We start from the raw sequence: 285,558 nt of genomic DNA, 5'->3' as shown, positions 1-285,558 counted from the left end.
TCTGAGTCCAGCAGTCTGTACATACAATATACGCATAAACAACTGTTTCTCAGGCACATTTTAAATAATTGAATGAAATTATAAAAAAAATCTTAAATGGTCTTAAATAAGTCAGGGTTGTGACATTAACAATTGAATTGAGAGAGCCTTTTAATTGAATTTATGAGGAACTGAGATGAAATAAAATGCAAAGAAATTCATATAACTGGTAATACATTTCATACAATCAATGAAATAAAATGTCAGTCATAGAACTTCTGTTTAATTTATAGAATTATTTACTACAATTTATTAATTGCAATATAATTTATATACAGTATTTTTCATTACGTTTATGAATTAATCAGTGTTGTTATTGTTAACTAAAACTGAAATAAAATTAAAGCCATAGAAATCATCACTAAAACCTCAACTAAAATTATAATGAAAACTGAAAATATAAAAATAAAAGCTAATTCAGTATATTGATAGATGATATAATAGTATGTAAATAATACTAAATATCATCGAAATAATCTTATATTTTATGAACCGTAATTCCCCAGAATGCTCTAATTTATCCCAGAGTTTTAAAAATGCATGTCCAAAACCTACCTTTAAAATATTAAAGTAGAGTTTGGCTCCATCACATAAACACACACACATACACAAAGGTTTTTTTGTTTGTTTTGTTTTGTTTTGTTTAGTTTTTTGTTTGTTTTGTTTATTTCACAACATATAATTGGGGAGTTTATCGTGTAGCTCATTAGAAAGCAATACATTTAGGCAGACGAAGCACAGAAATCCATCTGCATTCATGACATTTCTAAGAACATCATTGTAAAACTAAACAGATCACTCGCTAACAATCCCCTCGCCACATAACCAAGAAAACTACGAGAGCTCAATAGGATATGATGTCCTTTGATGTTGTGTCGCATCTATTGGGCTTCATTTCTGGCTAGATCTTAGTCCTTTGACAAGGACCTTGTTCTGTATGAGATCATGTCTCATTACAGGTTCGTTACCTATGTTGTGTAACTTTTGTTCAACAGCACTGCGATAACACCTGTGCGTGAAATTCAGCAGTGTGTCATATTGTGTATTGTTAGTAAGATAACTGAACCAGTGGATTCAACCAAGTCAGCACAACCTGCAGAACCTGTGCCTGTGAACCCTATTCTGGTGAACATGTCATCTCGCTCTGATCACGCTCTCTATGGCTGAGCGCCGTTGACGTGGCATCAAAATGAGGTAAAAGAACATCAAAAAAAACAAATAAATAAAAATAAAAAAAACAGTGGGCTTTTACCTCTAACCCTGATCCGCTGCTCCAGAAACCTTCTGCTAGTTTTACTGAAGAGCTATTTGGACCAAGCAGCCATAGTCTGAATATATCTTTACAACAAATACACTTGGGCTTCAAAAGGGCATGACCTCCCAAAATATGTGAGCAACATGCATCCATTAGTACATCTACAAAATGCCCATCCAGCCCATTCTCTGTTTGTATTTTAATGGATAGTTGACTACTGTAGACCTTTTGCAGAAACAGTCAGTCCTGCGTTGGAGTCATGTGCGTTGCTCGATGGCACAATGGTGATTGAGGACGATTGTGATCACAGAAAAAACTGCCTCACATCTTCCAGCCTCTGGACCAGCAGCTCTCATCAGGGATCACCTCTCCATGAACATTTCGTTCTTCTCTCCACGGTTTCTTCAGGGTTGCACAAACAGACAGGAAAGCAGAGCCGTTCTGAAGAAAAGCGATGGTGCTGCCACTGCACAGCGGGAAAGTTGCGAGATCCATCGTTCTCCATGGAGGAGTCAAGGTCTACGTGTCAAGTTTGCCATGGACACTCATGGCGTGGGAGATACTTGGGTTGTGACATTTGTCACAACTGAAGCTGTGTGATTGCTTTGGCTGCTGCTGGCTTGTATCAGCAATTGCACACAGTTCGTTTGATCCAGCGTGCTATTGGGTCTTTCTCAACACTGGCTGCATCAAGGTCTGGAGCAGTTGTTTACCCTTGGCAGCAGACACTTACTCCAGCACCTCCATCATCTTCTTCATCATCGTCGTCGTCATCCCCTTCATCACTCCCCTCGGATAAGATCTGTTGATGGACAACAAACGCTGTTGCTCAAATAGACTGTAATAAAATGTTGACTCTATATTTGAACTTATTGAGTTATCGTTTTGCTTTGACTCAGTTACATTTCATTTACTTAGAATATAACGTTTTGTTGGCGCAATTAAATTTTACTGACCCAGACACTTTTTTAAAGTGGATTTATCAAGTTTAGTTGGAATATCTTTATAAAAGTAAGATCAGCACCAAAGTTAATGTTCATTTATCCTAATTTGGCTTGGCTTTTCTTAGTTCAACCAAATATAATAATTCATTAATTTCAGTTGTTCATTGCAACCATATAAAAAGGCAAAGAATTCTAAAATATAAAATAGTAAATATATAATTTATGAAAATACACCTCATACAACACACTTTATTTATCAATTGAACAAAGTAACAAAAGGACAGACCAAAAAAAGACAGACCAAATCTCAATTTCAAACATTTAGTCTTTGTAATTCAGATCAACACTTGAATGTTTTTGAAAAACAATCCTGTCTGTAGTTTTAAAAATGGATTAAATAAATATAGAAATAAGAGCAGGTTGCACAATGCAATGAAAGACATGTAAAGAAAACAATGCAATGCATATTTATGAACCTTAAATGTCTTATTTTTATTTATGCTGTCATAATTAGGGTGCATTTTCGCATCTAATAAATAGTTACTTGACTAATAAATAAATAAATGGTGATATTGATTTAAGTTATTATTTTATTATCTTACTTGCAGATTATCAATTTATATATAGCAAGTAAGTTTGAGTTATCCACCCATCCTCTACCCTGAGGAAACTTGCACACCCTCTTACATAAACACATTCTCTACAGAGGTGGGGTGAATATAAAACAATAGCCTGAACTTTGAGCTTAAGGTGCCATGCACAAACTAAGAGTTAACTTAAAATACAGAATAATTAAACTGTCTGTGTCTCCGCTATAAGATGATAGCAGATGCCCTTATCATAGTGTGAGTTATTCCTACAAGACACTAGTGTATATATCTTTAAAAGTATTTTATCTGCAGACAGTGACACTTGCAATAACATTATCTGTCTATTATCCTCAATCTATCTATCTATAAATCTGTCTAAAGCTGAGTTTATACAAACATGAAAGATTTAGATGAAATGATATTTACTGCAGCGTAATATCAAACCTAAAATCATACTTAAATGTGTGATTCAAAATAGTTGCTGAAATGAAAAAGTTAAATTTAAGGATGATATTATAATTCAAAAATACTTCTACTTCATGTTAAACATCATTGCACATCACTTCAAAAAGTGTTTTCACATAGATATGGACTCACACAAATCATTAAAAATTTGCATACTTGCCAGTTTGCAATAATAATAGTAACATTTGACCATATACTTATACATTTTAAAAATGATAACCTTACCATGCTGATGATTTGTTTAAGGTTCAGAACAGCGTAGTGCAGTTTATGTGAAGTGGATCTTCATCCGTTATTTATACTCTTCCTTCAGAAACTGCTCACACCTCCTCACAGCAGCCAGTCTGCTGCAGACACATTAGAGGAAACCTTTCCGCAGAAACAAAAGTGAAAGTTAAACTTTACTTGTGAGGGATTTCAGATGTTCTCAATTATATAATTTATCATGTAACAAATCAGATACAGTACAAAACTTTAAGCCATATTATAATGTAAGATAAGAAAAGATAGCCTTGTTAAAAGGGAATGACAGATATGAGGAAGTTTTGATCATGTTTAGTTATTATACTTATGTCAAATCTATGCAATGCTTTTGATTGTTTTGTATATTTTATACTTCTGGTAACAATTACAAAATTCCATTTTTTCACATCTGTAAACTACATAAGTTAACATGAACTATCAGTGATAAATACTTCTAAAGCATTTAACAATATAGTTGTTTTGTTTTTTTGTGTTTAACGCCATGCCAGATTTTCATGGCAAGAAAATTTATGGCTGAATTATTCATCCTAGTTAATGTCAGTTTCAACATTTACTTCATTATTAAAATCAAGAGTTGCAAATGAAGACTAATGCTAACAAAGATTAATAAATACTGTAACAAATGTATTGCTCTTTCTTAATTAATGGGACCTTATTGTAATGTGTTACCATACTTACTTATCTATTCTTTATATTATATATTCTACAGTGTCTAAACAATCTTTCAGTGGCCTGTATAAGAAGTGCTATGGTTAGTAAATTCATCATCAATCATTGGCAGACAAACAAAAATAAACACAACACAATATGAATTTCTGTTGCAGATTTTACTATTTTTATTTAGAAGTTTTTTTGTTTTTACATTTTGTTCCGGGGCTTTTTGTTTTATCAGCTGGGCCCCGGACCAACCGAACCAAGCAATGCAGAAACCAAAGGTTTCACCAAAATTTCGCTTCTTCACTTCACTTTACATTTGTAGTTTTATTTAGGAGTCAGCAACATGTTAAAGAGATTTCTTGGTTCACTTTTAGCATCACATGCATTGGTTTTTTTGTGGTCGGTTTTGTAGCATTTGTCAGAGTTTTGAGGCTTTGCGCGTTGATTGTCAGGCGTCACAGCGGTGTTAGGCTTCGCAGACTGCGCTGGCCTCTGCGCATCTGGACAGCAGCACCAAACAAAAGGGTTTCCCCTCTGAATGGCACTGGGCCAGATGACCCGCCCTGGCAGCAAGGATTTCAACTCCGCCTCCTTCATGATGCTAGAACAAACAACAAAACCATTCAGCTACAGGAAGTGCAAAGGGTGTCAAATATCAATTATATAACAACTGTATAACCATATAACTTATTATAAAACAGTATTACTGAATAATGCATTTGAATGACAGCATTGGATATAACATTGTGCAGTTTATTTTTAGTTCCCTGTCTTTTACAGTAGCTCAAAAAAAAGTCTGAAAAACATCTGATGTACTCACACATTAGTGCTACAAGACCAGTCAAGTTTCCACAGCATCTCCCACAGAGGAAACGCCGTAAAACCTGTAAAGATGATTCAGTTTCCAGGTTACACAGTGACAAACCACCAAAACAAAATGTGCATTACAAAATCATTGAATTGCTATGACAGAAAACATGTTTAGGGAATATGTTTTTCAAAATAATAATCATGATAGTAATAATCGTGAGATATTTTCTCTATACCTTGTTGATCTGGCAGCAGAAGGCTCTGGAAAGGACAGATCAGTGGGTCCGTGTATAATTTATACTGGTACACTGTTCCCGCCCTCAACTGATCTGTGAACAGCTGTTGCCCTTGTTTTCATAGGTTTCATTTTCTCAGTAAGTTTCTTATCCTCTGTCGGCCATCCCTCTACAGGAAGGCTTTGTTGTTGTTTCTTAGTGAATGACACAGCATTTTTCTTTGAGCATTTTAAAATGAATCTAACTCACTTTTATCTTTGTTGAGACAACACATGTTGTTTTGCATCCATTTATATGTTCTAAACATTATTTGAGAATACTGAAAATTGGGGCTGGTAAAAATGCTCTCCTTAACACTATTTCCAAAAATTACAACAGAGGACTGAAAATTCACATACTATCAGTAGCCTATTAATAATAAAGTTATGTTTGTTAACATTATCTACATTGTTAGCATGAATTAATAATGAAGACTTCTACACCATTTAATCTTAATTTTAACATTTACTAATTTAAAATTTAAAGTTGTAGCCTATCTATTAAAGCACTAAAACTAACATGAATTCACAACAAAGATTAATAAATGCTGTAGAAGTGTATTGCTTATTGTTAGCTGACTATTAGGTAATGTAATAACTAATGTTAACAAACGAGACCTTATTGTTTTGTGTTTGTAATTTTAGCAGGGTTTCTGGTTGTACCAGGTTTTGATTACTTTGGACACAGAACAAGCAAGATATGTTTGATTCTGCTATTGGTCTCTGTTTATCAGTCCTTACTGAGCAAGGTGGATAGAAGGATAATGTTCATAAATTTGGATGATGCAGTTCATCCAAAAATGAAAATTACCATGTCATTCCAAACCTTCATGAATGTATTTCTTCTGTGAAACACAAAAGAAGATTTTGGGAAATGTTTGTTTTTTCCTTAATACCTTGTTATTTTTTAAAAAGTGTTCCATAACTGGAATGAAATAAAACATAGACATTAGTTTCAGTTTCAGGTTTTTCCATTTTTATTGATTTTTCTGGAAAGAGTTGCGCTCAGCCTTCATAAAATAAAATTTAAAAAATGGTTGTTTTTGCAGCAGGCCATCCCCACAGCCTGCCAACCAAGCAACAGACAACCAGAAGCCGACCAAAGGGGGAAAAAGGGGGTTAAGGGTAGTAGTCGGCTTCAGTTTTCATTTTTGTGTGGTTTGGTTGCTTCTAGTTTTCTGGTGCTTCGTCAGCGGGTCATAGACCTGGCGCTGTTCACTTCAGGTCCACTGGACCCTGGCCAGAGATCCAGTGTTGCCAGAGAATGCACTAGAACAGGGCAGCGGACCCGAGTGCCCGAATCCCTTGGCAGTTGGGTTCTCCTCCTCTCCTCCTCAAAATCTAAACATGAAATGATCACATTATTATATCTAAAGTTCAGAGATACAGGACTGATCATTACCATAATAATTCAATGTGAAAGACACTTACAAAATAATAAATGCAAGCATCAAAAGAGATCCTTAGGCAGCGTGACGTCTTAACTCGTGTGCAGTCATCTAGTGGCAGCTAAAATTGACAGGAATTGAGAATAAAATAACATTAATATAATCGATTATTAACAGACTCAAAACTACCTATACAATTCTGTGAAAACAAATCGCAATATAATCCCCTAGATAAATCTGTGCACATAATGATCAAGAATTTATCTATCAAGTACACTGTAAAAAAAAAAGTTGAACCAACTTAAAATTTTAAGGCAACCATCTTCTGCAGATTTTTGAGTTCTCCATTTTTTAAGTTTATACATCAAAAATTTGAGACAACTCAATAATCTCCCACAAAAGTAAATTGAGCAAACTTAAAAATCTGCTGAAGCTGATTGCCTTAAAATTTTAAGTTGCCTCAACTTTTTTTTTTTTTTTACAGTGTAGGAAATGTTTTTCTATTTAATCAAATGAGACTACGGTAAAACTGTAAGTCTAAACCTCTTTTGTTAGCAGACAAGAATGGATTGTAGATTTTATTTGACAAATGGGTGGAGGTTTTATTCATTATGCCAGCAAAGAGATCCCAGAAAAACATAGGCTACTTTATTTTTAAAAGTATGCGATTATTACTTCTGTAAGTTTTGAAAAGCAAATAAATAGGCAGGATCACTCACCAGACTGCACACTAGATCACAGCATACAAGCAGACCATCTCCGCTCCATCTCAGACAAGAGAGTCTGCAGGATAGAAAGGACCGGGCTCTGCTTCCTCTCGCTTAAATACTCTACTAACATATCCTCAAAAAACTCCTCCCTCTCCTCATCCGTTTCAGTTTGTCAGTAAAGTGAAAGCTATAGAGTAGTCACTTGTCTAAGAGACAAATGCACGCATAAAGCAGTTCCTGTGGTATCAGTGATGTTCACAGCTGTGGTTGTGTCAAATGCTCAGAAACGTTCAAGTGGATGGACCTTCATAAAAGAGGGAGGGCAAAGTGTAATGTATGAAAACTGCATGTCAAATTACTGACAAAAAAGAGACACCCCTCGCTGCAGACTGTAGCGCGGTGACGTCAGGTATCTACGTCAGGTATATGTTTACCGCGCATGCGCAAAGTGACGTATGGTATGTCTATGACACGCAGGCGCATTGCGTGTGTAATTTGCATTACGTGGTGACGGTAGGTGTTTTGCGTCGTGCGTGACGTAACACGTCATAAAACGCATGCGCATACTTAACAGAATACTCTAATAAAATGTAAAAGTATTAAGAACCCTAAGGTGGAAAAAAATAAAACAATAAAATGTAATACAGCACATATCCATGATTTTAACCATGTCTCATCTCAGGTAAAATGATACGGAATTACAGAGTTTATTCTGTAATATCTGTGTAGTATTTTATTTACAATTTATTAACATTCTGTTGCACTTTACTTCACTGTGTATATTGTAATATTACCCTTTAACGGCGCCTTATATATTTCTTATTAGGCTAGTTAAGATGATATCACTGGTCAGCTCTAGTGGTGCAGATGGTAAACGTGTGATTTTCACTTTTGACGCGATCGACGCAGGTTCGAATCCGCCTTTTAGCAAAGTTTTTCTCCTTTTCAAATTTCAAATCACATCAAAAAGCATTTATTTTCAATAAAAATTAAGGAAATAATCAAAAGTTGTGAGGGAGGGCTTTATTGTCCCAATAAGGTGATATCCATTTAATAATTTGAATTAAAATTATAATTTACACTCAATACGTTATTATTGCATAACGTTAATGTTTTATAATGTACTACAATACTGAGGTACAGGTAATTACCACTGTTTGCAATAAGTAGTTTAAATAGCAGAAAATCCTGCTATCACTTAGTGCAAATAGCTGCTGCCTTTCTTATTTTAATCTGTCCTCTGTCATGGTTCTTGTTTATTTATTTATTTTGGATAATTTTGGACATTTTCCTTTTGCATTGGCAATTCTGCATGTGAAATATTTAAGACAATAAAGTAGTTTTAAATTCAATTGACTACATACAGTATATTTTCAGTGTCTGCATCCCATTTTATGCATGGTGCCTCCAAAAAAACCAAACTGATAACAGTGATCTTTTTTTATTATTATTATTTCAAAGAACAAAACAGAAAATATAATTGTATATACAAATATAGATTAAGACTATAGACTATAAACATGACACAGGAGAAAGAAAAAAAATTGCATCTGCTCATTCTGAAATTCACCTCCATCACTGATAAAACAATCAACTGAGCAGTAGCCCTCAAATTCTTTGAATGAATAAAACCCACACAGGACTCCCCTCCTGTCAGTCCTGACATACCTAGGTGTGCAGTCTTTAAATACAGTATCTCACTGCACCGTAGGCACTGGGTCTGTGAATACAGCACCCGGCACTCCTGTCTGTATTGTGCAGAAAATGCACTCCAGTTCACCACACCTAATTTACATAAAATAACAAACAATATTAAATCATTTTGAGGAAAGGCAAAAGAGCCATACAAGGAAAATATTTTAAATGTATTTTTAAATATTATAGGATGGTGTTAGAAAAAGAGTTTTGTTTGCTTTGTCTGTAAAGTATCTAAGAGATTTAATTTATAATCATCATTAACCAACTAAATTAAAAAAGTTTGTCAAGTCAAAATTTAGGTTGGCTTGGCTTGAGAAAGCATAGCCTGAAACAATTTGAAAGTTTTACAGTTGAGGGCAATACAGTCTATCAGGAAAAAAAAAAAACAGATAGTTGAGATGAGACAGACGAGATGAGAAGAGAGACAGACACTCAAATACTTTTTACAGTATTCACTACATGTTAAGGAGTTAAAGAACTATCTGTCTAGCCATATGAAGTGAGCCTCTTCTCTGAATTTCGTCTCACTGATAATGTCCCTAAAAGTCATATGAACATGAAGGTAAATTTAAGAGGTAACACTTTACAATAAGGTGTCATTTGTTAACACTAGTTAATGTATTAATTAACATGAACTAACAATGAACAATAAATTTGTTACAGTATCTATTAATTTTTGATAATGTTAATGAAAAGATGACAAATATGAGAAACATACATACATACATACACACACACACACACACACACACATATATATATATATATATATATATATATATATATAAATGTATGTATGTATGTATTTTTTTTTTTTTGCAATGCATGCAATTCATTACTTTATTAATATAAGTATTTCTGCTCTATTTTAATACATCTTTAAAGGCTAATTTTAGGCGAAATAAGACTTTTAAAGACCAGCAGCAGAATCCCTGTCACGTCGAATACTAACACATATCATAAAACATGTCATAAATGTTTGAAATCGCACACATTTGCAATGACACTCTCTGTGATTATGAGCAAAGCATCCTTACAATTAAAAGCCAACACAAACGCACATTTTTAAGAAAACAAAAGTAAGTAAATGTTCTGGAAGTGAATGAACCATTATTGAACCTGCGTATTTACGGTAAATACATAGGTAACGTAGGTACGTGACGTCACCGCGCTACTGCGCCTGCGTTTTATAGATATACCATACGTCACTTTGCGCATGCGCGGTAAACACATACGTGACGTAGGTACCTGACGTCACCGCGCTACAGTCTGCAGCGAGGAGTACTTGACAAAAAACGCAAACCTTGTTATTGTAAGCGGTAGGACATTAGGACCCAGTAGACGCCACCTCTGAGCGCTTCATTGCTCAGCCGGTTATTTAGTGTGACGTAGTCACAGCGCGACAAGCCAAGCTAGCGTTTCCATAGACATAATAAATAGTATTTATATGTCTATGAGCGTTTCAGCATAGCGTGTTAGTACAGCGCGGGGAATGAAAGCATCAGGAGCGCGGGTTCAAACCAGTGCTGTTGTCGTTGTTTGAGGCTGGAGATTGGCCGGTGGACAAATCGGTTGTTCTAGGCAAACTGCTACAGGTACCAAGTTAGATTATGAAATGTTATGCATGTTGTGAATGACTGTAAAAGCTTGGTATATTGATTCTCCATTTCTGTCATAGTAACGCAGTGTGAGATTGTGGTGAGGACACATCGTGCAAACATTTGTTCGCTATTCAGGTATGAATATGCCTATAACTATTGACTGTATGTTGTTGCTATAAAAGAAATCAATCTCATGACATTTTATTAATGTGATAGGAAACGAGTCCAGTCACTGTTTTTCCTAGTCATTTTAGATATACAAACTGCCTACCATAATTTACAACATAGTGTTTGCCGAACGCCCGTGGGGCATGTGAGGAGAGAGAGAGAGAGAGAGAGTTCTTTTTCTTGTTTTACATTGTATTTTTGTTTTGTTTTGTGTCCCTCTGATAACCTGATGTATACTCTGTGGGGTTCTTTTAATTGAAATACTTATTGGGTAGCGTGTAGTTTTCCATAGAGACAAACGTCTGCAGTGGTGTGCGTGTGGCGTGGAGACGGGAGATTGCTGTGAATCACGTGTATTATATTTAACTGGGTTATTCTACCTGTGTATTTTTATTAACTTATTTATTAAGAGTGACGTGTGGTGTACTTTAAAATTCTGACACGTCTCGGAAGGGAAACTCCGTACACACTCTTGACCATTTGGTGTTTTGATTGAAGTTTCATGAGGTATTACAGTTGTCATTTTTAAATCGTTTGAATTATTGAACTATTGTGAAATAAAGAAATGTATATTTTTGACACACCAGCTTCCATCTGCGTCCTTTAATTAGGGTGGCTTGCATGAAACCAGGTAGTTCTTTTTAACTAACTATTTTTATAATCATGGGTCTTTGATCTACTTGAGTAGTAGTACAGAGGGTGTGTAAAAGACCCCTGGTGGCCACATTAACAATATCAGTTGACATGAATTAGCAATGCACAATATACTTCTAAAGCATCAATTAATATTAGCTCATTTTAATTTAAACATTTACTAATACATTATCGAAATTAAAATTGTATCTATGTGAAATAACAATGAGAATGTTTACAGAGATTAATAAAATATAGTAACAAATGTACTATTCATTATTAATGTTAATGGAATTTTATAAAAACAACAGGGCTTCAGGTTAAACATGCAGATGAACTCCTTATCAAGTGTCTTTGTCTCAAGAATTGAGGAAGTAACAAAGTAACCATTTTAGAAAGCTCCTCTGCAGATTCTACCAATCACTCTCTGTCATTGCATTCATTTCATTGACCATCATTTCTCAGAATGCTTTAATGAAGCAATTAATGTTAAACATGAGACAAAATTAGGAAAGAATTAAACTAAAGAATTAGAACACACAATATATATTTTCTCAACATACTTAATTTGGAGTTTTACAAGAAGCTCGTTAAAAAGCGGTAAATTTAAAAAGATGTCAAATCTTCAGAACATGTCTCCGCTTTGGGCTATAGATCTAAATATCTACAGTATATGCTATCTAAATGTCCTTTGATTTGGACCATGATATGTATGAGATCATTTCTCATTATAGGTACTGTAAGGCACTCAACAATGTGTAACTTTTGTTCAACAGCACTGTAATAACTCCTGTATGTGGGACTCAGTGGTGTGTCATATTGTGGCGCTGGGCTAAGATCGAAGTAAATTCAACAAAGTCCGGCGTGCCTGTGAAACCTATCCTGGTTACAATAAATTAAAAATTGGGAAACAAACAAAAATAAACACAGAACAATAATGAACTTTTGTTTTGGATTTTTACTTGATTTTGGATTTTTCAGGGCTGTTTGTTTTATCAGCTGCCCCCTGACCAGCCAAACCAAGTAATGCAGAAACTAGTTTCACAACAAACAAAAAAAGGCACAGGACAATACACTTCTTTACCTGGTTCATATTTTTAGCAATATTTAAAAGCCAACAATGTATCAGAGTTTTCTTGGTTCACCTTTAGCATTACATGCATTGTTATATTTTTTTTTTCTGATTGGTTGTTTGCGTTACACTTCAAACAAGACTGAGATTTCATTAGACGAGACAGCTCGTGGTAGACTTTCATCGTAAACTAAACAGTTTGTAGTAGGCTTTCAAAGCATAGTAGAGTGTCACTGTAAACTAGACAGTGCATAGTTGACTGCTTTCATAGCATAGATTTTCATCGTAAACAAGACATTTTGTTGTAGTAGACTTCCATCGTCACCTAGACAGTGCATAATTGGCTTTCATAGTATAGTAGACTTTCACTGTAGACTGTACAGTTCATATAGACTTCACAATGCTTCGTAACTTCATAAAACTTCATAATAGACTTCGTAGTATAATAGACTTCCGATGTTGCATCAGACTTCATATGAATGTTGAAACTATAAGTACTTCAAAGGAGACTCAAGACTTCACATAATATCACAGACTGCACAGCACTGAGGCGCTGACCTCTGAGCATCTGGACATCAACGCAAAACAAAGGTCATGGATCCTCTAAATGATGCTGGGCCAGAAGACCCTGCCCCTGGCAGCAAGGTTTTACATGAACTCCTCCTTCATGATGCTAGAACAAACAGAAAAGCCATTTATCTATAGGAAATGCAGAGATTTTAAAGTATTTAAAAAACTCTTATTATAGCACCTTTAAAGTAAGCTTCACAAATACAAGAGAGCAAACAAAAAAACCGCATACAAAATATACAAGTAAACAAAGTAAAATCATATAAAAGGTATCCTGACAAATTGTAAGATTTATATATAATAAAACAAATTGATTAATATCAATTATATACCCATTACCAAAAGATATGACTAAGTAATGTATTTGAATGAAATCAATGGATGTAACATTGTAAGGTTTGTTTGTTTAGTTCACTAATGTCTTTAACAGCAAACCCCAAAAAATCTTAAAATATCCGATATACTCACACAATAGTACGATGAGACCAGTCAAGGTTCTGCGGCCACAGAGGAAACACCGTAGACCTGTTAAGATGATTCAGTTTCCAGGTTACACATTGAAAAAACACCAAAATAAACACTGCATTAAAAAATCATTAATCTGTGATGATAGAAACCCTATTTACAGTCATGGCCAAAAATATCGGTTAATCCTTTTGATCTTTTATTTAAAAATTTAAATAAAAATTTAAAAATATAACCTTTCATTGGAGAATAAGAATTTAAAATGGGAGGAAATATCATTATGAAATAAATGTTTTCTCTAATACACATTAACGGCACCCCTAGAAATTCTTATGAGTAAAATATCTCTGAAGTATATTCCCATTCATATTCACAATTTTGAGCACTCCAGGGTGATTATGAACATGAAATTATCCAGCCATGGCTTCCTGTTTCACAGAAATATAAATAGGAGGGAAAACAAAGCCTAAATTCCCTTAATCATCCATCACGAGAAAAACCAAAGAATATATTTCTGATGTGCAGCAAAAAAATTATTGAGCTTCACAAATTAGTGAAGTGGCTTTAAGAAAAGAGCTAGAGCAGTGAGAATTCGCATTTCCACCATCAGGGCAATAATTAAGAATTTCCAATCAACATAAAATGTTACGAAACTGCCTGGAAAAGGATGTGTGTCTATATCGTCATAATGCACGGTGAGAAGGAGAGTTTGAGTGGCTAAAGACTCTCCAAGGACCACAGCTGGAGAATTGCAGAAAATAGTTGAGTCTCGGGGTCAGAAAACCTTAAAAAAATTGTCAAACAGCACCTACATCACCACATGTTGTTTGGGAGGGTTTCAAGAAAAATTCTCCTGGCTCATCCAAAAACAAACTCCAGCATATTCAGTTATCAGACACGACTGGAACTTCAAATGGGACTGGCTTCTATGGTCAGATGAAACTAAAAATGAGCTTTTAGCAGCAAACACTCAAGATGGGTTTGGTGAACACAGGGATAAAAAGTACCCCATGTGTACAATGAAATATACTGCTGTATTTTTGATGTTGTGGGCCTATATTTCTGCTGGAGGTCCTGGACATCTTGTTTAGACACACGGCATCATGGATTCTATCAAATACCAACAGATAAAAATCAATAAGTGACTGACTCTGTTAGAAATCTTATAATGGGCCATGTTTGGATCTTCCAACGTACAATAATCCAAACACAAACCTCAAAACAACACAAAAATGGGTCACTGAGCACAAAACCAAGCTTCTGCTGGCCATTCCAGTCCTCTGACCTGAACCCTGTAGAAAATGAGTGGTGAACTGAAGAGGAGAAGCACCAACATGGAGCTGGGAATCTAAAGGGTCTGGAGTGATTCTGGATGAAGGAATGGTCTCTGATCTCTTGTCAGGTGTTCTCTAACCTCATCAGGCATTATAGGAGAAAACTCAGAGCTGTTAAACTGGAAAATGGAAAAAGGGTGCCATTAATTGTGTCCAATGTGTATTAGAGAAAAACATTTATTTCATAATGATATTTCCCCCCATTTTAAATTCTTATTCTGCAATGAAAGGTTAGATTTTTGTGAATTTTTTTAATAATAGATCAAAAGGATTAACAATGCAGATTTATTTCCACAGCCTTCTTTGATCATTTTTCTGGTTGGTTCTTCGCTTGGTAGACTTAGTAGTAGACCAAAAGTAGACTCGCATGAGATGCTGTTACACATAATTTCAAAGAGCATTTATTTAATTATTTTTTCACATAAATAAATATGGACTCACACATATCATTAGAAACGTGCATACTTACCAATAAATCCACTGGTTTGCAATAATAAAAACAATGTATTGTATAGTTCTAATTTTCTTGAAGGAAATCGTTTAAGAAAGCTTACCATGCTGATGATTGTTGAAAGCTCAGTGTTGAAAACACTCAAGGAGAAGTGGATCTTCATATACTCTGCATTTCTACTTCATTTATATTCTTCCCAGAAAAAAAAAATGCATATGGTGACCTGAAGCAGCCAATCCAGAGCAGGCACATTAAATTAGATGTTTATACAGAAACGAGAGTGAAAGTAAAACTTTGCTTGTGATTTCAGAATGTCTAAATCGTGTAATTTATCATATAACAATTCAGCCAGAAAAATAGCATTTTATTTTGCATTGTCCTTGTTACACATTTTATATGTACTTAAATAGATACAACTAGCCCTAAACCAAACCCTAATCCTAACCTTAACCCTACACTCTCAGAAATAAAGGTACAAAAGCTGTCACTGGGGCGGTACCTTTTCAAAAGGTACACTTTTATACCTATTAAGTTCAAATATGTACACTTTAAGTACTAATATGTATCTTTAAGGTACCAAAATGGACCTTTTAGGTTCAAACATGTACCTTTTGAAAAGGTACCGCCCCAGTGACAGCTTTTGTTCCTTTATTTCTGAGAGTGTATAGTAAGTGTGCTGTTAATTAATATTGCTCAGTACTTATCTGATACACTGTAACAAGGACACCTTGAAGTGTAACCCAAAAATATAAGCTATATTAGAATGAAAGGTAAGCAAAGATGTTCCTGTTAACAGGGAGAGACAGTGGCATGATGCATATGAGGAAGTTTAGATCACGATTGGCCTTCTGCATAAGGAGAATTATGTCAAATCTATGTAATGCTTTTGATTGTTTTGATAGCAATATTATGCTTTATAATTATACTTTATATATTATATAGCTTTTTTTAGCTGTGTACTTTGTTTCACTACTTTTTTTTCTCTATATATTTTTTTAAAAATCCAGTAGCCTACTATAATAAGTGCTATGGATAAATTAATCAGAAATTGGTTAAAATCAATCAGTCAATCAATCAATCAATAAATAACACAGCACAATAATTTTTTGTTGCAGATTTTGCTATTTTTATTTAAAAAAAATTTTTAGGGCTTTTTGTTTTATCAGATGGGCCCTGCACCAACCGAACCAAGCAATGCAGAAACTGAAGGTTTTACAAAAAGTACACTTCAAATGTTTTACATTTGTTGCAATATGAGTCAACAATGCGTTAAAGAGGTTTCTTGGTTCTCTTCAGCATCAGCTGCATTGGCACATTTTTTTCTGGTTGGTTCTATTTTGTAGACTTTGTAGTAGACTTCATGTGAGATGTCAGGCTTTACGGGAAGTGCTAGGCTTCATGTAAGGTGCTTTGTAGCATTAAGGCATTTGCCTCTGCGCATCTGGAGACCAGCGCATAACAAAGATGAAGACTAATGCAAATGAGATTCTCCTCTGTAGCACTGGCCCAGATGACAGAGGAGAGTGCTACAGAGGAAAATCTCATTTGCATTAGTCTTCATCTTTGTTATGCGCTGGTCTCCAGATGCGCAGAGGCAAATTTACATTGGCAGCAAGGATTTACATAAACTTTGCCTCCTTCATGATGCTAGAACAAACAACAAAACCATTCACCTTCAGGAAGTGCAAATGGTGTCAAAAATCAATTATATGACAACTGTATAACCCTAACTGAATAATGGATTTGAATAAAATCACTGAATGGAACAAAGTTTAGTTACAGTAGCTCAAAAAAAGTCTAAAACATCTGATACACTCACACAATAATGCTACAAGACCAGTCAAGTTTCCACAGTGTCTCCCACAGAGGAAACACCATAGACCTGTTAAGATGATTCAGTTTTCAGGTTTCACAGTGACAAACCACCAAAATAAAATTTGCATTACAAAATATTTTAACTGTGATGATTGAAAACACTTTATGAAAACTTTAAAGAAATACATTTTTGTAAATTTATTTCTATAACTAGTTGTCTTGCCTTGTTGATCTGTCAGCAGAAGGCTCTGGAAAAGACAGATCAGCGGGTACACTGTTCCCACCCTCAACTGATCTGCGAACAGCTGTTGCCCTTGTTTGCTGATGTTTTGAATTCTTAGTTAACTCCTGATCTTCTGTCGGCCCATCCCACTGGTAGCCCTTTAAACATTCACTAAAATGAATCTCAGTCACTCAGACCTATTCTTTGCCGATATAACAAATTTTATTTTGACCAATTGCTTTGCATCTCTGTCTAGGTTCAGAACAAAACAGAACAGAAATTGTGGTAACATTACAATAAGGTTTTTATTTGTTAACATAAGTTCACTACATTAACTAGTATACTTTTTTCTGATGTCTCATACACATTAGTGGATAGACATTCATGATTCATTATATAACATATTCTGAGTCCAGCAGTCTGTACATACAATATACGCATAAACAACTGTTTCTCAGGCACATTTTAAATAATTGAATGAAATTATAAAAAAAATCTTAAATGGTCTTAAATAAGTCAGGGTTGTGACATTAACAATTGAATTGAGAGAGCCTTTTAATTGAATTTATGAGGAACTGAGATGAAATAAAATGCAAAGAAATTCATATAACTGGTAATACATTTCATACAATCAATGAAATAAAATGTCAGTCATAGAACTTCTGTTTAATTTATAGAATTATTTACTACAATTTATTAATTGCAATATAATTTATATACAGTATTTTTCATTACGTTTATGAATTAATCAGTGTTGTTATTGTTAACTAAAACTGAAATAAAATTAAAGCCATAGAAATCATCACTAAAACCTCAACTAAAATTATAATGAAAACTGAAAATATAAAAATAAAAGCTAATTCAGTATATTGATAGATGATATAATAGTATGTAAATAATACTAAATATCATCGAAATAATCTTATATTTTATGAACCGTAATTCCCAGAATGCTCTAATTTATCCCAGAGTTTTAAAAATGCATGTCCAAAACCTACCTTTAAAATATTAAAGTAGAGTTTGGCTCCATCACATAAACACACACACATACACAAAGGTTTTTTTTTGTTTGTTTGTTTGTTTTGTTTAGTTTTTTTGTTTGTTTTTTTGTTTATTTCACAACATATAATTGGGGAGTTTATCGTGTAGCTCATTAGAAAGCAATACATTTAGGCAGACGAATGCACAGAAATCCATCTGCATTCATGACATTTCTAAGAACATCATTGTAAAACTAAACAGATCACTCGCTAACAATCCCCTCGCCACATAACCAAGAAAACTACGAGAGCTCAATAGGATATGATGTCCTTTGATGTTGTGTCGCATCTATTGGGCTTCATTTCTGGCTAGATCTTAGTCCTTTGACAAGGACCTTGTTCTGTATGAGATCATGTCTCATTACAGGTTCGTTACCTATGTTGTGTAACTTTTGTTCAACAGCACTGCGATAACACCTGTGCGTGAAATTCAGCAGTGTGTCATATTGTGTATTGTTAGTAAGATAACTGAACCAGTGGATTCAACCAAGTCAGCACAACCTGCAGAACCTGTGCCTGTGAACCCTATTCTGGTGAACATGTCATCTCGCTCTGATCACGCTCTCTATGGCTGAGCGCCGTTGACGTGGCATCAAAATGAGGTAAAAGAACATCAAAAAAAACAAATAAATAAAAAAAAAAAAACAGTGGGCTTTTACCTCTAACCCTGATCCGCTGCTCCAGAAACCTTCTGCTAGTTTTACTGGAGAGCTATTTGGACCAAGCAGCCATAGTCTGAATATATCTTTACAACAAATACACTTGGGCTTCAAAAGGGCATGACCTCCCAAAATATGTGAGCAACATGCATCCATTAGTACATCTACAAAATGCCCATCCAGCCCATTCTCTGTTTGTATTTTAATGGATAGTTGACTACTGTAGACCTTTTGCAGAAACAGTCAGTCCTGCGTTGGAGTCATGTGCGTTGCTCGATGGCACAATGGTGATTGAGGACGATTGTGATCACAGAAAAAACTGCCTCACATCTTCCAGCCTCTGGACCAGCAGCTCTCATCAGGGATCACCTCTCCATGAACATTTCGTTCTTCTCTCCACGGTTTCTTCAGGGTTGCACAAACAGACAGGAAAGCAGAGCCGTTCTGAAGAAAAGCGATGGTGCTGCCACTGCACAGCGGAAAGTTGCGAGATCCATCGTTCTCCATGGAGGAGTCAAGGTCTACGTGTCAAGTTTGCCATGGACACTCATGGCGTGGAGATACTTGGTTGTGACATTTGTCACAACTGAAGCTGTGTGATTGCTTTGGCTGCTGCTGGCTTGTATCAGCAATTGCACACAGTTCGTTTGATCCAGCGTGCTATTGGGTCTTTCTCAACACTGGCTGCATCAAGGTCTGGAGCAGTTGTTTACCCTTGGCAGCAGACACTTACTCCAGCACCTCCATCATCTTCTTCATCATCGTCGTCGTCATCCCTTCATCACTCCCTCGGATAAGATCTGTTGATGGACAACAAACGCTGTTGCTCAAATAGACTGTAATAAAATGTTGACTCTATATTTGAACTTATTGAGTTATCGTTTTGCTTTGACTCAGTTACATTTCATTTACTTAGAATATAACGTTTTGTTGGCGCAATTAAATTTTACTGACCCAGACACTTTTTTAAAGTGGATTTATCAAGTTTAGTTGGAATATCTTTATAAAAGTAAGATCAGCACCAAAGTTAATGTTCATTTATCCTAATTTGGCTTGGCTTTTCTTAGTTCAACCAAATATAATAATTCATTAATTTCAGTTGTTCATTGCAACCATATAAAAAGGCAAAGAATTCTAAAATATAAAATAGTAAATATATAATTTATGAAAATACACCTCATACAACACACTTTATTTATCAATTGAACAAAGTAACAAAAGGACAGACCAAAAAAAGACAGACCAAATCTCAATTTCAAACATTTAGTCTTTGTAATTCAGATCAACACTTGAATGTTTTTGAAAAACAATCCTGTCTGTAGTTTTAAAAATGGATTAAATAAATATAGAAATAAGAGCAGGTTGCACAATGCAATGAAAGACATGTAAAGAAAACAATGCAATGCATATTTATGAACCTTAAATGTCTTATTTTTATTTATGCTGTCATAATTAGGGTGCATTTTCGCATCTAATAAATAGTTACTTGACTAATAAATAAATAAATGGTGATATTGATTTAAGTTATTATTTTATTATCTTACTTGCAGATTATCAATTTATATATAGCAAGTAAGTTTGAGTTATCCACCCATCCTCTACCCTGAGGAAACTTGCACACCCTCTTACATAAACACATTCTCTACAGAGGTGGGGTGAATATAAAACAATAGCCTGAACTTTGAGCTTAAGGTGCCATGCACAAACTAAGAGTTAACTTAAAATACAGAATAATTAAACTGTCTGTGTCTCCGCTATAAGATGATAGCAGATGCCCTTATCATAGTGTGAGTTATTCCTACAAGACACTAGTGTATATATCTTTAAAAGTATTTTATCTGCAGACAGTGACACTTGCAATAACATTATCTGTCTATTATCCTCAATCTATCTATCTATAAATCTGTCTAAAGCTGAGTTTATACAAACATGAAAGATTTAGATGAAATGATATTTACTGCAGCGTAATATCAAACCTAAAATCATACTTAAATGTGTGATTCAAAATAGTTGCTGAAATGAAAAAGTTAAATTTAAGGATGATATTATAATTCAAAAATACTTCTACTTCATGTTAAACATCATTGCACATCACTTCAAAAAGTGTTTTCACATAGATATGGACTCACACAAATCATTAAAAATTTGCATACTTGCCAGTTTGCAATAATAATAGTAACATTTGACCATATACTTATACATTTTTAAAAAATGATAACCTTACCATGCTGATGATTTGTTTAAGGTTCAGAACAGCGTAGTGCAGTTTATGTGAAGTGGATCTTCATCCGTTATTTATACTCTTCCTTCAGAAACTGCTCACACCTCCTCACAGCAGCCAGTCTGCTGCAGACACATTAGAGGAAACCTTTCCGCAGAAACAAAAGTGAAAGTTAAACTTTACTTGTGAGGGATTTCAGATGTTCTCAATTATATAATTTATCATGTAACAAATCAGATACAGTACAAAACTTTAAGCCATATTATAATGTAAGATAAGAAAAGATAGCCTTGTTAAAAGGGAATGACAGATATGAGGAAGTTTTGATCATGTTTAGTTATTATACTTATGTCAAATCTATGCAATGCTTTTGATTGTTTTGTATATTTTATACTTCTGGTAACAATTACAAAATTCCATTTTTTCACATCTGTAAACTACATAAGTTAACATGAACTATCAGTGATAAATACTTCTAAAGCATTTAACAATATAGTTGTTTTGTTTTTTTGTGTTTAACGCCATGCCAGATTTTCATGGCAAGAAAATTTATGGCTGAATTATTCATCCTAGTTAATGTCAGTTTCAACATTTACTTCATTATTAAAATCAAGAGTTGCAAATGAAGACTAATGCTAACAAAGATTAATAAATACTGTAACAAATGTATTGCTCTTTCTTAATTAATGGGACCTTATTGTAATGTGTTACCATACTTACTTATCTATTCTTTATATTATATATTCTACAGTGTCTAAACAATCTTTCAGTGGCCTGTATAAGAAGTGCTATGGTTAGTAAATTCATCATCAATCATTGGCAGACAAACAAAAATAAACACAACACAATATGAATTTCTGTTGCAGATTTTACTATTTTTATTTAGAAGTTTTTTTGTTTTTACATTTTGTTCCGGGGCTTTTTGTTTTATCAGCTGGGCCCCGGACCAACCGAACCAAGCAATGCAGAAACCAAAGGTTTCACCAAAATTTCGCTTCTTCACTTCACTTTACATTTGTAGTTTTATTTAGGAGTCAGCAACATGTTAAAGAGATTTCTTGGTTCACTTTTAGCATCACATGCATTGGTTTTTTTGTGGTCGGTTTTGTAGCATTTGTCAGAGTTTTGAGGCTTTGCGCGTTGATTGTCAGGCGTCACAGCGGTGTTAGGCTTCGCAGACTGCGCTGGCCTCTGCGCATCTGGACAGCAGCACCAAACAAAAGGGTTTCCCCTCTGAATGGCACTGGGCCAGATGACCCCGCCCCTGGCAGCAAGGATTTCAACTCCGCCTCCTTCATGATGCTAGAACAAACAACAAAACCATTCAGCTACAGGAAGTGCAAAGGGTGTCAAATATCAATTATATAACAACTGTATAACCATATAACTTATTATAAAACAGTATTACTGAATAATGCATTTGAATGACAGCATTGGATATAACATTGTGCAGTTTATTTTTAGTTCCCTGTCTTTACAGTAGCTCAAAAAGTCTGAAAAACATCTGATGTACTCACACATTAGTGCTACAAGACCAGTCAAGTTTCCACAGCATCTCCCACAGAGGAAACGCCGTAAAACCTGTAAAGATGATTCAGTTTCCAGGTTACACAGTGACAAACCACCAAAACAAAATGTGCATTACAAAATCATTGAATTGCTATGACAGAAAACATGTTTAGGGAATATGTTTTTCAAAATAATAATCATGATAGTAATAATCGTGAGATATTTTCTCTATACCTTGTTGATCTGGCAGCAGAAGGCTCTGGAAAGGACAGATCAGTGGGTCCGTGTGTAATTTATACTGGTACACTGTTCCCGCCCTCAACTGATCTGTGAACAGCTGTTGCCCTTGTTTTCATAGGTTTCATTTTCTCAGTAAGTTTCTTATCCTCTGTCGGCCATCCCTCTACAGGAAGGCTTTTTTTGTTTCATAGTAAATGAACACAGAATATCTGTTTGAGCATTTTAAACTTCCACTAAATTGAATATCAGTCACTCTTAACTTTAAGATAACGCATTTGTTTCTTACCAGTTGCTTTGCATTTATTTACAGGTTCACTTTTATAAACAGAAATGCTCTCCTTAGCATAATATCCCAAAAATTACACAAAGACTTGAAAGTTCACATCTTACCTTCAGTGACACTTGACTACAATGTTCCATTTGTTAACATTAATTAGCATGAATTAACAATTAAGACTATATAAGCTGGGGTTAATTTAAACATTTACTAATATATTTTTAAAATGTAAAGTTGTAGCTGTTAACATTAGATAAAGCACTGTGAACTAACATGAACGCACAACAAAGATTAATGAATGCTGTAAAAGTGTGAATTATCTAATGTTAACAAATGAAACCTTATTGTATGGTGTTACCATAATTACTTTGTTATTTTCTTTTTCCACTAAGATCAGCAGGGTTTCTGGTTGTATATGGTTTTGTTTACTTTGGCCATAGAATGAGCAAGTTACGTTTCAATTCTACTCTTGGTGTCAATACGCTGAAATGTGGACAAGGTGGTTAGAAAGATGATGTTCATGAATGTAGATGATAACATATCATTGGCATCTATGTTTAAAGACTGGTATTAGATGAAAATGACTAATAAAATACACAGACAATAAAAAAAAACAGACATTAATTTCAGTTTCAGGTTTTTCTATTTTTATTGTTTTTTTTTTGAAAAAGTTGCGCTCAGCCTTCAAATATACATATATATAGGTTGGTTTCACAGCAGGCCATCCCCATAACCTGCCAACCAAGCAACAGACAACCAGAAGCCGAAAAAAGGGGGTTTAAGGGTAGTAGTCGGCTTCAGTTTCATTCAGTTCACTTCACGTGCAGTTGCATTAACATGGTTGCTTCTAGTTCTCTGTGCTTCGTCAGCGGGTCATAGACCTGGTGCTGTTCACTTCAGGTCCACTGGACCCCAGCCAGAGATCCAGTGTTGCCAGAGAATGCACTAGAACAGGGCAGCGGACCCGAGTGCCCGAATCCCTTGGCGGTTGGGTTCTCCTCCTCTCCTCCTCAAAATCTAAACATGAAATGATCGCATTACTATATCGGCACTCGCAACTTCAAAGATGTAGGGCTTATCCCAGAAAGAGAAAAAAAATCCAGCGTGAGAGCTACTTACAAAATAATAAACGCAAGCATTGGCACAAAGCCAAAGGGATCCTTAGGCAGCGTGACGTCTCCACTCATGAGCAGTCATCTAGTGGCAGCTAAAACTAAAAGGAGATGGGGAAATAACATTAATATCATTGATTATTAACAGACTCAAATCCTACCAGTTTTATGTAAACAAACCACAATGTAATTCTCTAGGCAGAAGATAGAGAAGTCTGTGCACATAATCACAGATGATCAAGGAATGCAAGAAGTATTTTTCATTTTAATCAGATGAGTTTCGGTTCTTTTAAACCTGTAGGTCTAGATCTCCTTTGTCAGCACCAGAACTTTTATTTGACAAATGGGTGGAGGTTTCATTCATCATGTTACACAAACACAGCTCCCTTATTGTGTCGCTAGAGATTGCTTACAAAAGACACATTAAAAATTCAATTATCATTGCTGTAAGCAAAAAATAGAAGGGATCACTCACCAGACTGCACACTAGATCACAGCATACAAGCAGACCATCTCCGCTCCATCTCAGACAAGAGAGTCTGCAGGATAGAAAGGACCGGTCTCTGCTTCCTCTTGCTTAAATACTCTACAATACTTCCTCAGTGAACTCCTGCTCCTCCCTCTCCATATCAGTTTTGGTTTTTCAGTAAAGAGAAAGCTACAGTAGTGACTTTTGTTTTAGATGTTTTTATTGTGGTATTTCATGTGACACTTATAGTTCTTGTTTTTTTAACATTCCATGAGAATGAGAATCCTCCAACCAACTGAAACCAAACAGTGGATCCTCAGCTTTTTGTGACATATTCAGCTTTGTGTAAGAATTCAGCGCATCTGCCCCATTAGCTCAAAACAAAGAAGATGAATCTAGAACATACAGAGTTGCACCAGACCAGGGCCCATATTCACAAAACATCTTAAGGCTAAAAGTAGCTCATAACTTGCCGATTTAGGAAAAAATCTTTAAAATAATGGGCGTGCCAGTCCTAAATTTTTGCTCTAAGAGTATTTCACAAAGCATTTGCGCGCTAAAACTAGCTCCTAAATCTGTGAAACGTTAGAGGAGTAGTGAAGAGGACTCCTTAGTCACTAAGACCAAACCACAATCATCCTAAAATGGCTGTTGCTGGCAATCTGCCTCGGAACGTAAACATTTTCGAAACATTTGACGATAATGAGCTTTTAAAAAGGTATCACCTTTGGTTTTGGAGGTTATCCCAACTCCAAATTTAATAACAGTTTGTTATTAAACCAAGCAAAACCAATGTTGTTTATGAGGAGGGTTTATATGCATATCCACTAATTGTTTACAAGATGCACATATGTAAGAGGCTGACAATTAGCCTGCATTATTATTTTTTTTTAATTCTTTATTTGAATGTGGCAACATTTTTACCTTTAAACCTCTAGTTGAATATGGCAACATAAAATTGTGCTCTACAATATTTCTATGAATAAATCTCTGACAGAGACTATCAGCCAATCACTGTGTGCAGTTAATAAGCATGCTGACATCCTCCATAGCAACAAGGTCAACCCTGCCCTTACTCTTAGCTTAAGACTTCTCTCTATTCCCTAGTAAAGGTTTGTCTCAGCAGCTTTGTGAATAGGTTTAAGAGAAAATTCTTAGCTAAAAACTTTTACTGCAATTTAGGAGAACTCTTAGTGGTAAGATAAAATGTTTTGTGAATACGGGCCACCTCCTCTCTATGTAACAGAACAAACAAAAACAAAACCTGTCATGTGAGCAGGAGTTGTCCTGGAATGATCTCCACACCCAAATCTAATCGTGATTGATAGGAGACAAACACATGCAATAGGGCAGTTCTCATGATATCAGTGATGTTTACAACTGTGGTTGAGTTTACTGTGATAAATAACTAAGTTCTGCTCTTACTTTTGGTTTCTCAGTATGTTTCTTATCGCATACATTAAAGGTACTCAAGTTGTTTTTATGTCTTGTACTCTGTCGATCCCTCACCATACACATTGTATTAAATTCATTCCTTTACCAATTCACTAAAATTAATCTAGCAGCTTCAAAACATAGGGATATACTCTAGCAGCTTCAATAACTAACATAACAGTAATAGCTCATATAATTACAATAAGATGCTGATGTAATTAGGTTCAGGTTTTATGAATGTAAATTTAAGACCTTTTTAAGATCATACTGTAAAAATTACATTCTTCACCAGTGTTTAGTCCAGAGATAGGCAATGTCGGTCCTGCAGAGTTTAGCTCCAACCCTAATCAAACACTCCTGAACAAGCTAATCAAGATCTTCAGAATTACTAGGGCTACAGGCAGGTGAGGTTTTTTTTTTTTCCAAGGTTGGAGCTAAACATCGGCACTCCAGGACCGATGTTGCCTATCCTGATTTTCAGTGCACATGACTAAAGATTCATAAATCAGCATACATTTACTCAAGATGCAAAATGACATACATCTTGTTATATGAGAAACTGAACAAAATTAAGTGAATTTATGATTAAAACCAAAACAAATATGCTCAGACAAATCTACTTAAATCAAAGGGAAAACAAGTGTTCATTCCCAGTTGACATTTGTTCTTTAAGCTTAAATTCGTTTAATTTTGTAGTTTCTCAGGAAACAAGACTTCATATCTTCATCTTGCAAGAAGTAAAGGCATCTTGATATAAGGTTGTTTAGATATTTGTATTGGAAAACAGTTGTGATTATTTTAGTTATACTGTTCAGTCTTGGCGAGTTGACTGAAGTTTTTAATTCCAGGTGCCATCTGCTGGATTGATGCATTAATGCAGCAGATTAAATACAAGGAGACATTTTCTAAATGTTCTGACAAAGATTATAAACATGAAAAGACTTCTGAATGGGTGGAAACATAAATCAATGACTATAAATTACATATTTTATACAGTCATGGCCAAAAATATCAGCACCCTTGCAATTCTGTCAGAAAATGCAACACTTCTCTCAGAAAATTGTTCAGATTGCAAATGTTTTGGTATTCATGTGCTTATCGTTTTTGTTTGCACTGCAACAACACAAAAAAAACAGAAGAAAAGTCAAACTTGATCAAATTTCACAGAACTCAAAAATGGACTGGACAAAATTATTGGCACCTTGTCAAAATTGTAAGAAATAATTGCTTTTCAAGCATGTGATGCTCCTGTAATTTGTATTTAGACACACCTGTGGCAAGTAACAGGTGTGGGCAATATAGTAATCACACTTGCAAACCAGTTAAAAATGGAGAAAAGTTGACTCAACCTTTGTGTTGTGTGTCACACTGAGCATGGAGAAAAGGAAGAAGTGTAAAGAGTTGTCTGTGGATTTGAGAGAAAAAATTGTGGAAAAACATGGACAATCTCAAGGCTACAAGTCCATCTCCAGAGATCTTAATGTTCCTGTGTCCACTGTGCGCAATATCATCAAGAGGTTTACAGCCCTTGACATGTAGCTAACCTCCCTGGACGTGGACGGAAGAGCAAAATTAATGAAAAATTACAACAAAGGATTGTTCGAATGGTGGATAAAGAACCCCGATTAACTTCCAAACAAATTCAAGCTGATCTGCAGACACAGTGTACAACAGTGTCAGCTCGCACTATCCGTCGCCATCTGAATGAAAAGGGACGCTATGGTAGGAGATCCAGTAGAGCTTTTTGGTAAAGGACATCATGGCACTGTTTACAGAAAAAAATAAACGAGGCCTTCAAAGAAAAGAACACAGTCCCTACAGTCAAACATGGTGGAGGTTCAAAGATGTTTTGGGGTTGCTTTGCTGCTTCTGGCACTGGATGCCTTGACTGTGTGAACGGTATCATGAAATCTGATGATTACCAAAGAATTTTGGGGTGCAGCGTAGTGGCCAGTGTCAGAAAGCTGCGTCTCCACCAGAGGTCATGGGTCTTCCAGCAGGACAATGACCCGAAACACACTTCAAAAAGCACTCAGAAATGGTTACAAACAAAGCACTGGAGAGTTCTGAAATGGCCAGCAATGAGTCCAGATCTGAATCCCATAGAACACCTGTGAAGAGATCTCAAAACAGCAGCTGAGAGAAGGCATCCTTCAAATCTGAATGACCTGGAGCAGTTTGCAAAAGAAGAGTGGTCCAAAATTCCAGCAGCGAGGTGTTAGAAACTCATTCATGGTTACAGGAAGCGATTGATTTCAGTTATTTTTTTCCCAAAGGGGGTGCTACCAAATATTAAGTTAAGGGTGCCAATAATTTTGTCCAGTGCATTTTTGTTGGGTTCTGTTGGTTGCATTTTCTGACAGTGCCGATATTTTTGGCCATGACTATATATAAATGATTTTTGCTCCCAAAAAGTGGGACGGCATTTATGCATATAAATTCTGCACATAAGGATCACAATAGATTTATTACATTCAACACGATGATAAGTTCACGATTATGTTTTATTCTAAAACAATATGATACATATAATACACAAATTTGTCATGATAATAGGGTAAAATAGATTGTATCTGTTACACATCAGTTTAGGAAAGCAAACCATTTCAACCAGACATGGAATTCATCAATACATTAAACCTGCATTCAGCAGTCAGATTCAGACACAGATAATGATAAGCTCAAGAAACACGCCTGAGCAAAACATTTCACATGGCGTGACAAACATAAAACACGTCAATCAATTTCAACTTTGAATTATAATGGAAAGACCTTCATTGTGTCGTTGTGGCTAAAGAACATCACGTTCCCTTTGACTCTGACCAGTGTTTTGGGTCACTCAAACATTTGCCACAAACAGCAATGGATTGTGCGGAAAAAACTAACCTAATAAAAGAAACTTAACCTTTTCATGCCACTCATGCCATGTGCTGTTGATGAGGGGAATTTAATCCAAGACCCAGAAGTAGTAAACTCATGCAGACAAGGATAATGTTTAGAAGGACCACAGGACTCCACGCCACTACAGCGGATAATGCAATGTAACAAACTTTACAGCTTGCATATCTATAAGTACTGACGGAACAGGCATGGCTTTGATTCGCCAAACGACTCCACACGTAAAGTCCAGTTCTGAAATATTACTAACCCCAGAGATTCTCCAGTGAGCTTGACAACAAATTCTCAGATAAACGATGCTGATCAGACTAAAGCAAAACCAATAACCCTGCTCACTGATCAGGGACTCCAGTGTTTTTGGTTTTGCATGAGGACTTTCTGAGAAACTGAAAAAGCCATAGTGAAGGAAGGTCCTTCAAAACATTTTTCCTCTCGCAAAATGAAAAAAAAAAAATAATAAAAAATTGTTTTTGTTGGGTTTAAAACAAAACAAAAAATAAGAAAAGAAACAGACAGCCTTGGGCAAAGAAATATATTGTAGAAAAGGAAAGCTAAGACAGGCGCAGAGTGTTTGATGGTTTCTCCCCATTTTCCAGCTGTGTCACACACTTAAAAATTCTAAGAGGAGTCTCTAGCCTTTGCATTGGTTCATACGCACCATCTCACCCCTAAAAGCCTCACTAGCGTTTGGAGAGCTCATTGGATAACCAGTCCAGTCCTTCATAGAGTCCAGTGCCCTGTGTAGCGCAGGTCGCTTGGACATACCACTGCAAAAAGCCCAGACAGAAGAAAAAAAAAAATTAACCAAAATAAAAAGCAAAGCAGACCACACTCCATTCACAAAGCATGTTAGAAAAACGGTACAATGCTGTCACTGGGGCGATACCTTAAGGTAAATATTCTAAAAGGTAAATCTTTGTACCTTATTTACCCCTAAATGCTGTTTATTAGTATCTTCTAAATGGGTACCACCCCCGTAACAGGTTTGTACCTTTTTTTTCCTGAGCGAACATGCACTTTAAAATTTTGATTTGAATCACTTGGAAGAAATAATTGATCTTTTTTAAATGTCATGTAAACACTTCAATCTATACCAGTCAATTTTTGAAAAGTCAGACTAACAAACCAAGATAATGTGATAAATGCAATAGTAGCAGTGGCTTTGTCTGGCATATTTACTACTGTTCAAGAGTTTAGTGTTGGAAAGATTCTATTTTTTTATTCTTTAAAACAGATTAATACTTTTATTTAACAGGAATGCATTAAAATGGATGAAAATTGACAGTTAAATCTACAATGATAATAAGATAAATGCTTTTTGAGCAACAAATCAGCATATAGAACGATTTCTGAACTATCATGTGATACTAAAGACTGGAGTAATGATGCTGAAAATTCAGCTTTGCATCACAGGAATAAATTAAATTTTACAACGTATCCAAATAGAAAACAGTTATTTTAAATTGTAAAAATATTTCACAATATTACTGTTTTAACTGTATTTTTGATCAAATAAATGCAGCCTTGGTGAACATGAGGCTTTTTTCCAAAAAAAAAAAATCTTAGCGAGTAGGTAGAGCATGCTGGTGTTACCGTTCTACTGCGTAGACTCTGCAGCCCAAGTTTGTCTGTGAGTTCACTGACAGCCATGGCGTTAGGCAGATCCTGTTTGTTTGCGAAAACCAGCAGCACGGCGTCCCTCAGTTCATCTTCCTGCAACTGCGCATACGCACAGGAAAAGACACAGATGAGGCAACTCAACCACATTAAGCAAACAAAACACTTCCACAAATGTCCTGATTCATTGCACTTGGTTGCCATTTGAGAAGATCACAATGATATATGCTACCATTTTAGAAAGCTCCTCAGCAGATTCTGCCACTCTCTCTCTGTCATTGCTGTCCACCACAAAGATCAGACCCTGAGACAAAGGGAAAAACAGAAAGAGCTATGAGTCTCTGCAAGGACTATAATAAGTATGTGCACCCTTATGTTATTTTGTATGAATACACATCAAGACCATACCTGTGTGTTCTGAAAATAGTGTCTCCAGAGAGGACGAATCTTATCCTGGCCACCGACATCCCACACGGTGAAGCAGATGTTCTTGTATTCAACAGTTTCTACATTAAAACCTTGCCAAAAGAAATGCAGTGACATACAATACATTCAGTTGAATAGTTCTGCTTTTTAATCAAACACTGGCTGAATGTCGTGGTGTAAGACAGGACACTCAGGCAATCACTGAAACCACATGTATGATGACAGCCAGTGAACGTTAACATATCATAAAAGGCGACAAGTACTACAATTTCATAAAAATTCCCCGGGGGATGATAGGATACTCATATGACTCAGAACACAACACAAGACAATGACCTCAATTTACCCATGAGAACTGCTTTGAGATCATAGTCAAATCAAAAACAGTTCCGTCCTCTTACCTATGGTTGGAATGGTGGTCACAATTTCTCCTAGTTTGAGTTTGTACAGTATCGTGGTTTTGCCGGCAGCATCCAGCCCCACTGTAAAACAGCAAGAATTCATGATGAGAACAAGGTTTGTAATATATAAAACAGAACAGAAACAGCAGTCACTTCTAAAAACACAATGAACAGCGAATTGTCTTAAAATGGCCAAGGATATAAACTACACTGCACCGTTTCTAATAAATATACTTCACTAGAGTATAATCTTAAATATGCACTAAATCCATATTACTCTACATAGCATACACCTTTATGCACTATAATAAACTAGAGCATAATTTAAACTGTACTGTATTAGTTAATACACTACAGAGTGAACAGTAGAACAGTACTGTTCTAATAAATACTATAATCCACAGTATACCATATCAAATAGTAGACATGCGCTTTCATTCAACTAAAAATACTGAATATTACATTATACAATTATACATATAAAAAAATAACAGAACAGAAAAATAACTATCAAAAATCAAATCAAATAAATAAGAATAATATCAGGTATAAAAATCAGGTAAAAATCAAACACTAAAGTCTTTATTCTAAGTTTTATTTGTTTGAAGTCTTATTCAAATAGTCTCTAATACTATGTAAACTGTACAATCTTACTTCAGTCAACAAAACCACACAGTTAAGTTTTTATTAGTAAACTTGCATTTATGAACGTGAAATATGGTCAAAGTAATTTATAATAATTAAATAATAGTATTATTACATTTAAGCATTTTAAAATATTCAGTCAAGCCAAAAAGTACATTTTCCCATAAAAGTGAAACAGGTATTGGGCACTGAATATGTTCATTGATAAATGAATTTCTACTAAAATAAACGCGATTAGACAGTACAGTATACTAGAATTTAATAAATACTTCACTCGAATATAAATTGTAATAAACGGTCAGTGGCTAACGTTAATCTGTTCCTGCTCATGAACTTGACAGTACGTTGAAATTATTTACCAAATTCATTTCTTCAGAGCTATCGCAAGATAATTTAGCAGGTACATAAATTCGCATTTGACTTAGCTCTATCTCTACATGGTAAAGAAAACCATACTTTGAAGTAAGGCAAGGACATTTGTAATTTAGCTGTTATATTTCGGAGAATGACAGAATTGCGAAAGTTGGCTAACGCCGCTAGCTTAGCTAGCATGAGACTCAACACTCACCCATGAGAATCCTCATCTGTTTCTTTCCGAACAGCCTGCTAAAGAGCGACGAGATGGTCAGACCCATGATGAAGGAGACGAATCAGCTAAAACTACGGGAATAATCCTAATGTGTAAAGTTGTGTCGGTGTGATGCTCGTCGGGAGTCAGGAAGCCCTTTCGGCTCTGCGCTTGCGTAATGCCACGTCACGGCCGCCGTGGAAGAAATGACGAAACGCCACTTCCGATGAGTTTCTCCATAATTACAGATTTTAGAAGAAGAAGAAGAAAACAGCGCATAATAATACAAGCAGGTTCACATACTGTTAAAACTACTTATTAATAATGTTGATGGTGGTGGTGGTAGTAATAATAATAATACAATTTTGATATTATGTAGCAGTAAGGGCTTGTAATATTACACGCTGTTTTTTGTTGTAATAAAAGCCTGTGATTATGAAAATCTGTCAGTCGAAGGTGAACGTGTGATCTATACAAATAACGGATTAAAGACATGAGAAAGTACTTTTGGTTCTTGGGCTTCAGAGTTATAAATATTTAAAAAGTTGGCTTCTTAACAGCCATTATTCTTTTGCTATGATTTCGTAAAGTATGTATCCTAGTGGTGCCAGAATAATTATTTCATTTACCAAAATGTTTTTGAATCACATCCAGAAGCTTTTAAATAAAGCATAACATTCATCTCTTGACACTTGCAAGAAGTGCAATATCAACAGTTTGTGAAATGTACCATTGATCTAGAAAGGTTGAGCTATAGGCCAGTGCCAAAATCTATGTTCTAATGTTTATTACAAATGGACAATGTCATTTATATTGTAATTTTGTGAGATGCAAGTCTTTCCTACTAGATAATTATGATCAGCAGTTTAGTATGATTGTTTATATAGTGAATATGGGAATAATGCAGTTAAACTGGAGGGTACATTTCAATGTCCTTCTCATATGTGGGGCTTTTTTTTTTTCTCTTTTTCTTTTTTACAAAACACCAGGCAACAGCAGCTAATTCGCCATTTACACAATGTACGTGAACATAAAACAGTCAACCATACTATTCTGTCATAGTGAGGTAATCGCTGTCATTACTTATTACATTACAAAAGTACTGGGCTAAACCAAATGTTCTCTTTTATTTAGATTCATCTTTGCATGCTTGCAATAAGATATGTTCATGAAACAACAAAAATCAGATGCAATTAATTTGTCATGTCTATGGTGTATTAAGTTCATCATTTATAACCTGGTGTATTCTTCAATGTTTAATAAACATGCATCTCAGCGGTAGCTCTCATTTACACGACAACCCATTACAATAAAAACCTGCAGCTTAACCTATTGTATTAATGGTGTTTAAAGAAATAGTTCACCCAAAAATAAAAATGTCCTGAAAATCTCCCCTTCAGGCCTTCCAAGATGCAACGGTTTGAAGTTAAGACGTCTTAATTATGGATTTCTTTCTCAGAGGTGTCACCAGAGTATATCAATGGAAAAATAACTTGCATACGACATATCTATTTAGTTTTTAATCAGATCTTTATTTCTCACAGGGGTGGACCTTGTGGCACAGTTCGAGCAAGAGTAGGGCATTTGCTGCAGTAGGGAAGTGTACAAGATCAGAAAATCCTGCTCAGGAAATGACGACCTTATTGGTGTACTGGAGTGCCCCATACAAAATTCTCACTGAATGCACCTTAAATCGCTGATATTAAAGGTGCCAGCATACATACATACATACACACATACATCCGTTTGACATGAAAAGAGAAAAGAAACATGGAGCAGACTGAAGAAACAATTCAACCCACCACGTCCATCCCACCTCAGAAAAATCAGGCAAGGTACTATGATCTGTTCAAATGCTTTCAACTAAGACATTTACTTAAATATTGTTCAATGGATGTATTTAACATCAAAGGCGGTTAGAGATCATTGGGCTAATCAATCATGGATGACTCCATATTGCTGTCAATACTTCATGTACCATTTTGTTCCAAGGAATCTGTTGGTGGCAAAGTCCCTGAAGCAAGACTTAGGAGGCTTCTGCAACAAAAGTTAATGTTTGCAAAACAACCCCCTGGAATAAAATTAACTACCATGAAATGGAATGTTCATGGAGTGGCGAATCCTGCGACTCACTAGTCAAGTTAGGCAGCACTGCAACAGGGATCTTGGAGTGAGCGTCAATGCACAATGGCTTCTTCCTGGCATTTACTCGCTCTTAAGCTACAACTACTCAAAACTTGCACGAGAGGGACGCCTCAACCTCCCAAACTTCCTTTCCGTTGTGCCATAATGCTCTCACAGTTATCAAGTAAACGTGCAATTTAAGCATTTTCTTACAGACATGGAAAACAATCAGATTTGTAAGGGAAAAAATTAAAAGAACATTAGTAGGAATTCAGCATAGAAAAAGACAGATAAGATAGATTAGACATGATGCTGAACACTTGATAGCTCCTCCACACACACACACACACACACACACACTCACTCACTCACGTTCTTCAAGACAGAGTCTATCAACCCACACACTCCGTCTTTCTAAAGTTCACAAGCATCTCGCCAATATCAGCAGGAACACTAGCGTTTGGAGAGCTCGTTTGATAACCAGTCCAGTCCCTCATAGAGTCCGGTGCCTTGTGTAGCGCAGGTCGCTTGAACGTACCACTGTGGAAACAGACAACAGACAATCAGAACGAAGCTGATGTTTAAGCAAGTGCATGTTGGAGTCAATTGAGTAAGTGTGTGTACCGTTCTACTGCGTAGACTCTGCAGCCCAAGTTTGTCTGTGAGTTCACTGACAGCCATGGCATTAGGCAGATCCTGTTTGTTTGCGAAAACCAGCAGCACGGCATCCCTCAGTTCATCTTCTTGCAACTGTATAAATGAAAACAGTGAACTAATTGAAAAAACATTGATAAAAAGATTGAATCCAGCATTTGGTAATAATATAGCATAATAAGAAATAAGCAATTTTTGTAGGTTTGTCACTTTTGAAACCCAACACACACAAAACAAAAAATCCCAAAAAAGTATAAAATCAAACAAACAAAAAAATCTTGTTTTTGGAAACTTGTTACACCATGTGTGAGCAAAGTCAGTAAGCAATAACATTAACTAGTATTTTCGGGATGCTAGTCAAAATGACTAGTTTCAAAATGACCGGAACACAAGAGGGTTAAAAACAAAAGCAGAACACAAGTGTAACAAGCGTCACAAACATACAACATGGACTTTTCTCAAGATGCTTTGGTAAGAAGGTCTCCACCAAGTATGCAAATGTAAATAGATTTTGTAAAGTGATCTCAATTTAGGTCACTGAAGGTTTTTGAGTGTTATACAGATTTTATGTAATATCCAAAGATTAAATTAAATGCTGAAGACAGAGCAATTCTTACCATTTTAGAAAGCTCTTCTGCAGATTCAGCCACTCTCTCTCTGTCATTGCTGTCCACCACAAAGATCAGACCCTGAGGACAAAGGAATAAAAAAAATTGCATTAAAATGCTTCAAATGAATAATAACCACAAATGCACCTGAGTTATAAAAGATCACAGTACATTTCAACCAATATTTTACACTTTAAGGTGATTTTAGACCGTAATGCTCAAACAGCATAGTTTCTGTAACTGATCTATCATAAGTTGCTTTGAATAAATGCATCCAGAAACAGCCAAGTGGCACTTTGGCCAGCAAAACGTCTTTAAATAAAGACCATACCTGTGTGTTCTGAAAATAGTGTCTCCAGAGAGGACGAATCTTGTCCTGACCGCCGACATCCCACACGGTGAAGCAGATGTTCTTGTATTCAACAGTCTCTACATTAAAACCTGTCCATGAGCAGAAAAAATACAGTTCAAGAACACTTTACTCAAGGTGCATTATAATATAAAATATATTTAATTGGCTCCAACGAGATATATCAGCCAGTCCAATTCCCTGGCTTATGTTCGGCTGTTAAGAGATTATCAGCTGATGACTGTCTAATTGACCCTTTGGTCCCTTGGTTACTGTAGTTCACTAAGAAACAACGTGAAAGTGTTAACATAGTTTTACCATACTGTCAATTATGATAATGTAGCAGACAGTGACAGTTGCTAAGGTAGCAATTGGGCTTAATGGTCAAGTTGGTTTCAAGTTTTTCTTTCTCTTAGGAGTGTTACAAGCTGATTGTGCATAGATAAGATCCCTGAAGTTGCAAAGACTAAAGTCTCAAAACCAAAGAGATATTCTTTATCAAAGTTAAGACTCTGCCACGCCCCCTAAAATGGCTCATTCAAACACGCCCCCTCATGTCTACGTCAAGATGTGGAAATATTTGCATAATGCAGCCCAAATGTACACGCAAAGAAAGGCGGCGTGGTTTCAGAAACCGCAGTAGTGTTGAAGCAGCCTGTCAGGGAGACGCTGTGTGTTTCTAGGTGAAAGCAAAAACACTTTATTTGGCTTTCCAAAAGTAGTTGCATTTAGGAATCATTAAGATTACTTACAACAGAACAGCAACGCATTTTATGGCTGACCATTTCGTGAATCTAGGAGAGGAGGTAATTCTGACTTTGCTATGACAATCTGGCCCTTCTGAATCAGCAACTGTATGTTTTGTTATTAGTTTAAGTATTTGCTATTGACTCTTTAAATGCGGAATTTTGCACGTCGTGTGTGTGTGTGTGTGTGAGAGAGAGAGCGAGAGAGAGAGTGTCACAGCGTGGCGTCGTTTGTGTGTGTGTTTGTTTGTGTGCGTGTTTATGTGTGAGAGAGGGAGACACGGTCACACAACCGTGGCTTGTGAGCTGCAAACACATACGAGCTTCATCACTGTGTCTGTCACGCGACTCTGTTCCCCTTTCGGGCTTGAACTGATGGTAAAACTAAGGACATTATTAACTGTCTTTACTATAATTTTGAAAGCTGAAGCTCGCGATTATGGAAAGGGGAGTTACATTTCCGAAGCGGCTTGTGGTGTTCGACCAATCATGATGCACTGTGCCAGTTGGCCAATCAGAGCAGACTGCGCTTGTCAGAAGGAGGGACTTTGCAGAAAACAAAGCGTTTGAGAGAGGCGGGGCATAGAGGACCTACAATAATGTACAGCATTTGAAAAATAATGTGTTTTTTGAACAATAAAACATGTCAACATATTCTGTTACACAAAATAATGATCTTTAAAAAAAGCATCATATGACCTCTTTAACAGAAGAAGCCATCCAGCCTTATGTCAGCTCCAATATCTACTGTCAACGGATAAAATACTTGGTACTTTCAATTATTTTGATGCATTTTTAATAAAAATAAGTTTATTTAATGTAAGTAATTTAATTTTATTGCATATGCTCATTATGCTGTCAATAAATGATCAATGCTGAAATCACTTTCTGAAGGATTGTGTGACACTGAAGACTGGAGTAATGGCTGCTGAAAATTCACAGGAATAAATTACATTTTAAAATATATTGAAAATATATAGTAAAATAGAAAATTTACTTTAAATTTTAATATTTCACAATACTGTTTTTACTGTAATTGTGGCTAAATTAATGCAGCCTTGGTGGGCAGAAGAAAAATTTTTTTTTAATTATTCCAAACTTTTGACCACCAGTATACATGTATATTGTAAACAATAGTCACAAAAAATAACATTATTTCAGTTGTAAATGCATCGGCAGTGACATAAAAGTCATTGGTCATCAAAATGATGAGAATCCTAAATCAGATTCACATAAATCACATTTTAAGATTTAATAATGAGCTCCTTCTTTTTCAATGAAAAACTTTACATTGTGAAAACGTGAGTAAAAAATGGTGAACAAACATAGTTATGATGGTGTAATCTCACCTATTGTAGGGATAGTGGTCACAATTTCTCCCAGCTTTAGCTTGTAAAGTATTGTGGTTTTACCTGCAGCGTCCAAACCCACTGAAAAATAAAACGTGTAAGAAAAGAACTTTAGCTGTCAGATTCATTACAGCCGTGTGATGTATTTCTGATTTTATCTATTCTTACAAGCTCTATCTGAAGCTAGCAAGCTAACATTAGCCACTGCCCAAGAAATATCACATTCATTGTTGAACTTCAATGGGTAAATTAATAATAAAAAAGGCAATTTATAAATTATTTCATCTTACACTCAAATATTATCCCTTTTGTCTTAAAAATTAATATTTACCACAGAAATACATCAGAAAGACAGTGTAATGTGCTTGAAACACTCACCCATCAGTATTCTCATCTGTTTCTTGCCGAAAAGTCTCCCAAAGAGCGATGAGATGGTCAGACCCATGATGACTTCAAAGAAAACCCTAAACCCTAACAATAAGCGAAACAGTAAAGAAAATGAGATTGTATTTTAATTAATATTCTGTCTCTTTGTGCTCAGTATCTCGCGGTCGCTTGACGCGTTGCCACGTAAGAAGAGGAGCCACCGTGGAAGTCTTGGCGTCACTTCCTGCTGCAATCGCACTCCGGGCAGTGATGTCATAATTATTCATAACTTCCTATATTTTTTGAAACGCCCACGTGCTTTTTATTGTCTGATGATAGCCTACAATGAATCTGAATGCACTTGACAATCTTTTTTTTTTTTTTTTTGTTATTTACTAAGCAAAAAAAATAATAATTCATAACAGAAATCCATGTAACGTATTCGTTCGTTCGTTCATTCATTCCTTAATGTTGTTGTTGTTGTTGTTATGTCAAATGAAAAATATACATATTTATGTATTAATATTTTTATTAATTAATTATTTATTTATTATTACGATATTTATATTTTACAACAATCAAGCTGATGTGATATTGTATGTGTTTTATGTATTGTATTGTTTGTGATTGAATATTGTAATTTTGTAACAACATCCTGCCCAGGGACTGCAGATGCAAATAAATGAAAAATGTTGTTGACAATTAAATTATGATTTTTATAATATTATGTCCCTTTCACCCAATATTTAAAAAATATTTCGAAACTGACTGATCTTTGTAGCAAACTATAGGCAATGCAAAAATATATTTCGGTTTTATTTTCTCCCTCAGTTCAATAATAGCCTAATAAAGTGTGCAGTATTTGCACTCAGGGCCTAAAATTAACACTCGCCAAGCGCCAAATGCGAGTAAAAATCTGCGTTGGCGAGTACATGTAACAGTGTCAGTCGCCAGTTGGCGGGTACAACTTTTATGAAATATTATAATGCAATGTAGTGAAAACAACAGCCGGTTTTTAAAGAGATTCGCTTTTTCTGACATAAGCGAATAAAATAATATTTTCCAAAGACAAGGTCAACGTGGTTAGCTGTTGTGTCATAAGCGACAAGAGCGAATCAAATAATAATGAGTTATAAAGTCTTAAATAGCTGTAAAGAGTTGGGAGAAAATCGAATATGTGTCAGATCCATCATCAGGTTTTAAAGAGACAGCGCTGATTTAAAGTGAAACCTGCTGAAGTCTGTCATTGATGTAAATCAAAGAACAAAAGAAAAAGAGTAATCATTGGACTGTTCTAGTCGCTTGAATAAAGATTAGTCTGTATAGTTTATGCATATACAATTTATAGTTTATGTGAAGATTGCTTTAAAATCACTTAAATTAAAAGTTGTTATATATTTCAGAGCCTATTAAATGTTAAAAATAATGGCTTTAAATTATACTGTAATGTTGAATGGCTAAAATTAATAAGTAAAATTGAGGGACAATGCATTTAATAGAGACACCAGTAGCAGGGCAAATTAAAAACATTGTAAATATGTTTAGTCATTAGTAGTAAAAACTGCAAAAAGAGTTTCATGGCCGGTAAAAAAATGTTTTGGCCGGTAAATTTTGTCACGGCCATTGGCAGGTGTGGCAAAAAGTTAGTTTTAGGCCCTGTTTGCACTATACAAAAATGATTTCTGTCAAATTGTTGCACATTCGTTTTTGACCACTAGAGGGCACTGTATACTAATTTTAGTGACCGTAGTGAGTGCAGTAAATTTGGGTCCGAGTATTTGCAAGACTTCAACACACACACACACACACACACACACAAACGTTTATTTCTGTGAATTGCGGGGACTTTCCATAGACTTCTATTACTTTTATACTGACCAAACGATATTTTCTATCCCCTAACCCTAAACCTACCCCTACAGAAAACCTGTTTGCATTCTTACACTTTCAGATAAACATCATTTACTATTTTTAATAATTTTTTCCCTAGTGGGAACCGCAGGTCGGTCCCCACAATGTCAAAAATTTCAGGTTTTAAATGTCCCCACAATGTAGCATAAACAAGTAGCCTACACACACACACACACACACACACTTGTATGTGGTTTACGTGGTCCCTCCATAGGCATAATGGTTTTTATACTGTACAAACTGTATTTTCTATCCCTTTACCGTAATTCTACCCACTCCCCACCACACACACACACACACACACACACATACTGGCTATAGGTTATATAAGACATTAAATAAACATTTAAAGGTGTTTATTTAAGAATGATATGTTAATCTGCTAATATTTATTATAAAGTGTTATTAAGGAGGTCGACTTTTGTGTTGTATCTCCAAGGTGGCACATACCACACAACACCTGAACAAGCTCTGTAATGTAAAACACACAGTTTTACCTGCAAGCGCTATGAAAGAAATGAGAGGAGCGCAGTACAGGTGAGAAGACAGACGTCACGTGACCAGAGGTTCAACGTCCAGGTGAGACGGCGGGAGTCAGTCACACAGCTGCTGTTCGAGACTGAACACACACAGCAAACAACATCGAGCTGGCATGTTGTTCACGAAATACATCTCTTCATCATGAATTCAAGCGGTGAATTGTCAGACGATGAAAATAAGGTAATCAATCACTTCACAATTAATTATTCAACGACAATACAATTTAATGTTGGAAAACAGCACATTTTTGCCTCTGCACTGCAGATAGAGATACATGAATGACTGTCAAAAATATAGCCTAAATTTAACATTAATGTTCTTTATTTTTGTCTTGATTGTTTACACAGATTACTATTTTATCTTGGATCTACGTCTCGACTTTGAGTTTAAGGTGAGAAATACTTGTGATACTTGCCGTGTGATCCAGCATTGTTTTAGGATGCGCGCTTGAGATCTGTTGCTTTAATGGAACACACAAAGAGAAGCCATTATTTGCAGCTGAAGATACGCTTCTGATTTAAGAGGCTGTAACTCGCCTAACTCGCAGTGTGACTTCTGAAAAGTGAAGTAAGGGTTTTAGGAATTTACATGTGACATAATAGGAAAACACATGGGGCAGCAACCCAGTTGAACTGTAAACATGTTAATAATTTGAAAAACAATATTAGCATTCGATGGGATAGTTGTCATTTTTCCTATCATAAAACAATGATATTATAATTTAAAAGACAATATACAGGTGCTGGTCATATAATTAGAATATCATCAAAAAGTTGATTTATTTCACTAATTCCATTCAAAAAGTGAAAACTTGTATATTATATTCATTCATTACACACAGACTGATATATTTCAAATGTTTATTTCTTTTAATTTTGATGATTAGAGCTTACAGCTCATGAAAGTCAAAAATCAGTATCTCAAAATATTAGAATATTACTTAAGACCAATACAAAGAAAGGATTTTTAGAAATCTTGGCCAACTGAAAAGTATGAACATGAAAAGTATGAGCATGTACAGCACTCAATACTTAGTTGGGGCTCCTTTTGCCTGAATTACTGCAGCAATGCGGCGTGGCATGGAGTCGATCAGTCTGTGGCACTGCTCAGGTGTTATGAGAGCCCAGGTTGCTCTGATAGTGGCCTTCAGCTCATCTGCATTGTTGGGTCTGGTGTCTCTCATCTTCCTCTTGACAATACCTCATAGATTCTCTATGGGGTTCAGGTCAGGCGAGTTTGCTGGCCAATCAAGCACAGTAACACTATGGTCATTGAACCAGCTTTTGGTACCTTTGGCAGTGTGGGCAGGTGCCAAGTCCTGCTGGAAAATGAAATCAGCATCTCCATAAAGCTTGTCAACAGAAGGAAGCATGAAGTGCTCTAAAATCTCCTGGTAGATGGCTGCATTGACTGTGGACTTCAGAAAACACAGTGGACCAACACCAGCAGATGACATGGCAGCCCAAATCATCACTGACTGTGGAAACTTAACACTGGACTTCAAGCAACATGGATTCTGTGCCTCTCCACTCTTCCTTCAGACTCTGGGACCTTGATTTCCAAATGAAATGTGAAATTTACTTTCATCTGAAAAGAGGGCTTTGGACCACTGAGCAACAGTCCAGTCCTTTTCTCCACAGCCCAGGTAAGATGCTTCTGACGTTGTCTCTGGTTCAGAAGTGGCTTGGTAGCCCTTTTCCTGAAGATGTCTGAGCTCGGTGACTCTTGATGCACTGACTCCAGCTTCAGTTCTCTCCTTGTGAAGCTCTCCCATGTGTTTGAATCGGCTTTGCTTGACTGTATTCTCAAGCTTGCGGTCATCCCTGTTGCTTGTGCACCTTTTCCTACCCAAATTCTTCCTCCCAGTCAACTTTGCATTTAATATGCTTTGATACAGCACTCTGTAAACAGCCACACCTTTCAGTAATGACCTTCTGTGACTTACCCTCTTTGTGGAGGGCGTCAATGTTCCTCTTCTGGATCATTGCCAAGTCAGCAGTCTTCCCCATTATTGTGGTTTCAAAGAACAAGAGATACCCAGAATTTATACTGTAGGGATGGTCATTTATTCAAACTCAAATGCAAATATTCTAATATTTTGAGATACTGATTTTTGACTTTCATGAGCTGTAAGCTCTAATCATCAAAATTAAAAGAAATAAACATTTGAAATATATCAGTCTGTGTGTAATGAATGAATATAATATACAAGTTTCACTTTTTGAATGGAATTAGTGAAATAAATCAACTTTTTGATGATATTCTAATTATATGACCAGCACCTGTATATTACATTTTATTATAAAACAGACATGTTTTTCGAAGTAAAAATATTAATTAATTTACTGAAACAATAAGTCAGTATGTATGTAATTCGTATTTACAGTTAAAAAATGTTTTAGTATTGTTAAAGTATGAGTCCTTTTGAATTTAACACAGCACAAACCATCACATTAACATTTAAATGTTTAGATGTTACTTTATTTTTGTTCTTAATCATGCAAATTAAAGTGTTTTCTGTGGCATTTTATGTTGTTTATGCAATATTGTATGTCTTGTCTGTTTACAGTGCCTCTATACAGATTAGTGGCCAACCACAGGAATGTTTTTTAATAAATTAATAATAAATTTAACCTGTAAAATGTGGTAACATCAAAAATAACGGATGTTATTAAAGTCAAAAGAAATATATGTAACATCTAAATAATTAGTTTACACTGACAAAACTAAATGGTAGTGTTAGATGAGACAGAGGTTGCTTTTGCAGAGACCAGGACAGAGACTGAGAAAGTAGAATTCTTTACATGTGTGGCTATTGTCCATTACATTTATCACATTGTTGCACTCAGTGTTAGCTGTATGGAATCTAGGTTTATTATTTTAACCATTTTTCTTCTGTTGCAGTCTGGTAGGTAGTTGTTCTGTCGTTGTGGTTTCCATCATAAAGAGAAGGCATCTCAATGAACAGGTGAGTCACACAGACAAAAGAAAGAAATGTCCTATATAAATATATAAACTACTAAAATTGGAAGAAAAAACTCAAACTGTAAAAAAAAAAAAAAAAGGATATCAAGCTACTAGCTGAAATAAACTTTGTTTATGTTTATTTTAGTTAATGTTTATTTTATTTTAAGGCAAAGGATGTTTTTGATGGTTTCAGTTTTGGTTAGCTATAATAACCCTTATCTGTATGCAATAGTGAAATTTCATCTTGGGGAACCAATCTGATCTCAAGCCACCATGCTGTAAAAAAAAAAAAATTTCATAAAAAATAGTGCACAACGTAATGTAGAAATGTGTTTTGCCTGTGTTTTGAATTTTGCACTTCATTGCATTGCGTTTTAGGGTTAACAGAAAAAATTGCGTAAAATTACTTGGTAACACTTTACAATAAGGTTCATTAGTTATCATTAGTTAACAACATTAGTAAACGTGAACTAAGAATGAACATTACTTCTACAGCATTTCTTAATAGTAGATAATGTTAATTTCAACATTTACTAATGCATTATTAAAATCACAAGTTGTGTTTGTTAACATTAGTTAATGCACTGTGAACTAACATGAATAAACAATGAACAACTGTATTTTCATTAACTAACATGAACAAAGATTAATAAATAGTGTAATAAATGCATTGTTCATTGTTTGTTCATGTTAGTTAATACATTAACTAATGTTAACAAATGAAACCTTATTGTAAAGTGTTACCAATTACTTGATAATGTCCTGGCAAAAAATTACCAGTACTTTTTTTTTAACAATGCATCCTCTTAACAGGCACATAAAATGCCTACTTGAATATTTCCATATTCATATAATATAATTTTTATATATATATATAATCTGAATTTTTGAGTGGACAAATCGACTGCAATGAAGCACATTTAGAGTACATACATTCCCCACTACTGCTGCAAAAGTCAACAGTGATGGTCAATATTGGCTAACAGTGGGCCAGTGCACTCTAAATGAAAATGAAAACTATATCTGATTACGTCACTGCATACAGCTCTCTTCGTCAGTATCGCACACTTTAGATAACTTCTTTGCGGTTCACCAAAGCATTTGTAAAAGTATTTCTTCAGCAGTCTCACTGAATCGGGCCTCTTTGTTTGCAAATATGCAGCATGTTCTTCATGATTTAATGTTTCTCTGTCATTGTTCTTGTGTTACAGGCAAAGCCTCTTCTTCAGCTGGCACTGGCAGATTTCCTGGCATCGCTTGTTTTGATGATCACCGCCATAATTAATTTACCCCATGAAATTTGGTTGTTCAGTGAAAAGAAGTGCAACTACGGATTGCCTTTGTCTTTGGTGAGAAACTGCTGACACAGAAACACGAAATCATTCATAGCTGTTATCTAATCAACACGATTTAGGATAACCTGCAATAAAAGTCTGAAAGTAATTGTTAACATGTCCAACCGCTGCTGGGGGTACTCACACTACATGTGCACATTCAATGCGCAAAAATAAATATTTCTAGGGTGTACGACACAACGCCCTGTACCATGCATTTGCTGAATAATGGCCTTGTTATTCAATAACTTCCTTGAGTGGCTAAGAAATGAACATCTCTGTAACAGTGAGATGTTGGTGTAGAGTTACACAACAGATGTTTATTTAGTGCTTTGCAGATTTTCTGCAGTATTTTGTGTCACCATAAAACAATTGAAGAGCCTCGTGTATGCACATATAGAACACTGAGTCATGCGCTGCCCTGTAAAACCCTCATTTGACACTGAGTTGGCACAGTGGTACAGTAACAACATGAGTTGTTTATTTACAGGAGGAAACCCACTCGGAGAGGTCACCACAATAAAGGAACTGTTTATTAATACTGCTAAAAATACAGTCAAATGTTTGGACCGATTATGAAATGTCATTTTTATATACACTACTAGTCAAAAGTTTGGACTAACTCCGATGTATTTTTTTATGCTCACCAAGGCTACATTTATTTGTTTAAAAATACAGTAAAAACAGTTGAAATATTACAATTTAAAGAGGTGTTCTCTATTTTAATCCATTTTAAAATGTAATTTATTCCTGTAATACAAAGCTGAATTTTCAACATCCTTACTCCAGTAATCAGTGTCACGTGATCCTTCAGAAATGATTCTAATATGCTGATTTGCTGCTTAGTTATTAATAACAGCTCTTATTATTACAATATCAACGTTGAAAACAGTGCTGCTTAATATTTTGATACATTTTCATGATGCATAAACATGATACATTTCTTTCCAGGACTCTTTGATGAATAGAAAGTTTAAAAGTACAGCATTTATTTGAAATATAAATATTTTGTAACATTATAAATGAATTTACTGTCACTTCTTATCAATTTAGCGCATCTTTGCTGAATAAAAATATGATTTTTTTTTAATCATACTTACCCCAAACATTTGAGTGGTAGTGTATATTTCATTTGAAATATATAATATAAATAATAATAATAATATATAATATACATGTATATAAGATTAATTTAAATTATATTGTTATGTATATTAAATATACATAAAATATTTAAATAAATGGCAGAATTCTACAGGAATTCATGCACATTTCATAATTGTTAAAACTAATTTGAAGCAATGCAGCATAAGACTTTAAATTGAAATGTCAAACACTTTTTGTTTAAATCAAACAAAGTCAGTCATGTGTGTCCAAACACTTCACTGTGGATCTGTGCAGCAGCTGTGATGAACTTCAGTAGTGTAAGCATTAACTCTCTGTGTCTCCTCAGGCCTTCTACTGCATCTCGTTTCTGCTTGTCATCATTTATGCCTGTGAGTCAGCACATGCGTTTCAAGGATGGAGGGAAAAACGAGTGCAGGAAGCCTTTGAAACCCCGGTGAGCATTGTTTCTGCTCATAAACATTCCCTCTCCGTCACTGTTTTATAAATCAAATCAACATGACCGCAGGTATGAATGTTTGCTGACGCAGCAGTTTGGCAGAGTCTGAGACCTGTCAGGCTGTGCCACATTCCTCCAGCATTTTCTTTAGTCACGTACAATTATCTCTGTGCAGTGCATTTCTTAGAAATACCCCAGGAGTTGTTTCTACCTGATTGAACTCACTTTTTTTGTAACCTAATATAGTTCAGTCTTATTAAATAATATATTTAACTCAAAACCTGTTCATTTTGATCAGTGTAATTATCATCAACTAAAACTAAAACCATTAAAAAACATTTGCTACTTAAAATAAAATGATTAAAAAATTATTTTATTTCAGCTAGTCTCCAACACTTCTCATTTGAATTTTAAGCAACTAAAGTAAAACTAAATGAATAAAAATTACTATATAAACTATATCAAAATATTTTTTAAAAAGTGAAAACACTTGATAATGATACTAAAAAAACACTGATTTAGATGATACCACATTTTAAAGATACCTAAAGTTTCCTACTTCTATTGTACTAATTTTTCTTGCATTCATTCAGTCAGCACAGTTAGCACTCAGAAGGAGGAGGTTTTGTCTGATCTATGTTATTGCGTGGTGAGTAGTTGCAGTTTGCTTTCATAAATGCATTTAAATACGGTTTATGTAAAACTGTAAATATGATAAAGTAATGCTTTGCAGTAATATTACTGCAGTGCTTATGTAATGATCTGTATGTTTACATATTGTTGCTTTAGGCTCGTACCAATAATTGGATACTTTGTCTACATTTTTACCATCCATATTATGGAAGCTACTCTTACGCCAGCAGAGATGCCAACGCTGACAACCGTCAGCAGAGGATCCACCTCCAGGTTCTGCAACAGGTAAGAAAGAGTCTCTGTTCTGTATGTGAGCATCTGCACGTACATTTCTGTGTCATTTTACTTCATTCTTGTCTGATTTCTCTTGCAGCTGCATTCTCTTCCTGCATCTCACAAATGACTCCTGCGTAACAGTGGTAAGAAATTATTACAGGCACCAATCAAACAAGTTCAGCTAAATCACCTCGGAAGTTGTTCCCATCATGCTGCTTTTTGTCCAACAGGATAAAGAACATGCTGCGGTCATTCGAATTCTCCCATTGAGCAGTGTGTTGATGGTCATCATTGTCTGCACAGTGAGTACACACACGTTTATGAATAATACTAATCACAAATCACATCAGTTGATAAATATTTCGTCAATGTGACACCAAAAAAAATCCATAGTGGCCGCATGTCATGTTTTGCTTGAAAAGTGTCTTTAAAATAAATGATACTTATTTTATTATTTAATGGAATGACGTTCAGAATTTTTTATGTGTTTTATATAGATAATCTCGTGTAATACACATCTCTCATCCTGTAGGTGGTGTACTGTAAATTAGAGCGCTCTTATAGGCGCTATGAGAACACACGCATGATCACAATGACACAGAGAAATGAAGGTGGGATTTGGTCATCGGCTCGATACATGATCCTTGTTATCATTTTCTGCTGGGCACCTGGTCAGTACAATAACCCACACATGTTCTCAAATGCTACACGTATAAATATGCCTATATGTATTTACCTTAAATGTTGTAATAAACTGATATGTTTTATTTTTTCAGCTCTGCTTCTCATCTGTCTGTCTTTCGTACAACCTAGGATAAAACCTCTCTTCCCTCTCTATGTCATACAGGTAAAGCAGGTTTTCTAAAGCAGAACATATGGGACCCTGGACCACAAAACCAGTCTTAAGGGTCAATTTTTTAAAATTGAGATTCATACAACATGAATAAATAAGCTTTCCATTGATGTATGGTTTGTTAGGATAGAACAATATTTGGCTGAGATACAACTATTTGAAAATCTGAGGGTGCAAAAAAATCTAAATACTGAGAAAATCACCTTTAAAGTTTTCCAAATGAAGTTCTTGGCAATGCATACTACTTGCATATTAAGTTTTGATATATTTACAGTAGGAAATTTACTAAATATTTTCATGGAACATGGTCTTTACTTAATGTCCTCATAATATTTTATGAGCGACTTAAGACTGGTTTTGTGGTCCAGGGTCACATATTATGTTAAATAATAAATTATACAGTATTTATGTAAGATTATACATTAGTAATGTATCTTTGAATTAGTAGTAGGGATTTTTAATTGACTTTTTCAGTAGGCAGTAACAAGTTGCTGTCTTTATCATTGAGTGACTGAATTGTCCAATCAACCAATTAGTTTAAAAATGTTGATTCAATTCAGGATCTAACCGAGTGACTTTCTGTATAAGTCATTGAATTGTTCACTCAACCAATTCGTTCGAAAACACTGATTGGTAAAGGATCAAAACAATTGACTTTCTTAATGAGTAAGTGATTGAATTGTTCAGTCAACTGATTCATTTAAAAACACTGATTAATTCAGGAATGAATCGAGTGACTGAATGAGTCATTGAATCATTCAAAAATGCTAATTCATTCAGGAACTAAACAAGTGACTGACTGTATGAGTGAGTCGTTGAATAATTAAAAAAACAAAACATTTTATAAGATCGTTTGAGATTCATAGAAATAGATGCTATTCAGAGATGTTTTGATTATGTGGAATATTTTCTCCCATGTGCTGCTGTACAGGCGCTGTCAGTGTCACTCCAGGGTTTTCTGAACAGTATTGTGTACGCATGGAGACGACGCAATTTCAGAGACGCCGTGCTGGGGGAACGTCTGCCTCTCATGGCCTATTCTAGCAGAGCCTTCTTTGACCAATCGTTAAATGAGCCATCATGAAATCACGTTATGGGTGTATAAACATTTTCTTTTATAAAAACATTTGCTTAAACGTTTTCTATTTATTTTTATATATGTATATTTGTGATAATCGTTGATAGGAAATGTTATGATATATTTTGCTGTCCACAGAACAGTAGTACACTTGAAATGTATAAAACAATAACAGAGTATCGAAAAGACAAATTATTACTTGATTATTTTCAAACCGTACTTTCATCTTACTTACAAGTGCAACTGTATATTTGATATATAATGTTTGACTGCCGTTTTGTTCAATAAATGTCTGTGTATAGCCATTAGCCAGTACTTCTAGTCCTTGACTGAACAATTATGTTACTTCATCTCTTACCTAACAATGACAAAGCAAAGTATGCCACAGAGCCATGCTAGTAAAATGTTTCCTGTGTGACCTCAAAGTTCGTCAGTGCAGAACAGTCAAATATGTATTGAACAGAATGATCATGTTAGCATGAACATTCCTTTGGTTTCTGGTTGCACACAACCAGATCCAAAACTGAAAGAATAATTAATAAAATCAAGATACATTTCAGTTATGGTAGATTAGGCATTATGTTTATTGCAGTATTACAAGGGCCATACAATTGTGACGAGTGGGGGAAAAAAACAAAAAAAAAACAGGATCATGTGGTATATTACATAATTATTAATGTTATATAATTTTTTATATCAAAAGTGATATCAAAATAGCTTCATAAAAACGCCCTCAGGCAAAACTTTTTTTAATGGTTGTGGATAAATTAATAAATGAATGGAAAGGTACTCACAGAATCAAAGCCCCCCCATTTAGATCATATTTACATAATTAAGGATTTAAATAGAACTCTATTTAAGAATTCTATTTTGTATTTGGCAGCCATGCTTAGTAATAAATGCATAAAACCTGAATGTTTATCATTCAAAATACAGTTTTAACACGCCTTTGAGCGAGGCATTTGGCTTTGATTTCTTTCAGGTTACCTATATTGTTGAAAAGAATGACAGATTACATTTCATTTGATCACTAAAACTAGTATGCACATAAAGTATATTATATGAGATCAGCCCTGTGATTTTCCTTTAGCAACTTCTTGACTCGAACACTGAAACTGACCTATTTCCGAGTTTGTCTGTGTTTATAGACCTGATTTCTAGTTTTTATTGTTTATTGATTTTATATATGCTACTATAACAAAAACAGTAAAAATCTAAAGTGTGACACGACAAACCATGAATGGTCAAGACGACACAAACATGAGGGCTTCATGGATGAGAACTTCAGAATAAAAGCACATGAACAAAACCAAAGAAAATGGGAAAACAGCAAAAAAAACATCTGAAATATGTTCGAGAGAACCAGACGAGGGGAAAAGGGCATGACATTTCTGTACAGTTTATGACATAAAGGTGATTATGTCTACAGTCATAATATGGTCATAAAAAAAAAGTCCTTTGGCTGCACAGTGATGTCAGACAAAATCATATATGTGGGCGGTTTCATATGCATTTGCGAAAAAGAAAGAAAAATCTTTGAAGAAATTACTGTTATATCTCAGTTATCTGGTTACATATTTACTCTTAAATACTTATTTGAACAATGCCTGAAACTTGGTATTACGAGCACTTCCTGTGTCTGTTTGCCTCTTTAAGATCAATCGCTTGATGTATTCCCCAATTGTAAGTCGCTTTGGATAAAAGCATCTGCAAAATGAATAAATGTAAATGTACTGTATGCTTCTTTTATTATTAAAAATTGGCATTTTACATTACATATAACAATAATAAAAACTAAATGTCTAAGGGCTGTTTTTATGTGAAAAAATTAATTCATAATACAATAAAAATGACACAAACAGTAATGTTTAAACTGCATGTTTGTTTGAATTCTAAAAATTAAAAAATACATAAAATTAAATGAAAGCCCCAAAACTGGCTGAAAGGCATGATTCCAGCAAATTGGACTGTCTACATACAGATTTAACTGATTCAAGTTTTCGATCTTGGAGGGAAGCTGGAATAGTCAAAATTAAAGATTTATATATCGAGGATCGATTGGCAACCTTTCAGCATCTTCAGCAGAGATACCAATTCCCAGCCTCTCATTTTTATCTTTAATACTGTTTTTAGTTATACAGTATACTACCGTAAAGTTACATTACAGTACATTGCTGTAAAACCAAAATACAGTAACTTGCTGGCAACCGTGCTGCCAGTAACTTACTGTAAAAATACAGGAAAAATTTTAACAGTGTACAAATAAGACATTTTTTGAGAACATGCATTGTACGCTATGAGCAGAAACCTCAACATGCTGAATTGGATGGCAGATATTAAGCCTTTTGAGAAGCAGACGTTTTTGAAGCAGATTCTGACATCCTCAGAAGCATTTAAACAGTCCTGGGAAGAGGAATTGGGATAGATATATCGGTGGAGACATGGAAATTCATGGACGACATTCATAATAGTGCGATAAATGCACGTTTGGGTCTGATTCAATTTAAGGTTGTTCACAAACTTGTCGAAATTCTCTCCAGAGATACCATCTTTGTGTCCACTTAGCCACCAGTTCCTCACATGTCACAAGCTCAATAATTTCTGGAACCTGCTGTTTGGTCATCTTTCTGAGGTATATAACAGAACTATTATGCCAGATCCTATTATGACATTGTTTGGTGCGGTGGCACCAGAAACGGGGCTGGACAAATATGAAGTACAAGCTGATGCCCTCAGCATGTTACTTGCAAAACGTCTGATTTTACAACACTGGAAGTCTGAGGCAGTGCCAACCTTTGATATGTGGATCGTGGAGTTGGGAAAGATATTGCATTTGGAAAGGATTCGTTTTATTAAGGAAAAGAAAGAGTGTTTTTTTTGAGCATGTGGGAGACATTTATTAATTTGATGGGCAAATCTGCAGATTGTGCAGTTATGCAATATAGTTTCTGTAATGTTTTGACTTGGATCTCTGCTTTTGTCATCATTGTTTGCTTTGTTTTATTTTATTTTGTTTGCTTATTGTCTCTCTTATATCAGCGTGCAACCACCAAATGTAAATGAAATATTTTTTTTTTGTGTACCTTAAAATCAGTGAATGGCCAATCAAGGCAGTATTATTTTAGTATCATTGAGCAACTATTATAGTTTTTAAAAAGACATTTTGAATTAGTTTTTATGTTTTTATTGTAATAGTAGAATTTTGTTGCGTTTTGTCATTTTTATTATAGTTTATGTCTATATGATTATTTAAAATAATGTTTATTTCAGTTTTAGTTATTTTAGTACAAGTTGAACTAAATGAAAATAAGAAATGTTGCTTTAACAACTAGCCGAAATTGAATAAACGCAAGTCATTTTATTTGATTTTTTTTATTTCAGTTAAGGTTTAGTTTTTTTATGTGTGAAAATATGGTTTAATAGCTGTGGTTTTAGTTTTGGTTTTAATTTACTGTAATAACCCTGATTCAAGGGGTGGCAAAAAGGAGATGCTGAGAACAAGAAAAACGTTGAAAAAAAATTTGTAAAATAATAAAAGAAATGTGAACATTTACAGCTTTATATTATTGCATTATATTATTGAATTACAGTGAGGAAAATAAGTATTTGAACACCCTGCTATTTTGCAAGTTCTCCCACTTAGAAATCATGGAGGGGTCTGAAATTGTCATCGTAGGTGCATGTCCACTGTGAGAGACATAATCTAAAAAAAAATCCAGAAATCACAATGTATGATTTTTAACTATTTATTTGTATGATACAGCTGCAAATAAGTATTTGAACACCTGAGAAAATCAATGTTAATATTTGGTACAGTAGCCTTTGTTTGCAATTACAGAGGTCAAACGTTTCCTGTAGTTTTTCACCAGGTTTGCACACACTGCAGGAGGGATTTTGGCCCACCTCCACACAGATCTTCTCTAGATCAGTCAGGTTTCTGGCCTGTCGCTGAGAAACACGGAGTTTGAGCTCCTCCAAAGATTCTCTATTGGGTTTAGGTCTGAGACTGGCTAGGCCACGCCAGAACCTTGATATGCTTCTTACAGAGCCACTCCTTGGTTATCCTGGCTGTGTGCTTGGTCATTGTCATGTTGGAAGACCCAGCCTCGACCCATCTTCAATGCTCTAACTGAGGGAAGGAGGTTGTTCCCAAAATCTCACAATACATGGCCCCGGTCATCCTCTCCTTAATACAGTGCAGTCGCCCTGTCCCATGTGCAGAAAAACACCCCCAAAGCATGATGCTACCACCCCATGCTTCACAGTAGGGATGGTGTTCTTGGGATGGTACTCATCATTCTTCTTCCTCCAAACACGTTTAGTGGAATTATGACCAAAAGTTATATTTTGGTCTCATCTGACCACATGGACTCCTCTGGATCATCCAAATGGTCATTGGCAAACTTAAGTCGGGCCTGGACATGTGCTGGTTTAAGCAGGGGAACCTTCCGTGCCATGCATGATTTCAAACCATGACGCCTTAGTGTATTACCAACAGTAACCTTGGAAACGGTGGTCCCAGCTCTTTTCAGGTCATTGACCAGCTCCTCCTGTAGTTCTGGGCTGATTTCTCACCTTTCTTAGGATCATTGAGACCCCACGAGGTGAGATCTTGCATGGAGCCCCAGTCCGAGGGAGATTGACAGTCATGTTTAGCTTCTTCCATTTTCTAATGATTGCTCCAACAGTGGACCTTTTTCACCAAGCTGCTTGGCAATTTCCCGTAGCCCTTTCCAGCCTTGTGGAGGTGTACAATTTTGTCTCTAGTGTCTTTGGACAGCTCTTTGGTCTTGGCCATGTTAGTAGTTGGATTCTTACTGATTGTATGGGGTGGACAGGTGTCTTTATGCAGCTAACGACCTCAAACAGGTGCATCTAATTTAGGATAATAAATGGAGTGGAGGTGGACATTTTAAAGGCAGACTAACAGGTCTTTGAGGGTCAGAATTCTAGCTGATAGACAGGTGTTCAAATACTTATTTGCAGCTGTATCATACAAATAAATAGTTAAAAAATCATACATTGTGATTTCTGGATTTTTTTTTTTAGATTATGTCTCTCACAGTGGACATGCACCTACGATGACAATTTCAGACCCCTCCATGATTTCTAAGTGGGAGAACTTGCAAAATAGCAGGGTGTTCAAATACTTATTTTCCTCACTGTATATGACTTCCGCTCCACTCAGAAGTCCATGTGAGGGAGTGCTGGTGGACCAATGAAAGAATAATAGCGAAAGTCGTTTTTTTTTTTGTTAAAACATGATGTTTATTTTCACAGAATGGTGTTCACGTGACAATACTCTTGGAAATCCCCAGGAGACTATGTCATAAACAACACTTTAGAAATAACTTACTCTCCTCAATAAACCTCAGTGAGCATCACTGCCTCCTCTAAAAACACAAGCACAACATCAAACACCACAGCACACTCCAACCTACATCAGATTGGTTCAAAGAAAAGGGAAAAGAAAGCAATATCAAATAAATACAGACACAATCCCATCTACTAATGAATAATGCAATCATTCACAAGCCTTCTGACAACTTTTACTTCTCCAAGAGCAATTTCTGATGATTTTTCAGTGGTTTTATCTCCAGAACTCAATATACACACTATAATGAAATAAAATAAATTAAATTGCAGCAAAGACATTTATTATGTTACAAAATATTTTTATTCTTCTTTTAAAGTTTAGATTAATTAAAGAATCATCAAAAATGTATGTGGTTTCCACAAAAATATTAAGCAGTAGAACTATTTTCAACATGATTTCTGAAGAATCATATGACACTGAAGACTGGAGTAATGATGCTGAAAAAACTGTTTTGATCACAGGAATAAATTCTATTATGTTAAAATAGAAAACTGCTATTTTAATTGTAATAATATTTCAGAATATTACTGTTTTTACTGTACCCCAAACCTTTACATGGTAGTAAGTGGAAAAATGTATTAGTAGCAAAACCTTCTAGTTGCAAACCGGCTCATGGTGACACAAAGACATGAGCTGCTGGTCATGAATATATGCAAAAAATGTTTAATTAGCAAAAAATACTATATCATGGCCAGTAGGAGGCAGGTGTGATAAAAATTTAATTTCAGTCCTGACCTAAATCTGGTTTTGAGGAATGAGAATAACACCAATAAAAAATATTTATATACTGGACTTGGCTTGAAATAAAGTATAGGAAGGGCAAAGGAGATACTGAGAATGACAAGAGAAACTTTGAAATAAAATTGTAAAATAATAAAAGAAGGGTGTGGGCAAACATTTACAGCTATGCATTATATTATTGAATTTTTACACAACAAATAAAGTGTCAGCTGACTTCGGCTCCACTCAGAAGTCCATAGAGAGCGAGCGCTGTTGAACAGGGTTGGCATGATTACGTACCATCATGACGTTGCGTCCACGGGTGATAAAATCATTGTAGCCGATCTCCTCCATCACCCGTTCCTCCAGCCCCAGCTCCAGCTCCTCATCTTCCAGTGCCTCTCTCAGACTCTGGGCGCTGTAAGCGTGAGCGTGCGGGTCGTGTGTGAAAGGGTGCGAGCGGGAGCTGCTCCTGCGTCCGTGGAAGCTGCCCCAGCCTCTGGCCCCAACAACCGTACTCATCTCATCAGAGCCGTGCGAGAAATTATGTGCCCTGCTTGCCATGACGATGGAGGAGGCGCTGCTCGGAGCGCCACAGTGATGCTCGTGAACGCAGCGGGACATGCTGGAGGAGCGGCGGAGTTTCTGCAGACTCTCCAGCTCCTCCGAGAGATCCTCCGGCAGCTCCGCTTCCCGCATGGAGAAGAGCTCGTACTGAGGAGGCTCCAGCACCTCCTGCATCTCTGCAGCGCTGAACAAACCCTTACGGCTCAAGACCTGCAGCAGACAAATACACATTAGCAAGCTGATTCATGTAAAATGTTCATGCATCAAACAAATATTCGAGTTTTAATGCTTAAAGTTAAAGTAAAATGACATTCACAACCCATTCTACTTTGAGTGAAACAGGATATTCAATGAGAAAGAAAATGCAAATGTATCATTTTTGTGCCATTTAAAAAGGAAAGCTGTTTCAGAGATGGAGAATTCAGTTTTGATAAAAGAGTGCAAAAATCTGTGCATTAAATATGGGCATATTTGAATTATTCTTTAATTACTCATTTTGAAAATTATTTGTTTTAATTAATGTCATTGTAATTAAATCATGTGTTTTTCAGTTAAATTACACTTTATATATAATCGCCCAGGCTTACAGAATAATTTTTGTTTTGTTTATTAACATTTACTGATGCATCATTTACAATTAGTCCAGGAATATGTACTTAAAAAGTCAATGGTCAGTATAATTACTTATTATATTATGTTGACATTATTTGTCAAACTAGTGATATCCAGCAGATAAATACATAAGCGAGGTCATATTTAAATATTAGTGTATCTTCACATGTATCATGTAACAAATATTTTGATTTTTTGACAATCTAAAAAGTTGTTTCAGAGAGGAAGAATTACATTTTGATAAGAACATTTTTATAAAAAATTGAAATAAAATGGTTAATGAACATGCACAATATGATTGGGTTTGTTCATTAAATATGTAAATTGAGAACTTTTTAATTATTCTTTAATTATTTATTTTAATGAATGGCTTTTTGCCATTATTATCCATGCTGTCAGGTAAGGCTGCTTACTCTCGGCAAGAATCATACAATCGGCAAGATTTTGGTCAACATTGAGATCCCTATTATCTACCACAGTTACTTATTGAAATATCATTTATTGAACATAAAAAAAGGATTTAATGTAAATAAAATACATAATTTTATATATACACATGTACATAGACATTAAAATATATATTTATATTTTATAATATATTTTTACAAATTGAGAAACTGCAGTTATATTACTTAAAAATTATTTATTTATATTTTTTTCTTTGGAATAACATGCACTGATGAATCATTCACAATTAGACCAAGTACATGTATTTAAAAAAATAAATATTCAGTTTAATTACCTCTTGTATTATTATGTTGACTTCATTCTCCAAACTAGTGAACTCTTTTTAAACTGCAAAAACAAAGGTTTTCCGAAAACTTGCCCTTGCCATTGGTCAAACAAACAAACAGCACAAAGTCACACCAATGGCTGAGTCAATATTGCGGTGTCAGGAAGCTCAAATAGACAAATGCACTAGTGATGTTTTGATAGCGTGTTTGTTTCCAGTGTTTGCATTTTTCAGGGAAATCAACCTACAAATGGCTTATGTATATTTGAAACTGAAGAATAGAAGAAAAAAAGAACATTTATAAAGCTGGGGAAAAAAATATAATCTTAATGTGTATTTCTGACCCTTGTATGAGGCTGTTATTTTCTGATTCTAAATGGTGATTTTGATATAAATAGCCACCTTTTTTCTCGGCTGCTTCATCTGTATAAATACAGATATGATGAGAAGAAGCAAGACCACACCAGATGCCACTCCGATCACAGTGCTATGAGTTTTACTCATCTGTTGGAAGAAACCTTTTGACTTCTTTTCTGCGAGAGACAAGGACAACAAAGGCAAAAGAAAGCAGAAGAACATGAATAAGAAAAGAAAAAAAGAATATTTATTACTGTTTTACATAACCAGGGTTCATGGCGTTTCCATTCTCCACAATAACCCTTTAACCCATGATGTCCAATCCTTCACAAAATAATAATTCAGCATACATAATTTGTGCTTTATATGCAATATTAATTTAGTGAACATAAGGTCATTGAGGTCAAACCCCTGAAGGAGGGACAAAACTATTTGCTTGCTAAACTATCCATTAAAATTCTGAAGAAAGCTTTAACGTTTCATTAGTGACACTAGTATGTGAAAGTACACCTTTCTTTGCATACCATACCTTTGCAGTTGCTCTCGTCCCAGGGAAACACACAGTTCTGAACACCATTACAAACCAGAGTGTTGTTGATGCACATGTTGCTGTGACAGAAGAATGTGTTGGCCAAACATGGAGCTGCAAAACAGAGTTTTTAATGAGATGAAAGCCACATGGAGGATGCAATACCAATATGGTCCACATGATGGACCTCTCACACAACATGTTTGAAATCTAGCACCACTGGTCAGTCTAATTGTGTTTGCCATGCAAAACTACTGAAGCAGAGTATTCTGACACAGTATTTCGGTTAGATAAAGATTTTTTTGTGTTACAGATCTTACATATATATATATATATATATATATATAGCGCTATAATGTATTCCTAGACAAAGGATTGAAGCTAAAATGTAAATCCTATCCAAAAAGTTCAAACATGAAAAATGGAAAATTTAATTTGTGAGTTTTTTTAAATCTCCTTTTGCATTCAGAGGACAAATAACAACATGAGGATGAGTAATGACATCCATTTCTGGGTGAATGATTACTTGAATAAAACTGCACAATGTAAAATGATAGATTAGTGCTTACGTTCAGCAAAGACCGTGAAGAGCATACGGAAGCGGCTCAGTTTGCTGGTCTCGTCGGCCCACATTCGGACCACGCCCACAGCGTTGTCAAGCGTGACGTCGTTGGCAACGGTGCTGCAGAACTTGGCCTTTAGATCTTCAATGGCATTACTGCCTTCATAGATTGCAACAAAGTTCTTCTTACACTCATTTGAGTTCTCCAACTGATACTCCAGAAAGCGGAGATAGATCTGTGTGTGAGATAGAGACACAAACAGCGACATTTAATGCCACTGTAGGTACGTATAATGGTATATATTAAGTTTTATTCTACAGTTCTCTGAAAAACCTGATTCTGATTGGTCATTCACTGCATTCTGATGCAAAATATTTTATATAAAGACACTGAAATTCATAATTGCTCATTTTCACTTTCCTCTTACATAAAAATAATTTCAGCATTTAATGACCATTTATTTATTTATTTGGTAGGAAACCATCATTTTATTTTTTATTATAATTTATTTAAATGTGTTTATATCATTATTGCCGTTTATCTACAGCTTATTTGTGTTTTTATTTATTATGTTTGATTATTTTATGCACGTGCATGCATAATATTATTCCTTTTATTTAAGTATTCAAGTAATACCACTATTACAAAGACAAGTTCTTTAAAAAATGTTCAATAAATACATGATGTTCCAAAGTCAGTTATTAATTGCTATCTCAATATTGACCAAAATAATCATGATTATGATTCTTGCCAAAACTAAGCAGCTCTAAAAGCATGGATAATAATGGAAAAAAGCCAATAATTCAAATGTTCTCAATTGAAATATTTAACAAAAAGGCCAGTCATATTGTGCATGTTCATTGAGCACTTTGACAGAGGGTTTATTTTATAATAATGACCAGCTAACTGTATGTTATCCTGTATCTTACACAACTTCATTCCAAGACTCGACGTCAGTGACTGTACATGTTACAAATCTGTGAGAGAAACGGATGTTTCATCAGGGCTGCGTTACTAACCTTAGACATCGGTGGAGCTCGTATGGTCCAAATACAATCCACTGCTTCCCCTGATTTCACCTTGTTTTCCTCCTCAACTTGACTAGATCTGATTACACCATCTGATCCAGACATTTCAAACTGACAGTCTGACAGGAGGAGAAAACAAAGACAATTAAATTAACATTATAGCATTAAAATATTATAACTTTATATCTTTCAACTACTTGAGAAGAGACCTGAGAAACTTGAGAGTCTGCAGACAGCAGCTGGGAAAAGTAATACTAATAAATTCTAGGGCACTGAAATATTCAGGAGTTTACATAACTGATGCACTAAAGATGGAATTTACATTTATATTTGTTGGGTGCAGTAACCATAGCAACTGAAAAAGAGGGTGTATGAAATATCATTCCAATAGGTATCAAAACATTTTGAAAAATTAAACCTCAAGTACTTTAAAGTCTGTTTCTACATGGCATTCCATGTAAGGTTTAGTAGTAGAAATCTAAAACAAATTTGGCAATATATATTTTATGAAGTGAAAATCACCTAACAGTTTAAAATTTGAGCATTAAAATTTGCACAGTTTCCAACCATAAAATGCATGATTCTTTAAAAATACTATTTGCATAAGTAGTCAGTGCAGAAGCTTTTATCCAAAGCAATATGTAGACAAACACCCTGAAATAACCACCACCCGCGCCATACTACATACATAAGTATTTTCCGTTTACCTGGAATGGGATTCAAGAGTCCCCCAATATGTAGATGAAAGTCAGGATCTGGACGCAAGAGAGGTTTTTGAATAAAAAAAATGAAATGCAATAAAACTAATACAAAGGGAAGAGAGAAAAAAGGCATCAGAGTAAAAGATTTTAAGATCTAATTGCATAAAGAACTGCCACATTCATTTACCTGCAGTATATGAATACTCCACCCTGAAGCCCAGTCCTTCCAGCTCCTCATCGCTGGCAAACCTGATCCACATGAAGCGTCCAGAAGAGGTTACAATTCCTGGACTCTTTGGCCCACAGAACCGATTAATCAACGGAGAGAAAACAAACGGCCCATCACGGATTTCAATATTATCAAAGCGGCACTCAAAGGACGGCTCGATGTAGTAGATGTCATTGAAGACAAGCTGGATTCTCTTCCGTGGATGGGCTAACAAACAAAGATTATGACATGAATAACTGTTGCGACTGAGATTGTTCAAAAATTTGGGGTCGGTAGGATTTTTTAATGGTATTTTTTATTGTTAAAATAATTGTTTTCCATTTGAATATATTTTAACCTTTAATTTATTCCTGTGATGCACAGTTTAATTTTCAGAATCATTACTCCAGTCTTCAGAAATCATTCTAATATGCAGATTTGAAGCTCAAAGAAACATTTCTTATTATTACCGCTGTGCTGCTTAATAATTTTAAATGCTACAATTTTCCAAGATCCTTTGGTGAATAAAAAGTTCAAATTAACAGCATTTATTTGAAACAGAAATCTTTTATAACTTGAATAAATCTTTACCGCCACTTTCGATCAATTTAATGCACCCTTGCTGAATAAAAGTATTAACTCAGCAAGACCCCAAACTTTTGAATGGTCATGCAATGCATATTTTACCAAAGCAACAAATAAGACCAGTATCTGTGGAAGCTTGTGGAAGATAAGACTCATACCCTCCAGGATGTACACACACTCCTTGTTTGGCGGGTAAGTGTTGGGGTAGTTTGGAGAACTAAATGATCCTCCATTTGCCGTCTGAATCAAAGTTCCACAGTGAGCGGGTTTCTTATCCTCAACAGCCACATTCTGAGGCAAAGCTAACAGGATACACACACATAAGATGATCTACATTAAAGGTAGAGCACGATGAAGTAGATCAAAGGTAATGGTTATTAAAGCAAAACAGATGGGAAAGACTCTGTTAGAATGTTAGGTTTAAATCTATCTCATACTCCAAATTAAACATGTGGCTTTGCATGCGAGTTCCTACTTCAAACCAACCTTGAGTTTTCTGTGCCAGTGCGAAACCCTCCTCTATCAGGATAAGCAAAACCAAGGCTGCAAGAAAACAAAAATGGGGCATATTTACAAAGTCTTGGAGCAGTCTTGGACATTCAGTGAACTTTTCTTAAGAAGATACACACTATGACGAAATCAAATACAACTCGGATAGCAGACATGTCGAAAATGTAAAAAGAAGTCTCTCAGGTTTACAAGCCTGTAATTATTTGATCAATAATGCAGTTAAAACAGAAATATTGTGAAATATTAATACAAGTAACAGTTTTCTTTTTGAATATATTTTAAAATGTAATTTATTCCTGTGATGCAATGTGAATTTTCAGCATCACTACTTCACACAGTCTTCAGTGTCACATGATCGTTCAGAAATCATTCTAATACAGTCGTTGCGGGGTGTATTTGATCCCCTGCTGATTTTGTACGTTTGCCCACTGACAAAGAAATGATCAGTCTATAATTTTAATGGTAGGTTTATTTGAACAGTGAGAGACAGAATAACAACAAAAAAATCCAGAAAAACACATTTCAAATAAGTTATAAATTAATTTGCATTTTAATGAGTCAAATAAGTATTTGATCCCCTATCAATCAGCAAGATTTCTGGCTCCCAGGTGTCTTTTATACAGGTAAGGAGCTGAGATTAGGAGCACTCTCTTAAAGGGAGTAATCTCAGTTTGTTACCTGTATAAAAGACAACCTGTCCACAGAAGCAATCAATCAATCAGATTTCAAACTCTCCACCATGGCCAAGACCAAAGAGCTGTCCAAGGATGTCAGGGACAAGATTGTAGACCTACAAAAGGCTGGAATGGGCTACAAGACCATCGCCAAGCAGCTTGGTGAGAAAGTGACAACAGTTGGTGCGATTATTCGCAAATGAAAGAAACACAAAATAACTGTCAATCTCCTTCGGTCTGGGGCTCCATGCAAGATCTCACCTCGTGGAGTTTCAATGATCATGAGAACGGTGAGGAATCAGCCCAGAACTACACGGGAGGATCTTGTCAATGATCTCAAGGCAGCTGGGACCATAGTCACCAAGATAACAATTGGTAACACACTACACCGTGAAGGACTGAAATCCTGCAGTGCCCGCAAGGTCCCCCTGCTCAAGAAAGCACATGTACAGCCCGTCTGAAGTTTGCTAATGATTCAGAGGAGAACTGGGTGAAAGTGTTGTGGTCAGATGAGACCAAAATCCAGCTCTTTGGCATCAACTCAACTCGCCGTGTTTGGAGGAGGAGGAATGCTGCCTATGACCCCAAGAACACCATCCCCACCGTCAAACATGGAGGTGGAAACATTATGCTTTGGGGGTGTTTTTCTGCTAAGGGGACAGGACAACTGCACCGCATCAAAGTGACGATGGACGGGGCCATGTACTGTCAGGGCCAGGGCATTGAAGCCAGCCACGGTATTGAAAATGGGTCGTGGATGGGTATTCCAGCATGACAAAGACCCAAAACACATGGCCAAGGCAACAAAGGAGTGGCTCAAGAAGAAGCACATTAAGGTCCTGGAGTGGCCGCCAGTCTCCAGACCTTAATCCCACAGAAAATCTGTGGAGGGAGCTGAAGGTTCGAGTTGCCAAACGTCAGCCTCGAAACCTTAATGACTTGGAGAGGATCTGCAAAGAGGAGTGGGACAAAATCCCTCCTGAGATGTGTGCAAACCTGGTGACCAACTACAAGAAACGTCTGACCTCTGTGATTGCCAACAAGGGTTTTGCCACCAAGTACTAAGTACAAATAGTTATTTGACTCATTAAAATGCAAATCAATTTATAACTTTTTTGAAATGCATTTTTTCTGGATTCTTTTGTTGTTATTCTGTCTCTCACTGTTCAAATAAACCTACCATTAAAATTATAGACTGATCATTTCTGTCGTAAGTGGGCAAACGTACAAAATCACCAGGGGATCAAAAAAAAAAATATTTGCTGCTCAAGAAACATTTATGATTATCAATGTTGAAAACAATTGTGCTGATTAATATTTTTGTGGAAATAGTGATAATATTTTTATAGAATTCTTTGATGAAAAAGAACAACATTTATTTGAAATACAAAAACATTTAGGCCTATCTTTCGTAACATTATAAATGTCTTCACTGTCAATTTTGATCAATTACATGTTTATTTACTTAAAAGTATTCACTTCTTTCAAAAGAGAATAATGAATCAATCAATTTCTTACTGTCCCAAACTTTTGAGCTGTAGTGTAGCTGTATGTTCTGTTAAAGTTACCAGTAAATGTAAATGCAACCAAGGGCTTTAGAGTTTTCATAATATGAACATAATTACATTTAAACACCTTACTAATTTATTGTAATTATTACTCTAACGCCACATTGCTTTACGTCACACCTGCTTATACTGCTATTTGTCTGCCCTTGAAAACAAGACATTCATAGTGGGATGTGGATGTTCAGGTCACATTCATCAAGCCTAAAATAAAATTTTAAAATGGTAATAAAATTCCTGATCCACACATACAGAGCTGCCAATTCACAAGTTTTATTTAAAAAAAAAAAAAAGACACCAGCCTAAGATCTGAACCCAGAACATTTTTCAATCAGAGCTCAAGCTCAACGGTGAGTTGATGTTATTGATGTTGATGAGGCTTGACAACACAGGTTTTTAAAATATACTGCAGCACGTGTTGACCAGGGTTGTGTTTAGGGACATCACATGTGATTTTCATAACATGAGGAATTGAGAGTTAGCTTATCGAACTCTGATATCAAACCAATTTATGTAATTTCATCAAAGAGGATGGGAGTGAGACAAATCAACTGAAACCACAAAACAGAACTCTAAAACTTGCTTGTGTTTTTGATGTTGTTTCTTACTAAAATAAATGGGAATGACCCAACTGCATCAGCCTCTTTAAGCCATTAGAGAGACTATGACTTAATAATTGATGTCATGAATACTGTGGTTTGTGTGAGGGTTTGTAGAGGAGCTGTCTGTTCAGCACCACATGTGAGATCTGCTGTACTAACACTGACCAACATAGATGTGTCTAAGCAGACATTCAACCTGGTTGGATATAACTTTACTAAATGCATTCTGGGCTGGCTGATCAAAAAGCCAAGAAATAATTCTGTTTTGAACTCTAAATGATGCTTGATGTATGAAAATCTAAATTCAGACAAAATTGATTATTAAATACTATGGTATTACCATGGTTCCATTAAAATGCTATGGTATTCTTTCAAGTATTTTGGAGTAACATGTAAATATGCACTGTAAAATGTCAACCCATTACAATTGAAATATTAAGATCCATTGTTGCATTCATTTTTAAAAGGCATAAATTACATTGTAGGTTGTGTTTTACTTTTTCCACAAATTTGAATTTGATTAATATGTTGACACTGAAAACTTAAAAAGCTGATAATAATTGACAAATGATTGTGGCAAGTTAAATGGAGGGAGACATGCTACTATGACAATTATTAAAATAATTATGATGAATCTGATTCCATCACTGTACCATGGTAAAACCACAGTGCTTTACTGTAATGTAGTACGACACAGGCTATTCTCAAAACATGTTTGACATTCGCACAAATAAGTTGGCATCAGATTTACAAAGACAAAAGTATCATTCATTAACAATGAAGCAACATCAATAATTGAAACATGAACTCACCCTCATGCATTTCCACTTTCACTGAACACTTTTACTCTCGTGAGATTGTTTGTTATCTACATTTTCAACGACATCAAGTTAGACCGTCGCAATACGGCTCTGCAACAGATTTCATGAATAAAGAAGAATCTCTCTCCTGGAATAAATTGGAAAAAATCCATTTGAAAGCTCTAAAAAAAGCATCAAAATAAACTGTATACGCCGAGACGTTCGCAGAAACCCCTGAGCGACGCGCTTCTGAAAAGCCAGTTCTCATTATGACACTGAGGAGGGAGAAGGCTGGCCTCATGAATATTAATTAATTCCATGACCTAAGCGCAGTATGTGGAACTGATTGGCGCTAAATCTGCACCATTCAACTGCTGATTAACAAATACTTATGAATATACATTATGTCAGAATACTTCTGTTCTGCCTTATTTACGTTTTTGACGCGAGGCAGCACAGAAGCTGCATCTGAAGCTACACATACACTACGAAAATGTGCATTTACACTTTCAATGATGAACAAACAAATAGAAATATATATTTGTAAAATATAATATATTAGCATAATTAAAAATGGTTTATATTGCAGATATTTTAAAAAAAAAAAAAAAGACACCAGCCTAAGATCTGAACCCAGAACATTTTTCAATCAGAGCTCAAGCTCAACGGTGAGTTGATGTTATTGATGTTGATGAGGCTTGACAACACAGGTTTTTAAAATATACTGCAGCACGTGTTGACCAGGGTTGTGTTTAGGGACATCACATGTGATTTTCATAACATGAGGAATTGAGAGTTAGCTTATCGAACTCTGATATCAAACCAATTTATGTAATTTCATCAAAGAGGATGGGAGTGAGACAAATCAACTGAAACCACAAAACAGAACTCTAAAACTTGCTTGTGTTTTTGATGTTGTTTCTTACTAAAATAAATGGGAATGACCCAACTGCATCAGCCTCTTTAAGCCATTAGAGAGACTATGACTTAATAATTGATGTCATGAATACTGTGGTTTGTGTGAGGGTTTGTAGAGGAGCTGTCTGTTCAGCACCACATGTGAGATCTGCTGTACTAACACTGACCAACATAGATGTGTCTAAGCAGACATTCAACCTGGTTGGATATAACTTTACTAAATGCATTCTGGGCTGGCTGATCAAAAAGCCAAGAAATAATTCTGTTTTGAACTCTAAATGATGCTTGATGTATGAAAATCTAAATTCAGACAAAATTGATTATTAAATACTATGGTATTACCATGGTTCCATTAAAATGCTATGGTATTCTTTCAAGTATTTTGGAGTAACATGTAAATATGCACTGTAAAATGTCAACCCATTACAATTGAAATATTAAGATCCATTGTTGCATTCATTTTAAAAGGCATAAATTACATTGTAGGTTGTGTTTTACTTTTTCCACAAATTTGAATTTGATTAATATGTTGACACTGAAAACTTAAAAGCTGATAATAATTGACAAATGATTGTGGCAAGTTAAATGGAGGAGACATGCTACTATGACAATTATTAAAATAATTATGATGAATCTGATTCCATCACTGTACCATGGTAAAACCACAGTGCTTTACTGTAATGTAGTACGACACAGGCTATTCTCAAAACATGTTTGACATTCGCACAAATAAGTTGGCATCAGATTTACAAAGACAAAAGTATCATTCATTAACAATGAAGCAACATCAATAATTGAAACATGAACTCACCCTCATGCATTTCCACTTTCACTGAACACTTTTACTCTCGTGAGATTGTTTGTTATCTACATTTTCAACGACATCAAGTTAGACCGTCGCAATACGGCTCTGCAACAGATTTCATGAATAAAGAAGAATCTCTCTCCTGGAATAAATTGGAAAAAATCCATTTGAAAGCTCTAAAAAAAGCATCAAAATAAACTGTATACGCCGAGACGTTCGCAGAAACCCCTGAGCGACGCGCTTCTGAAAAGCCAGTTCTCATTATGACACTGAGGAGGGAGAAGGCTGGCCTCATGAATATTAATTAATTCCATGACCTAAGCGCAGTATGTGGAACTGATTGGCGCTAAATCTGCACCATTCAACTGCTGATTAACAAATACTTATGAATATACATTATGTCAGAATACTTCTGTTCTGCCTTATTTACGTTTTTGACGCGAGGCAGCACAGAAGCTGCATCTGAAGCTACACATACACTACGAAAATGTGCATTTACACTTTCAATGATGAACAAACAAATAGAAATATATATTTGTAAAATATAATATATTAGCATAATTAAAAATGGTTTATATTGCAGATATTTATAAAAAAAAAAAAAAATATATATATATATATATATATATATATTTTTTTTTTTTTTTTGTCTTAAATCTTCAATTATAAAAATAAATGATAAATAAATAATTAAATATATACAGCAGCATCCAAATTGCTTTAGGCACTAAGGGTTGAGGTAAGTCAGAGGTGCCAGTACTATTACTACTAATGTTTTGGTGCAGTATTAGAACTTTGCACAAAATTTGAAGGCAGGACAGAGCCTGCACAGAGCAGTCTTAAGCTGTGTAAAGAAGTCTTAGGACAGTGTTTCTCAATCCTGTTCCAGGAGGCCCACCAGCACCGCACGTTTTGGGTGTCTCCCTTACTGGACACACATATTTCGGGTCTTGAACCCTCTATTAATGAGCCGATTAGTTATGTTAGATTAGAAGGCATCTAAAATGTACAGTACTCCAGCCAGGACCAGGATTGAGAACCACAGCTCTAGGAAGATTACAAAAAAGCATCCACATGACCCAAGTAATATTCACAAGCTAAGTCTTGATAGTAGGATTCATAATATTGCAGATGGGGTCTGCACAGCTGTTGGAAACAAGGGATTTGAGACTTAACACTGGTCTCTCGGAGGGGTCTGTTCCACCCATGAACGCCTGATAAGCAGTATGGGGACTGAACTGATGAGGCGTGTCGCAGAAGCTGATTACATTGTCTCTATAAGGAGGGATATGAATTCTAATAATATCGGACTTTCAACACCTGATCACGTAATGCATTGACTGTCAAGGTTTGTCGCACACTATGGCTTTAATAACCTTTAAACTTGGCAAGCATCACTATATTATTGCTCAGAAACCCTTGACCTTTAGTATTAAACTTAATAAGTTATCTCACAGTGCTTGTGATACAAACATGAATGATGCCACAAATCATGTGGCTCTAAGAGATCAGATTTAGGATCATTGCCCATAATGTTATAGAGGCTTGGAGGTGGGGATAATCTTGGATCATTGGCAAATGTTTACAAATATTGTATTTTGAAAGATGCATCCTTTAAATACATTTTAGTTTAACTGTGCTAATTCGGCATCATTTAAACTGTTGATTAATAAAACTTGTGAATATTAATTATGTCATGTGACTGTTGAGTCACAAGTGAGTCAGCACAGAAACTGCATCTAAAACTACACATATGAAAATCTGCATTTATACAGTTTTTTAATGATGGATAAACAAATGCATTTAAAGTTGCAGAAATAATATTAAAACTGGACCCTCTGTATTAAAGTTCACCCAAAAAATTAAAATTTGCTGAACATTTACTCACCCTCAGGCCATCCAAGATGTAGATGGGTTTAAACAAATAAACATCTTCATCAGAACAGATTTAGAGAAATTTAGCATTTCATCACTTGCTCACCAATGGATGCTCTGCAGTGAATGGGTGCCGTCAGAATGAGAGTCCAAACAGCTGATAAAAACATCACAATAATCCACAAGTAATCCATACGACTACGGTCCATTAATAAACGTCTCATATTGTTTGTGGTAAATGTGAATAATGCATCAAAACATGCGGCTCTAAGATTTATAATTTTGCTCATATTAAAGGCTTGGATGTGGGATAATATTGCAAAACTAGCAGATCTGTTTCCCATAATTGTATGCTGAATGCTATGCATAATAATTTTCATCCTGTATGTTAAACAGTATTCACTTAACAGCCCAAAATTGTTTAACTTTAGGCTACAAGTTTCAAAAGTCTCTTGAATTATGCTTCTAACCAGTTAAAATATATGCACCGCTTAAATGATCACAGAACATTTATTTTCCACTCATGGCCCAACAAGACCATGCCTGCTGACAACTAATATAAAAAGAGCTTTCATAAATAACTTAAGCTGCCAGTGAAGTATGATGGCACTTATTTGCAATTCAAATTAAGCTGAAACTCCCTTTCATCTCTGCCAGAGAAGATGAGATTCTCACCTGAGAATAGAGATTCTGCCACATTCATTTACAATGGCCTAGATAAGGCAATGAAGCCACACTGTGCTGAAGTCAACATGTAACCACTGAGGTATAGGATCCACATTTGGCCAGTGCACATCTAGTTTAAAGATTTACTTTCTATGTGTTACGTAGCAGAGTAACACATAAATGGATTGATAGTTTCAGCATGTTTTTTTCAAATGAAACAGGTAAAAATATTAATGCAAACAAAAAATAGAGTAACATTTGTATTTTCTAAACAGCCGCTATACAGTATTTGCACAGCAGGGTTTGTTTCTGTAAACAGAAATCTAAAAAAAAAAAAAAACATAAAAGGAGAACACTTTTTATTTCATTATCATGTTTTATTTATTATTGTAGAATGGAATAGCCACTTTTTTCATTGACGTATAGTGTTTTGAAAATGGATCACGTTATGGAAGTAAAATGGGTTTGTGACTGACATTTTTGCATATATCTTGAATATTTAGCATGTATTGAATATCTAATTCCAAAAGAACAAAAAGTTACTTTTAATAATTGCAACTTCTACTGTTTAAATGGGATAAATCTTTCACTCTTTAAAAGGAATAGTTCCCCCAATCTTCAGCAAAATCACTTGCTCACCAATAATCACGATAATCCACACGACCCCAGTCCATAAATTAATGACTAGTGAAGTCTGTGAATTCTAACAGCACCCATTCACTGCAGAGGACCCTTTGGTGAGCAAGTGATGTAATGCTACATTTCTCCAACTCTCTTCCAATTAGGAAATCAATAGTCAAGAGTCAATAAATTTTCTGCAAAATTAATTTTGGGGTACACTATTCCTTTAAAAGTGTGCTGTGAAATAATTCCCTGATGCTGAAAAAAAAAAAAAAAAAATCTTAAATGTAACATAATCTGAGGATGCAATTAAACATTTATATGAAATAACATTTATTTTAGATAACACTCAAAAAGATCAAAAAGAGCATCAGTTAGGCATGGCATGTTTTTTGCAGCATCTAAGTTCGTGACTTGTGTATTTGTCTGCACACGATTGCAGATCTAAGTCAATCTTGATGTCGCGTCTGGTTGAGTGTTGAAGGATTAAGAAAAGAGTAAAATCTTTTTGTTAATCTGGTGCTTTGTAGAGCGAGAGAGAGGGAGAATTTGCTAGTCAATTTCCTGTCAGCAAACTTAATTTCAAAGCAGAAAAAAAACAAGGAATACTGTTATGTATGAGTAAAACAATGTGTGACCTGCCAGTGAACCCGGACATGCAAATCGTTTTACTTAATTATATTTATATTAATAAACATCAATATTATTAATATTTAAACAAATTCAAAATAGAAATATATATATTGTTTTGTTTAATAAAAGAACACTTATGTTTGTGTTTAAAACTATACAGTATGTATGTGCTAAACCAACTGGATTTTGAGAGTGGAAGAAAGAGCATAGAAGATAAATTTAACACAAACACTTATGCCAGCCATATGGCCACACACACACACAAACTCAGTGTGGTAAATCTTTTGCATTCCCCGAGTAGTTGTTCAGCAGAGCAGCCGAAGGTTTTGCATCTTTCAGATTCATCAAAACGGTCTCATATACTCTCTAATACACACTCAATCAATATAGTCTCATAATGCACAACCACAATATCCTCAGTAACATTACATGCTTCATATATGGAGCTTAATATCACCTGATATTTTAAATGTACATATATATTTCAAACCTACAGCACAGAACACATGGTACACAGATAAACCCTGTATAGCCATATGTGTATGTGATTTGAAGGGTTAAATCCATGAAACACTCTGGATTAGACTATAACATGTGACAGGGCACACAATCAGATTTATTCCAAAATTATATTGAAGATACAAGTGATTTTCTTCAGATATTTCAATGGATGTGTGACGTTGATTTTGGTAATGTCCTAAGAAAGAGTGGTCTTCTATATAATCATTTAAATTCTTATGGTCATATGTACTGAACTGAATTTGTTAGATGGCAGAAGTCTTATTAATAGTTAAATGTAAAATTTAAAAATACATTTTCAACGAAGCAGATTTGCAAATCAGCCAAAAAGACAAATATGGCAAAGAAGAACTGCTGAGACATGATATCTACAGTATGTCTTTAAATAAAATTACATACAAAATTATATATACACGTATATAATTTTTTTCTTTCTTTATTTACAAAAATATATATTTACAAAACATGTTATTTAAACTATAGGTCTAGTTTAGCAATATTGTAAATGGCAGTAGTGCAGATGATCTGTATATGTTTCTATAGCACTAAAAATTTCACTGAAAGAAAGAAATGAAGGCAGCCAGCCTCTCTCTGTGAGAACATGGGGAGGGAAATATCTTTCTGACTGAAGTCCTGATCTCAAGCAATCTGAGACTTCAGCAAATCTCTCAACATCCCTCAGACTAAAAATAACCTCAAAATACATTAAAGCCACCAGCAACCCACTCACACCAAAGAGGTCAGAAACACATACTGATCTTCACTGCCGTTATAAAGTTGGTATTTATATAGGTCAATTTTTCTTAACTATCCTGAAAATTTAAATCTCAAAAACTTTTAAGTCATATCCTTATTTACAGAAGACCACATCCGTTAGATGTTTGAGTTTATAATCTTGAGATGAAACGTGACCTTGGTGAAAACGCAATGATTTCTGTGGAAATCTCGATGTCAAATCTCAGTCTGTTTATAAAATCCCATGAGTTACATCATCAGACACGTCTTTGGCTATACATGTGATCAAAGAAACAATGGATAAAATCCAAGGCATTATCATTACACATGCTCTGAATGGCAATGAAACCCTTATTTCTGGCTTGACAGCATCCACTGAATCTAAAGTTTTAATTTGTGAGTTTTTTGGCTTTATTAAGCAATAAAAGAATCATAAATGCACACTGTTTGTATGTTTATCTTTTACTATGCGTATGTTATTTCCTTCTCAACAGAAGGAAATGTGTGGTGAGAGGGCAATTTCAGAACAGCACAACGGAAATCCAATCCAAATTAGAGAGCTGGTAAACAAAAACACACTAGCACTCCAACTTTGCCACTGTCTTTCCTCCAAAACATGTTTCTAATCATCCCTTGGTATTTACTTTGTGCAAAGAGCTTCCTCCAAAAAAGGACGAAAGAGCATGAAAATGTCGTGGCAGACACTGCGAGAGGAATCAAAATGAAGGGATTGAGAGATTTAAGAGTGATAACAGCTTCATCTCTGTCTCTCACACTCATTACACAGATAGTTCTCACAGCTCTGCAATTACTGCTTCAGCTGTACAATTACTGCTAACAACAACAGCTGCCATCATCCATAGCAAAAACACAGATGACTGCACACACACAAACAAGAGAGAGATAAGGATAGAGATGAAGTTGCATGAATGTGCCATCTAGAATATTAAAAGGGAAGACATACACCAATGCTTTAATCTCAGGGTCATATAGGGTAATTTGTAAAAACATGAAGCACTAGTTAAAAAAAAAAAAAAAAATCTTATTAGGCCTACATATTATACTGCCAAAATGATCCACAGCTCTGTGTCCCCATCTTGTGGATAATTTCTTATAGCAGCAGCAGCAGCAGCAAATAAATAAAATGAAATAATCAAATGTGGTATTATAAAATCAAATATTACGAAATATAGGCTACCAAATTTTAGAGGAAAAAAATGGAATTCACATGGGGGGCATTTTTGTCCCAAGCCTTCTTCATTTCTGACCCTGACATAGATTTTACAGCAGCAAGATGCTGCATGCTGCAAATTATCTGTAGCCTACTTCCTGAAATACTGAATAGTCTGTAAAATGTTTGGATCAGTAATTGTATTTGTTGTGACTGTGTAACTGTGTCAATGTAAATATACAGCTCTGAATGACTGGGCATCATTGAACCGTTTGTGCAGTCAAAGAGGCAGAAAATGACTCACTTTAATCAATAGTTCCACATTTTAAAACCGGTGACGCTGTGCACGAGGGCGGTCAGGGAGTGTCTGTGTGGAAACACGTAAATTTCCAACAGCTCTTTTGACGGAGGGAGTCATTCAGGGGTAGCATTAGGTCCGATTCATTTTAATGACTCGGTTCGTTTCAGTGAACCGGTTCAATACGGATTCTTTTGAGTCATCAAGTTTTCCTAGATGTGCGGAATTTAGCTGTTTTGTATTTATGTATACAAAATTATGTTGGTCCTTAATTTACAGTGTGCAAATTATTCTTTAAAATTAATAGTGGACCACTTTGAAAGACTGGCACGCGCATTCTGTTGGTCTCGCGAAATTGTCGCATAGTCAAACGTCAAGTAAAGACTTTTAACCATAGGCTAATGTGATACAGCTGCTTGTGATTTGTAAATACACAATTAACTGACATGTGATGACTTTTTGTCGACGCTGCGCATGAATAAATAACTACCTTAAACCAATGCAACTTCAGATTTAATTTACTCTGAACACGCTTGTATTTGTTTATATTTGCTTAAATGTTGAGTTTAAATTAGGTGTTTTGTCAGACAGGTTTTCTTAACTGCTTAAAAAAAAAATCTAAATTAAGTTTAAACAATTTTTTTCAAATTTCTGTCGTCGGCTCAAATGAATCATTAAAAAGAATCGGCTCAAAAGAGTGATTCGTCTGGAAACTGTGCATCACTATCTGAGAGTTTCCTCCTTTTTGCACAGTCAGTCTATCCATCCCAGATCCTCTGCTCGCGTCTCCACTCATTTACTGTTCAACAAAGGTAGGTTTTTACTTAATTGACAATTTGATCTGCTACGCATGCAAAACGGCAATGTTTACATTTTGGATTAGTACAATAAGTATCCTGCTTATCGGTATAGTCTCAGTAGGACTCTGCTTTGTCCCGCTGTCCCAGCTCTGATGCCACGTCAGTGGGAAAATTATAACGGGTTTAAACTCCACCATGTTATTTCAGGGTTAATTATTTTAAACACTTAATTTGACAGTTTAAATTGTGTTTTAAATCTCTTTACAAGAGTGTGGTCCCCAGTTGAGACCCATGTTCAAAGCACTTAAGCAGGAAGGTGTGGCTGGGATAAAATAAGAGTTTAAACTGTCTTGCATATAAACTTTATAAATAAATGAATATGGGGAAAATAATGAGTTTTTTTATTTCATTTAATAGAGTTTTTTAAAAATTTAATTTAATGTCCAGAGTATCCAAAATAAAAATAGGTCTTTGTGCTTTTATTTACATAAATGCCAATGGAAGCTGTTCATATCCATCAATGTGTGCTTGTTTCTCTTCCCTATTTAGTGGCCAAATAAAACCACAAAAAGAACATGATGTTTCAGCATCAAAGCTCATACTTTTATCCAACATACTAATATATGCATGTTAAGTGCAATAGTGGTTATCCTTGTAATTTAATTAGGCTAATTCCGTTTTTTTTTTTTTTTTGTTCTACATAACATGTTCCACTGGCTGATGTTTTACATGAATATATGCAAAACACCCTGACCACGATACCAACATGTTAGTAACTTTCTCAAATTGTGACTAACAATTCTTGATTCATTTGAAAATTATAAAAGTTTGTTTTTTGTCATTCCTGCTAAAGCAACTTCCTGTGGCCTTCCTTTCCATTATGTGATGTTTTATACTGTTTCCAAAACTCTAGTCTGAATCTGTAGTCTGTATCTACAATATCTGTAGTCCAGTTTATAGTCTGAGACCTTCACCATGAAACTTTTGCGCTTGGCCCAGTGACAGCTAGTTTTTAGAAATTAGTTAAGACTGGTGTTGTATACATAAAAATAGCTGTTTGTGTGAGATGGCTTTAATAACTGCGATCCATCTCTCTATTGCAAGGGGGCAGAATGGGAGCAAAGCTCAGCCGGAAGAAGAGTGAAGCAGGGATAGGAGCAGAGACAGTAGGTCCAACTGTAGAAGAGGGCTCACCTGTGGCTGAAAATGCAGAGCAGAAATCTTCTGAAGGTGAGGTTCAAGAAGAAAGCATGCCTGCAGAAGAGAAGACCATCGGTGAGCCTGGCTCTTCAACCGGTGTTCTGCAGAGTCTTACACAAGCTGTAGGAGAAACGGTCAACGCAGTCACTGAACAGATTGCTGCACCGGTGGAAGATGTTGTAAACAAAGGTATTGAAGCAGTGGAGTCCGCACTGGCATCCGTCAGCCTGATTGAGAAGAAACCTGAGCCTGAACAGAAGTCTGAACCTGTAGTAGATCTCGCCGATTCTGGTGTTCTCCAAGAACCCAGCCTCTTGGATGACCTGCTGAAATCTCCACTCTCAGAAGCCCTCATTTCTGGAGTCACGATGGTGAGTGAAGCTATGACCAGTGAGAAGGTGGAAGACAAAATTAGCAATCCTGCACCAGCTGAGAACAAGGATTTGTTGGAATGTCTGGATAAGGTGGAGACGCCTTCAGTGGACCTCCTGGACTGTAAACTGACCCATGAATCCACAATCCCTAACTCTGATCCACCATTCACTTTGGAAGATATGGGACAGAATGCAGTTGACGCAGTCAACCTTATATAAACCACTACACATGCCTCTAGAAAACAGCAGTGGCTTGAAGATCATTAGGTGTAATTATGTCGGAACAATATTCAAGATGTTTTTTGTTTTAATTCCTGAGGATGTAGTCATGAAACAGGGTTGTTTGTCATTCAGAATTGAATTGAGGTAGCAAACTGGATGCAGAATTCGTTAGAAATTATTAAAGGTCAAAGAATTTCATAAAACTGTCATTTTTCGCAGAAATATTGGCTTGACAACACCTTATTTGAAAGTTTGGACCACAGTTTTTAAAGCCTTGATGTTTGAAGGTTACTATTAGTCACTTTAATTCTGAGTTTTACACAACCCTGTCATGAAATAGATGAAAGCTACATGTAAAACAAGCCATCTCAGATATCTAATGAACATTCCTTATGCCTACCAATTTGTTGACAAGCAGCAAACCAGCTGTCTGGTATCTTATCTTTATGGTCTACTTTCTTCCAAGCTCTTGGTGATTGTGTATGAACCGTTCAGTCTCCCATTGGGGAAGAGGAAAAGGATGTACATTAAAACATTGATTGTTTGTTGTAAAGGAAAATAAAGACTGTAACACATCACAATAACATTGTTCTTTGATCTGTATTTTGTATTTAATCAAATATTGTTTGTGGTATGCATTCCTACAGTATCTTCTCAAACATCTGAGCAAAACATCAATATGTGAAAATAGCTCGATTCAACATTACCACAATGCCTCTGGTGTTAGAAATAAAACTCCGCACAGAAGTGTATGAACAATCCCAATACATGGGAGTTTCCTGGGAAGATAACATGCACCATCTCCTTCAGTTTTCTCAGTGAAGGTTCTGGGGAGAGGGGCAACATTCTTTCCAGAGAAAAGGGGTCTCATGGGAATAATTTACTTATTTTTTTGAGGTTAACTTTCTGGCTCTTTTCCCAAGAAACTTTGGCTTTATTATAAACAAACATCTTTCAACTGAGTTTTATGTACTGAACATGTAGCAAAGTTTTTGATGAAATTTTAAGCTGCTTCCGTTTGCTGGAATCTCAAGGAAATGCCATGCCTCATTATCCTTGTATAACAGAGCTTTGTGTACTTCAGCCATAAGAGGAATACATTTAGATGACATAGCTCTAGGGAATCTACTGTTGCACAACAAGTAAACTTTATTCAAATATACATACAGTATAGGCTCCCATGCAAATAAAGTGGATTTGACAGAAAACAAATAAACAGGTAATGGTGATCCCCATATCCCACATTGGGGAGAAAATATAATAACATTTAAAACTAAATAGTTTTTCCTTTTCTCTTTAGTGCAAACAAAGTTATTTTCTAACACATCACCTTGTTGTATAGCAAAATAAGAGCAAAACCTAAATCCAGTAACAAAAATATACAATACATAACTCTGTTCAAATAAGACATAACAAATAGTGATGGCTGAAAATGAGTTCAGCTGGTGATGTTTTATTCGTCTCCTGCCCCAGACAGAGCCACACCCCGTGCTTTGGCTTTCTGTCAGTAAAAGAGAGAAAACACAATCAAGATTCTGGACGAGTAGTACTGAGGAAATGAAACAGGAAGCAAAAATATGGTATGTGCTCTTCTTTCACAATACAGGCTAGATCGCACCACAGCCATGAGGGCACTGGCACGGCAATATAACTAACATCTGATGCCCTCTAGATCTCATCGAGCCATATCATGTTTGTCATGTTGTTATTTTGAACTGAGAAAGACAACCAGAAGAACAGATTGTGTTATGCAACAGTGCGAGGGCCACATTCCAAGGAGGTCACAGTTTCTTTAGCATTTCCTCTTAGTGGGATCATTCTTTAACTGGGAGTCTAATATCGGTTTATTTAATCATTACTGTTCACTTTCAATCAGTACATGGGAGCACCTCATAAAAAATGTGGAAAAACACTACTGTTCAAAAGTTCGGGGTCAGTAAGATTTTTTCATGTTTTTGAAAGTCTCTACAAGTCTGCATTTGTTTGATCAGAAATACAGTAAAAAAAACAGTTAATGACTTGTTTTCTATATTAATTTATTATTAAATTGTGAAATTTAGCACTCCTCCAATTTCTCACCACTGCAATTTAAATCTTGGTGGAAGCATAGAGTGATTTTGATGTAAAATATTAAGTGAAAGTTTTTTACAGCCTTTGTTAGATTTACAAGTTACAGTATTCAGAAAACTGATCTTGGTCACTGTTGGTCATGTCATGCCTGCATGTGTTGGTACTTCTTGGCCAGGTCTACATTGGTGCGTCCGGACTGGAAGGGATACGTCCAGAGGATGGAGTTCCAGGAGTGACCAAACCTCTTCACACCCATTTTGAGGTACTGCAACTCATCAGCAGAAAAGTTCCGCCTCTCTCCATGTCTGCCTGAAGACTAAAGGTCATTGCACATTGAGTCCGAAATTTTTGTATGGGTTTTTTTTGTTTGTGTATTCGTCATCCTTTCCTATCTTCGGATGCGAAAATGCAGAAAATCGAACCTGATCTGAATTTTTTTATGACGGACGAAAGTTCGGAGGCAGAGTGTAAACGTGATTGATACAACGTGAGGTCGTATTTATTTTTCAACGTTTGAAAATTTCAGACTCCTGTGCAATGACCTTAAAGCAGAAAACCTTCATGAATTCAAACATTTAGATAAAAATGGGGACCAAAGATGACATGCATTATGCATATGAGGAGTGCACATATATGAACGGTTCATAGTAAGTTTATCTTTAAAGTCAATATGAATTGTTTCAGAGGAAGAGCAAGTCAGTTAATTTTACATTTTATTTGATTATGCTCAGAATGTAATAAACCTGGACATTGGATGACTGCCTGTGCAATACAAATGTTAAAACAATATGTGACCCTGGACCACAAAAGCAGTCTTAAGTCGCTGGGGTATATTTGTAGCAATAGCCAAAAATACATTGCATGGGTCAAAATGATCAATTTTTCTTTTATGCCAAAAATCGTTAGGATACTAAGTAAAGATCATGTTCCATGAAGATATTTTGTAAATTTCTTACCGTAAATATATCAAAATTTCATTTTTGATTAGTAATATGCATTGCTAAGAACTTCATTTGGACAACTTTATATTATTTAGGCGATTTTCTCAATATTTAGATTTTTTTTGAACCCTCAGATTCCAGATTTTCAAATAGTTGTATCTCTGCCAAATATTGTCCTATCATAAACTATACATCAATGGAAAGCTTATTTATTCAGCTTTCAGATGATGTATAAATCTCAATTTTGAAAAATTGACACTTAAGACTGGTTTTGTGGTCCAGGGTCACATACAGGATGTTCTAAATTCAGTGCAAGTTAAGCTAGTGTGAAATCATGGTATATAATTCACCTAATACTAACAGTACCATACATTTTTTGAGAGACACTCTTCTGAAGTTTTCTTGAGACGGCTGTGATCCATTTTCTTTTTTATGCCTTGGCCTGAGAAAAAATGAAAAGAGAGAAAAATAGAGGAAGTGGAATTAATGAACCAAACCATACAAAATGTGTACATGCTGGTAACAGCAATACAAATGGTGAGACTTGTGCAGGCAGCAGGGAGGTATATTGATCTTTAGAATGATTTAGTGGGCAGTCTGTGAAACTGCACACACAGTACTGAACCCTGTACTAGTATCCTGCTGAACAAATACACACTGTTCTTTAGCAGGACATTCCTCTCAGCAGGAACGCCATTATATATAATCTGGTTCTTTGCACGCATAAACAACTTTTATCAAATGTATGGTGTAGTTTACAGATGTTTATTGTGGCACAGACATTATGAATGTTAAGGGAAAGAACACTTCTCTTACTGTATACTTCTCTCTGTCTTCTCAGGGGTGTGAGCCTAACACCTGGAGAGAGAAACACTGAGAATTAGAGAGCAGAAAAGACACCAAATGCACTAAAATGCCATGTGAAAATATCCTAAAAGAGGCTTTTAGATACTTTATGCAATAACTGGGACATAATACATCATAAAATTGCATCTCGATTCCACAGACCATTTGTCACATACTGTTTGTATTTTAATCATCTATCTGAACAGAGTTTGTATAAAATAGAATGTAAACAGATGATCAGACTTTGTATGTCATTTTAAATTCCCAACACTTTCCAAATATATATTGTTGCTTTGGATTGAAGCATTTGCTTAAGGAATAAATGTAAATCATGAGGGTGTGTTTGGTCATACAATACAGTCACATTATTCCACCAACTCTTGAGAGGAACAAAACCCTTTGTATGTGCACGTATGGATGCAAATGCAGTATGTGGACATGTGTATTGGTAGACTGGAACACACTGATCTTGTTCAAGTGAAACGGTGTGCGTGCTTGTTTCTGGACATATCCTCAGTCTAAATGACTTTGTTGTGGGGTACAGAACAGACTAGTCTCCATAGCAGCAGGTCAATGACTAGAGGACAGAACCCACAGGGAACTATAATCTAGTTAACCATCTTCCCTACACATATGCTCTAACTATCTTCCGATATAACACACACACACACACACACACCAATCTTTATCATTTACTTGTTTCATCCAGGCATTAAGATACAAGTTAAAAACAATAATAATACAAAATAATTATATTTTACCGTTTAAATGAAATAATTAAAACCAAATAATACAATTAAAAAATGTAAATTATCCATTAAGATAATAAGAGTTATTCTTCATTTTGTTTGGTCAATTGCAGCACTGAGCAGTAATGTATAATGGCTGCTAAACTATAAATTGCTACTTTTACATTAGCACCAATTAGAATTGCTTATTAGTGCCATATTTTAACTAGTGAAAATGTAAAGTAAAAATTTTATGATTGTGTTCCTGATCACCCTTTCCAGGTTTGGTTATGGATAATGACTGGATGACACTGCATTACCCTTTACTTGACAATTACAGTGAGAACATCTCTAGAAAGTTCAGTGAGTAAGTCTTGAGGTTACAGGAAAAAAGTCACATCGGAACAACTGAACAGCACTCCGAGACCACAACTCGGCAATAGAGGGAATGGAATGAGTGAGACTGAGGGGAAAAAGGAGGACAAAAGGAAAAAACTGAGAGCAAAGATGGAAAGATATTTCAGCAACATAGACAAAAGTCAAAGCACAGAGGAGTCTTGTGTTACATAACTACTTTATTCAATAATATAACCTTGCTCTTTGCAGGACTATGCACCATTAATCAAATGTATGGGGCAGTGTGCAGATGTTTATAGTGGCACAGACATTATGAATGTTACCTCCCCCTCACCTCTAAACTGAAATACATCTGAGAGCTACAGTTCTCTTTTGTCCTGAAAAGGAAACATTTCTCTTACTGTATATTTCTCTCGGCCTTCTCAGGGGTGTGAGACTAACACCTGGAGAAAGAAACAGAGAATGAGAGAACAGGAAAGAAGCACCAAATTAACTAAAATTGCAAATATAGCATGTGAAAATTTGCATACTTCTATGCAATAACTGGGACATAATATATCATTAAATTGCATCTCCATTCCACAGACCATTTGTCACATACTGTTTGTACTTTAATCATCTATCTGAACAGAGTTTGTACAAAATAGAATATAAACGGATCATCAGACTTTGTATGTAATTATAAATTCCCAACATACATCGTTGCTTTGGATGAAAGCATCTGCGAAATGAACAAATATAAATCATGAGGGTGTGTTTGGTTCTCCAGGCCTTGTTCTATCAAAGCTACTTTCTAAACATTCGAGGTCAGAGCAATTCTTCAACACTCCCAAAGACATTCTGAAAGACCATGTGTGGACGCCATCTCTTACATCTGTCTGATGGCTGGTGACTCAGCCTGTGTTTTTCCCTCTTGCTCCTCTCTGTATCCTCACTAGTGCTCTTTCTGTTTTTGTCTCGTGTGTGGATGTTAGTGTGTGTTAGAGTGTGGCTAGTCTTCTTTAACTGCTGGCTTCTCCTAAATTGATCCTCAGCCTCTCGTAGCACCAGGTGAAAGTCACACTGAAACCTGCAGCTACGCAACACAGCATCAAATGAACGACTGTCCATCTCATTCATATGTTTCACACAACCTAAGAGATGGAAAAGGTGCATGTGTGCACATGACAGCATGGAGAAAAAGAACATGTGAGACAAAAAGAACAAAGACAGTAAGTATTGCTTTTATTATCTAATGTGTTGTTTGTTTGTGTGTATTTATACCTGAACAGCGTAGACCCCTGGGTTTAGAGGCAGAGGGCGGCTTCAGAAACCTGTTAATTTCTCTGTCTAACAGCTCAGAGCACAGAGACATCTCATCTGAAAACAACAGCACAATTTCATGATCTAAAATTTCAAACAAACAGCAAAGAAGAAAAATTTTGTAGGTGAAGAGAAATCAAAGGGTTTTCTGTGACTTGGCACAAAGCGAGCATGATGTTTTAGTGAGATTTACCATCAGAGCGAGTGTGTGTGCACTGGTTTCTCTTCATGGGATCAGGATGTCTGAAAATATCTGGGCTGAAACCCAAGAAAAATAAAACGGAGAGAAATGTCACTCCCTCGAGGGGGAAAAATTTACTGACTCTGTCTTGAAAAGTCATTGACATAAAATGAATTATGTGTATCTGGATTTAATGTGAACATTCTAATCCTGAATAAAACAACTAGGTATGAGAAAAGCAAGAATAAGTCCAACTCATACTATCACATTTTCTTCCAACAAAAAATCTATTTATTTACATTTTCTGGCCACAAGTGTTCGATAAATTTTTGAAAGACATTCATTTGAACTCTTTATTCATCAAATTACATGTATTTAAACAGTGTGTTTATCCAGCAAAACTGTAAAAGCATAACATTAATTTATGATTAATGTTTACCCCTGTGTATCTCTGCCGCCCCCTATTGGTGTGCTGCAGTGCTGTAGATATTTGTTGCCATCATCATCATCTGAGTCTAGATTCATCATCTTTAATCTCTTCACCACTCTTTCAGACTGCATTTTCCTCTCCATGTCTCTCTTTTTCACATCTCCTTCCTGGTTGCCTCTTCTCCCATTCTCTCTCATTAGTTCATGCTCTCTCTCGTTGCCCTTTTCGCAGCCAGTGTCTTTGAAGTGAGTGACTTGGGCAGGTCTCAAACACTCTTCAGTGCTGACACACTGCTACTTACAAACACAAAACAGACAATGTTATGTTTACACCAGTTATCTCAATGAACACAAACATACTGTCTGTTGTTGAAACTGATGCAGAATGCTTAACATTTACACATTACTATCTATTAATGTGTTTACATGTCATTCTCACCGCGTTCTCTTTGTTGTACGCCATTTCATTTGTGATTGGTCGTTCTAGAGTTCCTGTGTGTAGCTCCCCACATACTCGATGGTAACCTTTGACCTTTCGCATCACAGAACCCTCCCACCATGCCTCATTACATTCCACAGATGAGGCTGACCTCTGATTGCCGCGCTGCTGGATTTCAGTGTCTCTTTCCCACTGTTTCACACCAATCTGAAAATCAAAATACAAAATTAGGCTAATAAAGGTAAAAGGAAAAATTTATTCATAGCACACTCTTCCCTTTCCATGAAATTTAAGCATGCGTGACTTAAACTGAATTCAAATGCACTCAAAAACACCAAAATCTCTGTCTCAGCCACGTTATAACATGACTTTTACAGGGAAGCACTTGGTGAAATATGTAGGAACTAAAATATCGTAATATGCATTCACAAACAGAAAAACCTTTTTCTCCAGGAGCTGAATTCTCTGGAGAATTTCTCTAGCAGACTGCCAGTGACTCTCCAAGTCACTCTCCTCCTGTTGATCCTTAGTTAACATGCCTGTGCCTAGTGATTCAGCTGGGTGGAGAAGTTAAATAAATGTCAAATCCTCATGTGCCAACGTGTCAGTTTAATAGAAGCAGGACATTAAAAGAAGAGCATGGTTACCAAATGCTGTGATGTGGTGCACCTGAAATTAAAGCATATTATCACCACTGACACCACTGGTGACGGTGCACTTTTTTTTAGACTAGTACTGTCTTGAATAAGTCTTTTATTTTCAGGTTTGTCACTACTTCTTGCACTGCTACTACAACCATATAGTGTGAACATGTAAAGATATAAAAATACGCAACTCACTGATTCTCTTGCAGGTGTGCAGTACGAACATGGCTGCCTTTCTAACCTCTTCATCACTAGCCTCAGTGAGCAGTGAAATCATAATAGGTAAACCTCCTGCCGACAACAACTGAGACTGATGCTCTACTGCACAGACAGAGAACAGACAGACTAATTACAATAATATACAAGATATGCATTTCCCAAAAGAAACACCAGTGCTTGAAAGGCAGCAAAACAGTGTGAGGTTATTTACATTTGCACTGTAAAACAAGCCATATGTGGTGAAACAGATGCATGAAATGATACTCATGTAAGAAAGAAGACCAATTGGAACTCATATGCTTTAAATCTCTTTAAACATCACATTTATTAAATGATATACAATACAAAATTTGAATGGAGCCTGTAGCTTAAGTGCATTCAGCTAAATTGCAGAAAATCAATGAGAATGATAAAAATAAGTAGCGAGAATTTTGAAATTTGAATCTAGAGCTTACTTAATCATTTGTAGTGCAAATGTCATTTTACTACCATCTGGTAACCACAAAAACTCACCACAGGCATCCGTGAGGTGTCCAATCGTCAAAACCACAGCGAGCTGGTCTTGTGGGTCAAGGTTTGGGCTGGACAACAGACACAACAGCCCTGGAATGACCCTCAGCTTTGATAAAGAAGATACCAACTGCTCTGAAACAGGAAGACAAAAGAAATGGAGAATCCAATACAACCAAGTAGTTCTCTTGGGGTGTGTGTGCATGTGTCTTACCATTGTTAGAGATGCAGGCAGAGAGTGTTTTAGTGATTACTGTAGCCATCTTACAAGCAGGAGCACTGTGTGCCGACTGAGACAACACTCTGGTAAGAGTGTCTGAGAGTGAATCCAGGCCTCCCACTGACACAAAATACTCCTGAGCACAAGCTGAAAGGCACATATTTACATGAGAGCACATAATGTAGCATATGTTTGTTTGTTCTGATGTTGTTTGTGCTCACGATTGTTTGCAACAGTCATGCCAATAAATGAGCATATAGGCTGTGCCAGCTCTGCCCTGGGCAATGCCACTTCCTGCAGCCAGGTCTTCACCAGGGGAAACACGTACATGCATGCGTTCTGATTCTCCTCTGTTAAAAACAACGCAAAGGAAGACTGTTCAAGTGTTTATTTGCATGTGTGGAAATACAAATGTGTCTCTCAATCTCATTCTAAACAAATGTTTAGGGTTTAGTGATGGTAAAAGGGTAGATAAGGGATGGAGAACATAACCATACCATTTTGAGGGTTGTTGACAGAGCCACAGAGAGCACTAGACACAGTGGCCCACAACTGCAGCTGCTCATAAGATGCGTTAGGAACTGGAAAACTATGCCTGAAAAGTGGCATAAGAAAGGAAATAAACTGAAAGCTGGTTCTGTTGAGCATCAGGGGAGTGTTTAAGTGAATTTCCAGATGTTTATCTGAATTTTTGTGATTCACTTCAACAAAACACCAGACAGTGTTTGAAATGTTTCCCTTCCGCACCAAGTAGGGGAGCATATTCTGTTTTGTTTGGAAATGTTTTCATTTATCCAGGATATTGTCTGTGGTAGGCTTTACAAGAACATTCTATTTCAGTTTTTCTACTTCAAAATCTAATTCAATTCTTTGTAATTGTTTGTGAAATTTACAAGCATTTTTTGAGCGAAATGTGCTTTTCAGTGTGCCGTTCCAAACCAGTATGACTTTCTGTCTTCTGTGGAACACAGAACATATTTTTCGAAATGTTATTTTTTGGCCATACAGTAAAAGTCATTGGGGTCCAATATTGGCCAAAGAGTTTTTATTATTTTGAGTAAAACAGTTTAAACATTCTTAAGAAATATCACAGAAGAAAAAAGTCATACATAATAACTAATGACAGAATTTTCAATTTTTGGCTAAACAATCCCTTTAAGCAAAAAGCCAGTCATTTCCATTGGAGGTAATTTTAGAAAATAAATTTTCTCCATAAAACAGTTTTGAAAGAAGAGTTTTGAAAATTATGTGATCTATTACCTAAAAACTGTTGTCTATCCATTAGAGCCTTTGTTTTAAGGGATAAAAATAATCAGGCACATACCTGAACAAACTGAACTTAATGTGTGTACCTGAACAAACTGAGCAAGGTTTCGATACACCTGGAGGTCTTAGCAAGAGTCTGTCCAGATCCTGTAACAGAAAAAAATACATGCACAAACCGTTTGTGAATTCCCAACCTGTTATACTCTGCAAAACCACAGTATCAGCACAGGAATGGTCTCATTGTACTTAAGTTTTATGGTAAACCTTACTGTTGTTGGCAACCAATACAGACAGCATGTACACCGCTACTCTTTTTTCCGTCAGAGGCATTTTCTGTTCCAGATGCTGCGCTAAATCACGAAACGTCTCCTCTCTGCACAGTGACTGTTTACAGCTCTCTGCAAAGAATATGTATATAGTCAAAAGTTAAATTTCAAATATTAACTATTTAACAATACAATACAATTATAAAACCACACACATATATAAAGGTAACTGCATACACACCATGTAATTCAGCCAAGGATGCAAGTGTAAATAGAGCGGTCTCTTTAACCTCAGAGAAAGTGCTGGACTTTGACAGGTTATAGATGAAGGAAATTCCTCCAATCTCTCTGAAGAACTCCACATACTGACCTAATACACAAAGAAAAATCATTAAAGACCATCAAAACGGTTTTAAAGTTAAATATTTTTAGGTTGGTATGAGACAGTGTCAAATGATTATGTTCTGAGCTGTAAATCAGACCGTTCTGTTTGCAGATTGAGATTATAGTCAGAAGAGCTTGTTTCTGTGATCCAGGCCATTTCATCTGGTATTTCAGACATTCCAGTAACAGACGCAAATCTGTCTTGGTAGCTGAAAACGTGAAGACTGTTAAATCCTTTAGCTTGGAAAGCAAAATATGTACTTGGATCTGTACAACAGATGGGTATTGTGCAATAGAACACAATATGATATCAATAAATTGTATGCTTCCACTTAAGACCAGGTACATTTTAACAGAACACAGAAAGTAAAGGACTTGACTAGAAACTGAAATGTCATTAAAAACTTTGCATAACTGTTTACAGTTCAGTTCTGCTGCTGCACATATCAGCGTTTCAAGATATTTAAAGATGCATAAGAAAAATGTTATGTAAGTTAGTAATATTTTAATGTTATAAATGAACGTTTTATATTATTATCAAAAATAAACTACACATTCTGTTACGATAAAATGCTCACCTTCCATTTTTATTTTTATTTTTGTAACGTTAAGTTACTCATTAAACCATCCTTTCCACCAACACTATATCCAAAGTGTCACTATATCCTGCAAAAAAGATAACAAATTTTGTTAGAATATGGTACATAAACTGTCAGCAAATAACGTTAATAACTATAATCAAATATTTCTTCAACTTCGCTGAACGAAACAATATTTACACTCCCGACTTAAGGTTGTTTAGCTTACATAATATCCACGACCCAATCCTAAATGTTTTTACAAAATAAATTTTAAAAAAATTGTTGAAGAGACCAACGACATTTCAACGGAAGAACTTCATAATCCCGCTCCGTAACGTGCCGCTTTTTTTGACACACGTGACGTGAGAAGACATAGTTAATATAGTAAATGCAATAAATTAATTAGTCATTAAATCATTATATTATTTAATTTTTAATCTGTGTGTATAATATAATATAAATAACTTAATTACTAATGAATTGCGAATTTTTTTATATATAAATCTGAATGTTGAGTACACACGGCACTGTAGGGGGCGCTCTGAGTTTAGTGTTTGCAACCTGCAACGACTACGATGGAACTGAAAAGCAGAAGAAGATCATTCAGCGAGCAGGGCCAGGTATGTGTCTGTTTGATTCAGCATTTACTCATATTAAAGCTGCTCTTTTGAAGGAAATTATTGTACAGATAATTCCAGAATATGTGTTCAGTTACACAAATTGGCAGAAAAGCATGAGTAAATATTAAAATTAACCATTACACTTGCCAATTATCACGAAAGCCGGTATGTTAGCTTGTAAAGCTAGCACGTTTTACACTAAAACAATGAAATATACGTATAAACACTGTTTATAGATTTTATGTTTTACCCTGACATGTACGAGAAAGCCTTGATGTTGGATGTATTACATTGCAAAGACGATTTATTCAAGACCACGTGTTATTAAATATTGTGATTTCACGTTGTGTTTTCCCAGATGCTGGAGTTGTAGACTGCTTTGATCACTGCGTCCAGGCAGTAATGTCTGGTTATTTGCGTTCAAGGCTCCTCTTTTACACTGGTGCAAGACATCTGACCAGTTTCTTTGCACCCAGCCAGCATGTTTTACCTGATACACTGTGTAGAGCCTGCCCGCTCCCTTCTCAAGCCCGGAGCTTCTCCTCCCATCGTGGTCGATCAGATGGAAGCTCAGGACAGGAAGGAGAAAACTCACTGCGTGCTCCAAGACGTGAAGTGGACTTCCAGCTGAGCCAGCTGCAGATCAATGCAGTTTTGCATGCTAATGAGCAATCTGTTCGTATTCCAGAGTTTGATGGCCGTGGTGGTCCCAGTCCAGTGGTCAGGTTTGAAAGCAACCAGCTTTCAGCCAACACTCCACTAGAGGACCGACGCAGCAGCGCCAGCTGCCTCCAGACTCGTGGCATGCTTTTTGGCGTGTTCGATGGACACGGCGGACATGCGTGCGCTCAAGCAGTCAGCGAACGTTTGCCTTATTACATAGCTGTATCGATGATGTCAGAGTCTGTCCTGGAGGATTTAGAGGCCGCCATGGAGACCTTACGACCCGTGCCACCCATTCTGCAGTGGTACAAGCACCATAACGACTACAACTACAGGGAATCAGCAGCCCTCTACGTCAATCACTTGCGTGTTTACTGGCAGGAGCTTCTGGCGAGCGAAGAACATGGTGACGGCATGCGTCTCACAGATGCTCTGACCTATGCGTTCCAGCGACTGGACACGGATCTTTCTCTTGAGGCACAGGTGCCGCTCGCAAATGACCTGATGCGGAACACGGCCATCCAGGCTGCTTTCGCTGGCTGCACGGCTTGTGTGGCTTACGTTGGACCAGAAGGTGTGCATGTTGCAAATGCAGGAGACTGTAGGGCGGTTTTGGGCATCCAGGAGCATGATGGAAGCTGGAGTGCTTTGCCACTCACACAAGACCACAACGCTGCCAATGTAGCCGAGGTGGAGAGGCTATGGCAGCAGCACCCGGCTAGTGAACGACAAACCATAATCGTAGATGACAGGCTGCTCGGGGTCCTGATGCCGCTGCGTGCGTTTGGAGACGTTCGATTCAAATGGAGTCGTGAGCTCCAGCAGAGTGTTATAGAGAAAGGAGACTCTGATTTAGAAGCACTGAATCTTTATCAATACGCTCCACCTAATTATCTCACTCCACCTTATTTAGAGGCCACACCAGAAGTCACCTACCACCAGCTTCGACCGCAGGACCGGTTTTTGATTTTGGCCTCTGATGGCCTCTGGGACGAGATGACCAATGATGAGGCGGTGAGGCTTGTGGCGGAACATCTGACTGGTATTCACCTCCAAGCTCCGGTTTCAGCCAGCCAGCTCAACTTGGGACAAATGCACCAGCTGCTGCTGCGGCGACGGGCCAGAGCAACACCCGCTTTGGATTTGAATGGAGCCACGCATTTGATCCGCCATGCACTGGGCACAAATGAGTATGGAGAGATGGACCAGGAGAGACTGGCAACCATGCTGGCTCTGCCTAGCGATTTAGCACGCATGTACCGAGACGACATCACTGTCACCGTGATTTATTTTAACCCGAACTTTAGCAAAACTACTAAATAAAGAACAAGATTTTAAAGTTTCATATATAAAAATATATGTGAAGGATTGTTTTCAGCTGTGAATTTTTCAGTGCTTTTTTAAATGTTTTTCTTGTTCCTAACTGTCTTTTATATTGTTGTGTACACTTAAAAATGCCTACAGCTGACTTTAATTTGAGTTCGCAACAGATGCTTGCATTTTGGAAAATGTGAATGCAAACAAAGGGTAGAATTCATAATGTGTGACTCACTTTAAATGACACTCTGTGGGTTACAAATGTGAAGGTACAGTCTTATTCTGTTCATGTAGCTCTGACAGCAGCAGATACAGCTAACATGCAAATCAAAAAGTATCTCTTTAATTAAGGCCAGTTATATATTCTTTTATGTCTGATGGGTATATAACTGTTCTTGTGCTTTGGCCGTTTTGTTGAAATAGTTAATGTCTACATGTCTTTCATCATAGATATATTGGGTTTGTCTAGGATCCTTCTAATTTAGGATGTTTTCTAATTTATTCTATAGATATTCCATAAGACATTAATTTTACTTGCATTAAATTTAAATTGTTGTGCAGCCTGAAGTTTTCATGAATTTAGCATACTTGGTTCTTTCTGCTGTATTTTGTTTGTTTCTCTGCTTGTGTAATGAAGACATTTTCACTTTGCACTTTGTAGTGACTGCAGGTGTGTCAAAGTACTATAGTGAGCCACAACAAAATTCTTATCAGTGGTTAAACTGATATTATTTGCGGTGCAAAGTATGAAGGTCATAGGGACCAGTTTTATTGAAGGCTGTATTACACGTTACATTTTACATTAACGTTACATCAACTCGCAAGTACATTTCAAAATAATTTAGCTTTAGCAGTTATGAAGTAAAACTAGTGCACCATGTTTCCTAATAGTGAAATTTTTTTTCCTTTTTACGTTTCTGTTATTTGTGTCTATATTGTTACTTTTTGTTCTGGTCTAATGTGAGTGACAAACCTCAGAAACACTCTTTTGGAAATTTGGGAACAAGATCATATATTTTCACTGCAGAATTTTTAATTTTGTCTAATGTTGTATTTTTATGATGTCCATTATAATCTGCCTCTTTGGTTATTAAAAGATGTTTAATCCAAATGATCTTGTTGATATTTCAGAATGGCACAAAGAATGAAGCAACAGACAATTTTAAGTCACATTGTAGTCTCTGAACATGTTATGCCTTCTTATAAACACAAGGTTATTAAATAAAATTATGCAAAATTACCTCAAAAGGATTCATGTAAATTTAATTTCCTGGTTTGAATTCTGTATCACATTTGTAGTCGTGTAGAAAAGTTATTTGCTTTCTTATGAGAATGTAGATTTTACATTTATTCATTTGGCAGACGCTTTTATCCAAATCGACTTACAATTGTGGCGATTTACAAACAAGCGATTTACAATAAGAAAGAGGTAAGGATAATAGGGTCATTCTTCAATTGGGGTGGCAAATGAGAGGATTTGTAAAAATGCTTGTTTGTTTTTTTCTAATAAAATATATTGCTACGCATTTAAAATTAGTTTAATATGCTATATCCATTAAAATGAAAGCTTAAGGACATTTTGATTTTTTAATAATTTCAATCAAACACTGGTGACACCACAGACATGAATTTGGGGGACACAAATTTCTTCTTAAATATAACAAAATATGTATTTTTTAAAACAATTTAATAAAATTGTACATGTTAAATAAAATCTGTATTCACAACATAACCACTTTATTTGTGTTAAAAATGTTATATTGTTGCAATTACATTCCATGATACCTCTCTAAGGTATGGTGGGAACATCCATATTTTGTTACAAATGCAATCTCTAAAACTCAATTAAATATGTGTTTTAAAACCCTACAGAATACAAAGTTTATTTCAACTGTAGTAAAGTAGAGGGACACCACTTGCCACCACAAATGAAGAATGACCGAGAACAGAAAAAGCGAATGCATAGTTGTTGTTTTTTTTTAATGAGGAGGCAGTTAGATGCTTACAGAAAGTTTTGCTTCAGTTGATTGCTTAAATGTATATGTTACACAACATCTAATGACATAACAGGTATAAGTATTATTGTTTAAATTTCTGTAAATAATCTCTAAATTTTTATAACGCTGTCAATCCACTGGAGGGCTCTGGAGAGCTTGACGTGAGCTGCTGCTCTGCGCATGCTCGGAGCGCCCGCGGAAATTCAAACGCTCGAGCTCAGCTGACAGACGCAGACGTTTGAAAAATCCACAAACTCTGACACGGTTATTTTACTGAGGTAAGAAAGTTATATTTTAACAATGAAACCGACAAAAATGACTTAACATATTTAAACGAATGCAATTACATTTTACTCTCGACTACTTCGACCACTTTGGATTTCGTCTTTTGTTTTGTTTAACAATGACTGCTAACGTTAGCTAGCAGCGCTTCGGCCTCAATGTCTCGGTGACAGTTATAAGTTATACGATATAAGTTATTTAGATGAAAACTCGACGTATAACAATAACGACTTTATTGATGGTGATATGAACGTTTGAAATGAACCCATATAAATGGTTCTACAGGACTGTGTAAACAAAGTTAGTAACACGTCTGTATGTAATGATTTTAATTCACAGTCTTATACGTCACATACACCTGATTTGTGACTGTTTAAAGTCTAAATTAAACTTAATTTCGTTGAACTTGAAGCTGTTTTTCTGCTGACAGGTGTTAACATGGAAAATCAAAAGAGACCGAGAGATCCACTGGAGGAAAACCCCTCAGCCTCTAGTGGTAGGACTGTGTTCTCATCTGTCACCGCCTTCACTCTTCAAACATACTACAAACCATTTTGGAGTATAGTAATTTGTCAGTTGTTGCAAAGTCTAAGATATGTCAGCTGCATTAATTTGTAACCGAGCTTTATTTTTTATATACACTGTTTAAGATTATATGGCATTGTCAGTAATGCCACATAATGATATCAGTGTGAGTTATAAGTTATAAAATGTTTTGCAGAACTTGAAAATGTGTTGAAGAAAAGGCGGCTGGTAGCAGGGGGAGAGGAGAACCTGGACCCCAAGAAATCCCCTGCCAGGACACGCTTGAGATTGGCAGAGCTGGAGGTGAAACCAGACACTCCTGCCATAGCCTCCATTCGCTCCAGAGTCCAGCAACTCAGCCAGAGACGAGATGGTAGGAATTCAGTTTTATCCTTTTGTAAACTCACACTGGCAATTCAAGTATATTTAAAACTTTTTTTTTTTTCTTTGTTGTTGCTATTTTTCATCCAACCCCATGTCTTTTAACGTAGCAAGTTGATTTTCCAGTAGGCTACATTTCAATTTAATTTTGCTTTAGAAGGTTTTATACTGATTTATGAAGCAAAACTGGTACACAATGTTTCCTAATATAAACAATGTTTTACTTTTTGCATTCTTGTTATTTGTCTATTTTGTACTCTTTGTGTTGTCCGATTTGAGTGACAACCCTCTCTTTTTTGGAAATTTGGGAATGGAACGCTATATTTTCACTGCAAAATGTTGTGTTTTTCTGAAGTCCACTATAATCAGCCTCTCTGGTTATTAAACGTTGCTTAATCCAAATGATCTTATGATCAGAGGAGCATGCAAAAAAAAAAAGCAGCAACCACAGTCATATTTGTTGTCACTGCACATGGAAATATGTTCGTTATGCCCATTTGTTACAGCAAGCCTATTACATATACCATTAAATGAATGTAACTAATAATGTAAGCCTATTAAATATATCTATTAATAACACCTTGTTCTAACACTTTAGAAATATGTTTTTGTATAATCTTGTAATGCTATTCTTCTTCTTCTTCTTATTATTATTATTATTATTATGCATTTTGTATTTTGCATGTAGGCTACATTAAATATTTGTACTTTTAAAATGTAATTGTAAATGTCCCAATGCATGGCTATTAAAGCGAAATGCAAAAAAAACTAAAACTTGTGAAAAAACAATTAAATCATCTACAATATGCACTTTTCCTAATATGTAAATTTGAATATAAACTACTGTTCATTCGCTTTCATATTGCACTTTTACATTTTATTGTCTAAGGGTGGAGAGTGTTGTGCTGTTGATATGCTTTTAAGCATGTTTATGTAGTGTAATTATATATCCAGAGTTTAGGAATGAATAGTCTTGTTTCTGTGTGATCAGGTGGGACTGGGTTAGTCCAGCGCTGCCTGTCTGACCCCGGGTCCGAGGGTTGCACCGGCAGCGTGTCCTCGCAGATCTGTCACATCGGTAAGAATTTTCTTCCACATAGGCTTCACACTTCTCAACTGCTGCTGCTTTCACTGAATTCTTTATTAAGTCTTGAATTGGGGCAAACTGAATGTATTTTTATGGTAGGTGAGGGAGAGTTTAGCTCTCGCCTGCAGCGCTTCAAAGCTCCAACCCCACTGAACAGCCCCGGTCGCTCCACCCCCTGCACACGCAATCTCTCCAGCTTTGTGCATGGCATTCAAAAGCAGCTGAACACTGCAGTGACACCCAGCAATAAAGAGGCCTCCCGTATCCGCCAGGTAGATCTGTCCTACCCATCTGACCTTTTTTCTAACTGTTTCTGGAACAAATCTCTAAGAGAAGGATATGTTTTGTTACTAAATCTTGTCTCATTAACTGTCTCAAATGCAGGCACGTGAGGATGAGTTGCGTCAGTTGAAGGTTCAGCCAGTGGCAGAAAACATTTGGTTGAAGAGGAGTCTGTCTGACTCCTCCCTCACTGAGGTGAGCCATTCAGGTTAAGATGTTTGTCTGCTTGCTGTGCAATTTTGTCTGGTTTTTGAGCATTTAGAAGTTTAGTTTAAAAGTAAATAATCCCCATTTTCCCAGAGGGCATCTCCATCCACATCCTCTCCCTGGGTTTACAGGAAAAATCGAAAACCCCAGTGGCCTCCATTACAGCCTGGGAGTGTGAGCATGTATTTGAGACAATTTGTTGAAGTGTATTTGTCTTTTCGGATTCTATTTTTGTCGTTTATCTGTTTTGTCATACTTCCTCACCCTTGGTTTTGAGGTTCACTGGGGCAAACTTGTGATTTGTTTGCACAGACTCACTTGTTGGAGAAATGTTGTCTTTTACGCTGTTTTATAGGACAAAACCTAATTTCAGCTTTTGTCTGTTCTGCAGGACGAGTTAAAGGGAACTGAATTCATCTCATGTGACCTTGACAGTAAGGTATTTGATGGAAGCCTGGACACCACACCGCCATGTTCTGTGGACATCCGTTTCCCCAGTGAAGAACTTTATATATCGACAGGTAAATGTCCTTCCTAAAAACTTAGAGGGATAGTTCACCCAAAAATGAAAATTAATTACTAATTACCCTCATGTCATTCTAAACCCGTAAGACTTTCAGGTCATCTTCAGAACACAAATTTTTTTATATTTTTGATGAAATATGAAAGCTTTCTCACCCTTCATTGACAGCAAGGGTACTACTACGGTCAAGGCACAGAAATGTTTTAAGGACATTGTTAAAATAGTCCATGTGTCATTAGTGGTTTAACCGTAATTTTATGAAGCTGCAAGAATATTTTTTGTGCACAACGAACAAAAACAATAATGACTTTATTTAATGATTTCTTCCTGTATCGTGGTACTCTCAATAATGGCGGTAGACTCTTATTTTTGTTTTCCTCCCGGCACAAAGTATTCTCATAGCTTCATAAAATTACCACTCATAGTTTAACGAGGTCCTTACCTACCTTTCTGTGCCTTGGACCATGGTAGTAACCTTGCTGTCTATGGAGGGTCAGAAAGCTCTCGGATTTCATCAAAAATCTTAATTTGTGTTGATGATATGATGGTGAGTAATTAATGACAGTATTTTCCTTTTTGGGTGAACTATCCCTTTAACTAACATATTTACCACATTTTTTTCTATAACAGAACCTGGGACTTTGAACACTTCCGCTCTAATTGATAAGATGTTTGAAGATGTCCTGCAGCATGCAGACAAGGAAGCTGAAGGTGAAGATGGAAATAAGGAAGAGGAGGTGGAGAGAGATGAGAGCAATTCTTCAGAGACTGAAAAGGAAGACAAAACAGAATCGGACACAGCTGAAAAGGAAGACAAACAGGAACCGGTCACTGTCACATTAAATGAGGATCCTCTTGACCAGAGTGAGATGTGTGAAGAGAGTGAAGAAACTCCAGAAGTCAATTCTTCAACAGATAAAGAGGAGCTCCAGTCTGTTGACGATGGTGAAGGAGAAATGAAGGAAGAGAAGGATAGCGCCACCATGGGTGATGAGGACTTTCTAACCCTGCCGCCCAGCTGTATTCTTTCTCCTCTCAGCAAATATGTGGAGGCTGTTGTCACACCACTGGTATTGGTCTGATTTTTAGAGATTTTAATTGTTCATATGGTGACATCCAGTGAATTATGTTGTCAATGAAATCCAAGTGCTTGTCACAAATATTTTCATCAAAATGCCTTTTAGCATAATTATGCCACTTTTCATATAAAATTAAATGCCAGGCAGTGTTTTGCATCTGAATTTTCCCTTTGTGTAGTTGGAAAGATCATATTGTATGTATACAGAAAGATACATGCACCTTTTAGTTAGTGTAAGAGTGTAATATTACATGGATATAAATGTAGACAATAAGTCTGTTTCTGAATGTTTCTACAGAAGATTGAAATCACAGCGTCTGAGCCATCAGTACAACCGCCCTCACCTGAAGAAATGACAGCTAGTCCTGCTGACAGCGTTCCACCTTTATACAGGTGTGCTCACTTAAATAATAACAATAATAATTTGTCAAGAGCCTTGTCATTTAGTTTGCCAAACGCTGTTTGCCCAACTTGGTATTTAGTACTGGTAGTACATGCTTTTTTGTTTTTACTAGTGATAGACTAATAAATCAGCCATTTATTTAATAAAAAAAACAGTAATATTGTGAAATAATAATTTATTCCTGTGATGGCAAAGCTGAATTTTCACCATCATTACTCCTGTCTTCAGTGTTTACACGATCCTTCAGAAATCATTCTAATATGCTGATTTGGTGCTCAAGAAATATTTCTTATCAGTGTTGAAAATATTTTTGTGGAATCACTGGTAATTTGTCTCCCAGTATTCTTTGATTAATAGAAAGTTCAAAATAACAGTTTTAAAAAAAAATTAGAAATAGAATTTTGTAACATTATAAATAACTTTACTGTCATTTTTGAACATTTTAATGCATCCTTGCCAAATAAGTGTTAATTTATTTAATATTTAATATAGAAATATATATTAATTGACACCAAACTTTTGAATGGTATTGCATATCAGTATTATATCGATCAGCCACTCAACTCTCTATATATTGGTCAACCACTGATATTTACCTTTTTACCCAATTGTTTTTCTTACGATTAACAGCATTGACACCTACCGCTCACAAAGGAAGATCCACGCCTCTTCTACTCAGAGCTTGACACCTGGAGTTCAGAAGCAGGTTCAAGAGAAGACCTGCTCAAAAAAGCCCATCAACATCAAGGAGAGAATTAAGGTTTGAAACTTATACTGGGGTATTTTAGGAGACTTCATGCATTCAAGATCTGATGCAGGTGATTGTATTTGGTCCATTCAGGTGTTAAACGAGGAGGCAGCCAAGTTGCAGACAATCATCACACAGACGCTGCAGGCTCTGAGCTGTTGCAGTGATGAGGAACATGGGAAAGGTTCCCAGCAGGAGGCCGAGGCTGAGAAACTCCTGCTTGTCTCCAGTAAGTGGAACATTTGTGAACAAAGTTTGTTTCACTACTTGCAAATCGCTGAGACTGCATGTTCTGATTTGGCTCTCATTTGTCTTTTTAATGCAGGTGAGAAGCGAGCAGCCTTACTGGCTGAGGTCAGCAGGCTGAGAGAGGGTGAGTCTGGTGAACCAGACTCCCAGAATGCACCTCTGCAACCCTGCAGAGGCACAGTCAGCATCGGCAGCATCCAGCTGCCCCTCAAGGTGGAGTTTGTGTGCTCAGCTCGCACAGGTGAGCGTGAATTCATATTTATTAATGGAAGAAGATGAATCATCATTGCACAAGGTCAATGTTCTCATGCAGTTTATGGCTACTCTCTCTATGAAGGCCGTCCAACGCACTACTTCTTCGTTTTGATCCGTTATGGCCCATGTAATATTGTGGCAACGCCTTTGGCTACAGCTGCTGATGCCCAAAATGGAGACACCATCACCTTCCCGACTTCTATTACACTGTGAGTCCACATGCTACATACAATGATTCTTTGATGTCAGAGTTTAAAACTGCACAATGCTTTAAGAGAAGGTTTTTAAATACAACAATTGTGATTTACACTGGTTTGAATCTTTTCCTTCAACAGACAAGACATTCGCTCCAGTTTTGAGATTGATGTTGAGGTCTACAGTTTGGTAGGTAGAGTTCATGTATGAGCAAATATTTGTTTTCATTAATTTAAAAGATAAGAGATTTTTTCTTCAAGCTTTAACTTACAATTTCTTGTTCATAATTAGGTGTTATGTATTCCTCTGTTTTATAGTCCAGTACTCAGAGTAATACCTGCAGTATGAATGCTCAGCAGTTCCGCAGCTCAACAAAGTCAAGGGTTTGTACACTTTCACACATTATGTTGAGAAATTTATTACTTTTGGCAATGCACAGTTGTAGCAAAATGTTTGTGTTTCTAGGTGACACCCAAGAAGATTCTCCACAGCATCACAGTATGTATCTACTGTCTGTTTACTTGCCATCATTGGGCTTCATTAATGAAACATGAGTATTTCTGTTATGATGTTCATAAAATCACACTTTTTGAATTGTCACATAAGAATACTTTCACAAACAATTCAGAAAATCATTAATGGGGCACATTGTGTGTTTTTATGTTTGTTGAGTGGTAGATAGCTTTAGCTCATTTAAATGTTTATTTTTGTTTTTCTAGAAATCTAACCAGAGTGTGACTTGTGAGTATTCATCAGTTACTCGTTTAATCATTGGTTGATTGGTGGTATCAGACAATGATATTTCTTTTCCGTCCGTTATAGCTGCTACTCTGCCTGGTCTGAGTGCCCAGCGCTCTAGTAACTTCACATTAGTGGGCTCTCACAAGATTACCCTGAATTCACTGGGACAGAGCAAGTTCCCTCTTGACAAGGTATTGATGTAGTAAAACTTTGTTCATATTAGTGAGTGTCTGTGTTGCTGTCCTCACCTTTTTGAACACTTGTTGCATCACTCAGTTATTTTCTTTTTAAAATCGGTAAATATTGCGTACACTTCTACACGCTTAATTTTCACTTAGTTAAACAGGAGGTCAGTGGTTGTTCTGTGTTGTGTTTGCACTGTGGTGTGGTTGTTCATGTAACTGGGTTTCTGTCCATCTCTCCTGTTTCTCCACTCAGATGAAATTTGAAGGCAAAATCAGGCGACTCCTTGGAGATGAGTTTCAGGAAAAGGTGTCACTCTTTCCACCATAGTCTCTGCTTCTGGTTTAGTGGGCTTTGCACATTTTCTGTGTTAGTGTGTTTGCTGGGCCTTTTGTTCATCTTTTTGCTATTCATGAATCCCCTGGCCTGTGCAATAGTCAATAAAATGACAATGTCCTGATTATGGCATTCATAACTTGCTTTGGGATAAATTAAACCAATATCCCCACGATTACCCTCTCTTATTCTCCTTATGTTCTGTTTTTTATTATGGAGATATGGAATTTTACTTCCAGACCTAGAAAATGTAACACACAATTTATATATAAGTAATTTAAAGACATTTAACACTTTTATTCAGCAAAGATGTATTGAATTGATCAAAAGTGATAAAGACATTTATAATATTACAAAAGATTTTTGTGAAATAAATGCCATTTAAGATTTAGTTCAAATTAATGTTCTTTGAATGTTATCGTCATTTTGGAGTGTTACTACAATTGGAAAAGTAATTTAAATTTGAACCATTCAGAAATGATGGCTGTTTTAGAGCCTTTTTTTCTTAAAGCTGTATTGTAATGTGATAAGCCATTACTAAAAATTTGAACAATATTGCTGTATTTTTACATGCACATCTGTTGTTGTTTTCCTGTGTTGCGACTAACCAATTTGTTACATTGTGTAGGTTCCCTTTCTCTCTCCTCTAGAGGGTCACATCTATCTGCGGCTGCACCATGAGGGCCACTCCAACGTCCAGCATCAGGGCTTTTTGGTGAGTTGGTGTGTATAATTTCTAGACATTGACCAATGTTTTGTTTAGCTTGTTTTATCACATGGAAAAGGCACTTACCATATCTGTAGTCCTTTGACTAATTTGTATATAAGCAAAAAATTTGAAAATACAGTTGCCAATACATATTTGTAAAGCAGATATGTGAAATACGTGAGCAGTTTATCTTCATAGTTGCAGTCTGATCCATTTGAATGAAAGTTTGAGAATGGCTTAGGGCACACGAATATTCAATGTGTTGAATAGTAGAGCTGCAACAAGGTCTCTTTAGTACTTTATTTTAAATGATTAATTTCATCTATGATCTCAGTTTGTTTCTAATTTATTCTTTTGAAATTTTATTTGCTTAATGAAGTGTGTCTATAGGAAATGTGCTGCGTTTTTGTGAAAGTATGCTGCAACTTTCTTTCTCCTCTTGTAGACCATGTTTGAGGATGTGAATGGCTTTGGAGCTTGGCAGAGGTTCTACTTCCTTCTGGAAGGAGGACACCTGCTCTACTGGAACTACCCGAATGAGATGGGCAACAAGGTGGGGTTGTGCAATTATGTGTGTAAATTAGTGGTCGACCGATATGTCTCCAAAGGCGGATATTTGGCATTTTTCAAATATCGGCATCAGCCGATAAGTTTTTCTGTTTGGCCGGTGCATTCGTGGATTTTATTTTGACGGTGCTGAGAACGGCAGTGCCTGAACACACAGTTCTCACCATCTCCCTCTATTTCGATGTCGTCGTTAACAGTTCTGTCTAATACGGACCGAAGTCTGTCTAATAATCAGATAGAACTGTTAAACAAAGGAAATAAAATGTACAAAAAATTATTATAACGATTGCTTTTATATTGTTAGTAATAGAAAGGAAAACATAATGCTTTCTCGTTTGCTGAAAGCATACAGCAAATACGCATTTATATGATTTAAACAAATCTTTGAATGACCAATGAACATTTAAGTTCACAAACCTTACAAACTTAGTCGAATCTAGTTGAGATCTTGTGAAGTGTGCATTTGTATCCTGCATGATTGCGTGTTCTCTGCGTGACGGTCGGTCCGTGAGAATCGAATGCGGACAGGAGGAGAGCTCAGCTTTACTGGAGACTTTTGCGATCGACACACTTTAAACTCGTGATTTTAAATTATGCTGAACTTCATGCTTTTGCCCACTGTCATATTCATGTAATTTTCACTGTGTGCTTTATGTAAAATGAGTTGTTACCTTGGCTTTATTTGAAAAAATATGATTCCCAATGCACACAAACTTCCCAGAATACTGAGTGCACTGTTGGTTACAGACAGTGTTTACTTCCTTTTTAATTATATTTTTATTGAATATATTTATTTATTTGTGAAAAACACTGTCATTTTAAAGTATAAGCATGATTATTTTTACACACTAATTTTTTTAATCCATTTTCAAATTTCTTAAATATTAATTTAAATAAATAAAATTATATCGGCCACCCTGCTTTCCAAAATGCATCGGCTGTCAAAAAAACAATATCGGTCGACCACTAGTGTAAATAATGTGTATCCTTCTCCTCGTTAAAGTTTTTTTTTTTTTTTTTTTTTTTTAATCATTCCTTCTCTTCCAGCCAGCAGATGGAAGTCTCTCTCTCTTTGGCTTCTGCAGTGTCAGGCCTGTGGAGCGAGAGTGTTGTGCACGGCCCCACACCTTTGAATTAGTAGAGACTAACACCCTCCAGCAAGAGCACAGCCAGACCTTGAAGAAGTAATGCATCCATGAATTTACTAAAAAAAAAAAAGAGTTCAGCCAAAAATGAAATTCCACAATATGGAAGAAAGGATCTGCTACTTCTGTTTCATTATGACTTTAACATTTAGTATCGGTTTGCAATAAGAGTATTGGTTTTAATTCAAATCGAAATGATCTTCTTTTGTTCAGGTGCTGGTTTTCAGCGGACACACGGGAGGAGAGGTCTGACTGGATGGAGAAACTGAATCAGATCTTACTGGACTCTGTAACGTGGAATAGGATGCCTGTCTCTAACGATAACAGGGCCAGCACGTCCTCTAACACCGGAAACTCTCGTGAGAGTATCCTGTAACACAACACACATGTGAACCCTCACCATGTAACACTAAGAAAGGAGATCTCAGAGAAGATCATATGCGGCACTAAAAATATACATGAAGAGCTTCTGAGAATAGAAGCAGCCAAACAGAACTGTTTTACATAAGAGCATCAAAATCTACATAAATGCATACTACTTTGTTAGATGCATACATTATAGTGGCTTATTTAAGATTTCTGATCTGTCATTACATCTTATAGATTGTGCTATATTTTAGAATGGTTTACCACACTGTAAGGATAGATGGATTTGCCATTGCCATTAATTTTCAGGTAAACCATGTAGTAAGAGCAGTCTGGTTTGAATGCATGAGGTAAGTCTCCAAAGTGCCTATTTGAATGTTTATTTATCTCCTGCCTTATTCAGACAGTTGCTTATGATTGAATGATCAACTGAAATGCTTTACATTTTAATGCAATAATCTGTTTCAGATTATGCTTATGTATGAGGGTGTCCTTTATTACATGGTATAGTTAAGTTTACTGCATTTGTCTGCCTTTTTATGTTTATTGCTTTTTCAATTACTCTGGGAACAATTTATGTGACTGTAAAACTGCAGTCTTCATCTAGAAGGGAGAATCGTTTTTATTTGAATGTAGAAAATATGAAGTATGTCCTGAATTGTATAGCAATTTGTCTGGGAGGACATTTTCATAGTAAGCCTCCTTGGGTTTTGATTTTGAAAAACATTGATTGTTTACTACAAAAATGCTTTTGGTAGTACCTGACCATGCGTTATATCCAGTGAGGTGTGTATTATATTTTTAGGAGACCGTCTGGCCAACATAAACTAAACGATTGAGTTTATACCTAATCTGATGGTCGTTTGGGGTTCTTGGGTTAAAATCTGGAATGTGCAAGTATAAGAATAACACTACAGAGCTGTCAGTCTGAAAATGCCGTATGATAATTCATGCAGGGGGAGAGAGAGTGATGTACAACCTTATGACTTCTTTGAGCTTTATTTGAAGCTTCAGTGCGTTGTATCTGTTTGTTTTCACTCTAGGGACTGTGAAACTGATAGGAAGCTTTTCTGTGCCATGTCTATCCCATATATGCGTTTTTGCCAAGAGTCTCATACTATTACTATGTTAAACTATATAAAACTATATGAAATATCCTGGTAAAGGTACTACAAAATAAATATGGCTGTTAAAGCCGGAAGTGTTTGTTTTTCTTTTACACTTGGTGGAGGATCTTATTTTTTGTGTAATACATTTCTTACAAGACTTAATTTAACTTAAATGTGCAAAGTTGCTGGTTAGTAATTACTTTAAACAATCAATCACTAGTTGTTCTATCCAGTAAATTTTTACAATTCAGCAGATAATAAGCTTTAGGGTTAGTTCACCTCAAAATGAAAATTGTTGACATTTACCCATCCTCATATTATTCCAAACTTGTATGAGTTTCATGGTAACACTTTATTTTAGGGTCTCTTAACTAGTTGCTTATTAGCATGCATATTACTATAATAGTAATTGAGCACATATTAATGCCTTATTCTATATTCCTAATCCTGCCCAATACCTAAACTTAACAACTACCTTACTAACTGTTAATAAGCAGCAAATTAAGAATTTATTGAGGGTAAAGTCGTAGTTAATAGTGAATAAGTGTTACCTAGTTTCTTTTTTGTGTTGAACACAAAATATATTTTCAAGAATGTTACAACATGTAACCAAACAGTTGCTGGTAGCCACTGGCTTTCATAGTATATATATTTTTTTCATACTATGGAAGTCAATGGCTATCAGCAACTATTTGGTTATCCACATTCTTCAAAATACAGGGTTCGTACGGGTGCTTGAAATCCTTGAAAATGCTTGAATTTTAACAGTGTTTTCAAGGTTTGAAAAGTGCTTGGATTTTGGATAAAGTGCTTGAAAATGCAGTTGCATTGGTTTCATATATATAAAAAAATAATAATTCTTAATTTTTATTTTTTTTTACATAAAATAAGCTACAGCTCCGCTTTAGTCCGCGCGTGTGATCTGTCTGTCTTTGACGCGCGCACTCTGATGGAACCGAGCCGGAGATAAAAACACGTCGGGAGGTTGCCGCTTCGGAGTGAGCCTTGGCTTGAAAAGGACAAATACAAATTATGGTTAAAATAATGTAAAGTCTCCTGTAAATTCTGCTTTTTTTCATGGGAGAGTCTGTGCTTTCAAGCAAAAATGCTCATGCTCAGTTAAATTAAATATGTTTAGACTCTCACGATTAAAGTGAAATAATAAAATAAAACATTTCAAAGTCAAACTGCAGGGCGGGTGTTTTTAATATTAATTTATCTCTGAAGTGAACCGACTTCCTTGGCATTTTCGTTTGATCTCATCGATGTACAGTATAATGTCTGAAAGTACCATTTATGAGCACAGCTCTGCTTTGTGTTCAGCCGTTACCGGGGAAACCGCTGTATCAATATAGCTCCAAAAGCGCCACCTAGTGGCAGACAGAACCTCATATTTTAGCCTTTAAACTATTTTTAAGAAATAAAGGAAAGGGACGAGTCAAAAGTGTAAAGAATTATTTTAATTTAAAGCACACAAGACATCTTACTGTTTAAATGTTTTAGATTTTGGAAGGCTAATTTTTGGAAAAAAAAATTGGAAGCTTTTTGTTCTGAGCAAAAACAGCAGGCGGGCTTATTGAAAGTGCAAATTAATCCTCTGCCATCAAAGCTGCTGAAAAACTAAATTATTCTTTATACTTCTGTCTCATCCCTTTTAGTTATTTCTTAAAAATATTTTAAAGGCTGAAATGTTAAGCTTGTCACTTTATGGTTTAATATGTTACCATAGACGTTGCCCTTCCCCACTCATATAGAATTTTTTTTATTTTATTTGTGTAGGTCTTAAAAAGCCTTACGTTTTATTTTAAAAATCCTTGTGGTACCCTGTAAATTATTTCTTTCTTTCTTTTTTATTTTATAATTTATATACTTTATGTTGGCTATTTATATTATGCAATGCTATATGCGATCCAGACCAGTGGTTTTTAATAGCACAGTAACATCTGATTTAAAGTGAAAAACTCAAGTGTGTGTGTGTGTGTGTGTATGTAAACATGTAATTTACCACAGTTTAAAGTGCTGGAAAATCTTGAAAGTGCTTGAAAAGTGCTTGAATTTGGGAAAGGTGTAAAAACCCGGAAAATATCCTCTATATTCAACAGAAGAAAGAAACTCATACAGGTTTGACACAACATAAGGGTGGGTAAATGACATTTTTCATTTTTGGATGAACAAGCCCTTTAATTATGGATTATTACTGGCAAACTCACCAGATGTGCTGCTGCCAGTGTTGAATATTATGTGAACCTATACAGTAGAGCATCTCCAAAAAAAAAAAAAAATTCTCATTAAGTAATTTTTCCATGATGACATAGCAGAACTTTGCCCTAAGGGTTGCTGCATTAAAGCACCATAAACAGTCTGCATTTTATTATAAAATATATAATAATGATATTTTGTTTCGTGAATAGTTTGTAAAATCGCTTGCATGGCATCCGTGTATGTAGTTTGTTAAAGCTGACATTGAAATGTTCCATGCATGACTGTTACTTTATGCTTTTAAACATGCCATCATCTGTTGGTAAGCTCATTGTCCTTTGATGTATTGCCTTCAGCACCTGTTGAGAAATATGTTTTGCAAATGCACATGCAAATGCACTCTCTCTCACACACACACACACACACACACAAAGATCAGACTTTACAGTACAGCTTAAGTGGGGAACTGACAAGGTAGCAGACAATACATGGAGAAAACATATTTCTCATTCTTTATACTGTTCAGTATTGTTGTGAAGATGAAGAGATTCACTTATGGAAGTTTCACTTGTCTTTTGTGTCTGGTAAGTGTTGTTAATGTCATATTCTCGTCTTTTTATTTTATGCATGATGTGAAGATGACATTGTCATCTGTGTGTATTCTGGTCTGCAAATGTTGTAGAGTCCAGACAATAATAATTGCAATATAATTATATATTGATTAAATACATATGTAATTATTTCAGTATTGAATTGTCATTGTTTAAATGTTAATAGTAATCATGCTTGTAGGTTTTATTACATAATGGAGAGAGAAAATTAATACATATGTATTAATATTTTTGTGTTCCTACTTTATCTAAAGGAATTGAATGCAACTTTGTTAATTATATGAAACTTGATCAGTTTTTTTTTTCTTCATCTGTTTAAACAGATGGTCTTAACAATTCATGGAGAGATCAAACCAGAGTATTTAGCAGCCGTTCAACAGGGACAGTTCATGCTTGACAAGAGAAACACCAGCACACTTTGGCAGGTACATAAATTACACCAATATATTTACAAATGTTTTCAGAATTTCCTGATTATTTCTAAAATGTATAGTTGCCTGAAGTATTTGTACATTTACATAATTTAAATGCAAAATCAAGAGGCATCTGCAAACAACTGATTTAAAATTTATCTTAGACATTTACATGCAATTAAATTTAACCAAATGTTTTTTATTTTTTTATTTAAGTCAGTTTCTCTGAACACAGATGTAGTTAATCACATTAACTAAAATGTGTAGGAACAATTTTCAATTTTTTTTGCAAGTAACATTGAATTAAACATGAAATTTTGATGTAGAAAGACTGAAATATTTTCTTGTCAAACCACTTTTGTATACACTAAACTATAGCTCAAAAGCTTTACGGCATTTACATAGGTTTATTTGATTTGTCATTCAGAATAGCACAACTCCAGAGTCCCATTATGTCTTGATGACAGTTATTCCCAAGACATTTAATGGCATGATCAGAAGAAAGAGGGATTGGTTGATTCCCCATGTCAGCATTCCAGAAAATGATAAAGGCCCGTTCCCAAAGGAAGTGGTGAAGGTGCATCTCTCTCCTATATGTCCTTTTTTGCTTCATCCTGTTTTTAATTTGCACATTATTGTCCTGTTTGCTCTGTCTTTTGTTTTAACATTTCACATTGTAAGTTCTAATCTTTGCTTTTATGTTTTGCTCCACAGATGAAGTCCACCGCTGCTGATTCCATGAGAATGATTTATAAAATCACAGGTGCAGGAGCAGATCAGCCTCCCAAGGGTCTTTTCACAGTGGACAAATATACAGGCATGTTATGGGTCACCAAAAGCCTGGACAGAGAGGAAACTGAAGAATACATTGTGAGTGACCTGAGGTTAAACAGTTTGAGTTTGCTTGTAACTTTACAGAAGTATTTTGCGTTGATAAATGCTGTATATTATGTGTGTCTGTGTGCAGCTCACAACTCATGCTTCAGCACAGGATCAAAGCTTCATTGAAACCCCTGTCAAACTCACCATCAAAGTTATTGACCAAAATGACAACAAACCCTTGTGTACCCAGGATCCTTTTATGGGAGAAGTCCCAGAAAGGGCAAAACAAAGTAGGATTCTTCTATCCTTCTCAGACTTTACATTTGTTTGACATAGCATAAAATACTGTTTTATGCTCCTACTGCAGATGCGCCCGTCATAAAAGTGACGGTAAAAGACATTGATGACCCAGAAACTGCAAATGGCATTGTGCGTTACAAGCTGGTAAGACAGGAACCCAACGGTGGGGTGTTTCACATTGACTCAGCCAGTGGAGTCATCAGCCTGGCCACTATAGGCATTTTGGACAGAGAGGTAATAAATCTGTGTTTGTTTACATAAAGACTGAAATGAACTAAATTGTATTAAAGCTGTTAAAATCTTTGTTGTTGTTGTTGTTGTTAATATATAAACCTAGTAAAGCTGAAATAAAATATAAATATTAAAACTAGAATTAGAAATGTTGCTTTGGCAACTAAATTAAAGCACCAAAATTACTTAAAGGGGTCATCGGATGCAAAATTCACTTTACAAGTTGTTTGAACATAAATGTGTGTTGGAAGTGTGTGTACACATCCATCCTATAATGATAAAAATCCACCCAGTGGTTATTTTAAAATCCCCTTTCTCAAATCAGGCTGTTTTGAGATTCCTGTCAGAATGACGTAGTTCTGTACAGGCCACTCCTACGATAGTTGATTGACAGGTCCATCTTACTTTAGACCCGCCCTGAGTGAGCTGAGAGCTGTCCACCATTGTGTCAACTCCGGTGCCGGGGAAGACAAGAATGTCTCAGATTAAGCAATTGAGGTGTTTAGTTGTTGGGTGTAATAATGAACATAGCAGTCATCATTTACTCCCGACATCAGAGCCGCTGAAGACGCAGAGGATTAACGTTACTTTAATTTTTGAAGGAAATGCGCCAATCCCGATCTGCCTAAATGTGTCTGTTTGCACAAATCATTCAGCTTCATCTACTGAAGAAATAAATACAGTGGGGCAAAAAAGTATTTAGTCAGCCACCAATTGTGCAAATTCTCCCACTTAAAAAGATGAGAGAGGCCTGTAATTTTCACCATAGGTATACCTCAACTATGAGAGACAAAATGAGAAAAAAAAATCCAGAAAATCACATTGTAGGATTTTTAAAGAATTAATTGGTAAATTCCTCAGTAAAATAAGTATTTGGTCACCTACAAACAAGCAAGATTTCTGGCTCTCACAGACCTGTAACTTCTTCTTTAAGAGGCTCCTCTGTCCTCCACTCGTTACCTGTATTAATGGCATCTGTTTGAACTCGTTATCAGTATAAAAGACACCTGTCCACAACCTCAAACAGTCCAACTCCAAACTCCACCATGGCTAAGACCAAAGAGCTGTCAAAGGACACCAGAAACAAAATTGTAGACCTGCACCAGGCTGGGAAGACTGAATCTGCAATAGGTAAGCAGCTTGGTGTGAAGAAATCAACTGTGGGAGCAATTATTAGAAAATGGAAGACATACAAGACCACTGATAATCTCCTCGATCTGGGGCTCCACGAAGATCTCACCCGTGGGGTCAAAATGATCACAAGAACTGTGAGCAAAAATCCCAGAACCACACGGGGACCTAGTGAATGACCTGCAGAGAGCTGGGACCAAAGTAACAAAGGCTACCATCAGTAACACACTGCGCCGCCAGGGACTCAAATCCTGCAGTGCCAGACGTGTGCCCCTGCTTAAGCCAGTACATGTCCGGCCCGTCTGAAGTTTGCTTGAGAGCATTTGGATGATCATATGGTCAGATGAAACCAAAATAGAACTTTTTGGTAAAAACTCAACTTGTCGTGTTTGGAGGAGAAAGAATGCTGAATTACATCCAAAGAACACTATACCTACTGTGAAGCATGGGGGTGGAAACATCATGCTTTGGGGCTGTTTTTCTGCAAAGGGACCAGGACGACTGATCCGTGTAGATGAAAGAATGAATGGGGTATTGAGATGAAATTTTGTTATTGACCAAATACTTATTTTCCACCATAATTTGCAAATAAATTCTTTAAAAATCCTACAATGTGATTTTCTGGATTTTTTTTTCTTATTTTGTCTCTCAAGTGGGAGAACTTGCACAATTGGTGGCTGATTAAATACTTTTTTTGCCCCACTGTATAAGGTTTTTTTTTTTATGAAACTTTGCAAATAGCCTTTCCTAATAATGTGCTAGTTACCCAGTTTCGCAGCTGAAGTTTACAGTCTGCTCGTCACCCCACGGAAGAGAGGGGCGGGGTCAGCAGAGCTCATTAGCATTTAAAGCGACATTGACTAAAAAAACAGCTTGCTGAAAACAGCTGATTTTGACAGGGTAAAAAGGGTGTTTTTTACACTACCATTGAGAAATTTTTAACCAAAGTATGTTATAGACTTTTCATTAAAACCCTAAAGAATCATATCAACTTGTGGAAAATGTGCATCCAATGACCCCTTTAAAACAGCAATAAAAATAAAGCTAAACTTAAATTGAATTTGAATTGAGGTAGCAAAAAGGATGGAGAATTGCAATTCAAATTAAATTTTGACTAGAATTAAAATAATTTGAAATTAATATATAATCTTAAAATGTCAATTTTTAAATTTGAAAAGGAAAGTTCATCAAGACAAACTTTTGAATTATGGCTTGAAAAGGTGTAAATGTTTTAAAATTCCAATGCTTTGCAGTCCAATCCAATTCAAATTCCAATTCACATTCTAACTCATGAAATGAAAGGGAGCCAAATTTAAAATTTTGGCCAGATTAGGTTTGTCAAGTCAAGTCAAGTCACCTTTATTTATATAGCACTTTTAACAATACAGATTGTGTCAAAGCAGCTTTACAGTATCAAATAGGAAAATAGTGTCACGCTTATCTGATTAACTGAGCAAAAGGTCTAATGTTAACTTACACAGTGACTCAACTTTTATACAAGTTGTTCAGGAAATCTACATAATGACAGAAAGACATAATGTACATTAATGTCGCATTAAGCTTTTGAACAGACCGGCCCTTCTCCTGCTGTGTTCCCAGACACTAGTAATAAAATAGTTAAAGTTTACTGCTTAATATTTTTGTGGAAACCGTTATGCATTTTGGTAAATTTGAGCAAAATTATTAATTTAAACTTTTTTTAAATGTAAAAAAAAAAAAAACATATTGACCTCAAACTTTTGAATGCTGATATTGTTTCAGAACCATCATCTGAACACGGCTGTCTTTTTTGTCATCTCTGTGATAACAGAATCAAGCTGTGTATAAGCTGGCTGTGGAAGCAGCAGATATGGATGGTCACGGTCTTTCTTCCACCTGTATGGTCATCATCAAAATTACTGATAGCAATGATCACGCCCCTAAGTTCCGCCTAAAAAAGGTACGTTCATTTTTGGATTTAGACTGAATTTTCCACACACATCTGATGTTGAGTAGCTCTGAAACGGTCTGTTTGTGTGTGTTTTGACAGTATGAGGGTACAGTACAAGAAAATAAGGCTGAGGAAATTGTTGCGAAGTTGTATGTCACAGATAGAGATGAGCCTTTAACTGCAAACTCAGTGGCAAAGTTCACCATCATCCAGGGCAATGAGAAAGGGTTCTTCAACATCAGCACCGGCCCCAGCGGGATGGAGGGAATCATCATGACATCAAAAGTGAATATACATTCATATATCAAACACACTTGAACTTAGACCCTAATGTTTGAATGTAATGAAATTAATAGTTTTTTCAACTATTAGTAACACTAAAAGACATTTATAATCTTACAAAATATTTTTATAAAAAAAATGCTTAATAATGCTTATAATTATCAAACAATACGGAAAATGTTTTATCATGGTTTCCACAAAAATATTAAGCTGCAAAACTGTTTTCAAGATTCATAAGTAATATTTCTTGAGGAACAAATCAGCATATTAGAATGGTTTCTGAAACATTATGAAAATTCAGCTTACAGACCCCAGACTTTTTGTCTAATAGAGTGAGTTTTTTTTCACGGGCACTCACATTTTCCTCAGAAAATGAAATGAAATTATATTTGTCCATATATTTTTAGGGTCTGGACTTCGAGCAGACCAACAGTTTCTCTCTGCTGGTGGTGGTCAAGAACGAGGTTCCTTTTGCTGTTCCTTTGGCCACCTCCACTGCTACCGTCACCATCACAGTGCAGGATGTAAATGAGCCGCCTGTCTTTGAACCTGCGGAGAAACAGATCATGTTTCATGAGGACCTCAAAGTGGGCAGCACTATCTCCAAATACACAGCCAGTGACCCAGATACTGCTAGAGAGCAGAAAATAAGGTTTTACATGGATACACACGAAAACCCCCCCAAAAAACACACAATTATACTGTCGTATCATAAAAACCCTTTTTTGTGTATTACCCAGCAGGGTATTTATCATTAAAAGCATTACAACATTCTTATTATTTGAAATAAAGCTGAAATCAAATAAAATTGTAATATTAGATGAAAAACTTGAACTAAAAAATTAGAAATGTTGAAAATTGAAGCACTAAACGTACAAACTAAAACTAAAACAAAAAATAAATTAAACCTAAATACAAATATAAAAAAGTAACAAAAGCACATCCAAACAAAACCATGGTATTGCTATTGTAAGAACCAAACTTTTTGCGTATTGTTGTGTATTTGGTAAGCACCAAATGTCTGTCATGTGTTCATTTCTGTCACATATTTGTGTGTTGTGATATCAGATATAAGTTGCTGCAAGACATTGCAAACTGGCTGGAGATCGCAGAGGACACTGGACTCATCAAAGTCAGGAGCTCACTGGACAGAGAGGCCCCGTTCATAAGAAATGAACAGTACACGGTCTTAGTACTGGCTTATGACAATGGTAATTTAAATAAAGCTCCCAGTGCCTAAAGACTAGGAATAGTTCACTCAAAAATGAAAATTTGCTGAAAAGTTACTCATCCTCAGGCCATCCAAGATGTAGATGAGTTTGTTTCTTTAGGAGAAATGTAGCATTGCAACACTTGCTCACCAATGGATCCTCTGCAGTGAATGGGTGCCGTCAGAATGAGAGTCCAAACAGCTGATAAAAACATCACAAGAATCCACAAGTAACCCATTTCTCCAAATCTGTTCTGACGAAGAACTCATCTTCATCTTGGATGGCCTGAGGGCGAGATATTCTGCAAATGTTCATTTTTGGAATCAATCTGAAGCTAAAAAATCTGAGCGTGTGCCCATCACATACTATGCGATTTTCTGTGAAATTTGTCAAATGAAATCTGAAAAACTCAAGTAGTGTATTCAAGCCTTTAGGATAGTCCACCCAAAAATGAAATTTCTGTTATCTACTCATTTTTGTGTTAATCAAAACACATCTGAGGTTGGCTTTAGACAGGTTGTGTGGACTGCTTTATTTATTTGTTTCTGTAGATGACGAGCCCGCCACAGGAACAGGCACATTAGTGATTAAGCTGTTGGACATTAATGACAACGCTCCAGTGCTGGAGGAGCACAGAGTCCTGATGTGTCTCATCGAACCGAAACCCGTCCGTCTGACCATCACAGACCCAGACGGCCCAGAAAACGGCCCACCCTTCACCATAGAGCTAAATACAGAATATCAAAGCAACTGGACTATCATCAGCAACTCCAGCAGTAGGACTGGTTTAGCTCACATTAAGTTTTGTTAATCTGTTGTGAATATATTGTGATGTCTCACACTTCTGCTCTCCCCTCGTTTCTCAGGCAGTGTGGTGTTGCTGAAGCCGCTCAGACGTCTGGCTCTTGGCGAATATAGCCTGGTATTGCGTATGTATGACTCCAAGAGGTTATTTCAGAACAGTTCTATCATAGTGGAGGTGTGTGACTGTAAGGGTGATGACGTTACCTGCTCCAGCGGCATATATGCTGCTGCTGCCATCACTCTGTCCATCTATGTGCTAGCGGCCATCTTATGCTTTCTTGGTAAGCAAACAACCTATCATTATGAGTCTCTAAATGTGAATATATATTTATATATATTATTTTATAATATGTGACCCTGGACCACAAAACCAGTCTTAAGTCGCTGGTATATTTGTAGCAATAGCCAAAAATACAGTGTATGGGTTAAAATTATTGATTTTTCTTTTATGCCAAAAATCATTAGGACAATAAGTAAAGATCATGTTACATGAAGATATTTTGTAAATTTACTACTGTAAATATATCAAAACCTAATTTTTGATTAGTAATATGCATTGCTAAGAACTTCATTTGGACAACTTTAAAGGCGATTTTCTCAATATTTAGATTTTTTTGCACCCTCAGATTCCAGATTTTCAAATAGTTGTATCTCGGCCAAATATTGTCATATCATGACAAACCATAAATGAATGGAAAGCTTATTTATTCAGCTTTCAGATGATGTATAAATCTCAATTTCATAAAATTGACGCTTATGACTGGTTTTGTGGTCCAGGGTCACATATATATATATTATAATAATTTTGTGAGTGATTTATTTTTTTATTTTTTAAATAAAATGTTATATTCACCAAAGGTTTTGTTTAATAAAAATACATAATAATTTTATTTTAATGTATTGCTGTTTTAATCCATTTTAAAATGTGCAAAGCTGAATTTGATTAAAAAAAAAATCAGGATTCTTTGATAAATATAAAGTTCAAAAGAGTGGCATTTATTTGAAAATAGTCCAGACTTTCACAGTTACAAAAGATTACTCTCACTTCAGATCAATTTAATACCTCCTTGTGAAAAAGTATTAATTTCTATAAAGTATTAATCTATAAATACATACAGTATATGTGTGTGTATTTTCATGATTATAATGATGCTGGCCTTTAAAGTCACTACTAATAACAGTTATGATTTTCAAAAAATGTTTCCTTTTTTTCTATAGTGCTGTTACTGTTGCTTCTTCTCCTGAAGAGGAGATGTGGGAGAAAAGTTCAGTGGGAACAGTTCAACCATAGAGACGAAGACAGGGACAATATTTTATGTTACAGTGAGGAAGGAGGAGGCGAACAGGACCAGGTGCACAAGCTCTTCCACATATCATGTTCAATTAGCTTTACTTTTGTCGAGTCTTATCAGTGTTTATGTTGTGTATGTACATGTGTATTACAGGATTTTGATATGGCCCTATTGTGCAGCAGACTAGAGGTTTCCTCTACTGATATTGCCCCAATGGCCTCACCAACGGTCTTCTATCGGCAACATCCAGATGAGACTGAAGATATCGAAAGCTTCATTTATGAGGTATAGTAAGAGTGTTTATGTGTATCTGCATAACAGTCAGCATGATTTCTGCACGTTCAACATGCATGTTGGCCCTGGGTTTGAATCAACAAAAAATCCTGAAAAGCATCCACAACCAAATCACCATCATCAAAAGTTACATGCATGTGTTAAATACTGGACTCTGTGTTTCTGTAGAATTTGTGCACAGCAAATGATGACCACTATGTGGCACCGTATGACTCCGTGCTGGTGTTTGCTCATGAGGGCGAGGGGTCTGAATCCGGATCTCTCAGCTCTCTGCAATTGTCCATCAGTGATGGAGATCAGGACTTCCAGCATCTGCAGAACTGGGGACCTCAGTTCAGAAGACTGGCTGATATGTTTGCTGGAGGAGAAGAAGAGTGATATGTGCTCTGATTACTATATAGGAGTATGTATATAAAAGTGTGATGTGAAATGTGTTACCAGATATGGTGCAAGTCATTAAAGGAATATAGTTCTCCCAAAAATGAAAATGTGCTGAAAATTGACTCGCCTTCAGGGCATCTGAGATGTAGATGAGTTTGTTTCTTCATATAAACAGTTTTGAAGAAATGTATTATTACATTACTTGCTCATTAATGGATCCTCTGCAGTGAATGGGTGCCGCCAGAATGAGAGTCCAAACAGCTGATAAAATCATCACAATAGTCCTCATGTAATCCACACGACTTTTCGCTTCACAAGATGATAATTGATAAACTGGAGTTGTGTGGATTATTGTGATGTTTTTAATCAGCTGTTTTGACTCTCTTCTGACGGCACCCATTCACTAAATGCAAGTGATATAATACGAAATTGCTCCAGATCTGTTCTGATGAAGAAACAAACTCACTGCCACAGTATGGTGGATCTTGTTTTGTTTTTTTTTAACACATTTTATATTTGCATTATGCAACTGAAGCTGTTGAATTGACTGAATGTAAGACAAGCACCTGTAATTGAATTTTTATTCTGCATGAGTTAATGTAAGTTGTTTACTGAAGATTTTACTTTTTGTTTAATACAGTACTTTATCTCATTATATTGTTGTATTTACTTTTTATTGTATAAAATGCATAATGTTTGTTCAATTATCAATAAACACTGCTTTAGCAATATATATAATTTTTATGCTATTTGAACTTTTTTTATTTTAATTATTAAAAATTTGAATTTATAAAGCTTACTTTAAACGATAAGATTCATATCAGCCAATATGAAACTATGACTCTAAACAACCTTTGATCAGATCCTGACAAATCACACATCAGGACTCTCCCTATTGGGCGGGCTTTAAGAGCAAGACCCTGAGAAAGAACTTTGACCCTGTATTTCACGAAGACAGAGGTTCGTCTTAAAGTTAATCCATATATTTGAATGCTTGTTGACTCGTTTTGCACTGATTTAGAAAGGCGTCTCGTATATAATGCCTGGGATTCCAGAGGTAAGTTATACATTACTTCACTCGTAAATCCATAATAGACTTGTATTAAATTGTCTGTGATCAAGCATGACTGTAAATGCTACAGTATACTGTATGTAGGCTATGTTAACCAATCAGATGAACTACTCAACAAAAACTCAAAATCAAATCCAAATCAAGTCCATTTGTTGTTGTGCTTACTCATGATGTCACTTCTTTTGTTCCCAGATGAATCAGAACATGTTCCAGGAGGGGCTGCATCAGGTGTTTTTTAAGGAACGCCCTTTGCCCCACGCTGTTCCCGCTGACGACTCCACAGCTGGAGAGCTGATGGAAGACAGACTGGTCCGCTGGTTTGGGACAGTGGTCAACACCCGCCTTCTCCTGTCTGGGGTAACAAAATCTAGTTTAACTGTCATAGACTCCCAACAATTTAATGAATACATATGCTCACAGGTCAGCTTCACCTTCAGTTTTCGGTTTGACCAGGGTTATAATTGTTAACTAAAACTAAAACCATAGAAAACGTTCCTATTACTTGAAACTTAAAATAATTCCATTTCAGCTTGTTACCAGGGCGACATTTCTCATTTTTGTTTAGTTTAACATGAAATGCTAAAATAACTAAAACAAATAAAATTAAGAAAAACATTATAGACATTAAAAAACTTTTAAAAAATGACAAAAAGACATAACAAAAAAACTAAAAGTTTAAAAAAAATAAAAATTTGAAAATATCTTACTCAAATTATTAACAAAATCTATAAAACTATATCAATGATACTAAAATAACATAGTTTGACAAATGATAGCAGTATCATCAGTGATATTTACCATGTTTTTTTGACTTATCATTTGACCGGACTGCCAAAAGTTGACATAAACTGGATCAAAGATTTAAAAAATAACCATTTTATTTTCAAAATGAATGCCACTTGCTGTATTAAACAAACATTATGGCAGCATGGCATACTAATATTTGAAACTTTTATTAATGCATTCACATACAATTTTATTTTGACCAATAGAAGACAGTATATACTGTAGCCTAATTCTTGCTTTTGTTCATCTTTTCTCTCTTTCTCTTTCAGGTTGTTCAGATTTTCAGCGCTGCCTTCTGTGTTCTTTCCACTTTCTCTTATACCTGTTTGACTTTCAGCTGTTCTGCGTCTATGACAGCTCCAATATGGTGTAGCCTTTTTGTAAGTGCTCCGGTTAACATTTCTGGTTCCTAAATTTGACAGTCAATAAATCAGAACAAAGCAATGATCAGTCTGACATGCTACAGTACTGTTACTAATTAGTTGTTTTCTGTCTTATACGTATCTGTTTATGTCTCAGTTTCTAGCCACGGGGTCACTTGCAATTGATGTCCAAAGGAAACCCAAAAAATTCAAAGTAAGCTTGTTTTATGTATTTTTTTTTTTTTTTATAACCTTGATGATTTTCCTTTTGTCTTTTTTTGAACAGTATCTTTTTTAACTCCATAAACATCTTTCTGTGAAATACTTAGCTTGAAAAATGTGTTTGAGCTCTCTTACTTTGAAATGAACGTCACTTGGTTTGATATTTTGTTTTCTAATGCAGTGATATTCAGATATTTGTGTCCAAATCAAATGTTTGTTGTGTAGTTTGGAATAACTGTATGAGTATATCCTTTATTATATAAAGTCAATAGGCTTCCTGTGTGCTTGTTTGAGTAAAGTGTGATCTCTGCTGTTGTAGGTCATGACTCTGATGGGCCTGAATATCTTCAGCTTACTGTTTGGAGTTTGTTCTTTTGTCACCTTCTTTATTAAATCCTCACTAATGGAAAAGGCCACCCCTCAGCAGGTGCGTGTACAGAGACACTGCCACTCAATAAACCACTAGAATATACCACTGAAATGAGTTAATGGTCTCTCTCTCCATCTCTCTGTCTCAGCGCATTGGTGTGTATGTGCTGAAGGGCAGTGGTTTCGTGTCCATCCTCCAGTGCATGTTAGCAGCCATATACATGCTCTTTCTGATTTGGAAAGGTATTAAGTCCTACAGCACCCTCTACAGACAGGACTACATCAGCGTAATGCAGGTACAATATTCACACATTCAAGCTCTAGTCTAGAATATAGTTTTAGGAATGCAATAATAATGCAGGGTTTCTGCAAGTCTTAAAAAGCAAGTCTTAATTCACCAAATTCTACAAATTAAGGCATAAAAAGGTCTTAAAACTCGGAAGAAAGTCTTAAATTCATAAAGCCGTGGCATTAAATGTTGAATGCATTACTACTAATTAATATCTTCCTCAGTATTTTTTTGTTTTCCAGTGCAAATGTATAAACATTCTTAAATCAATATGCATTTGAGATGCAACATAAAACTTTCTAAGCAATTGAATACAATTGAGTGTATGCTTCAAACAAGAACTAATGTGTTTTAAAATATGAAAACTTAAGTTGAATGTTCTGAGTTCGATTGGCAGAATTTCTCAGAAAATAAGATTGCTTATCTTATGTGTAAATGTACCTTGATTCATGAATCTTCAGACATTTGCACGGGAAAACAGGACAAAAATACAGATGAAGAACATTACTTTTTTTGCAGTGTGATCATTTCGTTTTATAGCTAAGCTATTTTTGGTAAATTAAAAGAAAAAGTAATGATATATCTGTTGGAACTTGTATTTTCAACAATTTCAAACTTTGTGTTGCTAATACAACTCATTCTGTTCTCCCTGGACATTTACATTTAGAGAACATATTGAACTATTGTGTTCCCTACAGTTTATTCCTTAATTTTTCTTTAAAAATGCAGAAACCTTGTAATGTTTATTTTGTAGTTAATATAATATAGTTAAATCTGACTCTGTTTTTCTTAGAAATCAGATGAACACACAGATCCACTGCTGGAAAACGAACAGTTCAGCCTTTGAACGGTCGGTGGTCGGTGTGTGGAAACTTATGCAAACAAATTTATGGCTTATTTTATTTTATCAAGAGAATAAATACATTTTTAAGCATTTACACCCAGGTTCACAATGACAAATAATAGTGATATTGCAAAAACCTGACTACATATTTCCATTTGTGAAAATCCCAAACAATAATTTATATGTTACATTTTAATGCATAATTTATATACATTCAATACATATGCATGTCATTTGTGAGGATAACATGGACCCCATCAATGATTTTGTATGTTTATATATTTATGTACAATTATGTGTGGTTATTAAAAAGTCTTAAGATGTCCTTGTTGTGCCATTTCTGAAAGTCATGCTGTTGATTCTGTGAAGACAACATTAGATTAAAATTGACCATGTTTACTTTCTTAACAGTTGTTAAAGGGATAGTTCACCCAAGAATGACATTTTTTTTGAAGAATGTTGGTAACAGTTGCCGGTAGCCATAGACTTGCATACCTGTTTTTCCCATAATATGGAAGTCAATGGCTACCAGCAAAATGTCGTCTTCTGTGTTTAACAGAAGAGAGAAACTCTTAAAGGTTTGTAACCACTAGAGGGTGAGTAAATGATTTTTTGGTGAACTATCCCTTTAAGGGTCTTTCACAATTCACAATTCATGAATGCACAATTCATTAGTGGACATTATTTTAAAGAGAAAAATAATTATGCAAATGATTGCATATTAAAAATTTAATAACTCTATCCACTTCTGAAATGACTTTTCTGCATAGGCAATGGAAAATAATATCAATCAATAATGTCATAACCTACTTTTCACCAATCAAATACCAATGGATTTGGTCCTGGTTTACATAATTTCCTCATGAATATTCTGGAATATGTTATTACAGAAGTTGCATTGTAAATGCTGTCTCATGTTGTCCAATGCAGTTTTTACTCCTTTAATACATCATTTAATTTAATGCATCTTTGAACATCTTGCACAAGATACTGAAAATTAATGCGCTTTTGATTATTACCATAATGTGGATAAAAGAGATGAGATTTTACCAGATCTAGCTCAGACTTTCCCCACATACACAAACTTCACACATGAAAGCAAACCACTGAATATTTATGTATACAAATGCTCACACACACAGCTTCATTTCTTTATCAGTTCAGCATCCACATCCTCTTCAGGTTTAAGGGCGTGCCATTGAGCGATGGGTCTTCTTGGATTGGCTAACATATCTGACCAATGGCGTTGCTCTGTTCCTGTGCTGTTCAGTCCTATGAAAACCTTTCCAATGGCATCATTCTTCCCAATTTTGTCATAGTCCAGGACTGTTACCACAACCTGAACTTTCTAATAGGAGACAGAAGAATAGCTCAGAACCATTGTGTTCAGTTTCAGGAGACAGGCAGAAATATGGACACAAATGAAACTTCAACTCTACCTGAATCTGCTCAGATGGCACTTCAAAGCTAAATGATTCGTTGTAATACGGGTTCAGTGTGTTCTTCTTAATTGTGGTTTTCTTTTTCTTCAGCCTTTTGCCGTTCTGCATCAGGTGGATTTTTACATAAGGGTCTGTGGAACAGATAAATAATGTCCGAAATGGCATTTCAGATCTGTATTTTGAAATGTGTCCGTATATAATGTCGCACCACTTTTTCCACTCACCTGAGAGGCCACCCACATCCATTTTTTTGAGGTTTTTGGCCTCTAGAACGACAACAGTCAGCTTTCCAGCAGTCGGTACGTAGCGCAGAGACAAGCAAATATCACCTAACCGCTCATGCTGTTGAGTCAACAAGGAAAAGTCAGATATTATTTCATTCTTCATCCTGAAATCAACACATTTCTGTCACATGCTGGTACAAAGGTGTAATTCATAATTAAATCTGGAAATGGAATACATATAGAAATATTTCTGTTTTATTTCTATATTTAAAATGTTAAAATTGATAGAGCATTATCAGTGGTTGAACATATTTTTCAATATGAATTACTCATATACTTGCATAATAAATGTATATAATTTGTATATTTTACATGCATTATGTAAATATTAATATAATGTGTTAATGTCACACAAGTTTCACTTTTTTACCGTTAACAATTTAAGATCAGTATAACTGAGTATGAATAAATAGTTAGCCTAAATAAATGTATATTATTTAATGACATCTTATCAATTATATCCATATTTAAATATTAATAATTTTTTTACATGCATTTATTTAACTATGTAAATATGAAATTAACATTGTTAAAGTCGGATGTGAATATATATTAATATTATTTTCAAATGTGTTATAATAAATAATCTATAAAATTCTAATAATTAAAAAAAAAACATTTTTATGTTTTATTGCAAAGCTCGCTTGTGTTGGACTAAAGAAATCCCATTGTTTGGGTTCATTCCAATTCGCCTTGAATTCAACTATGCAATGTGACCTATTCAATTCAGATTCAGACTGAGCCATGAAAAAGTCTTTGGCCCAACCCTGCATGTATTCAAGATTCCTCACTCGTACCTCCTCTTTCTCTGCTTTCTGCAGATCTCTCCATTCCTCTGTAAGCTGACTGAAGTCCACTTTATTCATCTGCAGCCTCACATCCCCAATAGCATCATGTTTGGAGAAACGGTCAAAGTCATACACTGTCATGACCAGCGTCTTTCCTCCGAGCTCTGCATATGGAACCTGCAGACAGAATATATATGAGAGTATCCATATGTGTGACACATTTTAATGCAATTAAATGCATTATTGTCCCAACAGCACATTGTGAATTTGTATGCTGTGACCTCTATAACATTCTTGCCATGAAGGATTGTCTTTAGCAGTAACTAGATGTACCTTAAAGGTGAAGCGCTCATTAAAAGTCGGGTCCAGTGTTTTGCGGTGAACTTTTGTCTCAAACTTTTTCTTCTTGTCGGGGAGGAGGTAGACTTTCACATATGGATCCGAAGTGCCGCTCATATCCATAGCAGCAAGACCTTCTGCCTCAACCACACCTACAATTAACTGGACAAGAAAGAATATCATATTTATTCAAAATGATTCAGAATTTTAATTTTAAAATGAAGTTCTCCACATTACACTACAATAAAAGCCCTCTGCAGATAAAAACCCCTGCCGAAGCAAGTTTCTCTTTTTAATATGGATATTGATGACTGAATTAACGCTGGTTGCTGATTTGTATTCATACCGCGCTGTCAGTGAAGTTGTAGTCAAGGGTATAGTGAAGTTTTCCAAGTTTTGCAGCCTCTTTAGACTCAGAATCCTCTTCCTTGTGATCAGAATCAGTACCGCGATGAACATCCTGTAAATACAATATAAATCATTTGAATGTGTTAATAATTTAATTATTGGGGACCAATTTTCTGTGAGTGTGTATTAAAATGATTAACTTAGCAAATTTACTTCCAGACCTTGTTAACAATTATATATCACTTATAAATTATTATATACAAAATGAAAAGTAGATATTAGAATAGATGTGGTTTGGCATTGATAAAATGTGCGTGGAAAATAATAATAATAATTATACACACATTATATGTATGTGTGTGTGTGTGTGTGTGTGTGTGTATACACCCACTATATACACACACATCAATAATAAGTACCAGTTTTGTTCCGTCCTCTTTCACGTTTGACAGGTTAATGTTGTTCTTTTCATTTTTCTCTTTCCCACCCTTTTCCTTTTTCTTTTTAAATATCATCTTCTTGCAGAAACACAGGCAGCAGCTGAGTGTGATGAGGACTATGAGGAAGCTGAGGGCCACCAGAGCCCAGGATGGTACTGGAACAACACACACACACACACACACACACACACACACACACACAGAGAAACGACAATAAATACACAGGTGAGTCAGTGATTATGTGTGAGAGAGACTACTGTGTCTACTCACATGGGACTTTATGAAGCTCATTCAGAAACTTGCTTCTGACGCTATGAGCCAAACTCTCTGCGGTCGTAGTCTGAGGATGAACAGCCGTGGGTGGAGAACTCGCAGGTCCAGGTATCTTTGATCCATTCAGTGCTGGAGATGAGGAAGGACCAGCCAGCAGAGCATCACCTTCATGCATTCTGAGGACATGCAGTGGAGAAGTGCATTATCTGAAGAGTTGCATGTGACTTTATAAAGTTTTGAAGTCTCTAATAACCTTTGGCATTCGCACAGATGATAGTGAGCGTAATGCTGATGTACTGGAAGCTCATTATAAAGGCAAAGGCAGGTTCACATTCAGCGCACACAGCAGGTGACATGATGCTCCTTAACCTTGGATTATTTTGAGAAATGCTGAGTAGGGATTTATTGATTTTCTCTCTATTTACAGTGAAATGTGACACAGAAAGCCAGTGACACTGATACCCCTCAGACACACTGATATCCCGACTCAAACTTATACATGTCTATCTAACACAAATAATAATAAACATGCATTTATTTATACACAACACCATCAAACAAATCCTAATGCAAACCTCAGAAGCATTCCTATAAATGTATTTATTCAAAGCATTGTTTAATTTACATAAAAATGCATGGATAGCCTCAGACACAACATGTATTTGTATGCACATAAAAGTTCACTGCTAAGTTTATGCAATCTAAGGATCGTAAAAAATCACATGCTATATTTGAGGAGAAAGAACACTTACCTGCAGCACTGATTTGAGAAGTACACTTGACAGGCAGGTTATCTGAATTACTTTGAGGGGGGAAAAAACAGAAAATTAAAGACAGAAAACTAAGGCAATGAGAGAGATCTGCCTTGTGAGTCTTGGCAAGACTATTCTTTTAAAAGAAAGAAAATATCAAGATGTTTGACCGAGTTTAACGCAGCTAGAGAGACAATGACAGAGGAGAGAGAGACTGAGAGAGAAGCATCCAGTTGCAAGCTGTGCAGCAGTGGGTGGAACCATATGGACATTATGACAAGCTTTTAATGAGGGATGTAGAAATGATTTGAAATACAGGGGTCACATTAAGGTGCCAGTACTGGTTATTTCACAAAATATTTGGGGGACATACATAAATATTCCTAAATGCTGTATCTACATCCAAAGAATATAATAAAAGCCATTTGCAAGCTTTAACAAGTATATTTGGCTCGTGTTTTTATTTAATTTTTTTAAATGTATTTATTAATTTTTGCACACACTATATTGTTTTTAAAATTGTAGCATATATAATATATTTGATATATATATATATATATATATATAATAATTTATATTTTATGTATAATTTATGTAATAAATATAATTATATCTTATATAATATATTATATAGAATTAATCTACATTATACATAATATACCTTATGTATCATTTTAAAACCCTAAAAGTTTAATTTAATGGTATGATTCTCTCATTATACACTGCAGTAAAGGTTTTAAGGTTTATCTAGCAGATTTTATTGAAGCTGAAATGATGAAATGCACCAGTTTTTATGGAACGTATCAAACCTTTTCTATGAAAAGATATGAAACGTTTTATCAAATATTTCTTTCATACATTAATTAATAATTGCATTACTATTACAAGCCACTTCTACTGTCTGTCCTGTAGGTGTCAGTATATACCGCTATGTTTACAGGAAGAGAAAACACGGTAGAAGAAGAGCGTCGCCTGGAAACTGCGTGAAGCTTGAGGATGTTCAGCAGATTAGAAGGTTATTATCTTTTCGAGATCATTTTACACTGTTTTTTGGGGGGTTTTATGGGTTTGTTTCGGTTCAGTTTTTCTTCTGTATATCCAGCTATGTAGTTATAGTGATACGACGAATTTCACCGGTGTCTTATGTATCTGTTTAGACAAATGCACACAAATTTGCTTGTTCATTAGAAATATTATTTATTTTTAGTGTGTTTGTCTTCATATCTTGTTGATGTTGATGTGTGTTTTTGTTTAATACATTCTCTTTGTTAGTGTCATCATACATGGGTTAACAGTGTTGTTGTTGTGTTGTGGTGTGTGTGTGTGTGTGTGTGTGTGTGTGTGTGTGTGTGTGTGTGTAGATGCAGGAGGAGTGTGTGTCTCTGCAGGTGTGTGTCAGTGTGGTTGGAGCGCTGGAGTGTGTAGTCCGCCGTTGTCTTGGTCCAGACGGTGGAAGTGTGCTGTTCACACGAGACACAGGAGAAACTCTCATCACCAGACATGGACAGAGCCTTCTCAACACACTCCACCTGCAGCACCCCATGGCCAGGTCTTTTATTCTCACAAGGCTGCATTTATTTGATTAAAACAAAAAGAATGCAGTAAAAGCAGTAGTATTGAAAATTATTATTACAATTTAAAATGACTATTTTCTTTTTGAATATATTTTAAAATAACAGTTGTGTTGATTATTATTTTGTGGAATAATCACAAATGTGATTTCAGGATTCTTTTATCAATGGAAAAATCAAAACAACAGCATTTATTTGAAACAGATTTTTTGTATCAATGCAAAAGTCTTTACATTGACTTTTGATAAATTGAATGCATCTTTGATGAATAAATAAAAAATAAAAAAATCTTACTGTGCCCAAACTTTTGAACAACAGTGTATATATTTGTATAAATATACAGTTGTGGTCATAATTTTACATACTCTTTGCAGTCTCTGCAAAATAAGATGGATCATACAAAATGCATGTTATTGTTTATTTGGTACTGAGCTGAGTGAGATATTTCACATAAAACATGTTTACATATAATCCACAGGAGAAAATACTAGTTGAATTTCTAAAAAAAAAAAAAAAAATGGAATACGGTGTTGTTACCTGGAGGATCCACAGCTGTTTTTTTTTTTTTAGTTGTTCATGAGTCCCTTGTTGTCCTGACCAGTTAAACTGCCTGCTGTTCTTCAGAAAAAGTCCTTCAGGTCCTACAAATATTTTGGTTTTCCTGCATCTTTTGCGTATTTGAACCCTTTCCAACAATGACTGTATGATTTTGAGATTCACACCGAGGATAACTGAGGGACTCATATGCAATTATTACAGAAGGTTCAAACACTCACTGATGCTCCAGAAGGAAAAACCATGCATTAAGAGCCAGGGGTGAAAACTTTTGAACAGAATGAATGAAGTTGTGTACATTTTTCTTATTTTGCCTAAATATAATATTTTTTCCATGTAGTATTCCTTCAGAATCTACTTACATGTCTCCCAGAAGACAAAACAAGTCCAACTTACCAGTTTTCCCCTCCATGCTCTTAATGCATCGTGTTTCCTTCGGAGCATCAGTGAGCATTTGGATCTAGAATCAAGTGTATGTAAACTTTTGATCGGGCTAATTTTTCTAAATTCAACTATTATTTTCTCTTATGGACTACATGTAAACGTTATGTGAAATATCTTATTCGGGTCAGTACTAAATAAAAAAAATAACACTAAATAATACTGCAAAGTGTATGTACAATGTATATATAGACCACAACTGTACATGTATATAGAGATCTAAAAATACTATTAAATGAAGAATTTTAGGGCTAGTAGGTCTATTAGGCTAAATGAAAATAAATACCCGTGAAGTATAAGTATATATATATATATATATTAAAATTTCAAAACTAGAGAGAAACTAAAAATTTCAATTTATTTATATTAATTATATTTTTATATGAAAATAATGTGGATTTGTGTGGCATTTGTTATCTTTGTTCTTTAGGATGGTGTTGGACTGTGTGTGTGCACATGCTAAAGCTACTGCAGACGGCACAAAATCATTCATTCTCTTGCTGGCCACGCTGTTACGAGGAATTGAGGACTCACACATGCACCGCAAAGGATCTTGGAGCATCCCTAATCTTCAAAATCTCGCTAATCGCCTGTTGGCTGTGAGCAGGAAGGAATTGGACAATATCGTAACACACAAAATTACCCCATATGCCTCATTGTACTGTAGTCACCATAGTTACAAACTGGAGGGCAGCGCTCTTGATTTGTTGATTGGCGGGTATATTTCTGGAAGAGTGGGGATCGGCCAGGCGGATGTACTGAAACGAGTCCTGTCTGAGTTCTACCACAAAGTCAATCAAGATCAAAATGCAGTAGAAACAATCTCATTCATACATTCAAACTTCTCTTTTCTACATACGCCCGTGACAGGGCTTCCTATTGGCTGCTCAGAGGTGATTGAAGGCCTGGTTGTGACTTGTGATTGGTCAGTGTGGACTGAACCAGCAGGATCAGTAAAAGCACTCATTTTATATGAGAGCTTTGGAGCTTCATTTGCCGCTGTAGGTGAAAACATATCCGTGTGCATTCAAAAGGACTACATGCACCGCTCGGAGAACATCATGAAGCAAAAGTTAGCCAGTTTATTAGACTTACAGGTGCGTGTGGTGCTATCGTCCGTGAGGCAGCCGGAAAGCGTGTTGCAATGGGCTCGACTGAACCACGTTTCTCTACTTGAGTGTGTCGATTCGGCCCAGCTTGACTTTCTTTCAAACATCAGTGCTGCAGAAACACTCTCTTATCCACCACTTCAACACCTCGTGATGCTCAAGTACTGTAGACGTGTGCAACTCGGTGGGCATCGCTATGCCTGTCTGGGCACGTTTTCACACACGCACACGCTTGTTCTATGTGCACCAGCGCCGGGATTGCTTGACCAGATTGTGTGTGTGAGCCAAGGTGTGTTTGCAATGCTGCAACATCTGTCTGAAAGCTTCTGTCAGACACAGAGTCCGTGTTCAGACCGATCACAAAGCACGCTTTCATTGCAAGACCTGTGGGGTGGAATTATGCGCGCAGGTGGTGTGCTTCCCGTTGGAGGCGTGTTTGAGTTCTTGCTACATTACTTTTTGTTGAACGAACGTAACTCTTGTGACCCAGAGTGCTGCAGGCTGCTGGCAGAGGCTTTGTTGTGTTTGCCTAGAACTTTGTATGCTCATAATCACAGACGATTTCTGAATTTCCAGACACATTTCTTGGATGATCTTAAGGAATGGGACAAGACCAAAGAGCGAGAGTCAGAAATGCCTGAGCTGAAGTTTGGGTTTGGGTTCAATGAGAGTTCTGCATCGGGTCTTGAGTCGGTCAGTGGAAAGAAGCAGCTGCTTGTTTCTGTGTTGCAGTGTTTGCACAGACTCTTATGTGTAGGGGCTGTTTTACACACACGCTCTCCGTTATGCGCTGGCCCTCAAACACATTCTGAGGAGGAGGAGGAAGAGAATCCGGAGCGTTCAAACTCCACTAAGATAACAGATGCATAAGTCTGTAATATTCAGTCATCCGCTGCATGTTTATGTTATACACGGTGACCTCTTATTTGTTTACAGTGGCCCTAAAAAGTATTTGAACTTAAGTCATGGTTAAAAATGTCTGAATGTCAAAGCATTTGATACAAAATATCAAACAAAGTGGCTTCTGCAAACAAATGCTGCTATATATATATATATATATAAATCAGTCATTTTTATAACACCTTCATAGAATATACAAATTATTTTGAATATTTAAATATAGAATATAATTCTATAATTTTCTTGAAACAAAAAGGAGTATTTGTAATACAGTTCTATATGCATTATATATTTTAATTCATTTAAAAAAAAAAAGTTCAAAATCATTGTTGTCTGAAGTTTTTTTTAAAGCCTTACGTTTAGTAAGTCAATAAAAGTAGTAGAATTGTTTATTGTTGATACACAGCTGATATCAATAATAATCATTGGTAAATGCATAAAAGAATAATGATAATCAAAAATAAACAGTTTAAGGCAGAATAATCACAAACCAGTGCAAAATATAAGAATGATCATGAGTAAATGGATAAAATATAATAATAATGAGTGAATAATACACAAATTCGAGCATAGACTAAAACTAAACCCCAAAGCCAAGTATTAGAACAAATAAACAACCTCAGAACCGTGCCATCATCTTTACTATTCAAAAGACTGGGGAGCCCGTTTCAGTCACAGTAGAAGACCAACACTTGTCCAAGAATGCCGGGTGACGCGTGCTTATCCCACGGCTGAGCTTCCAGTTTCTGAAAGAAACCCCCTTTTTTATACTTTAAAATTAGGTGCGTTTAAGAACAACCCTCCAGGTGAGAGAGAAAGCAAACTGGCCAGGCTCGCCCCCCCCTCCCAAATGGGTGCACTTCGTTTGAATTACAGAAAAAGATATCATTGGCAATATCTCTGAGGTTTCGTAATCAACGTGGTGCCAGGATTCTGCACCTAATATTGTTCAAACGACAACAGTTTCCAACCTTATCTTGAAGGTCAATGCAATAGACTCCCTTATACTTTCCCAAGAGATAGTGATGTTGATTTGCATTAATTGCAACCTTGAAAGTATCCCCCTTAAATTCCATTCCCACTCTGTTCATCTGTTGAGCGCACAAAACAACCCATCCTTTACATTTTTAAAATTCTGTTCATCACAAAATGCAGTTTCCACAAAATTATTAAGCAGCACAACTGTTTTCAACACTGATGATAATAAGAAATGTTTCTTGAAAAGTGAATCAACATATTAGAATGATTCATGTGACACTGAAGACTGGAGTAATGATGCTGAAAATTCAACTTTGTATCACAGGAATACATTTTTAATAATAATAAAAAAAAAGTTTACAATTTAAATTTGTAATAATTTAAATAAAAAAATTGTAATAATATTTCAATGTTACTGTTTTTACTGTATTTTTGATCAAATAAATGCAGCTGAAGAAGAGACTTATTTCAAAAACATGAAAAAATTACTCCTAACATTTGAATCATAATGAACTTTAAAAATAATATTTTGCTATTACACTAGCCCAGTCACTGATAATATCTAAAAATGTGATTTGAATTAAACAAAAAAAAAAAAAATATATATATATATATATATATTCGCACAATGGTTAATGAATAGCAAAGTGTTCGTCAAAATTGTTAGAGCCCTGATTTTGTCTTTCCTCCAGCTCAATCTCCTCCCCTCAATAGATGTCCAGCCGATCCCAGAAGTCACAGAAATGGTCCCTGTCCCCGAGCTGTGGGTGTGACTGTAGAGTCAGGTTCAGGATGGGCCAGCCCTCTGGAGCCGTGTACCGTGGCCAAACAGGCAGCCTCTGCTGTAAGCAGAAGTGTGTCTTTTCACTTCGAGAGTTTGGGTCCCCCGTGTGGGCAAACGCTCCCCAGTAACACGCCATCCGATTGGCCAGAAGGGTCTCTTGAGGTGTAAGTGTGAAGTTAGTGCTGGGAGCGGAGTCAAAGAGAAAGGGAAGCTCCGCCCCATGGCAGGTACGATTGTAGCAGAACGGAAGCCCCGCCCATATGTTGTGATCAGATGGAGCGTGGTCAAATACATACAACCAAACGGCTCCACCGACTCTCACTCCAGAACGAGCAGAACATCGAGTCGGACACAGAAACATGTAATCCGTGACGATCTGCAAAACAGGTCAATTTTATAAGCTAAAGGAAGTGCAAGAACAAATAATGCCTAACCTTTATTTTATGCTGTTTGTCTTGCAGTTGTTTTATCTGAAGAATACTGATGTCTTACTTGTGAAAGCATCACTCTTCTGTCCTGGTTTCGGTAGAAAGGAATGTATTTGTGCAGAATTTTAAGCGCATGTTGCTTAAAAATGGCAGCAGTGTAGAGTACACATTCCAGCATTGATACAGACTGGTTGAAAACGCTGTACACAAAGGTCACGCCTTCCTCAGAGGTTGTACCTACAGGACAGACCAAACAAGAGCTGACAGAGGTAAACAATGCTAACCTTACTGAATATTCCAGGTTAAAACAATAGTTTACCCAAAAATGAACATTTGCTGAAAATGTACTATCCGCGATGTAGATGAGTTTGTTTCTCCATCGGAACTTGATTGGAGAAATGTAGCATTACATCACTTGCTTACCAATGAATCCTCTGCAGTGAATGGGTGCCGTCAGAATGACAAAACATCACAATCTACAAGTAATCCACACCACTCCAGTACATCAAATAACATCTTGAGAAGCGAAAAGCTGCATGTTTTAAGACACAAATCCACCATTGAGACTTCTTGACTTTATCACTTTTGGCCAAAATGGTTTGAAGTTATATACGTCCTAACCATTGATTTGTTTTTAAAAACACAGCTTTTTATTTCACAAGACATGAATTAATGGACTGGAGTGATGTGGATTACTTGTGGATTATCGTGATGTTTTTATCAGCTTTTTGGACTCTCATTCTGACGGCACCCATTCACTGCAGAGGATCCATTGGTGAGCAAATGATGTAATGCTACATTTCTACAAATCTGTTCTGATGAAGAAACAAACTCATCTACATCTTGGATGACCTGAGGGTGAGTACATTTTTAGCTAATTTTCATTTTTGGGTCAATTATTCCTTTAAATAGAATTCATCCCACAGCATTTATGTTCTGTGGTAATCAGCAACATGTGATAGCTTAGCAAATGTTTAACCCAGAATATGCTGATGTTGTTGTTGAAGCACAAACCAAGTATAACAGGCTTGTAACTCTGCCAGTGGCCTGTTTGGAAGGCTGTGATTGGCTGTTCCTGGATCAGCTCTCCATCAATGAACGGCCCCCATGTCTCAAAGACCTCCAGGAAACGGAAGGGGTTGATGATCTTAGAACCTTCAAAAGCACAGAATTAAATTTCAGTTTATTTCAGTGTTTGTACATGTTTATGTCTGATATGTGTTTATTGCCAGCCGCATCATTGTGCAGTCAGATATTTTTATTAATTGTTCACTAAATTATATATTTGACTGTTGTCCCAGATAACCATCTATCACTCTGTATGCTTCTTTGTTCACATAATAAAATCATTCATCATATTTATCCTTCATCATATGTATTTATTTATTTTGTATGTATTAAGGTTATGCTTTTGGTATTTCTATTAGTATTTTTTATATTTCTGTTTAGCTTAAATTTACTTTTACACCGTGTTCCAAATTATTATGCACATGCCATTTTTGTTTGTTTTTCCAAATCAGTCAGTATGATCAAGGATTAATTTTATCCTCAACTATTATTTTACAATGAGAATATTATTACATGTGAAAGAACTGATAATGTCAAAAGTTCTGTTGATATTTTGAGGAAAAAAACCCATAAAAAACAAAATGGTCAATGGTTATAATGAACTCAAAACAGAAATCTGTCATATGTTCTGCATGGACAGATCATTTTTCCAAAAATAAACACAATTTAAAACAAAAACCGCCCAACCTCCTAGATCTTCATTTTAAAGATGCTCCACAGGTTCTCAATAGGTTGGAGGTCAGGGGATGATGGTGGCCACACCATGATGTTTTCTCTTTTTATGCCAATAGCAATCAAAGAATCAATGGTGTTTTTTACAGCATGGGATGGTAAGTTATCCTGCATGAAAACTATTTTATTTTGGAAGGCACGATTCTTCTTTCTATACCATAGAAGAAAATGTTCTGTTAGGAACTCCACATATCTTGCAGAGGTCATTTTGACACCGTCAGGGCCTCTAAAGGGACCTACCATCTCACTTCCCAATATTCCAGCCCAAATCATCCCTCCACCACCTCCTTGTTGACGTCTCAGTCTTGTTGGAACAGGGTGGCCATTCACAAACCATCCAGAACTCCATCCATCTGGACCATCAAGTGTAGCACGGCATTCGTCAGTGAATAAAACTGTTTGAAAATAAGTCTTCATGCAATTCTGAGCCCATTGCAAACATGAGTTTTGGTTAGGGGTGGTGAAATGCAGCTTTATGTACAACTGCCAGCCTCTGAAGGATCCTGCATCGAGAGGTTTTTGGGACTCCAGAGATACCAACAGCTTCAAATACCTGTTTGCTTAATAAGCCTTTATCTGATCGAATTCTTCTGTGCTGTGAATCACTCACAAATCTTTTGACAGTTCGATGATCTCTTTTCAGTTTTCGCGATATATCAATTGTTTTCATGCCTGTTGCACTATTTCACGCTTTTCATCTTCAGAAAGATCTTTCTTCCTCCTCATATTGCATGAGAACTGTGACTTGCTTAATAATGTGGAACAACCTCTTTAAGTAGGTTTCCCTTTAACTAAGACCACCTGGCATATTAACTAATTAACTAACCTGTCTAAGATTGATAACAGTTATCTTAAAACATGAGAAATAAAACAAACAAACACGTTCTTTGAAAAAAAACTAAAACCTGAATATTTATTTTAATGAAATCCTACTGATATGTTACTTGCATAATAATTTGGAACACGGTGTATTTCAAATCATTTGAGTATTATTGAGGTAATATTTTGAATTTGTTTTTAGTTTTATTATTTTCTTTTTAGTTTTATTTAGTCAAAATTTCAGTTGTTTTTGTCATTTTTATTATTATTATTTTTTTTAAATATGTATATAGTTTCTAACACATTTTTATTTTAGTTTTTTAGATATTCTAGTACATCAAGTATTTATTAATTTTCATCTAATATTAAAATTTTATTTTACTTGAGCTTTATTTTAATTAATTTAGTTATCGGTAACACTGATGTGAGTATGTACCTGATTTAACCTGGGCGTTGAGCACGTCATGTGAGCTGAGAGAGCGCAGACAGGGCAGATCAAATGCTGAGCAATTAGTCAGTTTAGTAAAATCCCAGCCCAGTTTCATAGCATCCAATCTACAAAATAATAAGCACAATCAGCAGCAGCAGCTTCATCATGCTTTCTCTATTGTTCTATAGGCTAACGCTCTGTTCCAAAACATAGTGAACTGAAAGGCTTTATGGCATAGCTGTGCAACCAATGCAAATGGTAAGCAGAATTACACAAGACACGTTGTGTTGCTGAGATTCTAAAAAATTACAGAGAGAAGGCAATCCCAGAATGCAATGCAAATTTGTTGGCTCCGGGCCGAGGCAGCTGACCAGGTTTTGGGACAGAGCTTAAAGGGTTAGTTCACCCAAAAATGAAATTTCCGTCATTAATTACTCACCCTCATGTCGTTCCAAACCTGTAAGACCTTTATTCATCTTTGGAACACAAATTGAAATCCGAGAGCTTTCTGACCCCCCACAGACAGCAAGGGTCCTACCACGATCAAGGCCCAGTAAAGCAGTAATGACAGAATTTTAATTTTTGGGTGAACTAACTGTTTTGTGTGTGTTTTACCTGGTTTTCAGTGGCAAAGAGAACGGTAAACTCTGTATGGCTGCGTGTCTAAACAAAGACTTGCTGCTCTGCATCATCAGATGAAGACACACTGATTGGGCTCCAGCGCTCTCACTAAACAGAGTAACCTATACACACAGATATAATATACTGTAATTAGATGTCCACACTGTCGTCATTCATCCACCCCCATGTTCCCTGATACCTTATTTGGGTCTCCTCCAAAAGCTGCAATGTTTTCTTGGACCCAACGCAGTGCTGCCTGCTGGTCTAGAATCCCATAATTCCCCACTGCAGAGCTCTTGGGATCTTTGCCTGTGACTAAGAAGCCAAACGCACCTAAAAATTGACCAGAACATCTTAGGAAGTGGCTCAGTCAGATGTCATCATGTACACCAATATGGAAAATGAGTTTGACTAACCAAGACGATACTCCATGTTTACAACCACTGTGTTGCTATAGTTACTGATGAAGCGGCCATCATATAGAGGTTTGGAGGCGGAGCCAGCGATGAAGTCACCGCCGTGAATCCACACCATCACCGGCAGTGCTGTTACTACCGGCAATGACAGGTTGATGGTCACAGGAACAAAGACGTTTAGATACAGGCAGTCCTCGCTAACCTGTGCAAATGCACACATTCACATTCATGCATTAGGGTGTTGCTGTGGAATCGCTAAAGTGAGCCGAGTCTTTGTTTGCAATGTGGTTGCTATGGCGTTGTAGTGTGGTTGTCAGCGTGTTGCTATGCAGTTGTTAAAGTGTTCTGAGTCTTTCTTAGCATGGTCTAATGTGGTTGCTTGGTAATTTCTAAGTGGTTGCCAAGGCATTGATATTTGGTTGCTAAAGTGTTCTGCGCATTTTAAACATGTTGAAGTGTGGTTTCTAGATGGTTGACTGGGTGTTGCTATGTGGTTGCTAAATTCTTCTTAGTGTTTCTTAGTGTGTGTTGCTCTGTGACTTGAGTGTTTCTATGCTGACATGATCTGAGATTTGTTTTTTTTACACTATGTTCCAGTGTTGTTCCTAGAATGTTGCTATGTGGATGCTGAAGTGTTCTTAGTGTGTTGCTATGTGGTTGCCAGGGTTTTATTATGTGGTTGCTGGAGTGTTCTTAGTGTTTCTTTGTGTGTTGCTATGTGTTTTCTAGAGTGTTGCTATGTGGTTGCCAGGGTGTTGCTATGTGGTTTCTACAGTAGATTGTTGCTATGGGGTTGCCAGGGTTTTACTATGTGGTTACTGGAGTGTTCTGAGTGTTTCTTTGTGTGTTGCCATGTGATTTTCTAGAGTGTTGCTAAGAGGTTGATAAAGTGTTCTTTCTTAGTGTGTTGCTATGTGGTTTCTAGATTGTTACTAGGTGGTTGCCAGGGTGTTGCTATGTGGTTGCTGGAGAGTTCCGAGACTGAGATCTGAAACTCGAACCCACGACCTTCAGGTTACAAGACTCTCTATCCATTAGGGCACGACTGCCCCCATAGTGTGTTGCTATGTGCTTCCTAGAGTGTTGCTAGGTGGTTGCCAGGGTGTTGCTATGTGGTTGCTGGAGTGTTGCTATGTGGTTGCCAGGGTGTTGCTATGTGGTTACTGGAGTGTTCTGAGTGATTTTTTATTTTTCAATGTGGTTTCTATATTCTTGCTATGGGGGTTGCCAGGGCATTGCTAGGTTAATAAAGTGTCCCTATACAGTATATATCCATTTAGTACAAACGACATGGCAAATTACATTATTGAGATCAATAGTTTTGAAAAACCTCTAACCTTAAAAATGAGCACCTGTAACACAAGAATTTTTTTATTGGTGCTCAAGCCTTCAGGACACTAAATATATCAATGTAATACACACTATGATCGTCTAAATGCACTGTTTAAATTTGTGGACGGTATGCAAAGGTGAGTGTTTCATACCTTAGGAGGACACATCCGAGAGAACTCACCAGCACACACCTGCATGCAAGCAGAACGGGGAAATGTGGCATCATAAGTGTACGTCCAAGGTGACACGGGTGAAGGAGGAGCCCAGCGTTTGTCCCCCACAGGAGGGTCTGCATATGGAATCCCATAAAACACATGAGCTTTATCCAGAGTACGGCCACGAACTCGCCCGAGGTGTGTGATGACCACTGGATCTCCACTAGAGGTATCATCCAAGGCTTCAGACGAGGTGTGATCCATTGAATTAATCATGCATTCACCATCACATCCCACCTTATTCAACTTCTCATCCATCTCCGGCTCCTTGTGTACAATATTATCACCTTCACAATTATTTTTATCACATTCAGTTCTGGTTGATATGGAATCAGCTACTGAATGCACATCAATCGTTTCAGCCACAGGGTTTCTTGAAAATTCATCAGCACTAGCATAAAACTCTAGACTCTTAAACAGGTTTAAAGCGGGTTCATTTACAAAAACATCATCCAAGCTCTCATGTGTTTCATTATGTTCAGTGTTTGGGATGTTGAACATCATTATCCGAGTCCCAGTTTGTTGAGTTTCACTTTTCAGTCTTCCTCCCACAATTGGCATCATTGATAGTAGTAGCGTGACCACAATCAATGTAGTGCCAAACAACACCATGATGGCTTTTGAAACCAAAGAGTCAATCACAGTAGAATTAGTTAGTTCCACTTACTTCAACAGGAGAATCTCAGCTGCCTAGATCCACAAACAGATGCTTGAAGAAAGTTTTATGCTGTAAAATCCCGTTATTACCTTCCCGTAACTGTCTTTTGTCTCCAGTCAGCAAACAGCGAGTGTAGAGGAATCCGACTGTGGCTTGTGCGACTGTTGAATTTCGCGTGACATCAATGAGACTGACCTGCATTCACAAACATTTCTCTCTCACAGTCAAGACTCGTTCACAAGGACGCTATTGTGAAACAAATCAGATTACTGGCAGTGAGAGTTCAGGGTACTGCAGATGTACAGGTCAAGCTGGAAACTAATGTTTTGTCTATGTATATACAACAGAATTGATTACGAAAGTATAAAAGCAGTTTTATCAACTATTTACACTTATTTCGCCTCAGTTAGCTGCTTGTGCTTTAACTTCTTCAGCTCAGTCAGCCTAGTAGCTACCACTACTGTTGTCAGTGTACTTCTGTGTAGAGATAACTCACAAAGGCACAGGAGGCAAGAGTCCAAGGAAGGTAACCGAGACTAAAAAAAAAAAAAAAAACTGGAAAGGATCGATCGAGGAGAAATGAACTAATTAACAAGCCAGAAGCAAGGATGGGGAGTAGTTACATGTAACGGAATTACGTAATTTTAATTACAAAATAAATGTAACTGTAATCTGTACAAAGGCGGTCACATCTGAATATTTTCACACACACAGATTTGATTGATTTCTTTCTGAAATTGCATTGACTGCTCTAAAATGTGAGAGAACAATGTTTCAGTAGTTTAGGACACAAGTTGATTTGATAACTGGTTTATTTCCTATTTGAGATTATGCTTTATTTTTTAATTAACTGGTTTTGTCCAAGGCATTGTTAGATGCCAGTGTTTCCTGTCATAGCTTTGCAAAAGGTTTGATTTCAAAAACAGTATCATAGCTATTAAACTATATATTTTTATGACTTTAAATCTGTATTTAATGTCAGAAAAATTTCAAAGTAAAAAGAGGTGCTAAAGTCTGATTTTGTGGTGCTGTGCTTAGAAACATTTTGAAAAGTCATCAAATTTAGAAAGGTAATCAATCAAATGTAATCAGTTACATTACTCAGATAAAGTCATTGAAATAGTACACTACTTATTACATTTTAAATAGGGTAACTTGTAATCTGTAACCTATTACATTTCCAAAGTAACCTTCCCAACACTGGCTAGAAGCAATGACAAACTAAAGAAACTAGATCAAACAGAAATGCAAACAATAAACATGCTAAAAAAAAAAAAGGAAACTGAGATTTTCTGAAAATAAATAAAAAATGCCATTTGTACAGAAATACAAATCTTTTTTTCTGAATTAAAATGTATTTTGATATTGTTTGTCTGGCTTAAAGCAAAAAAAAAAAAAAGTTTTAAAAAGAAAATTTTGCATTAATAGGTTATTTTAGGCATTTTAAAAAACGTATTTTGGCATAATTTAAAGTTATTATTTAAAAAAATCCTTCATGATATTCATGACTGAATTTTGTATTTATTTATTTTATTTAATGATGTAGATGTATACTCTCACATGTATTCCTTGTGTCCGAAATATATTATTGATTTTTGCTTAATGGGTACACTTGACCATCATTAAAAGACTTTTTTTTTTTAATTATTATTATTTTTAAATCAAAAATTGTTTAAACATTTTTCAGAAGCCTATGAAACATTTTTATGAAATGTTTTTGTCAAGAACTTGACTCATGCATTTTTAACTAGATTCTTAAAATATTTCTCAATTTCTTCATCTCTGACATCCTTATGTGTCATTAGCCCAGGTGTACAGACATCTTAAAATAATGACACATTACTCATGCACTAAGAGAGCACTGCTTATTGATTACTCAGAAACATAAACACACAACTACTTCAAAACATAATTCATAACTCGTGACTCATAGCTGTTCTCACTCACGGCCTACAGTGTGCTATACGTACGCCCGTTTCCATGGTGACTGTAATATCATCAGGAATGTGTCGTGACTACGTTGGTTATATGTGTGTGTGTGAAACACACAACAGCTGAATTCACAGGCACTGTACTGATGTGTATCTTCACTATCACACACAGTCATATTCACACTTCATAATCCTGAGAGGTTGTAACACACTTTAGAAATGAGATTGAGTCTGAAGGCTAGAAAATCACACAGAAGACAAGCAGTAAGAGTATAAAATATCAACCCAAGTTTATTCAACTAGCACTTTTATGATGGCAATTCAGTAAAGTGAAAATTCCAGTTTTCTAAATGCATTTACAGGCCTATGGAACTAAAATAAATGATTTACACACAGCAGAAAAGAAAACTATACATGTATATTTATAGACAGATTTTTTTATTATTATTTCAGTGATTGCTAATTTAATATCCAACCATAACGAAATTATGGAGAGATGCAAATTTTAAGGTGGAACAGGTTCGCAGGATGACATTAATGTGTTGCATAAAAGTGGAGTAGCCAGCAAACTCCTAGTAGACACAGTCCAAGATTAGCCAGCCAGTGGGAAATACTGTAGGCTGAAGAGGGTGGGCCATAGTCCCACCCAGGGAACCAATCATATCCTGTAAAGAGACATCACAGCATATGTGAGCAAGATGTAGGTTTGAAAGACGTCATACTGGGAAATATATGCAAAGTGGATATAAATATGGAAATGACAAATAAAGTCTAAAAAGATTAGATTGGCATGAAGATATTAAGATATTTTAAATATCAGAATCAGAATGAGCTTTATTGCCAGGTATGTTTGCACATATGAGGAATTGGTTTTGGTGACAGAAGCCCCACAGTGCAACAGAATGACAGCAACAAGACACAGATAACAAAAAGAATACTATACAAATATACAAAATAGACAATGTGCAAAATAGCACAAACACAATATACAAAATAGACAATTTAGTATGTACAGGTATGTTAGGTGCAAATTTGAAATGTAATAAGTATATGTGTTAAATAAATAAATGCATGATAGTGATAGTATTTTGTTTCACATTGTTATATAATCATGATTGTCTAAAAAGCTCCTTGTGAAAAGTGCTATACAAATAAAATTGACTTGATATTTTTGTGATGTATTGTCAAATAGTCCAAAAACATACTAAATATATTTTGAATTTAGTTACATCTAAATTAACTGGTTTATTCAAGTCAAATATATTACTTAATATGGTTTCATAAAACTGACTACACTGTAAAAAAGTGTAGTACGTTTTACAAGACAATACTATTTAAAATTGCACATTTAATTCAATGGGCTGAAATTTACTAGCAATTTCTAAATAAATTTTTTTTTTAAATCACACCATTTTTTTCAGTGTACATGAAATCATTATATTACACAAATTAGTCATTTTAAGAGTAAGATCAGGTAGACATCCTGTAGTTCCTCTGTACAGTGAATATGAACAGGTTTTATTGAAATAATAATCTAAATATAAGATTAATAATAATATTAAAATATATTATTATGAAAAATAATATTAATATTATTATTTAATATAAATGTTATGTAATGTAATTTAATGTTTTATATATATATATATATATATATATATATACACACTGTAAAAGTGCTAAGTTGACTTAACTTAAAGAATTGAAACCCGTTGCCTTAAAATTATTAAGTAAATAATAATGAAAAAAAAAGTTAAGTAAATTTGACAATTCACTTAACTTATTTTTTTAAATGATCATTTACTTAAAAATTTTAAGGCAACGGGTTTCCTCAATTTTTTTAAGTTAGTCAACTTATCACTTTTTACAGTGATATATATATATATATATATATATGTATGTGTGTGTTATTTTGATGTTTCATTGTGAAAGCTCTTACTACAGACGTTGTCTCGGCAGATCTCTGACCCACAACCGCTGCAGGCCACGCCTGCTATATATGGAGTAACACCATGAACGTGTCCCCTGTAACAGAGCATGTTAGAATAACTTTACTAAACATCGCCACAAGAGGCAGACATAGCAATATTATGACCTGCGCTGAACATTACTATGTATTTGCAACTATAAATCGAGAGATTCATGGTCATAACCACCATAGATACAAAGTCAATGTGTTCCCTATGGTAAATATATACACTCTTAAAAATAAGGCTTCTTTATTGGCATTGATAATTCCATGAAGAAGCTTTAAAAATGGTTCTTTATAGTGGAAAAACGTTCTTTAGATTATTCAAATGTTCTAAGAAAAAATGGCTCTTTATAGTACTGTTTGCCAAAAATGGTTCTTCTGTAGTACAACTGGGTTCTAAACAAAAACACACAAAAAAAAAAACTGTATATATTTTTTTCATTTCTTGAACCCCCTATAGTTTTGAACATTTGGTTGCATTTTTGCAAATATAAAGTCTAACTTACGTATCGCCATAGTTGCACACAAAAATAGTGGATTCTGGGTGAGAGGAGAAGTTTTCGATTCCTTTAGAGCACACATTTACAGCACAGCCCATCTTGAAGCTTGTAGACCACATTAACTGAAACATACAATACGTGCACAAATACATAAGGTCGATAAACAAACCTTTGATTTTCATTCCTGAAAAATATTCACAGCTGAACATACCTGTGCGTAGTGGCCACACAAGCGTGAGCAGTTGTTATTTCTGAGTGAGTAAGCTCCTTCTTTGCTCCATCTGTGTATGGCATTCTCCACTGAAAAGGCTGAAAACGGAGACCCCAGCCAGATGTTCTCGCCCATCCACCCGAACAGCGGGTGCCCAAAATGTGCCAGCCCAGGGTGATGAGAGGCCTTGCAGTGTCTCGCTCGGTCTCTGGCACCTTTGGCCAATTCATTGTCCCAGGACTGTGAACAAACACACAAACAATGCTCCAAATCAATTAAATTACAAAACATAGATACTGTATATAACTGACATGATTAGATGAAAAAGCGCCATTAAAACATATTAAAGCAACATTCTTTAGTGTCTGAAAAATATGGTCCTGTTATTATTTAAATTCTCAATCTCTTTAAAGCAGGATGGATTTTGATTGGCTGGCAATGTTTTTGTCGTTCATCATGTGGGAAAAAAATAGTTTCCAACATTTCAACGAGTGATTCCAATGTTACTCTTTGTGGTTTTCGTAATAGTTATGATGTGAATTCACAAAGATTCTCAAAGAATTAGAACAATTATTAAAACTTTATCGTTCTTTGTGTGAATTCGATTTATTCCAGAATATTTGATTCTGAAACACTTTAGCTACTATGTACAACTGGTTGTTCTGTGCTAAAATATTTCACTTATTTGAACCAATTCAGCCACAATCATTTGCTTACATATTACTAATATGCTTATATTAGCAACATTAAAAAACACTGGTTATTAGATCAAATGAATAACACATTTCAAATGATCACTGATGAAGAGATATCTGATAATATCTTTCCAGAACCTTCTTCAGGCACCATCACAATCAGAAAGACCCTTTGTTTTCTTTTCATTCTTCTACTACTACTAAAACAACAACAACAACAACAACAATCCAGATCAATACACACACAATAAGGAGCCTTTCCTTTCCACTCATCTCTCCATTGCCATGGCAACCAGAATTATGGTTGTACATATTTTTATGCTGAAACCAAACACTGAGACAAAAACAAAATGACATGCTGTTAGCATAAGATATATTACCATGAGAGTTTAAAATGTGGAACATGGAGACAACGGGTTTCACAGACAAACACGTAAACACACAAATGTAGATGAACATGAGTAAACAAGATGAGTAAATAACATGCAAACTGTGCGAATGATTATGAACACATAAATACTATCAAGAATGATTAATCTGAAAGCAAACATGAAATACCTGCGTCCTGAACACCTGTCTTACCATTGAGCGCGCGCTGGCCGCAGGTGGAGCGATGCGCGAGCGCTGCGTGTTATGCGCCAGCACACACCTGCGGATGAACTCGGGCTCCGTTATTCCCGGTAAGAGCGCCAGAACGCCGCAGGAGCCGTACAGAAGCACAGACATCCGTAAGAGGAGACCGCCGAGAGAGTCCATGGCAGGAGACTGTCCTGAGCCGAGCTGCTGCTTCGCTCTGGATAAATGAGTCAATGGAGCATCACTGCAGGAGACGCGCTGACCTGTGCGTCATGGTGCTGTGGATTTGCCCACTCTCTATCTCTCCCTCTCTGTCTGTCGCTCTCTTTCTGTGTCTGTCTGTCTGTCTTTCTTGGTACAGGGGCTTTTTAAAGGACTGAAACGCAACCGCCCACATGTCACGATAAGATGAGATGCGCGGGACTCTTTGTCTTCTTCCCTCACGCACGAGTTCACGCGCACGCACAAGCTTGTCCAAATGTAAATTTAAGCGTGAGGCAAAAATGGCCATTTTGCCATATTTAGCCCGTTCGTATTTAGAACGTCTATTTAAAAAACACATTTAGAATTATTTTTGTCCGCTAAATACATTAGTTTAAGTTAATTTATTGTCGATTTAGATGAACGTATTAAAGGTTTTAATGAAAATTATTTAAATGCAGTAGTGTTGTGTAAGTGAATATTGTTTAAAATGTTTAGAATAATAATGGTTGTTTTCAAGGAATATTGCTTTTAATCACAGATTTAATTTAATAATAAATTAATTATTTTATTTGAATGTGCTGCTCTTTTATTTAGCCCTTCATTCTTTCTTTCAAGATTTTTTGTTTATTTATTTTTTTGATAATATTTAGATCTTTTTTTTTATACCTATTCACGGGATAGGCCTATACTATAGGCTACTCTAAATCTGCACATTTTTATACATTTGTGTAATTACATTTAAAATTTTGGGTCTTAGTGGCATATTTTAATTTACTACATATTTGTCTGTATTTTGCTTACTTAATTATGTCTCATTCCTTATCATAGTCTTCATTAATGCATTAACAGTGTATTTGTTAATTGGTATTTTGTGCAGGACGTTTCAGACTACATTACCCACAATCCTTTCATGAGCACAGTCACGTGTGTTGAGTTTAAAATCACCACAGCAACGGGAGCGCGGAAGAGAAACCTGTTAATTTGAGCAACCATTTGCACAACTATTTAGATAAATAGTGGACACTGGACAGCACCACTTATAATGAAAGCAAACGTGAAATCTTCACCTTTACAGAAAAGTATGCAGCAGGTAAGTGCGCAATGCCTGTAATGGCTTTTTAAAACGAACAGGTGTTAATTATTCTGTCAATTTACATGTATGTTTATGTCAAAAGCCAACGATAACTGGAGCAGACCGCGGGCCGAGGCCAGCAGAGTAAGTTTAGAGAAATAAGAAAAGCTTACAAACACATATAATAATTATCTGTAGAACCATGAGTTGTTCATTAATTATTTATGCAAGTTATGTAATAATTAAATATCTCACAGAGTTCCAGCGTTAAAGTTAGAGACCCTGCAAGACACGGAGGAGGAGGTGGGATAACAAGACACGATGCTGTGTAGTTTATTAACTTGATTATGAATCCTAGTGGATTTAATGTTACTGTACATGTCATTTTAAACAGCTTTTCCCCATAATTCCAAAGGATGCTGCTGTCAAGATTGTCCCTGGAGCTCTGACAGCCATGAGCTGGGGCTCTCCAGCCTCCACTGAATCAAAGCAGGTGCTCATTCAAAATGATCCTAAATCACCTAAAAATTGCAATTCTGTTTCTTGCAATACTCCTTTTTTCTTCTTCTTCTTCTTCTGTGGAACAAAGAATGCTTTTGAAGTGCTGCTTTTTTTCTCCAGCGCAATTACAATGAATGAGGCTTTCAGGCTTCAAAGCTTACAGTCTGTTCCTCACATAAAACATGTTTTTCCCCACATAATACATCTTTATATCTGCTGTATATCAGTGTATTTTAGTATAATTGAGATACTATTATAGTTTTTATTAATATTTTGAATAAGTTTTTATTTAGTATACAATAAACAATAGCTAGTTTTTATATGTATAGTTTTTGTATTTTATACATTATTTTTATTTTTTTATTTATCTATTTTTAAATATGTCTATTTCGTTTGTAGAATTTTTTTATTTCAGTTTTAGTGTGTTGTTTTATAGTACAAGTTTAACTAAATTAAATAATGCCAGGCTGATTTTTTTTTTTTATTTAATTTTAGTTTCTTTTATTTCAAGTAACATTTTTTTATGGTTTTAGTTCCCTATAATAACCCTGCTGTATATAACTACAACTGTATATGTGACCCTGGACCACAAAACCAGTCTTAAGTGTCTTTTAATAGCTGAATAAACAAGCTTTCCATTGATGTATGGTTTGTTAGGATAGGACAATATTTGGCTGAGATACAACTATTTGAAAATCTGGAATCTGAGGGTGCAAAAAAATCAAAATATTGAGAAAATCACCTTTAAAAAAGTTTTTCTACATTTACGGTACGAAATTTACAAAATATCTTCATGGAACATGATCTTTACTTAATATCCTAATGATTTTTGGCATAAAATAAATTTTTTAAATTTTGACCTATACAATGTATTTTTGGCTATTGCTACAAATATACCCCAGCGACTTAAGACTGGTTTTGTGGTCCAGGGTCACATATAACTTAAGTGGTTAGGTTAAGTGTCTTGTGCTTTTCCCTCCCAGTGTTTTGCGACAGAGATGAAGGACTCAATTAAAAATCAGGTGTCTGCTGTGGATAATGGGGTATCACTTCAGCTGAGATACAGAGTCCAGACACAGAGAAGTCCACTGTCTAGTCACAAACCCAACCTAGATTCATCCCACTTCACCTGTAAAATCACAGCACAAACCAACTACAACCAGTCCGACACTGTACGACCAAACAGCAAGATGAGGGATGCGGTGAGTTCTGCAAACTTTAGCTTTGAAATAAGCACAGTGGTCAGGATAGATCATTTTTACTTCATAAGTTAAATATATACAAAAACGTTGACATTTTATTTTATCCATACATTTATCATGTTCCTACACAAAAGCAATTTATAACTTTATTTTTAATGATATTTTATATAATTTTTATTTTATTTATTTTTGTATATTTTTTTCACACATTTATTATGTTTCCACACAAAAGTAGTTACTTTTTGACATCTACTCTGTTGACCTCTGTTCAGGCCAAACATCCTCTGCTACATGTATTTGGTTTTTGACCAGAATTTGTTGTCTCCCCCTGGAGGAGGGTGTTTGTTATGCTCCAGAAGTGAGCACATATCTTGATTGGATGATAAATTTATGTGTTTGTGAGTAGGAGGAGCTTACCGAGGACAGGAAACTGCAAGCAGTAATTGAGCAGGTTATGGTGGATCAGCTGTCGAGGTCAGTATCTCTCTTTCTCTCTCTCTCTCTGTTCTCAGTTTGTGGTGAGTAATAACATCGTGAGGTTTCTCCGATGCTCACGCAGGGCTGTCATTAGCGATCCGGAACAGAATGCTGTGTCTGTCAGTCCCACGAGTGTCCCACCACGCTACAGGAGAACTCTTCACCACACTAAGTAAAACCCACACACATACATGACTCAGATACTAAACGCTCTCTTTCTACCCTTCTGTTTCATACTCATGGATTTGAAGAAGGTCATAGTGGTTACGTCCCCACTTTCATTTTTATTTTGATATTTTTATACATAATAGATGTTTTTGCTAAGGAAAGCACCACTATTGCTATTATTGCTCACACTGATTTAAACAAACTACTAATCTTAAACTTTGGCAAACGCATATCAGCATGCAAAAAAATCACTCTGGACACCTTCACAACCACATAGTAACGCCTTTGCAACTACCCACAAGCACTCAATAATCGTGATGGCCAGTTTTGCAAGAACCACTCACATTATCTTTAAAAATTTAATAGCATAAAAGCATAAAAGTAAAGTTCTCAGTTAGAATCCTGGAATTGTGTTGTCCAACATAGGTAAGAATATACATTTCTAATATAATGTCAGTTTACATATTGATTTTACTACCTCAGATAAAAGCATCTGCTAAATCAATGTTTCCTAAACTTTGGGGATTTGAGAGGGAACAACAGGGGGTTCAAGAGTTAATGAAAGGCTAATAATTAATTAATAAAAATTTAAAATTATGTGTTTAAAATAAATAAATAATTTAAAATCAAAACCAATCAAAATAAAACATTTACTAAAAGATAAAAGATTTTGTTTGTTTACCTGTATTTCGGGGACCATTAACTAACAGAAAACTGTGAACATGCAAATGTGTTGTTACATTATTGAAATGTTAACTTAAAACAATTTATTTCGAGTATTTGAGGTATTTCAAGTATTTTTGAGTAAATATTTTAGGTCAGAAGGGTTCAGCTGACAAAAATTTTTTTTAGAACTATCTGTTGAAAGAAAGAAAGAAAGAAAATACATGTTTAAAGCAGTGGTTTTGAACCTCAGTTTCACAATAAAAACAAATTACAGACTCATTCGACATCATTTTCACTGGTCCTGTCTTGATCCACCAATAGATAATTTTACTAGGCTGCTGTTTGTTTGCACTTCATTGCAATTATCTAGAATGCTACTTGAAACTCTAATTAAGTATCAATAACTCATCTAAAAAAACCACAAGTTACATTTACAGTAAGAAATTAAAAAATGGAGGGCTTTTGTTGAACTCAAAGTGCGGCAAAGAACCATTCTAATTAAATCGAGTTCAGATTTGTCATCACTGCAGAAAAATCACCCTTTCGCAAGCTTATATTTTGCTTTTGGTAAAACTGTGATTTATGCTATTCAGGTTTCGTTTTATGTCTACAGAGTAAAAACTCGGATGTCTTTAACAGAGAACATCTTATCCAACAAGCTCTGCTTTCAAGCCAGGATTTTATCAAGGTAATTACAGCTACTTACTTACTTACACCTTTTTTTAGTGGTTTTATATATATATAATTCGCATGTGTTCGATATATAGGTGTGGACGTGAGGCGTGTCGAAAACTGATTGGCTTCTTTTTCACATGTGACCAAACACTGACCGTGTATGAGTACCGAAATTTTGGTAAAAACAGGTAAGGCTGAAACTCTTTGCATTTATACAGTTACAAGTCACACATAGTTTTCCTAAACATTTAAAAAAAGTTAGTTGTTAATCAAACCTCTTTCAGATGGAACGCACTGCCCTTTATCGCGCGTGGTCTGTATTTGAACAGAGGGAGGCCGTACTGCCTGCAGGACATCTCACAGGTTCAACGCACTCATCATCTGTCACACACACACACACAGACTAAAATTAATTCATTAACACTCTGCCTACATCACCCAGGGTGCCGAGCTTCGTTTCTGTGCAGACGGCCCACACCTCCCCCAAAGTCTGAGACAGCAGCCTTGCCTGACCCTCAGAGTTACTGATGTGGATGACACAGCCAAGGGAGCCCTGCTGTATGTACCATTTACGCACACACACACACACACACACACACACACACACACACACACACACACACACACACACACACACACACACACACACACACACACCAACCCTACACCTAAACCTACCCCTTACAGGAAACTGTCTGCATTTTTAGATGGAAAAAAAAAACACCATTTAGTATGTTTTTTAAGCCTTTTGATTTACGGGGACATAGGCAGTGTCCTCATAAAACATCCTTCAAATTGTAATACCTCTGTCATACCCATGTCAATATACAAATTTTGTCCTCGTAAATCACAAAAACCAGTACATATATACACACAGAGACACAGACACAGAGAGAGACAGACAGACAGACAGTGTGTGCAAGTGAAAGGGCTCAGAGTGTTTCTTTTGCACAGAACTCAGTTTGGGGAAACTCTGCTTCATCTCTCTGAAGAGGAAATCAATGATCGAAACACTCTAAAGGAAATTCAAGGTTAATACTTAACACAAGCCTTTCTCTTACACACAACCATTTCCTATTGAAATGCATAAATATTCATCCAGAATGTTTCTCACCCACACAAACCTGTTTATAAGGTGATGTCATTTTCAATGTTAAAATTGGAGCTGTCAAAATTTTTAATCAGATTAATTGTATGAAAATCAATCAGTTGGTAAGGTCGGTTAGATTTTCTGTTGTTTTTGAAAGAAATCGCTTATGCTCACCAAGGATGCATTTGTTTGTTCAAAAAAAAAAAAAAAAAACAGAAGAAAAAAAACAGTAATATTGTGAAATATTATAACAAAGTAACTGCTTTCTTTTTTAACATATTACATTTAAAATGTAATTTATTTCTGTGATGCAAAGCTGAATTTTCAGCATCATTACTCCAGTCTTCAGTGTCACAGAAATCATTCTAATATGCTGATTTGCTGCTTAAGAAATATTTATTATTATTATCAATGTTGAAAATACTGTAGTTGTGCTGCTTAATATTTTTGTGGAAACCGTGATACATTTTATCAGGATGAATAGAAAGTTCAAAAGAACAGCATTTATTTAAAATCAAAATCTTTTTAAGAAATCTTTTTTAAATAGAAAACATAAATATGACACTTTTCATCAATTTTATGCATTCTTGCTGAATAAAAGTATCAATTCTTTTAAAGTATTTTACTTTCACAGCGCTTGTTTGTAAATATAATTGTGCAAACGGTTATATGAACAAACCAAATCAAATTTATCAGTCTGGTCTTGCACCATGAGAATGACATTTTTAAGATGTCCTGTGAAGTTAAAAACACATATTTGGGTTACTTGAAATTACACACTTCACCTTAAAGTGACTGTGTACTCTTAGGGCTACATAACTAATAATTACCAGCCACAGAATGCTTGAATTGGAATCCAGCGTTCTGATTGGTGGATGTTTTACAGGTGCAGTGCGCGATAGGCTGAAGGGACATGCGGTCCGAAACCTGATCAATCTAGGAAGAGATCTGCAGAACTTACATCTAAAGTCTGATAGTATGCAGAAAAAAGAGCTGCTCGGACGATCTCTGATGGAACAGCTGTGCCTCACTCAGCAGGTTAAGAGAAATACAATCATTCATCATTATCAGCAATTTTTTTGCATTTCCCCCTCTATCTATCTGTATCTATGTATGTATCTATCTATCTATCTATCTATCTATCTATCTATCTATCTATCTATCTCTCTGTACAGCAGAAATGATGAGGCTGTAGGAAAGCAGCAGGCATATTGATGTAGGACATTATTTTAGCGTGTGGAGTCGTTACGTTAGCATGTGCCGTGTGTGACAGGACTTCGAGGCGGTGTGGAGGATTGTGAGTCGGCGTGCAGAGGGGAGGGTGCACCCCGCTGATGTGATGCGTGCCGTTACCGGGGAGATGAGCGAGAACAGAAAAGCCATCTTCCTGAAGGTAACAGACCCAAGAGGTCCTCGCTGCAGCCTGTAGCACGATGACGTAGCTGGATCAGATCCAATACGTATTGGATGTTTGACGCGCATGCGCAGTATTTGATTTGAATGCGCATGCGCATAGTGGGGCTGTCATTGAAGCTAGTATTTAATGTAAATTAAACTGTAATTACGAGATATGTGTTCATATTCAAACTTTATTTAAGCAACAATGGCGTAGTTTTGAATGAAAGAGTGTGGTATATAAGGTATGTTTTTTTTTTTTTTTGGTTCGTTTTGGAAATAAAAATCTACTACTTACAATTTAGTTTGTACTTTATGAAAAAATGGGGTGTAACTATTGTCTTTATTTTTTCTTCTGATAGTCTTATAGTTCTGTCAATAATGCGTTCATGAATCAAATATTATTTTTCGTTCTCACTCTCTGTGCTATACGTGACAGAGTATAAAAGTTATAGGCCTACTAAAATATGCGGACATCTTTTTTTATACCATATAAAAATAAAAAGAAGAAAAACAATCCTGTCAGTCGGGCTTCTGTTAGCCGATAGACCCGTTATCCTGGGTTATACCAGGTTTTGACAGTTTAATCCCATGTCCAACAAATAAATACACACATGGTTGGGGACAAGGCGTATTATTAACACAAAGATAATCATTTCTTTTTTTGTGTGTGTTATATGCAAGTGAAATCCCCGGAGATAGACCTAATGGCTAAAAACATAAACCTTCCATTCAGTTACGAGAGCTCTCTCTCTCTCTCTCTCTCTCTAGGGAGACTTTTTTTTTTTTTTTTTTTTTTTCTGAGTGTATTGTATCAGAAGACAGTGTGAAAATAAACTAATAATACATTTCTTTGACCTGACTGAGGCGTTATTAGCGAGGTAAAGTCTTACAATTTAATGAAAAAATTAATTTAATGGTTGTTTTTTTATCATTATTGAAAATGTTTGTAATACCTATATTATAATAATATAAAATCTAAATAAACAAAATGGATCGGCATTAATCTAATATCCCCAATTAAATTTACTTTATTGTGTGTACAGAGGTTCTGGACAGAAATTCATATTTGACACTGCCAAAGAACATACAATAAACAATATACATACAGTTACATATACTAAAACACATGAAACACACATTACCCTAATCAATTTATATAATAAATGTAAATAAACATGACGGATACAATCAAAAAGACATTTAGGCTAAATCTGTCAGAGTCTGACAGATTTGAATTTGCTGAGATCTGAATTAGCTATTTACAGTGCAACCTCTGCATATCAATCATGTTACAGTGCTTGTTGTATCCTTATAATAATGGATACAACACTGATCTGTGCATCCTGGCGATAACATATGAAATGCAGGCTATTCAAAAAAAAAAAAAACGACGAAAACATCATGGATGATTTTAATGATTTTAGACATTAAAGTTTTTTCATTGTAATGTAATGTAGGTCATTGCTAATTGTAATGTAAGTCAAAAACCCTTGCTACATGTACTGCGTTAGACTTCACTTAGACCAAGTCGTTAGACTTAAGTCGCTGTGGATAAAAGCATCTGCAAAATGATTAAATGTAAATAAAAATATGAATTTACTCGAGACCTACTACAGCGCATGCGTGTAAAACATCCACTGCGTAGTGGATATAGTCCAGCTATGTCATTGTGCTACAGGCGCAAGCGAGGACAGACTCCAAGAGACCAGCCAGACTGCTTTCGTCCTCCAGAGGATGCCCTTGAGCTCTGTGACATATTGAGTTTCCATTCTGGCCATTTGTTGCTGTTTTGAATGTTTGTATCTTTCTCTTTTTTTAGGTTTATGTAAAGCTGGACCCAAATAAAACCGGCTCCATCTTCCTCAGTGATATTGAAAAATTCTATAGAGGCAAACAAGAGTCTGACGCAGCACTCGGTGAGCCACTGATCATTTAGTCTCTTGCTCGCAGACAGAAGTATTATAGTTGTGTTTATTCAGTGTGAGTCAATATTTCATAACAAATATTGAGTGTTAAACCTGTGGCACTTAAGTATTCATTTCCAAAAAAGCTGCAGAGTTCATTTTACAGATAGGCTTATGAAACTCTTGCATAAGCGTATCTGAGTTTCACTCTACAAGAGTAAAGTTACTGCATAGGCCACATGGATGATTGATGTTTATTAATTTATTTCCATTCTTATGTCAAACTGTTGACAGAAGCCGATCTGAACCCTGACTTCCTGACCTTCGTACGGGACGCAGGAAAGCTCACCAAGACCGTGTCCTATGCCGAGTTTGAGGACTATTATGAGGGTCTGAGTCTTGAAATCCCTGATGATGAAGAATACATCAACAATCTGAGAGCTACATGGAGTATCTGAGGGCATCTGCCTTTTTTTATAGAAGGACACTTTCTGAATATGAGTGAAATCTTGAGCTATTATGTTTGTCACTATATGTTATTCTTCATATTCATATTATATTATGATATGCGGTGTTGTATATTGTATAGCACAGTGTAGAGTACAATTAAAAAATTCAGGGTCAATAAGATTAATACTTTTATTCAGCAAGGATGCATTAAATTGATCAAAAGTGACAGTAAAGACATTTGATACAAAATGAATGATCCAAAAGATTTCTATTTTAAATAAATGCTGTTCTTTTGAACTTTCTGTTCATCCTGATAAAATCACAGTTTCCACAAAAATATTAAGCAGCACAACTATTTTCAACTTTGATAATAATAATAAATTTTTCTTGAGCAGTAAATCAGCATATTAGAATGATTTCTGAAGGATCATGTGACACTAAAGACTGGAGTAATGATGCTGGCAATTCAGCTTTGCATCACAGAAATACATTATATTTTAAATGGATTGAAAAAAGAAAATTGTTAATTTAAATTGGATTAATATTTCACAATATTACTGTTTTTACTGTATTTTTGATCAAATAAATGCAGCCTTGATGAGAATAAGAGATTTCATATTGATAAATTCAACTTCTCTTTGGACTGGCACATGCTAACAAGTTTTAATTCATAAATGAATGTTTAAAAATATTAAATGACTGTTAACTTGAGTAACAATTTGTATTGATTTTATTCTATCTACCATAATATCTGTACATATACAAACCTTAATATGAAAGGCTATGTAAAAAAGAAAATTCACAGATGAATCATGTGTCCAATATGGACATATATGCATGCATGGCATCAAAAAGCTATTTGTGGAAGGGCTCCCTCTGTGTCAATGGCCATTAGACAGTCCATTGCCTGATCCATTAGAGTAGGTGTGTGTGTAGTCTTCCTCAGAACCCTCCTCATCCTCTTCTTCATCGCTGCGCTCATCACCCTTCAGCTAAAGAGAATGAAAGAGAATTAATCTTGTGCATTTAATCTGCAAAGTACATACACGCACATTTACATTTTTAATAAACTGATTGTTTTATTATTATTTTGGTTTTGTTGCTGTTTAATACATGAAGAAAAGACCTACCACTCATTAACTGTAGTAAAATCACTAAATGCAGATACTACTTTATTTGTTATCTTATATGAAGAACAATGGATACTCACTTTGCCAAAAATAAACTTTTTGACCATGCGGAGAATCAAAGAAGCCCAGAACACGTGCAATATCAGCAGCACCACAAGCATGACATTAAAGAAATAATAGCCGAAAAAGGGTTCGAACTGGTCCAGAGGATACACCCACGTACAGTGGATCAGCCTGTACACATGACACACAATTTAACAAATGTAACCCTAAAATCTCCCACTCATTTACCTCTGTCACATGCTTACCAGAAAGGAAAAATGATGAGTCTGGTTACCATGAAGACCAGTGCGAACACCACAAAGATACTGTTGCAGGTCGTCTCCCATCCAGCATAGTTAAACATCTTAGCAGACTTAGAAAAACAGAAATATGACACCCTTTAACACAAAACACTCTATACATACAAGTTTGGGGCTGGTAATATTTTTTTTACATTTTGAATGAAATCTTGTGCTCAGCAAAATACAGTAAAAACATAAATATTATAAAATGTAATTGCAATTTAAAATAACTTTTCTATTTTAATATATTTTAAATGTAATTTATTCCTGTGATGCAATGCTGAATTTTCAGCATTATTACTCCAGTCTTCAGTGCCACATGATCCTTCAGAAATCATTCTAATATGCTGAAATAGAAAAATATATCTACTACAAGACAATAAAATCTCCTACTATTAAATACAATTATCTCCTTTAATGTTCCTTAGAAGAAAGCAAGTCATAAAGGTTTTGGGATGATGTGAAGGTAAGTAAGTAAATGATGACAGAATTTTCATTTTTGGGTACATTATCCTTCCCTTTAAGGATAGTTTAACTCTTTTTTCACTGTTCATCTCTCTCTCACCTCGAGTAGGACATCGGATGCGTCGTGCACCAGCATGACCAGTGTGCCAATGCGGATGTAGTTGGCACACCAGGAGAAGGACAGCAGTGTTAGTGTGGCCCAGTGATGAACCAACTGCTCCTTAAAGTCCTACAAATCGACACAGAGAGAAACGGAGCTCCATAAACCTAGACAGACATATCTCTCAAGATATGGCAACTTCATATGTCAAATTTTTCAGTCATTTATAAATTTCATAAAATTTCTCCAAAGCACATTATTTTACTGAATGTAAAACATCCATTTATTGAACTTTATGCATTGAACTGCATGAATTATTGCTTGCTGAGTGTTTTATGACATTATTGCAGGCTAGCTGAATAAGAGTGCTTGATGTGACTTTAATAATTTAATCTTATAGTCTCATTTTAAAAAAAAATTTTTTTAGAGAAGATGAAATATTTATAATTGTTCATAATATTAGTGCATCCTTACCTTACGTTTTACATCTGCAGCCACACTGAACAGTAAAGAACCATAAAAACTCATCTCAATGATGTAATACCAGTACTGAGAGTCCAGCAGTGACTGCACACACACACACACACACAAAACAAACATATTTAAAAACCAACCGCCATACAAACATGCTTGCACAAACACAACCCTCCCAGAACAACATGCAAATATTCAGACTGGTTTTCACTGTGCTACATACAGTATATTCGTTTTTGCTTTTAAAACACTCCAATGTAATGTTTTTTCTTTTTCTTTCTTTCTTGTTTTCTTATGTTACACTTAACTCACTTGTTTGGGAAATCCTGCCCACACTTCCCGTAGATCATAAAACCATGGTTTCTGTGGCACAAAACAATACAATTCACAGTTTATTGGCTTATTTTTAGAACCAAATAACACAAATAAAATAAACACTAAAGTATTGCAGTCTGTATTGAGGAGTTTTCAGTTGCATCGCTACGCCAGTAGGTGGCGTCAAAGTGAGTGAATCTTTGAATCATTCGAATCAACAAAACATTGATTCACTTAATAAGAGTGAATCACCTTTAAGATGCAGACCTACTGTACTCGGAGATACTCGACGGTTGATAAAAACAGTTCACTGGTGAAGCAAAAATATTCAAACTAACTGTCAATATTGTTTCTGAAATGTAAGTTACTCATGTTTATCTTCTTGTTTATTGAACTGTTGTATAAAAGCAATATCGTCGTGTACTCAGAGACCTTTGGTCTGAATATCACCACAGCTATGATACCCTTTGCTCTTGTGAAATTTTTTAATTAAGTTCTTCAAAACAACAAATTGGTTTATGTGTTATTAACCCTGCTAAAAAAACAAAACAATAGAAGCCCTGTAGAAACCATAACAGAAATTCCAATGGTTTCCATTAAAACACCATTATAAACCATTAGCTTTTTCCAGTAAAACCATAACAAAATTCCTTTTTGTAGTGTGTTTTGGGCATTTTTTCAATAGGATTTAACATCCCATCAATAGAATCCATCACATAACGTTGCCAGTAGACACGATTATAGTTTCCATTAAAACCAATACAATTCTCATTATTACCATTTAAACCATTACATTTTCTGTTGTGTTTTGGGCAGGGTTCTATTGTTGTTTTCAGCAGGGAAAACTCAATTCGAAAGAGCCCACCCTTGATATGGGATTACATGCCTAAATTTAATATGTTAGTATAGTAATACTGATGCTTATCTTAACAATAAGTTAACGTGTGTGTTTGGGTGTGTGCAGGGCCTGTCCATGCCTGTTATTGTGCCCGTTAGTGGATCTTTCTATCAGGCTGGCGCTGTTCACAGGTGGGAAAATGTTACTAATTACCCCACAGGCATTTCTCACAAACACACATGCTGATTCAAGGTCTCTCCCGAGAATCTCTGCATGTGCTGTAACACACACACACACACACACACAAACACACAGCTGTTTGGAGGTCATTCAGATGTTCAGATACAGCCTGAGGTTTGTATATACATCAAAAAATCACTTACATCATGTAAAGCCAGCACTCCGAAGAAAGACGAACACAGATAAAAGGCAAACCGCCAACTACAAAGAGGAAATACTACTGTTAATAACAAACATACACGTTTGAAAACGGTTAAAAGGTCAAATATGGCCAAATACACAAATGAGACAGTCAAGAAAGTTTGCTTAGTGTGTGTAAATATACCTGGCTTCTTTGAATTTCTTTAGTACTCCAGGTCTGTCTTGGTTCCTCCGTCTGCGGAACCAGCGCTCCACCTGCCTTTCCGACCAGCCCAACTTTTTACACACACCTTTTATATCTGCCTAAGTACATCACATACACAAACATTACTAGACACACAAACTTCATAAGTCAATAAGTGCTGGCCCTACATATACCGGTGAATAGGACATATTTTTCTATTAATTGTTAAAGCCTGCTTATATAAAACAAAAATTATTTGGGCATATTTTTACGACAAAATATGTTTTCAGTCTTTCAAAATTTCATGTTTAATTCAGTGTGTTGTTTGCCATTCTTTGTAAATATTTGTTATTTCAATCAATTTCTCAGTGAGAATAATTTCAAAGCCAATTTTATTTCAGTGTTTGTAATATCTTATACATATTGTGAGACATATATTTTCATAAATAACTGAACTACTATTATAGTAATATGTACCTACACTCAACCTTTATTTATAAAGCACTTTATTTATAATACACATGGTTCCAAAAGAATCTAATGCATTTTAAAACATAATATTTGGTTTTAATAACGTGTTTTAATCACTGATCTATATAAATGACTATTTTTGAGGGTAATTTTCACAAAAACATGGCATATATTACTTGCTAATTATTCTTAATTGTGATTAAGAACATCAATCATTCAGAGATGTTGTATTATTATTATTATTCATTCAAATAATCCTAAATGGAAGTTAACAAAGATTAATATTTTGGGGGAAATGTGCTTAATTTTCAAAATAATATCATAATGTAAAAAAAAAAAAACTTAAAGGTCCTTAAATTTTTATTTATATTGTTTACTTGTTTTTTTTTAGTACTGTCAAACGATTAATCACGACTAATCACATTCAAAATAAAAGTTTTTGTTTACAGAATATATTAGGGATGCACCGAAACAAAAATTCTTGGCCGAAGCCGAACAAAATGAAACACTGGGCCGAATACTGAACACGTTTTTTTGCATTTTTTCCCCCATGTACGGCTATTTTGCTATTTTTTTCACCATTGCATAAATGAAATAGCCAAAATGTGCTTTTTACCGTTTTGTCCTGCTTTTCAAATAAGAAAAATCAACTACAAAACAACAGTTTAAAAATATTTACTTAACACTGAAAATTTGTTAACATTCTATCAGACATTACACCAACAAAGCACAATTTAACTTAAAATGAATAAGTTACTAAAATAATATTTTTTGGCCATTTATTTTTAATGTACAAATAAATGCAGCCCTGCTGAGCAGAAGAGACTTCTTTTCTTTTAAAACATTAGAATATATTACAGATCCCAATTTGAACACTACACAGTAAAAAAAAAAAAGTTGAGCCAACTTAAAATTTTAAGGCAACAAACTTCAGCAGATTTTTGAGTTTTCTCAACTTGTTTTAAGTTTATACAACAAAAATTTGAGAATCTCCCACAAAAACAAGTTGAGCAAACTCAAAAATCTGCTGAAGCTGGTAAAAAATGTTTTTTTTTAAGTTCGCTCAACTTTTTTTTTTTTTTTACAGTGTATGTGGGAATGTTATAATAAATGTACAAAGCTGTTGTTGTCACGGTGCACACAACAGGGAGGAACAAGGAGACAAGGATAACTCAAAATACAGTCTTTAATCAATCCAAACAAGGCAAGGTTGACACAGACAGAAACACCAGGGAGTAACGAGTAGACCAAACCCAATCTAACCAAACAGGCAGGAACTAAATACACATGATAATTAGACATAATTAGACTAACACAGCTGGACAAGACTTAACTAATAATCACACTGAACAAGGACAGGAACAAGACCAAATAAGGAAACGAGGCGGGAACACATGACACACAGGACAGAGGCCTGACAGTTGTAGGGTAATTATTATTATCATTATTATTGTCTTCTTTTTTTTATTTTATTTTACAGAACAACAGTAAAATTACAATACTAACATTTATGAATGTTGATGGAGTTTTTGCTTTTTCTTAGATTTTATTTTGGCAGAAACACCGAAAGAGTTTTTTTTGCTATTTTCGGTGCATCCCTAGAATATATGAGTGTGTGTACTGTGTGCATTTATGTATATATAAATACACATGCATGTACTGTATTTAAGAAAATATATGTTTATATATTCAATATATTTATAAATAATATGAATTATATGAATATACATAGTACAGTATAGTACAGTTTTTTCAACTTGTCGTGTTAAGTTTATACAACAAAAATGTGAGAATCTCCCACAAAAATAAGTTGAGAAAACTCAAAAATCTGCTGAAGCTGGTTGCCTTAAAATTTTAAGTTGGCTCAACTTTTTTTCTTTTTTTTCTTTTTTACAGTGTATGCATGTAAATATTTTCAAAATATATACATGCATGTGTGTATTTATATATACATAATAAATATACACAGTACGCATACATATATTATGTAAACAAAAACTTTTATTTTGGATGCGATTAATCGCGATTAATCATTTGACAGCACTATTTTGTATTTTTTATTATTATTATTTTTTACCACCAAACTTATTTTTCTTCTGATTAAATGCATTACATGAATGCATTAAAAATGCACGTTTCGGGGGTTACCTGTGTTGGGTGTTTAGAGTGTGTTTTGTAGTATTTTTCCAGTACGGGGTTGTGTGACGCTCTCTTGTGAATTTTGTCTTTAACCCCAAGAGCCTCAGCGAGTGGCACCGCAATCAGCCTGTTGAATGAGGCAGAGGCAGCGAGACAGAGTCACACCTTCATCTGCTGTTAACCAGAGACGTTCACTGCACTTCAGCAATTATAAGAACATATAATACATTGTGTTTTCACCAGACTTATTAATTAGCTTAAGCAGTAAAGCTTCCTTGACCAACTGGCTTTACCAGCTCAGTTTTCCTGATGAACAACATCAATATACAATTCCACCAGCACTATTCAGCAAAAATGAACGCTGTAAATTAATGCTGATGTAAGCTGGTCTTTTCAACATTTAGCTTGTGTGTGTACCTTTCATAGAAAGCTCTTAAGCCTAGCAGCAGGACTGCTACAGGTAGAATGATGTACAAATGGGACACACGGGCGTAGACACGCCCCTCACTGTCCTGTAGGTCCTCCCATGTCACCGGCCTCGGCAACCACAGCCGATCCCACCAAAACCACTCACTAAGCATCGCCCTGTGAAAAACACACAAACACAGCAACAGTATTTACATGCATTCATTTAGCAGATGCTTTTATCCAAAGTACCTACAGTAAAAAATCAGAATATAGAAGAAGAAACAAAAAAAATGGAAAGCCATGTTTGTGAGTAACAGAGTTGTGTGCCATTCAAATCTAAAAGAGAATGCATTTCATGTTTCTCAATTTGAATTGGAACGCAAGCAGAGAATGTGAATTGAATGAATTGACATGCAAATAAACACGTAACTGTAATTAACTAGAAAAGCAAAGTTTGTCAAGACAGACTTTGAAAAGGCTTCAGTCATGAAATTTATAGGCCTTACAGATAGACAAACATAGATAGATAGATAGATAGATAGATAGATAGATAGATAGATAGATAGATAGATAGATGGACAGACAGAATAGAACATTTTTCCAGGCTATTGTAGTGTTATGCAGTAGCTCCTGTAATAGGATACGTACCTGAGCACAATACACAATAGAGACAAATGAACACAGACACCTACTAGTTTCTGTACCACTTCAGGACCATAAGTTTAGTCCTTCAGAATCCAGAGGCTTTTTGCAATGAAGACTTGTTTAACAGTGTCAGAAACATTAGCGGCAGACTTTATTAATGAAAGATAATTGACATGCAAATACTGAAATCTAAAATAGCATGCAGGAACTGATTGTGGAAAAAGAGTTCAAAACATGTTTGAACAGCTCTAAGCAGAGTCAGTTGAGTCTCACTGAGTATCCGACTGCAGTACGGATCTGGACTTATATAAAGCCCTTCAGACCCACTTTTAACAATAGTATCTAATCAATCTTGAATTACACATAAGACAAAAGCAAAACACTCTGATTCAAATAGTATTTTGTTAGCGTGAAAGCAGAGGAGCTCAGGTTACTGCATGTATTCTTATAGTAAGTAGTGACTGTTTATTGTTACCATGACAAACAGACATATAACGTCCCAGAGACTGAGAAACACGTCAGACAAAAACAAATGCATCCATACCAGATTTGTCCTTTTCTTGTTTGTACACACTCTTCTCTCTCCTCCTGTTTTCCTGCTTTCTCTGTTGTAATTTTGTTCACACACCTTTAAGTGGATTCTCTAGAGTTGTGCCCAGTACTGTTGAATCCGCTAGGTATAGTGAACTCTCTCTCTCTCTCTCTCTCTCACACACACACACACACACACTTTCACTGCATACCTCAACCCCCCACAAAGAGCTCATTGAACCGCCTGTGTGTGTGTGCCTTGAAAGGGGGCCAGAGAACTGGATATGTGGGAGGGGCCACAATCACCTCAGGTATAGTCAAAGAAAGGCAGAGTTCGAAGGAGAGAGAGGACATGAACCTTGAAATATTGCATGCGCTAAACAGGTTAATAACTCACAGGTATATTAGGAATAAGAGAAATGTTCTTTCTCTTTGTTATGACATTCTTACTTGGCAGTGCTTTAGTTCTTATTTACATTTATGCACCTGGCTGATATGCTTTCATTCAAAAGGGCTTACAGTGCGGTCAAGCTTTACGTTTTTGTTTTCGTTTCGTTTTTTTTTTAATCAGTGTGTGCATTCCCTGAGAACCAAACCTGTGACCTTGGTGTTGGTCGGGTCATGCTTTACCAGCTGAATTACAGGAACACTGTGCTACAGGTTATTGGTAACTTGTGAGTGACTTGGTTTGAAAGCATCTACTTTAGCCAAAATCTTACAGGAATGTGTACAGGATTCCTGCTGGATCATAATTTGGAACCAGTTGAAAATTCTACTACTGTTTTTTTTACAGGACTTCAATAAAACACAAACCAGAATCTGTATCTTTTAGAACACATACTGTAGTGTGGGTTTTTATTCTTAGCAGTCAGATAAAATGCCCATGTAAGACATTAAAAGTAATTGACAGAAAATTGTTTAGGATTTTTAAACTCCTACAGCGCCCCCTGTGGGATTCGTAACTGTACATTACCAAGACATAGTTCTTGTGATGCCCCCAGTCAAAATGTTTAAAGAATTTCTTTGGATCATAATTTGGAAACAATTTAAATAGATTCCAATGGAACTTAACCAAACTGAAAATCCTACAGGATCCTTGAACTCCTTCTGGATATTGTGTAATCTTTATCAGAACATGTCTTACTACTGGATAGATAAAGGACAAAGGAAAAAGGGAGATAAAGATAAGGAAATCTTACTGCTCTTTAAATTCCTTTTAATATCCCACACAGACATATTATTATAATGATAATTATAAATTTCAATTGGTGTATATACACTAAAGTTGGTTCCAAATTATGATCCAGTATGAATCCTGTACACATTCTTATAGGATTTTGACAACAATTATGCTTTTTTATACTTTTTTTTTATATTTATATTTCGACAATTTTAAAATGAGAACATTTCAGTTTATGAAATTTGATTCTTGAGAAAAGTCCTGATCCGACTGGTTCCTTTTGACATTTTCACTAGGGGAAAGTCCTGTATGTGGTAATGCAGGACAGAAGAAATCTTTACTTTATGTAATATTGTGAAGGTGTGAATCACTGGCTCCACCTGTATTTACTAATCTATGCATGACTTGATTCTGATAGTCCTTTGTTTTACTGATGTCCCAGCCTTCAGTGTCCTTTGGTGTAGGTTTGCTGTCTCCATCTTGTGGTGGTCGAAAATACAGCATTTAGAGAGTCAGTATACAGCAGAGGGTCAAAGATGCATGATCCAATAAGCCCCTGGTGGTAGTTGCTGTAACTACAACATTATGAGGGATAAAAGCACATTTTCCATTGACAGACATTCAAAAGTAGCAGTGCATTCTGACAAACCATGCTATAACAAACAAACAAATAAATAAATAAAATAAGACAAACTTCTTCCTTTGCACTTTTTATTATGAACAGTAATCATGTTTTTTCATTATAATATCAAAATATTGTCAGAGTTTCTCAAGACCTCTAGAAATAACATGGAAGTGAATGATCTACTTGACTGCTGTTTGTAACTCTTCTTAGCTAATTGATCCCTGTTAGCACAATGCATATCATACACACCTGCCATGCCACATAGACCTGAATACACAGAGGCCATGCCCACATTGCAGCTAAATACAGCCGTCGACTCCTGTTGTTTTAATAGTTCACCCCAATATTTGAGTTTGTTTGTCACACAAGCTGTTGTATGGCTTCAGAATATAGCATACGAGTCGTCTGGTCTGCTTTTATGGTGCTTTTTGTCTTTTATAGAATTTGTAAAGTATAAATAGCCATTCACTTTATTACATCAAAGAGAGAAGCCTGGACACTCAACATCATTTCTTATTTTGTGTTCCAGGGATGAAAGAAACTAATATTGGCTTGAGCCATCACGGTGAGTAAATGATGATATAATTTTCATTTTGGGTGAACTAATCCCTTAATCCTGTTCTGTACACAGAGAGTTTGGTTATTAGTGACAACTAATAACGCATTAAAAATTGCCGGACGCTAATACATCTCAGTACGCTAATATTAGTTTGCAGAAAAATATAAAACAGGCTAAACTGCTGGCATGTATCTTTACAGCTGTGAGACATTAACTATTGCTTGTTTGGAGTGGTAGGATTGACATTTTGTATTCCGTACACAAATGGAGTGGTAACTTAGCTATTCATTCCTGCAAATAAATGCATTTGTCACTTCAAAAACTTGGCAGTGTGAACGTGGCCTGTATGCATTCACACCTTTTGTCCCCCGTTAGTGAGGAATAACTTAAAAAGTGACAATTGGGTTCAAATCCCTGAAAACCTCTTCACAGTGAATATAGCATGCTTTACATTAGCTTTAGCTGTGCTAGCATAGTGCTAAATGGGATTATGTAAAATACTACAGTGTATTTAAAATGTACAATGTAATTGGCTTTGAATCCATTTCAACATCACATTTCTTTATCATGTCATGAGCGTGCTGCCAAGCTACGTGCTAAATTGCCATGTGAATGAGACACTACTGATGTTGCCACCAAAGACAAAAAGACAATTCCACAAACAAGTTGGCTCATTTTGAAGCTGACGTATTGAGTCAGTAAGTTCACATTTAGTTATTATTCTGGTTAAGTACATGTTAGCAAAACTCATGAAAGAACACACCACGAAATGAAAGTTCCACTTGCTGAGTAACAAATCGTATGGACTGCAAAGCCCTTTGGCCCATATTCCTAAGCCTCTCTCTCTTCTCGCCTCTTCTGGTTCAAGAGGTCAGGTTAATGAGATTTGGTGTGTGTATATCTGCGTATGTCTGTACAGGAGTTTATATGTGAAAGAGAGAATGGCAAGTCACAGTATAAGACAATGTTTAAGAGTCATCGAGCCATGTCAAATGGCTCCAGAAGAATACCCAGAATGCACAAGTCTGCACTCGGTCCTCCAGTAAAGTTGGTGATTCTGTGCAAAAGAAGTCCGCCTAGTTAACCAACCAAGTGAACCTCGACCAAGCCATCAACGATTGATCTACATCCAGAGTTACTGAAGATGCTTGTTCAGTCATCAATGAGAAGTCAAAGATGAGTTGTTGATGGCATGGGTTGCCTGGCACTGAGAATGGTGATCGGATGCAAGGTGCTGAAAAGGTGGAGTGCTGCTCCACTTAATCTTGTTCCACTCATACGGGAGTGTTACGTTTGAGATCACTGGGTGAGGCGGGGATCTGTTGACTGAGGTGTGTGAAGGTGGTGGAGTGACTAGGTCTGGTCTTCGTCTCCCCAGAAGTCTCTGTGCCTCTATACTTCGGAGGAAGAGTCTGGCATCGGCCCTTAACTTTCGAGCCTGGATCACGTGGTGGAAGCCCTTTCGTTGCGGTTCCCATCAGCTCTGGTTTGGAGGGAGGCCATGGTAGTCCTGTTGACTGGCTGCCCGCAAGCTCTGGTTTCGAAGGAGGACGTGGCAAGACTGTCGAAAGACTGCTAGCAAGCTCCGGTCTGGATGGTGGGCGAGGGAGCGCTATGGAATGGCTGCTCGTGAGCTCTGAATCCAGTGAATCCGAGACAGACGTTTGGCTTTCAGAGGGCTTGGTTTTAGATGGTCCTCTAGAGACCATTCGGGTGAGCTCGCAAGAAGATGGAGGAACTTTCTGGTCGAGATGTGTGAATGTGGTCGAGTGGCTAGGTCTGGTTACATGCGCTTCAGCTTCAGGTCCTCCGTGCCTTGGCGGAAGGGTTCGGCAACGGCTCTTAGCCCTGGAACTTGGATCTCGAGGTGGAGGTTCATTCGAGTCAAACTCTCGGTGCCTTGATAGTGAGCCGGTTTTGATTGAATGAACAGACTGGTTTGAACATCCTGAAGGTGTGGTGGGTGATTCATCATGACAGGCTATCTTAGACAGGGACTCTGAAGTTGTATTGAGACTTTCACAGGTCGAAGGTTGAGGTCTATCAGGCAGATCACTGGTGGATGCGATGGGTTCCTCTGCTGATTGTTCCTCAAGCTCTTCCTCCTCTCTGTTGGTCACCTGTAGTTCTTTCAGCTCTTCATCTGACTGGCTTAGCATTACCCCACTGCAGACAGGCAGCTCCTCCGATGATCCTTCCTCTAGACCCTTGATGACTACATCATTGTTGGTAGTTGTCATTGTGTGTGACTGGGTGCATTGCTTGTCTGCCTCCTCGGTGAGCAGAAGATCCATCAGGAGTGCTTTCTCTCTCTTCAACTGCTCCTTCAGAGAACGAGGCACGTCTGGGATCAACCATGCCACCAGCATACTGAGGAACATGGCCAAGTTCTACAACACAACAACACACAGAATCAAACATCCTGTCCTATTTTACAGGAATATTCTGGGTTAAATACAACTTAAGATTTAAGTAATTTGGATTTGTTTCTCAGTTTGCAAGAACATAAGAAAACCCTTGTACAATAATGCACTTTTATAGCGGAAGTATGTGGGCAGTGTTAATCTTGTCAATGAAATGTTTGCTGACCAAGGTTTTTTAATTTTTAATTTTTATTTCATCAACAATATCAAAGTAAAACATTCATTAAAACAGTTTTTTTTTGCAGGTTTTATGCTGATAAATCTAATGTTGAACATGGTGATTAATAAATGTTAATACATTTTTTTTAAATATTGTAGTTTGACACATTTTTGATATTTTGCATATTATTGTCAAAAAATGCTATTAACAAAAATGATGTGCCATTTTAACAAAATTAAAAAAAGAAGATGGATTAAAATTTATGCATATTAAATGATGAAATACTGATTCAATTTAAAGGAAATTTTTATCATAAGAAAATTCCAAATGATTGAGATGAAAACAGTGTAAAAATGATCACTGCCTATGGGGCATGTTGAGTTTAAAACAGAATTAGGCAGCATTATTTATTCATTTATTTAGCTAGCTTTATTTATACTTGGCTATACAGCAATTGCATGAATTCTTCATTAATAATTTTTATAAATACAAATTACAACCCGAATTCGGGAAATGTTGGGACGTTTTTTAAATTTTAATAAAATGAAAACTAAAAGACTTTCAAATCACATGAGCCAATATTTTATTCACAATAGAACATAGATAACATAACAAATGTTTAAACTGAGAAATTTTACAATTTTATGCACAAAATTAGCTCATTTCAAATTTGATGCCTGCTGCAGGTCTCAAAATAGTTGGGACGGGGGCATGTTTACCATGGTGTAGCATCTCCTCTTCTTTCAAAACAGTTTGAATAGGTCTGGGCATCGAAGTTATGAGTTTCTGGAGTTTTGGTATTGGAATTTGGTCCCATTCTTGCCTGATATAGGTTTCCAGCTGCTGAAGAGTTTGTGGTCGTCTTTGACATATTTTTAGTTTAATGATGCACCAAATGCAGGCAGGCCAATTCAGCACCTTCTACTACGAAGCCATGCTGTTGTAAAAACTGTAGTATGTGGTTTTGCATTGTCCTGCTGAAATACACGTAGTCTGGAAGGGAGCATATGTTGCTCTAAAACCTTTATATACTTTTCAGCATTCATAGTACCTTCCAAAACATGCAAGCTGCCCAGACCGTATGCACTTATGCACCCCCACACCATCAGAAATGCTGGCTTTTGAACTGAACGCTGATGACACGCTGGAAGATCTCCCTCCTCTTTAGCCCGGAGGACATGGCGTCCATGATTTCCAAAAGAATGTCAAATTTGGACTCGTCTGACCATAGAACACTTTTACACTTTGAAACGGTCCACTATAAATGAGCCTTGGCCCACAGGACACGATGAGAAGAAAACTGTGTAAAAATGATCACTGCCTATGGGGCATGTTGAGTTTAAAACAGAATTAGGCAGCATTATTTATTCATTTATTTAGCTAGCTTTATTTATACTTGGCTATACAGTAATTGCATGAATTCTTCATTAATAATTTTTATAAATACAAATTACAACCAGAATTCCGGAAATGTTGGGATGTTTTTTAGATTTGAATAAAATGAAAACTAAAAGACTTTCAAATCACATGAGCAAATATTTTATTCACAATAGATCATAGATAACATAACAAATGTTTAAACTGAGAAATTTTAAAATTTTATGCACAAAATTAGCTAATTTCAAATTTGATGCCTGCTACAGGTCTCAAAATAGTTGGGACGGGGCATGTTTACCATGGTGTAGCATCTCCTCTTCTTTCAAAACAGTTTGAAGACGTCTGGGCATCGAGGTTATGAGTTTCTGGAGTTTTGGTGTTGGAATTTGGTCCCATTCTTGCCTGATATAGGTTTCCAGCTGCTGAGGAGTTCGTGGTCATCTTTGACATATTTTTCGTTTAATGATGCACCAAATGTTCTCTATAGGTGAAAGATCTGGACTGCAGGCAGGCCAATTCAGCACCTTCTACTATGAAGCCATGCTGTTGTAATAGCTGCAGTATGTGGTTTTGCATTGTCCTGCTGAAATACACGTCGTCTGGAGGAGCATATGTTGCTCTAAAACCTTAATATACTTTTCAGCATTCATAGTGCCTTCCAAAACATGCAAGCTGCCCATACCATATGCACTTATGCACCCCATACCATCAGAGATGCTGGCTTTTGAACTGAACGCTGATGACACGCTGGAAGGTCTCCTCCTCTTTAGCCCGGAGGACATGGCGTCCATGATTTCCAAAAGAATGTCAAATTTGGACTCGTCTGACCATAGAACACTTTTACACTTTGAAACGGTCCACTATAAATGAGCCTTGGCCCACAGGACACGATGAGAAGAAAACTGTGTAAAATGATCACTGCCTATGGGGCATGTTGAGTTTAAAACAGAATTAGGCAGCATTATTTATTCATTTATTTAGCTAGCTTTATTTATACTTGGCTATACAGTAATTGCATGAATTCTTCATTAATAATTTTTATAAATACAAATTACAACCAGAATTCGGAAATGTTGGGATGTTTTTAGATTTGAATAAAATGAAAACTAAAAGACTTTCAAATCACATGAGCAAATATTTTATTCACAATAGATCATAGATAACATAACAAATGTTTAAACTGAGAAATTTTAAAATTTTATGCACAAAATTAGCTAATTTCAAATTTGATGCCTGCTACAGGTCTCAAAATAGTTGGGACGGGGGCATGTTTACCATGGTGTAGCATTTCCTCTTCTTTTCAAAACAGTTTGAAGACGTCTGGGCATCGAGGTTATGAGTTTCTGGAGTTTTGGTGTTGGAATTTGGTCCCATTCTTGCCTGATATAGGTTTCCAGCTGCTGAGGAGTTCGTGGTCATCTTTGACATATTTTTCGTTTAATGATGCACCAAATGTTCTCTATAGGTGAAAGATCTGGACTGCAGGCAGGCCAATTCAGCACCTTCTACTATGAAGCCATGCTGTTGTAAAAGCTGTAGTATGTGGTTTTGCATTGTCCTGCTGAAATACACGTCGTCTGGAGGGAGCATATGTTGCTCTAAAACCTTAATATACTTTTCAGCATTCATAGTGCCTTCCAAAACATGCAAGCTGCCCATACCATATGCACTTATGCACCCCCATACCATCAGAGATGCTGGCTTTTGAACTGAACGCTGATGACACGCTGGAAGGTCTCCTTCCTCTTTAGCCCGGAGGACACGGCGTCTGTGATTTCCAACAAGAAAGTCAAATTTGGACTCGTCTGACCATAGAACACTTTTACACTTTGAAACAGTCCACTTTAAATGAGCCTTGACCCACAGGACACGATGGCACTTCTGGACCATGTTCACATATGGCTTCCTTTTTGCATGATAGAGCTTTAGTTGGCATCTGCAGATGGCACGGCGGATTGTGTTTACTGACAGTGGTTTCTGGAAGTATTCCTGGGCCCTTTTAGTAATGTCAATGACAGAATCATGCCAATGAGTGATGCAGTGTTGTCTGAGGGCCTAAAGACCACGGGCATCCAACAAAGGTCTTCGGCCTTGTCCCTTACGCATAGAGATTTCTCCAGTTTCTCTGAATCTTTTGATGATGTTATGCACTGTAGATGAAGAGATTTGCAAAGCCTTTGCAATTTGACATTAAGGAACGCTGTTTTTAAAGTATTCCACAATTTTTTTACGCACTCTTTAACAGATTGGAGAGCCACTTCCCATCTTTACTTCTGAGAGACTCTGCCTCTCTAAGACATCCCTTTTATAGCTAATCATGTCACAGACCTGATGTCAATTAACTTAATTAGTTGCTAGATGTTCTCCCAGTAGAATCTTTTCAAAATTTCTTGCTTTTTCAGCCCTTTGTTGCCCCGTGCCAACTTTTTTGAGATCTGTAGCAGGCATCAAATTTGAAATGAGCTCATTTAGTGGATAAAAGTGTAAAATTTCTCAGTTTAAACATTTGTTATGTTCGCTATGTTCTATTTTGAATAAAATATTGGCTCATGTGATTTGAAAGTCTTTTAGTTTAATTTCATTCAAATTTAAAAAACATCCCAACATTTCCGGAATTCGGGTTGTAGGTGGATTAATTTCTGGTTAAGCATTTATTTATGTAAATACCATTTGTGGAATTTGCTCTATATGCATATCGATTTTTTAAATTAGCATGTTCATCTAATCTGTCAATCAAATTTAAAGGGTTAGTTCACCCAAAAATGACAATTAGTCCATGTTTTACTCACCCTCAAGGCATCCTAGGTGTATATGACTTTCTTCTTTCAGATGAATCCAATCGGAGTAATATTCAAAATTGTCCTGGCTCTTCTAAGCTCTATCATTGCAGTCAGCGGGTGTTTCTGCTACACAGTCCAAAACATGTAAAATAAAGTGTACGAATCCATAAAAAAAAAACATGCCTCACATGGCTCTGGGGGTGAATAAAGGCCTCCTGTAGCGAATTGATGCGTTTTTGGAAAAAAATATCCATATTTAAAACGATATAAACAGTTTTGTGTAACTTCCGCTATCTGTCGTATGTGCGTTCACGAGAGACTGCCTTTCCAGTGGATGACGTAGGACGCCGGCGCAGCGTACGCGCGTGTCTCGCAATAACCAACGTTTGTTTATAGGAGCAAAGGAAGCAAAGTTCCCTTACTTTACCAAAGGAAAACCAGTCTCCTCTTGGCTTATACTGAAATCCTCTGACATTTTTCTTTACAAATCCTCGTTTTGTGCTTGTCCGGCATTTTGTTTTGTTCTCTTTCTGCGCTCGTCACTAATCACCGCTTATGACTGTTAGATGAAGTGAGAAAGATGTGTTTATTACGTTTGAAATATGGATATTTTTCTTACAAAAACACATGGATTCGCAACAGGAGGCCTTTATTCATCCCTTGGAGCCACGTGAGGCATGTTTTTTTATGGATTCGCGCACTTTATTTGACGTGTTTTGGACTGTGTAACAGAAACACCCACTGACTCCAATGATAGAGCTTAGAAGAGCCAGGACAATTTTTAATATAATTCCAATTGGATTCATCTGAAAGAAGAAAGTCATATACACCTAGGATGGCTTGAGGGTGAGTATCCCCCACCTCCACTTTATATCTATTTCAGCTCTATTTTAATCTCCTACTAGTAGTACAAAGGAGGGGAAATTAAAGCTTGAGCCCCCTCAATGTCGAATGAAAACTAAATCTTCTTGCCTTTATCACGCAAAGATTATATTGACATATGAAGTCATTAAAATGCTTTAGAGATATTTACATTACAACCCTTCTTTGTATCATTGCATGGATATCATGTATATGAGACCGGGATGACATGGCCATGACTTTATTATTTTTTTAATGGTAGAGAGAGCTTAAGTTGTATTTAACTTGCAGTGTTCATTGAACAACAAGAAAAGCAGTTTAACAAAGACTGACCTGGAAAAAAATGACAAAAGCCAGGCGTGCAGCGAGCACAGACCAGTACTGCTTAGAAAGCTGGTAAGACTCAGGAGACCAAGGTGGATCTCGATAATCTTTGTACCTGTGAGGACGAATTGTTGAGGAGAAAGAACAAATGGTATCAGATAATGTAGGTGAGCAGAGTTCATGAGTATGAGTGTGTTGCATGTGTGTCAAGTGTACCTGCAAATACGGAGTTGTCTGTCAAAGTCAGTGTCATGCGGGGCAGTGCCAGGTTTAAAGTTGCTTGTGTTGAAATATGCCAGTGTGTGGTTGGTATAACCATGCATGGTGCCTGTCTCACTGTACAAATACTGAAACACCATCCGAGGAATGAACTCAGATGTAAAGGAGATCACAAATGCCTTGGAGGAAAGAGAGACAGAAAGAAGAAAAACCTTAAAATCTCTGCACGCAATGAGATAAATCATACTAAACACAGCCAGCAACTAAATATGAATTTTGTTTCATCATAAGTCTAAATCTTAACACTCACATTTGTAATGACAGCAAACTTGCTTATTCCACTCAAGATGTTGTACCATATGCCTGGGAAAGGGAAGATAAATATGTGAAAGTGTGAACTAGATTAAATAACAGTTATGTTAAGTGTAACCATGAGTAAGTCTGTGCATATTTGCTGCAAAAATTCATACCAATCTCTTTAGCACTGACTGCATCAGGTCTGCGTATTTCAGTGACAAATTTTGCCGCATCTAGTCGGATTTCAATGACATTATTAAGCAGAGCGAAGACTGGTGCCAGCGGGAAGGAGGCCACAAAGAGTGTGACAAATCCATACTGAATAACTGCAGACAAACAAACACACACATACACCAATGTCCTTAATCAAACCCAATTCCTCAAAGTCATCACAGACATCCTTAAACACCATCGCTAAACCTCTTCAAAGGAAAAACTAATAATAGTTTGTATAGCATCCATTTTGATATTTTTTATATTTCTTGTTAATCACCAATCCACCAGTGCTTCCCATACGGCTGTTTGGCTACAGTGAAGGATTACTGCAAGAATTACATACATTACTTGCCATGCAGATTTGGGGATTTCAAAATTAACAACTAAATAATACATGTAATATTCCTCTTTCTTAGTGACAGAAGGTTACCGACCACTGTCAGAGTCTCTGAAGTCATGGTTGTTGTAGAAGTTGTGATAAAGAGTAAAGCAAAGAAAACATATCAAGTGACCCACAGAATCAGCTCAGTGGTAACTGTTAATCAACATGACTGATCCAGTCTACAACTTCAAGGTTAACCCGATTTACATTTATTTACATTGACCTATCTGTCATAGGTCATTGTCAATATGATACTGTTGTATTGATTCCTTCAACCAAGCTGTGTCTACGCTCTCTCCATATCACAAAGCTTAAGGTCTGTTCACACCAACCCAAACAAATATTTGGTCCGGTTTTGAAATTGTCTGCTCAGACCAAGGCATAAAAAACAACTGATGGTCTAAATGAAAATGGACAGATCCATCCCCATAGGGCAGAATCAACAACCTTTAAGCCATAAGTTAGGGGAATGGATTCCGGCAGCTGGATTGCTCACCATCGGATTCTGTTCCCCCCATGTTTGTTATATAAGGAGATTATAAGATTTTTCAAATTGATACAAGTTAGAATCTATCCCCATTTGTGACAGAATCAACTACTTTTAAGTAGTTTCAGCAACATGTCTCTCCATGGAGGTGGAAGAACAGATTCCAACAGATGGATTGGTTGGCATCTGATTCTGTTCCCTCCATGTTTCTTATACAAGGAGGTTCTAATATTTATCAAACTGATACTGGTTAAGATCCATCCTCATACAGGATAGAATCAACAACTACATCAACATCTCTCACCCTGGAGTTGTGGGAACAGATTCCAATAGATGGACTGCTCCCCAATATTTCATATACTAGGAGGTTCTAATGTTTCTGAACAATTCCCTGGTGAAAAACAAGTACACTTCCATAATGTACTTAAAGTGCTCTATTTTCGCACACTAATTTTGTACTTAATATACTAAAAATGATCCTTTAGGATCCTTTAGGTCAACTTAAGATCATCTAAGTGTAAAGAATATATCTAAAATATATTCATGGTGTCTCAAAATAGCACAGTTGAGTTCACTTAGATGATCTTAAGTTGACCTTAAGAAGTACTAAAGGATCATTTTTAGTATATTAAGTACAAAATTAGTGCGAGAAAATAGAGCACTTTAAGTACATTATGGAAGTGCACTTATTTTTCACCTGAGAAGATACTGGTTAAGATCCATCCCCATATGAGACAGATTCAACAACATTTAAGCATCTATATCAACATGTCTCTCCATAGTGGTGGGGGAAACCGATTCTGATAGCTGGATTGCTCACTGTTGGATTCTGTTTCCCCCATGTGTCTTATACAAGGAGGTTCGCTTAGCAAAATACATCAAGTAGTAGTTTCATGCAACAGCAGTGGCTTTAGACAATCACAAATCTTATTTCAAAAATATGCAAAAAATGTTGCTGGGGAATAAAGTCCATAAATCGGTGCTCTTTGGATGCGTGATTTCTAAATTCATCCAAAAAAACTAATCACTCCAAGGCACTCGAAATTATAGTGCAAAAATTAAAAAGCCATTATTCACAGCTTTACATTAAAAGCAACACACAAGGAAGGCTGATGAACGTGTCGGTGCACTTGTGTGTTGCTTTTAATATAAAGCCATGTGAATAAAGGCTTTTTCATTTTTTCACTATAATTTCGAGTGCATTGGAGTGATTCGTTTTTTTGCACAAATCTTATTATTTAGGCAACATTTTTCATAGTGCGATAGAAAATTGATTCGAAGCCCCTCGGTTTAAAAAAAAATGTTTGTGATGTTCTAAACATATGAATTAACAGTCATTTATTAAAATTTTAATGTTTATTTAACGGAACATTTGTATTGAATGCCTTTATTTTAAAGGTGCCTACTTATTAAAAAAAAAAAAGTAAATGTAATTTAATAAGAGCCAGATCTTGCTTTCAAGATCGATCATTTCCAAACAAAATGTATACCAAGCTTCTTAGCTAACTAGTTGTACAGGCAGAGTGCAAAGCCTAAGATTAATTCTGATTGGTCAATAGCACCCAGAGAACATCATGGTGATGTCAAATGCCTAACAATTACATTGTAAGTTATTTCATTTTTACAGTAATTAAAGCCAACTTTAAACAGCATTCACATTGTCCTTTCAAAATGTAATGGAGCAAATCATACATTTTGAAGAAATCTTTGGAACAAACACTGATGAATCACTGAAAATAAGACCAAGAATGTATATTAAGAAAATACAATTTTTGTTGACTATAAAGAGCAATTCTGGAAAAATATGTCAAGCCACAACACTATCATTAAACAGTCAAATAAGGCTTTCAAGTTGCTACACAGTACATGGTAATGATGTTTTTGGGGTTGTAACGTTGCTGACATTTGAGCCTATTGTTCAATACTAGCATGTGGTACTCACCCATCTCCATGTACTCTGGGCTCAATCCTTCATATGGCTCCAGATCATAGTCCAAATCCCAGCGCTGTGGTTCTCGTTTTGAATCTTTGTCCTCCTCATCTGCCGATCCATCTTTCTCCTCTTTATAAGTGCGATACATCTTCTTCAGCTTTCTGTATGTCAACAGATTTGACTGTGTTATTTTAAACACCTCTTCCATCACTCACTGTGCACTGCGTTGATAATGTTAAACAGTGTGGAGAATTAAAATTTAATTTAACAAGAGAGTTAGGGGCTTCCTCTAATAGACTGGGGTACAGAATCAAAGAAAATTAGCAGAGGGACCATGGGGAAGACTTTGCATGTGTGTATGTGTGTGTAAAACACTTACGGAATGGCAATTTCAAACACATTATTCTGAATGAGCTGCTTTCCCAACATAATGATTCCCAGCTGAATACACACTTCAATAAGACAACCACCTGGAGAACACTAGACCAAAAACACATGTACATGCAAACTGTTAGTTACCCTATGCTAAAACACTGAAGACAAACATTATCATTTTAATAATTACCTCTTCCATGCGGAAGTCCTTAAAGACATAAACATAGTCACCCGGACGACCGGCAAACCTAAATTAGCACACCAGAGTTGAGAGATATTTAACAAAAACGACAATTGGATTAAACAATGCAACCCAGAAATTTAACTTTTTGGTGCTAGACTCTAAAGCATACTACACAGTGACACTATATTGTAAACTACAACATAATAGTTCAGCAACACAACACATATAACACACAGACACCACAAAACAGGTTGTTATAGAACTGTAATTTGCATATGGAAATTTAGACATGAACTCTCCAAAAAAGTAATACATTAATAAAACATGTAAAAATTATGTAAAAAAGGGGTAAAAAAATAATTTAGGGAAAAATGCATTTTTCAGATGTACAATATGAGGCTCGTATACAATAATTATATAAAAGAGCATATTGCATGAGATATATATATATATATGTATTAAAAAAATTTAAGAGAAAATATAAAAGAATAGAAAATTGCTCTAGGGTATTATATTTTGGCTTACAAATTACAATAAAAACCCAGTAGTTAACATTAGTTAATGCATTAACTAACAATGAGCAATACATTTGTTACAGTATTCATTAATGTTAATAATACTGTGGTTTTTTTTACCAGTTAGGTCCATTAAATAATATTAACAAATACAACTTTTTTCAGTTGTAAATACAAACGACTGATTTCTTCAATATATTATGTACATGTTGTAATACACATTAACTAAGATTACTAAATGAGGTTACACTTTATTTTAAGGTGTCCTTGTTACAGTGTAATTATACGTTTAATTACTGAGTAATATTAATTAACTACATGTACTTCCTATATGGTTAGGGTTAGGATTAGGGTTTGGTTTAGGGTTACTTGCATGTAATTATGCATAAATTTTTGTTATTATTATAGTAATGCAACGTGTAACAAGGACACCTTAAAATAAAGTGTTACCCTAAATGATTTACAAGTAAAATTTCATTGTTGGTTCATGTTAACTGATGTTAACAAATGGAACCTTACTGCGTTGCATGATTTTAGGTTAAGATTTTTTTGCTCTATATATAAAAAAAATGTTGATAAATGGTCACTCCAAAGTGATATATACAGTATAGACAAACATAGAAACATTATCAACAATGGACTACACAGGACAGACACACAACACTATAGTATACTATACAGTATAGGCACTAGTGTAGACACAACACTACATACAAACACAATACTACAGTAAGCACACGACTACACTGCAACACACTGGACATGACAAACAACAACAAAGTACATTATAATAATCCAATTATCATTGCCCACAACAGAGACAGAACGTCACATTAGTTTGGGTGGGTATGCTAATGGGATGCCAATTTACCTGCCCTTAAAGAAAGCCACATAGAAGACAGGTGCAAATGCATTCATGCTCTTCAGCAAAAAAGCTTTCAAGATCACATGCTCCTCAAATGTCGATTCAGTCTTTGGAATTTCTGCAAGTATGACATTAACATCATATTCATAATAATCATCGGTAATGCATGATCTTTTCTTCGTTACAGTCACCCTTTTATCAAGAAAACAGAAACATTTCATATTTTGTCATGTAAACACACACACACACCAAGCTCTGTAATCCAGGCCGCTATAGCGCCGTAGATCTCATCCAGCACCAGAACCACCAGCAAGTTGATGATGACAGCGGTGGTTGTCACGGTTACACGCACATTAGCCTTGGCCTCGTGATCAGGGTTCATTGACATAACCGCAAACACAATGATGCGGTAGAGAATCACTCCAGACACGGCAGAGAACGTGACCCCAACCTGAGAAAACAGATAAATGTTCATTTTAACTGTAAAAACAAAGCGACAAATGCCGTTATGGGGAAAGGTACCTACCATAAGGAGGATAGAGGATATGTTGATGCAGTATCCTGGCAGCCGGTCTGTCCATGACAAAGACTCAGAGGCAAGCTACAAGAACAACAGGACGTTAAACTTAATGCTCACCATATCAACTGTGAATACAATAGCTACTGGATTACCATAATCACATTTTGCCTGATACTGACAAGCAATTATTATTTGTGACCCATGCTGGCAAAATAAGTCTGAATGCACATGGGCTGATTTTGCTATAGCTGTAAGCAAAAAGAAAAGAAAATTAATTTTGTTTGCACAAAAGTTTGCACGAAAGTTTGCACAAAAATTAATTCATTAAGCCCTTTTCTAGCGATCCCAATGCTCCAAATAGTAATCAAACATCTGAAATTATAATATATATAGATTACAGTATTTCAAAATATCTGTCTTGGCGAGTATTCACACAAACACTATCTGTTATGTCTTAAGTGAACGATTAGGGAATTGTTGGGGAAAAACATCTAATGTGTAACATTATATTAGATCTGTGCATTACAGCAGGTCTTAATATACAGGCCGTCTGTCTCAATGTTAATCTAACAATAAAAGAAACAAAGGAATGGCTCAATGCTCTTGTTTGAACAGCAATTTTAGTTTTAATAGTTTTTTCATTTGTATTGAATACACTGAAGTGATTTTTACATTTGATTAGTCTATTTGTTTTTCTTACTTGAATGTTTCTGCACTTAAAAAAATTATATAAATTTTTTTTAAGGTCAGTGGTTGCAAACAATTTATTTTAGCTACATTTAAATAAAAAATGTTTTAAAGTTAGTCAACTAAATTTGTTCATTTAAATGTGGCTAAAATAATTTGATTGCAACCACTTACCTTAAAAAAAATTGTAAATTTAATGAATCATTTTTTTCAGTGTGTTTACATGTAAGATGAAAAAAGCAAGAAAAGTTCTTTCTTGTATTTGTTCTACTGTTTATTTGCATCTTTGTTCTAATTTTTAGTAATAAAGCTAAAATAACAAACAGCTATATTGTGATCATTAATAAGAAAAGAAGTGGAGGAAAAGATGCAATGTTGTAGGTGATAGGAACCTTCAGAAAACATTAACTCATTTTTTTTTTACTTCAAACAGGTGTAGCTCAGTCATTTTTTTGTCCGATTCCAACAAATCATACAATGTGGAAAAAAAATTATTTGATCCCCTGCTAATTTTGTACGTTTGCCCACTAACAAAGAAATGATCAGTCTATAATTTTAATGGTAGTTTTATTTGAACAATGAGAGACAGAATAACAACAAAAAAATCTAGAAAAACGCATTTCAAAAAAGTTATAAATTGTTTTGCATTTTAATGAGTGAAATAAGTATTTGACCCCTTCGCAAAACATGACTTAGTACTTGGTGGCAAAACCCTTGTTGGCAATCACAGAGGTCAGACGTTTCTTGTAGTTGGCCACCAGGTTTGCACACATCTCAGGAGGGATTTTGTCCCACTCCTCTTTGCAGATCCTCTCCAAGTCATTAAGGTTTCGAGGCTGACGTTTGGCAACTCGAACCTTCAGCTCCCTCCACAGATTTTCTATGGGATTAAGGTCTGGAGACTGGCGGCCACTCCAGGACCTTAATGTGCTTCTTCTTGAGCCACTCCTTTGTTGCCTTGGCCGTGTGTCATTGTCATGCTGGGAATACCCATCCACGACCCATTTTCAATGCCCTGGCCCTGACGGTACATGGCCCCGTCCATCGTCCCTTTGATGCGGTGCAGTTGTCCTGTACCCTTCGCAGAAAAACACCCCCAAAGCATAATGTTTCCACCTCCATGTTTGACGGTGGGGATGGTGTTCTTGGGGTCATAGGCAGCATTCCTCCTCCTCCAAACACGGCGAGTTGAGTTGATGCCAAAGAGCTGGATTTTGGCCTCATCTGACCACAACACTTTCACCCAGTTCTCCTCTGAATCATAAGCAAACTTCAGACGGGCTGTACATGTGCTTTCTTGTGCAGGGGGACCTTGCAGGCACTGCAGGATTTCAGTCCTTCACGGTGTAGTGTGTTACCAATTGTTTTCTTGGTGACTATGGTCCCAGCTGCCTTGAGATCATTGACAAGATCCTCCCGTGTAGTTCTGGGCTGATTCCTCACCGTTCTCAGGATCATTGAAACTCCACGAGGTGAGATCTTGCATGGAGCCCCAGACCGAGGGACATTGACATTTATTTTGGCCATGGTGGAAAGTTTGGAATCTGATATAAGTATCAGGCTCCCAGATGTCTTTTATACAGGTAAGGAGCTGAGATTAAAGGGAGTGCTCCTAATCTCAGTTCCTTACCTGTATAAAAGACACCTGGGAGCCAGAAATCTTGCTGATTGATAGGGGATCAAATTGTCACGCGCAGCTACTGCGTTGGAGACGAAGGAGCGCGGAGATGAAGGAGAGTCATGTTCAATAGTCTTTATTCATCCAAATCAAGACTCACAGGGACAAGCAGGACACACTCATGTAGCTGGGGGTTTGACGAACAATACCGGAACTCAGAATAAGGGACAGACAGGAAATTATATACACATGATAATTAAACTAAACGAGATAACTAAACACAGCTGGAACAGAATGAACATGATTAACTAAACAGGAACTAAACCAAATAAGGACATAACAGGAACAAGACGGGAACACACATGTGACAGATCGCCCCCCTCCCGGATGGCGCAGGACCACCGGGGAGGGGGGTGGGCGCCCTGGAGGCTGGTGCAGGACGGGAACACAGAGGAGGCCTCCAGGGCGGATCAGGCAGACCCGGGTGGCCATGGCGGGTCAGGAGACTTGGGTGGCCATGGCGGGTCAGGGAGAACAGGAGGCCATGACGGTGCAGGGAGAAACAGAAGACCTCTCAGGGTTATCCACAGGAACTTGAACCCTAACTGGGCTGGGCACGGAATCCGAGGCCTCCCCTAGGCCAGACACGAGACCCACAGCCCTCCTTGGGCTGAACGGGGTGACAGGGACCTCTTCAGGGGTGCTCTCAGGAATCACTTCTATCGAGGCAACTGGAGAAGCAGACGGCTTGGGAACGGCTTCCGTGGCCATGACAAGAGAAGCAGTCCGCTTCTCAGGAACCCCAACAGACATGACAAGACCGACAAGAATGGTTCCTGTGGACAATATCTCTAGATACATGACTTGACTCCGATCTGGGGCTAGAGCCTGCACTGGAGCGAGCTCTGGGGCTGGAGCCAACACTAGAGTGAGCTCTGGGGCTGGAGCCGACATTGGAGCTTGCTCTCGAGGAGCTGTCACTAGAGGGCGCTCTGGAGCTGGAGCCCACGACATCCCCTCATACTCCACCAGCATTCCTAGGGGCACATGTGAGGTGGAAGGTGGGCTTGAGTGAACCGCAGACAGTGCCGTGCTTGAGTGAGCCATGAACGGCGGCGGGCATGACTTCACTGCGAACGGCGGCAGACTTGAGTGAGTGGCGGCTGACATACTAGACTTCATAGCAGCCGGCTGACTTGACTGACAAATGGCCTGTAGGCTTGGTTTGGCTGCAGCCGGCAGACTAGACAGATGAATGGCCAGCGAACTTGAGGGCCAGCAGGCTTGGGATAGCCACAGCCAGCGGGCTGGACAGATGAACGGTCAGCAAACTTGACTGATGAGCGGCCAGCGGGCTTGGGATAGCCACAGCCAGCGGGCTGGACAGATGAACGGTCAGACGTTTCTTGTAGTTGGCCACCAGGTTTGCACACATCTCAGGAGGGATTTTGTCCCACTCCTCTTTGCAGATCCTCTCCAAGTCATTAAGGTTTCGAGGCTGACGTTTGGCAACTCGAACCTTCAGCTCCCTCCACAGATTTTCTATGGGATTAAGGTCTGGAGACTGGCGGCCACTCCAGGACCTTAATGTGCTTCTTCTTGAGCCACTCCTTTGTTGCCTTGGCCGTGTGTCATTGTCATGCTGGGAATACCCATCCACGACCCATTTTCAATGCCCTGGCCCTGACGGTACATGGCCCCGTCCATCGTCCCTTTGATGCGGTGCAGTTGTCCTGTACCCTTCGCAGAAAAACACCCCCAAAGCATAATGTTTCCACCTCCATGTTTGACGGTGGGGATGGTGTTCTTGGGGTCATAGGCAGCATTCCTCCTCCTCCAAACACGGCGAGTTGAGTTGATGCCAAAGAGCTGGATTTTGGCCTCATCTGACCACAACACTTTCACCCAGTTCTCCTCTGAATCATTGGCAAACTTCAGACGGGCTGTACATGTGCTTTCTTGTGCAGGGGACCTTGCAGGCGCTGCAGGATTTCAGTCCTTCACGGTGTAGTGTGTTACCAATTGTTTTCTTGGTGACTATGGTCCCAGCTGCCTTGAGATCATTGACAAGATCCTCCCGTGTAGTTCTGGGCTGATTCCTCACCGTTCTCAGGATCATTGAAACTCCACGAGGTGAGATCTTGCATGGAGCCCCAGACCGAGGGACATTGACATTTATTTTGGCCATGGTGGAAAGTTTGGAATCTGATATAGTATCAGGCTCCCAGATGTCTTTTATACAGGTAAGGAGCTGAGATTAAAGGGAGTGCTCTAATCTCAGTTCCTTACCTGTATAAAAGACACCTGGGAGCCAGAAATCTGCTGATTGATAGGGGATCAATTGTCACGCCGCAGCTACTGCGTTGGAGACGAAGGAGCGGAGATGAAGGAGAGTCATGTTCAATAGTCTTTATTCATCCAAATCAAGACTCACAGGGACAAGCAGGACACACTCATGTAGCTGGGGGTTTGACGAACAATACCGGAACTCAGAATAAGGGACAGACAGGAAATTATATACACATGATAATTAAACTAAACGAGATAACTAAACACAGCTGGAACAGAATGAACATGATTAACTAAACAGGAACTAAACCAAATAAGGACATAACAGGAACAAGACGGGAACACACATGTGACCCAAATACTTATTTCTCTCATTAAAATGCAAATAAATGTATAACTTTTTTGAAATGCATTTTTCTGGATTTTTTGTTGTTATTCTGTCTCTCACTGTTCAAATAAACCTACCATTGAAATTATAGACTGATCATTTCTTTGTCAGTGGGCAAACGTACAAAATCAGCAGGGGATCAAATAATCCCCCACTGTACAAGGTTAAAATAAAATAAAAATAACAAATTTTTGAAAATTTGCTCATTGTGACTCATTTTGCCAGCACAGGTCACATTTTTATGGTTTGGTAATAACCAATATGATGGCCCATACTATAAAAAGTCTATACCAGGGGTGCCCAGTCCTGTTCCTGGAGATCTACCTACTGTACCTGCAGAGTTCAGCTTCAACCCTGATTAAACACACCTCAACCAGCTAATTAAGCTCTTCAGAAGCACTTGATAATTACAGACAGGTGTGTTTGATCAGGGTTAGAACTGTACTCTGCAGGTAGGACTGATTTATTTAGTCTTTTTTTAAACAACTCTATTCTAGAATTTTTACATGCTTCTGGACAAATCTGGCATCAAAACGTTATATACGTATGTGCATATACATACGTACGTTATATAATGTTATTTAAGTACATTATGTACAGCCGAAATATGATGTTTTTGGAAAAAAAACTACATAAAAAATTTAAATAAATAAATAAAATAGCACGTACTGGTACTACATTTTAGCAGGGTTGTGATAAAGAGTGGCACGGTCACCCTGAAATATGACTGCCACCCCCACTGGATCCCCAACATCATTGGGCTAGAGTACTGTCAATCTGACGATGCCTGTATGCCATTGGATCAGAGCACTCTGAATTGCTGCCTGATTGTTGCTGAGTGCTCATCAACGCTATTAAATTAATGGGCTCTGTCAGTGCTTTGGCAAGGTAACGTTTTTTTTTTGTTTTGTTTTTTTGCCATGCAATAAAGCTCAGTTCAAAGGCCAATTTAAAATATTGGTACAGTAAATAAAGGGGAAGTTCACGCGTTAATGAGTAGCAAAGATTAAGTAGCTGTATTGATTACTTTTATGCCACTGATCAGGCTTTTATATGTAGTTTGGGGCAACAAAGGGTTTTATAGGTTTGACTGAAATAATAATGCAATAACTGACACTTTAAATCAATGTTTCAAGCAACAACAACAAAACAATTGAACAAAAAACAGATAAAGACAAAAAGTAGCCATTGATAGTATATAAACATGTATCCAAATGTAATAAAATTAATTTATGTGTGATTTATGTGTAAATTATGTGCAATGTCTTAGCTACTAGGGATTTTTACATAGGGCTATACAGCCATCTAGTGGCAACACAATGATATTACAGATAATAAATTGTGCAAAATGTTTATCTTAAATCAATTTACAAATAAAGCATTCAGATTTGTGGAACTCAATCTCCACAAATTAGTATCGTTACTATGACAACCAATTTGAATGTAACAAGAAACTGGTGTCTGAAAAGAATACATATATATATATATATATATATATATATATATATATATATATATATATATATATATATATATATATATATATATATATATATATATATATATATATATATATATATATATATATATATATATATATATATATATATATATATATATATATATATATATATATATATATATATATATATATATATATATATATATATATATATATATATATATATATATATATATATATATATATATATATATATATATATATATATATATATATATATATATATATATATATATATATATATATATATATATATATATATATATATATATATATATATATATATATATATATATATATATATATATATATATATATATATATATATATATATATATTTTTCATCCAAATCAAGACTCACAGGGACAAGCAGGACACACACACACGTAGCTGGGGTTTGACGAACAATACCGAACTCAGAATAAGGGACAGACAGGAAATTATATACACATGATAATTAAACTAAACGAGATAACTAAACACAGCTGGAACAGAATGAACATGATTAACTAAACAGGAACTAAACCAAATAAGGACATAACAGGAACAAGACGGAACACACATGTGACCCAAATACTTATTTCTCTCATTAAAATGCAAATAAATGTATAACTTTTTGAAATGCATTTTTCTGGATTTTTTGTTGTTATTCTGTCTCTCACTGTTCAAATAAACCTACCATTGAAATTATAGACTGATCATTTCTTTGTCAGTGGGCAAACGTACAAAATCAGCAGGGGATCAAATAATTCCCCCCCCCCCACTGTACGAGGTTAAAATAAAATAAAAATAACAAATTTTTGAAAATTTGCTCATTGTGACTCATTTTGCCAGCACAGGTCACATTTTTATGGTTTGGTAATAACCAATATGATGGCCCATACTATAAAAAGTCTATACCAGGGGTGCCCAGTCCTGTTCCTGGAGATCTACCTACTGTACCTGCAGAGTTCAGCTTCAACCCTGATTAAACACACCTCAACCAGCTAATTAAGCTCTTCAGAAGCACTTGATAATTACAGACAGGTGTGTTTGATCAGGGTTAGAACTGTACTCTGCAGGTAGGACTGATTTATTTAGTCTTTTTAAACAACTCTATTCTAGAATTTTTACATGCTTCTGGACAAATCTGGCATCAAAACGTTATATACGTATGTGCATATACATACGTACGTTATATAATGTTATTTAAGTACATTATGTACAGCCGAAATATGATGTTTTTGGAAAAAAAACTACATAAAAATTTAAATAAATAAATAAAATAGCACGTACTGGTACTACATTTTAGCAGGGTTGTGATAAAGAGTGGCACGGTCACCCTGAAATATGACTGCCACCCCCACTGGATCCCCAACATCATTGGGCTAGAGTACTGTCAATCTGACGATGCCTGTATGCCATTGGATCAGAGCACTCTGAATTGCTGCCTGATTGTTGCTGAGTGCTCATCAACGCTATTAAATTAATGGGCTCTGTCAGTGCTTTGGCAAGGTAACGTTTTTTTGTTTTGTTTTTGCCATGCAATAAAGCTCAGTTCAAAGGCCAATTTAAAATATTGGTACAGTAAATAAAGGGGAAGTTCACGCGTTAATGAGTAGCAAAGATTAAGTAGCTGTATTGATTACTTTTATGCCACTGATCAGGCTTTTATATGTAGTTTGGGGCAACAAAGGGTTTTATAGGTTTGACTGAAATAATAATGCAATAACTGACACTTTAAATCAATGTTTCAAGCAACAACAACAAAACAATTGAACAAAAAACAGATAAAGACAAAAAGTAGCCATTGATAGTATATAAACATGTATCCAAATGTAATAAAATTAATTTATGTGTGATTTATGTGTAAATTATGTGCAATGTCTTAGCTACTAGGGATTTTTACATAGGGCTATACAGCCATCTAGTGGCAACACAATGATATTACAGATAATAAATTGTGCAAAATGTTTATCTTAAATCAATTTACAAATAAAGCATTCAGATTTGTGGAACTCAATCTCCACAAATTAGTATCGTTACTATGACAACCAATTTGAATGTAACAAGAAACTGGTGTCTGAAAAGAATACATATATATATATATTTTGGGGGGGGGGGCAATAGGGATTTCGCCTAGGGCGTCAAATTGGCTAGAAACAGCCCTGACTATAATGATAACTATATTAGTGTCCACATCAACGTATGATAAGGTTTGTTTATCATTAGCATGCTGCAGTTTTGTTATCTGTAGCTTTAAATGCTTGAGCTCTTTAAAGCAGGATGGATTTTTATTGTTCATCAACTGAAAAAAAATCATTCTGAAAGTGATTCCAATGATATCGTTGTTCAGTGTCATTATCGTTATAATTATGGTGTGGAGTTCCCTATTCTCAGAATTAGAATGATTATTAAATGTTATAATTATTGTTTTAGGATGGTGTGAACGGCCCTAAGACTGGTCATTATATGCTTTTAGTTGGTGTATTTCACAAAAATAAATAAATAAAACTTTTAAATGTAATGTTAGGATATGAGATGAAGTTTTTAAAGAAGCAGGACAGTATTTAACACTTTGTGCATCAGGACAGGAAATAGTTTTGGACTTGGAACAAACTAATCATTGAAACTAAGTAGGGGACTGATTTAATTGAAGTTAATGAACAGCACGGATCCAACCCTCCCCCAGACACGTACGCATCAAATCTGAATTAAAACACTACACTCTCTCAGGTACACGCACATACACACTGAACATGTGTCTTTGATTAGAGGAAGGACACCACTCTAACTTGCGTGTTTTAATCCCGCTCTGACTCTAATCCTTCATAATCTAGTGTGGAATACCCAGAGAGGTAATCTGCTTTGAGTGCCGTGTGTAGTAAGCGTGTATGCCACAGATAGTGTTTGAGCGCATACATGTGTTGTGTGTACGCGCCGCAGGCCTGACACTACGTACAAGGGCACAATGACAGTAACAAAAATCCGCAAAATCACATCAAGTGAAATTGCGACCAAACTGCTCATTTCAAAGGGGAAAAACATGGCGCCAATGTTATCCACCGGACTGAGTAACTCATCTAATTAATTCAACTGTCAGAAAGAATGAGAAGAAAAAGATAAGAGAGTGCTAATGCGGGGTGTGATAAGAGGAAAGTCGGATATGAGCTGGGTGGGCAGGAGGGGTCCGATGGAGGTCAGGGCAGTGACCACTCTGTGACTGACAGCTGAGAACTAACTGCATTATCCCTGAAGCCCCGCCTCTTCTGGTTAAGTTGATTAGCTAGCTCTCTCCTAGACAGACACACACACAGTAAACTCTCAAATTATCTCCCCCCTCCTCACCGGCGACTGTCCTCCTTTAGCAGACAGTAGCTTCTCTCTTCCTTTGTCATCCGTTCCTGCGTCCGGCTAGAACACAGAGCAGAGATTAAAAACATTGCGCACACGCACTCATTCTCTTACATCTACCTGGAAAAATGTGCGTGGTATTCCAGGTATTTCAGCTCAGTGCATTTTTATGCAATAATTAAATTAAAGTGAAAATTAAGACTTCACTTTCAGATCCTGAATTGATAATAGTGAGTAAAAAGAACTTAAAACACAAAATAAATAATTAAAATATCTATCTATTGGAACATCTATCATACTTTCTGCTCACTGATAATTTCTATTAGATCATTTAAGATAAGATCATTTCTATTATTTAAAAAATAATTCCTAATAGGAATTTAATAAAAAAAAAAAAAAAACATCAAATTCTCCTGGATAAAATAAAATTCCTAATGTAATTCCAAGATTCTTTTTGCTAGAGTAATCAATGAAAATTAATATAATTATTATATATTTCAAAAACATTATACAAATTATTAAATTAAAATAAGATTTCATTTAATGAGCTCATTGAAATAAAATAAAAATTCTTGTGCACATTCCTTTCGAAATTTTGCAAGAGTGTTGTTTTAAGTTATCGTTAATGACTCTGCATCCTTGTTCCGTAATATTTTAATAATTCCATAATATTCAGATATTTGTGAAAAATCAGATCTGATATTTGAATGATATCAGGTAATTGTGATTTCCACGCTTGGAAAAGTCATAGAAATTATTAAAATTATAAGAAGACATGATAAAGTTTTAGTTATAGTGAATATACATTTTTACAGCTCTAAAATTTATTTTTATCATTATAATTATTACTCTTTTAAGATAAAATATATATTTTTACAATTATAATTATTACTCTTTGCGAGTACAATCTTTATAAAATTATTATTTTTATTTCAAAATAATTATTCAGTAATCACAAACAACTGAAAATGTTAATTAAATTATGGAAATTCATTGGTCAAAGCATAAGAACCTTATAGTTTTGTACATAAGGGTGCAGTTTACCTCTTCCTTCTTCTTATTCTTTGCCTTCTTCTCTTGTTTCTTAAGGAGAAAGTCCTCATATGCTGGCCGTAGCTCATTCTGTGATACAAACACACACACATACACACAAAGCTCAGTGATCAAGGACTCCAAAGATGTCAAAAAGCAGCAAATTCAACATCAATTCCTTAGACATGCATAAGCAAAACTGTCTCCATAGAAACAGGATTCACAAACACATGCACAAATAATTATCTTGGTTCCACATTAAATCATCTTCTTGTCTTGAGGCAAAGACGCCAGTATGGTACAAAACTGCAAGTTCATTAAAAAGCACATAACCCACGGGGCTTTTCTGGCTAACACATTGCTTTAGTAGACTCAATCTATCAGACCAATATCCTCTACAAGAGTGCTATATAGTTGTACGTAGAATGCTTAAGATGATCTATTTATGACATAAAATGTGTTTCAACCAGACAGGCAGCATTTTCAACTTCACAAATAAGGTTGTGATTATCTGGCAAGAACATTGAGGTCAGGATTATGGCATCGAGGGTAATGGTATAAAATCACGGTAAAGGATTCGTTGACACACAGGTTACTACAACGTTAATCCACTGTAAATCTCCCCTCTTCCTACGAATTCAGGGTTGATTCAGCAAACAGCGTCACCATACACGCCGATGTAAAATTGACCCTCCTGCTGTGCAGAAAAACGTAAAGGGAGATGGAGCGATGATGAGGGTGGGGGAAGTGTGAGGGACGCGGAGAGAAATATGGTGTGCATTTGAGCGTGTCAGAGAACCATATAGAAACAGAGATAGAGAAAGAGAGCAGGAGATAGGTTTACCTCAGCCCTTTCCTATCGGTGAGCATGAAAGCAAAGAAAACATAACATTAGACACACATGTTTACACTATTTAATATGCGGGGTAATTGAAGTTCATTATCGTTCACATTAGCATGTCGCTCATGATCTCCATGGTATCCTGTTGAGAGCGCAGACCTTCATCCACGCAGCTCAATGCTTTAAGCAGAACACAATCTCATTACTCACACATGTCCTGTCACACAAACATCTCCCACCTCTTACACAACACATGTTCAGACTGAATCAGCTCCCAGGTGAACGGTTCAAACCCTCAAGAACAATGAAATCTTGAATTTTCATAAACCTAATGAAGAGCAGACCATAAGCAGTCAGTGCGAGGGTCTGTTAGAGAGAATTGGCTATTATGTTGGATTATGTTTAGCAATGCTTTATGAACTGTGTTGCTGTGAGTTTGCGCTGATGCTCATAGATTCTGGAGTGTTTTTTAAGAAGGCAGCTATATTGGAGGTTATGCATAACAATCATTATACCACAGTTAGGAAGTCTTACTGGATACAGGTGCATCGAGGATCATCTATATGCTTATGTTACTTTTATTCAGCAAGGATGCATTAAATTATTCAACAAAGAGAGTTCGATTACAAAAGAGCTATTAATTACAAATAAATTCTGTCTTTTAAATGTTTAATTCATCAAAGAATTCCAAAAAATGTATTTATGCACCAAATCAGCATTTTAGAATGATTTCTGAAGGATCATGTGACACTGAAGACTGGAGTAATGATGCTGAAAATTCTACATTGCATCACAGGAATAAATTATATTTAAAAATATATTCAAATAAAAAACAGTTATTTTAAATTGTATCAGTATTTCACAATATTGACACACTGTGAAAGTTTTTGTCCAATCAACTAATGTCCCTTCTTTTACTACAAACTGCAACCATCTAGCAAGTAACAAATCTTTGCTCATGGCTGTGACTTATATATATATATATATAGGACAAATCCTTTGATGTGTCTGCCCAAACTTCTCTTTTTTAATCAGAATTCCACTGAGAGAGCAGCATTTTTTATATGATGCAGTCACAAATGTGCATATGTCAGCTATTTTTCAGCTTTGAAAATCTGATTTTAGAGCTGCCGCTATTTAATAATGAATATTAAGAGGATTTTATGTTCTGTGACTTTGATCATGTTTCTAGTATTCTGGAATGCTTTGGACTTTTCTCACCTCATCGTCTTCCATGCCTGTCAGATCCCAGCTGTGCTGCAAACATCGCTGCCTCCTCTTCCAATGTTCTAGAAACACTGCCGCTGAACACACACACACACACACACACACACAAACAATTATCACAACACTATCTATTCCATTTCATACCACCTTATTGCTTCTCAATATATTATAAATGTACAGTAAACACATGGTTTAATATCAAATGCGCATATTCCTACAGCTCATACCCCATAGGGACATAAAGATGGCAAAGCCCACGGTGGCGTGGTTATCAAACAGATAGCTGGCACGCGCCGTACTGCAGATACTGCTCAGTTGCCAGTAATCACACACACGATCACATAGAGGACACATCGTGAAATTAAGACGCTCATCACACATCTCTTGACTGAAAGAGAGGGAGAAATTAATTACTGATTATATCATAAAAATTCACTGCAATACAGTAACATTTATTTTCTTTGAAAAATGTTGTTTTTGAATTTTGGAAGAAACATCCCCGGAAAAAGGCGTAATGAAGGAAATAAATCCATGCAATTCAAATATAAATATTCCAGAATACATTAAATTAGAGTTACTGATGGTTTGATCTAAAGCAATTAGCTTATATAATGAAAAAAATTATATCAATATTAAGTCCCCACAAGGTAAATAGCTTAATAAAAACAATAATAAAGTCTTAATGAAAACCTGTGAGGGTTAGATTCAGGATTAGGGCATAGAAAAATATTTGTTTGTTAAAAACATCAGAAGTTAAGGGGAAAAAAAAAAACCATCATGTGGATGTGTTTACCTGGGCACATTGGTGTCTACGGTGAGGCAGCCGTACAGGAATACTGCGACTCCTAAAGCCGAGGCTGGAATCAGCAGTTGTGTGTACACTCCCAACCAGGCAAAATACAGGCCAATCTTCTCGCCAAAGTACTTCCTGTTGAATACAGGTGAACGGGTTACAGAACTGTTACGAATTTTACAAGGTAAACAACCACTGAACACCAGCACATGCAAAAACGCTTTTTTAAAAAAAAACAACTGCACGGAATATGAACCTACAACTGAAATTGAATGCCATTCACAAGTTTCACACATCCTCCAACGCTTATATTCATTTATTAAAATATTTTGGCTATTTTGATTATGCTTTCAGCAGCCAGTGGCAACTACAGTGCATTCTAGAGCAGAATATGTCAGTTTGCAGACTCCATGTGAGCCAAATGATAGGTAATACATTTACTAAGTAGTCTTAGTATTGTACTGCCAAAGACATACTGTCTGTTGTTCTCAGCATGCATGCTATACAGTGGGCATGCGTTTAATATTTGTGATATCCAGGCGGGCATATTAAATTCACCAGATGCTATGCATCTTCTTTTACGCAAAAAAAAAATCTGGATTGTAGAAAGTTGCAGGTCATTTAATAATGTTTCATTTAGTGCTGTCAAACGATTAATTGTGATTAATCGCATCCAAAATAAAAGTTTTTGTTTACATGATAAATGTATGTGTACTGTGTTTATTTATTATGCATATATAAATAAACACACATACTGTATATATTTTGAAAATATTCACATGTATATACGTTTATATATTTGTTATATATTTTATTATATATAAATATATATGATATATAAACTTGACATATTTTTCTTAAATATATATATACATGCATGTGTTCATATTTATATATACATAATAAATATACACAGTACACACACATATATTATGAAAACAAATTTTTTATTTTGGATGCGATTAATATCTAATATTATTATTAATATAATATTAATTATTTGACAGCACTAGTTTTATTATGCTGAAAATGTTTGTTTGATAAGCATTTTGGGATAGGCAGAATGAGATTTTTTTCAGGTGTTTTATCACCTGCCTGCCAGGTGAAATCTTGAAAATGAAAAGTGACACATTGCTCCTCAACGAGCCACATGATCTAAAGTAGAGCTATTTACAGCAAGCCACAAAAATACACACACACATCTGACAGTTCTCAGAAAAGACAACCAGCGAATAACCATCTGTGTGCTGAATAACATCTTTCACAGAACCAGATGGTAGGGATGTACATTATGTCTGATACCTTATAAGGTCCATTGGCTGATATTTGTAGCAAGCTCCATAATTGGCCCATTCCTCATGCAGCATCTGTAATTCACACAAATATCACTCATTGCAAATCCTTTGCATCTTCTTAGAGATGACACACACATGTATATCTTACAGTAATAAGTAGCTTATTGTCATTTTATCAATCAAATAAAAGCTTTTCCTAAATGTCACTGTGTGAGACGCTGCCGTCCAATCACAGCAGGCTGCAGAACTCACCTGTCTGTCGTTGCGATGCTCTTTATCTTCTGAGCTGTCAAAGTCTCCCTGCAGCAATGACAACACACACAGAGCTTTACCCAAACCACATCACACATTTACAGCGAACTAACAGGCGAATTACAAATCATCTGTATTAAGCTGGGTACAATGCAAAACTTACATCATGCAGAGGGAAGGCAGAATCATAAACCCCTTTAGCTAGCATTGATGAAATACCTGAGACAGAAATGAGAGAGAATTTGAATATCTGTAGTAAAAATATTTAACGAAAAAAACAAAACACTGACTGAATCTAAAAGAGTTTGGTAGATTTGTAGAGTTGGCATCTCCAAGAACGTACCCATAGTTTGACAGGTCTGTGTGCAGGCTGTGCGCCTCAGAATTTCATAAACCTATGAAAGAGGGTAGACGCAACACAATAATAGAATTAAAAAACAAAAAACAAACATACATTAACAGAATAGTTCACCCAAAAATGAACATGTAATCCATTCCTATCTGGTCACTATTTCAATATAATCCAAAATGACTAAAAAACACCATAGAGTATCATAAAAATGGCCCATGGGAAATGTGCATCTAGTCATAAGATATTTAAGTTTTGTGTGAGAAACAGACTGAAATTGAAGATGTTATTTGCTGAACATTCAGCTCAGTTCTTCTGTGCATGTTCATGTGAGTTCATGAGCTATGTAGTGATATCTAGAATTGGCTGACAAAACCAATTTGAATAATTCATTCTTGATTCATTCAATGCACTCTCAATGATCCAATTACAGAGGTTAAAAGCCTAATGGAAGAGAATACAGACATACATTTTGTCTTATATTGCATGGCACACAAATGGTGTAGTTTAATGACACTTTTATGGTGCTTTTGTGTCATTTTTGGATGCTTCAAAGCTCCAGTCCTCAATCCTTGTAACTATATGAGGAAAAACTACCATCATTGCAAAATTTCTCCTTTTGTGTTCCACAGCAAAACGAACCATTAGAACAACAAAATTTCACATAATTTTCATTTCTGGGTGAACTGTTGTTTTAAAATCTGTTCTGATGTGTCCAGATGTGTATAATCATGCTATTTCAATTTTACCGAAACTTACAATTCGACCTCGTATTGCATTGCTGAACAAGCTGTTTTTCGACTTTATATCAAATCTGCAAAATAAAAAGACAACCTATTAGGCCAACGCATGGGCTTGCTATTTGTAAATGCTCTTTTATGATAGTCTGGCTGTCTACGAATGCTGGCACTCACAGGTGTAGCTTGTCTCTGCTGAACGGCTGGGATAGCACACGCGTGCGTGGGTCTTGGGGCTCCGGGACGCCCGGCTGGAACGGCTGATTGATCTTCGTCCAAAACGAGCTTATTATGCCCATGAGCCCCGTCTTCTCTTTCAGCTGATATGTCTGGAAAAACAACCAAAACGGAACTGAAATTAAACAGAGATTAATCCATTTATATCCGGAGCTAAAGAGAGACAAGACACGCTAGAAGTTGAGACCAGGGTCAGACGATTTAACACCGCATGTGTGGAATGGAAATATCTTGTTTTGCAGACAAACAAAGCACACGGGATGTGAGTCCATATGTCTCAACAACTAATCCACCATTATCAGATTATATCATTCAATACAACTCACCACCTCAAAGGATAAATCATTCTTTCAGGATGTCACTCTAAGCCAAATTTAAATGTATGGGAAAATGTGACGTTAACAATCATCTTAGTATGCAGCATATGACAAATGCCTCTTGCAGGAATTTGAAAACATTATACAAGTAATCGGCTTGTTGACCGTGTAATCAGATAACTTTTTTTTCTCTGCAGTGTTCAGACTTTTGAGAATTGACTTTTGGCATTACAACTGCTCTTAGACTGCGCCAACCCCGGAGCACTTACAAAGATCCTCATGGAGCCAAAGCTCTTAACACCGAAAACATGACACTCATGGGCTGTGCCAGTGTCCATATTTAGAGTGACTGTTGAGTCTCTGAACAGCTCGGATTGACACATTGGGCTCTCATTTGAAGAGACTTTTTTTCTAATCATTGGCATTAGTTTATTTGTGAGTACAATCTGTACCAGTAAAACACTGGAGTAAAACGTCATACATATGTGTATATAACATATTTAATGTTTTAGTCTTTCAGATTTGCTTTCATGGTAATTGAGTGGTGTTCACTATACAATGTGAAATATCCTAACATTGTACCTACACTGCAAGTAACCATGACAGCCTGAGACTTCAGAATCAGTACAATGGGTCAAATTTAATGCTGTATTAATAATCTGTTATTTTATTTTCAGGATATTGGTCTAAAAAGGAACAATGCATATTTAGAATAGCAGAGAAAAATAAAACATTTATAATTAGAGACAAAAGATGAAATAAGTCTGTGAGGCATCGTGAGCTGATAAATTTGTAGGAATCTATTAATTCAATCAATTCACTTTATATAAATAAATGGGTGAAAACAGATAAGATTTTTTAAAACAAGTCTCTTATGCTCACCTAGGCTACATTTATTTGATCAAAGATAGAGTTATATTGTAAAATAATTATTATCAATATATAATTTGATATATTTTTTAAAATGTAATTTATTATTTTGATGCAAACGCTGAAAAACAATTTTCAGCATCATTACTCCAGTCTTCAGTGTTACATGATCCTTTGGAAATCATTCTAATATGCTGATTTGCTGCTCAAGAAACATTTCGTATTATTATCAATGTTGAAAACACTTGTGCTGCTTAATATTTTTGTGCAAATCATGATACTTTTTTTTTCAATATTCTTTGATGAATAGAAAGTTCAAAAGAATTTATTTGAAATAGAAGCATTCAAATGTCTTTACCATCACTTTTGGTCATTTTAATGCATCCTTGCTGAATACAAGTATTCATTTCTTAAAAAAATGGAAAGCATTTTAGGTTTAATACACTAGCAACACAGGGATTTTTAGAACACACATATAATATATCTTATTAAAGATTCTGCCAAACGCATGCATATAAATGTTGTATCCTGGTATTTTTTTTCTTTGGGGCTGTTAAAGACAATCAAGGGTAAACAGCATCAGAACATGATGCAGACCAGACTCAAACTTAGGTCCCTGAGAGCTTTATGAGTCTCACAAATCACCCACTGCATCAAAGCTCTGACACATCTTTATATGTTTTCTCAAATGGCAGACTTTTTATGTGTCTGTTTCCCTTTTATAGTAACTCACCTTTTTAGTCGGCACTCTGATCTTAAGAAGTTCTGCCTCACGACTGAGAACAGACCAGGGAACATGGAGACGGGTAAACCGGACCGTTCTCATCTTGAAAGAAAAAAAATGATTGTAAAGACTAGAGTGAAGCACCACTGAATAATGCAGTAAATTTTGGTTTGCAGGATGCAACTGAAAACTCGGTTCAAGATAAGGTGATTGGTGCAAACACACACACACACACAGTTTAAGAAGCAGCTGTTACTAAAATGGTCTTATTTAGCATGGATGAATGACACACACACTCAAACACAAACACCTCTGGCAATGAGGATCAACCATAATCTGCCTTTAGGCTGGAGACAGCAGCACTCAAATTTAATCCACACCAACATAACACAACTGATCTACCACCATCACACCACCAACAATCAAACGTACACCCACATCACAGCTTTCACTCAGGATTTCGCTCTCATCAGTCAATCTTTATGCTAAAATGAACCCTGGGGCCAATTTCAGATCTATATAGACATAGGGACAATGTCTTTGCATCTCAGAATTAATTTACTATTATAGCTAGTTATGCAATATCAAAAAAAGATTGTTTTTCACTTCGAAAATCATTTACAAGTATATAACATGGTAGAATTGGTTTTAAATTACATTTATGCTGATTAATTAAAAACATTGCACATTTTCATTGCATTATTCATTATTATTATCAGTGAAACAAAAACTAAAAATCATAATGGTCCTAAAAATGGGCTTTATTTTCTTTGTGCAAAATAGAATTTCTTTTAGATTGAAATATCTAGTCGTTTCTTCACGCATAAGCATGTAGTTTATTTTAAGGTGTACTCAAACCTGCATAATAATAGGGACTCTATTTGGATTCATGAGGGTATTGCTTGAGTATAAGCTTTTTTTGTGGAAAAAAGCTGCATGAGTCAACCAATCTACTCCTATTCAGAAATACTAAGCTCTCCCTGCTTCAACTTGGGAAAATCCATGATGCAGGGGGAACCGATCATCTCTTGTGACAACCACAGTTGCATCTGTCGCAAATATATTGCTGGGGGCGACCACTGCAGCACTGCAGGAAAGCAAAGAAATGATTTTTGGCATCTGTTAACTAGTATTAAAATATGCTGCAATGCTTGAAAATGAAAACTAGCTCCCCCATCAAAAAATATAGACTTTTCTTAGTGTGGGAGGGTTTGGGCTTTTTCTAAACTGGGTCTCCAATTCTAAAGTTTCAAGGTCACCTTGGGAATCTCTTGATTGTGTTTATTCTGTTAGTATTGCACTCAAAACTGAGCTCATCCCTGATTATTCCATGGCTCAACACATGAGACAATGATGCATTAATATGTTTGCCAGGAAAATTATATAGAGACATGCATGGGCAAAAAAGAACACACACTGGCTATGTTCAGAATATACTATGCTACTCACACTAATTTTTCAATATGCATATTTTTGGCCTATTTTATGCACCATTTACTTTATCTGATCATATTAATTGAATTAAGGACTTTTACGCAAAATGGATTTTAAATAAATGCAAAACAACCCCTTTTAATTTCCAAAAATGATAATTGTGCACCACTTGTGAAATTACATACACTACTGTTCCAACATTTTGGGTCAGTAATTTTTTTTAATTTTTTTATAATGCATTAAATTGATCAAAAGTGACAGTAAAGACATTTATAACGTAAAGTCTATTTTAAATAAATGCTGTTCTTTTGAACTGTCTTTAAATCAAAGAATCCTGAAAATAATGTATCACATTTTTCATAAGAAAAAAAAAACTTTCTTGAGCAGCAAATTAGCATATTAGAAAGATTTCTGAAGGATCATGTGACACTAAAGACTGGAGTAATGATGCTGAAAATTCAGCTTTGCATCACAGGAATAAATAACATTTTAAATTATATTCAAATAGAAAACAGTTATTTAAAATTGTGATGATATTTCACAATATTACTGCTTTTACTGTATTTTTGCTTAAACAAATGCAGCCTTGGTGAACATACAAGAGTTTCAAAAAGATTTTAAAAAATGTTTTTGAACAGTAGTGTATGCATATAAGGAGATCACATGACAACAATTTAGCATCCAACTGTTTGAAATATTGCATAATGCATTGTTTCTTTCATATTATTTAAGAACTAAAAATAGTAGGCAGAACAATATTTAGTACATACTGCGTAGTATGTAGTGGGCTAATATTCTAGCATTCTGAACATTACCATGCACACATAAACACAAACCTCTTTGTCATGTTCAATCTCCAAGCCTTCCTCCTGAAGTCCTCTTTCAAATTCCTCCCTAATTTTATCTTGTAGCTCGTTGGCGGGTTCCGTTGCAAGCCCCGCCTCCAGCACCACCTCCGAAATATCGCCCTTCGTACTCCTGCGGGAAGGGGTGGGGCTTTGAGACGGCACGTTACCGTTGGAGACAACAGAGTGGCGGTGTTGGGACTGACGTCTCTTGCAGTGATAAACAAGAACATAGTCCACTCTTCTGCGGCCGTCTGCAAAACACAGCCCTCCTCCTGGACCAGGGCCCGGCTCCTCCTGAAAACACACACAAGCATTCTTCAGCTCAGTTACATCTAGACACATCTGCATGGCTGTACAGTGAAAGCTGTAATTACAGATTCCTGGAGCTCTTTCAAAACTGCATTGCGTGTAGTTGGCAGAAAATTGAGGATCTGGGTCATCCACTGATTGGCTGGTGGTTCAAAGCTTTTGGATGTTTCCTGTCATACTCATGTTTGATTCGAATTCTGCTTTTGAGCAAGGTGCATAACTAGGACAGTCCCTGTGGTTTGCAAATTAGTGGATAAAACTGTCAGCTAATATTCTCTTCACACTCCAGAAAGAACCCCAAAAATTTTATGATTGGAAAATATAAGATAATATGTTTTACCCCAAATAAGAATAAATAAAAACTTATATTTTGCAAAAAGACATTTTGTGATTTTTTTTTCTTGCATTATGAAATTACTGACATGCACCCCAATTCCCACAAGCAAAAATAAATAAATAAATAAACTATTTTTGTTACTGTAAAGCAAAAAAACAACAACGGTTTACTGTATGCATAAATATTTAATTTATGCAAATGAGATTTTTAAAAATATTTTCTATTCTAAAAATACAAAATATATAACTAAAAAGTCTTTCAAAATGTAATTTTTTTCTTACCTTTGAGTTTTGAAAAAAAAAAAATCACAGTTTTAGGGGGTAATATTTACCAGTGTCTGTTCTTGGGAGCATTTTTACTGTATGTTAAAGAACTTTATAATAATCAAGTTCATTGGAATATGAATTTTGTTAAAAGAAAATGCCTTGGGATTTCTACAAGCTAAGCAATAGGAACGTCTAGTGTAAATATTTAACTGATGCCATTTAGTAGATGCTTTCCAATGTGATACATTGAAAACACATTGCAAGTTCCACTGAAGCATGAAAAAACTCCTTACAACAAAGTATAAATATTTAATTTATGCAGATAAGATTTTTTCATTTTGTTTTATAATATATATATATATATATATATATATATTTAAAATGCCTTAATGCAAATTATAATTTCTTATTTCTTTAATTTAAATTGGAAAAAACATTTGAAGGTTCCACAAAGCATGTTGGGATCTTGGGAAGTGTTTTATTCCACAGGAGAGCAGATTCTCAGACTGTAATAGTCCAGTAGTGATATGGATTTTTCAATGGTCGATACCAATATCTAGAGATTTTTTCCCACTGACTCCAACACACAATCTTTGTGTGACCAGCTTACAATTGCAAAATCATTGCATTTTCTCATGTCACCTTACTTGACCCCTGGGGGGTCCGTGAAGCTTCTGCAGAGGGTCCATTGAGAAGATGCACATAACATATGCAATGCAAAAATTTTAATATGATCTAACCAGAACCATTATTTAATGCAACAATGTCAGTTAATAATTTAACATAAAATGCTCTAAAAATAATACCGGTCTTTGATAATAAACAACATTTCATCTTAAATCCTGTATTAGACAACAGAAATCACGCACCGTGTCCTCAGCAATGTCATTGGCATCATGCCCGCTGCTGGCCGTGCCCTGCTGGCCCAGTTCAGAGATATCTCGGGCAAGACAGCGGAGTTTCTCGCTCTGCATTGAAGAGGACTCACTCTTCCCCGCAGAAACACGCATGCGTTCAGGGGCCCCGTTCCAATTTTCTGTTAAATAGAGATATTCACAGGTTAATTTTGATGTCTAATAATGTCTTACTGAAAGTCTTCTTTTATGGCATTTTTCTTTTATGTCAGTTTCTTTGTGTGTGCTTTGACATTACTGCATGCAAAACAATCATGCCAATAAACTGCTTTTGAGAGAACTGAGAGAGAGAGAGAGAGAGAGAGAGAAGGCATCCATATAAAAGTAGAGACCAAAAATCTTTCAGCACCAAGGACAGCGACATAATTGAAGGCTGTGCGTCAATGCGATGCTCAAAACCTGTAAAACTGACTCTGATCACACAAAAAGCAGCATGTACACCTCTAGTCTTTCTAAATATTCTCACACCTGACTAACGCGTCACTTAAATATGCCTCATGCCTTCAGGTAAACAAACACAGGGATTCATGACTCTTAGAGAAAGCTATAAGCGCATTTACACCACCTGACCAAACCATGCATCACACCACAGTCTATTTGTGCATTTATTTCCCATTGCTTTCATATCAAATCACAGTTTCCAGTCTGTCGTCAATGTCAAAAGTGTGTTTGACTGTTATGAGAAAACAACACATGGCGTCAGATTGCGCTTGAAATAGCTCCAGCTTATTGCCCCAGCTAATTATACAAACCCCCTCCGACACACTGAGCCCTCTCATTGTTTTCCAAAGCAAAAGGATGAATTCTAACACAATTAGTTACAACGTTAACGAGTGTTAAAGTGTGACAGCCCGTCTGAAGGGGCAAATAATGGCGTGCGCCTCATTGCAATTAACATCAACGACCAGTTTGGTGCCACTCAAATGTTCAGTTTTCACCACATCAGACTAATTGACTATAAATGCATGAGTACCTGAAATAACACGCATGCATTTGCAACAGCTGAATATAAAACGATAACCAAACAAGCCAATTTATTCAAGTGCCAATTTTACAGACATACAGCAAATGCATTTTCCCTTTGGCTCAGAGAATCCAGTGCACTCGCACACAAACAACATCCACCGGAGGGCTAGGACTGGTACTCACCCGTGGCAGAGGGCGACCTGTTCAGTGCCATGTTCATGTTCCCGGTGATATGGTGGACAATCCGCTCGCGGCCCCGCGCAGCTTAACGCGCTCGTGCTTCTGCCGTTAATTCCGTGGAGCGCTCGAGACGCTCAAACTTCCAGCGCGCGTGCACCTAGAAAACAGTGACAGCCGACACAACCCCCTCCCCCTCACAGACACACACACACACACAACAAGGTATCTCTCACAAACAGACGCTAAATGCATAAGTCTAATTATTACGAACTAACCGTGGAAAATATTTTAAAACATAAAAAATATATAATATGGTTTACGATCAAGCATTATACAATAAATAAAGCAGTAGTTTAGAAAGGAATGAAAATAATATCATCATTTACTCAATCATTTACAGAATCAGAGTTCAATCACTTTTTAAAAGATTCATTTGGATTCGTTCACTGATTCATTCAGTGACTCCTTCTGCAAGTTATCAGCAGGAGGCGACAGGTGTCTTGTGAGAGGTAGTGAATCATTCACACAACCATTAAAAATAAAGGTCTTAACCAGGTCGCTTACAAATGTATGAATATAAAAAGAAGAGCCGTTTTACAAAAATAGCGATTTCCTCACAGTAGGGCAGGAAATGACACATTCATTCGGTTCGATCATGAACGAGATGACTCCTTTTATTGAGTTTGTAGTCGTGTTCACTGTACTGCTCCACTCAAAAACGTGCTGCGACCAAATTTCTGTACTTTTAGAGACATACCATCTTCATTAAATGAATAATTTACTTCTCGACCACTGATGAAGGATATTCCATAGACATGCCGCCATCTGGATATCGCCCTTTGACCCGTTGTTGTAGTATTAACAACTGTGAAAATAATTTACTTTAAAAGAGAGAAAAATTCTTGGTATTGAAAATACTTGACTTTTTAAATCTGACAGCTCCTCAGCTCATTTGGCTCTCTATGGTATGGGATAGCAGGTGCATAATTCTATCTAAAGTGAATTATTTGCCTACTACTGTTCAAATACCACATATTTGGACATGCTACATATTTTATGTACTGCTTTTTGCATACTATATACTATGGAGCACGTGGGAACTTACTCGTGACATGAAGTCTTCATGCACCATATTTAAATACGCATATGCAAATATTATTTGAATGCTGCGTAGAGGAATACGGAATATAGTCGTATGGACTACTTTTATGACACGTATAGTGCTTTATTGTCTCTTTTAGAGCTTGGTAGCCCTGGTCACATTTTAAATTCATTGTATGGGAAAGAGAACCTCGAAATTCAGCTACATTGTGGTTATGGAAGAAATTCATATGGTGTTGAAAGACATGAGGGTGAGTAAATGATGACAAGTTTCATTTTTGGTGAACTATTGTGTTATATATATATAACAAAACAATATTTGATAATATTAATTAAACATGACTAAATGTAATTATACATTTTAATAGTGAATTTATTGCCTATAAAGATAAAGAGTTATGATATACTAAAGGCTGTTGACATTTAAACTGGGTCAGTAATGTTCAAACTCATTTGTAGCCTATTGTCTGCTTGGATAAACCTGGGGTTAAGTGCTTTAAGAGCACACTGACATTTTCTTGGGTCATATCTTCACAGAACTGAACCTGCAGTTATGTGTTAGCAGCTCAGAGACTTAACCATTAAACAACCACTACCTCAGCACACTCACTTATGCTTATTTTATAATGCTTAATCAGTCAGTTCATTTAAGAGAGAACATTAAATGGTTGTAAATAAGAAAACTAAAGCAATCATTTAGCCAGCAATCTGATCACTAACAGTGTATTAAATTCCATCAGAGAATGCATGCACTAGTGATGCACTTTCATAATTACCTTCAAAACACATCATAATAATGCAGTGACTCACCAGGTTTAATGAACATACTTTCCAACATGATTTCCAGATGATTGTACGGTTATTATTAAAGTCATGGCAGTTGGAATTGAGATTAATCCTTTTCTGCACACAACAAGTTATTCGTGCTATCATTTAGTTACAAACCCAAAGCATTTTAATCAAATATTTAAACCCTGTTGTTGAATATAATAACGCCATAGAACCACAGATGTGTGGAAATGTCCAGAAATGTCATAAATGTAGTGTTTGTTCTTGATATTACTCAATATTACATGAGGCCGACAAGTATTTAATGTGTGATTCATGTGTGAATTGTACCCTTCACAACTAATTGACTGATCAGTATTCTCCGTGCACATGAACGCTCTCACACAAATGACTTCAAGTGTCCAGAGCACCACCGAGTGGCATAAGTCGAGTACTTGTTTAGCCTTGTTCTTTATCGTTGGTCAGTCTAATAAACACCCATAAACTACAACCACACATAATAGTTGTGCATGATCAAGAATATATTTGTATAGACAGTGGCAAAATGGTGAAGCAGTAATCAGAAATGACTGTTTATTGATGTGTCTTAATGCTTTATATGTTGAAATAAAAACAGAAATGTATGATAAAGTGCTCAATTATCAGTGGTTAAAAACTCCACTGAGCAACATACCGGCTGTAGATACATATATGAAAGTGTACTGTAGCAGTTTTTCATTTGTATGTTATTTTTTCAGGTGTCTGCTTTCAGTTGGTCGGACAAGTGTGTGACATGCAGTCGCAGCCGGTGACGGCGAGGACTTGGTGGTGTGTTTGTGTGCCGTTAGCGCAGCGCAGGGGAACATTCATGGGCACCGTGCCTGTAGCTGAGCAACACACACACTCGCTCTCAACCTTGTGCTTGTCCAGTGAGTACATAGACTTGCTGCCACAGTTTCCCTGTGGGTGAGAGAAAAAGACAGATAAATAATATGTACATAACTTCATGGTATTGTTGCAATAAAACACAAAATGCATCGACTTACTTCGCAGTAAGTGAGTTCTATCTTTTCTTCTGATTGGCAGTCATCCACTCGAATGTAATTCAGCAAACCCACAGTCCTTCTGCACTCTGGCTCAGTACCTAAACAGACATATGCACCCATCATGTTCAGATCAGTAGGATGGAGTAGGGCTGCATGATTTAAGGGAGAAATGCAGTATTTGTTTTCTAATAAAAATTGTGATAAAAAACCCCCGCAGGATTGATGTCCCTATTTTTGATGTGCAAAATTTGGCCAAAATGTGATTATAGATCAATATCGCTATAAAATAATAATAATAACATCCTAAAAATAACTAAATAATAAAATAAATATTATTCTAGTAATATTTCACTGTAAAAAAAAAAAAAAAAAACGTATTTAAGAAAAATTTTGATTTTATTTTATATTACAACTAAAATTGCAGTACTAACATTTATGTCTTAATTTCTTCATTTTCAAATGTTTAAACCAAAATTTTATTTTGACGTAAAACTGTGGGGAGCCTCTGATTTGTATTTAATGTATTTAACTTGAAGTTTCTTTTTTGTTGATGAGCATTTCATTACAAATCTAGGAAGTTAAAGTGGGTGACTCAAACTCAGTGCAGAAATGGGGTTTGTGTGGTACAGCATTTACAGCAAACTGAGCAGCTCTGAGATGCTAAAAAACACCAGATCATGAGCTGCTCACCTGTAAATGAACACAGTGACGCGCTTCACTCTTAAACACGTGTTTGTGCATATATTTATTTAATTAAGTGGCGGATTTGTGATTTGATAATCTCATTAATCCATATCACAATTTTGGTTTTATTACGATTAATCGTGCAGCCATAGGATGGAGTTTATAAACTGAGCAGGATGTATGAATGATGGTTTTGGTGGTTGTTCTTACACATCTCACAGCAGGTGTCTCCAATCTGGCTTATTTTACCCTGTGGATAAAAAATACATTGTTTCACTTTCGTTATTATGCAAAACAATAAATATGGTTTATTAGAAGTAGAATATGTTCCTGGAGTGGTGTTTAGGGTTTGGTAGATGTAGGATTAGGAATAGGGTTTGGTAGACAATCGTTTCATAGCAGTGTTGTTTTAGGATTAGGAAAGTGAGTGTGTGTGTGTGTGTGTGTGTACCCCATGTTCCAGACAGCGTTTGCGGTCAAATGGAGGACATGTTGTCACAAGCGTCTCCAGCACCAGTTCTTCATCTTTATTCACACTGCATGTGTGTGTAGTGCAGCCATCTGTACGCGTTGCATTTGCCTGAATTCACACATATGCACAGATTTATGACACGATCTATCTGAAAATCAATAGAACATCTGGAGCGTTTAAAGCAGGGGTCTCAAACTACTGGCTCACAGCAGAAGATAGTTTCATATGACTCCTCAAGCATTAATAGTGGATTTTTAAATTTATCCTGCAGATCACTTCACTTTCTGCATTTTAGTTTAAAATAACTTTTCTATTCAAATATATTTCAAAATATATTTTATTCCTGTGAATTTTTTTTAGCATCATTACTCCAGTGTCACAAAATCCTTCAGAAATCATTCTAATATGCTGATTTGCTGCTCAAAAACATATATGATGATTATTATCAATGTTGAAAATGTTGCACTGTTTAATATTTTTGTGGAAATTTTTTTTTTTTTTTTCACTTCTGATCAGTTTAATGGGTCCTTGATGAATGGAAGTTTTTATTTATTTTAAATGGGAGTGTATATAATTCATGGATGCATTTGAAATGTTTGAAACAGTTCTTCTTAGCAAAGCTGCAGTACTCAAGCTTACTAAACATATGGCTGTTTTGTTTTTTTTGGCCATCAACCATGTTCATTGGCACGTAGAGGTAGTTACTGGCAAGAGAGGGGGGATTCAAACCTGCGTCTTCCGCACTGACTATTCTGACATTGACTTATGACTCTATCTGAAACATATTTATTACTTTCAGAGTGATCAGCTGTCCGTCAGGTCGTCGGATGCTACATGCAGTTGCTACACAACGGCCGCAGCAAGCATTAGGTATCGGCTCCAGCGTGTATCCCTACAAAACAAAGCACACATGTGACTGTACTCATACATATAGAGCTGACAGTCCTTTTAGAGGCTGTTTCCATAGAAATAAAGATTCTGTCATCATTTACTTATCCTCATGTCATATTTAATGACCGTCTCTCTCATCTTATTTTCTTATTCAAAAGGTGTTTGAGAAGCGTTTGGCTTTACAGACGTCAAAACCTGACATAGCTAAGTGCAGCATATCCAACATAAAAATGTGAATAATTGAAGAGCTGCTTTTTAAAAGTTATGCTCCTTTTATTGTATTTTCATTGCATGCAAAAGCAGCTTGGACGTTTTCAAACATGGGCAAAACATCTGCTTTTGTGCTCTGTGGATAAAAGAAAGTCATATGGGTTTTAAACGACATGAGGGTGAGTAAATGATGAGAGAACTGTCATTTTTTTGGTTGAACTACCCCTTTAATAATCTTCAGAGTGAGGGTTTTACCTCTGAGCAGGGGGAGCAGCTCATTTTCCTGCAAGAGAGCCGATAACTCCTCTTATCTCTCACACACTCGCAGTGTGTGCACACATCCACCATCATTCGCTCTCCAGCCTGCACACACACACACACACACACACACACACAGAGCAAGACACCCCAAAGTCAATCTGTTATGCACCAAGACATCTGCACATGGCACATTAGTATTCAGTATGTTAACTCTACGTCTTTACCGCAATAACAGTTTGATTCAGCACACAGACATCCATTGGAACTGCAAAAAGAAAAAAAAGCATTAATATCTAAGGAAAGATGACAGGGAATAGCGGTGAGCGAGCAATGTGTGTGCAGGGTCCAAAATTAACACTTCAAACACCAAACCTCTTCCTGGTTTTACTAATATTAAAAATCATCAGCTTTAGTCAGAATTGTTTTTATTAATGGACATTTTTAAAAAGACTTCTTTAAGGAAAATGTTATAATTTTTTATAAAATATCAAACTGAAAGAGCTCATATAATAGCTATATTTGTATATCACTGTATTGTCATGTTAACGTTTTATGTTTTTGTTTTAAAATTTGTACTACGAGTTTGCTCGTTAGGAATAGCGATTATGGCAAAGATTTAATTCTTCAAATGAGTGTGAATTCCTAATATTTTGCTTTTTTTGCAACAAATATGCAAAGAAAATTGCATTGTCATTTTAATAAATATTAATATATTAATTATATCAAATATTAAAATGAGTTCAAATTAAAAATACAGTTAAAAATATTAAAATGTATAAAACAAATAAAGAATTGTAAAATATGGTTTCATTGCAGGTCATGAAAATTTAAGATGTAAATTTGATCAGTTCATTGATCATAGGTGTGCCAAGTTATTAAGTTAAGTTTCTGTGTTAGTTGTGTGTGTGAAACTGTTTGTACCGCAGTGGCAGGTCGGGCAGCAGTCTTCTACTGTATTGCACTGGAGCTTTGTGCCCAGTGGACAGGTTGGCGTGTCCATGAGATGGCAGGATACGTTTGTATGCTGGAGGAACACTTCCTCATTGACCCGAACACATTCGCTCCACACACATCTGTCCTGCGGAGACACCCACTGCTCTCCCACCTGCACACATGTGGAGTTAAAGAGAATGTCTTTCAGATGTAAATACAGAGCATTCACAGACAGAGAGTAGGAGGAAAAAGACACTAAATACTCGCCTGTCTCAAACGTCCTCCTTCCACACAGCTGGATTTACGGCAGTGACCGCAGCACTCGCCCTCTGAGTGAGAGTATGTGGTTCCCTGCATACACAAAATCAATTTGAAATCATAACCGGCCTTTTTTATTTAGCTATAAATGTCCACGGGCTTACTGTGCATGATTCATCACTGCCTGTTATTGTAAGAGAAAACGTATTTGCGCCTTTCATCAAAATGTAATTGCTTTTCTTCACTTTTAACTTGTTTCCTCTTGTTTATATGACCAAGGGGTGAGGGAAATTATATTAGATTTTTACATTTTCTGAACAAAATACTGTTGTGAGTAGCTGGCTGGCTATTTGGTTGCTACGATGTTCTTGGTGGTTAATTACTGACTCTAAAAAGTAAATCTAAAAAGAAATAATAGCTCACCCTCCAACATCCTGCATAATTTGAGGTATTATAAGAGACATTATATTGGGAGAATAGAAAATAATGGGAGAATTTATACCACTTTCTATGTTAGCTGTAGTTCTGCATTGTAATTAAAAGAGCCAGAGTCTATTCAACTTTCTCATAAAAGAATGGAAAGAATGAAAACCCTGTCTGTTTTCTAAATGCATGTTATTGTTCTAATTGTGAATGATTCATACATGAATATTCTGGTTTTTAACTTGTTTCTTAAAATAACTCAATCTTCTCTTAAATGACTTCTCGCTGGTGATGCATGTCTCTTTCTTACATATTTATCCCATTTTTGAGTGCAACATTCACATCTTAAAATCCACTAAACAACCAATGGATAGAACCAAGTCCCCACCCTTCATTTTTTGTTTTCAAATAATCCATTTCACTTGGATGTACAACACAATTTGAAAGAAAAGATCTGTCTTCACATCCATTTCATTGCAACCTTGCATGAAACCACTTTTAATGTTTTTTTGTGCATTCGTAAGTGCATAAAAATTTAATACTTGAAGTTAGGAGTTAGTTCAAATTCTCAAATAACTGCTGTGATGGCTTTTGTTCAACCCACTTAAATGACAGAAGTACTTGAGTTGTCCAATCTATAAAGACTGTGTCTGTTCCCCGAATAGTGAGGTCAAAATATAAATTTAATACAGGATCTAGAAAAAATCTGATCGTGATTAAACCAGAAAAATGCTAAATAAATGAACAAAAACTATTTTTAAAGCTTGGGCTCCTAAATATTAGGTCACTCACACCCAAAGCAGTTATTGTAAATGAAACGATCACAGATAAGAGTTTTGATGTACTCTGTTTGACTGAAACCTGACTTCAACCAAATGATTATATTGGTCTAAATGAGTCTACTCCACCAAGCTACTGTTATAAGCATGAGCCCCGTCAGACTGGTCGTGCAACAATATATAGTGATATTCTCAATGTTACTCAGAAAACAGGATACAGGTTTAACTCATTCGAAATACTTCTGCTTAATGTTACACTGTTAGATATGCAAAAGAAATCTCTCCTATCTCTTGCTCTGGCTACTGTGTATAGACCGCCAGGGCCATATACAGATTTTCTAAAAGAATTTGTAGATTTCCTCGCAGACCTATTGGTTAATGTTGATAAAGCGCTAATTGTTGGAGATTTTAATACAATAATGCGTATACAATAATACAATAATTACAAATGATTGCGTTTACTGACCTAATAAACTCTTTTGGAGTCCAGCAAAACGTCACCGTGCCCACTCATCGTTTTAATCATACACTAGATTTAATTATATCACATGGAATTGATTTTACTGATATAGATATCATACCTCAAAGTGATGATGTTACTGACCATTTCCTTGTTTTGTGCATGCTGTGTATTATTGATATTAACTATACAAATGTAGATTCTACGGCGTCTAGTCCTTCAGCTTCATTCATCACACCCAAAGAAAAAATAAAGTGCTTTACAACTACAGGACAGGAAGAGCTAAATAAACTTATCACTGCATTTAAACCAACAACATGTCTATTAGATCCTGTACCCACTAAATTACTGAAAGAGTTGTTACCTGTAGCAGAAGAACCGCTTCTCATCGTTATCTTTAGGTCACGTCCCAAAACCATTCAAGCTGGCGGTTATTACGCCTCTTATTAAGAAACCACAACTAGATCCTAGTGAACTGGCAAATTACAGACCCATTTCAAATCTTCTGTTTATGTCTAAAATTTTAGAAAAAGTTGTGTCTGCTCAATTAGTTGTGTCTATCTCAACAAGACCAGATGAAACTTCTAAATTATCTAAGCTAACAGAGTGTGTTAAAAATGTAACATTTTTCCTATTAAATTCAGGTAAGACAGAGATATTACTTATTGGACCAAAAAACAGTACACAGAATCTCTTGGTTTTTTGCAACTAGACGGATGTACTGTTACTTCTTCTACAGGAAGTATAATGTAGAAATATATTGTAGAAACTTAATTTCCTGTAAAGCTGCTTTGCAACGATTTGTTTCGTAAAAAGCACTATACAAATAAACTTTAATTGAATAATGCATTATAAAGGGTTATTAAAGGGTATAATGCATTATAATTATTCATAATGTGCATTGTAAGACATTATATCTTGTCGTAAATTATAACAAAAATGTTTAAATGCATAGTGTAACAATAAATTAGTAAGTGTTACAATGCATTAACTGTGGTTACAATTATTCATATGCATTACAAGGCGTAATTAATGCATTAAAACTACTTTTATAATGCATTATACATAAAGGCTTTTAGTAAAGTGTTTTTTTTTTCCATAAAAAAAGAATGATTTTTAAAAAAAAATTATATACAGTATATGTATCATCATTGATGTACATATCAAAATAACAAAAGCAGTCAATAGTCAAAAATTCTCCTAAAATTAGAAAGAAACAAATAGTGGATTTAATCCAGCAAATATGCTGCAGGGGGGTGATATTTTTCAAACAGAAAGGACGCACCAGAGGACAGATCTGGTTGCAGACGGGGTCCACACACTGAGCGATGTGCAGGCCAGTCTGTCTGTCTGCTTGCTCCGTGCAGGTGCAGGTTTTGCACTTCTCTTCCCACCTGCTGCCCACCTGGTAGACCACAGCGTCCACCACACACACCTGCACATATAAATAGTCGATTACATGCTGATTGCAGAGTACACTCATCAGGACATGGAGCTGCAAGGGCAAGTGAATAACACATGCACAGCGAGAGTGCAAAAGCTTGCCAACCTTATCGGGCGTGCAGGTGACCTCTATGCAGTCACAGTCATTGGTGGTGGTCTTTGTGATGTAACCCGGGGGGCAGGTGCGAGTGATGTTTTGACAGTCGCACACACATTCGTATGAATCGCAGCACTCCGACGGTGTGACCGACAGTTTCTTGTATGCAGGGCAGGATGGTTTTGTTGTCATAGGACACTGATCCTTTTTGCAAACTGAGAGAGGGCGGTGGAAGAGATTGATGTGATTGAAAACCATCTTTGTGAAACGAATGAGAGAGAGAGAGTGTGTGTGTGTGTGTGTGTGAGAGAGTGTGTGTGTGTGAGAGTGTGTGTGTGTGTGTGTGTGTGCTCTCACCACACTGGTAAACTGGCAGACATTCTCCTGGGTTTGTGAGGACGACACTGAGCCCGTGAGCGCAGGGAGGGGGATCTGACCGCTTACAGTTCGGGTCACACACTATAGACACACACAGTAGATTAACAACACTATATTGTGGTAGAGCCATCAGGTGCATCATATCTGTAAGTATGGGTGGTAAAAGCATCACATATCTAAGGCCCAATGACTTTCATGTCTCAGAACACGTGAATGGAATTGTGAAATCCAGTCATAAAAGTTGAATTTACAGTATAAGACTATTTTTGGACAAATTAATCATAAGTATGGCTGTACACCTAATCAGACCACAATATGGACTAGTGTCTGTGAATATTAAAGCACAAAAAGACTGCTATTTAAATATGAAGTCTGCATATTCTGCGTGGCACGGTTTTATACACATATTCAAGCGCAAAATATAAAAGAGAAAAAAATAAAAACTCAAAGGGCTCTATTAATGTAAAAATGTACATTATTAAAGTTTTATGAAATCAATTTTAATAAAAAAAAAAAAAGTATCTAGAAAAATCGGAATCCACAGAATTTAGGAAAACGTAATATTTATAGGGCCCTAAATATATATATATTTTTTAATAAATTGTTGTTAAATTGTATAAGTTTCCTAATTTCAATTAATTACTGATTACTAAAATTTAATTTAACTATTAAAAAAAGTAAGATGAATAATAGAAGTATTTTTAAAAGTACAAATTTGTACTTTTTAATGTTAGCTAATGCAATTGCAAATAATTGTTAATTAAGCGGCAATATTAAATAGTCATTTCTACCTGTTTTTCAATGTTTGAATACTTTTAGAAATACTTTTACTATAATATTTTTAATTTTAAATACTTTTTAATATATATATATATATATATATATATATATATATATATATATATATATATATATATATATATATATATATATATATATAAAAACAACTGTCAAATCGATTAATCACGATAAATATACATACAGTCATGGCCAAAAATATCGGCACCCTTATTAAATATGCTCAAAGAAGGCTGTGAAAATTAATCTGCATTGTTAATCCTTTTGATCTTTTATTTAAAAAATTCACAAAAATCTAACCTTTCATTGGATAAAAAGAATGTAAAATGGGGGGAAATATCATTATGAAATAAATGTTTCTCTCTAATACACATTGTCCACAATTAACGGCACCCTTTTATTCAATACTTTTTGAAACCTCCATTTGTTTAACAGCTCTAAATGTTCTCCTATAATGCCTGATGAGGTTAGAGAACACCTGACGAGATCAGAGACCATTCCTTCATCCAGAATCACTCCAGACCCTTTAGATTCCCAGCTCCATGTTGATGCTTCTCCTCTTCAGTTCACCACTCATTTTCTACAGGGTTCAGGTCAGAGGACTGGAATGGCCAGCAGAAGCTTGGTTTTGTGCTCAGTGATCCATTTTTGTGTTGTTTTTGAGGTTTGTGTTTGGATTATTGTAAAGTTGGAAGATCCAAACATGGCCCATTATAAGATTTCTAACAGAGTCAGTCACTTATTGATCTGTTGGTATCTGTTGGTATTTGATAGAATGGCCTGCACCCCAGCAGAGTCGGAGCGGAACTCCTGTCGGACAACATCTTCAGGACGCTACGCTCCATCTGACTAGTAAGCAAATTCTCAAATAACTGCTATGATGGCTTTTGCTCTACCCTCTTAAATGACAGAAGTACTTGCGTTGTCCAATCTATACAGACTGTATCTGTTCCCCAAATAGTGAGGTCAACATATAAATTTAATGTAGGATCTAGAAAAATCTGATCGTGATTAAACCTGAAAATGCAAAATAAATGAACAAAACAATTTCTAAAGCTTGGGCTCCTAAACATTAGATCACTCGCACCCAAAGCAGTTATTGTAAATGAAATGATCACAGATAATAGTTTTGATGTACTTTGTTTGACTGAAACCTGGCTTAAACCAAATGAATATTTTGGTCTAAATGGGTCTACTCCACCAAGCTACTGTTATAAACATGAGCCCCGTCAGACTGGTCGTGGCGGTGGTGTCGCTACAATATATAGTGATATTCTCAATGTTACTCAGAAAACAGGATACAGGTTTAACTCATTTGAAATACTTCTACTTAATGTTACACTGTCAGATATGCAAAAGAAATCTCTCCTATCTCTTGCTCTGGCTACTGTGTATAGACCGCCAGGGCCATATACAGAATTCCTAAAAGAATTTGCAGATTTCCTCTCAGATCTATTGGTTAATGTTGATAAAGCGCTAATTGTTGGAGATTTTAACATTCACGTTGATAATACAAATGATGTGTTAGGACTTGCGTTTACTGACCTAATAAACTCTTTTGGAGTCAAGCAAAACGCCACCGGGCCCACTCATCGTTTCAATCATACGCTAGATTTAATTATATCGCATGGAATTGATCTTACTGATATAGATATCGTACCTCAAAGTGATGATGTTACTGATCATTTCCTTGTATCGTGCATGCTGCATATTACCGATATTAACTATATGGCTCCGCGTTATCGTCTGGGCAGAACTATTGTTCCAGCCACCAAAGACAGATTCACAAATAACCTGCCTGATTTATCTCAACTGCTCTGTGTACCCATAAATACACGTGAACTTGACGAAATGACTAGCAACATGGGCACTATCTTCTCTAATACATTAGAAGCTGTTGCCCCCCTCAATATGAAAAAGGTTAGAGAAAAACGTACTGCGCCATGGTACAACAGTTCTACCCATTCTCTCAAGAAAGAAACTCGTAATCTTGAGCGCAAATGGAGAAAAACTAACTTGGAAGTTTTTAGAATTGCGTGGAAAAACAGTATGTCCAGCTACAGACAGGCTCTAAAAGCTGCCAGGGCAGAGCATATCCACAAACTCATAGATAATAACCAAAACAATCCAAGGTTTTTATTTAGCACAGTGGCTAGATTAACAAATAAACAGACGCCACCCAATCTAAATATTCCCTCACAGTTTAATAGTAATGACTTTATGAATTTCTTCACTGATAAAATAGATAACATTAGAAATACAATAACAAATGTAGGTTCTGCACCGTCTAGTACTTCAGTTTCATTCACAGCTCCCAAAGAAAAACTTCAGTGCTTTACAACTATAGGACAGGAAGAACTAAATAAACTTATCACTGCATCTAAACCAACAACATGTTTATTAGATCCTGTACCCACTAAACTACTGAAAGAGTTGTTACCCGTAGCAGAAGAACCGCTTCTCAATATTATTAACTCATCGTTATCTTTAGGTCACGTCCCAAAACCATTCAAGCTGGCGGTTATTAAGCCTCTTATTAAGAAACCACAACTAGATTCTAGTGAACTGGCAAATTACAGACCCATTTCAAATCTGCCGTTTATGTCTAAAATTTTAGAAAAAGTTGTGTCTGCTCAATTGTGCTGCTTCTTGCAAAAAAATTATCTCTACGAAGAATTTCAGTCAGGTTTCAGGCCTCACCATAGCACAGAAACTGCACTTGTTAAAATTACAAATGACTTGCTTCTTGCGTCAGACCAAGGCTGCACCTCATTGCTAGTTTTACTTGATCTTAGTGCTGCTTTCGACACTATAGATCATGACATACTCATAGATCGATTACAAAACTATACGGGTATTCAAGGGCAGGCTTTAAGATGGTTTAGATCCTACCTATCCGATCGCTAGCACTTTGTTTTTTTAAACGGGGAGCCATCTCAACTATCACCAGTAAAGTATGGAGTACCACAAGGATCTGTCCTAGGTCCTCTGCTATTTTCAATATACATGTTGCCCCTTGGTGATATTATTAGAAAATACGGGATTAGTTTTCATTGTTATGCTGATGATACTCAACTATATATCTCAACAAGACCAGATGAAACTTCTGAACTATCTAAGCTAATAGATTGTGTTAAAAATGTAAAAGATTGGATGACCAATAATTTTCTCCTATTAAATTCGGATAAGACCGAGATATTACTTATTGGACCAAAAAACAGTACTCAGAATCTCTTGGATTACAATTTGCAACTAGATGGATGTACGGTTACTTCCTCTACAGTCAAAAATCTGGGTGTTATATTAGACAGCAACTTGTCCTTTGAAAATCATATTTCCCATGTTACAAAAACAGCATTCTTCCATCTTAGAAACATTGCCAAGCTTCGAAACATGCTACCTGTTTCAGATGCTGAAAAGCTAGTTCATGCATTCATGACCTCTAGACTGGACTATTGTAATGCACTGTTAGGTGGTTGTCCGGCATCTTCAATAAACAAGCTACAGATAGTCCAAAATGCAGCGGCTAGAGTCCTTACCAGGTCAAGAAAATATGATCATATTACCCCAATTTTACAGTCTCTGCACTGGCTACCTATTAAGTTCGGATCAATTACAAAATACTATTACTTGCCTATAAGGCACTAAATGGTTTATCTCCTGCGTACCTAACTAGTCTTCTACCACGCTACAATCCAACCCGCTCCCTAAGGTCGCAAAATTCTGGACTTTTGGTAGTACCTAGGATAGCAAAGTCCACTAAAGGAGGCAGAGCTTTTTCACATTTGGCACCCAAACTCTGGAATAGCCTTCCTGATAACGTTCGGGGTTCAGACACACTCTCTCTGTTTAAATCTAGATTAAAGACACATCTCTTTAGCCAAGCATTCACATAATAATCTTGTACTGCATTTATATCTAATCAAATGTACATTATAAATCTTTAGATTGGGTTGAACAAATCATTTTTGCTTGAATAGAACAGCAGCTACGCTAATTACGTCTCTATCTGTTTCTCTGATTCTGCCACGGGATTAACATCCCGTGGTAACTAGGAATTACTGAAGCGTCAGTCTGGATCCAACCCTTAAAACGATCCGGGATGACCAAACACCTGAGAAGAGGCACTTTTTATCCCTGTGTTCACCAAACCCATCTTGAGTGTTTGCTGCTAAAAAGCTCATTTTTTGTTTCATCTGACCATAGAAGCCAGTCCCATCTGAAGTTCCAGTCATGTCTGATAACTGAATATGCTGGAGTTTGTTTTTGGATGAACGAGGAGAATTTTTCTTGAAACCCTCCCAAACAACACGTGGTGATGTAAGTGCTGTTTGACAATTTTTTTTTTTTAAAGGTTTTCTGACCCCGAGACTCATTTATTTTCTGCAATTCTCCAGCTGTGGTCCTTGGAGAGTCTTTAGCCACTCAAACTCTCCTCCTCACCGTGCATTAGGACAATATAGACACACGTCCTCTTCCAGGCAGTTTCATAACATTTTATGTTGATTGGAAATTCTTAATTATTGCCCTGATGGTGGAAATGGGAATTCTCACTGCTCTAGCTCTATTCTTAAAGCCACTTCACTAATTTGTGAAGCTCAATTATCTTTTGCTGCACATCAGAAATATATTCTTTGGTTTTTCTCATTGTGATGGATGATTAAGGGAATTTGGGCTTTGTTTTCCCTCCTATTTATATTTCTGTGAAACAGGAAGCCATGGCTGGATAATTTCATGTTCATAATCACTGGAGTGCTCAAAATTGATATTTTACTCATAAGAATTTCTAGGGATGCCAATAATTGTGTCCAACGTGTATTTGAGAAAAATATTTATTTCATAATGATATTTCCCCCCATTTTAAATTATTATTATCCAATGAAAGGTTAGATTTTTGTGAATTTTTAAAATAAAAGATCAAAAGGATTAACAATGCAGATTAATTTTCACAACCGCCTTTGATCATATTTACCAAGGGTACTGATATTTTTGGCCATGACTGTATGCGTATATATGAATATATATATACATAATAATATATAATATACATATAAAATATGTGAGTAGAATGAGTAGAATGTACATTATGGATATGTTAAATAAATGCACATTATTTTTGTATTCTCTGTGTTAGATGTGTATTCTCGGCTCACCACACTCATATTCAGGGCAGCACTTAGATCCCATCTTCTCCCGAAGAACCTCACATTGTCCACACTCTGGGGCTGTAGCACAGAAACAGTTGCCATGACAACACACACTGAGAAACTACTTCAAGAAATGGGGCTGTTAATCGTGTAGTGCACGAGAGCGATAGTGAGAGAGAATGTATACGCATTGTGACTTTACCTTTAGCATTGGTGCAGGGTAACGCTGTGCAGTTAATGCGCTGCTGATCCAGACACACACACAGAAGACAGGGGTTTTCCTCAGGATTCCAGCTTTCCATAAACTGAAACACACACACACCAGGATCATGAGACTGGCAGAGGCTTATTGGTTTTGTAAAGTGGTGGCAACAGCAATATCATAAAGGCATGATAAATGGTAGGCAGTTAATAAATGGTAAAATCAATATACCTTGTGGGTTTTCCCATGGTGGTCCACACACTGGCTGCAGGTGTCTTTGCTTACACATTTATCTCCCATTAACACGGACCCTTCAGGGCAGAAACAGCCCTCTGTGGGAGTGTTCAAGCACACTGATCCATTGCCCTTCATTAAACCATCACCCATCATGTCACCAGGACTGAACTGGCTCCGTCCGCACTGCTCCAAACATCCGGTTCGACACGCAGCGTATTCCATTGAGTCTGAGCATGACATGGCTACACACAGAAAATAAAATGGGAAATTCAAGTATTTTGTATTCAAGTAGAACACAAAATTATTAATGACATAAAATGCCATTCACAATATATTTAATTCTGTTAATGCAACATTTTCCAGTTAAAAACAAGAATATACTGTAAGAAATAATGTGGGGAGAGATTTTGTCCATCTGGAGAATAAATGTTTGGATATCATGTCATGTGACTTGTGTGATTGGTTAGAATCGCAGAAAGGAAAATTGGAGAAATGGAGGTCGAGAAAGTTGTTACATCATGAAACCATTTTCTTTTTCAGAATAATGTACACTGATTAATTGAACACCATAAGGGGATAAATTTTGATTATCTCAAATTCTGATCACTAAACACTTACCTTCATGTTGTTTCAAACTTGTTTATTTATTTATTTATTTGAAAGGATTATTTTATCTTAAACATTTTTAATGAATTCTTTTAGTTTTTTATTTTATTTTAATCTATAATATATTTTTAATATCTATAATATTTATTTTTCTTTTTTAAACTAAAGAGCAGTGATGTTAACTAAAACTAAATAAATTCTTTTAGTTAAGATGAAGTACTAAAATTACTAAAACTAAAAGAAATACAAATTAAGCAAAATATTTAAAGAAATATTTAAAATAATATTTAAAAAAATATACAAAATGACAAAACTTTTAAATTACATAAATATAATAAAAGCTAACAAATTATTAATAAATACTATAAAGTAGTATAGAAATAATACTAATTTAAAAGAGGTGAAGATTATCTGTGATTAATGACTCAAAAAAATCTTTAAAAGTCTTTATCACAAAAATCTATAGTATATCTTCAGAAAACTATAGTACTTGTACAGTATTTTATTGTCCTTTGGTCACTATGAACTGCTGTTGGATAGCAAGATCTGTGTAAATATGTCTCTTTTTGTAGTTGTTACAGCAAGGTTTTGAACGACATGACGGTGATTAAATAATGCCATCATTTTCATTTTTGGGGCAACTATTCCATAATACCAGCCACTGTATGCTGTATGATGTATGCTTCCACTTTAAATTTCTTTCAAGCTTGAGACTTTCATTACAGCACACAGATCTGCAGTAACTCCTGTTTTTTCTTTCTCAGGCATGCTGATCAAAGTACCACCATCTCATTGAACTTAGACATGCAGAGTCCTCGCGGCTTCACTTCATGACTCATTAATCACAGAAGACTCACGGCAGAGGGTGGGCGTCCTCCAGTCCACACACACTCCCTGCTGACGGCACACGCTGCTGTACGCGGTAACAAGGTCACACACCGCATTAGGCTGGCAGGCCACGGTCCGGCATATCTGCACATAGTCCTGCGGGGGGACCAGCGCGTGACAGCGGCTAAACACCTCAGATCTTAACACATCGCAGCCCTTTGCCACCCCCGCGGCACACGACTGAACCTCTTGATGCTGGACACACTCGCTCAGAGCCCATCCCTTCAGATACACGTCAGGGTCTGTGGTCACACGGCCGTCAGATAACACCAGACCCGTCTGATCATCAGAGCAGGAACCTGAGACAGAGACGGGGACGTTATGGACATCACACACATACGCAATGGGTGGTTGGGAAAAATTGTATGAGAGGTTAGGAAAGTGTAAAAAAATGGCCTTATTTCGATTCGGGTGTTTCATGGAATGCCACACCCCACAGGATGTTGTATTGGACTTTAAATTAGAATGACAGGAAGAGTATCTGCAGTTCAAAGAAATTCGGTATAGTCACATTTTATTAGTTTTTTAAATAAATTATTAAATTAAAATGAAACATTTGAAGAAATAAACATTTGTGTGTGTGTATATTTATATATATATATTTATGCAATCATGGCCTAATGGTTAGAGAGTCGGAGTCGTAACCCAAGGGTTGCTTGTTCGAGTCTCAGGTCCGTCAGGGATTGTAGGTGGGGGGAGTGAATAACCAGCACTCTCTCTACCTTCAATACCACGACTGAGGTGAGACCCTTGAGCAAGCCACCAAACCCCCAACTGCTCCCCAGGCGCCGCAGTATACTGCTCCGTGTGTGTGTGTGTGTGTGTTCACTGCTGTGTGTGTGCACGGATGGGTTAAATGCAGAGCACAAATTCCAAGTATAGGTAACCATACTTGGCCACATGTCACGTCACTTTCACTATATATACACAGTGTGTGTATGTATATGTATATATATATATATATATATACTTCAATATACAGTTATTAAATTCAAGTATAATTCTATAACTATTAAGAAATAAATATTTAATGATTGAATTAAACTTCTTATGTGTGTATGTATGTATGTATGTATGTATATATATATATATATATATATATACATACATACATACATACATACACACACACACACACACACACACACACACAGTATATATATATATAAAATGATAATACCCCAAATGATTACGAATAAATAAAAAATTGTATTAACAAATGTTAAAACTTTTTTTTTAAATTTCATATACAGTATATATATATATATATATATATATGAACATTTCATTTATATGATAATTTCTCTCTCTCTCTCTCTCTATATATATATATATATGAGAATTTCATACCCATTTCATAATTCAATAATTTTTCAAATTTGAATTTGATCATTTTGCATGCAATCTTAAATATTTTTTGGAAATTTAAATGAATTTTAGAATAATTAATTTGGAATAACACACAACATGACACAGCCAAACTAAAAAAACTACAGTCGTAAGCTTAAAGGAAGTGTATTTACCACATAAGCCAGTGGTGTTGGGTTTCATGGAGATATCCATATTGACCATGAACTCATTGCTGTGGGGAGTAAAGGTGAGTGTGAATCCATGCTGCTCTGATCTCAGCTGGTGCAGTATTGCACCAATTTGTGTCACAGTCACTCCCTCACTCCTGAATGGAACAGCGGTAATCACACCACCCACAGTCACCTGCAATACAGACAACATGTTGACCCTCTCTGCTAACTTAGTGAACTCTTTCACTTTGCATGCGTTTGCAATTTATCAACCTTCATGTCATCCTGTAGCACCACACTCATCCCGCCCTCCCTCAACTCCAGACTCTTCATGCAGATCTGATTGGGCGAGCTTTGACAGGCAGCTGTATACAACACTAGCTCCGCCCCTCCTGAGCGAAGCAGCAAATAGGAGCAAGCGGCTCTCAGCTTTAGAGCCGCACCCGAAAATGACACAACGTGACTGGTGGAGCTGCCCATGCAACTACCTGTAGGAATGAAAGTATGCATGTTGAAGTATGCAATTTTCTACGTTTTAAACAGCAATACTCTAAACTGTTGTCACTTGGCTTCGGTGCATGTTTAATTCAGTTTCAACTAGTTATTTTGCATTTTTAAGCCAAGATTGAGTAAAAATTACTATTTTTGACAGTCCAATCATATGAATCAAGAAAACAACTGTTGAAACACGCAGGTGATATTACACAGGAAAGGTGTGGTGCATTGTATTCTGTGATGTACTGGTTCTGAATGTGAGATTCGTAACAGGATTGGTTGTTGTATAGAGAGGGTGTGTATTCGTACAGGGGCAGGTCCAGGTACAGCCGCAGGTGTGATTGTAGCGGAGGGCCGGGAGGTTGTTTTTGCAGACGGGAGGCTCCATCTTCTCACAGTTGATGCGGTGGCTCTGCACCGTTACCGTTCCTGATGGGTTGCACAGCACTGAGTGACAGCCATCTGGCAACAGCCATGTCTCACCGGGCTGATGGAAAGAAATAATCAGAATAGATACTTCGTTGTACAATCCAGAACATCAGGAGCCTTTGTTAGTCTGCGGTAGACGCTAAACCCGAAATCACAATAGCTAAGTGAAAATAACAAGTCAGAAAGGCTGCAATTTATTTACATACAGTATATGTGCTGTGTGTTTCAGAGTGAAGTGCAGCACTGTGTTGTTTTATACACGAACAACTCATGAACCAGTGTTTTCAGTGGCTCAGAGTGGCTTGGTTCAAAGTAAAACCATCTCGAACTCCATCGCTGCATCCTCTCTGTGTTTGAGTCATTTGTAACATGCATTTGAAAATGCAACACGCAACAACTATCTTTTCAAACTCGTGAAGAAAAGTCCTTATAAACTGATACTGCGGTATTTCACCCAAATAAAAGCTTGATGGTTTAACATTTGAAAATGAAGAAATTAAGACATCCATAAATACTAGTGTTGTAATATTACAGTTTTACTATAAAATAAAATAATAATTATTATATCATTTTTCTTAAATGCTTTTTTTTTTTTTTTACAGTGAAACATTATGAAAGTAATATTTGTTATTTTGTTTAATATTTAATCTATAATAATAATCATTATAATAAAAATAATTATTTTACAATACAATACGATTATTTATTATTATTATTATTATTTTTTACTATAGTCATATTGATATATAATCACAACAGTTTTGGCCAAATTGTGCAACTCTACAAACAGACACCGCAAACCTGGAACTTTATAAACCAGAGTTTTATCGCATTATTAATTGCAATTTCAGAAAACGCTCCAAACAGCCCTAAATCGTGCAGCCCTAGGTAGGCTAAAAGATACTCTATGCAAGTAAGTGAACGCAAACACTTCTGTCTATGTAAGCTACTGTATGCATTAGTTGTTTTCTGAAATGTTGCACTAAAGGGTGCGTTAGCATGTACTGCCCTCAGTGGTCATTTTTCTCTTTAAGGACACTAGTGCCAACAGACTCTTTAAAAGCAAGCTGGTTCAAATGTTGACATTTATAACTAACCGCCTAACTACCTAACATTAAATTGAGCTTTAATGGCATTAACGTTTAAATGTAACTCTATCGCCCCCTTGAGTTCAGAGGTTAGCAACTGCCATTATCACCCAAAAGTGCATGTGAACCATGCATGCATGTAATGTATTGGCCAAGCATTCATGTTTGCATACATTTACAGAATATGTTACTAGCTTTATATTAAATGAGTCGTTAGTGAGCAGCTGTTGCTTAAAGGGTTTTTGACAGATGATGTTATTGGTCCAGATTGCCTGATCCAGTGAAAGAGATTATAGATCCCGAGATCCAGTGAAAGATGGATTGTTTCTCAATCAAGAGGTTGAATGGTAGAATATTAGAAGCTGATGTTTGTAAAGTTGAGGTCTTTCATGGGAGATCCTCCTAAAAAACAGAGCTCACCTTCCGTTCATTCCCTTCATCATCTACACACACTCCAGGAGGACCCGCTGAGGGACATCATCATCATCATCATCATCATCATCATCACCATCATAATCAAACTGCTACAGTATTCCTGTTTTATTGTGTTATCTGTGTGAGTGTGTACACGAGTCTCACCCCTGCAGAGTTTGTCGGTGAACGACTGGTCGAGGGCAGCCATGGCAAGCAGGTACTCTGTGCTGCTGAGCCGGATGATGTTGTCCTGAGCATGCCGTCCCGCAAGTGTGCTCAGTTCAGTCTGGTCATACTGATTACCCAGTCCAATAGGAAACACTGACACACCTGTATACAACAAACATGTGCTGCTTGTAAGTCATAATGTTATGAGAATAAAATCATAAAAGTAGGACTTTAAATGCATAATATTGTCTAAATAAAGTAGATGTTTCTAGAAAAAAAAAGAAAATATTACTGGAAAAAGGCAGCAATAGGAGTAGAGCACAGAGTCAGCAGCTTTATAAATGCAAGAAACATATGTGGTGCATTTAGTTATATCATAGTGTAGGGTTTACTAACTAAGAAAACCTTGGTCTATTGCTGCATCAACACCAACTATCATTAGTATGAGGACAATGGAGCGGTTATCTAGGAAATTGAATTTATTCATGAGAAGGAACAAGACAGACATTCAGGAAATTGCCTCTTTTGTACAATCTGAAGTAGCAACCGGCTTCTGACTGCAGTTCAATTTGATGTTACGTTCCTTATGAATTTGTTCTCATGACTTTAATCTAATAATGCTATTCATCTCATAATGGTACAACTTTAAACTTTGCAATTTTTATTCTCATGAAAATCCTGTTATTTTTTCAAAACACTATGATTTTATTCTCAAAATAGATTTAGATTGTATTTTTGTAGTGACATGCTTTTGATTACAGCAGAAAATAATTTCAACTTGTACAGAGAAAAGAAATAAAACCGAACAAGCTTGTTTAAAACTAAATAAGCTGAACAGTTCTGCTTTTAAATCTGAAATAACTTGCCCCATAGATTTATTTATTTTATTTTATTTTTTTCTAATGTACTTTTACTTGCTAGGTGGCTGCTAGAGTGTCCAAGGTTAGTAAAGACATCGGTTAACACAGAAATTAATTAATTTTGACTTCCTCATCTCTAACTTTACAACTTATAAATAAATCACATTTCATGCATTCAGTAAAATATTTTAAACAAAAATACAAACTGCACGGTTTTGGTTTTAAATCTAGAATATCTTGTCCCATGCATTACTGTAAACAGGCTTGTTTTTACAGTCTGAGGGAGTATAAATTCGAGTGGAAATCAACAATGGACCACAGATGTTGCATTTCTATTGAACCCTGAACATCACTATAAAGAGCACTTAAACGAGTGCATTGATAAAGCTGTAAAACAATTTCACCCACCAGCGGTCAGAGCCTCATTTGCTGCCTCTTGCACCGAGTCTATTGACCTGTCAGTCACCACCATAACCACAGCTTTAGGGATGCCCATCCGTCCCCCGCTGGTGGAAGAAACGGCTGTCTGCACGGCCAATCGCAGAGCAGCTCCTGCAGAGACAGAGGAAGGAACGCCCACATGTATGTAGCGTGGCATATATTTTAGCTGTCAGGCTGTACTGTACCTGCTGTGTCTTCGCAGCATATTTACCCAGTCTTGGTTTATTGTCTGTCTTGCTTTGTAAGGTTTCTAAAAGCTTGAGAAGGGTGTCTTCTGTCTGTTCATCTCTCCATGTGACTGCAACTGCTGATTTAGCCCCATACACCATCACCGCCACTTGTGTGTCATTGCGGCCTGCAACACACATAAGTACAACTCTAGAAGTAAACATTAAAATGTATACACAAAATAAAAAATCAGTCTTATGGAGACTTACCGATATTTGTGCTCTTTATGAAGGTTCTCACAAATGTTTTCAAGTCTTCAAACTGGTTATCAGAAGAGGCTCTGAGCAGGAACAGCACGTCCATGGGCTTTGAACATGGCACTGATCAATCATACACACACACACACACACACACAGATAGAAGAACAGAGAAAGCATATGTATTCACTCCTTAAGCATCCATGCATTGACACTCTTTGCATTCAACAGCTAGAAATGACAAAATCAAAAAAATCGGCTTGAGCTTTTCATGGGTTACTAGGAAAGTGATAAATGGTTGCTAAGGTGTTCTAAGTGGTTGCTAGGGTGTTCTGAGAGAGATTTTCTAAGTATTTGCAAGGTAGCTGATAGGGAGCTTTGCATAGCTGCTAGGAAGTTGGTAGATGGTTGCTAAGGTGTTCTTCATGGGTTCCTGACAGTCACAGTCGGATAGTCAAGCCAGCACAATTTGTCATGTGTTCACTACTATATAAAAAAGAATCACCAAAAATGTGTAAGATAATTTGATATATCATCTGAAATTAGTCATTTTGACACTTTAAGAGAGTTAGGTGTTAATAGACTAGTGTATATGTCATTTAAGAGCAGTATGTCCAGGCTAGCAGTAGCCACTGACTGATCCAAATCCATTTTTGATCATTTTGTGTACAACAGCATGTTTCTGTATCATTTGCCAGCCAATTTCCACACTGAGAGAATTACATCATTCCATTTAATTGTTCCACAGCAGTCACTCTCTCTGCTGCCTCACTGTTCCTTTAGCTTTCATTCTTTGAAATTACAGCAGTCACACTCAGTCAATAACAAATCTGACAACTGAGATAAAAACAGCTTGCAGTGAAATAGAAAGCGATGGAAAATAAACGCAATTTAAAAGAAAGCATATATGATGACTTAAAATTAATTAAAAATTAATTAATTTTTTTTGAAAAATTAATTAAAAAAGACAAAACATAATTAAAAACAGCTAAATTAAGTAAAAATCAAGATTATATTATTTGATATATTAAATATAATATATAATTTTATATATATTCTGGACCATATTATATATTATATTATATTATTTGATTTTATAACAATTTTTTTTCTTTGAAGAACCAGGGTTCCCCCAGTCTTGGAAAACCTGGATATATGCTGTAGCCTAATTTTAAAAGTGTGTAAAAAATTTATAATAAAAAAATTATATATAATATATAATATATATATATATATATATAATATAAAATGTAAATTTTATGGTTATTCCATTCAGTAGAAATTGAGTAAAAATATTATTTAAAATATATAATACACACATTTATTTATTTATTTATTGTTAGATTAATATTAATTAAATATTAATAATATTTTAATTTAGTAATAATATAGTAATCATAAATATGATTAATTTTTATTTTACAGTTATATTGATATATCACAATATTTTGGCCAAATTGTGTAGCCCTACAAAAAAGAACAGCAAACCTAGAGCTTTTTTTCTGCAATTAATTTCTTTCCCTAAATGGTGCAGCCCTAGAAGGTGACAGTATACGAAAAGAGCGTAGCGCTGTTGTATCTGACCTGAAGGGGGCAGCGTGGCTCTCGGTGGCAGTGTGGGCAACACAGGCCTTCTGATGGTTTTACTGATATTGATCAGCATGGGCCGAAGTATCCTAAGATCCGAGGGATTGTCCAGCATGATCGGTTCATCTGGGAAGCTCAACTGTGCCAGATCCTCGTATTGAATCTGTTGGCCGATCCCAATGGGATACACTTTCTTATGAGTGGAGCTCGGAGGCCTCTGAATGATGTCCGTCGGAGGGCTCTGGGTTATGAGAAACACCATCTGGTCTGGTGTATTACTGAGCGTGTCTGTAGTAACCGTCTCGTATATGGAACGAATGGCATGGCCTGTGTTGACCTCCGCACCTTTGGCCCAACGTAATTGTCGCATTCTTTGCAGCACCTGCTCCCTGTTCTGCAGCTCCATGCGGCTGATTACCACAGTCACCGTGAAGGAGTACTGCATCACCGTGATCCGTAGATTCTCCACCTCTTTTTGATCAAGCGAAGCAATGACGTCGATCAATGCATCACGTGTTTTATTGAAGCCCTCTTCGCCCACTGCATCTGAGCTTTCCAACAGGAAGACGACCTCATATGTTGTTACAGTAGGTGGAGGAAGTGTTGTTCCAGGGCTGGGAATGCTGGGAAATGTGGTCACAATGGCAGCGGTTGGAGGAATCGTGGCGGCGGTGAGTTTTGGGGTGGTGCTGGATTTTGTAGTAAAGGGTTTCTTTGGGGGTTCAGGATCCAATCCCAAAGTGCAGAGATAGTCTGTGATGGCCAGAGCTTCATCGTCCAGCTCCGTCACGCTGCTCACCACGTATGAGCGACTGCTGGGTGTGGCTTTCGTGATCTCATTAACCTGTGCCATGTTGACGTCAGGCCCTAGCGCCACTGTGAGGATGGTGATGTCTTTCTTACGCAGCAGACGCTGAGTACTACGCATGGGCCGAGGATTCGCGCTCGCCGTCAGCAAGATAGCGACGCGGCCCGCGTGCTCGCGCTTGTTTTTATCGTAAATGTAGACCGCTAGATATTTAATAGCCTCGTCCATGAACGCAACATCGCCTCCGCTGTAACGCAGCTCGCGCACTGTCTTCTTGAAGATCCACTTCTGCACCTGCATGTCGTAACTTTTCACGCCGGAGTGGAAGAGCAGGACCGTGGCGCGGGTGTGGGCCGAACCCATACGGAAGCGCTCCACCACACGGAGGATGAAGAGCTTGACCAAGCCGAAGTCTTCTTCACTCAGAGCAGAGGAGCCGTCCACGAGGAAGGCCAGGTCCATCGCTCTGTCGCAGGCGTCGGCAGGCACCGGGGTGGAAAACGGGAGCGGCGTGGGGGTGTTGCTGATGGTGGCTGGTGCAAGTGTGGAAGCCAAACCAGTTACAGGACACGGGCCGCATGTCAACGTGTTGCTCTCACAGTGACTGAAAAAAATAACAAACATGACAATATTATACACTTAAATTGATTCATTTAGAAAAAAAATTATATATTTTTTATGTATTATAAAAATGATATGTTTACAGTTATTTTCATGACAATTGACCCTTCGCAAAAACCTGCCCTCCTTAGTTACTGTTGCTATGTCCGACAAGCCATGCCGCTCTCACACTACACACCATGTTATCACGCAGTAAAAAATACATCACAGACAGCACAAGATAGACCAGCTTACTTCTGGTATTAAACAATTTGTCATTTTTTAAGAAATTCATACAATAAATACAGTTTTGTGGCTCTTTAATGTGTCGTGACAGATCACTAGCGCCTCAGTTCAAGTGGCACGTGAACCAATCGTTTTTTCATATTTACTTAAAGCACGAAATGAACATGAATGAACATCAGAACGTATTTTTATTTCAACCGTGGAAAGATGTCAATACACACAATTTTTCAAGTTTAAGTCCACCGAATAATCTACTCTCCTGTCTGATTTGTTTGTCGGGCAAGATGGCTGATTTGGCGTTATGATTGGTCAGATCACCTGTCAATCAAGCTCTTTGCAAATGTCAACTAGGCACATTTTCCCCTCCACAATTCTAATTTTTAATGTGGAATATATATATATATATATATATATATATATATAAATATTAAAAATGGTACACATTTAAAATCTAAAATAAATATTAATATTATAAAAATAATACTATGTATTAGTAATATAATATGTCTGTGTGTACCAGAACCAGAAGGAACTTTCTTGTGTGTATATCTGTGCTGTTATTGATAGCAAACTATTGAAAACCATTTGTTAATTGATATAAGATATAATAAAAATGAATACATTTATATATTTTTTATAAAATAAAAATATTAGAAGAACACTTGAAAGAAATGTTGCCTTGGCAACTAACTGAAATAAAATGTGTGGTGTAAAATTAATGTACCAAAATGACTAAAACCAAAACTGAAATTTAATTAAATTATTAAATAAAAAATAAAGCTAAATAGAAATGTAAAAAATAAAAACAAATATAAATGACAAAAACACATAATATAATTACTAAAGCTTAAACTGAAATTAAAATGAAAACTATAAAATATAAGATACAAACTAACAAAATATAAATAAATATTAATTAACATTATAATAGTATATAAATGTACATAATATTATATCTTAAACAATGCAATTTACTTATACATATTTAAACTTCATGATTTATCATTCCAGAGAATGTTATTGAATTATATTTTTGCTTTACAGTAATGAGAATTTGTGACGAAATCATGAAAATAATGTAAAAATGATTTGCTTTTATGTAAATTTGAGATTAAAACTTTTCTTTGTGAGATTCTTCCACACACTACATACAATGAGTGATGGAGATTATAAACAGAACGTGGCGTACCATATCTGGCAGAGATGAGGATCGCCATGGTTAAGGATGAACTGTTTTCCATGGGAGATTCTCTCTCCGTCATGCACACACATCTGACACTGTGACGGTTCCACGCACTTCCTCAGCACCTCATCTAAAACTTGTCCTGAGGGATTGAAGCAGACAGAATGTGTGAATGAAAGTGAACTGGGAGTCTAAGAAGTCAATTTACTTGCAAGTATGTGTGAATTGGCGCTACCTGGTGGGCAGACAGCATGGCATCCCTCCACACATGTGACGGGACAGCTCAGAGGCTCAGGGTGCTGGCAGGTGGGAGGGCAAGCGCTTCCACAGGCGTTATATTTCCACTCACACTCCATCCCTGCATCCTTATTCAACTCCTCACAGCTCAGGGCTGTAAATAAACAGTCAGTTACAACACACTGTTATACAGTGTGATTAAAGTGTTAGTTTACCCAACAATAAGAACTGGTTCTCACCCGACTCAGAAATTTGCCAACATTTGATACTTTTCATTGCATTTAGGCCTATACAGTTTACAGTTATTTAGTGCGTTTTTATGTATTTAAATTAATTATTTACAAAATTATATATATACAAATAACTTTAAAATATTTTTTAAATAACTCAAAGATAAAAATGATTCATACATAATTGTTTATTAATAAAATTTCATTTAAAATTATTTTACTCTAAAACTATCACTAAAACCCACTCTGTGGAAATGCTAAAATGATTAAAAATTTTTAAATATATTTTAATACTAAACATTTGATACATTTAATTTATTGTATTATAGGACTATGAGAGTTTTATGTATTTATTTATTTTTATTTGTTGATGAAAATCTATGCCAGGGAGTAAATACTGACCTTTGCTTTGTTATTAATAAAAATGATATTTTCAGAACACAGAGCTATTTAACAATTTCAAAAGACTTAGAACACTGTGAACAATTGATTTGAACTACTTTTATGGTATTTTTATGGTCTTTTTGCTGCTTGACAGCTTTTATAACCATATTGTACAAAGGAATATGAACATTCTACCTACAGTAATATCTTCTTTTGTGTTCTGCAGAAGTTTGAAATGACATGTGGGTGAGTAAATAAGTGGTTAATCTTACGGCACAAGTCGTTGGACCTCCAGTTCACCACCAGTCCCTTCTGAGCGCACTCGTGAGCGTACGCGGCAATCGTGTTACAGAAGCATGCACAATCACCCACAGACGGACACGAGCATGTGTCTTGAGTACAGATGTCCCAGTACGGCTCCGGGTCCACCTGACACAGTCAGAGAAATCAGTAAAAAAGCGTAAGCAATAGGAGTAATGACCACCTGGCAATGTATTTTCACCATTTTAATTGTGACTGTTGAGTATAAATGTCACCAACCATGCTATTGCACTCCCTGAAGATGGTGCTGGTGAGCACACGGCAGGACTGCTCCACCGTCACCAGCTTCACCATGTCTGTGCTGCACTGAGACACAACCTGCACACAGGCATCAAAATATAAGGTCATTTGATGGCTCTATGTTCTGAGTTACTGTAGGAAGACACTCTAGTTTAGGTTGTGATGCCATGAACCCACCGGAACAGCGTCAGCACAGCTGGGTCGAACTTTCCAGGAGTTTCCAAAGTCTGCAGCGTCCACCTCCATCTGATTACTGCTGCTCAACAGATCATTATTCTGACTGCCATCGAAATTTCCACAAAGGCCACAGACTTTCCCCTTAAAAAAAACACACACTCTCAAAAATATTTTAAGCTTATTCTTAATTTCTCACCATAGATAATCAAGTTGTGTAAGCAGAGAATGTATGTGTGTGTTTTTCTCATTTAGGAATTAACTCTCATTGTACTATGGGAGCAACTTGGGTTTGTTCCACTTTGGGAACATGATGAATGGTGTAAATGATTCATAAATCATATTTAATTCATACATTTTGATTCATAAATGAATATTGAACTCTAGTCATTATTTAATTAGGGTACCTTTTGCTAAATGTGACAAATAATCACTTTGGGGACATGTTCAAAACTAAAAAATGATATGCCTAAATATATAAAAATATTTGTACGTTTTTATCATTTTCAACTTTTTTTAAATTTAACTAGTATCTGACAAAAAATCTGACAAAAACCCAGGTAAAAATAATTAGTAAATCATATTTTATAAATACATTTGGATTCATAAATCATTTCTAAATATACAAATATTTTTACTTTTTAGAGTTAACTTGATAAACATGGTGAAAACTCACTTTTGAGGACAAGCTCAAAGGTAATAAGTTATTCATAAATAATTTTTCTTAATAAAATTTGATTCATAAAACATTTTCATTCACAAATGTCACAAACTCACTTTGGAGAGATGTTCAAAGATAATTTTTATTCATAAATTGTGATTCATTAACCCTTTTTAAACTCTTATATTTTTTGTTACCTCTTAATAAATCTGACAAGAATTCACTTTAATTGAGGACACTGAGCTTAAAGATAAAAAGATAAAATGTGTTAATTAAAATTTGATTAATAAATAATTTTTAATTTAAAATTATTTTATTAGGGTTAACTAGCTAAATATGACAAAAACTCACTTTGGGGATATGCTGAAATTATTCATAAATAACTTTTTATTTCATTAAAAATGAAAATGAAAGTCTATGATATGTGCTCATTTGGATAGCTAGACAGATGTGTGTGTGCATGACCGTGTGTGTGTGTGTGTGTGTGTGTGTTACCATGTACTGTCCGTTGATCTGCAGTGAGATTCGGGTTCCTGTGTCCCAGGTGATGGAGATGAGTTTACCCAGAAGGATGATGTAATACTGTCCAGAGCGCACAATCTCAACCGCTGTCTCTTTCAACACAGGCTTCTTCATCCTCACCTGCAGAAGAAAAAGACGAGAGAGAAAGGTTTGTATGCTTTACTTCGCACATGATGTGAAGATGAAAGGTGTTTATTTTACTTCGTTGTGTTCCATGACAATCAGTCCTCCCATGTACAACACTGTGATGCTTTTACTGCAGCGGTAGCCTGCGATCCCACAAGCAGAGTTCTCCACCAGAACCCTAAACGTGCCGTCCAACCCGTTACAGTGATCCTGCTCGGCAGACAGAAGAACAAGGGAAAACAGGTGAATATGAGGGACAGACGAGGAAAGAGAGCGAGGATAGTGGCTTTACCTGAGCTAGTATGTATTGGCAAGGTCCAGGAAAGGAGAACTTGAGTCCATCAAAGCTGATGTAGTGTGTCTCTCCTATCACACGACACACACCGTCACACACACGCTGCGTACACTTCCATTGACGCTTCTCACAAACACTGGGACACAAAGGGAAATGCAATTGTTAATCAATAATCTGAATGATAATACTTGTCAGCTGATGTTCGCAACAAAGTGACATGACAGTGTCAGGGTGAGCATGATTGGCTGATTTACCAGGTGTTGCAGTCCACATTAATGCTCTGTCCTGAGGCGTAGGGACGGTTGTTATGGTAACAAGGGCACTGGTCTTGTGGAATGCATTCTTTTTTGTGTCGAACCTGCAAACAGCCATAAAATCAATCCTGATTTTTTATAGCTTCAAAAGGATAATAGATTATAAAGCTGCATATCATTCCATTCAAATTCACTTGCAAATATGTGTCATGTAAGCACTTTATGTGTAATATCAAACTTAAGACACTGGAAGTTGACGTATAATGATCTGCACTCTGTGTGCTTTTTCAGTTATATTTTTCATAAGTACTGTACCATTAAAAATTTTGTGGGAATATTTTTGAAATAAGTCTTTTATGCTCACCAAGGCTGTATTTATATATATATATATATATATATATATATATATATATATATATATATATATATATATAGACATTTTAAAAAACATTAATATTGTGAAGTATTATTACAATTTAAAATTTAATGTATTTTATCAATTTGAAACCGTTGAAACTTCATCCGTGTAACTTTTTCAGTATTCTTTGATGAGTTAAAAGTTCTTTTGTAACATTATAATTGTCTTTACTGTCATGTTTGGTCAATGTAATGTGTCCCTGCTGAATAAAAGTTTTAATTTCTTATAAAAAAAATAAATAAATAAATAAAATCTTACTGACCTCAGACTTTTGAATGGTATCGTATCTTTTCAGAAATATTTATCAAAACAGTAAAATTTGTGAAACAATAGTGAAGCTCATCTGATATGAATTGTGTTTAAGGCCTGGCTAGTACATTTAATTTTAATAAATTTCAGTTTCATTAATATAAACAAATAAAAACCGTGAGAGAAATGTCATGTTCATCACGGTGTTTCCTAGTGTTGACTCTCTCACTTACTGTTCCAGTTGGACACATACAGCCAGATACACATCCCTGACTGACGCACTCCAGGTCCAGACTCTGGCAGGTCTTGGCACACTCTATCCCAGCATCCCTCGCACTCTCACACTCAAACCGCTGCAGCGGAGGAGGACAAGAGATAGAGCGCCGCCCTACACGTGAAACACACACTCAAAGAATTCATTATATGTACTTGTCTGAGCCACTCGACAATATTCTGTCCACTTGTGTGTCTCTGATGTGTTCAAGTGCAATTGTGCTCCCTTAGAAGTGCACAGAGATATGAGCGTGAGGAGGAATACCTCTTGAAGAAGATTGTTCATCAAAGAAGAGGTCAGACAGAGTAGATCCAGTGGCTTCATTAGAAGTGCATTGCATGGTTCCACTCTCACATACACTACAAAAACACAGACAGAAAAACATTAACACAATAATATTTAAAACAATAATAAATATAGACACGCGTATATACACACACAACAAATGTTTATAGTATGTTTTTAATAAAGTCTCTTATGCTCAATAAGGCTGCATTTATTTAATAAAAATACAATAAAAACAATAATACTGTTTTCTATTTTAATAAATTATAAAATGTAATGTCATTTTATTTCTTACTACTATTAATGCTGAAAACAGTTGTACAGCTTCATATTTTTGTGGATAATGTCAGAATTATTTCAGGTTTTCTGATGATTATAAAGTGCAAATAGAATTAAAATATATATTTTTAGTAACAATATTAAAGTCATTGTCTGTTTTGAACTATTTAATGTATCCTTGCTGAATGAAAGTATTACTTCCTTTCGAAAAAAAAAAAATAAATAAAAAATAAATAAATAAATATATATATAAATACACATATATATATACATACAATGCATTTTATATATTTATCAGTTTATCTGTACATACAGTATGTATGACCAATATTCTGGTTACTAGTAATATGATTAAGACAGCTGACATAATATTGTAGTCTGTGTCATGTACATACTTTATTTTTTAATATCAAATATAATAATGAATTATGAGTTCTGTGAGACACCGGTGCTTGACCAAACGCCAGGCTACCAAAGAAAGCTCATGTGCATCTGTATGATAAATAATTGTGATGTTTTTTCCTGCTAACCAGATGGAGTGATGGTCACCAATCATGTCGTTGGGCTCAAAGATCTCTCCGTTATGGTGGCACGAGCAATGTTCGGGGGGCACACACTCGCCGGCGTCACTGAGGAGCAGTCCTCTGGGGCAGAAACAGCCTTCCTCACATAAGCTACTGCAATCACTGTCAGGCAGCGACAGAGAGCGGCACGTCTGTTTACACACGCTCCCACACACCTCATACACCTGGTCATCCGGACAGGTCAGCTCTGCCCAAACACACACACAAACACACACGTTTGGTCTTCTGTCCTGATGGAGACCTTCCATTGACTTTTGTTATGTAAACCTTTATGCATTTTTAGTATGTTTATTCAGCTGTTTTGCAGTGTTATTATACTGCATAAAATGTCTTTCTTACACAGTATTTTTGTCTTGTTTTCCAGTACAAATATCTAAACATTCTTAAATCAACATACATTTACTTTAGAAGCATAATGAGTCAACTTGTTTTCTTGGAATTAAAAAAATAAATAATAATTATAATAAAAAAATTGGTAATTTTATACTTAAAACAAGAAAAATATCTTCTAATGGGGTAAGAAAAATAAATGTAATTCAAAAAATTTAAAAATATGTGACCCTGAACCACAAAACCAGTCTTAGGTAGCACAGGTATATTTGTAGCAATAGCCAACAATACAAAAATCATTAGGACATTAAGTAAAGATCATGTATGAAGATGTTTTGTAAATTTCCTACTGTAAATATAGAAAAACTTAATTTTTGATTATAAATAATATGCATTGCTAAGGACTTCATTTGGACAACTTTAAAGGCGATTTTCTTAATATTTATTTTTTTGCACCCTCAGATTCCAGATTTTCAAATAGTTGTATCCCAGCCATATAGGATCCTATCCTAACAAACCATGCATCAATGGAAAGCTTATTTATTCAGCTTTCAGATGTATAAATCTCAATTTCCAAAAATGTACCCATATGACTGGTTTTGTGGTCCAGGGTCACATATATTTAAATTAGAGAATATCTGCCAATCTGCCAATGATGCAAGAAAAATAAATGTAACTCAAAAATGTAAATTTTTAAATATATTTTATATATTTAAATTAGGGAAATTTTAATTTATTTAAAAAAAATGAATGTAATAATTTGAAAATAAATCTTACCACACTGGCAGAAAAACTTGCTTAATTTGGAATCATATATATTTCAGAAAACAAGACATATCATCTTCTATTCTCAAGTAAATGTATCTCAATTTCAGAATGATGATACATTTGTAGTGATAAATAAGATAAAATACAAAAAAAAAAATTACGAAGAAAAAAAATATTTTATATGGCATTTAAACAGACAGAATGAGATATACCACAGTATCCATGTCCCCTCCAGTTGACTAGCACTCCCTTGGCTGCGCAGGCGGCTGCATAGCTGTGAACAGCATCGCACAGGCACTCTTGGCTGTCTGCGCAGGAGCAGACATCATAGCGGCAGTTTTTCACATATGGCTCTGGGTTGACCACATAATGACAGGGCTCAAACTTCACAGAGAGCAGCACGGCACAGGCCTCTTCTGCAAAACGCACTGTAGACACAATACGACACGTTACCTGATGGTCTGTGTTGCCCTCTGGTGTTCAGTGCATATATAAATCATGACATCTTACTTACAGGCATTCAAATTCCTACAAGTGCATTTATAGTCTATAAATATGCATCTTCACGGGTCTGTAACCGCCATTATTAGTGTTTTGTATGCAAAATTCTTAAACTTTGACATGTGGTGCCCCTGATTTTGAATATTTGTTCATATACTTGCATCTGTATGAGTCTGTGAGTGTGTATACCTCTCTTAGGGTTTAAAATGCAGGGATCTGAGGGTTGCAATTGAACATTGTCACAGTCTGCGTTCATCTTCCATGCATTCCCGAATCCTTCAACGCGCGTCTCTACCAGCCCGCCCACTGTTAAGAAGTCGTCTCCTTGGTTACCATTATAATTACCGCACAGGCCGCACGTTTTCCCAGCATAGGCTGGGTTTAGCTGCAAACACACACACACACACGCATATGCTCACATATCAGGTTTGCAGCACGGGAGTATTTGATACATGTCCCAGATTCGGCATTTCACACACAGACTCTTTATTATGTACAAGTATTTATGCATTATTTTCAGCGCCTAAAGCTCCCAGCATTCTCAGACACATGACATCTGATCCTGACTGCTGGAAATTCCAGCTAAAACCAGTTTAAAGTGGCAGATTGTTTTACAGAATTTCTGGATGGTCAAAACTGATCGTTTGCTGAATCAAACTGGTTTAGGTGACTGAAAGATGATGTTTGGCAGAATGTTCACGCTGCTCTTTTCCATACAATGCAAATAAATGGAAACAGAGGCCTTAAAAGCTTTAAAAAAAAAAAAAAATCACAAGAAAACACTGATATCACAGTTATTATACAAGTGGTCCATAACAATATTCCAATGTGTCATGAGGTGCAATATTTGAATGTATTCCAATGTAAATATGACATTACAGGTGCTGGTCATATAATTAGAATATCATCAAAAAGTTGATTTATTTCACTAATTCCATTCAAAAAGTGAAACTACACACAGACTGATATATTTCAAATGTTTATTTCTTTTAATTTTGATGATTAGAGCTTACAGCTCATGAAAGTAAAAAATCAGTATCTCAAAATATTAGAATATTACTTAAGACCGATACAAAGAAATGATTTTTAGAAATCTTGGCCAACTGAAAAGTATGAACATGAAAAGTATGAGCATGTACAGCACTCAATACTTAGTTGGGGCTCCTTTTGCCTGAATTACTGCAGCAATGCGGCGTGGCATGGAGTCGATCAGTCTGTGGCACTGCTCAGGTGTTATGAGAGCCCAGGTTGCTCTGATAGTGGCCTTCAGCTCATCTGCATTGTTGGGTCTGGTGTCTCTCATCTTCCTCTTGACAATACCCCATAGATTCTCTATGGGGTTCAGGTCAGGCGAGTTTGCTGGCCAATCAAGCACAGTAACACTATGGTCATTGAACCAGCTTTTGGTACCTTTGGCAGTGTGGGCAGGTGCCAAGTCCTGCTGGAAAATGAAATCAGCATCTCCATAAAGCTTGTCAACAGGCTCTAAAATCTCCTGGTAGATGGCTGCGTTGACTGTGGACATCAGAAAACACAGTGGACCAACACCAGCAGATGACATGGCAGCCCAAATCATCACTGACTGTGGAAACTTCACACTGGACTTCAAGCAACATGGATTCTGTGCCTCTCCACTCTTCCTTCAGACTTTGGGACCTTGATTTCCAAATGAAATGTAAAATTTACTTACATCTGAAAACAGGACTTTGGACCACTGAGCAACAGTCCAGTTCTTTTTCTCCACAGCCCAGTTAAGATGCTTCTGACGTTGTCTCTGGTTCAGAAGTGGCTTGGTAGCCCTTTTCCTGAAGACGTCTGAGCGTGGTGACTCTTGATGCACTGACTCCAGCTTCAGTTCTCTCCTTGTGAAGCTCTCCCAAGTGTTTGAATCGGCTTTGCTTGACTGTATTCTCAAGCTTGCGGTCATCCCTGTTGCTTGTGCACCTTTTCCTACCCAAATTCTTCCTTCCAGTCAACTTTGCATTTAATATGCTTTGATACAGCACTCTGTAAACAGCCACACCTTTCAGTAATGACCTTCTGTGACTTACCTTCTTTGTGGAGGGTGTCAATGTTCGTCTTCTGGATCATTGCCAAGTCAGCAGTCTTCCCCATTATTGTGGTTTCAAAGAACAAGAGATACCCGGAATTTATACTGTAGGGATGGTCATTTATTCAAACTCAAATGTAAATATTCTAATATTTTGAGATACTGATTTTTGACTTTCATGAGCTGTAAGCTCTAATCATCAAAATTAAAAGAAATAAACATTTGAAATATATCAGTATGTGTGTAATGAATGAATATAATATACAAGTTTCACTTTTTGAATGGAATTAGTGAAATAAATCAACTTTTTGATGATATTCTAATTATATGACCAGCACCTGTATATTATTATTATATAAAACAATTAAAAAATAGTTTTTTTCCTCACACAAGGCAATCATATGACTTGAGAAGATTTGAAATACAGCACACAAGTAATATGCACTACTTTTTTCTCATTTCTCAGGAGCTTGACAGCCTTAGTCAACATAAATTTTTATTCTGTGGAATAAAGATGTCAGAATATTCTTTTATGACTAGTCTTATTTTAGTAGTGTGTGTGTTTGTATATATATATATATATATATATATATATTACTATTATATTATTTATTCATATTTTGAATTACTTTTTATTTTTATATTTTCTTTTTTTTTATTTTAGGGTCCATTTAGTTGCTTTTGTGATTTTTTTTTTTTTTTTTAATTTTAATTTAGCTGTAATTTATTTTTTATTTAAATTTTAGTTCTAGTCATTTTTGTACTTGAACTTTTTATTTCAGTTAGTTGGCAAAGCAAATTTTCTGATTTTCATGTAATTTTACATTTTTCATCTAATATATATGTTTTATTCTATTTCAGCATTTTTCAAATTACCAATTACATTTTTTTTTAACAGTTCAAGTTTTTAGTTTTAGTTTTTGATAACAATAGCAACACTAATGATGGCACAATTTTCATTTATTAGGTAAACTTTTCCTTTAACCTGGTTAGAGCTGGTTGAGCTTGACCATGTTAAGCTGGTATATCCTGGTTTTTCCAGCTGGATACACTTACCCTGAGCAAAACACGTCCTCTGCCATCCCAATCCAGACGTAGATCATCACCATAACGCAGTCTCACAGATGAAAACACAGTAGTCTGGATTCTTAATGCACCTACACACAAACACAATGCTGCTTTATTATTTTTACTTAAGTATTATTACATTACAACTGTCCATGTATTTCTGTATGTTCTGTGTATGTGTCATTCTTCATTTGCGGCGGCAAGTGGTGTCCCTCTACTTTACAACAGTTGAAATAAATTTAAATACCAATAAATTATAAAATGTTTGCATGTTTGTATTCTGTAGGGTAAACACAATTTGTGCACTATTAATAGTTACATTTTTGTTTTAAAACACATATTTAATTGAGTTTGAGAGATTGCATTTGTAACAAAATATGGATGTTCCCGCCATACCTTAGAGAGGTATCATGGAATGTAACTGCAACAATATAACATTTTAACACAAATAAAGTAGTTATATTGTGAATATAGATTTTATTTAACATGTACAATTTTATTAAATTGTTTTAAAAAATACATATTTTGTTGTATGGAATGCTATTTGGACTACTTCCTGTGTGTAAATGTCATCGCAGGTGCTGGTTGATCTGAGGGGTGCATGAGGAGTACATTCTTTCTTATTAATTTGCTTAATTTTAGCTACATTTCTGACAATTTCATGTGTCGCACTTTATTAGTGTCTGTGGTGTTATGACGATAACTTGCAGATTTTACATATTTTAATCAAAATTTTGGTAAATACATAGTTATTAATATGTACAAAATGTCCCCTGATCTTGAAATCATCATGATGGCAGCCTCCATTTTAGAAAAGTCTAGATTTATGCCGATTTGTCTGTGGTGTTACTGTCTGTGGTGTTACTATATTTTCTGGTAACACCACAGAGCTTATAGTAACTTGCAATATAAAGTCTGTGGTGTTATAATTACGTCTGTGGTGTCACTTCAAAATGACATAGACATAAGTGGCTTTGTCACCAGTGTTTGATTGAAATTATTTAAAAATCAAAATGTTCTTAAGCTTTCATTTGAATGGATATAGCATATTAAACTAATTTTAAATGCATAGCAATATATTTTATTAGAAAAAAACAAACAAGCATTTTTACAAATTCTGCCTCTCATTTGCCACCCCAATTGAAGAATGACCCGTATGCATTCTTTGTATTTCATGCTGACAGACCATTAATTAGGGGCATCTGCACATCCATTCCACCCACAGAGACCACACCCCCATGCTTGAGGCGCACTGTCTGATTGGCCAGATCCTGGAACCTCAGTGTAATTGATCGTGTGCACACAGCATCTTGGTCATCAGCACACTTAAACAGGAAAGTACAACCATAAGCACACAGCCTAAAAGCACAAAGTGTATATAAAGCACAAGTGTATATATACCATAGGGAAGATTTCAGACCTGTGCAGTCTCAATGATGACAGAAAAAGAGTTGCTCTGGCAGTCTTTAGCCAGCAGATACTGACAAATACCACTGAAGGTGAAGAATTTATTGTCAAAGGTCTTATAATGGGACTGTCCTGTCACCAGACACTCCCCTAAGGAGAGACAGAGCAAGAAAGTGATTAGAAAACAATGTTTGTAGCAATTAAAAAAATTTAAAAACATTTTCGCTTAAATAAAACTAAATAAACTTGAACTGAAAAAAAAAAAAAAAAGTATTTCAGCTAGTTGCAAAATCACTATTTCTCATGTTCGTTTAGTTTAACTTAAATAAAATAAATAAAACTAAATAAACCAATAAATACAAATTACTAAAAAAAAAAAAAAAAAAACATAGGCTATATGGACATATTTAAAAAGAAATTAACTAAATATTACAAAATTAATCAAATTAAAATAATAATAATAATAATAATATTAAAATAACATTAAGTAGGCCTATAAAATCTATTATATTCTAATTCAAAATATTAAAAAAACTATTGACAAAAACTATATAATTGTAACTATATTGTATCTATAACATACAGTATATCAATAATAATAAAATAATACTATAGCAATGTTTGCTAATTGAGGCATTCAGAAATATTTAATGTCAACATTAAGCTGCATTTCCTACATATTTTAGTGTCATAATGTGACGTATTTCCTGGTGAAATAGGATATTTTGTATTTCTTATTAGAATGGAGCTATTGACATTAAATTGCAGTAATAGTTCCAAATTCACATTTACCAGGGCATTCTTCATTGGTGCATTCCCATGATCCATGGCGACAGACACTAAAAGTTAAGGTAAGTTAAGTTTAAGTCAATGTGTACAGATTCAGCAGCCAGACATATTTGAATGCGTTGTTTTGTAATGTGTGCATATGTGTTTGTGTTTGTGTGCGTGTGTCCCACCATGTGTTGCAGTCCTGTGATATGGAGGAAACAGGAGGGTATCGGCGTCCAGCATGCGTGCAGGAGCACTGAGAGATGTCAACACAGCGATCTCCATCCAGCACCTTACCCGCTGACACACACATTTCACACATTCAACACTGAGCAGGAAACTGAGCACACTACAAAAATAACCATTTGTGGTCAGTATCTGTGACTTGTTTTTCAGTAAAAATATCTAAAGATAAATTTATCTAAAAAGCAAAATCGTGAAAGATTGCATCAGAGAATATATATACAGTATATATATATATATATATATACATACACACACACGTGTGTATATATATATATATATAGTGTGTGTGTGTGTGTGTATATTCTCTGATGCAATCTTATATAAATTTATATATAGACTTTACTGTATAAATTCTTCTAGATTGGTGAACCGATATCTCTCTCACCTGGACAGTTGCAGCCATCAACACACTCCTCCTTGCAGACTTCCTGGATGTTTACATTCTGACAGGAAGTGGAACAGGTCGGGGTGCAGTCACTGTACTCCATGCCAATAGGACACTTAGGGGCTGAGCAAATGGAAACATACATTTACACACAGTCAATATCAGACTTACTTATGTGAATTGTATTTATACATTTGTGAAAGTGAGTATGTATGTATTACTCACAGCACTGGCTCTGTGCATGCCAGTTGGACAGTGGTATGCCACGACTGGCACAGGTGAGGGCGTATTCCAGCATGGCCTGGCACACACACTCATCTCCTGTACTGCAGTGACAGGCATCAGACTCGCACACGGACACAAACGGAGCCGCATCCACGAGGTGAGCACAACGCAGGTAGAGTGCAGAGCTGCTCATGGCCTCACACCATGACATCTGATCCTGAAACACACGCATACACGCTCAGAAACAGAGACATCTCTATGATAAGGCACACCGAATGTTGTTTTTGTTTTGCATGAGAGCGTCTGACCTTAGCTGATTCTCCGGTGCTGTTGCAGCTCTGAGACGGCGGAAAGACGCGTTTACAGGGTTCATCAGCTCCTTTCATGGCCCAGGAGTTTGCAAAGTCATATGGATCATCTGTCAGAAAACCTGAACACACACATTTTTAAATCTCATGAAGCTATATACTGTGCATATATAAATAGTATTGAAATATTTTGTTATTATTTGTATTGCAATAATGTGAAAAAAATTAGTGCTGTCAATCAATTAAAAAAATTTAATCGCGTTAATCACAATTTTAAAATACTAGGATTTACGTAAATGTGTTGAAAAAGAAATGCATGACAAACTAGTTTAAGGAAACAGAACCTTTCACACCTCCGCCAGGTATGAGACATAATCCTTATTATTCTTTTGTTTTTATTCAGCCATTATCAGCCTTTATACTGGCAATAAAACGTTTACCAAGCCACATCGCTTCAATCCCAGTATACATTTACCCAACTATTATCAAAAGTATTTCTAAATAAATACAACAAAACATTTCTTGTGACCATATGTGAAGTATTATGACAAAATGCATTATGAAGAAGAATTGGACCTGTTCTGCAGCTGCATTAGAGCTAATATTAGCATCATGCTTCATAAGACAATTTATGAGATTAATAGTGCACTTTTACTCAGAACTCACTTCAAACCACCGTCGAGTGTTTGTAATAACTTCCTTTTGCGATCACATGTGGAATTTGGTCGTTTACTGTTGTTAAAATATGCTATTTATAGCCTTTTATAGCGTTGCATAAATTAGCATTTCAGATGTACACATTCAACTCAAGAAAATCACATACAGACCATATCCTATCTTAATCATGTGTTTATTATCTTATATAATCTATATTGGCTGTTGTCATGTTTATTTCTGCTGTGTTAACATGTGTGCTCTGCTGAAACTCACGTTGTTACAACCGCCTCACCGTTCTTAAGTTGCCAGGGATACATTCCAAGTATAATACACATTAGTAAAATTATCTATTTTATTTTTTATTTGTCTATATACACCTTGGACGGTCGTGGTACATTATAAAAGTAGCCCCAAAAAACCACAACCCACAGCTCTGTAATTTTTCCTGCAACTGTATTTTCAAAATAAACCACTTGTGCCGTTACCCTGGCAACACTGGTTAGGTGTACCCTCATCACACAATGATAGATAACCTTCCGCACTGCGATGACGGGAAGAAGTTGGGGTCAAACCTTATCAAACGATTAATTTGCGTTAAAAAATATTAACGCGTTAAACTTTTTTGATTAATTGCATGCGTTAACGTGACATCCCTATAATTTTTTATTATTATTATTATTTAGATATATTTCACATATAGAGTACTTATGTCTATTTCTTGATACTGTACATGAGTGTCACGAATCCTGTCCATGAACTTCCATTCACCCTCCTCCAGAGGTCACTCGCTCACCACATGGACTCTTACACTACACAGATCGTTACACTTACACTGAACTTCAGTTCCCACAATCCATTGCACTCATTACACTCAGCTGCAGCCAATCACACGCTTACACCCGATCACACACAGCTGATTCCCATTTCACCGCCTACTTAAGCCATGGACTTTCTCTGCCTCATTGTTGAGTATTGTATGCATTATCGCTGCCCTACAAAGCCTTGTTAGTTTCCCTAGTCTTGCCTGTTTAGGATTGTGTTCCCCTGCCTGGACTCTTGCTTACGTTGTGGATTACCTCTCTTGTCTAGCCCCTTTTGATACTGTTCGCTGTTGTATGACCCACGCCCGTTTTTAATAACTCTGTGCATTGCCCTTTATGTTCTTGTCTGCCATTGATCGACCCTGCCTGCTATTACCACGTCTCTTGTCAAATAAAGCTTGCATATGGATCCGCACGTCTCACGTCTCGTCAGCCCCGTGACGGTGAGAGAGATTGAAATTTCATTTATTATTTTTATTATTATTATTATTATATTGAAATGTTACATTATTTTAATATAAAATATGTATGTGTGCATATATAAGTATTAAAATATACATTTATTATATTAATATTTTTTTTATTTAATAGTACAGTAATTATTTAACGGTTTAAATATTTTTAAATAATTAATTTATGCTCTTTTTCATTTTTAAAAAATGATTGTGTCCAGACAGGAAAACTTAAAAATAAATCATCTGGACACATTAAGTTAATTATGAGTTGTTTATTTTTTAGATGGTCTTTAGAAGCCGAATTATCAAAAATATGCTTTTCATTTGAGGTGAAATTTGACCAGAAAAACATTCTTCTTAGGTTTCACCTGTTCAAACAGGTTAACTTTCAGCTCTGTTTTCTCAGTTTTCCTGGCTCTCCGTATCATGTGGTCGACTCATGTGAAAGATTATGAGTGATTATGAGTTCTAAATTTAAACACAGCTGATAAGTGCACCGTCAACTACAAAAGCTGTAATACAGAACGATGACAGGGCACTGACATGCTGTACCCCCAAACACACAAGTAAGCCTCTTGTTCAATGTTCTTGAACTCTCTATTCAAACTTTCTAATGTTTTGTCTTCAGGTTGAACACTGACGCCACCTATTTCCCCAGCTTGTATTAATTAGCATCCTGTGCACTGCTTTTAACACATGATCTTATCAAAAGAGAGTTTGAAAGGTGTGTTTTTGTGTTCTTTCCTGCACTTGTGTCTCACCTTCTTGCGCGGTGTATTCATCCTCAACCAAATAATTGTAGTTTCCACACAGGCCGCAGGTACGGTTGCTGTGCTGCTTGGCGAGCGTTAGTTGAATGTTATGTGAGGGGTCTATACGGATGGAGAACCCGAACTCTTCGCTCCATAATCGAATGTACCCCAGCTCATACCCTGCGAACACAGAGCTCGATGCATACGGCAGTGGGAGCCTGGAGGGGAAAAATTCAGAAGTATTTTTATATGCTCTACCCTGCTGAAAAAACTACCATAACTAGTTGTGTTTTATATGCTGGTGAGCTGGTGTCGCAAACCAGGCTGCTTAACTACTTTGACTAACAATGGCAGCACTAACCAGCATAAACCAGCCATAATAATGTCTGATAATGTCATGATAATGATAGTCTAAGCTGGTATTTTCAACAGGGTATAGTGATAAATAATGTATATAAAAATCCTAAAGAATGCTAAATGAATTATCATGATTTTGAATTCCTAAAATAAAAATCAAATAAGGAAAGTACACTGTAAATATATATATTGCCGTTCAAAAGTTTCCAACATTGATAATAAATCAGCAAATTAGAATGATTTCTGAAGGATCATGTGATACTGAAGACTGGAGTAATGATGCTGAAAATTCAGCTTTGCATCCCAGGAATAAATTATATTTTAAAGTATATTAAAATAAAAAAAACATTATTTAAAACTGCAATAATATTTCACAATATTACTGTTGTTTCTGTATTTTTGATCACATAAATGCAGCCTTGTTGAGCAGAAGAGACTTCTTTAAAAAAAACATTAAAAATCCTTGATCCCAAACTTTTGAATGGCAGTGTATATACTGTATATAATTTTACAAGAAAATACTATTTCAGTCATTCTACTTCAAAATGTCATGTTTAATTCAGTGTGTTACTTATTTCTTTGTATTACTAATGAAATTTACTAGCAATTTCTGAGTGAAAATTGTTTAAATTTTAGAAAAAAAAATTCCTTCAGTGTTGAATCTATTGAATTTTCTTTTTTTTTTCACATTCCGGTTTTCAAAAGATGATTTTCAATAATTTTTCAGTTTATCATTCACATTTGAATTCACCTTCAGTTAGCAATCCATAAGCATTTTCTTTTATATTTTGAATAGGATATTTGCAATTTGTACCTTTCTGCTCCTTGTGACAGCGTCCCATCAACAGAGAGGTGAAGCTCGAAGAATTCTCCCAGAAACAAAGTCACTCCTTTCCTCTTTCCGTGAGAGAAATCACCTAGACGTAAACATGCACACAAAAGCAGGCGTTTTATCATCTTGACAGTGTACAAACTTTGCCATAGCTTGTTTAATTCATGAAAAACTGTGTTTATGTGTGTGACTGGCTTTTACCAAGTATGGAGAAGCTTCTGTGTTGGCAGTCTCCCGCCAGCATGTAGCTGCAGTCTCCAGGGAACTCATAAATCACACCGTCAAATGTGTTTATGTGCTGCCGGCTAAACAGGCTACAACGACCAGACCCCTCCACTGACACCAAACCTACAGAACAAAGAGGTAAAGAGAGTCAAGCACTTGCACACTTGGCTTTTAATCAAAGCAACAACTAATGTTTAAAAGTTAGGGGTCGGTAAGATTTGAAAATCAACCAAGCCTGCATTTATTTGATCAAAAAAATAATATTGTAAAATATTATTACAATTTAAAATAATTGTTTACTATTGTAAATGTAAATAATTTATGTAATTAAATTAATGTAATTTATTCTTGTGGTGATAAAGCTGAATTTACAGTGTCAAATAATCCTTTAATAATAATTCTAATATGCCGTTTTGCTGCTCAAGAATAACATTTATTATTATGTTGAAAATAGTTGTGCTGCTTAATATCTTTGTTAAAGCCTTGATATCTTTTTTTCAGGATTGAATTCTGAATAAAAAAAAAAATTGGTAACACTTAACTTAAAGCCTATATGCATAATGCATTGAAAATTTTTTAATGCACCTTATGCATTGTACACATTTCAATTCATTTAAATTTGGTTATAATTATTTCCTACAAGATGTAATGTATTACAGTGCACATTATGAATTATTATAATGCATTATACCCTATAATAACCCTTTATAATGCATTACACATAAAGGCTTTAAATAAAATGTTACCCCCCAAAAAAAGTGTTTATTTAAAATATATTAAGTCTTTACTATGACTTCTGATCAGTTTAATGCATCCCTGCTGAATAAAAGTAAAAAAAAAAAACATCTAAACAAAAACAACAGTCAGGAGATGCAAACATGCACAAAGATGTTGAAATCTAACCTGAAAAATTCAAGATGAAAACCCACAGGATTCTGCTCCATCCTTTCCATCTGCACAGTTCCATCTGATTAAAGAAAGAGGAAGAAATCATAAGAGACTTAGTCCAGTTAGTAATCAGAACACCCTAGAAAGCATGCAGTGCATTGCGATGTTTAAGCACTCCGTACTTTTTTCCTGAAAATGTAAAAGTCTAATGCACAATTGCTGGCCATCAACAATATATTGAAGTGAGCATTTGAAGGTTTCGTTTAGTGAAAAATAATGGCATGAGCCAAAACAAAAGTTCAGGTGGAAGTGAGAAACAAAGCAAAATCTCTGAGCACCTACAAATCTGTCAGAGAGTTTTAGAGAAGTCGTGTATTCCACATAGACGGCACAGAAAGAATGCTGTTATTCTTGAGCATGAGCTTAGGACGGGAAAACAAGCATAATATATTCACAAACATGCACTGTATATTCCCATGCATGCCTAAACATCAAAACATAAGCTTTAAGCTGCCAAACAAATGTACATGGCTTCAGAATCGCTAATACAAGGATTTGAAATAATCACAGAAACAAATGCATATTGCAATGCAAATTCAGGACACCGTGCTGATAGTGTGACGCCTGTTACCTTTGACCTGTGACCTCTGCCCAGCTGCAGGCTCCCAGCAACAGGTTCTCTGAAGCGTTTTGCTGTGCAAGGTCTTCGCTGTCCAGTGTCTCACAATCCTGAAGACATGACTGGAACTCAGTCTAGAAGGAAAGAAATGCTTTATAAGAACGAGAGAGGGAGGGATGGTGTGATTTCCGTTTTCAAACTCATTAAGAGAGGACAATAGGAGGAAGTCTGGGCATTGGAGGAACTGAAGGATTAGTCTGGCAGCGAAGACAGATAAGACAAACCAACAGAGGACATTAGAGCCAAGCTAAACAGCACACACACGCACACAAACCGCAGCATATGCAGTGAGTTCACAGCCTCTGTGATGTAACCCGTCTCTGTAACTGATGGATTAACTGTTGGAAAAACATCAATGCAGCGGCGTATTCAGAGCATGTTCACATGAACTCCATGCATTCATCATTAATATGGGTTTTTTCATGCTACCATTCTTTGTTGACCCCGAACTTGCTGGTAAAAACATGTCCTACATCATATCCTTGCTTCAGGACCCAGATTGTACAGTACATTTGACATTAAGTGGTGGCCCAACACAGCATTGAAAAGTAATTTGAACAAAGGCCCAACAATTATGCTAATATAGTAACATAAAATAGACTGAATAGGAAAATGTACAACTTTAAAGGACCCAAAAAGAAAAATTTGCTGAACATTTACTCACCCTCAGGCAATCCAAGATGTAGATGAGTTTGTTTCTTCATCAGAACCGATTTGGAGAAATTTAGCATTGCATCAGTTGCTCACCAATGGAGTCTCTGCAGTGAATGGGTGCCGTCAGAATGAGAGTCCAAACAGCTGATAAAAGCATCACAATAATCCACAAGTAATCAATGTGACTTCAGTCTATAAATTAATGCCTTGTAAAGTAAAAATCTGCATGTTTAAATCCATGATTAAGACATTTTAACATTAAACTGTTGTTTTTGGCTGAAATACCTAAAGTAGTCCATAATAACACTAGATTAGATTCAACTTTATTGTCATTACACAAGTACAGGTACAGGGCAACGAAATGCAGTTTAGGTCTAACCAGAAGTGCAATAGCAGCAAGTGCAGTATATACAATGGTTGAATAAGTGCAGGACAAGGATATGTACTGAATATATGTATAAATATATATAGAAAGATGGTTATTAATATAAACAGAATTTACAGGTGAATATGTATAGTGAATAAATATACAGATGGCTATTACTATAAACAGAATTTACAGGTGATATGTACTATCAATATAATATATATACAGATGACTATTACTATAAACAAGGTGTAAAAGTGCAGTGGAAGTGATTGCATATTACAATTAGACATACGGTGCAAAATGTTAATGTAAACATTGATAATGTAAACAACAGTCGGCAGTGCAAATGAGCATAGTCCAATTTAGGTATGGTAGTGCAAGATACAAAAGTAAACAGTTGTTACTGTAATAAAATTTACATTCAGTAGTGCAAATAAGGCCGATGTGAGGTAGGAGAGAAGAGTTAATAATATATGAGGAAGTGGATCAACGGGGGTTAGAGTTCAGTAAAGAGACAGCTCTGGGGAAGAAACTGTTCTTTAGTCTGCTGGTCCTGGTCCGGAGGCACCTGAAACGCCTACCGGAGGGCAGGAGAGAAAACAGTCTGTGGGCTGGGTGAGAGGAGTCCTTAAGGATGCTGCGAGCTCGATGCAGACAGCGTTTCTTCTGGATGTGTTCGATGGCAGGTAGTGGAGTCCCTGTGATGCGCTGGGCAGTTTTCACCACCCGCTGCAGTGCCTTGCGCTCCGCAACAGAGCAGCTCCCATACCATACTGTGACACAGTTGGTCAGGATGCTTTCTATTGCGCAGCGATAGAAGTTCACCAGGATAGCAGAGGAGTGAACACTATCCATCCCCTGAAGAAAGGATGGCCCAAAAGTTCATCCCCTGTTATCTTCTCACATCAAAATCCACCAACATATTTGTTTAGAACTGTTCTGGACTGTTTGTAATTGGTGCTTGATTTGTGCACAGGCCTACTTCTCACCTGATTCAGAAAGGTGTATTATGGATTATTTTGGCAGAATACAGAGTTGAGGGATGCTCCGTATTTGATGTCAATAAAAAGTTAATAGGCCTATGTATAGAGAGAGAGAGAGAGAAAGGACATATGCTATTGATCTTTCACTCTCCTTCACAACCATGCTTAATAAGCAATGTAAATGAGAACATACTATAGACTTGTTTTGATGTAAAGTTAATTATAAACACTACTAACCCAGCCCTACCCTACTATGCATGTATGTATATTTGCACATTCCAGATCTCCATCATATATAAAACGTGTGTGGATGCATATGACTCTTAATAATGATGTAATTCTGGATTATGAAATCATGTGTGTGGGAACTGTGAGTCAATGAGAGCTCCTGTGGTGCTTCACTTGTTGTTTTTCTTACTTTTAGTATGAAAAAAGAGTTTGGTTCAATTAAATATAAAGAAGAGTAGAAGGTCAGGAACGTTAGATTAAATAATGTATCATAAAAAAAAAAAAAAAGAAATGGACAAAATCACATGATGATCTATCTGAAGTGATTCAGTAAAACTAAATTAGTTCTTTTTCATTTCAATGAGAGATACCAATATTCAGTTAATCGTCATTTAGACTACAAAAAGCGTGAAGGTGCATTAACACCCGCATATCTAAAGATAATAAAGTATACAGGACATATCTTATGCAACATTTAAAAATGCCTTAGAAGACACCACTGATCAGTGGAAGAAACCTCTGGGCTCTGCTCTGACTGCGGTGACGTCATTCCATCGTGACGTAATTCCCAGAGAATAAAGACCGAGTGGATCTTGCGATAAAATAAATGGTTAAAAAAAAGATTCCTCGAAAATCCCTAACAAGCGTAACTAAATAAAGCCTACGCGCGATTTTCATTAATCTTCCGAAAACAGCAACCTTTTTGATGCAAAAAGTGTTCGACCTTTGGCACGATCGATTTTGCCTCACCGAGCAAACGATTGCAAAGTTGATCTTTGGCAGGAGGAATGAGGCAGTGAGTTTGTGTCTGTCGTGAGTTTTTCGTGTGCGCGCGCTACACACTCACTCACACGCGCGTAAAGTCACACACAGCCGCACGCGCGAGCCGCCTGTGAGACACCGGGACACAGACGGATCTTTACTCTTTCATTCAGTATTGTGTGTGTGTGTGAGGACAGACTACTGCGATGGCGGCGTTGACCGGAGGAGAGATGTGCGTCAAGTATCTGATGTTCGTCTTCAATTTCATCTTCTGGGTGAGTGAGAAATGATTGATGTGAGCAGAGGTTGGCTCGCGCGCGGGACGCTGTTTTATAATTACTCGCGATTTTCCTCAAAGATTCATTGATAAATGCGTGAGCACAGCGTCCAGTTTAGATTCTTAATTAGTTTAGATTGTAATTAATAACGTAGGGCCGTCTGTGTGAAGCAATGCAACGGGATTGCAACCATTTGGCTGACCTAATTTGAAGGTTTTTATTTCGCATTTCAGGACCCTGGTCGTGTAGTTAAAATACTGTGTGTGTGTGTTTGTTTGTGAGAGTCAGCGTGTGTGTGTGGTGGGACAAGCACTGAATTTTGATAGTGTTTCCTTTGACTCCGCTCTGTTCGTGTTTGTGTGTGTCAGCTGTTCCCTCTCACTGCTGGACAGGCGCGTTCTGCTGATGTCCGATTCGTGAGCAAATCGTTCTTTTGAACCGGTTCTTTTAAACGAATCATTCGAAACGATTCGCCAGGTGTTCAGTCTCGAATTCGAATTAGCATACTAACTCTTGTAGACAGTTTATGGTATGCATATATTGTACATAATATGCTAATATTTTAGTGCGCAACAGTCGGATTGCGGAAGTAAAATCTCATTAATTTTCTCCATATGTAAATTGATTTTTAATGGTAACTTATAAACCTTTAAAAGACCTACTATGAGTTTTGAGGTTGTTAATCTATGACATGTTAACTTGCATCCTTTTGTTGAAGCCATCAGTTTGCATTATTTCAACTTATATTTGGAAATAATTTGGTGCTTTTTTAATAGAGAAATTTCTGGTAAAAAGCTACTTTACCCATGATTCTACAAATGAATCTCCACCAATCACAGAGCAAAAAAAATGCTTCAAAACAAAAAAATTTCATATTGCGATTTAACCTTGTAGCTAGTCGATTTGGTTCATGGCTTATAACTCTTTAACAAAATCTTTTTAAAAATCAGAATGGGAAAAATACTTTAAAAAGTGGGCAAACATTAATGCACTCTATTTGATAGAATTCCTGGATGAACTAATGCATGCTAAGATGCCCAGTATACAACCAGAGCACAGTATTTGGAATCATGTATCCCACAATGCAATGCACCTGACCTTTGATTATGAACATAGAAGGTAACATCGATCACACTTTCTGAAAACTGCTTCTTCCCTCAATATTTGCTCTAACATTTTAAGACATTTTTACTCAAAACTGCATTAAAATTCGAAATAATTATATTTGTGATTAATGCACCTATAGTGTCACAAAATGGTATCCTGATGTGCATACTTAAATGCATATTACCTCTCCTATATAGCATGCAAAAGCAGGTTGCAATATGAATTGTCACCTAACATGTTATATTTCAGAAAGCAACAACACACAATCAAGCTTGCACAGTTTGTTTTGGGCTTAAATCCAGTTGGGTCTGCTCCGCTATTTTTTTTTGGCAATACAGATTGCACCATACTGCAACGTTCATTCGGATGTTCAGTTTCATGCCAGAGTTCAGCATATGCGTAATCGAAAAGAATGGAGAATTTTTGTACCCTCATCTCAAATAAAATTTAATTGCACCAGCGGGAAAATGGCTGTAAAGTGTGGCCTTTTACTCACGGTCTAGAGCTCTGCAAACAGATCAATGATTGATCTTTCCATAGTGTTTACACATTATGGGAGAGCCGGCCTATGAATAGCTTATTTTTGTCATCTTTCCACATTAAACTGGGGAAAAAATATCACCTTAAACAGTGCGGTGAAACAAAAGACTAGATGTGAATTTTTGAACCTGTTCACTGAATTGAACCATTTCACTGAATCTCTAATTCTTCAACGCAGTGAACATGACCCAGAGCCGTATGGTGCGTGTGTGAGTGTGTGTGTCCAGCCCGAGGGTTTATGTGAGCACGCGTCCTAGATTGTCTTTAATCTGCGAGTCTATTTATAGAGCATGATAATCTCATGGACAAACTCACTGTAAAATGCATTTGTTGTGGGTTTTGATGGGGAATAATGTTCACATTATGAAATTGTGTTGTGTGTGTGTGTGTATGATGGATCTGGTCTCATTCATTTGCACTCTGTAAATATTACTTAATATCAGCATTACTTAACACCTCCTCTGAGGTCACACTCTCTCTCACACACACACACACACAGAGAGAGAGAGAGATCCTGCAGGTCTATTGAACCATTGCAATAATGAGGCATTCATGTTCTCCATGGGCTCTTCTACTGTCTTCCCTCCCTGCATAGAGACTAAACTACATATATATTTAGTGACCAGAGATTTAAACATATCGCATTTGTGAAATAATGTGTTTAACAAGATAGGACAAAACTGTATTTACACTTAACAATTCATTAGTTACTAATGAGTTTTCACTCGTAGTGATATGTCTGGAATTGAATTTTTTTTATATAGTTTGCATAAAGACAATGATGCCTATTTTTAAACATGAATATTTTCAAAATAATTATATTGTATTATATTCACATTACTATAATCAAGGTTCCCACGCTTGAAAAATAAGAAAAACAGCATGGTGAAAAGTGTTTACAGTTTAAAAGCAAATAGAAAGGCCTATTTTTTTTATTTCTTTTCTTTATATTTTTTTGCAGATTTGCACATGTACAAGGTTTAAAATGTTCATGACATATTTAAAAAAAAAATTGAAGTTTTGAGCTGCTGCATGTTTGAGCACCTGCATTCCTCTAGGTCAAAGATGAAAAAATGGGATTTACAATAATAAGTGATTTACAAAATAATTTTGACTTGATTTTATTTATTAATGAGTAACGTCTCTATTGAGAGAATGCGCAAATTTTTAATGTTAACATGTTTTACCGTGTTATTACAACATTTAACCACTTTTTATTAATTTAAATATTGCGAAATTCTTTTCAAAAAATTTTTTATCAATATTTTAAAAATTGTATTTGAATATTACCAGTATTGACTTCAATGGATTTCATTAAATTTCTTTGAACACGACTGCTCAAAATGGTGTAAATTTATTAAACCTACACATTCAAAACATTATTACTCTGAAATTTCTGAAAGTACAATGTTTAGTACTGTAAGGTCTTTCATGACTACATATGCTGGGGTGTGAATTTGATTGGTGCTTGATATAAAATAAATGGTGCTTTACAGGGGCGCCTGCAGGATTTCTTCTGAGGGTACGCACAGAGGTTTTTTTTGGGGGGGGGGGTGATTCGCATGTAATGGTAAAGTGATTATATTTCGTTTCGTTTTTATAAAGCTAATTTATAAAAACGTTTGAAGCACTTTGTGTTCGTTAAATTTGTAAGGGTTTTTTTGGGTTTTTGTTTAAGTAACGACTAAGCGACCAGCGGCAGACAATGACCAATTTAGCCTTCTCAAATCATCATGACTTGCTTAAAATACAATACAATCTATAGATATAAACAGTTCAAGCATATCACAATGTTACTTTAAATGTTTGAACTATATAAATGTGCCCTAGGTGCATATCTAATCGTTTGTGTGAAGAGTGGAAGCTGAAGCGCACTTTGCAGGACATGGAGGCGCCAGAGCGGTCACTTGCATTTTTTTTCTTGATAGTGGAAACAACTTCAAATATGCCGTAATATTATAATTTTATAAAGGTATGAGTAATACATCATTCGGAACTGTAAAGGGTCTACTGTTATTTGTGTGCATTCACAATATCAACAAAACGTTGTGCTTTTATTAAAATAAATAGGAAAACAGATGCGCTTGCCATCTCGTCTTGAATAGGAGCGCTTCACAATGATGAACCGAAACTCAACGAATTGAGTCACAAATATGATAAATATATCTATAAAAAGCTTTAAATTACTACTTTAAAACAAAAACTCTTTCATTATGTAATCCGTAAAGATGCATTTCTCTCTAAAGGCAAGTCCAATGAGGAGATGGCGAGTCATTTTTCATCACCGTCTAAAATATAAAAATAAGGAAAAGCCTAAAACAGGCCGGATTATATATATATTTTTTCTGATTTTTATGTTGCTCTGCTCTGAATTCCTTAGAATTTCCTTAAAATTTAAAGGATTTTCTGCAACGCAATTTTGTCTGATATGTGAATTATTTATTATCCTATTTTTAATCCATGCAGTAAAACAGCTTTAAAATTACTTTATTGCATTCCAGATGATTTTAAAGAACTTTTAACTATGAATTTTACGGGTAGCTTGAATGTAAAACATTGTCATGAATTCGTTGTATTCCCATTTGTAAAATAGGCTACAAATGAATTGTTGTAGTCTAACCCGATCTCATGAAAGTGCATGTAGCACGATTTTCTCTTTCTATTTGACGCAATGTTTATAAGCAGAAATTGACTTTGGCATGCAAAAGACTGATACATTCATTATTAATGGCATGGCTGGTTCAGTTGACAGAAATACGGGACACACGGGCCTATAATTTACTGCTGAAATGTTTGCGGGGCAAATCTCAGGTCCGTCTGAGCGCTCATGGTACGCACAGTGCGTCCAGCCGTACACCTGCAGGCGCCACTGGTGCTTTAATAAGTCCTTGAATCTGGTGTTCATAAAAGAGTGGGAACCCTGTATAATATGAAGAGGCCTCATTCTTATTACTGTAAAGTGTATTATGTAATATTTAATATAAAAATTAGGGCTGTCAAATCTATTAAGCGCATCCAAAATAAAAGTGTGTGTTTACATAATGTGTGTGCTGTGTATATTTCTATGTGTATATATAATAAACATATACATAAAATTTTCTTATATTTAAGAAATATATGTAATATTTATAATATAAAATAAATGTATATGTACACACACTGTTAGTGCTGTCAAAATTAGCATGTTAACGCAGGCAATACATTTTTTCAGTTTAATATTTAAAATTAAGCCTATTTTAAGATCATTTAGGACCTTTTTTTAAGATTTGACATTATTTTTAGGAAAATTAAGCACATTTACCCCTACACTATTCTTACCATAACATCAAAAAATAATTATATATATTATTTATATAAATACTGTGAAGTATTTATACAGCATGGTAGTATGTGTTGTACTGAATTTAGATTATGCTAATATTAATAAAAATATTACATCATAGTCATGAAAATGAGATTTTATTTCAGTTTTTTTTTATTTTTGTGCAATATGGTAATTGGAATTCAAAGGAAAATGTGATTTATTATCATGAAAATGATGCAGTAAAAAACATGCTTGATTTTTGTAAAGCTCTTGTTTTTGGGGTGAATAAAACAAGAGCATTAGAACAGAATGCAGTGTGAAGTCACCTGCAGACTTGCACAACATGCTGCCTCCCACATACCTGTGTGCTCCTCCCACTGATACATGCAGAATATTGTGCAACACAGACATTCTTCAGTTTCACTTTCTCCTCAAACAAAGGAAGGAAACGTGTAATGGACAAACACTACGTTTGTGAACAGACTTTGTAGAAACTGATCTGTTTAGCTGAGATTGTGCAGGAGAACGTATACGGTTTGTTTCCCTGAACGAAAGTGACTTGGACAACAGCAAAATGGGTGTTGATGGATGTCCAAAATGTATTAAATATGCCATGTTTATCTTGAACATAATCTTCTGGGTAGGTGCAATTTCATATTTGTGTTTTTGTAATGTGATTATGTGAAAGTAGCACGTCATCATTGATTTGTGAGCGTTAGTGTTGTTTTTATGTGCAGTTTGTGTGTGGAATGGGGTGAAAGGCTGAAGTGGGGTTGTTTTAAGGGTGTTTGTTTAGTTAAGCATTGGCATGGAGATTTGGAACAGATTTGTCAACCTTCAGTTTTTCAAACAAAAGATCTGGGTCAGAGAGAATGAATCAAAGAGCAGGACGTGAACCCTTTGAACATGAAACCGTTGCGTTCAGCTTAGTGAGCAGGACATGACTAGAAAGGAAACTAAGTCACCTGATAAAAATGAGGAGCATGGTGTTTTGCACATGTGATAGTTCAGAACGTTTTTAAATCAAAGGCTGAAAGATTAGTCTGTTTGATGCATCTGTTTGTTTGTGTTTTTGTACATAACTTTGAAGCAAAATCTCATGGTGTCCTTGAACACAATAAGCTGGCTTGACATTATTAATCTGCCATCATTTAGGGTCAAACCAACAGATGTTGAATCTGATCTAATGAGTTGCACATACTGCAATATTTTTAGTGTTAAAAAAGGAAGCAAGCAGGATTTTTCCATGTGATGGAGGTTATTTTATCCCTGCATGGAGGAAGTAAAATCAGGCGTGTGGTTTTGCCAAAATGGTTGACAAACATGCAAACATACTGTATATAGCATCACATCTAACAGACTGGCAGAACTTCTGCCAGTTTTATTTGAGTTCTGTCATGTAATATTACTTGCTGGTTTCAGAAAAGATGGGTATAAGACTCTGAGCCTATTGAGTTTTTTAATTTTTTTTTAATTTGAGGGGATATATCAATTATATATATATATAATTCTAAATATTATATTTTATTATAATAGATGTTGTACTATTTTTTGTTTACTACTATTTACTATTTATTGTTTATTTTTGTAATGTGTTTTATATTTAATCATTTTATTTATAATATTAATAATAATAGCAGCCTTATTTAACTTAAAGAACAGGAAATATACTTGTCTAAATAAAATTATTTATATATATAATACAATAATCCTATTAATTTAAGAGACTTTTTTAACTGATGTATTTTTATTGTCATTCATTTTAATTTGAATGTATATTAATTTAGTCTCTAATATGCTTATATAATGAATAGTTGCTAGTGAAGAGGTGGGACTGTGTGATCAGGGTTGTCAGGATGTAATTTTTCTGTGGCAGTAATTATCTACGTGGCATTTATGGCTTATATAAACCCATTCATGGCTATAAAAAAAAAAAACTAGGCCAAGACCCATAAGCAAACCCATAAGCAAAGCTGGCAGCAAGCAGGTCACGTTTTGCCAGCCAAGTGACTGCCATTCAGATGAATGGGAATGTAAACGGATGGCTTTTATACCTCTTTAAATCAAACCAAAACTTCTGCTGAGATCATGTAGTGCCATCATTTTAGCTGTTTCTATTTAATGTTAAAGGGCTCGTTCTGATCTGTGTGTATTTCAGTCCATTTGTAGGTATTTCAGGGTGATTTATTCACAGTCTCTTGTCGTTTTATTGCAGATTGCAGGGACAGGCGTCTTGGCTATTGGACTCTGGCTGAGGTTTGATCCCAAGACTAAAAGCTTGTTTGAAGGAGATAACTCCCCTTACATCTTCTACACAGGTCAGTATTTTTTAATTTTTTTTTAAAATGTTTTTTGTGTCGCTGCATGTGATGATCAGCCGGTTAAAGTGAAGCGTGTGTGTTGTAGGTGTGTACATCCTCATTGCGGTCGGCGCGCTGATGATGGTTGTTGGTTTTTTCGGATGTTGTGGTGCTATCCAGGAGTCCCCTTGCATGCTGGGATTGGTAATCCCCCTCATTATATTCTCAAATATCACTACTTCGTAGTAGTATTATGATGTAATCAGCCGTGGTGTTTGACTGTTGTTGTTTTTTCCCCACAGTTCTTCTTCTTCCTGTTGGTTATCTTTGCGGTCGAGGTGGCTGCTGGAATTTGGGGATTTTCTAACCAGACCAAGGTGGGTGTCTCAAATGCTCAGTGTACACGCAAACACACCAATGGTGCACCTAATTCAAGCTACTATGATTGTGTCCATAGGTCACTGATGATATAACAACTTTCTACAAGGAAACATACGATAACTACCAACAAACCAAACAACCAGCTCTGAAAGAAACACTCCGTCTCATCCAGCGTGGAGTAAGATCTCATTTCTTTCTTTCAGTTATTCAGTACTGTGAGCTTTGTGAACGCCAACTGCTAGTTGTTCCTCTGAAGCGCTCGTCATAACAGCCTGGGAGATTGTAAACATCTTCAGAAAGCGCTTGCTGTTTTTATGTGCTCTATACATCAGATGGTTTCTCAAGCACTAATTATTCCTAGCTCGTTGACTCCAATGCCTTGCTAATTTGCGATGACATCTGTTCCTCATCTTCAGCTTAACTGCTGTGGACCATCAAAAGCCCAGAATGCGGTTGACGAGACCTGCCCAGGAAAAGAGGGGCTTGATTTTCTCATTACAAAGGTAACTGTGTTTACCGGCTAAAATACTGCATTTTGGTAGTTTTCATATTTAATATGTAGATGCCACTGATTGCTGAGTTTGGTAATAAATTATTGGAGAAGATCCATGTAGCTATGAAAAAATAAATGGAAGCATAAAAATCCAGATTCAAATGTAAAAAATGCAAAAATGTGAGAGCTACGGAAATGAAATGTATTAATAAATGTAAATTTAAATACATTTATAAGAAATAAAATATTAGAAAAAAAATAAATTGTATAAATTACGAAATTGATTTAATATTAATGCAGTCCTTTATACAGTCCTTCATAAAACAAAGTACAAACCAAAATTTATTTCTCAAATGTTATTTGAGAAATTATTTAATGCATGTTATTTTAGTATTTTTCTATATACTATTAGTATTTATTAATATTTCAAATTAGCTTTCATTTTAATTATTTTAATTTTTATGTTTTAGTAATGCATGTTTTTGTCGCTTTGCCATTTTTATAAATATTGAATGTTCAAAATATATATAAAAAAAGAGATTATATTTAGCTTTATATTTATTTTTATTTCAGTTTTATTTTACATCAGCATGAAAATGATTTTTAAAGTTTTAGTTTTCGTTAACAATAACAACTGGTATTTGCCAAGGCACATCATAACTCCTTGAAATTGTAATTCGGTTTCATATCCATGTTTTTGGTAGAAACATCTACAGTTACAAGAATACACAAATACTTTGATCAAATATCAGTCAATGATTGTGTAGCATTACAGTTGAGCGTACTGGACGAGATTCTTGTAGGCAGCAGGTCTGAGTGTGGAGTGCTTTTACACCAGCTTCACTCAGATTCAATGCACTGGAAATGTTTCTAACCTGAGGCATCCTGCGTACGGCTCAGCTTGAATGAGTCAATGAAACATGCTGTTTACTCTACCAGTGGAAGGTCAAGTAACCGTTTATAAAATTGAGAAAAGGGTTGAAGTGGAAGGAAATGGTGTTTTCAAAGGTTGTGCTTAAGATCCAGCAGGGTTTAAGTAAACTAATGGACAAAGTGTTTACACAGCCCTGTTATTGCAGACATAAGAATTCCTTCTCCACCAAATAGCGACATTCATTCTTCTTCTAGTAGATGTTATACTATGATAGATGTAAAGATAAATTTTGAACAATTCAGAGAGCATAAAACGTTTCAAAATTCTTTTATACCAATTCCAAATGTTGTTTTATGTGTTCAGAGCTGCCCTGATGCCATTGATGAAGTCTTTAACTCCAAACTTCATATTATTGGAGGCGTTGGAATCGGCATTGGAGTGATCATGGTAAATTTTATATAATTTTATACATTTATATACGTATATATAATATTATATTTAATTTATTTACATTTTATTTATATCAATTAGTTTTACTGTGTGGTATTGTTTTTTTTTTTGTTTTTTTAAAGTCTTAAGATTTTGAATATTTTATAATTGTGAATTCTTAATTTAATATTACATGAATTTAAAAATGCCTAATTTTTTTATTTATATATATATACTCATTACCATTCAAAGGTTTTGGGTCATTAATTTTTTTTTTTTAAAGAAATTAATACTTCTATTCAGCATGGATGCATAAAGTTGATTGAAACTGAAAGTAAAGAGATTTATAATGCTACAAAAGATTTCTATTTCAAATAAATGCTGTTCTTTCGAACTTTATATTCATGAAAGAGTACTAATACTCAAAAAATAATAAAAAAAAAATAAGACAAAAATACTAATCGGCGCAACTGTTTTCAGCATTGATAATAATCAGAAATGTTTCTTGAGCAAATCAGCCTAATAGAATGATTTCAGAAGGATGTGAATGATGCTGAAAATTCAGCTTTGCATCACAGGAATAAATTGCATTTTAATATGCATTCAAATTGAAAACAGTTCTTTTAAATGGTAATAGTATTTCAGAATATTACTGTTTTTACTGCATCAAATAAACACAGCTATGGTGAGCATTCTTTCAAAAATACAGAACCGCTTACCAACCCTAAACTTTCGAATGAGAGATTCTGCTAACGGTGCAGAAATTACAAACTGCAGATTTAAATGGAAAAAAGTATATTTCTCTTAGTGCCTTGATTGTAATGCTTTTTTGGAAATTGTCACATTCACGTGTATGAGTGCGATAGACGTGTCACTGAAGAAATGTGTTCCCCATCTGCGCAGATCTTCGGCATGATCTTCAGCATGATGCTGTGCTGCGCCATCCGGAAAACCCGGGAGATTGTGTGAGGGTCCGGTTGCCTGGGAAACTGCCAGTATATTTGTGTTGCATGATGTCTGTCCCAAAGCACTGTCTTGAACATGACCTCATCAGCTAAGAGCCAGTTAGATCACAGCGTCAGGCACACGATCTCTTCACGTCTCTGATTGACTGGAATTCACTCTTTTTCTTAGTGCAGCTGTATCACTGGTTCAGTCACGAGTAATGAGAAAAGGGTTGGTTTAGCATTCCAAGCCCATTTGAAAAGGCCTTTAAGTCTGACTTTTTATATTTTTTTATTGTTCATAATAGATTTTAAGGATTAACCATTTGTTCGCTTTATTGTACTCGCAGTACTGCTTGATATGAATTGTTCTTGAACTTTTCTAATGTTTTGTTTCTGATTTGTGAATAGGGTCGGTTGATTTACCCACATCAGTGCATACGGCTCAAATAAAAGCCAAATTATTCGTGAATTTTGTGGTGGAATGTTTTTTTGCAGTATCCAGGATGAAGTGTGTTTGCATGGATCTGTTTTAACAGCCTTCACTCAACAGGCTGATAAGAGTCATTGTGAAAGGACTTGATACCCAAAACTTTCCCATAATCACAGCGTCACTCCATTATGTGACCGTTTACAACCTCTCTGTTTCCTTAATCTTGTTTGTATCATTTTCTCTTTCCGTTCTTCCTCCCCTTCTTCCTGTTTACCTTACTTGGTCTCAATTAGGACAGAATTTGGCAACTGGAACAAAATCTGTACACTGGAAGTGGTTGTCTCTTGCCTTTGATTTTATGTGATCTCAGTGTTTCTCAAACACAACACTGACACATTGTGAAAAAATGTTTATCTGCGTAAGAAGTGACCGTATGACTCACCAACAAACCCAAACAGATCCGGCAACAAAGAGAACAGAGAGTTTGAAATCATATTAAAGCACACACCCATCAAAACATTTCCTTCGCTGTGATTTTATTAAAAACTCTAAAAAATAAATAAATACATTTTTTTCATTGTGAGGAGTTACGCACTGAAACATATGATTAACCTTCTTCCTTGTGTATATATAAACAAACCAAGTGGCTGTTGTTGTATATGATGTTATCTAGTGGTGTTGGGTATCAGTGAGATACTATTTTAATTATAGTCTTTTTGTTGACTTTTTTTTCCATTTTTAATAATTATTGTATTGTCCCACTTTATATTAGGTGGCCTTAACTACTATGTACTTGCATTTAAATTAATCATTTGGTACAATGCACTTATTGTGTACATACATACATAGTGTTTTGCAATACAGTATGAACACAATAAGTACATTGTACTTATTTTTTGATGTAAGTACATAGTAGTTAAGGCCACCTAATTTAAAGTGTGACCTATTGTATTTTTAAAATATGTCAGTATAGTTTTTATTTATTTATGTTTTAGTGCATCAAGTTAAACTAAATGAAATTGAGAAATGTTGCTTTGGCAATTAGCTGAAATGTTTTTATTTATTTATTTTTTAATCTGTTTATTGAACTTTTATTATAATAAAAGATAAAGATACAGGAGAATAGAAACAAATAATTTATATATATAATTTTATTTTAGTTAACATTTATTTTATTTCAAGTAACAATTATTTATTTTTTTGTTTTAGATAACGCTTCTATGGGCGGTGAAATGCTTGACAATACTAAAATGTGCTATCTTTCTAGGGAAAAAATTGCCACTTGGTTTGATACTTTGTTACAGGCTATATTATTACTATTAAATAATACTAAAAATCATTGACATGTCTATCGGTAGCAATGTCTATCAAAAATACATAATTAATTATTAGGATTATAACTATTGTTGCAATGTGAGATTTTTAATTTTGCTTAGTGGTAGTTGGATTTTTTTCATATTCACATGCAATTTGATATAACATGAACTCTGTTGCCCCCTGGTGGTCTATATGATGCATTATTTTGAATCCGAGACAACTAAACAAACAAACTTTATAACTCAACAACAAACTTTACAATAGACTTGTACGGTGTGTTGAGGTCATTTTAAAACTAATGTATGCTCCTCAATTAGAGACCGAGAAAGAACTTTGAGTTCCTGATGAGTCTTAATAGTAGACAATCTGACGTCTGAAGTGAACGAGCTCCATTACACTTTTAAAAGGTTTGATCACTTTAATGTAGCTGTAGGCTATACTAAAACCGAGAGAGAGGAAGTGTGTTACAGTCTGTAAACCTCTCATCTTCCACTTCAGTATAATATTGAGCAGATGCTGGGGCTGTTTGACTTCTTCACCATTGTCTGCATGCAAAGTAGGACAGTCTGTGTGCATCAAGACAAATCTTCAGATGGTACAGGTGGGCTTCCATTTTCATGTTATTTCTTAAGATTTTACTCGAGGTGTCATTTGTCAACATTAGTTGACGTATTAACTAACATGAACGAACAATGAACAATACATTTATTACACTGTTTATTAATATTCGTTAATGTTAGTTTTTAAAAATACAGTTGTTCATTGTTCATGTTAGTTCACAGTGCATTAACTAATGTTAACAAACACAACTTGTGATTTTAATAATGCATTAGTAAATGCTGAAATTAACATTAACTAAGATTAATAAATGCTGTAGAAGTATTGTTCATTCTTTCTTCATGTTAGTTAAAGTAGTTAACTAATGAACCTTATTGTAAAGTGGTACCTGTCTCGATATTTTTAAATGCATTTTTTTAAATTGAGGCTTGTGCATAAAAATACATTACTCTTCAATATACAGTATTCAGGAATTGAAAATGATTGACATTTTAATGATTTAATATGTACGTCACTGGTTTGTTTTTTAACATTATTTAATATATATATATAGATATATCAATGCAATTAAATGCAGCTATATTTTTTTGTATTAACTATTAATCGACTTTTTTTGAACAATTAACCAATTAAAAAAAAGAGATAAAATGCAGAGAAATGTATGGATACATTTCATAGTACCTTTTGCAGGTTGTTACTTATTTTTATATTTATTGAATAATTATTTTTATTTAATTAACTCGTGTATAAGAGAAACTTTTTAAATATATTTTTATCAGTTTTTTAAAATAAGTTTTTATTAAATAAAAAGTATTAAAATTTTATTGTAATATTTTGTAATAATTGTATAGGGATTACAATTGAGGTTTCTTCAATGCATTTCTCTGCACTTTACAATACTTTTCTTCTGTTCTATGTTTATTGTCCCGCATTAGAACAGACACTAACGTCATGCGTGACATTCACCACAGCAGCTCCGTGTGCAAACACACCAACTAGAGGATGCAACACTCCTGTCACACATGAAGCAGAACCTATCCATGCCGTTTCTCAAGTGCGGGGCGTTTTGATCAGCTGAGAACCAGGATTCATGGCATCCCTCGAGACCCCAAATGACCTGCTTTTCTGCACTAACCGTAGGATTGACCGCTGCCTGATCACTGACCGCTACTTTACCTATGAGAGTCTTTCAGGTGGGACCCTGATCACCGGAGATGGACAATTTCACTCCGTCACTAATGGTTTCTGCTCTTTTCAAATGCTCCGATCAGTGGCTATATTAAGGCTTTGAATAAGGTCAGCAATGAATAGCTTTGGTGTCAGCACCATATCCCAGTGGCAAGAGGTAACCGCTTGTTTTTTTATTGCACTTTCCTTTCTTGGAATGTTTTAACTTTCATAGGATTTATATGTAAAAGTCAATGCAAAAGTAATTGTGGTGGAAATCCTTCTCTGGCTGACCTGATTTTACAGCTGTGCTCCCTTTTGCAGAGCTGCATGTGCTTTTGACAAAGAGGGAAAAGCAAAGGACAGTAGGCTTGAATTTTTGTAGTGTGCATGAGTACAAGCTCAAATCTGATGCAAATGGCTGAAAACCCTGAAGACCCCCTTGTATTGTTGGAGATCCTGGAAGTGTTAGGTGCATGCCGTGGGAATGTGTCATACGCGGATATTTGCGTTTATCTGAGTGGACGCTTCAGCCTGCAGCCGCTTCTAGAATTACGGAGTCTCTTGTACTCCACCGCATGTAGAGACCCCTGCTTCCCTGCCACCCTCTTCCGAGAGCGACTTCACCCGCCCTGCAGCAACCGGCTCTCAGCGACCGCCGATGTCGTCTCCCTGTTCAACCTCCTCATGCACACCCGCATGGCTCCTACATACACGCAGAACCTTCAGTCTCTGACACCCTGTCAGGTCTGTGGGAAGGGATTTGCGCGTTACGACTGGCCGGCTGCCTTACCCGTCACAGGAGGAGGGACCGCCTCTGAGGACTGTAAATATGAGAACCTCCCTTGTGAAGCGTTCAGTCATAACACAGAGGCTTCACACACTCAGACCAACTCTGCGTTGGTCGCTCAGCCTCACTCTCGCATGCACAACCGGGACAGCATGCAGAACGCGCATTCTGGGGACGTTTCCATTGACGCGGTCAATCAGGAGGCTGGCAAGCCACCGGTGACCAATCAGGGATCCCGCGTTGCTCGTTCCTGCTCCCAGAAGAGGAGTGCCTTTAAAGATGGGCTCCACAAAATTCCATTCATATCCGTGGAAGGCGACGGCCAGTCAGATCAAATCCCAGATGGACCAAGATCGGATGGTGAGGACCTGCTTTACGTTTCCCAAAAAAACCCTTATCCAGACCCTGCAACATACGCAAACGACCAGCACAACCCGGCATCACATGCGCATGACCATTCATACGTTTACTTAACTCATTCGAATGCACCTGAACCGGATGCGCACGTGGCCGACTCGCAATCCTATGATGATGCCTCGAACCCCTACGACCCTCAGACTCAGTGGCGTAAGGCGAAACACGAGAGTTTGGACGAGCTCCAGACATCCACCTACTTTGGCCCTTCGGTCTCCAGCGAAAAGCACCAAACGCCTGCTCTTCAAAACAAAAGCCACAGCTTGGACATCGACAGCAGGGCGGCGGATGAAAGACCTGAGCCGGAAACGACCGGGCTGCAGAAACCCAGATCAGAGCGGTCTGTCTTAGAGAAGTCTGGATTACGAAAGCCAGGATCTGTTAAACTTAGCATCGACGGATCAAGCTTCGACATTCCCGGTTTTGATCCTCGCATCGTCAATTCGGTGCGGGATACCTTCAAGAGACTGAGTGGCATGAGTTTGGATGCATGGTACGATTGGTCACCGAGCATTGATGGCATGGTTAGCGTAGGCACCCAAACGGAGCCTGCAGATCGGCGCGCTTTACGAAGCATCATGCTTGCCGATAAACTCTCCATCGACAACCCTGACATCGGTGAGGACGACATCAGCGCCATCTTCCGTTTTCTAGACGACATTAGCATGTGTGGCTCCATGGCAGTGCTGCCAGGGGAAGGAGGCGGAGCCCAGGAAGGGGGTGGGGCCGGGCTGCCAGAGAGGCGTGAACGTTTGGGAAAATTACGGAGGTTGTTTCACTCCTTGGAGGCACCTGAGGAGGGCGTGAGATGGGGCGTGGGGCGACTTCTCCAACGGGTCACGGAGCTGGAGCAACAGCTAGAGCCGATCGCAGAGCTACGTGAGCAGCTGGCCCTTGTGCTCTTCACGCTGAACCGTCTGGAAGAGCGGGAGCAGGTTGCATGCCCACACGTGCATCAGATGCACATACAGCCACAGCTCACACCACGGCCTAGCCTGCAGCAACAGCAGGGGTCCCCGAGGACCAATTTAGTGGCGGAGGGCGTCAACGAGGCAGCGGCAAAACGCAGACGGCTGTTTGTGCGTAGGACCTCCAGGAGCTACACGGAGAGCAGCGGATCGGAAGCCCCCAGAGAGTGGAGCATCAGCTTCAGCAAGGAGCCACACATACAGTCTGTTAAGGTAACAGGATAAAAAATATATACAGTGGTGGCTAAAATGATTAGAACACTAGTATTTTCACCAGCTAAAAATGGTTTTAAGTCAGTTATTTCTATCTCTTGCTGTAGTGTGTCAGTGGGAAATATCAGTTTACATTTCCAAACATTCATTTTGTCATTAATAACACAAGGAGTCTGACAATAGCCAGTGCTCCACACAGAGATCTGATCTCATCATCATCCAGTTTGTGCCCTAGGTGCACTTGTGCATAGTTTTTCAGGTAGGTTTCTTGAAGCATCTCAGAGACGTTGCCGCAGTTCTTCTGGATTTAGTCTGTCTCAGTTTTGTTCTGTTTCTTCGTGTCATTCCAGACAGACTGGATGATGATGCGATCAGATATCTGTGTGGAGCACTGGCTATTGTCAGACTCCTTGTGTTATTAATGACAAAATTAATGTTTGGAAATGTAAACTGATATTTCCCACTGATACACTACAGCAAAAGATAGAAATAACTGACTTAAAACCATTTTTAGCTGGTGAAAATACTAGTGTTCTAATAATTTTAGCCACCACTGTATGTATATAAACATATTTTAAATGTGCTATAAGTGATATTTCTTCTACATAAAATGACTTGAGAAATCATACTTGTCTTTGTGGCAGAGCTAGACTCTGACTGAATTCAGACTAGCATGTTAGCATACTATTCTTATTTCTGTTACATAAAGAAACAGTATGTATTCTAAGACAAAATAGTAAGAGTAGTATTTTAGTATGTTACGCTGAATTCAGCCCCTGTAAACAACAAAATAAGAGTCAGTAGCCAATAAGAAAGTTTGTATCTCATCGGAAAACTAGCCAGTCAGAAATGATCTCTGCTTGTCAATCATGTTGTGCATTTAGGAAGGGTTTTGAAGAGACGTGGTTAAAGATAGCAAAATGGCTGAAATCGCTTATAGCTCATAAATATTAAGCTCCTCTCCTTCAACAGATTATCTTCACAAGATTGTCTTGTAAGAATCATACACTTTTGCTGGTCACAGAGCTTATTATCTGCAATAATCCGAAAGCTAAAGGGTTTTTGTCGAGGGAACCAGGATAATGCTGACTTTAAGCCTTGCCCAAAAAAATGATGTCATCTTTGCTACACTGTACTGAAGCACAAGATCCTCATTCTTATGAACATGATCAACAGGTTTCATGCAAACTTGTGGATTTCATACAGCTAGAGCAATGCTGTCATTAAAGCAAAAGGAAAAGAACTGTTAAAATTCATGTGAATTTTTCAGTTTAACTTTGTTACAATGCAGAAAATAATATTGTATTAATGTAGAATACAGAATTAGAACGTACATACATTTTGATAGTAGTCTCATTTGGACCTTATATATATGTATAGATATTAAGATGAATACTTTGTCATAACATAAACCTTGTTTGGCTTCTCAGTCAGATAATTTAGGTGGAGTGCATAAAAGAGAGGGCTCTGTAGTGCAGGAAGTGACGGGCTTTCACCTCATGCCACCTGAGACCCACAGTGCACCACGCCGCACATCTGTCCATAGCACTACCCAGCATTTGACTGAACGCCCCAAAGTGACCTGGAGCCAATCAGACTTAACACCGATGGATCTTCAGGTGACACCTCCAAATGTAATATTTTGAGTGAAAACATTGTCAACTCATGAATCTGCATTTGCATAACATGTTTTCTAAATCTATGTTAAAGGAACAGTTCACCTGATCAAGAGCCTGATAAAGACATCATAATAATCCACAAGTAGTCCACATGATTTTAGTAAACAAATCAGTCAAGACGTTCTAAAATATCCATAATCCTGTATCCATAATAATGCTTATTCCAGTGAAAAATTTGTGTCATCTGAATCAGGAGAGAAATATGCACAGATTAAGCACCAATTACAAGTGTAAACAGTTCTAAACAAATACGTCAGTGGATTTTGATGTAAGAGGACAACAGGGTATGGACTTTTTCACTGGAGGAAGTGTCATTATCGATTGGCCAGAAGCAACAGTTGACTTTATAAGATGTTAACTGATGGACTGGAATACTTGTGGTTCATTGTGATGTTTTTATCAGCTGTTTGGACTCTCATTCTGACGGCACCCATTCACTGCAGAGCATCCATTGGTGAACAAGTGATGTAATGCTACATTTTTCCAAATCTGTTCTGATGAAGAAACAAACTCTGCTTAATCTTGGATTGCCTGAGGGTGTACATTTTCAGCAAATTTTCATGTGTGGGTGAACTATTCCTTTAACCTGGGATAATAAACTGTGCAAAGCGTATATTAATGCAGATAAACCAGCACTTACTCAGCTATTTTCTATATATGTTTTGCAGGCCCCTGAGTCTTTGGAGTTCTGGACAGACGAGATTTACACGCCGGCCTCCGACACGCTCCTGCGGCGTTCACATTCGTACACCCGTTGCAGCAGGAACCAGGCGTACCGCATCGCTGCCCTCAGCATCACTGCCACCATCATCCTCATCCTCATCATCGTCATTCCAGTCAGCACCATGTAACGTACATGCAGTCATATGACACGCCTGAGGCTACATTGAATGGTATTAGATATTGGTATTGAATGTTTATTAGATAATATTATCAAGATTTGAATGAATGCATGAAATCTTCATGAACCTAATTCGAGAAGCATGGCAGTCTGTCCCAGTGTAAAACCTATGCAAAATAGAATGCATTTCCTGAAACCTTTTTGGAGTTTCCCTACCTTTAGATTTGTTCGAATTTAAGCAGGTTTTCAGTTAAATGCTTATTCGGCAGTTTATGGCTTGCGGACATTCCGGTATGCCCTCTTTGTTGACGGATATTGGGGAGTTCCCATTAGTCTAATGTAATTCTGCTGAAACCTGAGACGGCATCCACTTGCTCGCACAGCGGCACACGTTTCTCTCTTCCGCACCTCTGCTCTCTCTCCATTTAAATGCTTGGAAAATCCATTATTAGTTGCAAATTTGCATGCAACTGCCCTTTAAATCTGCTAAATGTCCCCGTATTTGGAGGAAATGCTGACGTGCGAGTGATATGAATCTCTTGTTTTCGTTTGATGCATATTCTTCATTACTGACCCGGAATTGCGGTCAACTCGTTCACTACCAGAATAGTGCTACAAATTGTAATATCCTGCCTCACAAAAGCTTAGAAGAAAAGGAAAACAAGCCTCCAGAGATCCAGAATGGATGCATGATGGTGGATCAATACCGGCACACATTTTCAATTTGCTGAACAACAGCACTAAACTTTTAATGGGCTGTGATGGGACTGAGTGAGTGCAGGAGGGGAGAGACCGAGAGAAAGGAGTGTTTGTCCTCTTTTATTGAGCCTGAAGCTTTCTGAGTCCTACTTCTGTCTGCTGCAGCTGATTAATGAGCGATTTGCTCAGGTAAAAGGGTTTCCAATTGGAACTGATGGGATTTTTACATGCAGTTTGATATATGATCACTATTGTAATTCATCTTGCGCTACGCACTACAGAATGAATGAGACATCAATCAATTACTTTTCTAAACGATCAGATTTGCAATCACAGGCCAGTAAGCGATCACCTACAACACAAGCAAAGTGTTGACAGCCGCTCAGAGCAACTTAGCAAACGCATAGTAAGCCTTGGCAATGCTTTCTACAGCTGAATACTGTAATGTGAAGACAACTGAATGAGATGTCCTATTTTAAGGAGGCAATGTTGGAAAAGTTTTGACTTTTGACTTGATTTTGATTGACATTTTTGTGTGTAGAAATAGCCTACGCATTTCTCCTCAGAATCATTCTTGTTTTTCATTCTATAGTTGTATGAACACATGCATTTCTGGATTGGAATTTTTCCTTTTTCAGGGCACCTTTGACTGTGAAAATGTACCTTTTGTCTCTTCATAAAGCTGGTTTTGGTTATACGATGGGATTGTGTCTTGTGTGTCATTTTTTCCACCAGTTAAACAAGCATGAAGTTGCATAGGAAGCTGGTGGATCATGACAGTGGTTGGACTGAGAGGTTTTCTTTAATAATATCATCAATGCTTTTGCACACTGCTACTTGCTGCTTTTCCCAATGCAGTTTTAATATTTCAGAGCACAGCTCTCATAAACGTGTATTATCTATTTATGATCTGTCAGTTCCGTTATTGACGTGAAAGCACTTAACCGCACTTACACACATAGTCTCTCAAGCTCAAATGAGGCTTCCTTCTAATGTAGTTTATCTAAAATCTCCACTGCCTTTTTCTCTCTGCATACATATTGTGAAAGTGATTTGGTTTCATATTTGATAATGCTGCAAAATTCATTATAGAGATCGCTCACAAATTGATTCCAGTGAAACTTTAAAGAGCGAGCTAATATAATTAGAAAAGCCAGCTTCATATAAAAGATATTAATATGAAGAGACTTATTGAATGATGATTGTTAGATCATTTCTCATAATTGATTTTCTGCTCATTTGTGTGTGATGGACTGATGTGTTCATTTAATCTAGGAATTTCTATACATTCAGTCTATTATGTAGCTATAAATTTTCAATTTGTTTTTATTGAAGATATGCACCTCAATGCCATATACCTTGGGAACAACAGTGAACACTGGGATTGTCTTATAAGCCAGTCAACTCTTAGAAACCCTAATAAATTATAATTATTAAATTAATTTGAAGGCAAGTTAGTTGATGTATTACTGCAGGATGCCAATATTGTATTTTTAAATGGTGATTAAATGTTACATAAAAAAGAGAGATATTACTAAAAATATGTATTTAAAATAATTGATTTGTAGTTAAAATTATTATTTAAATTTATTGCAGTTAAAATTTAATTACAACAAATTAAATTAAAGGGGCTAAATCAACTTAAAGGGATAGTTCACCCAAAAATGAAAATTTGATGTTTATCTGCTTACCCCCAGGGCATCCAAGATGTAGGTGACTTTGTTTCTTCAGTAGAACACAAACGAAGATTTTTAACTCAAACCGTTGCAGTCTGTCAGTCCTATAATGCCCATCAATAGGCACACAATCTTTGAGAGAGAGAAAAACCATGCACAGACAAATTCAAATGAAACCTTGTGGCTCGTGATGATACATTGATTTCCTAAGACACTAAACGATCGGTTTGTCCGAGAAACTTAACAGTATTTGTATATATATTTTCTTACCTCTGATAAACCTCAATGTCAGACTGTCACAACATCCGGTGCTTGAGGCCTCAACCCGCTCTTGCACATAGATGCCTCATTAGCGACGGTTTCTATGGGCCGCCATACGTAAGGATCTACATATATATCTATGTTCCAGAGCCGTTCACGGCACGTGTCACATGCCGGATGTTGTGGATGAGCTCAGGATGGTTGGACATTGCAGTGTATCAGAGGTAAAAAATGATATAAATACTGTTCAGTTTCTCGCACAAACCGATCGTTTCGTGTCTTAGGACATCAATGTATCGTCACGAGCTGCAAGGTTTAATTTTGATTTGTGTGTGCATGTTTTTTCTCTCTCTCAAAGATTGTGTGCCCATTGATGGGCATTATAGGACTAACAGACTGCAACGGTTTGAGTTAAAAATCTTCTTTTGTGTTCTACTGAAGAAACAAAGTCACCTACATCTTGGATGCCCTGGGGGTAAGCAGATAAACATCAAATTTTCATTTTTGGGTGAACTATCCCTTTAATAGGCCTATAATTAAATGTTCATTTTAAAATTAATTTAGTTTTAAGGCATTCTTTTTCTCAGCTGCTTTAAAATTGAAGTTAATTTTCAAATCATTTTTAAATGCACAAAACTTTTCGTTTTCGTAAAAATCGTAAATAGAGCAAATCAAACTGGCGGCAAAAGGACGAGCTTGTTACCTTGGAAACGTAACACACGCAAGCTCAGTAGCGCACACGTGTTGTTACGCATCCATGGTAACAGTTCTTTCCTTTAGTAGGTGCGGTTTGTTTCCTTTTGCGTTATAAATTACATTTTCTCAATTATCTGTCTGGCTGGTTTTACCGCGGCTGTGAAATGGCTCATGTCCGGACCTATAATCCGCGCGTCCGTGTGGGCAACTGGAAAGAAGACGTGACTTTAGAAGAGGTTTGTTGTTTTGACGCATCTCATGTTTGTTGGTGTGTGAAGTCCAGACAGAGAACAAGTGAGTAAATGAGCAGTGTCTCTGCAGGAAACTCTCAAGAACTTCATCCTGCAAAAAGACAGAGGCGAACTCACTGTTCAGAAAGAAGGAGGTCTGAGACAAAACATGCTGAAACCAGTAAGTTTTTTTTTTTTTTTTTTTTTCTGATATGTTAAACAATGTTGCTAGATGAACAAATTATCAGATAAAATATTAATATAATATTAATTTGGACATTGTGATGAATATCATAATTTGTCATTTAGCATAATATTTAAAACCTTTTAAATATATTTCAATATATATATATATATATATATATATATATACAGTATATAATTTATTGATTTGTTTAAACATATCTTACAAATGTAATGTTAAATATTAAAATATACTTTGCCCTCCATATATTTCAATCCAACAAAAAACATTCACATTTTATGAAAACCTGTTTGTATTCTATATTCTATAGCATGTGAATATAAAACACATCAACAAGTAGCAAAATAGGGGGGAAAAGGAATAAAAATTGGCAAAATATTTTATTAAATCACTGTAAATTTATTTTCTTGACGCTGAGATACATTTTGAGAAATATTATTGTATATGAATGTTGAAACTGAATATATATTGTAGCATTTATTTAATTTGTAATTTTTTGCCAGAAATGTGTATTTTTGGTCGTATGGGATTCGAAAATTGGTGGTGAAATTTTCTTTAAGAAATAGCTAGTAAATTTCACAAATAATTACAGAGAAACTTCAAATAATACATTGAATTTAAAGAGTGAATCTCCTCCCCACAATAACCTTTGTTTTATTTACAGCTGATGTAGTGCAGTGGTGCTCAGAAATGTTTTTTTTTTGTGTGTGTCTTCTGCATGTGAGACTGATTCTGGTTTTTGTTTAGGTGAGTTTATCAGTGTCGCAGGATGGCTTTTTGCACTTTGGAGACACAGTCATGCTGCTGAACTCTGAAGGTGGAGAGCACGAGCAGCGTGGCTCCTGTGTCCTCAGCATTATTGCTGACAGCAGTAATATCACTTCACAGTCTGACACGAATTCAGTCCCCCACCTTCTCGGGCCTCTCCAAGTAGGCGGAGCTCACAGCATGACCCCTTGTGTTAGAAACGCCTTTATCATTACAAGGTATCACACATGCACGTTCAAACTCACTCAATCGCACACACACACACACACACACACACACAAACACACACACAGTGGCTGACCTCTTTTTTCATCTGTGGTCTGTGATTCAGTGTTGATGGGACCTCAGATGGAGAGGTGCTCCGATACGATCAAAGCTTTGCCCTGAGAACGACCGTAGGCTTTGCCGGAGAGGTAAACAAGCAAATGGCATATGTACAGTTTTATGTAATTACTGAGTTCCCAAGTCTCAGCATGCAGTCTGTTGGATTCCTCATAGCTATTCCTTGCCAGTGATCGCAAAACATTTCTGAAGTGTGCTAAGAAGTCACGACTACAGGAGTTGAGCCTAGTAGAGGAGTGTGATTTCCTGTGCTGGTGGAAGGTGATTTACTTTGACCCCCAAGCAAGGCTTGAAAATGAAGGATACCCTGTTCAGGTTCACACTTTCAACTAAATCTTTTTCAGATGTACTTGTTGTTATTACTTAGTAACTTAATAATGTGGGGTGGATGCTTTGTTTTGGCAGGTGAACAGCAAGGTTTTGATTTCCCACTGTAAGACCAATCAATGTCTGGCTGCTCTAGGCAATCACATCCTATGGTAATGTGTTATGTTTCATATTGTAAAAGTAAGTGATTCAGTTAAAGTGAGCTGAGAAACAGCCAAATGTTACAGATACACCAAAATTCAGTTCCTAATGTTCAGTTCCACTCCCATTCTATTTTCTTGTTGAATATATATATATATATATATATATATATCTAAAAAAAATTCTTTTTTTTTTAATTATTATTATATAATTTTTCTGTGAATAATATAAACATACACATACTGAAGATGTAACGTCTTTTTTTATTTATTTATAATTTTATCTATTATAATTTGTATATATATTAATATATATTTATATATAATTTTGATTTAATATTTTATAAATGCATTATTTTAAATATTATTTTATATATAGGAAAATACCTGCTTATAAACAGGTCTGTCTAGTTTAATGTTAATTCTGTGTAGAACAATTGCTAGTGTTTATTCATTTATTTGGTTTGTTTGTTTTGTGTGTTTAGGACTCCTTTTGGTAAAGAGTATGAACTCTCTGCTCACACCTTCTTGGACTCTCATAAAGCTGAGCGGGACAATAATCATTGGCTGTTTTTCATGGCTCATTCTGCCAATCAAAATCAGAGCCTGATGGGACTGCAACAAGACTCAGAAATAACAGATGAGCATAGAGAAAACCAAGAGGACACGCAAGTAAAAGAGTGCAGTTAAAAAAAAACAGAGATAAAAGGAAATAAAAATTACACCAATAAATATTTTGGAAAATACAATATTTTATTTCTTTATATATTTACTGTTATATTTCTGTTAGTGAATTCTGTTGATTTTTCTTGTACAAAAAGTAAAAAGATAATTCCATGAAGCTCCCAAAAGGAGGCAGCATCCCCTCTGTCCTCACTGCTGCCTTCTGCTGTTGACTAAAAGTTTCATAAACATGCTCATACACACATTCACTGTCTCTATTTACAATGTTTCATTCAGCATAAAAATGCTTTTACAAATTCAAACATATGCCCAATTCTGATTTTTATTTTTATTTTTCTGCTTTGTTTTTTTATGTATTTTATTTTTCCTTGTATGTTTCTTCTTGTTTCTTTGTTTCTTTCTTTGTCCTTTGGTTCGGCCTCCTTTTTCCCCATTGGTCACCTATACGGAGAACAAGAAATCATGTGCATTCTGTCATAACCACACACACAGATATCTGACCTTCTGTCCCATTCAAAAGCTTGGGGTCAGCAAAATAATACTTTTGCTCAGCAAAGATGCAGTAAATTGATCAATGACAGGTAAAGACATTTTTCCACCACAGGAATAAATAACATTCATACATTTCTGTATGAAAATAGAATACAGTTATTTAAAATTGTAACAATATTTCACAAAATTACTGTTTTCTCTTGGATTTTTGATCAAATAAATGATTCAAAAACTTTTTTTTTTAATCTTACAGACCCCAGGATTTTTAAACGGTAATTTACATTTGCGATACATATTAATAGTAATTGCATGTTAATTGTATTTAATGTGTTTGCACAAAAATCTATATTTTACTGTAATTTCTGTCGGTAAAGGCCAGTGAATCATAGCCGTGTGACGGCATGATCGCAACTGTGATATTGCTTAATCTGAAGGAATCGAGAGACAGAACAGAGGAGCAAAGGTTTTTAATAGGACACAGATATACATACATACATACAGTCAGCACATAACAGACATATGTAACCAACGACATGATCATTCATACATCAACACGTATACAAAGAATAAATAAGGATTTGGAAAATGGGACAGGAGATATAAATAAAGGGTTCGGGAGGAAGGGAGGTTTAAATTGCTAGTTTACGTTTTTCCAATCGCTCCACTCGCTCCACTGAGAGAGGAGCAGCAGGTCTCTGCAGCGGACCCTCAGTTTTGTGATGGAGCCCTGAACTTTGATCTTTGACCCCACCTCCCATTCTTTAGTCTTCAGCTGAGAAGATACAGAAGCAGAAAACAAGAGAATTAATTAATTACTTCAACATTCTTAAAGTGACAGTTCATCCTAAAATAAAAATGATGATTTTTAGCGAGTAATGACTTCTGTTCAGTCTGTTTCTTGCACAAATCCAGCGGCCTTGAATGTCTTATGTAACATGGACTAATTTAAATTTTTTTATTATACGTCTTTGGTATTTTTATGTAGCTTGACAGCATGTTCCCCATTTAAAGTCAATATTATGATAAACTTCTCCATGGAAGAAAGAAATTCATACAGGTACAGGTTTGGGATGTAATTTTCATTCCATTTTTGGTGAACTGTTTATGTGTGAGAAAAGCATGTCGTACCTCTCCGTTGTCTCGTATCTCATACTCTATCTCATGCTTCAGAGGAAAGAAACTGTGGGGCTGCGGCCAGGTTGAGGGAGGCTCCACCTCTAATTCTATGATTTGATTATCACTCTCCTCATTTTTTATAGAGCAGAATGAAATGTTTGGATTCGCTGGCTTAACTAGGAAAAACAGAGAAAACACATTCAATTAGTAATGATGTGCTTTAGACCAGTGGTTTTCAACTAGGGACCCGGGGCCCACTAGAAGGCCTCAGCAGACTTAAAATTAAGTTTTTTGTTTTTTTTTCATTTGACTTCAGAATTCAAGTGTAGTCTGATCCGAGTGTAGATCTGAGCTTTGTTTTGGACCATGCAATAGAGCCAAGTGTAAAAAGAGTCTATTTTATTAATTTTTTTAGCAAACTTATTAATAAAATCAGCAGAGTAGCATAAACTGCATTAAATGGATTGTAAATGGACATAAAAATGAGAATTCGTTCATAATTTACTCACCCACAAGTTGTTCATTCTTCAGAGAAGAAGATATTTTAAAGAATGTTGGTAGCCAAACAGTTACTGGTATAGCCATTGACTTCCATTGTGTGTGTTTTTTTCCCATACTATGGAAGTCAATGGTTACCTGTCAACTGTTTGGTTACCAAAATTCTTCAGAATATCTTCTATCAGAATATAAAGAAACTCACACAGGTTTAGATTTACAGATTGAGGGTGAGTAAATGATGACAGAATTCCCTTTAACCCACATACTCACTGATGTCCCGTAGGAAGAAACTGTAGTCAGTTTTCATATAGCAGCACGCAGAAGCCGCCTCCGCTGTTACCAGCAGCCGCTCGGACTCTTCAGAGTATGAATTGGTGGAATGTGGGAGAAAAAATACCCCATCCACGGGCTGTGACACCCAGTCACCATTATCCCTAAATAGATACAATAAGCATACGTGGTTGAGTCAATGATAAAATAAGCTTAATGTGTCTGTGGGTGTTTTTGATACCTTGTATTGCGAAGTCTGAAAGCAAATTTATCTGAAAATTCATTTGAGGTCCAGGCACATTTGATTTTTTCAGTGCAGGAAAACGTCTCTGCTGTGCAGTTGATATGAAATGCTGAAAAGGAAGAAAGAAATACACTGAAAAGCTGAACAGACAAAGCATGAATACTTTGACCGTGTTCAAAACCGAAAGTAACTGGCTTCCTGCTTTGTGGCCCAGACAGTCAGTGACTCAACAGGTCACTTTTTAAGGAAACTAGTTTCGAACTGTCGATAACATCATGTATACGCTATTAAAAATAAAGGTTCTAAAATGTGTTTTTTGCAGCGATGATTCTACACACTCGCACCAGAATTTGCACAAAATATTGTAGAATTTGTTTGGTTGTAGCCTTTGATGTCAACAACAAAAGATCTTAAAAATAAAGGTTCTTTATTGGCATCGGTGGTTCACGAAGAACCTTTAACATCCATGGAACCTTTCCATTCCACAAAAGGTTCTTTATAATGGAAAAAAGTTAGATTATTAAAATGTTCTTGAACCAAAAATTGTTCTTCCAAGCCATTGCTGTGAAAACACACTTTTTTTGAACATTTATTTTTAAGAGTGTGGAAAGCATTTTCCCCTTTGATAAGCATGATTATATGGATAGTTGTATTTATTATTTGCATCTAGCATATTTTACATCCTGCTGTTTGTAACTGTGAGGACACCATTAGTGAAAATCACTAATCTAGAGTGTGTAACAAATGTGAGGTTACAGTTAAATAAGTGACTTTTGTAAAATTAGATAAACGATTTTATGAACTCATTTACAGCTTTACTGTACAGGTTTAATTTGGCTACCTAACTCTGTATACACAGCCTCTCATTCAGCTATTAGTAAAATACTGTGGTTTTGCGGTTTAAAACATTGCGGACAGTGTTTTAATGTGTAATGTATTAATGTAATATCTGATGGCTAACTCAGGCCATGGTTAATGAATATCAGGATGCCACATCTTTGTAAGATTAACACCCTTTTTGGGTTTTAGGATGATGTTCCCTACACTGTTAAAAATAAAGATCCTTGGTCTTCATGTCGTTTAGTGAAGAACGTTCAAAGATTAGACTCAGATTATTGAAATGTTCTTCACACCTCATGCTTAAAAATAAAGGATCTTTATTTGTATTGATGGTTTCATGAAGAACCTTCAACACCCATAAAGGTTCTTTATAGTGAAAAAGTCCTTTAGATTATTAAAATGTTCCTTACACTGTGAAAAAAAGGAACTGTTCACTGAAAGGATCTTTGGGTAAAACTAAAAATCCTTGTTTTATGGCATCACTGCAAAAAAGCGCTTTATTTTTAGGAGTTATGGAAAAATGGTTCCTTTAGAAACTGTCTTTATTTATAAGAGTGTATGGCAAACCTTAATCAATAATACGTCAAGCATTATTGCTAAACATAAAAAGTGATTGCTTAATAGGAATGTTAGATAGAGGATGTTCAGCAGATGTTCCCACCTGTAGCTTCTTTAGACTTGTCGAGCAGGAGATAGGTGTAGTCTTCAAGACCCGTATCACTCCAGCAGGTGTAATTCCCAGTTAGGTCTTCCTCCAGGTCAATCACGGTCAAATCCCGCCCACTGAGGATTTCATATTCTGACTGTGATATGTTCTCTATGCTACTTGCATCCTCGCGTCTCCATGTGATTATGTCTTTATCTGTTCTACAGGTCAGGGTAACGGATGCGTGTCTCTCAGCAATTACAACTGCATAAAGAGAAACAATCCAGAACACAGAATGAGTAAATGATAATTAAAAAAATAAGTTATTTGAATTGTCAAGTTCACTTAACTTTTTTGTTTAATTATTATGTACTTAATCATTTTAAGGCAACGGGTTTCCTCAGTTTTCTTAAAGTTAAGTCAACTTTCACTTTTTACAGTGTTGTGACCATCAATATTATTTATATAAAAAAAATAAATAAACACATATATTATATTTATAAATACTTTTCTGGGTAGAAACCCAGTAGCGGGGGAATCCCCACTATGATATAAAAACTGTGTGTGTGTGTGTGTGTGTGTGTGTACTCATGTTTAAATAATAATGTGATCAGTAGGCTACACTCACATTTCTCAGGGAAAAAGTTAAGTGCGGACATCCTCGTTACGGACAGACAGAAGAGAAAGATGAACCTCATCAACCAAACCATCTGGAGAAACAAACACAAAAATTACATATTTAATATGAAAACGTAAATTGATTTATTAATCACTTTCTCTGAGCAAAAGTAAAAAAAAAAAAAAAAATGAATAAAAGCAGCTTAATGCATTCATCAATAATTAATGTAGCATTGAACATTATTCCATACTGAACATTAATCTATATTAATTATAAAAATACCAGTCATCATAAGAATATACAATAATTATTAATTGCCAGTACTAAAAGGAGGGCATCTATGGCCATGGCCCAAAAAATGAAAAGATGAAAATTACATTTTCAATATTTATATTAACATATCAATTTAAAGGAATGTATAAAGGCAATTTCTGTTTTATTTTCATTTGTACCTTTTTTAATTTAGTTAGTTATTGAAGTTCATTCAAATGCTCCAAATTAAGTTAATATTAATATTTTAAAAGTACAAATATTCTACATCTCCGGGTTAATATAATCCTATGAAACTGTATGTGTGTGTATATATATATATATATAGCCTACTTTTAAATACATCTCATCTTTAATTAAAATGGAAATGATGGGATTAAAGTGAACTCAGCTGGTTATGCAGATGTTTAGATCGTAATTCATGTCTTACCTTCGCTGCTGTTGCGTCAAATTCAGCGCAGAAAAACCTCAAGTGTGACTGCACGCGTCGCGTCGCGTCCTCTCGTCCTCTCATGGGGTCTGTGCGCGCTTTTATTCCATACATTCCCACCACATGATAACACCCACGTAAATGTCTACGGATTCTTAGAACGAGTTCCCCTCGAACTAAGAATGAACAAGTATTAAAATTACGAATGCTGAATTACTAAGAGATGGGCTCTTTTTCCCCTTTCTGTCATCACTCCTATTATAGACCACGAGTTAGAATTGTGCGATCTTAACAATATAGTACAGTACAGTAGGCTCTTTGGATAAATGAAAGATTATTTCCCCAATAAATAAATAAAACAAAGATTACTTGAGAGCAGGTGTCTTGTAGACGCAGTTATAGTCCACACTGGAGTATGTAAATACTAATTCACTCCTTCTACATCAAAATGTAGCTTTTAATTCAATGTGTTACTTGTTGTATCCGCTGTAATTAACTGTGAAATTTACTAGCAATTTGAGTGTTGTCTGATGATTGTTATATGTCCCTTGAGAATAAAGTTCTGTGAACTATCTATACTATACTATGCATGGGTGAACAAAACAAAGTGAATCATAAAAATGAGGAAACATGTCTCTCCCCTTATATTTATTATATGCTGCTGTATAACCTTGTACATATTAGCATCTACATATATTGCAGTATCAGAAATTAAATTCCTTTTATTAAGAGGCAACATTTTTAAATGATCTATTTAAATGAATTGTCTAATCAATATGTTGACTGTAGCTCTCTATTGCCAGATGTTACAGATTTTTAATACAATCCCCTTTATGATCATGCTATTATTCTTTTTTTATTTATCTTTAAAACAACACTTTATATTTGCTATATATTCAACAACACTTGCCTTTGATATATTTGTTTATTTTAAGGAGGACAACACTATCTATTAAATCCTAATCACTGTGTGAGTGGAAAGGTTTTGGCTGAGTGGAAATAACAACATTTGTGGGATGCTTTTCAGAGCCTAAATTATCTTGATTATTTCTGTTTTACCCAAAGACAGAACACAGTCATGGGTTGGAAGAAGATACTGAGATAGGAAAAGTTATTGCATTTTGTTCTTGTCTTCAATAAAAATCAGTCAACCAGGACAAGACCAGGGGCTGGATTCACAAAACATTCTTAAGAAGAAATTTCTTCTTAACTGCCATTTTCTTCTTATTTTTTAACTTAAGAAAAAAGTTAAGAATATTTTGTATTCCCAAAAATTCTTCTTAAGGATATTCTTATCTTTTTTCATAAGATTGTTCTTAAGACAAAACCTAAGAAGAATTCAAATTCTTGAAAAGAATCTTCTTAAAAATCATCGTAAATAACTTCTTAAATTTAGGACAGCCCCAGACTTGTCTTAAATCCAAAACAGTAAGAATTATTTAATAAATTTATTGGGTTATTTCAAATTAATTGTTATATTTAAGCATTACAACAACATTAGCTACATGTAATACATAGTAGGACTATTAATAGGGATGTGCGCGAGTTTTCTGAAGTGACAGCGATGACTGATAATGTAAACAATGATCGGTCATGAATGACTAGCCTATGTGTGACTAGCCTATTTTTTCAAAAACTCAGTCAGATAGGAAGCTTTAATTGGACGCTTTTATTTTAGCCTATAAATACGACATAATCTTTGGCAGTATGCAGCGCATATGAATGTACGCGTTCGCTGTAGCAGCGCGGACACACAAACCGGAAGCGTTCACTCGGATGAGAGCGCAAAAGCATAGCACAAAAACGAATGAAACAGATCGCTGCAGCTTGAGACAGACAGGCTGTTCAAAAACACGCCGCATTAAAAACGTGAAGCTGAGCGCCAGTCAAAGTCGCGACAAAAAGAGTGTGCTTGCTTATTATGATTATTATATGGTAATCTGCAGGAAAGCGCAGTGAGTTTATCAGTGCATAATGTTTTCACTCAGATAAAGACTGTCATTTTCCTCTTAAGAAAAATATTAAGATGTTCTTAAGAATATATTTGAGAACTTAAGAATTTTTCAAGAATTGCACTTACGAACATTCTTACGAACTTCGTGGAATTTATCTTAAGAAATAAGTTAAGA

At 36.0% G+C, this 285,558-nt stretch overlaps 22 protein-coding genes and 5 long non-coding RNA genes across 49 annotated transcripts in view; 12 read left to right on the top strand and 15 right to left on the bottom strand.

Annotated features, from left to right (window-relative positions):
* The window catches only part of LOC131524386 (uncharacterized), a 4,081-nt gene extending 119 nt beyond the window's left edge, over positions 1-3,962 (bottom strand). Inside the window, exons 1-2 of the long non-coding RNA XR_009266974.1 lie at positions 3,519-3,962; positions 1-2,096 (exon numbers count right to left, since the gene is read on the bottom strand). The exon at positions 1-2,096 is cut by the window's left edge and continues 119 nt beyond it. This is a non-coding gene — a long non-coding RNA (uncharacterized LOC131524386). The remainder of the gene's footprint in view (positions 2,097-3,518) is intronic.
* Positions 3,963-4,369: 407 nt separating this feature from the next.
* LOC131524535 (uncharacterized) lies at positions 4,370-5,368 on the bottom strand. Its single transcript, XR_009266994.1, has 3 exons — positions 5,261-5,368; positions 5,035-5,098; positions 4,370-4,815 (listed from the first exon to the last, which is right to left on the bottom strand). It is a non-coding gene; the product is annotated as an uncharacterized LOC131524535 (long non-coding RNA).
* An 883-nt stretch (positions 5,369-6,251) lies between these two features.
* Positions 6,252-7,565, bottom strand: LOC131524611 (uncharacterized). Its single transcript, XR_009267025.1, has 3 exons — positions 7,406-7,565; positions 6,730-6,807; positions 6,252-6,639 (listed from the first exon to the last, which is right to left on the bottom strand). It is a non-coding gene; the product is annotated as an uncharacterized LOC131524611 (long non-coding RNA).
* Positions 7,566-22,200: 14,635 nt separating this feature from the next.
* On the bottom strand, positions 22,201-23,184 carry LOC131523968 (uncharacterized). Its single transcript, XR_009266894.1, has 3 exons — positions 23,090-23,184; positions 22,864-22,927; positions 22,201-22,648 (listed from the first exon to the last, which is right to left on the bottom strand). It is a non-coding gene; the product is annotated as an uncharacterized LOC131523968 (long non-coding RNA).
* An 812-nt stretch (positions 23,185-23,996) lies between these two features.
* On the bottom strand, positions 23,997-33,166 carry LOC131523966 (ADP-ribosylation factor 4). The gene is made up of 8 exons (XM_058750638.1): positions 32,943-33,166; positions 31,730-31,810; positions 31,311-31,420; positions 31,135-31,206; positions 30,879-31,004; positions 24,960-30,052; positions 24,492-24,585; positions 23,997-24,389 (listed from the first exon to the last, which is right to left on the bottom strand). Exons 1-6 carry the CDS (start codon positions 33,007-33,009, stop codon positions 29,966-29,968), a joined length of 543 nt encoding a protein of 180 aa, XP_058606621.1. The 5' UTR covers positions 33,010-33,166; the 3' UTR covers positions 23,997-24,389; positions 24,492-24,585; positions 24,960-29,965.
* Positions 33,167-34,453: 1,287 nt separating this feature from the next.
* On the bottom strand, positions 34,454-39,402 carry LOC131523967 (ADP-ribosylation factor 4-like). Its single transcript, XM_058750639.1, has 6 exons — positions 39,151-39,402; positions 38,773-38,853; positions 36,660-36,769; positions 36,338-36,409; positions 35,691-35,816; positions 34,454-35,606 (listed from the first exon to the last, which is right to left on the bottom strand). The coding sequence occupies exons 1-6, from the start codon at positions 39,215-39,217 to the stop codon at positions 35,520-35,522; spliced, it is 543 nt and encodes a 180-aa protein (XP_058606622.1). The 5' UTR covers positions 39,218-39,402; the 3' UTR covers positions 34,454-35,519.
* Positions 39,403-41,551: 2,149 nt separating this feature from the next.
* On the top strand, positions 41,552-50,602 carry si:dkey-30c15.2 (uncharacterized protein LOC558938 homolog). The gene is made up of 12 exons (XM_058750636.1): positions 41,552-41,769; positions 41,937-41,980; positions 44,494-44,557; positions 45,768-45,905; positions 47,344-47,451; positions 48,048-48,103; positions 48,244-48,372; positions 48,461-48,506; positions 48,594-48,665; positions 48,896-49,034; positions 49,140-49,210; positions 50,148-50,602. Exons 1-12 carry the CDS (start codon positions 41,731-41,733, stop codon positions 50,298-50,300), a joined length of 1,059 nt encoding a protein of 352 aa, XP_058606619.1. The 5' UTR covers positions 41,552-41,730; the 3' UTR covers positions 50,301-50,602.
* Positions 50,603-55,657: 5,055 nt separating this feature from the next.
* neto2b (neuropilin (NRP) and tolloid (TLL)-like 2b) lies at positions 55,658-66,660 on the bottom strand. The gene is made up of 10 exons (XM_058751600.1): positions 66,438-66,660; positions 62,761-62,817; positions 62,433-62,576; positions 61,669-61,917; positions 61,488-61,535; positions 60,772-60,899; positions 59,759-59,987; positions 59,190-59,303; positions 58,706-58,836; positions 55,658-57,168 (listed from the first exon to the last, which is right to left on the bottom strand). The coding sequence occupies exons 1-10, from the start codon at positions 66,445-66,447 to the stop codon at positions 56,638-56,640; spliced, it is 1,641 nt and encodes a 546-aa protein (XP_058607583.1). The 5' UTR covers positions 66,448-66,660; the 3' UTR covers positions 55,658-56,637.
* Positions 66,661-75,160: 8,500 nt separating this feature from the next.
* Positions 75,161-77,846, top strand: si:dkey-238c7.16 (uncharacterized protein LOC559078 homolog). The gene is made up of 2 exons (XM_058751908.1): positions 75,161-75,478; positions 76,571-77,846. Exon 2 carries the CDS (start codon positions 76,579-76,581, stop codon positions 77,257-77,259), a length of 681 nt encoding a protein of 226 aa, XP_058607891.1. The 5' UTR covers positions 75,161-75,478; positions 76,571-76,578; the 3' UTR covers positions 77,260-77,846.
* A 99-nt stretch (positions 77,847-77,945) lies between these two features.
* On the bottom strand, positions 77,946-89,010 carry terb1 (telomere repeat binding bouquet formation protein 1). 3 transcript variants are annotated; one of them, XM_058751906.1, is made up of 22 exons: positions 88,872-89,010; positions 88,643-88,730; positions 88,163-88,273; positions 87,922-88,050; positions 87,684-87,812; positions 87,501-87,561; positions 86,646-86,743; positions 86,370-86,498; positions 86,143-86,295; positions 85,932-86,063; positions 85,395-85,517; positions 84,997-85,112; positions 84,556-84,762; positions 84,127-84,410; positions 83,700-83,764; positions 83,468-83,563; positions 83,077-83,337; positions 82,606-82,647; positions 81,090-81,131; positions 80,645-80,715; positions 79,481-79,648; positions 77,946-78,763 (listed from the first exon to the last, which is right to left on the bottom strand). In XM_058751906.1, exons 2-22 carry the CDS (start codon positions 88,647-88,649, stop codon positions 78,716-78,718), a joined length of 2,472 nt encoding a protein of 823 aa, XP_058607889.1. In that variant the 5' UTR covers positions 88,650-88,730; positions 88,872-89,010; the 3' UTR covers positions 77,946-78,715. The 3 variants fall into 3 exon arrangements, with proteins under 3 accessions (XP_058607889.1, XP_058607888.1, XP_058607890.1); XM_058751905.1 differs by having other exon boundaries at positions 77,953-78,763; positions 85,395-85,520; XM_058751907.1 differs by lacking the exon at positions 83,077-83,337 and having other exon boundaries at positions 77,954-78,763; positions 85,395-85,520.
* Positions 89,011-89,177: 167 nt separating this feature from the next.
* Positions 89,178-92,480, top strand: pdp2 (putative pyruvate dehydrogenase phosphatase isoenzyme 2). 2 transcript variants are annotated; one of them, XM_058752438.1, is made up of 2 exons: positions 89,178-89,265; positions 89,624-92,480. In XM_058752438.1, exon 2 carries the CDS (start codon positions 89,668-89,670, stop codon positions 91,249-91,251), a length of 1,584 nt encoding a protein of 527 aa, XP_058608421.1. In that variant the 5' UTR covers positions 89,178-89,265; positions 89,624-89,667; the 3' UTR covers positions 91,252-92,480. The 2 variants fall into 2 exon arrangements, with proteins under 2 accessions (XP_058608421.1, XP_058608422.1); XM_058752439.1 differs by lacking the exon at positions 89,178-89,265 and adding an exon at positions 89,280-89,430.
* A 905-nt stretch (positions 92,481-93,385) lies between these two features.
* anln2 (anillin, actin binding protein 2) lies at positions 93,386-104,698 on the top strand. 3 transcript variants are annotated; one of them, XM_058752275.1, is made up of 24 exons: positions 93,386-93,520; positions 93,955-94,020; positions 94,246-94,422; positions 95,422-95,508; positions 95,617-95,789; positions 95,902-95,994; positions 96,100-96,180; positions 96,398-96,527; positions 97,160-97,599; positions 97,906-98,000; positions 98,641-98,770; positions 98,852-98,987; positions 99,084-99,248; positions 99,345-99,471; positions 99,598-99,646; positions 99,775-99,840; positions 99,923-99,955; positions 100,177-100,198; positions 100,280-100,389; positions 100,637-100,690; positions 101,346-101,432; positions 101,872-101,979; positions 103,041-103,177; positions 103,352-104,698. In XM_058752275.1, the coding sequence occupies exons 2-24, from the start codon at positions 93,963-93,965 to the stop codon at positions 103,512-103,514; spliced, it is 2,721 nt and encodes a 906-aa protein (XP_058608258.1). In that variant the 5' UTR covers positions 93,386-93,520; positions 93,955-93,962; the 3' UTR covers positions 103,515-104,698. The 3 variants fall into 3 exon arrangements, with proteins under 3 accessions (XP_058608258.1, XP_058608260.1, XP_058608259.1); XM_058752277.1 differs by lacking the exon at positions 96,100-96,180; XM_058752276.1 differs by lacking the exon at positions 100,637-100,690.
* A 2,380-nt stretch (positions 104,699-107,078) lies between these two features.
* Positions 107,079-117,210, top strand: LOC131524482 (B-cadherin-like). The gene is made up of 15 exons (XM_058751625.1): positions 107,079-107,396; positions 107,747-107,848; positions 108,264-108,413; positions 108,551-108,706; positions 108,804-108,948; positions 109,026-109,192; positions 112,131-112,259; positions 112,350-112,535; positions 112,940-113,184; positions 113,601-113,743; positions 114,295-114,519; positions 114,610-114,828; positions 115,766-115,899; positions 115,993-116,124; positions 116,302-117,210. The coding sequence occupies exons 1-15, from the start codon at positions 107,301-107,303 to the stop codon at positions 116,509-116,511; spliced, it is 2,439 nt and encodes an 812-aa protein (XP_058607608.1). The 5' UTR covers positions 107,079-107,300; the 3' UTR covers positions 116,512-117,210.
* A 149-nt stretch (positions 117,211-117,359) lies between these two features.
* Positions 117,360-120,758, top strand: si:dkey-30c15.13 (uncharacterized protein LOC558731 homolog). The gene is made up of 7 exons (XM_058752102.1): positions 117,360-117,571; positions 117,779-117,943; positions 118,642-118,752; positions 118,892-118,948; positions 119,276-119,383; positions 119,475-119,621; positions 120,408-120,758. Exons 1-7 carry the CDS (start codon positions 117,554-117,556, stop codon positions 120,459-120,461), a joined length of 660 nt encoding a protein of 219 aa, XP_058608085.1. The 5' UTR covers positions 117,360-117,553; the 3' UTR covers positions 120,462-120,758.
* Positions 120,759-121,602: 844 nt separating this feature from the next.
* Positions 121,603-124,547, bottom strand: syt1b (synaptotagmin Ib). The gene is made up of 8 exons (XM_058751891.1): positions 124,370-124,547; positions 124,079-124,254; positions 123,658-123,771; positions 123,306-123,473; positions 122,982-123,149; positions 122,125-122,242; positions 121,898-122,031; positions 121,603-121,707 (listed from the first exon to the last, which is right to left on the bottom strand). Exons 1-8 carry the CDS (start codon positions 124,545-124,547, stop codon positions 121,603-121,605), a joined length of 1,161 nt encoding a protein of 386 aa, XP_058607874.1.
* A 1,496-nt stretch (positions 124,548-126,043) lies between these two features.
* On the top strand, positions 126,044-129,933 carry bbs10 (Bardet-Biedl syndrome 10). The gene is made up of 3 exons (XM_058751890.1): positions 126,044-126,139; positions 126,486-126,673; positions 128,122-129,933. The coding sequence occupies exons 2-3, from the start codon at positions 126,486-126,488 to the stop codon at positions 129,668-129,670; spliced, it is 1,737 nt and encodes a 578-aa protein (XP_058607873.1). The 5' UTR covers positions 126,044-126,139; the 3' UTR covers positions 129,671-129,933.
* Positions 129,934-130,076: 143 nt separating this feature from the next.
* si:dkey-30c15.17 (cAMP-regulated D2 protein) lies at positions 130,077-138,666 on the bottom strand. Of its 2 annotated transcripts, XM_058751889.1 has the most exons (9): positions 138,572-138,628; positions 137,461-138,376; positions 135,977-136,178; positions 135,760-135,893; positions 135,555-135,682; positions 134,946-135,064; positions 132,905-133,045; positions 131,955-132,127; positions 130,077-131,838 (listed from the first exon to the last, which is right to left on the bottom strand). In XM_058751889.1, exons 2-9 carry the CDS (start codon positions 138,133-138,135, stop codon positions 131,386-131,388), a joined length of 2,025 nt encoding a protein of 674 aa, XP_058607872.1. In that variant the 5' UTR covers positions 138,136-138,376; positions 138,572-138,628; the 3' UTR covers positions 130,077-131,385. The 2 variants fall into 2 exon arrangements, with proteins under 2 accessions (XP_058607872.1, XP_058607870.1); XM_058751887.1 differs by having other exon boundaries at positions 137,461-138,666.
* A 1,711-nt stretch (positions 138,667-140,377) lies between these two features.
* On the bottom strand, positions 140,378-144,541 carry glipr1b (GLI pathogenesis-related 1b). Of its 2 annotated transcripts, none has more exons than XM_058751634.1 (5): positions 144,049-144,541; positions 142,796-143,035; positions 142,591-142,706; positions 142,052-142,137; positions 140,378-140,777 (listed from the first exon to the last, which is right to left on the bottom strand). In XM_058751634.1, the coding sequence occupies exons 1-5, from the start codon at positions 144,244-144,246 to the stop codon at positions 140,647-140,649; spliced, it is 771 nt and encodes a 256-aa protein (XP_058607617.1). In that variant the 5' UTR covers positions 144,247-144,541; the 3' UTR covers positions 140,378-140,646. The 2 variants fall into 2 exon arrangements, with proteins under 2 accessions (XP_058607617.1, XP_058607618.1); XM_058751635.1 differs by having other exon boundaries at positions 144,073-144,534.
* A 429-nt stretch (positions 144,542-144,970) lies between these two features.
* caps2 (calcyphosine 2) lies at positions 144,971-154,708 on the top strand. Of its 4 annotated transcripts, none has more exons than XM_058752372.1 (16): positions 144,971-145,360; positions 145,446-145,486; positions 145,600-145,645; positions 145,737-145,835; positions 146,827-147,045; positions 147,452-147,519; positions 147,605-147,694; positions 148,970-149,044; positions 149,124-149,219; positions 149,316-149,394; positions 149,474-149,589; positions 149,986-150,062; positions 151,008-151,159; positions 151,395-151,514; positions 153,339-153,435; positions 153,718-154,708. In XM_058752372.1, exons 1-16 carry the CDS (start codon positions 145,313-145,315, stop codon positions 153,879-153,881), a joined length of 1,587 nt encoding a protein of 528 aa, XP_058608355.1. In that variant the 5' UTR covers positions 144,971-145,312; the 3' UTR covers positions 153,882-154,708. The 4 variants fall into 4 exon arrangements, with proteins under 4 accessions (XP_058608355.1, XP_058608356.1, XP_058608357.1 ...); XM_058752373.1 differs by having other exon boundaries at positions 145,758-145,835; positions 153,718-154,707; XM_058752374.1 differs by lacking the exon at positions 145,600-145,645 and having other exon boundaries at positions 144,971-145,486; positions 153,718-154,706.
* cers3b (ceramide synthase 3b) lies at positions 154,049-162,462 on the bottom strand. Of its 2 annotated transcripts, XM_058752376.1 has the most exons (11): positions 162,312-162,462; positions 161,132-161,299; positions 160,724-160,841; positions 158,105-158,223; positions 157,923-157,980; positions 156,699-156,749; positions 156,387-156,479; positions 155,913-156,041; positions 155,312-155,418; positions 155,084-155,237; positions 154,049-154,865 (listed from the first exon to the last, which is right to left on the bottom strand). In XM_058752376.1, the coding sequence occupies exons 2-11, from the start codon at positions 161,293-161,295 to the stop codon at positions 154,755-154,757; spliced, it is 1,104 nt and encodes a 367-aa protein (XP_058608359.1). In that variant the 5' UTR covers positions 161,296-161,299; positions 162,312-162,462; the 3' UTR covers positions 154,049-154,754. The 2 variants fall into 2 exon arrangements, with proteins under 2 accessions (XP_058608359.1, XP_058608360.1); XM_058752377.1 differs by lacking the exon at positions 156,387-156,479.
* Positions 156,756-164,687, top strand: LOC131524945 (uncharacterized). Its single transcript, XR_009267121.1, has 3 exons — positions 156,756-157,060; positions 157,666-157,730; positions 164,633-164,687. It is a non-coding gene; the product is annotated as an uncharacterized LOC131524945 (long non-coding RNA).
* ano2a (anoctamin 2a) lies at positions 163,170-202,528 on the bottom strand. 4 transcript variants are annotated; one of them, XM_058752367.1, is made up of 26 exons: positions 202,349-202,525; positions 201,155-201,321; positions 199,362-199,667; positions 197,101-197,193; positions 195,121-195,272; positions 194,966-195,020; positions 194,201-194,252; positions 194,021-194,076; positions 193,858-193,905; positions 193,613-193,677; positions 192,311-192,445; positions 191,745-191,905; positions 191,512-191,594; positions 189,462-189,539; positions 188,412-188,477; positions 178,587-178,661; positions 178,310-178,511; positions 178,067-178,178; positions 176,687-176,744; positions 176,501-176,601; positions 176,131-176,282; positions 173,277-173,429; positions 173,117-173,169; positions 172,804-172,985; positions 172,597-172,702; positions 163,171-167,052 (listed from the first exon to the last, which is right to left on the bottom strand). In XM_058752367.1, the coding sequence occupies exons 1-26, from the start codon at positions 202,383-202,385 to the stop codon at positions 165,937-165,939; spliced, it is 3,864 nt and encodes a 1,287-aa protein (XP_058608350.1). In that variant the 5' UTR covers positions 202,386-202,525; the 3' UTR covers positions 163,171-165,936. The 4 variants fall into 4 exon arrangements, with proteins under 4 accessions (XP_058608353.1, XP_058608350.1, XP_058608352.1 ...); XM_058752371.1 differs by lacking the exon at positions 163,171-167,052 and adding an exon at positions 167,059-168,566 and having other exon boundaries at positions 202,349-202,528; XM_058752370.1 differs by lacking the exon at positions 173,277-173,429 and having other exon boundaries at positions 163,170-167,052; positions 202,349-202,526.
* A 2,266-nt stretch (positions 202,529-204,794) lies between these two features.
* On the bottom strand, positions 204,795-250,012 carry vwf (von Willebrand factor). 2 transcript variants are annotated; one of them, XM_058752365.1, is made up of 52 exons: positions 249,902-250,012; positions 249,286-249,349; positions 248,359-248,505; positions 248,140-248,242; positions 246,978-247,186; positions 244,284-244,405; positions 243,976-244,192; positions 243,751-243,873; positions 243,308-243,419; positions 243,141-243,187; positions 242,362-242,498; positions 242,128-242,266; positions 240,930-241,030; positions 238,013-238,208; positions 237,535-237,750; positions 236,171-236,411; positions 235,341-235,435; positions 235,036-235,190; positions 234,136-234,239; positions 233,879-234,017; positions 233,662-233,796; positions 233,434-233,580; positions 232,281-232,421; positions 232,083-232,181; positions 231,815-231,971; positions 230,927-231,082; positions 230,698-230,833; positions 227,852-229,266; positions 226,280-226,390; positions 226,054-226,197; positions 225,810-225,953; positions 224,539-224,703; positions 224,380-224,426; positions 222,752-222,929; positions 222,221-222,435; positions 221,951-222,140; positions 220,397-220,726; positions 218,928-219,175; positions 218,697-218,799; positions 218,501-218,572; positions 212,529-212,630; positions 212,181-212,386; positions 211,917-212,066; positions 208,979-209,062; positions 208,700-208,883; positions 208,003-208,043; positions 207,773-207,880; positions 207,210-207,308; positions 206,396-206,524; positions 206,155-206,194; positions 205,261-205,358; positions 204,795-205,174 (listed from the first exon to the last, which is right to left on the bottom strand). In XM_058752365.1, exons 2-52 carry the CDS (start codon positions 249,347-249,349, stop codon positions 204,983-204,985), a joined length of 8,433 nt encoding a protein of 2,810 aa, XP_058608348.1. In that variant the 5' UTR covers positions 249,902-250,012; the 3' UTR covers positions 204,795-204,982. The 2 variants fall into 2 exon arrangements, with proteins under 2 accessions (XP_058608348.1, XP_058608349.1); XM_058752366.1 differs by having other exon boundaries at positions 243,976-244,186.
* A 2,747-nt stretch (positions 250,013-252,759) lies between these two features.
* Positions 252,760-264,068, top strand: cd9a (CD9 molecule a). Of its 2 annotated transcripts, none has more exons than XM_058752440.1 (8): positions 252,760-253,221; positions 260,391-260,493; positions 260,582-260,679; positions 260,778-260,852; positions 260,933-261,034; positions 261,273-261,359; positions 262,587-262,670; positions 263,556-264,068. In XM_058752440.1, the coding sequence occupies exons 1-8, from the start codon at positions 253,153-253,155 to the stop codon at positions 263,619-263,621; spliced, it is 684 nt and encodes a 227-aa protein (XP_058608423.1). In that variant the 5' UTR covers positions 252,760-253,152; the 3' UTR covers positions 263,622-264,068. The 2 variants fall into 2 exon arrangements, with proteins under 2 accessions (XP_058608423.1, XP_058608424.1); XM_058752441.1 differs by lacking the exon at positions 252,760-253,221 and adding an exon at positions 258,598-258,815.
* Positions 264,069-265,001: 933 nt separating this feature from the next.
* On the top strand, positions 265,002-273,371 carry si:dkey-88e18.8 (major intrinsically disordered Notch2-binding receptor 1). Of its 5 annotated transcripts, none has more exons than XM_058750610.1 (6): positions 265,002-265,753; positions 265,845-265,947; positions 266,845-267,249; positions 267,396-269,456; positions 270,887-271,090; positions 271,804-273,371. In XM_058750610.1, exons 4-6 carry the CDS (start codon positions 267,462-267,464, stop codon positions 271,984-271,986), a joined length of 2,382 nt encoding a protein of 793 aa, XP_058606593.1. In that variant the 5' UTR covers positions 265,002-265,753; positions 265,845-265,947; positions 266,845-267,249; positions 267,396-267,461; the 3' UTR covers positions 271,987-273,371. The 5 variants fall into 5 exon arrangements, with proteins under 5 accessions (XP_058606593.1, XP_058606592.1, XP_058606594.1 ...); XM_058750609.1 differs by having other exon boundaries at positions 266,840-267,249; XM_058750611.1 differs by having other exon boundaries at positions 265,002-265,947; positions 266,879-267,249.
* Positions 273,372-274,673: 1,302 nt separating this feature from the next.
* On the top strand, positions 274,674-278,020 carry cfap161 (cilia and flagella associated protein 161). Of its 2 annotated transcripts, XM_058751542.1 has the most exons (9): positions 274,674-274,836; positions 274,971-275,087; positions 275,528-275,544; positions 275,630-275,719; positions 276,491-276,729; positions 276,843-276,924; positions 277,010-277,168; positions 277,259-277,332; positions 277,806-278,020. In XM_058751542.1, exons 4-9 carry the CDS (start codon positions 275,708-275,710, stop codon positions 278,008-278,010), a joined length of 771 nt encoding a protein of 256 aa, XP_058607525.1. In that variant the 5' UTR covers positions 274,674-274,836; positions 274,971-275,087; positions 275,528-275,544; positions 275,630-275,707; the 3' UTR covers positions 278,011-278,020. The 2 variants fall into 2 exon arrangements, with proteins under 2 accessions (XP_058607525.1, XP_058607524.1); XM_058751541.1 differs by lacking the exons at positions 274,674-274,836; positions 274,971-275,087 and having other exon boundaries at positions 275,142-275,544.
* Positions 278,021-278,052: 32 nt separating this feature from the next.
* il12b2 (interleukin 12B 2) lies at positions 278,053-283,805 on the bottom strand. 2 transcript variants are annotated; one of them, XM_058751539.1, is made up of 8 exons: positions 283,430-283,800; positions 282,739-282,820; positions 282,126-282,374; positions 280,622-280,733; positions 280,381-280,544; positions 279,625-279,788; positions 279,143-279,268; positions 278,053-278,445 (listed from the first exon to the last, which is right to left on the bottom strand). In XM_058751539.1, exons 1-8 carry the CDS (start codon positions 283,541-283,543, stop codon positions 278,302-278,304), a joined length of 1,155 nt encoding a protein of 384 aa, XP_058607522.1. In that variant the 5' UTR covers positions 283,544-283,800; the 3' UTR covers positions 278,053-278,301. The 2 variants fall into 2 exon arrangements, with proteins under 2 accessions (XP_058607522.1, XP_058607523.1); XM_058751540.1 differs by lacking the exon at positions 278,053-278,445 and having other exon boundaries at positions 278,948-279,268; positions 283,430-283,805.
* Between the last annotated feature and the right edge of the window lie 1,753 nt (positions 283,806-285,558).

The sequence above is a fragment of the Onychostoma macrolepis genome, chromosome 18 (assembly GCF_012432095.1).
Source record: "Onychostoma macrolepis isolate SWU-2019 chromosome 18, ASM1243209v1, whole genome shotgun sequence".
Taxonomy (NCBI): domain Eukaryota; kingdom Metazoa; phylum Chordata; class Actinopteri; order Cypriniformes; family Cyprinidae; genus Onychostoma; species Onychostoma macrolepis.
The sequence above is the reverse complement of the archived record's forward strand: the minus strand, read 5'-3'. Positions and strand labels throughout refer to the sequence as shown.

Excerpts from the sequence above, each read along its gene's own strand:
- LOC131523966 (XM_058750638.1), bottom strand. The coding sequence starts at position 33,009 with ATGGGTCTGACCATCTCGTCGCTCTTTAGCAGGCTGTTCGGAAAGAAA. Across the intron at positions 31,811-32,942 it reads ACAGATGAGGATTCTCATGG|TGGGGCTGGATGCTGCCGGC; the intron begins GTGAGTGTTGAG and ends GCTGTTTTACAG. Across the intron at positions 31,207-31,310 it reads ACTATTTTCAGAACACACAG|GGTCTGATCTTTGTGGTGGA; the intron begins GTATGGTCTTGA and ends CCTTTGTCTCAG.
- LOC131523967 (XM_058750639.1), bottom strand. The coding sequence starts at position 39,217 with ATGGGTCTGACCATCTCATCGCTCTTTGGGAGACTTTTCGGCAAGAAA. Across the intron at positions 36,410-36,659 it reads ACTATTTTCAGAACACACAG|GGTCTGATCTTTGTGGTGGA; the intron begins GTATGGTCTTTA and ends CTTTGTCCTCAG. Across the intron at positions 35,817-36,337 it reads CAGAAGAGCTTTCTAAAATG|TTGCAAGAAGATGAACTGAG; the intron begins GTAAGAATTGCT and ends TCATTTATACAG.
- si:dkey-30c15.2 (XM_058750636.1), top strand. The coding sequence starts at position 41,731 with ATGAATTCAAGCGGTGAATTGTCAGACGATGAAAATAAG. Across the intron at positions 41,770-41,936 it reads TGTCAGACGATGAAAATAAG|ATTACTATTTTATCTTGGAT; the intron begins GTAATCAATCAC and ends TTGTTTACACAG. Across the intron at positions 49,211-50,147 it reads TCCCTCTCTATGTCATACAG|GCGCTGTCAGTGTCACTCCA; the intron begins GTAAAGCAGGTT and ends GCTGCTGTACAG.
- neto2b (XM_058751600.1), bottom strand. Across the intron at positions 61,536-61,668 it reads GGAGTATTCATATACTGCAG|ATCCTGACTTTCATCTACAT; the intron begins GTAAATGAATGT and ends TCTTGCGTCCAG. Across the intron at positions 60,900-61,487 it reads ACTCTTGAATCCCATTCCAG|ACTGTCAGTTTGAAATGTCT; the intron begins GTAAACGGAAAA and ends TCCTCCTGTCAG.
- si:dkey-238c7.16 (XM_058751908.1), top strand. The coding sequence starts at position 76,579 with ATGGGAGCAAAGCTCAGCCGGAAGAAGAGTGAAGCAGGGATAGGAGCA.
- terb1 (XM_058751905.1), bottom strand. Across the intron at positions 83,564-83,699 it reads CACACACACTCGCTCTGATG|ATGAGATGTCTCTGTGCTCT; the intron begins GTAAATCTCACT and ends TGTTGTTTTCAG. Across the intron at positions 83,338-83,467 it reads CAGGGGTCTACGCTGTTCAG|GTTGTGTGAAACATATGAAT; the intron begins GTATAAATACAC and ends TCCATCTCTTAG.
- pdp2 (XM_058752438.1), top strand. The coding sequence starts at position 89,668 with ATGTCTGGTTATTTGCGTTCAAGGCTCCTCTTTTACACTGGTGCAAGA.
- anln2 (XM_058752275.1), top strand. The coding sequence starts at position 93,963 with ATGGAAAATCAAAAGAGACCGAGAGATCCACTGGAGGAAAACCCCTCA. Across the intron at positions 95,995-96,099 it reads CTGACTCCTCCCTCACTGAG|AGGGCATCTCCATCCACATC; the intron begins GTGAGCCATTCA and ends CCATTTTCCCAG. Across the intron at positions 99,956-100,176 it reads AGATTCTCCACAGCATCACA|AAATCTAACCAGAGTGTGAC; the intron begins GTATGTATCTAC and ends TTGTTTTTCTAG.
- LOC131524482 (XM_058751625.1), top strand. The coding sequence starts at position 107,301 with ATGGAGAAAACATATTTCTCATTCTTTATACTGTTCAGTATTGTTGTG. Across the intron at positions 107,849-108,263 it reads ACACCAGCACACTTTGGCAG|AATAGCACAACTCCAGAGTC; the intron begins GTACATAAATTA and ends TTTGTCATTCAG. Across the intron at positions 112,536-112,939 it reads GAATCATCATGACATCAAAA|GGTCTGGACTTCGAGCAGAC; the intron begins GTGAATATACAT and ends ATATATTTTTAG.
- si:dkey-30c15.13 (XM_058752102.1), top strand. Across the intron at positions 117,944-118,641 it reads CCCGCCTTCTCCTGTCTGGG|GTTGTTCAGATTTTCAGCGC; the intron begins GTAACAAAATCT and ends TTTCTCTTTCAG. Across the intron at positions 119,622-120,407 it reads ACTACATCAGCGTAATGCAG|AAATCAGATGAACACACAGA; the intron begins GTACAATATTCA and ends TGTTTTTCTTAG.
- syt1b (XM_058751891.1), bottom strand. The coding sequence starts at position 124,547 with ATGCATGAAGGTGATGCTCTGCTGGCTGGTCCTTCCTCATCTCCAGCA. Across the intron at positions 124,255-124,369 it reads TGAGCTTCATAAAGTCCCAT|TACCATCCTGGGCTCTGGTG; the intron begins GTGAGTAGACAC and ends GTGTTGTTCCAG. Across the intron at positions 123,474-123,657 it reads ACAACTTCACTGACAGCGCG|TTAATTGTAGGTGTGGTTGA; the intron begins GTATGAATACAA and ends TTTCTTGTCCAG.
- bbs10 (XM_058751890.1), top strand. The coding sequence starts at position 126,486 with ATGCAGGAGGAGTGTGTGTCTCTGCAGGTGTGTGTCAGTGTGGTTGGA. Across the intron at positions 126,674-128,121 it reads CTGCAGCACCCCATGGCCAG|GATGGTGTTGGACTGTGTGT; the intron begins GTCTTTTATTCT and ends TTTGTTCTTTAG.
- si:dkey-30c15.17 (XM_058751887.1), bottom strand. The coding sequence starts at position 138,135 with ATGGTGTTGTTTGGCACTACATTGATTGTGGTCACGCTACTACTATCA. Across the intron at positions 136,179-137,460 it reads CTCGGATGTGTCCTCCTAAG|GTTAGCGAGGACTGCCTGTA; the intron begins GTATGAAACACT and ends GCATTTGCACAG. Across the intron at positions 133,046-134,945 it reads CAACGCCCAGGTTAAATCAG|GTTCTAAGATCATCAACCCC; the intron begins GTACATACTCAC and ends GTGCTTTTGAAG.
- glipr1b (XM_058751634.1), bottom strand. The coding sequence starts at position 144,246 with ATGGACTCTCTCGGCGGTCTCCTCTTACGGATGTCTGTGCTTCTGTAC. Across the intron at positions 143,036-144,048 it reads GACAGGTGTTCAGGACGCAG|TCCTGGGACAATGAATTGGC; the intron begins GTATTTCATGTT and ends GTTTGTTCACAG. Across the intron at positions 142,138-142,590 it reads GTGTGCAACTATGGCGATAC|GGGACACGTTCATGGTGTTA; the intron begins GTAAGTTAGACT and ends GCTCTGTTACAG.
- caps2 (XM_058752372.1), top strand. The coding sequence starts at position 145,313 with ATGAAAGCAAACGTGAAATCTTCACCTTTACAGAAAAGTATGCAGCAG. Across the intron at positions 149,395-149,473 it reads GCCTGCAGGACATCTCACAG|GGTGCCGAGCTTCGTTTCTG; the intron begins GTTCAACGCACT and ends TACATCACCCAG. Across the intron at positions 151,160-151,394 it reads AGCTGTGCCTCACTCAGCAG|GACTTCGAGGCGGTGTGGAG; the intron begins GTTAAGAGAAAT and ends CGTGTGTGACAG.
- cers3b (XM_058752376.1), bottom strand. The coding sequence starts at position 161,295 with ATGCTTAGTGAGTGGTTTTGGTGGGATCGGCTGTGGTTGCCGAGGCCG. Across the intron at positions 160,842-161,131 it reads TTAAGAGCTTTCTATGAAAG|GCTGATTGCGGTGCCACTCG; the intron begins GTACACACACAA and ends CTCATTCAACAG. Across the intron at positions 158,224-160,723 it reads ACTCTAAACACCCAACACAG|GCAGATATAAAAGGTGTGTG; the intron begins GTAACCCCCGAA and ends TGATGTACTTAG.
- ano2a (XM_058752367.1), bottom strand. The coding sequence starts at position 202,385 with ATGAACATGGCACTGAACAGGTCGCCCTCTGCCACGG. Across the intron at positions 195,021-195,120 it reads AGCAGAGACAAGCTACACCT|ATTTGATATAAAGTCGAAAA; the intron begins GTGAGTGCCAGC and ends TTTATTTTGCAG. Across the intron at positions 178,179-178,309 it reads GGCCTGGATTACAGAGCTTG|AAATTCCAAAGACTGAATCG; the intron begins GTGTGTGTGTGT and ends TCATACTTGCAG.
- vwf (XM_058752365.1), bottom strand. The coding sequence starts at position 249,349 with ATGGAACTGTGCAGATGGAAAGGATGGAGCAGAATCCTGTGGGTTTTC. Across the intron at positions 233,581-233,661 it reads TTGTCATGGAACACAACGAA|GTGAGGATGAAGAAGCCTGT; the intron begins GTAAAATAAACA and ends TTTCTTCTGCAG. Across the intron at positions 205,175-205,260 it reads TAGAACTCACTTACTGCGAA|GGAAACTGTGGCAGCAAGTC; the intron begins GTAAGTCGATGC and ends TCTCACCCACAG.
- cd9a (XM_058752440.1), top strand. The coding sequence starts at position 253,153 with ATGGCGGCGTTGACCGGAGGAGAGATGTGCGTCAAGTATCTGATGTTC. Across the intron at positions 253,222-260,390 it reads TCTTCAATTTCATCTTCTGG|ATTGCAGGGACAGGCGTCTT; the intron begins GTGAGTGAGAAA and ends GTTTTATTGCAG. Across the intron at positions 260,680-260,777 it reads CCCCTTGCATGCTGGGATTG|TTCTTCTTCTTCCTGTTGGT; the intron begins GTAATCCCCCTC and ends TTTTCCCCACAG.
- si:dkey-88e18.8 (XM_058750610.1), top strand. The coding sequence starts at position 267,462 with ATGAGTACAAGCTCAAATCTGATGCAAATGGCTGAAAACCCTGAAGAC. Across the intron at positions 269,457-270,886 it reads CACACATACAGTCTGTTAAG|TCAGATAATTTAGGTGGAGT; the intron begins GTAACAGGATAA and ends TTGGCTTCTCAG. Across the intron at positions 271,091-271,803 it reads TTCAGGTGACACCTCCAAAT|GCCCCTGAGTCTTTGGAGTT; the intron begins GTAATATTTTGA and ends TATGTTTTGCAG.
- cfap161 (XM_058751541.1), top strand. The coding sequence starts at position 275,473 with ATGGCTCATGTCCGGACCTATAATCCGCGCGTCCGTGTGGGCAACTGG. Across the intron at positions 275,720-276,490 it reads GACAAAACATGCTGAAACCA|GTGAGTTTATCAGTGTCGCA; the intron begins GTAAGTTTTTTT and ends GTTTTTGTTTAG. Across the intron at positions 276,730-276,842 it reads AACGCCTTTATCATTACAAG|TGTTGATGGGACCTCAGATG; the intron begins GTATCACACATG and ends TCTGTGATTCAG.
- il12b2 (XM_058751539.1), bottom strand. The coding sequence starts at position 283,543 with ATGTATGGAATAAAAGCGCGCACAGACCCCATGAGAGGACGAGAGGAC. Across the intron at positions 282,375-282,738 it reads TAACTTTTTCCCTGAGAAAT|TTGTAATTGCTGAGAGACAC; the intron begins GTGAGTGTAGCC and ends CTCTTTATGCAG. Across the intron at positions 278,446-279,142 it reads AGTGGAGCGATTGGAAAAAC|GTGACCAATGGGGAAAAAGG; the intron begins GTAAACTAGCAA and ends TTCTCCGTATAG.